At 36.9% G+C, this 288358-nt stretch overlaps 9 protein-coding genes and 1 non-coding gene across 16 annotated transcripts; 6 read left to right on the top strand and 4 right to left on the bottom strand.

Annotated features, from left to right (window-relative positions):
• The first annotated feature begins 32839 nt into the window (after nucleotides 1–32839).
• On the top strand, nucleotides 32840–43804 carry fgfr4 (fibroblast growth factor receptor 4). The gene is made up of 20 exons (XM_059526701.1): nucleotides 32840–33512; nucleotides 34487–34668; nucleotides 36357–36538; nucleotides 36626–36764; nucleotides 36968–37228; nucleotides 37330–37419; nucleotides 37510–37676; nucleotides 37765–37888; nucleotides 38575–38765; nucleotides 38865–39003; nucleotides 39087–39280; nucleotides 39383–39528; nucleotides 39615–39736; nucleotides 39821–39931; nucleotides 40015–40205; nucleotides 40865–40987; nucleotides 41297–41367; nucleotides 41623–41760; nucleotides 41844–41949; nucleotides 42037–43804. The coding sequence occupies exons 2-20, from the start codon at nucleotides 34578–34580 to the stop codon at nucleotides 42211–42213; spliced, it is 2763 nt and encodes a 920-aa protein (XP_059382684.1). The 5' UTR covers nucleotides 32840–33512; nucleotides 34487–34577; the 3' UTR covers nucleotides 42214–43804.
• Nucleotides 43805–66272: 22468 nt separating this feature from the next.
• On the bottom strand, nucleotides 66273–71775 carry znf346 (zinc finger protein 346). The gene is made up of 8 exons (XM_059526700.1): nucleotides 71665–71775; nucleotides 70366–70509; nucleotides 69884–69987; nucleotides 68905–68994; nucleotides 68658–68805; nucleotides 68154–68366; nucleotides 67199–67298; nucleotides 66273–67109 (listed from the first exon to the last, which is right to left on the bottom strand). Exons 2-8 carry the CDS (start codon nucleotides 70484–70486, stop codon nucleotides 66974–66976), a joined length of 912 nt encoding a protein of 303 aa, XP_059382683.1. The 5' UTR covers nucleotides 70487–70509; nucleotides 71665–71775; the 3' UTR covers nucleotides 66273–66973.
• Nucleotides 71345–81982, top strand: uimc1 (ubiquitin interaction motif containing 1). Of its 4 annotated transcripts, none has more exons than XM_059526699.1 (18): nucleotides 71345–71828; nucleotides 72528–72603; nucleotides 72706–72833; nucleotides 73285–73539; nucleotides 74245–74619; nucleotides 75348–75390; nucleotides 76433–76527; nucleotides 76949–77329; nucleotides 77681–77926; nucleotides 79782–79843; nucleotides 80367–80482; nucleotides 80573–80628; nucleotides 80784–80997; nucleotides 81116–81173; nucleotides 81270–81378; nucleotides 81445–81493; nucleotides 81575–81620; nucleotides 81718–81982. In XM_059526699.1, exons 1-18 carry the CDS (start codon nucleotides 71721–71723, stop codon nucleotides 81884–81886), a joined length of 2586 nt encoding a protein of 861 aa, XP_059382682.1. In that variant the 5' UTR covers nucleotides 71345–71720; the 3' UTR covers nucleotides 81887–81982. The 4 variants fall into 4 exon arrangements, with proteins under 4 accessions (XP_059382682.1, XP_059382680.1, XP_059382679.1 ...); XM_059526697.1 differs by having other exon boundaries at nucleotides 74245–74727; XM_059526696.1 differs by having other exon boundaries at nucleotides 74245–74727; nucleotides 75348–75414.
• On the top strand, nucleotides 75680–75809 carry LOC132117595 (small Cajal body-specific RNA 14). Its single transcript, XR_009425786.1, has one exon. It is a non-coding gene; the product is annotated as a small Cajal body-specific RNA 14 (non-coding RNA).
• A 7546-nt stretch (nucleotides 81983–89528) lies between the features above and the next one.
• Nucleotides 89529–104026, top strand: zgc:77151 (uncharacterized protein LOC337153 homolog). Its single transcript, XM_059526695.1, has 10 exons — nucleotides 89529–89684; nucleotides 92535–92795; nucleotides 96253–96427; nucleotides 97070–97300; nucleotides 98672–98787; nucleotides 100049–100196; nucleotides 100442–100494; nucleotides 100624–100721; nucleotides 100823–100973; nucleotides 101388–104026. The coding sequence occupies exons 1-10, from the start codon at nucleotides 89664–89666 to the stop codon at nucleotides 102705–102707; spliced, it is 2574 nt and encodes an 857-aa protein (XP_059382678.1). The 5' UTR covers nucleotides 89529–89663; the 3' UTR covers nucleotides 102708–104026.
• A 10604-nt stretch (nucleotides 104027–114630) lies between these two features.
• On the top strand, nucleotides 114631–192628 carry dbn1 (drebrin 1). 3 transcript variants are annotated; one of them, XM_059526690.1, is made up of 15 exons: nucleotides 114631–114816; nucleotides 169969–170024; nucleotides 171664–171776; nucleotides 172972–173061; nucleotides 177373–177519; nucleotides 178394–178471; nucleotides 179970–180121; nucleotides 180209–180272; nucleotides 180590–180643; nucleotides 180952–181066; nucleotides 182632–182736; nucleotides 185758–185862; nucleotides 187713–188173; nucleotides 188389–188494; nucleotides 190127–192628. In XM_059526690.1, exons 1-15 carry the CDS (start codon nucleotides 114734–114736, stop codon nucleotides 190177–190179), a joined length of 1782 nt encoding a protein of 593 aa, XP_059382673.1. In that variant the 5' UTR covers nucleotides 114631–114733; the 3' UTR covers nucleotides 190180–192628. The 3 variants fall into 3 exon arrangements, with proteins under 3 accessions (XP_059382673.1, XP_059382674.1, XP_059382672.1); XM_059526691.1 differs by having other exon boundaries at nucleotides 114633–114816; nucleotides 172972–173046; nucleotides 180209–180266; XM_059526689.1 differs by having other exon boundaries at nucleotides 114633–114816; nucleotides 172972–173046.
• Nucleotides 192629–192694: 66 nt separating this feature from the next.
• On the bottom strand, nucleotides 192695–210699 carry LOC132117419 (proline-rich protein 7). Of its 2 annotated transcripts, none has more exons than XM_059526692.1 (3): nucleotides 210393–210699; nucleotides 202496–203235; nucleotides 192695–196592 (listed from the first exon to the last, which is right to left on the bottom strand). In XM_059526692.1, the coding sequence occupies exons 2-3, from the start codon at nucleotides 202794–202796 to the stop codon at nucleotides 196156–196158; spliced, it is 738 nt and encodes a 245-aa protein (XP_059382675.1). In that variant the 5' UTR covers nucleotides 202797–203235; nucleotides 210393–210699; the 3' UTR covers nucleotides 192695–196155. The 2 variants fall into 2 exon arrangements, with proteins under 2 accessions (XP_059382675.1, XP_059382676.1); XM_059526693.1 differs by having other exon boundaries at nucleotides 192695–196589.
• Nucleotides 210700–233581: 22882 nt separating this feature from the next.
• Nucleotides 233582–274753, bottom strand: grk6 (G protein-coupled receptor kinase 6). Its single transcript, XM_059526688.1, has 16 exons — nucleotides 274535–274753; nucleotides 265625–265720; nucleotides 251888–252000; nucleotides 243712–243789; nucleotides 242639–242739; nucleotides 242319–242411; nucleotides 241692–241755; nucleotides 240859–240999; nucleotides 240073–240263; nucleotides 239856–239893; nucleotides 238750–238839; nucleotides 238454–238662; nucleotides 237411–237548; nucleotides 236941–237078; nucleotides 235217–235351; nucleotides 233582–234149 (listed from the first exon to the last, which is right to left on the bottom strand). Exons 1-16 carry the CDS (start codon nucleotides 274584–274586, stop codon nucleotides 234099–234101), a joined length of 1728 nt encoding a protein of 575 aa, XP_059382671.1. The 5' UTR covers nucleotides 274587–274753; the 3' UTR covers nucleotides 233582–234098.
• Nucleotides 274754–276160: 1407 nt separating this feature from the next.
• nop16 (NOP16 nucleolar protein homolog (yeast)) lies at nucleotides 276161–278307 on the top strand. The gene is made up of 5 exons (XM_059526687.1): nucleotides 276161–276371; nucleotides 276814–276922; nucleotides 277020–277074; nucleotides 277179–277285; nucleotides 277382–278307. The coding sequence occupies exons 1-5, from the start codon at nucleotides 276265–276267 to the stop codon at nucleotides 277517–277519; spliced, it is 516 nt and encodes a 171-aa protein (XP_059382670.1). The 5' UTR covers nucleotides 276161–276264; the 3' UTR covers nucleotides 277520–278307.
• Nucleotides 278308–279986: 1679 nt separating this feature from the next.
• Nucleotides 279987–284167, bottom strand: arl10 (ADP-ribosylation factor-like 10). The gene is made up of 4 exons (XM_059526686.1): nucleotides 283863–284167; nucleotides 282537–282711; nucleotides 280768–280943; nucleotides 279987–280435 (listed from the first exon to the last, which is right to left on the bottom strand). Exons 1-4 carry the CDS (start codon nucleotides 284145–284147, stop codon nucleotides 280268–280270), a joined length of 804 nt encoding a protein of 267 aa, XP_059382669.1. The 5' UTR covers nucleotides 284148–284167; the 3' UTR covers nucleotides 279987–280267.
• Between the last annotated feature and the right edge of the window lie 4191 nt (nucleotides 284168–288358).

Below are 288358 nucleotides of genomic sequence, written 5' to 3'. Positions count from 1 at the left end.
ACTGAAAAAAGTTAAGAATGAAATGAATCTTTTAGATTATTGACACTACAGTTTTGCCAAGGTGTAGTCATGATTTGCAATCTGGAAGTCAGAACCATCTGCAGATTTTTCAGCCCATTATCTTCTGGGGGATATCCACTATCCTCGGTTGGTGGTCAACTAGTTGATGTAAATGTATGTTTTTAAAAACTTTTGACATTTACTATTGAAATAATTATAGTGATAAAATAAACCCTTTAACCCAGAGTTTTGTAGTAACTCATCAGATAATTTGCTGCCTCTGAAGGCTGTCATTTAGTTTACGATCCCCAGTTTTTCTCTCTATTTATAAAGTCTCTCTATTATACCTACCTCTATCCAGATTTTAAAAGTCACGTAGTTTATTCTAGACAAAACTAGCTTGGACAGTTGGCTACATGCCAGCCATGTTGTAGTTTTGCCAGCCGGCCAGCTGAACCTAGGTGGCGAAGAGGTTCAGGAAGATTGGAAGATTTCCTTCCCCCTTCAACACCAAAGGTAAAGCCAGGGATTTCTTGCAGAGTGTGAGAAAAAGATTAATGTTAAACCAAAGAGCTGAGCAAACACATCTTAAGGTGAAGAAACAGCTTCTGTCTGAGCATTTAAGCAAACATACTGTGTGCTGTCTCATGTGGATCCGACCGTCTGCCATGTCCTCACGGTCACTAGCCCAACTGTCACCTCTCGTTGTAGTGCCCACCGCCAACAACGTGCCCGGGAGCACCAGAGTCGGCGCCGTTTGTTTGGCTCAGGCTAAGAAAGCATTGACAGTTTGTTTTAATTAGTCCCATGCTGGGTCTCCTCACTGGGCTCCGTATGTGAAAGCTGGCCCTCACTCATCACCCTGCCAAACAGGGGTCCAAATCACATGATCTGAGTTCTCTGCACCTGAGGAAGATAAAATAAGCAAATGAACCATGCCTTTTCAGTTCATCTTAATGCCATTAGCGCTTATAAGAAAACATTTTGTAATGTGAATAGATTGTTATGTGCACTTCTCCTAAATTTCACAGGCCACATGTTGTTTGTTATATATAACAATATAACCTTGATATGCGCACACTATGGACTTATTCACATTTGTATCTTGACCTTGGCCCCTGTAATTAATAACTTCCATGACACAGAGATGCAGGTACAAAGCCTTGACCTGACAATAATAACAGGATCTCATGGCTTCTGGCTCCAAATTGCAGGGGTGGGCAATAGCTTTGATATTTGTGGTGATGTTTGAGGATCAAACATCTCTCGTGTACCTCATTCAACAAGCTTATCTAACCTCTTTAAACCAGAGGCTCCTCTCTTATGCTACGATAAACTAGCAGCGCCTTGCTTTAGAGCTCTGTTTGCTTTATGTAACAATTACATTTCCAGATGGAAGTCCAGAATGCACATAACAAAATAAGCAGTGAGGGCTTGCTGAAGTCTAATTTCAGTGTAATATACACTTTATAACATATGTCTCTTAGGTTTTAGAGTACCCTCAGAAATGAAAATATTTACTCAACTTGATGTAGTTCCAAACATGTTGGACTTTTTTTTTTTTTTTGTGAAACACAAAAGGACATGTTTTGAAAAATTATTTTCTCCATACAATGACAGTTTATAGCAACCACTGGCTGTTGATCTCCATAAAGGAATAAAAAAAGGACTGACATGCTAAAGTTCCAAGTCTTCTGATGTCATATGTTCTGAAAAAGCCAGAACATCCTGTATTGTTTATAGTCATACAAATGAAGTCTTTTCTATGCAGAAGTCATGACGTACCCAAATGCATTTTATAATACTACACGGAAGCCATAGAGGGACCCGGAGGCCATTTGAGAATCATTGATAGATGCTAATTGATACACAGTTCAAAGATCTGGCTTGGGTTTTATTAAAACCCTCACAGGCACTAAAGCCCTTATCATATCCTGTCATTTGACCTCCTTTAAATCCAGTTTTATGCACACAACGCAGGCAAGGCAGGGCACTGCGGTTACACCAGAACACACACACCAAAAAAATAAAAAATTAAATCGGGTAAAAGAGGCTTCCTGTCCGGTAATTACACACTGGTCTCGGAGACCACAGTTTGGAAATTCAAGTTTTCCGTCAACTTCCCCAGAACAGACTTTGCAGTTGGGAAAACAGGGAGGTTGACGAGCCCCTCCGCCGTTTCCTGTTCTGGCCTGCCGGGCCAGACGCGTGCGAGTCCTAAGCACATGTCCGGTTTACTGTAACGGCACTCATTAAGACTGGAGGTACGCACAGGAAACAGGACATGGGCCCGTCTCTCAGCATTCTGTTTGTTTAGCTCAATCTGCTGCACCCCAGCCACTCTCAGAGAGAGAGAGAGAGAGAGAGAGAGAGTGAATGTATGTGTGTTGAAGGGAGAGAAAAATGTTTCCTGGTTTTAAGCAAATGCGACTATTACTGAGGTATTAATGCCTGCAGATTGCATGCTTGTTCCTGCCCCCGCATCCGCCCGCACTTCTCCATCCACAGCCGTGAAATTGGGACCATGTGTTCTGTGCACTGCTCCAGTCCGGCAACAAGACACAGGGCTGTTTTTCTTTCTCGTTCCTTCTGCCGGAACTGTGGTCTCGGGAAAAAGTTGCGCTAAACACACACACACATGCCTCGTGCATCCAATACAAAACACACGTTCAGTGTCATTATGTTGTCTGTGGGATCTCAGTGGACGTATTTTCTTGTAATTCATTTCAAGGAGTGCCCTTATTTATGTTGGTGTTATTACGTTAGTTATTATGGAGAACATTCATCATTATCTTACTTCATCCTCCCTAATTGTAAAACTGTGGTTGTATCTTGAACTCCACACTCATGCTAAATATATCAACTGCTTGGAGCGGCTGGAACAACACATGTATCAGTGGATCTGCTATAGTTTGGCGCATAAATACAGATTTTTTGTGATGATATCACATAAGATCTTTCTCAGTCCTGATAGTATCAACTTCAAAGAGGTTTTATGGGACAGTTCATCGAAATTCCGTGTCAGCCATGTTTTTTTATATTAAGAGCTCTCAGCAGGGGTGTGGGTGCATTTTGGGGTGCTCTTGTTGAGCATGCAAGGTTGAAACTTGACCTAAAAAAAGATTAGAACATGCATATCACAGGCTGACATTTCTAAGTTGCTGGTGATATTTCTTTTTTAACCAGCTGTGGACGCATCGGGCCTCGTGCTGAGAGCTCAGATTGATGAGTTAATAATCTGGAATGGGAGTGCCGTTGTATTTGTCCTCTGTCACAGTCTATAGACTTTGATTGTGTTGACTTGTCCTGTCCAGCATTGGTTTTCTTGGGGGAGTGTGGGAAGACCTCGGTTTCCCAGCATGCCAAGCAGTGATGCACACATGGACTCACATACGCTGGATTGATGAGCTTCATAAGAGCACCATCACCCCAACCTCTAACCTCTCTCAGATCACGTTCTCTCTCTCCTTACCTCCATCTTTCTTTCGCTCTCCATATCTTCTTCTGGTTCAGGCATCTTTTCTGTTCCCACCTCAGTTTCCGTTTTGCACATGAACTTTCAACCTTTCTTTAACCCAATGCAGTGATTAAAATAGAAACAGATTTGAGCTGAAATCAGTCTCCTCCCACTACAATAATGCTTGAGGAATGTGCCAGGATTGAGCAGTTAATAAAGTTGTTGCATTTAGCTAAAAGCACCTAGAATCCGCGATAATATTATGTTAATGTTATAGTTAAATGAGACTGATATTTGTTTTATCTATCTATTTTTTATTTATTTATTCTTAAAAAACCTGATTATTCACTGTAAAAAAAAACAATTATAATGTGGTACACTGTTTCATGCATTATAAATTATCAACTAAATAACCTTTTCTGTAACAAATGCAAAATAAAAATCGTGATCATAGCAGTCATTTGTACATAACTGATGACAAAACAACTAAAATATAAAAAAAATGTATGTTTCATACAGACTACTTGAAATCTACTTTTACTGATTTTTACTGTAAATTAAATAGTTGCTCACTTTTGTTTTAAAAAAGATAAGTATATATCAGATCAGGTATAAAGCTCCTTTAGTATAACAAACAAGTTATTTTTATAAATGTAAATGACTGAAGTCTTGAGAACATTAGCTTAAAATGCTCTTAAATTGAAATGATCAGCACAGATGAAGACGGAGACATGCCAGCTTTGATATCTGCAAACAAATGGCCTCTCTGATATGACCCTTTCACTAGATAAGAGCGAGGTCACAGGAGAGCATCTCTTAGGATTCATCAGCCCAGGAGGGAGATAGATAGACAGAATGATAGATGAATGAGAAAGTGAGAGATTGACCGGGCATCCACTCCCTGAAGCCCAGCGGAGATCTGACCCCTCCACCTGGGTAAACATTCAGTCTTGATCAGGGGGCTGAATACTCAGGCTTTAGGGGGGCGAGACAGTGTATTTGGGGGGTCAGTTCTCCACAGGAAGTGCTAGCTATCTGGAGGGTCAAGTTTATTTTTCCTGTTTGGTTGGGTGAGGGTTGATCTGGTTTTAGGAAGGGTGACAGGGGCAAAAGGTTGGTCAAGGGTTGAGAGAGAGGATTGTAATATGCAGACTAGTGAGGACAGGAGATCAGACATTGAAGTGGAACAGCATAGGATCATCTGGTCCGAGTCAGGATGTAGCCAAACAGGAAATACAACAAATGCTTAGTACTTACTGTAACACATGTCTTGGCTCTTCAACTTATCTCTGTGACTGACGTAAAGCTCATCTTCTGCCAGTCTTTACAGGCTGGGAATCATTTCATGTTGAACAATGATGAAAGGAAACCGAGTCTCTCCAGAACCAGATGGTTTTTCGGAAATGTTTATAGTATAATAATTCAATTATCATATAAAAGGTTATGAATTTGTTTTTCTATGACACCTAGATCATGAAAAGACTAGACTAGGTCATTACAAGGTTGTTTTTTGTAACACACTAGAACCATAAACTTTGAGTCAAGTGTCACTGATGAGACCATGGTATATTTTTTGCTTCTGTCTTGCACCTCTTTAACTGTAAATTTTGTTGCTTAAATACTTACTTTGCACTATGGACATCATTAAATGTTTACAACACTTCCCTGACTGCACTAGAGCAATACTACTAAAACAATCAACACATTACCCATAATCCTTGTCTAACAACAGGAAGATCTTTAATGTTGATTGACTAAATTCCTTGGATGATTTACTTAACAACAAAGTGTTTGTCTATAGAAACTTCCAATCAACAACCTTCCACCAGTCAATGGAGTTACTAGCCAGGTTCACGCAGCAGCACACTACATTTGTTAGTCCTGTGTTTGAGTCATCGATATGGTTGCGTTCACACATATTTCGATTGGAAATCATGCCTCAATTAAATTTTTTGTGGCAAATGTTATAAGACTATTACAACATAGTTTTGGACATCGCCATATTTTTTTATAAAAAGTCGCTATGGTTACAGATGATAGTCACAAACAGAACATAGGCTTGATTTCAGTTGCACATATATACAACAGTTTGCAAACATTTCTAACATTCCTAAGCTGCTGCATGAGCTGGACACTTTCAATAATGTCTCAAACTGTACTCAAATTTGCACAGACATCAAAATCTGCATTCAAACACCAGACATCTCAATATCAACATTTCTTGTTCTTCCAGGAGCATTTTATACACTGCAAAAATAATCTTGTTTAGCCTTTTTTTTCTCTTACCCCATTGGCAGACATTGTCGCTTGTTTTAAGCAAAAACTAACAAAGTTTTATTTTTCAGAAAGTAAGTCACATAATATCTTAAGTAATTTTACTTAAGATTTTGACCTGCGTCCTGATTTAAAGGGATAGTTCACCCAAGAATGAAAATGTTATGTTTATTTGCTTACCCCCATTGCATCCAAGATGTAGAAGACTTTGTTTCTTCAGTAGAACACAAACCAAGATTTTTAGCTCAAATCATTGCAGTCTATCAGTCGTATAATGTAAGTGGATGTGAATCACGACTAAAGCATTCACTGAAACAAACAAACAAAGCCTATTTGTTATTTATTTTATTTTATGTTATTTGATAGATAGGTGGCGGTAATGCACTTATAAGTCTGCTATCCGCCATAAAGTAAGAAGAAGAAGCCTCCTCACGCCCTGCTGTTGAGTTCAAAAAGTTCGGACATTGTGTGAATCAGAAGTAAAAAAAACTATATAAATACTGTTCAGTTTCTTGCACAGACCGATTATTTTGTGTCTTAACACGCAGGGTTTAATTTGGTTTAGTTTGTGTTTTTTATTTATTTTTATTATTAAATGTTTTAACCGTGATTCCCATCCACTTACATTATACGACTGATAGACTGCAACGTTTTGAGCAAATAATCTTGGTTTGTGTCCTACTGAAGAAAAAGGGTCAACTACATCTTGGATGCCCTGGGGGTAACCAGATAAATATCAAATTTTCATTTTTGGGTGAACTATCCCTTTAAGGATTTTTAGATATTTATATCAGAAAACAAAACGAAAATACTAAGTTTTTTTTTTTTTGTAGACTTACTATATGTCAGCTATTTGTGTCTAATTTATTTCTCAGATTTTTGAAGAAACATCTGAGAAAGTTTATATTTTATGAGTAGTTCTGCTATTTGTCTATATAACTCCTTCTAGCCACAATCAGTAAACTGAGACATGGGTTTTAGATACAGTTCAGGTCATGGGAACATGAGGCTTTTATCTTCAGGGGTCTGCCTGATTGACCACGGCAAAACCCAGTGAAGGATATAAGGGCTCCTTTTGTAAGACTTGCATTAAACCACACCATCTCCCCAGTGTTGTTTTATACTCCTCGTCTCCTGTTTATCTAACATCCTATCCCACTGCTATGGATAACACTATCCCAAAAGCCTTAATCCGATTCTCCTTTGCCATAGAAATGACATTGGCAGATAAAAACAAAGGCCTATCTCTGCTGGGTACCTTGTAGGGCCAGGTCATAGATAGCTGGTTATAGGACAGTGTGAAGGTTGTCTTCCAGTCCTTGAGATAGTACTTTACGCACTGTAACAGGGCGGTCGTGGTGCACTTTGCATCATCAGCAGGGCTTTGATTGTGTCTTTGTTCGGAAGCGGACCATATCGCAGTTGTGTTTCTAATTAAGCCGCAGAGATGGAGACAGACAGGCTGCCGGTTGCCTCCGACACTCTGGTGTGGCGCTGCTGTAAAAAATGTACTCCCCACACCCCCTTGCCCACGCACAGTCTGTGACCCTAATCTTTCATTCCTGTGCTGGAATTCGGGTTGAGTTCTTGGAGCTGTCAGTATTTGTTAGTTGTCATATTAAATTTTTAATTGTGTGTGTATATTAGGGGTGTAACAGTACGCAAAATCACGGTTCGGTGCGTACCTCGGTTTTAAAGTCACGGTTCGGTTCATTTTCAGTACAGTAAGGGAAAGAAATGCAAACATTAAACTACAGGTTGTTTATTACAATAATTTTTTTTTTAACAATTTGTTTACTTTTTAATAAAATATATATAAAATAAAAAAAGAATAAGAAATAAAATACTGCTGCAAAGTTCTCCACTAAATAAAATACTCTCAGTCTCAAACCAATATCATATATTAAAATATAATGAAAAATAGAAATAAATAACTATGATTACAGTGCAGCATTACCAATCCCAGCTTGTAGGCCTTATCATATTTAAAAAATATATATAACTTTTTCAAAGTGTAAAGTGCAGCATCAACAGTTTCAGTTTTTAGACCTGCTCAGATTTCGTTATTGCGTTGGCCCGATCGGAATTAAGAGCAAAGGTCTGTTTAAATGCCGACGGGAGCTGCGTTTGAATTACAATCGTTTTTTTCCTAGTTGTAGTGATGTTCACACTCAAGTGATGCTTTTTGAAAACCTTATTGCACCTGTCAAACATAGTCTATTTTGCCGTCAATGCTGTTGACGGTGTCCTTTATCAGTAGGCTTTATATTTATGCTCAACATGAAGTATAGATATTGTTGTCGTGAAGACAAGATCCTGGTCTGTCGGCACCTCTGCGGCCTCCCTCTATGTCACCTACAGTAGCAGCGTCAGGCACGATGGTGTGTAAAGACCACTGATCTATAATATAGATCAGTGGTAAAGACACAGAAAACGCGAAGCAGCCGTCACGTAACTGACACGCAGCAGAAACGCCACGCTCACGCCACGCAGCCAGTGTGTCACCGGCCTTAGAATCAGCTGCAGGGTGGGATTTGCGCTGAACGCGGAGACTTCCGCCACTTAATATGTTCTTTTGGAAACACGAAAATGTACCTATGTTCCGCACACAAAATATTGCATTCGGTCATTCAGTACACACGTGCACCGTACCGAAAGCCCTGTACCGAAACGGTTCCGTACGAATACACGTACCGTTACACCCCTAGTGTATATACATCACAGTTGTGACTTATCTGCAAGAATGAGAAGCTTCAAGTAAGATCAGGTAGTCAAAACTGTGATATGATGCTGTTAAGGTGTAATAAAGAACACATAATCTGTAAAATCAAAGTTGTCTGTATTATGCTAATCATCTGACTGTATATACTGTACATATACCAGTCAGAAGTTTACAATTATATTTATTCTAGCACCCACAGACAATTCAGCAAACTTAATTAAAAGTTAAAAAGTCTCCTTTTTCTTATCCTTTCTCTGTATTTCTGCGCTGCTATGTCCTCTCCCCCATTCATGCATCAAAGCCCCCCTTATCTGTCCCCCTGAGGTTCTGCCACAGGGAAGAAGGTGAGTGGACATGTTGCTGCTTATCTTGTTGGGGAGGCCACGGCGATAAGGCTTAGCTCTCCCATTCATCTGGCCAGTTTCATGCTGACCCCGATTCTCCCACTGCTCAGCCTGTGGCACCCATTAAAATGAGAATATAGATTACATCAGTCTTCAAAGTATGTAAGTAGATTTCTCTCTTTGGCACCTAAAGCTAAAACAAAGTTGAGAGTGGCTGACCATAGCTTTCCCTCTTGAAAACTGGTACTTCTGGTACAAAGCAAACAAACAAACAAAAAAAAACATTATTTAATAGTTTTTTTGTATAATGAATTGCTTCCAGCATAACATTTTGCTTTTATTCCCTAATTTTTAAATGCACAAAATATATTTAGTGTAAAATATAATTTCATCTCAATTAATATGAGGTCCTGAAAACTGTTCCTAATAATAAAAACAATGCAAATCCCACAGCATGTCACACTGAAGAATACCAATGACAGCTTCTCATTTTTAATAATTTTGTCTTTGTATGGTTACATATTCATTGCTTTCTTTCTACATTGCAGTACACACTTTTATACATGTCTCATCTTATCTCTGATGATGTAAAATAGGAAACCCCACCAAATGCTAACCGATAATCTATTTCAGTGTTTGCTTCCCATAAGAGAGGTGTCTTTGTCTCATGCACTTTCAAATCTTCTCGACCACTCCTCTGCAGGACTATCTCTGTTGATATAGCTCTGTGAGATCAGGCCTAGCTCTTGGAGCCAAGCCGTCCCACACAGACTCCTATCCACCCCAGCAGCCCTGATAAAATGGCACAACAGAGGGGGGCTGCAAAGCGGCAGGACAGCATTGATAATGCCCGGGGGGAGAGATCACAGGAACACATGCCCCCTTTGATAAAACATGCTGTACTACTGGAGAGCATCACTTACCATGTTCACATATCTTACAGTCCTGGCCGCTGAAAATTACTGGTGATGTGTTGGCTGCAATTATGCTATTCCTATATCCTGCTCAGGAATGTACAGTAGATCTGTGTGTGTATACATATGTCACACTGAAAGTAAGGGGCTTTAAACTTTGCTGAAGCCAATTTCCTATGTAGCTTAGCTTGTAAAACAATTAGATGATGAAATTTATCCACAGAAAAAGGGTTATTATGCTACAGGGAGTACTTATGCTCTTAGAGGCAAATAGATTGTTGTGTATTTTGGAACTAACACACATTGTTTTTTAAAAGAATATCTCGTCTTCTGCATATCAGATGTTTTCTTGACAGTTTGAATAGCCGTGTGATGAAAAACAGTTTTTTTTGTGCCAAAAGTGATGTGATGCAACCTACAAGTGTTTAAGAATTGCGAAAAATCCCAGTTATGTTTTAGGATGAAAATAAAATCTAATTATGTGGCTACATGACACATCTTCAAGTTGTTTTTGTGGGCGAAACCAGATGTGACATCAAATACACTGAGCTACAGATTGTGGTTCACTCAGAGACCGAAATAGCACATTTAGTGTGAATAGAACTGAAAACTGTTAAAGTCCCACCCATGTTTTATAGAGTCGAGAGGGTGCTGTATTTTATTCAAGAGCCAACAATAATAGAACATGAATGTTGTCTTAACATGCTACCAGTCGACTGGTGCTATATTGTAAAAAAAAAATAGCATTTGAGATGTTTTGTTGCACATTTTGGGGGGATTCACCACAGTTAAATAAGGCATTCAGGCTGTGAGTCTCTAAGTCTTCTGGCGGGCCAAGAAAAAATAACTGAAATGTTTGTTGACGCCATTCTTCTACACCAAACCACAAAGTTGGGTCTCTTAGATGGCAGTTTCTATGCTGTACTAGAGCTGCATTCGGGAAATCTGAATATACTCTCAGACCTCTACCATTTTAGTAGTGGGTCTACATTAAATATACCTTTGCCTATGAAAACTGGCACTGAGGTGAGATGGCCTCAGTTAAGCCTTGTATCCAGTCACTCAACTGAAGGAGGGAGAAATGCCTGGTGTGTGTAGATGTGGTATAACCATGGGCATGCCCCTGTTCCTGCCTCGTCCAACCTACCATTCACTCTGAACATAAAGCTCCATCTCGTCATGTGTAATAGCCACAAAACACTTGTTGTGTAGCACCCTCCCTTTTACCGTTCTGCCCACATCACACTCTTTAGTACCAAAAATAGCCATGAAGAGTTTCCTGTGTGTTTAAGAGACTCTTTGAGATTTTGTGGAGGTTTGAGGGCTGTGCAGGAGCTAGCATGAGTTCAGTTTGCATCAAGACAAATAGGCAGAAATATGTCAGAAACTGTCATCATTTACTTTCATGTCTCCTTTCAAACCTGTATAAACTTCAGTCTTTAATGGGAGGGGGACATTTTTTTCAATGTAAGAAAAAATTAATTAGGGTGAATAAATGATGAAAGAAGTTTCATTTTTAAATTTTGCATTAAAGTAGGACCTAAAATGGTAGTTTTTTTGAATTATGAATCAGTGTTTATTTACAGTTTATAAATACCTGAATTAATCAATGTAAAAAAAATACATCAGACTTTCCAATGCCACGTATGAGAGACAGGATAGTTTAAAAAAGAGCTTTTGAATTTATCCACAATTATTGCCATTCACACCAGTCAAAAGGGGAGCATTTACAATATGCAACAGAGCTTTTTTTGTTGAAGGTGAAATAGTGTGCCTATTCAGGATTCAGCCAAGGGAGCATGGAATATTCTGATTTACTGCACCAAATAAATGTCTGAATGCTGTTAAAGTCAGCTTGTGTAGTTTTACATATACAGGTTGTGGAATAATGTCCAACTAATGAATGTTAATGAGTGTTCATGTAGGAGGATGGGGGTTTCCCAAAAGATTTTTACCAAATGAAACTGTGCATATACAGTGTATTCCATATAATTTCCTTTGCTAACACAAGTTCACTCTTGAGGTGAGTTACGAGAGGTGTCAACCCCTGATTGTTTGAAAGAAGTGTTAATGACATTCAGGAAGGTCACAATAATCTGCCAATTCAATTGACTGACTTTCTTTATTGGATCCATCTTTCCTCCATTTTCTTTCTTTAAGATTTTTGTACACAAAGACGTCTTTGAGCCAGGAGGGTTCAGTCTCTACTGCCCCCTAAAACTCAGGGAGAGGGTCAGGAACTATGAGGACATTGTGTAGAAGCTTGGGAGAGTGATCGGACTGAAGTGAGGAGGGAGCTCCGGAGGAGAAAGAGGAAGCCGTCTGAGTGAAATTTACAGTCCTAATAAATCCCCTCTCTTTAGCCTCTAACCCCCATATCTGCCCACCGGCTCCCTAAAAACTTAATCACTCCCTTGTTGCCCAATCCATCGGTAGTCCTCGGTGAGGTCTATGCTCTCCTTGTGTCCCACTGCATGAGGCCAACATCGGCCCTACTGTAAAAGCAAACAGCTTCCTCATTATCACCTGTCTGTGCCGCCACACTTGCCAAGAACTCCGGCCCACCCCTAAGTGATTCAGACAGATGTGGAGACTACCCCATTGGATTTACTTATAGTGATAGTTAAAGGGGTCATATGATGCTTTTTTAAAGATCATTATTTTGTCTATTTGGAGTAACAGAATATTTTGACATGCTTTAATGTTCAAAAAACACATTATTTTTCAAATACTGTACATTATTGCAAGTCCTCTATGCCCTGCCTCTCTTAAACGCATGGTTTCCTACAGAGTCCCTCCTTCCGACAAGCACAATCTGCTCTGATTGGCCAACTGACCCAGTGCATTGTGATTGGCCAAACACTGCAAGCACTCGTTGGAAATGTATCGCCCCTTTCCATAATCACGAGCTTCAACTTTCAAAATAAATGTAAAGACAGTTAATAATGTCCTTAGTTTTACCATCAGTTCAAGCCCGAAAGAGGAACAGAGTGGTGTGACAGACACAGTGATGAAGCTCATATGTGTTTGCAGTAACGTTACACAAACCACTGACGGTTATGACAGCTGACTCCACTGTGTGACCCTGTCTCTCACTCACTCTCTCTCTCTCTCTCTCTCTCTCTCACACACACACACACAACGCGCAAAACTCTGCATTTGAACATTCAATAGCAAATACTTAAACTAATAACAAAACATACATACAGAAGCTGATTCAGAAGTGCCAGATTGTCGTAGCAAAGTCAGAATCACCTCCTCTCCTAGGTTCCCGAAACGGTCGTCCATAAAACGCGTTGCTGTTCTGTTGTAAGTAAATTTAAAGATCTACTTTCGGAAAGCCAAATAATGTACTTTTGCTTTCGCCTAGATACACACAGCATCTCCCTGACATGACTGCTTCAACACTAACAGCGTTTCTGAAACCACGCCCTCTTTCTTTGCATAAACATTTGTGCGGCATTACACAAATATTTCCACATAGTGACGTAGAGATGTGGGGGGAGTGTTTGAATGAGACGTTTTAGGGGGGTGTGGCAGAGTCTCAATTTTGATAAAGAATATCTCTTTGGATTTGCAACTTTACAGATCTTCTTCATGCACCACGAGCTTGTAGCACTCCAAAGAGAAAAGAAAAATCGCATCATGACATCTTTAAGAATTGGTGTGAACCATATGAACACTATGCACAAGTTATGCATCTTTTCTCTTAATGGCATTGCTAAGAGATGGACAAGAACCCTGTTCCATGGGGTGGAAGAGTAAATCTGAGAGCATAAGTTAGGGAGTTTGGCACTGTCTTTATCCTTCTCGAGTTCCGCTTTTTTATCTATGAGCTGTTAAACGGAGAGGGAAGGTTTTCATTAGCGTCTGGCCGGGTTTGGGAGTTCCATTGGGAAGCAATGATGATCCATCCATAGCCTCAATCCTCCCGTCTCCAGGCCAGAGAAAATCAAAACACCGCAAATAACATTTACCACTCATCCTGATTACGGAAATGATTACAGAAATACAAGATGCAATGTGGTTTTTTTCATTAGAAGTTCACTGACATGCCCTGAAAACGTCCTGTGGTCATGAGCGAGTTTATCTGCAGTACTTTCTCAACGTAGAGTAAAAGGTTCACTGAATGATGCACCAAGCTGAGACTGTTTATTATAGTGTCTGTACACAAACAGAAAGACAAGAAAAAACAAAGAGGTTTTTGGGTACGCTGTAGTTAAAAAGCAAAACAAAAGAATGGTCAAACAAAGCCAGCTTACTTTGCAGTTACTGGGAGACACTTAACTGTGTGGAAACTCGGTTGCCAGGACAAAGAAGAAGTGGAACATAAATCACTGTAAGTGTCGCATTCACACTGCATTTCACAGCCATGCAAACTATCGAAGACAAACCACAGCTTATAAAATGCGCCAAAGTTGCATTTAAAGTGCGGTTTAAGGGGTGATTACTTATTCTCGACATCACAATTTCATCTAACATGTACATTTAAAATTCTCTGTGGTATCTGAGGTCTGTAATTGTTTGAAAACAGATCATGGAGAAATTATTCAGTTGCATGCAATTTTGTTCAGAGTACGTCAGTGGCACTCATATTCAGATATCCAACCCAAGAATTTCCCTCGTTTTCCCTTAACAAGGGTCTCAGGGACATTTTACACACAGACTGATGTCGCCTTTAATTAGGTGAAACACGGGGTTCAGAAGTTACTGTTAATACTATCTGCAGTAATATCTCAGAGCCAGGTACTAAAATATAACTAAATATATATGAATACTAAAATAGATATTAGAAACTGTAAAAACTCTTTCTTTCTGTAAAGCTGCTTTGCAATGATTTGTATCGTGAAAAGCGCTATACAAATAAACTTGAATTGAATAGAGCTGCAATTTATTTGTTTCTGTAGACCTAAAGCCAGACCACTTTCAAATCAAGATTATAGCATCAGAATCATCCAAATGAACTGAGCTCTGACTCACATATACGCTGACTCAGTGGAGTCTCAGTTACGCTGTTCTGAACTATTGTAGTGTTCGTTGAAGTATGTAATTCCATGGACACACATACCAGAAGGTTTGATTTGTGCTTGGCTGCACAAATTGTCTGCGGACTTGGCAGTCAGAGGTCCGTAAAGTCCACCGGGTAGGGTTTTCTATTTGTCATTTTAGGTTTGAAAAAGGTTCTCGCAAATAACTAGCATGGTCAACTCAGTTGTTTTTATAATTTTACAGTTTTTACTGGTTCAAGTCTGCATGTTCTCCCCATGCTGCTATGGGTTTCTTCTGTATGTGCTGGTTAACAAAAAATTCAAATACATGCATTCATAGGTGAAATGGCAATACTAAATTACCGTAGGTCATCCGTCCAAGGTGTTTCTCTGCCTTTAGCCTGAGATGCTGTGATGGGCACCAGAATACCGGTGGTCCCTTTACAAGACATGCAGTTTGGATGGTTCTCAGACTTTAGTAGATGTTTAAGTAGCAGCATTTAGTACTGCTATCATCCTTCCTCTTTATCTTTGTTTTCTTAGTTTCTATTCTAGCCAGTTATCTGTGATATAATGAAGGAGATCTGTTTTCCCCCCACATCCTCTCCCCTTCCTCCTCCAGCTGTCTTCATCTGCCAGTTCTGACACATCGACTGCTTATTTGAAATAGATGTCTCCAAGCGCCAAGAGTCTTACCCGCATGCCCCCAGTGCCAAACCAAAGAGAGACTGTCAGCATGTGATGCATATTTGAGAACCAGATGCGAAAGCATGCTTCAAAGCATTTGAAGGACAAACAAGCACTTTTGTGACCTGGGATGAGCAAGGTCAACCGATTTCGTGCTGTGCACAATTTGTTAGCAACTATTGAGGTGTTAGCCATCATCAGTCTCACTATATGGACAGTCATTTGAACAAACCTCATTAAATCAAAGTACTTTGATGCCTGACTCATCCCACACTGGTCGTACTACAAACATAAATGATACCTTACATTATGCTGTGCGCTTGTTGATGACAGGTGTGTAATTGATCAGAAATGTTGAAAAATTCATACTGGCATACATTAGGAGGGACCTGGTATAATACAATTCATACATTTATTGCACAATATGTACAAAATGTAAGTAGTTTGAGAGAATAGGTAAACTGATTCTATCACATCATTCATAGTCCTTCATGGGAAAAAGGCAAGTGCGATTCATTCAGAATTTACCTATGGAGAAAATTTGTGGGGTTTTTACTTCAGAAAACTGTGAGACTGTTGTACTCTATAAATAAAAAGGAGAAATTCAATGAAACCAAGAGTAATTTTTATTCATCCAATGATTGGTTGGTGTTGCTCAACTGAAGAATTCAAGCTGTAAAGTGCCACATGTAGGGTCACCGTCAAACTGTCTCCCTCACAGAACAAAGTAACCACAAGCCCCCAGAGTACGACATCCAGGAAACACAGCGACCTCAAACACACACTGAACACGTCTCTCTCTACATCCCATTCTGAAGTTTTGTTCTCTTGAGGGAAAGATCTTGTTCACTTTTTTAACCTTTCTCTGGCCTGTGGTTCTGTAGCAGTGAAATCGAAATGTATTCCTGAAAATCTTTTTTCTTTCCTGCTTTCCCTTCCCAAATTTTACTGGAAGGAAAAGCAGAGAAATGAAGTGACATTTTACCCTTGGTTAAGTTATGGAACCTGAGCCAGTGGAGGCTATTCAGGGCCGGATCTTAGTGTTTTGTGGGTTTGTGTATATATGTGTGGATAAGGGAGTCAGGATCCTCCTGTAGCCGGTTAATTCCTCCCTTCATTCTCCACACAGATTCCACAAACAGCTGGCACTGCTCTTAAATGTCACCAGCATTTATTGGAGAATGTATCTGCTTATTAGTGTCAAAAGGGAGCGATTCAATGCAGTCTGCTTCACTTCCCTGGACTCGTCGTCTCTCTCCTCCAAGTCTGTTAGACGAGATAAATAAGGGCCCTTTTCGGTTGAGCGGGAAATCATGCCCCAACCACATCATGTAGACTTTTAAAAATTAATTTTGGGGTAAGATGCTCTGTCTGAACTAATGAATGTGTGGAAGCTATGAAAATCATAAAAAAGCAAACATTTAATTGTTCATGCATACAATAATACATTTGAAACTTTATTTAACTTCAGCTGTACTTTATTTTGGATGGTCGCATGTCTCTGTGATACTCTGGTCATTTCATTCAGCGTAATTCTTAAACAAAATATTAAAATAACAATTTATTAAAATATCTCAAGCTGGATGTGTTACATGTCAAATTTAAATTGGGTTATTGGACAAAGAAAAACAGTACCAGTATATTTTTATATATATTACATATACTGTATTTTAATTTTATTTTTTTTAAAAGTGGCACTGCATCTTTTTGATGTGGTTTAGTATCTTGTATTTTAAAACTTATACTGTTTCAATCTCATAAACTGAATGGATGTTTGGGCCACTCTGGCTGGTTCCAGCAAAGCTTTGTATTCAAAAAGCAGCCAATGAGGCTTTGATTATGTCGTCTGCAGTAATACGAGGGTGTTTTTATTACCTTATTTTTTAACAAGATGAATACAAGCGTCAAAAGAATACAAGCGTCAAATATGTGAGGCCTTTGCTCGGCTATCATCTCTGCTAAACACATGCAAAATCAGTTTGATCTCTCTTTCCATTTTCATGTGCAATTAAGTAAATTCCATAAAAAGACAAGAATGGTATGTTTACAATTCTCTCTTTCCCTTTCCGATTTGTTTTCTTAGCTTGCACTAAAATGAGGTTTGCTTTCTGGGAAGAACCTTTTCACACACCTCTAATCCACAGTCTAGTTCCGTTGCGAAATAGCCTGGATACAAAAAAAGCCACAAAAAATGACTCATTGGCTCAGTATGACTACTGGATGACCACTGACTGGCCGTATGTCATGATGATGTTGAAACATCTGTCGTATTCAATACATATTGTGTACGAGCCGTATCAGTCTGCATGTCTTCGTTAGTTAAATGTGTCCGAATTTTGGAATGATTAGTGTTGTCCTAAGCTTTTGACAATTCAAAATCAATAGTTCACTCATTTACTCACATGTTTTAAACCCGTTAGCTGTTTTTTACCCCAATAGAAAACAAAAGTATAAATTGTTACCCAGGTCAAAAAAAGTACATTATATTACTTATAAAGAAAATAACAATCATATAAAATAATAATTATTGAAATTTTTAATTTTTTTTTCAATCCCACCTGAATCATATGGTAACTTTGATGAACAACCCAAAATTCCTCAATTTTGATGTTTAAAAATCTTATGAATCCATTAATCTTCCACACAACTAGTGATACACTAGCATCATTAGCATCAATAATTTTACACACAAACACACACATTGTGTTCTACACAAACAGGAACCAGTTGTGCCTGGAATCTGGATGTTTACTTGTTATATGACAAGCCATTACGAAATAGTTTGTCTTAAAAAAATTCACCTTTGGTTTTGCACAGAAATAAAAGCATATGGGGTTGGAACTACATAATAAACATGTTTTTTTTTGTAATACTTTGGGAAACTGGAGCCAAACCCTAGCTTGGGCAAAATATTCAAGTTCCCAGTCGCTACTTATTGGAACTTCATTTTGAGTCTTTAAGTTGCTTGTGCAACATTAAGATAAGCAGGTAAGCAGTCTAGGTTCTACTTATCAGAGCTCTAGATCAGCCTGTAAATGCTCAACAGTGAGATTAGTCTCTAGGTTCGCCAATTACTTTATCACCGGCCTCTCTAGTTTGTCAGGCAGCACTTAGCATGGGGTCATTTCCTCAAAAGTGGTCGGCGGCATAGCACTGCAGTCGGCTCGTCTGTCCGTCGGCCTCTACGTAATCCCCGGGGGCCACTCTCTGCCTGGACGAACAGCACCAACCCTGGCCTTCATATCCAGACACTCCCTCCGAATACTGGGGTGGAGGGGTCAGTGACAGGAGTCCATTGTAAGGGACCAGCCGGATCCGAAATGTTGGCCTGCGACTGCTGACGTTGCCACAGCCCACGTCTATCTTGTTTTTAGACAGGACTTTCACTGCACTGGTGTTGAGAGAGGGGCCTCAGACAACCGGCGGCTCAACACTGAGTTTGTGGTTTTAAGGGAGTCCAATAAATTTAAGTGGATACTTATGGTGCCTCTGAGTCTATGGAGCAGGGACCGAGAGGTCTAGACCGAAATGTTAATAGATACATGTCTATACAACAGGATGCAGGGAGCATTTTTTGGGTCAGCCAACTACAGACTTACACTGAATTGTAAACAATGTTTGGCTTGATTTTGAAGGTAAGCATAAATAGAGGGCATTGATCTAGAGAAAAATAACTGGTCATATGAGGGGTTCTGCATTGTAAATGTGGAATCTATAACCCTCCAGATTTTTTCAGTCAGTAAGCAATCAGGTTTTATTTAAGGATTGCTGGAGAAATGTTTGGAAGTGATTAAAGACCAGCACCTTGACCTCGTTTACACGCATTGTAAATGTCATGATCCCAACTTAATTTTTTTGTGAACGCTACAAAACAACATTTGTTTTTGTGAGATCTCAGGCTTTGATTTCAAAACAACAACATTTGTTTCTCTAGATCTCAACTTGATTTGTGTGTGTGTGTGTGTGTGTGTGTGTGTGTGATTTCAACATAAAACAGATCTTAAATTAAAAGTTTATTATTCTAAAGGTTATAAAAATTACAAAGTGCAATAAATATACTTCTGGGTCATTGACAAATCTGTTTCTTTTTATTTTGAAATAGCTCTGGAGGTCAGTGATGTGGTCAGTGATGGACCACATTCACACTGGTGTCCAACACCTGCATTGTTTGTGGCTGACCAGAGAAATTGTGAGTGATATATAATTTCTCGCAAGGGCATTAAGTTAACATCACACAAAAACATTGAGATCAAGAAAAAATAATACAGACTCTTTGGGCATTCATATGCGTCACTTGTGAAGGAAACAGTTTGATTTTTTAAATGAATTTTTGGAATGAAACCGATACTGTTTTTGAAGTAAACTGTGCAATTCTGGAATACTGTATCCCCTAATGCAATGTCTCTGATATGACCTTATATTACCTACATGATGAATGAACAGAGAGCGATATCATCCACAATTATTTGATTTGACTGACAAAAGACAATTTTACTTATTTTACTTTACTGTTTCTGTTTAAAATCATTGCATATGACATTCTGTTTTACATACTTTTTAGTAGGCAGTATGAAAGCTTGCATTCTGCATTGAACATTACCATTGTTCTGTGTTATTTATACTTAAGCAACTACCATTACATAAGATATAAGTTCCTCCGTCCCTCTTTGTATGTGTATGTGTGTAAAAGTGTGTAAGGGGGAACAAAAAGCACATTGAGTGTGGAAAGAGTAGAGAAGCAGAATGAAGTGCCGTGCAGGATATACTCCTGCTGGCCACACCGCTGAGAAGGAAACACAGAGAGGAAGTGGGAATTCAATCAGCTGCCTTCAAGGTCCGTTTGAGCTGAAAGAGCCCCCACCTGGCCCTCAATCACTACCGGAGGATTCTGACTTGGATTGGTAATGTTCACTCAGTTTGTCTCTCTCTTTGACTCTCAGGACTGAGCTGAGGTCACATAATTTTGGCTTTAATCTAAAACAACTTGTGCTTTTTTCAGGGATACACCTGGATCAACCTGGCTCCAAACAATATCAAGACACTTTCTGGTTGACAAACATTAGTGGATTATGTCGGTATGAACCTGCTCAAGCTTGAGGTTAACTGCCTTCATACAGCCACTAACAATCACCACTTGATTATAAGCCACTGAAAATTAGATTAGATTAGATCAAAAAAGCTTGTGTAGAATTTGTTTGCATCAACGTTTGAAGTGTGGACAGTTCATGTAAAAATGATTTGACCAGCTTATGTCATTCCAAGTCTTTGTCTGTGGAAGACAAAAGAAGATATATATGAAAAATGTCTGTATTTTGGATGACATCAATTTTCATGGGAAAAAACAAAGTTCAAAATATACTCTTTTGTGTTCCAGCGTTTCAAGTAGGCCTTACAGGTTTGGAACTACTTGAGAGTGAGTAAATAATTTTCATTTTGATTGAAAACCATTCTTTTATGTGTCTAAATCCTCTGTTTTGGGGACCACTATATCCTTGAGGCTTCACAATTTGTTCAAGACTGTTTTGAAAAGTCTAAAAGTCTAAAATCTCAGGGCATTAGAGTAATAATACATCTGTGAGTGTAAAAAGGGAACGATTTAACACTTATTTGATAATTTTACCATTCTGCCATTTCCTTTTCCCAGCCATCTTTTTTGTTTATGTGCTGTCATCACACTAGAGCATTAACACATCATCCAGCCAATGGTTGGGAAGCTGAGATTTGCCATGTTAAACACAGCAGCTGCCATCACTTATAGACTGCACGACCTACGCTTTCCCCAACGGTGTATTTGACCAGGGAAACATGTCGTTCTAGGACCTTCCAAACAAAACGGCCTGAACTTAACAAATTGGGCTGTGGTGCCATTTGAGCATTTGAAGCTATTTCACAGATAATTAATAAACATAATTAGATATAATTAATATAATTAGAGGGTGAACTGAAGGCTTCTCGTGCACTGTACCCCGACTTGCATTTCATAATCTGCGTCACAGTGCATCGCAAACGCCTGGAATCACTTACAGCGGTATGTAAAACAACACGGGAAGGCACACGTGGCGCACGGAAACGATATGGTTTTCTGCTCAGCTGAGATCACAGACCACTACAGTGCAATCAGTCAGGCCATCACAAGCCATAAGTGAGCGGCTAGCTATTTTTAGGCTGGCATGAGGTTTGAAGGCTCGACGGGACGTGAAAAAAGTCAGGATGGTTTCATTTCTACATCTCTGCATCCCATGAGGCATTCCTTGTGAGATTTTCTTAAAGTGATAGATCACACAAAAATAAACATTCGGTCATTGTTTACTCATTTACTCATTTTATTCCAAACCTATTGCTTGTGAAAAAGAAGTGTGCTTAATTTTATTAGATGTGCACTTAATACGGTAGTAGGCTATACAGTATTATTACAATACTGTACCTGTAATAGATCTATCTATCTCTGGAACCCAAGATATTTGACATGAGCAAATTCTGATTTTTTTTTTGGACAGATTATGCTTTTGAGTGATTAGTAGATACACTAAACTGATGCTGTTCATCTCACTCACATAGTTATGATAAATACGATCCGGTGAATTGGCTCACATTTGTCTTCTGCAAAACACACATTTTTCCATAAAGGCCACGGTATTGCCAGGGGGGTCATCCTTTTCAGCATGATGGAGAGGGTCTACATCCGACTGCAAACACCTTTCGGGAGACCCTGGGGTCAGTCCGCAGCTGTGGCCCTGTCAGATCTGTCAGCAACGCATCACATACACTCTCACCTTCTGTCATTCTGGGGCCCAAGCAGTGGGGCTTACAACTGGTTCGTAAAATCCCTGAATAGTGTATAAAAACATATGCTATATTTATGCAAAAAAATTTTAGTAGTCATTCATTTTTTTAACTAGTCTCAGTGAGGAAAAACAAAACATTTTTCATTGTTATTGTGGAATAACTGTGACCACCTTTAAGAAATTTTCAGAAATTAGACAGATTATCTACAAATAATCATATGCCTTATTTCCATCTGGTGTCACTCTCGGGGCCTGCCCCTTTAACCTGTTCTCCATAACGTCCAGATAGACATCAGCTCGGCTCCTAATGAGAAGTTTCATCCTTCCAGCCGCAGGGCACTGATATGTCTCATTAACCATGCTTAGCTTGTGATGGTACACTAAGCTGCTTAGCTGCATATACCTGTAATTTCCTCTCCTCTTGGCTCGGGGGTGTCTCTACGTGCCGTTACCAGAGGGGGCAGGAGACTGGGAGGAGTGACTGAATGGAGCCATATTGTGTGATCTAAGGCAGCCAGGGTAGAGCCATAAACCGGGCGTCAATATAGCCAGCGCCTTATTGTTCAGTTTAAGGCCTGGCGATTACTGAAGCCCGTAAAGTCAGGCGTTTTTCCCCCTCTATCTCAGACCACACAGTGCGATTTGGGCAGATCAGCAAAAGTGCCCTAGCTGTTTCTCATTTCGCTAGCAGGGGAGGAGAAGGAGACTCCGGGGAGGCCCCAATTCATTTAGCCAGGGTAATAAACACTGGCAACTAAAGGCATTAATTGACCGTTTACGTGGATAGGTCGTGAATCATTGTTTTGTTGTTGGAGAACATTAGCACCTTGTTCTGACATTAGGCCGTGTTTTTAATCGACATTCAGCATTTGGCACCTGCGCTTGTTTTTTACTGACCTCATGGCATGTTTAGCTCAATTCAAGTTCATTTTTATAGCACTTTTCACGATGCATATTGTTACAAATTTATATAATTTTCCAAAATAGCAGTCGGGAAATATTATCAGTCAGAGATATGGCAGTATACAGCTATAAGATAATACAATGTGGTTTGTAAACTTTATGTATTCAGCTTTGTATGTCCAAGTCGGATCATGTGTTACATTATCTGGGGAATTGAAAAGATATGGAGCCCATTCATGTATCTATTCATATATATGTTTTATTATATGACACAAAACACACCAGTTAAACTCTTTTACTTACTTTTTGCTAACAAGTGGCTCAATGGTGCTATAGATATTGTTGGGGACATTAAACTCCATCACATGAGAAAACTCATCTGCTCACTATAGTCCACTTTTACAGCCTCATTGTGTTTATTGCGCTTCTGCAAACTATTGTACTTCAAACTGTCAGGCAAAATGACTTTTAAATAAAGAGTGAGGGAGTTGTCAGCAGCTTAATGGTGGTGACACTGAAGTCATGAGACAACTGTGTAGTTTGTTTATAGCTGGCACTTAGCATTTTACTTCTGGCATTTGTAGGCGTCAAAATTCATAAAAGTTGTGTTTGTAAAAATGACATTGATGAATCAAATGTGTAAGAATAATAAACTTCTGTTTGCTGCAGAACTCTGTAATAATATTTAAAAAATTCAGCTTTTTTTTTCCTGAGGCAACCAGGGTGATGCTAATATGTTAGCACTCTATTACGGCCTTGGCTCGAAACCTGACAACCAATAACCTGTTAAAAAGTGATCAATCAATCATCTGAGATCTAAGATTCATCTAAGTGACTTTTTCTTCGAACAATTCACTCCGCAATTCCTCACATTTTATGCAAAGACAGATCTGTTTGCGCAGCTCAAATGTCATCCATGTTTGCTGTTCCCTAAGCAGCTGAATCTATACTGAACACAATGGTGCTGACATCACCAGTGGACCTATGGTCTCTCTCGTTCCTATATCCCAACATCTTTCCCAGGAAATAAAAGAGCACTGGGAGCAAATAGCATGACGATTTAGAGAGGAATTTCTTAGGGTTAAGGTTTATCGAAGAGGGTTTTCAAATGTAATTTCAGTTTGGTAAACTGTAGAACAGGAGCTGCCATTGATGTGAATGCATCTTCTCCAGAAGCCTGTGGTAATTTGCAGGGTGTATTGTGCTGGGATCCTCAGCCCTGGCTTGGAAGAGCTCTCATTAATGCAAGAGGCGCTGTGCTTCCTTTGTTGTGCTAATCAGGCACAGATGTGGACACCCAAAACTGCGGGAAATCTCCAGGGAGAGTGAACCAACAGTCAAGGCCTAACACACATATTGAGAGAGTGTTTATTAGTTTTTCTTGCTTGTTCATACGTGGTAGGTGTATGGTATGTGAAGGATCAAATTTACATTTATACCTTTTTAACACATTAAAAAAAAAAAAAAGCTAACAAATATTATAATATATTATAGCTAATACATTTTTTCTAATAAAAGGATACAATTTTTTAAATAAATCAGTAAAGCACTAAACAAAGCATACCAAGACAGAGGGTAAAATAACATATATATGCTATTAATAAATAATAACCCTAACCACACACACACACACACACACACATAGACATACATATGTGTGTGTGTTAGATTTAATAAAAATGCAAATAAAAATAAACTAACAATAATTATTACCATTAAATTTGATTATTTAAAATAATACTTAATAAAAGTCCTAATTGTAATGATAAGCACAAGCCATTTTCAAAACGTCATTTTTCCGTGCATCTTAAAAGCATTCTAAAGTCTTTTCTGGTGCAGTCAGTCTCACACTGGTGCTGTCGAATGAAACCCTGATGCAGAGCTCCAGGTGGCACCTGGTCCCTCCTGTCTCTGTTTGGAGTGTAGGTCCTTTTGTCTCCCAAACCGTGACTGAAATCTCAAAATCCAAACATACCAAACCCCCCCCAGGAACCAGCGCCCTTTGTCTCAAGAGAATGTGAAGACGGTTTGCCTCTCTCTTCTGGAGATGAGTTCAAGAGCGACACGCCACCGAGCGTTACGGTCATGAGAGCGAGATATGGAATCTTCACAGGGTTTTAACGACTCCTGGTGAAGAGGGTCTTCTTCTTGGCACCCACCCATGGCTTCCTGGGGCCAGGTGTAGATCAGGGGTGGGAGGGCTTTTATAAGCAAGATTATCGTGTTGTTCTGATCCATACATACACACAGCAGGCACATCTGCTGTGGTCAAAACACTGGAGGGCGGCTTATTGAGATAAACTGTTTCAAGTGCTCATAGAACATCAATCATCATAACTATAACATGGTCTCCTAAATACATGGACATTGGTATATAGTAGAAGATATGGACTTCATAAATTTAGTTAACAGCAGACTGTGTAAGTAATTGAAGCATATTAAGTACCATTTTTCTTCTTAAATTAGGATTTTTATCAGACTCTTCAATCTGAACTCTTCAGTTATCTGACAATTTAAAAAAAAATATATATCTTCTTTTGTGTTCCACAGAGGAAAAAAGTCACACAGATTGAGGATGACAAATGATGTACATGATGACAGAATAAAATGAAATAACATTAAATATTTGCATGAAATATTGATTTGAAGTGAATTCAGTTTATTATCTGATAAGAAGGATACATTGGAGTGATATGAGAGATGCTCACACATCCCACAAGAAAACAGAGCTATTTTACACAGTGGCAATTTCATAATTTGCACAAATTATTAAAAATTGTAAACATAGAGATCCACCCCTAAGCCTAACTGGCACTGGGGGTGCAGTTACATACAAATGAACAACCAATTCGCCAAAATGCAGAATAGTTACAAACTGGCATGCGAATTACAAACTTGCATTACAAAACAAAAACGTATTCTTATATCTTATTCTTAGAAAAAACATAGCTTGAAGGTCCATTCCTGAATCTAACCATCAGTGAGGCCTAAGAAAATTATACAAAAACGAATGAATGAGATTGTACTAATACATATAAATTAGACACTAGTTCATCAGAATGTAAAATAGTGACAAATTGCCATAAGAGTGTGATGCATTAACAGCTATACAGCACATTTAGCAACCAGTTTAGTGGTTTTTATACAAAAGTATCTGACCTCAGAATGCTGTTATTGATTAATCAAATTCCAGCTCAACTAAAAAGCATTAAATCTGGGTAAAAAATGCATTCAAGCATGGCAGTCACTACTATGATTCTACTTGGAGTAGTGACATCTTCATTCGAAGGGTAGAACTGAAGAAGTAAAGTCTAATCTCAGCACATCCTATTGTTTACACATGAGCCGCCGTTAAAATAAACTCTTCACTTTATCCCGCAACAATGTGTCAGATCAGAGAAAAGGGAAAAGCTACGAGCTGAGAGGCAGGCTCAGGGCTCCCCTAGAATTCTCAGAAATGACGAGAAGCTCTTAATCAGGCCAAACAATGCCGACTCCGGCTCCTGCTTTCTTCAGCAGCCTGCTCTAATAAACTGCAGAACTTTGAGCCGATCCCCTGGATTACCTCTGAAGATAGGACACAGCAGGAAGCCCTGGAGAAGAACCCTGGATACTCCTTAATTTAAACTAGGGAAGGCGACCCTTTGAACCCCACAAGGCCGGTCCACAAAGAGGGTGTTGGTGGAGCAAACAAAGGATAGTGTGACGTTGTCAAACAGGCTTAATGTCTTCATAAGACACCTTCCTAATGAAAAAAATCTCAGGAATCTGTCTAATCTTCACTAGCTTGCTTGGATTAATTTAAATTGTCAGTTTTAATCTGTCTCGAACTTCAGCGTTCTTTGATTCTAGCTCAAAAAAACATTCAATCACGACTGTTGGACATCTCCAAAGCCTTGGAAGCGGAGGACACTGGGTTTTCAAAAACACGGCAAGCGTGCCTCGCACTGCAGATAGCCCGAAAAAGGGCAGTTTCTCTGCGATCTGGACGATCTGAGAAGATCCTGTTACATATAATTCCAGCTATGTTATTTCTCCTTGCGCATGTCTTGATCCCTTTAGCGCAAGCTTTATGAACATAAACACGGACTTCAGAGTTACTGTCTGGGTGCTCTGTTTCTGTTTTCAGCTGTAATCAATACTCCACCAAATATGGTTTTGTTTCCATGGAGATAACATCTATAGCAATTGGACTTAATCCTCAAAAGAAAGGTCCTCAGATGAAAAGCTTTGTCAGAATGAATCAAAATACACAGGGGACCTCCCGAGTTCATCGCAGCTCGGCCTGTATTTATGGAATGTAATCTCTTGATTCTTTCATATGTGCAAAGTTTATCATAGGGCTATCGTGCTTAGTCACTTGGATGAGTAAATCTGCAGAATAAATTAGACATGCACAAAAACATGTGTGCATATGCACGAGACCCGATATGCAATATGTAAGTACCTGTCATGGCTAAAACAGCATCTGGAGTGAGAGTGTGAATTGCCTCATGAGAAGAGCTGTTACACTTACACAATAGATTGTTGTTTTAATGAGACAATGATGCATTCACCTAATTAACTCTCACAGAATTGGAGTTTTAAATAATGATTAACTAACCTAACGCCTAACTAATGAGAAATGTTGTTGCAACTTTTGCAGATCTATCATAATTCCTAATTAGATATAATTATGCATTTTTTTATTGCATATTAATATAACACTTGTATAATTCCTAAATTGTTATATATCATTTTATATATAAGTGCAATGATGTTATAGGCTACTTTAGAATTAAAAAATATAGGTCAATAGGATATTTGCAAGTGTTGATCTTAAAAAAAGATGTTAAAATCTAAAATAATATCTAAGGCTGAATTTAGCCACAAAAAAGGTCATTGTTCTTCAAACTGATTTATTATTATTTTTTTTATTTTTTTTAAATGCGAAGAAGGATAATTGAAATTTCTAATTACTCCTGGTGACTTGAAACATCTAATACTCCCACGCATCGATTAACACATTTGCTCCCACTTTTAGAAATCATTCACACATTCTATCAGATTCATCAAGAGTGTGGAGTTCAGGGAAGGTTCATCTAGAGTACCCTCATCTTTAATGAAAAAAGAGAAAACCAGAGAAGAAAAAAGAGGAACCAAATGAAAACAGTGGCTGCCGGGATATCCATCTCTGTAAAAACAGCTGGGTGTGTGACCCTCGCAGAATATGTTTTGGCAGCAGAAGTCAACTTGCATTACAAAGTAGACCTCTCTGTCACACCATTGTCTAGCCTGGTTTGGCTAATAATTAACACAAACATGAGACAATAGCCTGGGACTAACAAGTGTTGCAGTTAATGAGCGACCAGCCCCACCTTGCATTCACTTGCTCTGTTACTAGGCTGCTCACTGGCTGCAACCCATGGCTAATTATTCAAAATGCTGTCTCCCCATCACAGTCATCAGCGGGGCTGCTCATTAGTATAGTTATGCAACTATCAATACTTTCAGACTCTTTCAGGCCTCCCAGCTGCCTGAGGCGTAAGGGCCATCCAGTGTATCAGTAATGTAATCAGATAAGAAGGAGGTGGGGAGGAAAAAGAGAATGTTGCTGTTGATTTGTTGCCAACATGCATGATGAGAATGCGGTTCTCAAACAGAGCATTTACTTTAGATTTTGCATTACACTAGAGCAGGGGTCTTTTAATTAATGACCCCACAAATATGGTATTCTTTATGTGTATATATATATATATATATAAAGACGTTAAGATGTCAGCATCAAAAGTAATGTACAAAAGTGATTTTGTGTCCATAGAAAGCACATTAAATGTAAGTAAAATATCTACTTTTAAGGTTTCAAATAAGTTTTTAGAGAATAAAATGTCAAAATTTGGTTGAAATAATGTTACATTGTCATTCAGTGTAACACAATATTTATGCAAAAATTCAAACAACATGCTTATTCTGACATGTACATATTAAAATATCTAAAAGAATAATGGAGCATACTAAATTTTATTGTGTTTTTAATTAGTAAAAAATTCTTACTGACAAATGGGCAAAACCTAGGATAGTGGCAAATGTTAAACATGTAAAAAATGTAAAATTACAACTCATTAGTATTTGGGGTGAAAGTAATTAGTCTTTTAATATGTCATAAATTGATTTTTGTTGTAAATATGCCTGACAAGATTGTTACACTGAATGACATTTTACTGGGTGTCTTCTGTAAATCAGGGGAAAATGTATGATATTTATTTTTTGCTCAGAAAAACAAAAACAAAAAAATTGCAATTAAATAAAACGGAAAACTTTTTGCATTTTTTGGGGGGGGAAACTACAACAGTATTACACTTTTTTTTATGCTTAAACACTTTTTCGTCTTTGACCCATATATATATATATATATATATATATATATATATATATATATATATATATATATATATATATATATATATATATATATATATATATATATATATATAAAGCTAATTATATGTCAAATGATAAATGCATGTTTGTTTTATTCATGTCATTTCTATTTAATTATTTGTTTATAATGTAATTAAATACATATTTTAATTATATATTCATTTTTGATTAGTAATACACATTACTAAGGACTTCGTTTGAAAAGCTTTAAATGCAATTTACTCAATAGTATTTTTTTTTTTTTATCCACAGTTTCCAGATTTTCAAATAGTTGTATCTCAGCTAAATATTGTCCTATCCTGCAAAACCATACACCAAAGTATTTATTCAGCCTTCAGATGATGTATCTGTAATCTGTAGATAAAAAAAAATGACCCTCATGACTCTTTTTGTGGTACTGGGTCACACACACACACACACACACACACACACACACACATATATATATATACTGTTTTGATTTATCTTTAGAATTTTTTTTTTTTTTTTTTTTACTTCTCAAAGCACATGCATTTGAGAAGTATGAGTGGTCTTCTGTAAAAAAAAAAAAGGTTAGAAAAGTCATAAACATGCGTTTTGATCTGTTTTATGATCAATATATTACCGCTCTCTTTTGCTTTCAGGATTGTCACATTAAAGCTTGAACCAAACCGTGAATAGTAAGATTCCAAAATACTTTTTTAAAATTCTGTATATGCTTTAAAAGTGTAATGCCATTCTGAGGTTTTCTGTGACGTTTTGGAACATAATACTGTAATGCTAAGACAGCCGCTTGCACAAACACTCACTTGTAATTGCGTGTGTTGCCCAACACTGGTAACACAAGAGAACTTTAGACCCACCTGAATCACATTAGGCCAAACAACTAGGTAGAATAATGTATAAACATCAACACTGGCTGCAATAACATTCTACAAGCATGCATAGGTCTTTTCATTTGAGGGAAATGGGATGATGTATTTTCAAGCCATGGATTCCTTCCAGTGAAATTATTATGTGAAATTATTAATGGCTGAAGTCATTGGTGTTCATCCCAGCATACTGCCCTCTTGAGCTTGTTACCCATTCCTCAGGACATTCCCTTTTTTTGCAGCTTTCATTATTTATGTTTATTTGTTCATTTGGGCTTTTAATTCTGAAAAAGAAATATGTTGAATCTGCTTTGTGTAGGCATAAGCAGTTGGTTTTTATATTTCTGAGGACTAAACACTAGATATAACTGTGAAATAATTTGTATACCTGATTACTGTGGTCAGCCAAAGCTTTTGGAAGAGAGTTCTTTTGAGGGGACGGTTAGAAGTGGATCTGCAGGGTAACGGAGAAGCTTCAGATAATAGGCTTTAATGGGGCATTCACATTCAGCAGGCTATAACAAAGACCAGGCAGTGGGATTTGGGAGAGGGGCCGATTGTTGCTCCAGTGTGCTTTAATTCCTGCCCTTGGAGACACAATCTGTGGTGTGGACGATGGTGGGGGAAATCTGGCATTGTTCAAGGGAATGTCAGCAGTTTTTATAGGGAGGCCAGAGGATCAGGTTAGAAAAAGTAAGAGATAAACAGACAGAGGGAAAGAGCGGAATGGACAGTGAGATACAGAAGCAATCGAAGAAAAGACAGGAGACCACAAGCTTTTCAATATGCAGAATCTCTCTTATACATCCAAGCTGCAGAAAGGCAGCCAGTCTGCCCAGCGTACAACAGTGCACTTGTACATAAAGAGCTGGAAGGCGATTGAGCAGCACACTTCTTCCTGGCAACAGTGTGTCTGGCACAGTTTCTATACTAAATATATGGGCCATTTAGAATGATTTGTAGAGCATGCTACATATTCTTTCTACTGTTAAAATGTATTGTCTAATATAGCTGGATTTTTGTGTTTTTAGTTTTGAAAATGCTCCTTTGTTTATCATACTTTCACAGAATTTTATAGTTATTTAAGTGATTTTTTTTCATGAGTGATGTGGAGGGTTTGATCAGCATAACACGTTTGAACATCTTTATCAGTTAGACATATGCAGGTGAAATTAATGTGCACTTGATGTGTGTAAAATAAAAGGTGTTAGACTCTGAGAGAGCTTCTCCTCTGGACCAGTGGCGAGGCCAGAAATTTTCAAGTGAGTGGACCTCAGTATATATTATTATGACTTTACTTGAAAATGTGCTGCTGTATCACAGACATACTGGTCATATATTGCTGAAAAGGTCTCAACTAGCATAACTGTTTCAGGACATCAAACAATACCAAATATATGTGAACAGTATAGGCTATACATTTTGGACTGCGTTTTGGTTTGTAGCTTCACCAAACATAGTAGACTGGACAACCCTTGCATTTACCATTTTTCATAGAATAGAAGCACACAACTGGAAGACTGACACTGATCTATGAGGTCTTCCTGGCAGGTCGCAGGGCCACCCTGGCCCTTATGTAGCCTCGAGACTGCTCTGGATTTGACTGCACAGATAGCTGATTAATGAGAGAAACGGTATCATTTTAAACAAAGTGTTTCCCTTAGATCCGTCTCGTTAGCACTTAAAGCCTCACTCTCTCCACCTTGGCTTTTGATCATTATAACACCTGCACAGTCATGGAACCTTGGCCATGGTTCTCTTATAGCTTTCACTTCGACCAGCTTTATAATATGCGCTATAAGCATTTGCGGCTGGAAACAAAAGTGAGTACTCTGTATTATAATAATGTGTTATTTTGTAGAAACGTCTGCTCGGTTAAAAATAAGCTGTCCCTCCTTCTCTAATACAAACGCGCGACATTCTGGCATCATCGACTAATAAATAAATTACGCGCGCATTGTGACGTCACGTCTAAAAAGATTAGCGGGAAAGATAGCAGCCTACAATGATGTAATTAAGGAAAGGTGTCATTTACAGCTGTTGAATACGGAGCTCGAGAACTTTTCAAAGGAATTGCCTAATTAGTTTTTCCTGCTTATTTACAATGCAATAAACCTAGGTGTTATTTAGATTTATTTAGTCAGTCTATTTACTATATAACTAGTGTGGGGTTATTAATTGTTTATTTTTTCACATAGTACTACATGGGCCAGTGTTTTTTTTTTTATCATTTGCATTATTTATATAATATTATATTTTTTGTGTTACTTAAAGTAAAACATGTCTAAGTATATATATAATTATTTATTTAATGTATAAAACTGTTTTACTATCTAATATATAGTTATATATATATAGTATATATAGTAATATATATATATATATATTGCTGGGGTCTGCCTCTGGGGGTTTGTTTTTGTGGGTGGGGGATTTAACACCCCCCTTCCCCCTCTCTCCCTCTGGTTTTAGTCCATTGTTGTGAACCTTCCCCTCAGAGTGCTGTTGTCTCCCACTGCCAGTGAAACTCTTGCTCTGCCCCAGAGTGTAGTGAGTTGCCAGATAGAGACTCTGCGGCTCTTCAGTTTTAAACTCATCTAAACTGTGTGGAGCAAATCATTCTACAGGAACCCAAGCGAGAGAGAGAGACGGAGCTGAACCCCACTCCACTGTCATCACGCGCAAATCACATTATTCATGTGAAAAAGACAGAGGGACGCTACAATATTTTGGATGCTTTACATAACACAATCTAAGGCAGGATTTTATTAATTTATTTTCATTCATTTTACAATTTGAGAAGAAAAGGAAACACGGTCTAAATCCTCCGTGTCGTTCATTTTTCTGTGGATATAGGAGGTTTTTGGACTCGGGAGCGCTCACGAGCACAGCGCGAGACACGGAGAAGCCCATCAAAGGAAAGCAGCACTGGACTTTGAATCTGAAGATTAGTAGTCTTCCCTTGTACTATCAGCCTATTGGTTTTATTTTTGATGGATTTACCAGTGTAACAAAAGTTGCTTATTGGATTTCCAAGGATAAATAACTCTGGAACGGCGAGAAAAAAAGGACACATGAGTGTCTCGAGGGCCACCAAGATCCGAGGGCACTAAGAACTGCTGGTACCTTATCGAACCTATCCGGACGGGGCAAAGTACACACGAAAATAGGTAAATTATTATTTGCGGTAAAACTGGGGTCAGATTGATTGTTAGCTATGAATATTATTTATATTTATTAAATAATCAGTTGCTTAATATACATTAAACATACAAGATACATGTTTCAGGGACTTGCAGTGATCAGATTATAAATTAGTGTTTAGTCTAGAAGTATAAATTACTTCTCATGCGCTTTATTTCTGCGCATTTTATACACCATATAATTTTATTCGTAAAATACAAATTCATATTAATTAATCTAGTTCAAATCTAGTTTCAAATCATAATTATGTAAGCTATATCTTTGTTTCTGTTTGGGTTTAGTTTTTTTGGTTTGTTTATTTATTTATTTTTGCGCTCAGAATGACTTTCATTAGCTATACGAAGTGGTTTCACACTTGTAAATAGATTTATTTAGCTTAACTAAACTCTCACTTCAGTGTGAAATTTTCGTATGTTTTTAGAACACGTGTCTCCTCATACCTGGAGAGCTTGACGTTTGGTCTTATTTATCTCTCATGCTGAGCAAAATAAGTATTTTAGAAACTCGTTTGGAGTAAGTAAATACGTTGTAATGTCTTAATCGTAGGCTACATGAATTGTGGCTAAAATATCTCAAATGTTTAAAGTTCTAAAGTACTTTCAATTAATATCTCTTCTGTATATTTGGACAATTAGCTAGCTGTTGCAATCGTAGATGTTCCGGATCCAATTCACGGCCCATTAAAAGCACGTTGTACAGGTCCCATTCATAAACAACTGTCCTTAACTGCAGCGCATTCGTACCGGAGGGTTATTCATGTCCATGAGGGAAGTAGACAATGTCCAACAATGATGTAGGTGTACAATAGGACATTCATTTTCAAATGTGGTTTGGTGGACAGGGTTGGGATGTGCAATGCATTATGCATTTATGCCATTTTAAAGGTTCATCTTTCACAATAGTATCTGTGAATTGTAAATCAACTCTGCTTTTCTCCCAGGTTTGTGACTACACTGAGGTTGCCAATGCCTGGAGTCAGCATTTGAAGCTGACCAGCTGTCTCCCACACTTACAAACATTACCTCAGCAAGATGTTGAGCATCTTTAAGGTTTTCATTGCCATCTGCTTAACGGAACTGGTGATTTCAAGAAGCATAATATCCGGGGAAGTCCGGGCAAAAGGTATGGAATAAATATGCACTTTTCTATTGAAATTCATAATGCATCTATAATCTGACCCTCTGTAATGAATGGTTGGAATATATGATGAATTATTCAATATATGATAAATTGAGCTGACCTGATCATGAAGAATGTAAATCCAGGGGAAGTTGGAGAGGATGTAATCATTTAAAGAGTAAAACAATCCCAGAATTTCCTTGAGCCATAAAGAGTGCTACCTGATCCCGCCAAAGCCCCGAGGCTCGGAAGTGTAAATCTGTCTGGCCCAGTGCCAGTAACAGGGGATTGTGGGATGCTAGGAGGGGTGGGAAAGACAGGGCTCCTGTTTAATTATACAAACACAGGGATGTCTAGGTTTTGTACCTGTCATGAAAGTATCTGATTATCTCCAAGAGCTATTAAGACTTTCACAGAGTTGGATTCCAGAGGTTTTTTTTTGTGTGATAAAGCCTCATGCATACAAATCAGAGGATTGTTTTAAACCACAGTATTAGCCATAAGATTTATGTGGAATTTTGTGTTGGGCTGTTGATATGCTTAGCCTGAGTGCACCACTCTGAGTTGTAGAGAACGAAGGGAACAGATGTAGACCCTTGTGAAGACTGGGGCAAAGTGTTCGTTAAAAGCATCTTTCTCTGAACACTTGTGAGCTACATACAGAGCAAGGAAGGTGATAAAGGTTGAAAACCCCGTGGAGCAGCCCAACAATGCCCCACTAAGTTCCTGTCAGGAGAAATTAAAGTCCATTGACAACTGTAAGACTTTAATGGGCAGAGCCACCCAGACAAGTGAGAAATGCAGAGCTAAAAGAACAAGAAGAGGCAGAAATGAACTTGTACATATATGAGCATTTCATTGTAATAATATGATTTATCTACAGCTAAGTAATATAATTCCTTGTTTACAATTGAGAAATAACACTGGAGTCATTTGTGGATTCTAGAGGTTATAAAAAACATTTGACTGTGTACAATTTTTTAAAAAGGACCTTTATAAAATGTCAAATATTCCGAAAGGAAAGGTAGTTTTCCAGTAGTTAATTGGCAGTGTACGACACTTTGGGATTGCAAATGACCCACTTATGATTCCATTAAACCTAAAAATGTGTTCTGCACTGGCCTGAAATCTCAAATAATGATATATGTCCCTACAAAATATGTCTTTAAGATGCATATTATTATGTAAAGTTTACCGTTTGAACCATTCAGCTTTATGTTAGTGTGTGCATGTGTTTGTGTGTTTTGTTTAGCTTGTCCTTTATTTTTCTGCTGACCATTCACACCCTCTACAGGGTCAGATACCGGCCAGGCCCTAGTTTTATTCAGTGAAGTTCATTAGTGTATTGGTGGAAGAATGTTATGCTTCAGTGCTGGAGGTGACATTGCTTGGTTAGGGGGGCGTTCGTCACTCAAATGCTCAAAATCACATTCACTTCCGGGCCACAAGGAACACTGCTGTGTAGTCAAAGTTAGGTCATCCTCAGCTGAGAATTGTGTTTCTGTTCTCTCTTTTGTTTGTGGTTTTGTTTGCCTGATTTGCTCCAAAACAGTGGTGATCTCTGTGAGAAAGGCTCTAGTTAGCAATTAGCGAGAAGTTATGTTAATTAGATGTGTTTTTTAAATGTGGTTTATACTACAGACTAATTACAGTCGTAGTTGTTCAAAACCTTCCTTTCTCTGTTCTGCCAGATATCCGAGTTTCTCGACCAATTCTTTTCCCTGGATTTCCTGAGAATGCTTCTGTGTTGGTTGGAGGACATGTGAAGTTGGTGTGTAAACTCCTCCAGCCAGCCTCAACACGTCTCCAGTGGTTCAAGAAGGACAGCAATCGCCTGGGGCCTGATGGATCACCACTTCTTACAGCGATTACGGTGAGAAAGTGATTTAATGATCCTCTATTCTGCATATTTTCTCTCTTCAGGAAAGAGGGAGTAATGTTATATTTGTTTCCCCTGCAGCCTATTCTTGAGAACCTCTCCAAAGTCAACATTCTTCCTTTAGTGAATGTCACCATGGAAGATGCTGGGGAGTATGTATGCAAAGCGGAAAACTCAGTTGGTCAAATTTCACGCTCTGCCTGGGTGGAAGTCTTATCAGGTAAGTCATATCAACATATAACACTCTCATCAACAGGGCAGATCTTCCATCATTCTTTGACAGGTCAGCCAGGTCAGCCATTGGCATTATATTGCCATGAAAACAGGTTTATGAGTATTTAGGAGGACACAACTGACCACTAGAGTTGAAAGGTCAAAGTAAACTTGAGTTTAGTGTGATAATGTTGCTATGTTTTTTCCTAGTTTCTGAGGAGCCAACTGAGGAAACATCAGAGCATCTACTCCTAGAGCTTGGAGATGTACTAAAACTCCGTTGTGATACAAACCGCCCTGGATCTGTCCAGTGGTTCAAGGGTGGTATACGGGTGCAACACAATGCTCGTATCCAGATAAGGGCAGCAGTCATGGAGATTGCTGATGTCACCTTTGAAGATTCAGGAGTGTATGTGTGTATGCTACGTGGCACCAAAGAGGCCTTACGCAACTTCACTATCACAGTGGCTGGTAGGTTATGCTACATGGTGGCATTTAAGGAAATTTGTAGTCAAACAACCCTTCTTTTGAATGCTCATGTAAAAACCTGATCACTTACTTCTTCTTTGCAGATGCCATAGGATCAGGAGATGATGATGAGGACAATGGTCTTGATGATGCTGGTCCTGAGACCGAAAATGACCAGGTCTACATCTCCAGAGGTAAGTGTTGATTGCATGTCCAGTTGCATTCAGTTGCATTTTAGTTTTAGAGTGATAGCTTAAATTGTACCATTGGTTTCTACGTTTTAGCCCCATACTGGACTCACACTCAAAGGATGGAGAAAAAGCTCTATGCAGTCCCAGCTGGAAACACTGTCAAATTTCGCTGCCCTGCCACAGGGAGCCCTCTTCCCACCATTCGCTGGCTAAAGAATGGCAGAGAATTCAGAGGAGAGCACCGGATTGGAGGCATCAAGGTGAGAGATTGTTATTTTTGTTTATTGGAGACTTGGCAATATACTAAGTATCACTTCATGCTCACATGTTACCATTTTGTGTTCATAGCTACGACATCAGCACTGGAGCCTGGTCATGGAAAGTGTGGTTCCCTCAGACCGTGGGAACTACAGTTGTGTGGTGGAGAACAAATATGGGTCCATCGCTCACACCTACCTCTTGGACGTGTTGGGTAAGAGGGCTTCTGCTTGCCTGCTCTAGACAGCCGCCTGGCTCCACGAGGAGCCATCACAGGCCTGCCATGCTTAGCAAATGTCAGAGGCAATAAGCATCAAATCAGTGAGGTTCTGTACCAGTAGCTCAGTGGCGTAACATAGCAAGACAGACCCCAAATCCACATCAGAGAGAGCCACAGGGCACACTGCTACACCACAGGTACCAGGATTCACTCGAGGCTGTACATGTCTATAGAGATATTTAAGATCCTCACTGGAAGAGGGCAGTAAATATCATCACAGCGGGAGAATGTCGGATGGGGCTGGCATCGGTCTGTATGGTACATGCCTGGAAGCGTTGTGGGTTGAAGCGTCCAGACAAATTTTCTACCTGACCGGTGACAGACCTGTTTGTTAAGAGTCCGGCGTGGGGTCAACTGCTGTGTCCTAGCAGACAGGGGGAAAGAACAGGGAATAAAGAGCCCATCGACTTCAAAGCAACCCAGCACATGGGTTTGGCTCTAAAAATCCCTTAATGGAACTAATTAGTGAGCGTTGATCAGCTCACAAGTGCCGCTTGTCTATCGCTGTGCCTTGTCTTTCATCAAATACTCTTGAATGTCAACTTTCATAGGCAACATTATTTTGTTGGATGAACTGTTAATTATCTTAATGGAATTGACCTTCCAATTTCTTCTTTCAGAACGCTCTCCACATAGGCCCATCCTTCAAGCTGGTTTACCCAAAAATATTACAGCTGTAGTGGGTGGAGATGCCCAGTTCCTGTGTAAAGTCTATAGTGATGCCCAGCCTCACATCCAGTGGCTAAAGCACATAGAGATGAATGGCAGCCGTTATGGGCCTGACGGCATTCCTTACGTGAAAATAGTGAAGGTATTAAGCAAGTCATCCATTATACTTTTCTAAAGGTGAAACAGATCTGTGTGGAGCAAACAAGCATTAAAAAGTTAATTTTTTCTTCCAATTTTTCAGACAGGAAGCTTGAACATGTCTGAAGTTGAAGTCTTGTATCTTACCAATATCACAATGGAGGATGCTGGAGAATACACCTGCTTGGCGGGAAACTCTATTGGTTTCTCTCATCAGTCTGCTTGGCTTACAGTCTTATCAGGTAGGTTTTTATAGAAACATTATAGACACAAAAATTGCTTGAGACTTAGAGGTACAAATAATGAAAACTTGTCAATTCCACAGAGGAGGATGTGGCCAAGGAGATGGACCTTATGGAAGCCAAGTACACCGACATCATCATTTATGCCTCTGGTTTCCTGGCTCTGGTAATGGCCATTGTTATAGTGGTCCTCTGCCGTATGCAGGTTCATCCCAGTCGGGAGCCTTTTGATACTCTCCCAGTGCAGAAACTCTCAAAATTTCCTCTACGCAGACAGGTAAGATGACACTTCTGAACAAACCTCATGAAAATTCCCCAAGAACATGGTATTCAAAAGAACATTCTGGATAAATCCTGTATGTTTTGGACCCTATCACAGTATTCATTGGAGTCCAATTCTTCTGGAAAATCAAGTGCGTCATTGATGCGGGTGGCTCGTCTTTCCTCCAGTTGTTCCCCAATGCTGGCTGGAGTTATGGAGTTTGAACTGCCTTATGACCCTGACTGGGAGTTTCCAAGAGAGAAGTGAGCACTACCAGCAACCATAGCTGTAAAATGTTTCCTTTTATATGATGGTAAATTAAAAATTTATTTGAATTCTTTTGTGCCAGTTTGACTTTAGGTAAACCACTTGGAGAGGGCTGCTTTGGTCAAGTGGTGAGAGCTGAGGCTTATAGGATAAACAAAGAGAATCAAGATCAAGTAACAACTGTAGCTGTTAAAATGCTAAAAGGTACGTTTGTGCTTTCAGCCATTGTATTGAAGTGTTGAGCATTTTTGAATTGCAGACTAAGAAAGATGTTTTGGTAATTTTCAGACGATGCAACTGACAAAGACCTGGCAGACCTCATCTCTGAGATGGAGCTAATGAAGGTGATGGACAAGCACAAGAACATCATAAATCTTCTTGGTGTTTGCACACAGGATGGTAAGTTAAACACTGTGGCATCTCATGGTTGCACAAATTCATTTGGCCATTTGACTTTATTTCAATGTATATTTCTGGTTCAGGTCCACTGTATGTTCTGGTTGAATACGCATCTAAGGGTAGCCTACGGGAATATCTCAGAGCACGTCGACCTCCTGGCATGGACTACACCTTTGATGTGACCAAAGTTCCTGAAGAACAGCTCACCTTTAAAGACCTAGTATCCTGTGCTTACCAAGTCGCAAGAGGCATGGAGTACCTGGCCTCCAAAAGAGTAAGTTGCTCACAGGGCTCAATTAGCTTTGTTTTGAAACCAGCCCCCCGACATCTTATCAACACATCCCTTTGTCTGACACGTGATGCCAAGCATTCCTTAGTGGAGTGGCGGTGTGTCGTGTTTACCGCTGTGTCCATCCTGTCTCTGTGGGCTTTGTCCTTTTTAGCACTGCCATAAATCTGTTAGCAAGCAGGCGCTCGGACCCGCCTGTGCACTGGATCGTATTACTAGCTTTTTGTGGCCTGCTAAGAATGCAGTCGTCTGAAACCCCTCCATTAAGGGCCACAAACCAGGGGCCATTTTTGGCCTCTTTTTCAATCCTCAAATACCACTAACTAAAACCAAAATAAACTTAATGACATGCATTTACATCAGAAACCAGATCTGTGTTGTTTTTCTGTGAAGTCCAAGTCTATTTAAAGTTGGGGTTGTTTAAACTTTTGCAAATGTTGCTCGCTATATGTTGATTTAGACAGCATTCCTCATATAGAAAGTAGTTTGTCATTTCTGTTGAGGTTTCATCTGGTTTGCGGGAACAAAACTCTAGCCTCACTGTGAGCATGCTTATCTACTTACCAGAAGCGGAAAAGAGTCGCCAAAACATTGTTTGGGTCTATTCAACTAAATAGAAATCTCTTTTTTTTTTGTCTCAACAGTGTATTCACCGAGATTTAGCGGCAAGGAATGTTCTTGTGACAGAGGACAATGTGATGAAAATCGCAGATTTTGGTTTGGCAAGAGGAGTGCATCAGATTGACTACTACAAAAAAACCACTAATGTAAGTAACAATTCTATTCAAAACCTGTAGCTAGATGTTTTTGGTCTTTTGAAGAAATCCCTTATGTTTCAGGGTTGTATGACCCTGTTTGTGCTCATTTAATGCCTTAATGCTATTAAAGACAGATGTGTAATGTGTCCATGCTGATTGGCAGACAGCTTAATAGAAGATAATTAGGGAAAGGGGGGCGGGGATTAGCGAAGGAGTGGGCAGTCATATTTTTGAGGATCAAAAGGAAGTGGAGTTCTTTGGCTCAGCCTGTGTGGCAGCTAACTGTCCCACTCAAAACCCTGTTGTTTCCAATTTCAGGGACGTCTGCCAGTGAAATGGATGGCACCAGAAGCCTTGTTTGACAGAGTCTACACACACCAGAGCGACGTGTAAGTCTGGCTAATCAGTGCAGCTATGCCAAAGAATCAGCTGAGCAGGGATCCCCCTGGCTGGAATGTCAGTCCGTTCAGATTAACCAGAATGCACCAGTACAGTTTAATCCTGATGATGGATTTTTTTTAATGACAAAAAATATATATACGCCCCGATGAAAAAAAAAATCTAAATAAGAAGATTGAATTAGTGTGGCTCAAGCTGATTACCCTACATGTTGCACTGACATTTTTGGTCTCTTGTTTCCACAGTTGGTCTTTTGGAGTTTTGATGTGGGAGATTTTCACATTGGGAGGATCACCATACCCTGGGATACCAGTAGAGGAGCTTTTTAAGTTGCTGAAGGAAGGTCATCGAATGGACAAACCTTCTAACTGCACCCATGAACTGTAAGCATCAATCTGTTCACTCAAAAACATGTTTAACGTCGGACTTCAAGGTTATGTACTTACATTCAAATTGCTTTTATTAGCTATATGAAGATGAGAGAGTGCTGGCATGCAGTACCGACACAAAGACCAACATTCAAACAGCTTGTAGAAGAGCTTGATAGGGTGCTAGTGTCCATTTCCGATGAGGTAAACACCTGTTTCGGCAATAGTTTGAGTCGTAGAGTGTTGTTTTATGCCCAAACCTCTAAACCATTTGTATTTTTACATTTTCAGTACCTGGACCTGTCCACCCCTTTCGAACAGTATTCCCCATCTTGTGAGGACACCTCCAGCTCTTGCTCTTCAGACAATGATTCAGTGTTTACCCATGATGCTATGTCAACTGACCCATGCCTTATTGGCTACCATGATGTGCGCTCTCGGATGGATCTGAAGACGACAATGCGATAGTCCTTTTTGGGCACAAGCTTATGGACACAAGATCTTGCTTGGAAACACTTGTATGAAAAGCGGTACAAGGATTTTCACCTTTGTTGCTCTGCCTAAGAACATTATAACAATGCTTGGCACTATAAAACTTGGTGATTGGTAATTTTCACAGAGAAACAGGACTGAGTCTGGTCATATGTTTTTTTGTTTAAAGTTGTTATCGAATGGGTGTTGCTGTATGTAGAAAACTACATTGGAGCAGCATACAGGAGCGTTTTTAAACCAGATTTGTTTTGTTTAAAAAAAAAAGAGAACATTTATTTTGATATAAAAAGCAGATAGCATCGATAAATATAAATATCTCTCTATAAAAAATTATTCTACTTTTTTTATTTAAAGAACTGTCTTAATTCTCAGGATCTTGCATGTTAAAAATTGCTGTAGTGGCAGCAAAGTGCCTGATTTTTGATTTCCTGTGAATACCTTAAAATATTTTATGTACATATCATTACAGAAGACAATTACATTTTATAAATTATTTTAAATGATATAAATTGAAGGTGTTACTTTGGTGAAGAAATTATGTAAATCTGTTCTGAAGCTATCCCTGAATGATTCTTCCTTTCATCGACACATCTACAATAGCTATTGTTCGCTGCTCGTACCATTGTACATTGTCAAGGCTAAACCTCTGAGCACTCAACTTCCTGTTGTTCTGTTCATTTCATGCCTCAGCGTTTGGTTTGTCGTGGTCTTCTCCCCAACCATTCATCCCATTCAAACTGAGCAGCATCGCTTCCATTGCCAGTACTGTACAGAAGAAAAAGAACTTGACTGAATGTGAAATGCCTTGATATTGATTGATTTCAATTGGTGAATCCTCCATTGTTTGGCTGTAACGTTTTAACCACCCCAGTTTGTTTTCGGGATCCAGGCATAGGCCTAAGTGGACAATGGTCTCATGCAGCTGTAATATGTGTGACTGCTGGCTAGGGTGATTGGGGGGCTGTCTAAGGCCTGTGTGCAAATGAGAAAGCTCCTTATTATGCTAATGGCTCCAGCTGCCCATCTTTATACTGCACTATCTTTTAATATACAAATGCTAATGCTAGCCTTTCTAAACAAACTCAGCAATGTCCTTTAGGGAATGCAAAGCCTCTTCCCACAAGCTGATAAGAAGCCAATGGCTTTTTTCAAGTTAATTTACCTTGTACTTTGCATTCTTAGCCAGGGACGCTCCTACAGTTCCCTTTAGGCACATTCTGGGACAATTGGTGCACATACTACGAATGAGTAAGCGAGTTGATTTCCCCAATGTGAGCAGAACTGTTCAATTCGATTTATCACTAGAGCTCAATCTTCTTTCAGGCAGCTACAGTGATTTATGACCTCTAAATAAGAAACAAACACAGTCCTTGACGCCTCCAGAATTGTAAGAGCACATTCTTTGTGTATGAAATTATAAACCACATGACATTCCATTTGTGTAGTCCTCATTGTAACAGTCAAACAATGTTATTATAAATTTTCCATCAAGAGAGTTAATTTAGAAATATTTAATTTATTTGTTTATTGTTTGTTTTATATTAAATAAAGTATAATTTAAAAACTGGCCCATATTGGCTGTCTGACTGTGATCAAATTGCAAAAATATGTTTCAGATCAGCAGTTTAACAAGGTAATTATTTGTTCTATGGACATCAGAACACTTTTTTGTGCTATTGTAAACTGTTTGTTTTTGGATCTTCAATCGGGCAGATTGACTTAATGATCACACCTCAGCGTCTCCCTCTAAATGTCTAGACGCTTATCTACTGCATCACTGACTTATCTCTCATGTGTAACAATCCATTAGGAGACAAGCAGGACAACAATCACTATAGTCCAAATGTGTCTCTCTCTCCATGGAGACAATCTCAGCCAGCTGGTCTTGGTTAGATAAGAGTTTGGAGTCCACCATGGAGTGGGTGTCTCTCATCTTTGCATCTTTAGCCAAAGGGCAAAGGCCCAAACCAGCCTACCAAATGCCATGGGCTGCATTAAGCTCTGGCTTCCTGCTTCATTTTTTCATAATACAGGGTGACCAGATGTCCGTGATTTCTGGGGACAATCCCCATATTTGTTGGCTGGAGCTGTGCTTGGAAATGTCCCTGCCAAACTATATCAACATTTTCTTCAATTAAATTTTTTTTATCACTGAATCATATTTGATGTTGAGGTCCAGTTGTCTGAGGGTATCATTTGAATCCATGACCTTAGCACTATGCTACAGTAATATGTGTAATATTTAATATAATATAAATGGTACTGTGAAAAAGAAGTGCACCTAACTGAATTGAAGTTGCACTTGGAGTATACTTTAGATATATAAAAACTGCATTTGAAGATTATATATTACTTAATAAAGACCACTTAAGTGTACCTAGAATACACATTTACACTTTGTAATAAAATGTCACATTAAAAGTTGACCTAGAAATGTATATTTATAATAAATGTTTTAATAATCTTTAAAGAAGTGCACTTCTTTTTATGTTAACATACTAAAGCACAATTACTTGATTAGCTTTAGTGTTGTCATTTGATATTACATTTAAAATATTTTAATACCCTATTGCAATCTTCATGTGTAATTTCAAATACATTTAAAAAAAATGAATAGTTTCAATAGAAATGACATTAAAGTATATTTAGTTTACCATAAATGCTTGTCAGTACATTCGGCTGTATACTTTTAAATGTATTTCAAAGACAATAATAAATCACAAATAAGGAGATCAGTCAAGTCATTATAATTAAATAAAAACTCTACAGAGAAGTTAAGATAGTTGCTTTTAACATACATTTAAACTATAATACATTTTTATTTAATTGTAAATAACAAGCAGTTAAGTATCCAAAACATTAAATTCAGTTGGCACTTAAGTATATTGTTTTAAAGTAAATTATTTCCATAGTAAGTTATGCCAAAGTGTAGTTCTTTTTCACAAGAGATATCAAAGAACTACATGTCTGTACTATCTTAATATGCATTTCTAAATGAAGCATATTCTTTTTGTGCACATGCAGCCCTGAAAAGTACATTATTATGTTACATACAACATGGCACAATTTGTCAATCTTCTTATCAAATTCTCTTGAGGAGTGAAATTGCTAAGGAGCAAAGTAATAACAGAGCAAATACCAATGGAAACATCTTTATGTTCATGTTCTTCGCACAATGTCAATGTCATTTTTATCTGCAGAAACCAGTGTGTTGTATAGTAAGCCCAGCCAGAGTAATTATGTAGCAATTACTTCAAATATTACATCAGCTGTTTGCCTTCCTGTATCCTGTTCCAATTAAGGTCACACACTTACAAAATCTTTCTTTATCTGAACACATTCCTTCACATAGGCCTACTTTGTGAAGAAAAAAACACTAATGAACATTGGACTCATTCTTACAGATTATATTTAATATTGTATATTTTCTCTCAAGGCTCGCCATAGTTGAGTCATGCTAACCGTTCAGCTGTTCATAGTTAATGTTCAACCGCTTATCCTTCAGCCCAGCGCTCCGGACGAAAGCACAATGGCTTATCTGTGTGTGTGAGTGTGTTTTCTCGTTCTCTCTATCTGCTGATCAAGGGAAGTATTTGAACACTTGTCTGTACACAGAGCCTCTGTGGATAATGCCTGGAGTGTGTGAGGCCAGGAAGTGTAAGGGGTAAACATCCCCCAGTAAATGGCGCCATTTTATTTTGGCTCTTACGCTTCCACACAGGTTTGAAATGAACTGTCAGAACCGGCCTGGCAAACATCAGATTTTATGGCGAAGATATATTGCTGTTAGATTATACGGTGGAGTTAAACTTGACGTCAGACTCCTCTAGTTTTCCACGACCTCTTCAGTACACGTTGAATAGGTCCAAATTTATGCAGATTGTCTTGCGCAATTAAATAATCTCTCATGTGGTCTTGCCCTAACTAGTTTGCAAGTAAACATAACTATTAAAGTGCTGTTTTTTTTGTCATGTAATTTCAGCTGAAATGGCTAAAAACCACAAAAGCTGAAATTGCACAAAAGCTAGGTTCCCAGCATGAGTGCAACTGGATGAAAATAGTTTCTTCTATTAAGCTAGCTGTTATTTTATGTGTTTTTGGGAAACAAAAGAAGCATAGAAACTCTTATTATGTTATAGCCAACACAGTCTCATGAGAAAATTTCACTATTTTACTTGATAATTTTGTATGAATTATAAATGAACATTAATGTGATTTGTATGGAAACATGATTTTTAGGGGGAAAAAGTTAGCATGAAGGTCTACCCCTAAATCTAACCATCAGTGGGGTACCATTTGAAAATGTATGGAGGAGGTTGTACAAATTAGCCACAAATTTGCCAAAATGTTAAATTATTAAGAGCTGCCATGAGAGTGTTTTGGCTGAATCACAGCCTTTCATTAAGAAACCTTCTGCATGTCTCTGCATGAAAGCTGTGCATTTAAAATACAAAAAATATTGGTAAATTTATATGATTGAAAAACAATCCTTAAATATATATATATATATATATATATATATATATATATATACACATATATATTAGAGAGCTTTGCACATATGAAAAGGTTAAAGTATCTAAGAATGTCAAAAAAAAAAAGTGACATAAAATCATCCTCCATTAAGGCTCCAGAGAGCTCAAGGGCCAATTGAGGAAATAAGATAAATGTCCCGCAAGCCTTATAGGCTACAGGAGAAGCAGGGCGCCTGCTACACACTGGATCACATATCCTAAAGCTGGACTGTAGGTCATGAACAACTGAAAGCCTTGAAACTAGAGATGCAGAAGGAATCAAGGGGACCAAATCTACAGTCAGTGAAAGAAGAAGAGCACAAGGAGGACAGAAGAAGGGGGAGCGGAGGGAACCACGAAGGAGCGGTGGGCCTCACCACCATCCACAGACCCTCATAACTCCTTCATATTTTTCTGGGGGGTTATTTATTGCTCTGTAATTTTGGAGGTGCTGGGGGAGTGTAATTGATTTGGCTTGGATTTCAAGCATGGGAGGAGTGGGACGGGCCTCTGTAATCGTAATGGGGAATCTGGGCCCCTTCACCGCCTCACTTCCCTTCACAGTCTGCCATAATCTCCAAACCAAGCCACTTTACCAGCATTCCCACAACAAGATGTACGACGGCGCCTTATACACACCAGTCATTTACACCAGCCCAAACTGTGACAAGTTTTTAATGACCTGGAGCGGCACGGCGGAGGGCGACGAGAAAGGGTGGAGGGGTGAATAAATGTTTGTCAGAATCGAATGGCTAAACCAACATGATATGATCTTCCACGCTAACACTTCAGCTAAGGAGCAGCACGCATGCTGGGGACACAGACTGGGATCCAGCCCAAGACTGAGCAAAATGGTAGCTTCCAACCAAGTGGATCAGAGTGTAACAGAACCAGTTTCCAGACACTGAATGTTGAGGCATAACAAACACTTGAGACCAAAATGAAGGAAATGTCTGTGCTTTAATGAAGTGGCAACATGAGATTCTTAACTTGAGAAATATAAAAGTCCTTTTCAGGCACACCAGTCCACTTGGCTATTTTCTTGTCATGCAATTACAGCTCTTAATGAGGAAATACAATTTTCTAAATTTAAAATCTTAATTACTTTTGTAATCTGCTTTCTAACTGGGGCCCCCGGGCCCCTTAAAAATGTCTACAGAATTTTAATTATTAATTATTTCATTCTGCTTTCTAAAGACCAGTGTTTTAATTGTTAATGAAAGCTAAAGGTTTTGTGTTATTGAAATAAAGCTGGAATAAAATAAAATATAAATATCAGCTGAAAAGCTTAAACTGAACAAAAATGAGAAATGTTGCCTTGGCAGTTAACTGAAATAAGATGAAGTATTGAATGACTGAAATAAAACTAAGCTATAACTGAAATAGAAATATATTAAACTATTATATACAAATAATAATAATAAATCAAAAAGGAAAAAACAGCAACATTCAAATTCAAATAAAACAGAATACATTAAGAAATATAAATATATAAAAAAGCTGATCAAAATATGAACAAACCGGGAATCAGTTTATTAAACTGTATATATGTATATGTATATATGTCTTTCTTTCTTTCTTTCTTGTGGAAAAATCTTAAACTGAACTGAAATATATTATCTTTAGGTTTAACCACAGTCATAAATGTTTAAACATGTAAAACAGTGAATGGAAAAAGACACAGTCAGCTTGCTAATATTTTTTTTCTTTTTTTTTTTATCAGGATTTAGCTCAATACAAATAAAAATCTTGTTATACTTTTTAATTATTTTAGATTATATTTTATTATATAAACATTTTGTTTTACAATATCATGTTTTTTATATTTTTATTATACAGTATAAACATACCTTACACAAAATTTTTAATATATATTAATATAGCCTATTTGACATCATATATCAAAAAAGTGTTAAACTCTAGTTTGAGACTGCCCCAAAGACAACAAGAGGCCTTTTTCAGTAAAGCAATCAGCTCATTGTCTCAATGAGTGTTTCCTCTTTATATCTCTGAAATATTCAGAATGATCTAGATGTTCTTCAGCGCACAGAGTGCTTCCAAGGGATCCTTTGCCTACAGATACCAATAAACAGAAGTGTGAAGGCCAAGGCAAATGCCGTGCTGACAGGATATCCCATTTACAGCTGAAAATAAACAAAGAACTTCCTCCACAGACTAATTTAGCAACGTAAATCTGTCTTTTCCTTTAGAGCACATTCCTTTCTTTTCCATTTCAGCTTCGAAAGAAAATTGATCAGATTACAGGGCTTAAAAAGTCATTTACTGCGAAACATTTCTTGCAGTCATTTGGTCTTAAAAATACCCTCTGGTTCTTCAAACCACATTATAGAAGCATCTCCACACTGATGCTATTTTGTGGGCCAGGCTTTGATCCATGGCCATATTTCTGTGTGTATAGGAGCGAGTGCAGGGTAAAGTTGCCTAGGCAGGACTGCAAAGCCACAAACTCTTCCAGATTCCAACGCTCGCCTGTTAACTTGACAGCATTCAATTAGACGCCAAGCTTTCAGACGCAGTGAACAGCCAACAGGACTCCAAGTTTTTGCAAATCTGGATCAGTGACTGTCCATTAAGCGATATGTGTGGATAAGTGTGGAGCGATACGGATGTCGCCACCGCTTCCACAAGCCCTGCACGCTCACAAACATGCTTGTAACCCACCCATCTCAGGTAATTGGTTGTAAGGTATTATCTGCCTAATTATCAAATAAATCCCGCTCTTCCTCTGTGGCGCTGCATTTACTCAAAACAGGAAGGGGGATTAGAGGGGGCGCGCTGCCCTCAGATCCGGAGCCCTGCAACCCGCTGCAGGAAATCTAGTGAGCATTCAGCTTGAACACACACACACACACACACACACACACACACAATGTTATAAAATTGTGCTTAAAAAACAAATTCTTCAAACAAATGAAAAATTCTCACTCAAACTGAATTGTCATACAAAAATGGCAGTTAAGAAGTTTTGTTCCAGATTTTGGACATGCTTTAATCTTAAATTAATGTATATGCATATGTATATGTATATGCATGTGTATATATATATATATATATATATATATATATATATATATATATATTAGGGCTGTCAGTTTAATATGTTGACTTAATTAATTAGTTATGAAAAATTAATGGGATTAAAACTTTAATTAAAATTTCATTTAATTTGAAATTTTAAAATGTTAATTTTGTACAAATGTTTAACTGTTGACAAATATGATGCAGAACAACAACTCCATAAATGCATTTTTGTCCCAAAGTTAAGATATAGGAAAAAATCATGTATGAGTAATTATTTATTTATTTTATTTTATTTTATTTTTACGAGAAGGTTTCTGTTTTGAGAAAAGTGTTTTCTGCTTTTGATTTTGAATCAAGCCAAAATCATCAGGGCTGGATTCAAAATCACAACAGAAATCAAAGAAAAAAAAATGGGATCTGATCTAACTTGCAAGACCTGTATCACTGCATCAGTGAGCTCCTGGACAGTGTGTGGTGCTAATTTCCTTTTTTGTTGATCCAGTACATAATATTCCAGTGTTTCTTGATTGGATTCATGTCTGAAAACATGAGGGTCAGTCAAAGGTATCAACTCCATCGTTCTGGTGTTCTCTGGCAAATGCCAAACGAGCTGCATGCTGCTGGTCTGTGAGCACAGCTCCCTTTTGGAGGCTTGTCTTGCTGTCGGCTTTCCAGTGCACCTGTTCTCATTTACATCTGCACCAAAGCAAGAGAAACAGATTCATAATCACTTATGCTTCCAAACTGATGTTAAACGGAGCATAAGTGATTGTGAATCAGTTTCTTTTGCTTTAGTGCAAATGAAAGTGACAACAGGTGCACTGGAAAGCCGACAGCATTATGCATTATATAAATCCAATGTTGTGCATATCTGCCACATACTGTAGACCTCCTGCAGAACCCTCACAGACCCCCAGAGTTTGAGACACTGGCCTTAGATGGAGAAAGGTGGTTTTAACTTGACACTACATCTCAAACTTTCCCTATTCTTATCCCAGAGTAAAGAGATTTGTCATGAGGTGAGCTGCTCTCTCTGTGCTGAGGGGTCTGCTGAACATCTGTTGGAAATCACACTGGGGCAGCGCCAATGGGAGAAAAAGGGCGAGAGAAGGTGAAAGAGGGCCCTAACTCTTTTTCCTCTCATAGGCATTATCTCATCCCATGAGCACTCCCGCTCCATTCTTTCCTGGCTGGCTCCATGCACAGAAGCATTATGCGCATCTGTCACCCATTAATCGGTAAATTACGGAAGAAGTGAGCGTCAAAAGCCATTAGAAGCAGCCTGTCCCTGGGGCTCTCGGTGCTGTCTCTCTCTTTCCTCGCTTCACCTCTGTTTGTAATTCCTCACAAATAAGAAAACGTAAAAATTACGCTTAATAAAACCAAAACATTTTTCGTCATGTTTTTTTTTTCTTGTAGATTTTCTATGATATACTTTTATAGCCTTCTACTTTTTAAGTCTAAATAACAAGCCTGATCTCACTGCAATTCGTACATATTTAAGAGGTGGCTAATTCGACCTCATTTGTACAAATTCATACGATTTGTGCTAAATCGTACGTGTTTTCCGAGTTGCACAATTCGTATAAATTTGTACGAATGACCTACAGTACACCTAACCCCGCCCCTAAACCTATCCGTCATTGGAGTCTAGACAAATTGTACAAAATCCTACGAATTAGCCACCTCGTAAAATACATATGAACTGGTTGTGAGATAGCATTGAAATAACGGCTGGTGATTGAGATAAATGCTTTATTGAGGTTTTTTGAAATATCTGGTTCGGTCCCATTTGTTCTCTTCCCAGCTACATTTGGGTATGAATACTTCATATAGTTGCCTTTTTACCATTTGTCTTTTTTGTTGTTGTTGTTGATTTGGGACATTTTGTAACATCTTGAGATGTTATGTTGCATTTGTTAATGAAATGGTTCATATTAAAATTAATCAGCACATAAAAATTTCTATAATAAAGGCAAAATTTAAGTTACGCAAACTTGATATTGTTTAAATTTACATTTTTACATTTAGAGGATATTTCAAATAAAATTATAATAATAATAACATATAGCCATAAATCATTATTTCTTAGGTTCTAAAATGTGTTTATTTATTTACGGTCATTTATGAGATTTGTAGAATTCAAAGCAAAATGTAAATGTAAAAATAATATTAAATATTATTTTTTTTATTAAATAAACAAATGATTACTTCCAGGCATCTCACTAATCAATAACAAATAAAATATATGTAACTAATTTTCTGTAAGTATAAAGACATTTTTTGAGTGCCACAAAGTGCTGTGACCAAGTAAACAATCCTCCAAAATATAAGAGGTTCTAAATGGCTTACGTGCCCTTACCACAATATTTCTGTCAGGAATAAATCAATGTTTTGCTCTGTTCTCGGCACTGGCGTTAGGAGTTTGTTTTAATGTTGGCAGTAAAAGTGTTCCTCTTGATTCACTGGTTCACTTGTGCTAAGCTTTTCCCAAGAGTCATAAATTCTCAATAAAGTCTCTCTGTTGTAAAAGCACAATCTCCCATTGGGTTCAGAGTTGTTTTGTACTGTTGTAGGACTTACACTGGCAATGCATTACAAATTAGACAATCAACCACAATACATGTCAAATAAATCTCACATACCAAAGGCATTTAATTAGCAAAAATAAAATTGTCTCATCTGAGACCAAAAACATTTCAGCGTTTTTGAGATGAACAGTCAAAATGCGCCAAGTTCTCAGAGCTAATAATGTAACAGAATTTGGTAATTGGCCTACAAGAAAATCCTTGTTTAAAAATTGCTTTCAAAAGGAAACTGTATTGTGAAATGTTCTGGGAAGAGGACAAGCTCTTATGCATGATTTGTAACTTCAATTAAACAAAAGAGATGCTGATATTTTGCAACACCAAGGGGGCTATGAAAAGCCCTGGCCAAATTCAATGAGAAAACAACATTAAGTGCGTCAAATTTGTTTCGTAGAAAACAAACACAAATATTTAGAATTATGTTTGGATCACTGTTTTTGCTCATATAAGAGATAAAATACACTTAAGGGCAGATTTATGTCATGAACCAAACTTGGTTTGAGCTCTCGCACAGCTGTGCGTCTGAACATTCATTTAGCCTCTCAGAGGAGCACAGCAGTAATAAAGGTCTCAGGGCAAGAGGCCGTGGAGGATTAAATTGTCCTTGCACTCCCATATCACCATAAGACCAGAAGTACTTTGCCCCTTCACTCTCTCAAGTGCTCTGTTGACAGAAAAAACAGTGCAGTGGAATAGAAGCCAGAGGAACTTCAAGATCCAATTGCAGGTCTGCCTCAGTGTTGGTGGGGTCTCCTGGCTTGACAAAGGCCCTCGATTCAGGTAGGGCATAGCGGTAACCTCACGTCACATAACGATGGGGTGGAGGGGAGCCGCAGGGAGGCCAGCAGTGGCTCAAATCGGCCCTTTCACAGCACCCAGGGAACAAAGAAGCACTTATGTAGCCAGCAATGACAGCTGAAAACATCTTTAAGCTTTGAATGTGGCTGTGTGTATGATTGTGTGTAACGGTAGAGAAGCTGACCACTAAAAACAGCTATATGGCAATGCATACAATAAGTACAATTCAAACAAAATGTAAAATCTAAAAAAAAATATATATATATATATATATATATATATATATATATATATAATCAAGCAAGTGATTTTCATAAATTGTTTATTTTTATACATTCTAAAAAATATTATTTATTGCAGTGCTATGTACTAGTCTAGATATGTAGATACCATTTAAAAGAAGATCATTCAAAAATCAGATCATAGATAGATAGATAATCACACTAAACACAAAGACACTACAGAAAATGCTCCATGTCCTGACGCAAGACCACTCACAGAACTAATTCCAAAAAAGCCCACTTGTTGTAAATGTAGGGCTCTGGCCATCTCAATTGAAGAACAGCAGGCCTCCATGCGTGACCATGGCAACAGGCCCAGGTCTCACCCCTCCTCCACCACAGCTGTTGTTTTGAAGGTTTATCTCAGGGCTACAGGTCAAGACTCACAGACCAGGGCTGCAGACTCAATGTGGTCTTTGTGTGTGAATGGACAGTAAGGTGTGCCCTTTAGCTTGGTGGCCCAACAGCAGGGCAAAGGCGCTTCAAGTCGATTCAAACTGAGAGCAAGATAAAAATCAGGGCAAATATTCTACTATTCAAACCAATCGCACAGTGACTTTCCATACCTAAAAAGTGAATTGCACTCCATTCATTTAATGCATGCTTCAATGCAAAGCAATAAGGGATACTATTGCAAAACACATTTATGGATATTTTATTATTATGATTTTAGTTCAAATTTAGTATGTATAAGTGCACTGTAAAAAAATTATTTTTCAAATCTGTAAATAAATCAAAGATTATTAGAGTATGTTATACAAAAAAATATTTGTCTCTTTCTTCAAAATGTCATGTTTATTTCAATGTTACTTGTTGTTTCTTTATAATTAATTGTGAACTTGCAAATTCTGAGTGAAAAGTGTTTCTACATTTTTTTTTTCCAGTTTGTATAATAATAAGTCCTGTACTCATTGTTCACCAAATCACCTTTTTTTATCTATTACCTTAGTTTAAATAATTCTGCTGTGATACAAGATGTGTTCCATGTTATAAATATTACATAGTCACAAATAAAAAACAGCAACAACAATATTAATAATCTTTCTTTCTTTTTCATTCTTTCATTAAAATTTGTATCCATTAATATTTGATATTACACTTTCAAAATATTTAAAAGGTACTAATGTGTACATTAATGACTAAATATAAATGTAAATACACTTAAGTACTAGTATGCATATTTTAGGTACAAATAATGTATGAACCATTTAGGAGATTTAAAAAATTGACCTTTTAGATTTTACCACCCCAGTGACAGTTTTTTTTTTCTGAGAGTATTTACTAGCAATAAGCCTTATGTCATATTATATTATATTGAATAATCTGTATTAATGCATAAAAAATTTAACTTTTGTCAGTATTTTAATGTGATACTCCAGCTCTAGTTCTAAAACTGATAGACACAAACATCAAGTTGAAAGATAAGCTTGTTGCACTTAGTTGGAGGAGACTGTTTTTGACCTTCTCAACTAACAGAGCAAAACCAGAAAGCACAATTCTGAAGGAAATCATTTCTAAAGGACTTTAAGAAACTATAAAGTTCCCAGAAATATCTGGAAATCGCTGAGATCTGTGGTCAGACATATTTACGTAGGTTTTTCACAGAAACCACTTGGCAGTGATTTTGGATTCTCGTCCATTATAAAAACCCAAGATTCCTCTGCTGGTCACTGCTGTTTCCTCGACTATGTTCATTCAGCAAGCTGTGCTCACTCATACTTTCTGACAATTACATATTCCCTGTGCTTTTTTTGCTTTGACCAGTAAAGATTATACAGCAAATCACTTCCTGAGGAAACGTCTCCTTCACTGACAGCACTCCTGGAGGGACATTTTAATGCTAATCTGGCCTTCTTTAATGCTGCAGAATTCATGCGGCCGATGTGGGGAAATGCACCATGAAACTCAATAGCTCCAGGCAGGAAACTGGAGTCCCGAGGAGGAAGAGGCTGAAAGCAAACACGGCATGTTTGCCCTCCTAAAGCTTACACCTTTGGGTCGCTCAACCCGGCTGAGTGGAGCAATATCGTGTTTTTAGAGGGGGTCCCGTCTCTACCCAATTTTACAGCTGGATGGAGAGCTTCAATGGAGTCTCTGATGCCGGGGTTAGACAATGGACTGGTAGTCAAACCGGCACGCCAACTCAGGATTTCCTGGCTTATGGCACAAAGAAAGTGAGCCACCATTGCACAATGAAGAATGAGTCTGAGATCTGAATCAGAGTTCCGAATCATGTCACATCTGTATGTTGGAGTTTACATGTAAAGAAAGTGCTTAACCAACGCTATCTCACGACCAATTCGTACGTATTTTACGAGGTGGCTTATTCGTACGATTTTGTACGACCTCACTCGTACGATTTTATATGATTTGTCTAATCCCCAGTGACGGTTAGGTTTAGGGGCGGGGTTAGGTGTAGGTCATTCGTACAAATTCATACGAATTGTGCAACTCATAAAATACGTACGATTTGGCAACAATTGTATGAATTTGTACGAGTGTGGTCGTACGAATTTGTACGAATAAGCCACCTTGTGAAAAATGTACGAATTGCCGTGAGATCGGGTTGGCTTAACTGGTATTGCAAAGGGTGCTGTTATGAGACAGTTGAGTTTCCAGTTCAAAGGTCAGTGACACATAAGACTGTCCACAATAAAGGAAGACTTTAAAAAAAAAGAACTTCGAGGAGCTTGTGTGCAAGTTAAATGTACACTGTTTTATTCATGTTAGATTCATACGAAAAATGTCATGTGGTTTAACTATCATTAAAAAATGTATTCATTAAAATGAATACATGTGAATGTATAAATCTTCATAGTTATTTTAAATTTAAAAAGGCCATACAGTTTATTATTATTTTGTTTAATAATGACATTTTTGGGAAGTTGCACAACATGACACCTAAATTATCAAGGATGCAAAAATATCATATCCTCTTTATGATATCATATTTTGTCTGCATGTTGATTTTTGAGTAGAAAACTTTTCAAAATTTTTATACACAGTGATGTTGTTTTGTAAATAAATAAATATTACACTTTATTTAATAGTCCACTTCAGACATCCTAAGTAAGTTTGCCACTACATGTCAACTGACTCTCATTAATTTGCAAGTACATTTCAAGTACCTTTAGAGAATTAACAGACTAGTCGGTTAGGGTTATGGTTAGGGTTAGTAAAGTGACGTGACATTCAGCCAAGTATGGTGACCCATACTCAGAATTCGTGCTCTGCATTTAACCCATCCGAAATGCACACACAGAGAGCAGTGAACACACACACACACACTGTGAGCACACACCTGGAGCAGTGGGCAGCCATTTATGCTGCGGCGCCCGTTCGATGTTTCGATGCCTTGCTCAAGGGCACCTAAGTCGTGGTATTGAAGGTGGAGAGAGAACTGTACATGCACTCCCCCCACCCACAATTCCTGCCAGCCCGGGACTCGAACTCACAACCTTTCGATTGGGAGTCCGACTCTCTAACCATTAGGCCACGACTTCCCCCTCAACATGTACTCAACAAGTCAACATGTACTTGCAAAGTTACTGTAGAATGTCTGTTGAGGGACCATAAAAATAAAGCATTAGCAGATATTGACTTGTAGTTTACGTGTGCACAGTTACTTACAGTTGAATGTCTGAAGTGGACTATCAAAATAAAGAACAGTTATTTATTTTGTGTCCCTGTTACAGTGTAATTATACATTTAAGTACTGAGTAATATCAATTAACTACATGTACTCGTGACATCGTGACATTATTTTATGAAAGTAAGGTGCATTCAAATGACTGAATGTGTGAATAGCATTTTGATGTACTTTGGTGTTTTGGTATTTTGGTATTTTGATGTAATAAATAATAAACAGGGCAAAAATTAGCATTAATTCAACTCCTAAAAAGAAACCGAAGCGGAACTGGCCTAGAAAACGTGCTGGCTGTATTCATCTCTTCCGCACTGGACTTGCATGGGGGCTGTAAAACCTTGTTAATGGTCTTTAACTGACGTTGTGCCAGTGTGCCATTCTCCAGGCATCAGGATTTGTGCTTTGGGTGCCTGCTGCCAGGAATTTTCCAGATTAACTCCTGATTTCAAAGAAAGGTCCCCGTGGTCTGCCTTTGTGCAATGCAACTTACGCTTGTATTCATCTGTGTAAGGAACTATTCATCCCTCCATTTTCATTCATTCACTGAATGGGGTCTTATTTAATAGACCCATCCTTCACCTCAGTCTCAATGTACTCATGCAAACAGCGCTTCCTCCTAGATTAGCAAATAATTATGGATCCTTCTGTATTGCCAAAACCCCTGAAGCACAGAAAGAGCACCAAGGTGATTATTTTTAAAATAATTTGCATCTCCAGCTAAGCATGACATCACCAGCATTCTGCAATTTCCTCATCTTTTGTTTGAAAGTCGACCAAATAGTTCACAGAGGGACATTTTAAATCTTAACGGAGATGTATGATGGCAATGCTCTTTCTCACTTTACCGGTCACTCTTCAGCTCCTCTGATCTCCGCAGTAATGGCTGATTGGGCCAATACCTTCATCCTTCCTGCCCCTCCCTCCTTCATCCATTCATCCTGTGCTTCCTACCACCCCTGGGTGAGGACATAAGCCTCTTACAGGCAGGAGAGAGCACTGAAAGGCTGCGGTGGAGGCTGGCTCTGTTTGCCTTGCTCCCGCCGTTTGGGTGGCTAAGCAAACGCCAGTGAGGGTTGCCGAACCGAAGAGGCTCAACGCCTTTAAAAGGGACCCAACAGAGTGACCATTGTGTGTGTAGAACAGGGGAAGTCACTTATTATAAGCAGAAAAGTGAAAGATCCTTCCTCCACAAGTCTGAAGCAAGGCTAAAACCTAAGCCTAAGCTCAGTCTTTTGTTTCACCCCATCCCCCAGAACAAAAGCGCAACTTGAGCGCAACATCCAGATTATAAAGCAACAAGTATATTTTGGCCCTCGAGTTCAAGCTCAGAACATTTCCAAGATTTCAGCCTTTGCGAAAGTTCATTCTATGAAACACTTCAGATAACGTCTTTCTGAATGAGCATTTTGAAGCAGCTGAAATATAGGCTACTAACAGGGATTCTGATTCAAATATATTCACAAACTGTCCGTTCTCCTGGTTGAGATTAATTTCCTCCTTCCTATTTCACAGTATGTGAAAACAACAGTGTGTCAGAATTCATAGAATAAAATTCTTAACACAGCAGGCTTAAAAACCTTGAATGACCTACTACTGCTGAGATTCCAAAGTGCACATATAACGAACACTTTACTCTCCCATGAGGCCACGGGGGCAACTGATTGTGTAAAGTCACATGATGCAAGTAGCACATCCAGATTTCATTCATGCTACACACATTCATATATACATATATGAATATATTTCTTAAACAACCGTGTAGGAAGACATACCCATGTGCATATTCAAGTTTGACAATGTCAAGATTCACTGGGCCCAAATTATGAAATAATGGTTCAGTGAACATGAGGAATGATTTTCACACATGAATTGGTCACCACAGTTTCCTGAACTAAACCCCATTAGAAGTCATTGGGATGTGCAGGAGTCGACTTTACAAAGTGGTTTGACTCTCCCACTGTCAGTACAAGATCTTGGCCAAAAGTTAATGCACTACTTGATCGTGTTATGCAGTGTTAAGGAAGTAAAAGTGGTCCAATGAAATATTAGAGTGTGCAACTTTTTTGGACAGGCAGTGAAAGTCGACTCCAGCACATCCCAAAGACTTTCAATAGGGTTAACTTCGGGACTCTGCGGATGCCAATCTTTCACAGTTTGAGCCTGATCAATCCAGGCATTTTCATCCTGGAATATGGACATGGGTATGTCTTCTGACGTAATTATATTTTATTTTACTGCTTTCACAATATTTGCATCATAACTGTCTATCTTGTGCACTTTACATCCGTAAACAAATGTACATTGACTGGTCGATAAATTTCCTTCTCCACTGTCTGTGATGAATCGATGATCCCTTTTTCTCATGCCATTCACAGTGCCCTTCCAATCCCACTTGAAGTCCACTTTGTAGGGCACTTAACAATCGAAGATTGCAACTGAACAAAAAGTCACTTTATTTAAATTTCATTCAAATGTAAACAACTAGTAATTTTACATTTCTCCATATTTTCTAGTATTTTATAGAAAAGCAGGGTAAAACATAGGCTGTTACACAGGAAGAGGCTTGGAAACACCTTGGCACTTAGTTACGCAGGTAAAGGTCTTTTCTGAACCAAAAAAAAGGGAGCTCATTCTCGCTTGCGCTCCATTTTCCAGCAAAAGGTGCTGAAGCTGGAAAGTCACTTTACTAGTTGTTGTACAAGCATCCACCATGCCAGCTGCCTGAAAGAGAAGCATTGTCCCAGGCCAGTTCTCTCCCGGCCAGCCTGCTTTCATTATCTCACTGTTAAGGCCACAGCCACAGATCTGCTTCACATCGACTGGATCAAAGCACAAGGAACAGGTCCTGCAATGCAATAACGTGCATCTACAGAGGAGCCCTGTTCTGGGAAAGTTCAATAGGTTAGAATATCAGTAAGATTTTCCGGCTGACCGTAACCGCTCACCTGTTGTCTGGTCGAGATGGGATCTTAGAGCAGCTCTCTGTCTCTGCTTCTTCAGACACTTAAACTATCAAAATGGTATCCATCTGTTGGTATGCTGTGGGAAACACCCCCTTTTTGGTATGAAGCTGAATAGTTGTCATGATGAATAGGATCCGAATGAATCAGAGACCCAGAAGAAAAGAATTTGTAACTCAAAATATGTGCTTTTCTAGTGGATGCAATGCAATTTAAGTGACTTTTCAAATGTGTAAAACTGTAATCTTATTTATGCACAATATGCCCCAAAAGCTTTGCTGTGCGGTGCCTATCATGTGACAGGGGTCCTGACAGGTGGCTGTCCTAGCTGCCTGTTCACAGGTTGTAGCACTTACTTCCAGCCTGACTGCTGCAGATTAAGTGTGTCCATCTGTCAGAAGAATTAGGAGTAGTCTGCAGGAATTCTCAGATCACGGAAAGGTTTGGTTTGGTGGGTAAGAGGGGGGCTAGAAGGGAAGGAGGGCCCAGAGGGCAGAGGAAACTTTCATTGGGGTGTAATCTGAACCCCTCAGCCACCTGCACTTGTCTCAGAGGCCAGGAAATGGAGGACATGGGTCTTTCTTTCAGCTCTCATGGTGAAATAATCTTACTTGAGAGTTGCATGCAGACATATACAGCTTCCTTTATGGAACTGATGCCTATAGGAGATCATCTTAGACCCTACAATATTTATTTATGTCTCACTTAAAGTATGTGAGTGTCTTTGCATTATGTGCCTACATTTTAAACCAAGTGGCATATATTTTAAGCCTCAATGATATGAGGATCTTTTTTGTCCTGCCTAATATTTTCATCCACTTTTATAAAAAGCATATTGTTTAATTTCTGAATTACAATTCATGTTGATATTTTTTAGGAGAACAAGGCCAAAAATGCTAGGTTGGGACAACTATCTTTATATCAAATGGAGAAAAAAGGTTCACTTCTTATTAATATTTGAAAAGCCGTGCCCAAAATGCAAATATAGCTAACATGCAAAAACTGACCTTTGTGACTGTGTGCCGAGGTCAATACATCTTATAAAAGAAATCCGGAAATTGTATATTTTTATGACAACTTTGATTAAGTCATGTTTTCATGAAGGATGAATATTTTTAGTCATTAAATTGAAACTTTGAATACACGGTACATTTTTTTAAGTTTGCCACATGCTTGAAACTTGATTTTGGTAATATTTTCTCTTTTCTTTATCATGGACACTATAACATGAAATTGGCCAATAGAAAGAAAACTCAAACTTTTCAAGCAAAACATTTCACAAAAATGTCTTTGTTATGTATTAAGAACCACTAATTTGTCTACAGTTTTTGTCATATTCTGTTTTATTTTATTAATTTATTTTTTGCATTTGCATTTGCAAACGCACGCAGGCTAAAACCTAAAAGTCCCAGCCATCGGGCAAACAAATGTTTGACCCTCTCTTATCACCAGTTCAACATTCTCTCATGTTTGTTGGATTATGTCAAGCAAACATCCGATCTGACATTATGAAACAGCCTTTTTGTAACTGCCCATGAACGTCTGGTGGTGTTAATTCCTGGAAACATGGCTCTAGGGAAATCATGATTTTCTTTCTTTCTTTTTTTTTTTTTTGGATATAATATGTTTGAGCTGAAATAAAACATATATTATGGGCTGTTTGTTTCTGGAGGATAAACACTTGAAAATGATTGCAAAACCTCAGGAGAAAGACTCAACCCTTTCTGTGGCTAAAACTAAGCTTTTGCTCATCCAGGAAGAAAAATGTGAGCCAACAGCTGTGCTTATTTCATTTCTAATGTGTCTCTGAAAGGAGTTCTTATTGAAAAGTAAGGTACATACTTTATTTGTCCATTTTATTTGGCAACAAAATATTATTGTACCAATATTATACATTATTTATTAAAATATTTAATGAGAATTATGGCAAAGTCATAGTCTTGACGAAAAGCATTTTTTAATGCATTTATTAAATGTATTTTTAAAGTAAATGTATTTAATGTATTTTATACATAATAAAAGTATTTATAATGGTTGTATTTACCATTCATTAATTTATGCTATGTAAATAAGTTTTTAAAAACTAAATTACAGTAAGGTGAATTAACATTGAGAAAAAAGCAGTTACAAAAAATTGCTGGACCTGGACATTTTCACTTTTTGTGAGATCCAGCCAACAGCTCACCTCCCATGTGAAAATAAGAGGCCAGCAGCGCATCAAGCAAATTAGCAGTGGCTGCAGAGGGACGCTGAGAACAGTGAGCTCATTTCCATATAGATGTAGCCCATTCCTGCCACCTGTGATTCCCATTTGGTCTGTTCATATACAGGGCTGTTTTGTTCCCTGCCTTACACAGGGTTTGAGGCATTGACCTCCGGATGTCTCCATCCTAGACAATAAGCCCCTGAAACTGTGACAGGAAAAACAGAGAATACAGCCTCCTGCCGCCCACATGCCCCTCCACAACACTTTCTCTCTTCACCATGAGCAAACCCCCAACCCCTAGTTCCTGAATCCTGACTGTCCACACACCCTAACACACATATGCTTTATACCATCCATGAGAGTTAAAACGTTCAAAATAATTATGATTTTCCCTTAATATTAACACAAAGCTATAGAGGCTTGTATGTAATGAATCATGAAGGTATTCTTTATAAAGCAATCTCATAAGCAAGTAAATAAAAAAATCTGTCTTTTACTTATCAACACTATTCAAAACTACAAAAATAAAAGATAAATTAATAAAATAAATAAATAAATAAATCTTGTGGAAGACATTTTTTCAAGACCTGAAAACCCCACAATAAGGACAAATAAAATAAAATCATATAGAGTAGATAAATGTGTAAATACATATTAAAAATATTTCTTTTTTTCTTGTGCACTTTCTGTGCAGATATTAGGTTTCTGACTTGGAAAAACAACAAAAATACATGTTTAAGTAATTATTGTAATTAACTTGCTCAGTTTGATAAAGATAGATTTAAATTACAAATCATATCTTCAAAGGCCTTTTTAAATGGGCTTTTTTTAACGCACTGAGCCAGAAACCGCCACTTCATTAGCACTTACATACACCAAACGTTACAATTTTTACAGGTTTTTACAAAATGGTTGTAACATATATAATTTGCCCTGACTTCTAGAACTAAATATCTAATATCTATTCTAACATAATAACCAGTTTTGAACCAGCGTTCAGATTTCTGTTCTGAAAATGTGTGTAAATCGTGCCTCATTTGCACATTTTAACATTTAAAAAAATGAAATTCAAAACTCTCATCAAAAATCGATGTGCTGTGATTAATCAAGTCTTGCCTTAGGAGAAATTAAAAATAGAAGATAAAATGAATATAAAAAGAAATAGGACAGTTTGCATTAAGTCTATTCCATGCAGGCCACAAACCTCACAAACAGCAAATAAAGGATGACTACACAACCCAAAGAGGGGTTCAGCAAACAGCACTCGGTTCAAACAAGTGTCCATGTGGCCATTCAATACACAAGGGCATGTTTGGAAACGCGAGTGTAAACTTGAATGGGTCTGCCAAAGTCCAGCTCTCATTCATCAAGTTACACTCAACATGACCCAAAGCTCCCTGGGCCTCATTTTGGATGAAATGTGAGGGTCAAACTATGAAACTACAGACTATAACCAGTAAAGTTACAGCACTCTGTGCTACATCCAGCTCGAAACAATCCTCTTTTCACGGCAATGTGTTCCAGGTAATTCTAAACATCTTAGTAGAGGCAAATTTGTAGAGATTAATCTGTCATCCTCAAAAATAACTGCAATTCACATGAGCGCTAAACCCAACATGGTGCTAATATCTCTGCAGTGAATATGCATACAGAAAAGCTTTAAGAGGTTTTTGGGCTCATACAGGGAAGTCTGTGTTTCATGCTGGGTATAGTATGTAGAACTGGGTTGTTTATACACCGTGGCGCCTCACCGGAGGGGTAGTACCCCTCGCTCTCAGTGAATGGAAAGCACCAGATACCTCCCCCTTTGAGTAAATAGATCTTATCAATGAAAATAGTCACCTCTCCTCCCCATTGCCTTTTTATGAATGGAAATACCTGGCAAAAACAAGCCACAATCATTTTTACAGCACACGAGGGATATATATATATATATATATATATATTTTTTTTGGTAGAGTTGATTTATTAACTCTGTTTCAGTAGCAAAAAAAAAACTACAAAAAGGCAAAGGATATTTTATGAAGTTGCTAACAATCCATACTTGATTTACAGATGTTGTATGGTTCTAGCGACACTATGAAACAAAAATTAAATGAATAAAAATGGAATAGATTCGGAGTACTCCACATTAATACAAATGAATATCAGAAAACATTTATCAGAGAAAACAAGAAGATTTTTTTGTCCTTCATTCTCCAAAAACTAGTGATCAAGAAAGGGGCTAGTGTGTAAAGTACGCCATCTAGAGGACAATATATAAATCTATGCATACTTTTTTGGAAGACATCTTGGAAAAACTGTATTTTATATATACACTTCCAGGCCAAAAAAAAAAGAAGAAAAAAAAGTTACAGTCTGGATTTTAATAAGCAAACACTTCAGATTTTAGGATTGAATCATTATTACAGTGATTAGTGTTTCTGACATGTATTGCAAGTCCCATATTTGTCAGCAATTCTTTTAACCCTAATTGACAACATAATAGTTGTTTAAAATTTTTAAAGCTAAACTGTATCATTCAGGGTTAAAATAAATGATTGCCAAACATGCAACATGTCAGAAACATTAATCACTGCAATAATAATCAAATCAGTATTTGCGTATTTATATATAAACTTGGTAGAAAATTTGTTCAAACAAAAAAGTCATTTAGAAGTCATAACTATACACACATTAAACCATTTAAAATGGCTAGAATTCAGTATTCAGCAATTTGACCAATCATATGAGAGTTAATTTATTTACAGAACTCTTAAAGGTACAGTAGCAAAAGAAGAGGTAGTGCAATAAAAATCTTCCAAAAATCTCTAGCAGAAGTTAGCTAACATTTCTTATGGCAGCTTTATTGAAAATGTCAGTAAGTAGATGGAAAATGGTAAACTTATATAAATGTGGACTTTTACATTGAAAAGAAATGTACAATAAGCTGCCCTGCTGAAGTTTTATTTTTTATCATAGATACGGCACAGCCATTTTAACTGAAATATGCTAGGCTTTTGGTGTCAGGCAATTATATATTATGCGAGCAATTTGTGAGAATGCATGTATGTTCATTAAACCAGTCTGAAATACTAAAGTTTTTTTTTTCTCAAAACATTTTACTGGATGAAAAGTAACATACACCTCTTTAGGCTCACACTGTCTGTTGAAAAGAAAATTGACCAATAAAAGCAAAATGACAACAAAAACATATATGCTACTAAGTTTGAAGGCCTTAATCCCGCACATAATTGCGGTTTAGAAGCCTTTAATATTGCAATATTTGTCAATGCAACATTTCAGGCTCCCAAACTAAGCAACACTGTACTTACAGTAGTCCTTTTGCTGACTGCTATTGGGTTTATTGACAGATTTTGATGAATCTGTATCAATTCCCAAACATACATCTTTGATAACGACTTGGGAGAAAAAAAAAAGGAGGACACACAAAGATTAATGGACACACTTCAGTCTTTCACAATGACTTAAAAATTGCCCCCAATAAACAGACTCTTCATTTGTTATCAGGACAGATAACAATTATAGACAGAATCATTTGTTAAGCTTAATTATGATGGTTCGCAAAACTAATTGAACTATTGCTGATTTTACATCTTAGCATTAGCATCAGTCTCTTGCACCAAGAACAATCTGCAATGTGCATTGCAAAAATAAACATTGCAAGCCATACATTACACATATGCTCAACAGTCATCAAACTTGTATTTTCGCTTTATAATTAGAGCGCTTTCACATTAATCCTGAACAGAGGCTTTCAACTCACAAGTACATTTATGACTAATCAGCTTGTAGTACTAGTTTGACTTTGTAAAACAGTTACACCAGAATTTACCGCAAGATTCTATGTCGTGACAATGTCAAGATGAAATCTGCACCTAAATATAAAACTAAATAAATAAATCAACTTCATTATCTGGTGCTAATTTCCTATGATTGGACAGCTTTTAAAATTAGGACAAGTTCAGTTTGAATGTTGGAAGTGAAGCACCAATTTAACTTAAATCTCTATTAAGCATATGAAATTACAGTATACTTCCTACTTAAAGATTTATGTGGAAATGGAAAGGAGCCATGAGAAATGAAAGACAACTAACATCCAGCCTAGAACAAACAGAGTAAATCACTAATAATGGTTTTAAAAAAATCTTTTTTTTTTTTTTTTTTAAATTGACATAGAAAATCAGAAATAAAGCACTCTAAGCTCCCAAAAAAACAAACTTTCCAAATGTCACACACTATCAAATTCAACAGATTTAAACATCACAGTCATTCATTTAACAAAACATGGAGCTTGAGCAGTTTAAAATAATAAGCAACAAGTAAGAGTAAGAATATCAAACATATAGACAAAACATCTCCCGAAACCACCTTCCGAACCTGCATCTGAATTATGGAGATTGTAGAAATTAATTTTCGTAAACCAAATAAACACTTAACATAACACTAATGGAAAAAAAGCAGCAAAGTTCTGCCTCCTTGTCTTCGGTTTTGGAGCGGGGACAAAAAAATTAAAAAGCTGTGGTCGTTTATTGTGGTCCCTCAACTGTGTGTGAGAGCGACAAGAATAGATAGGAAGAGATGTAGTGTGGTGAAAGCTGGCCTTAGGAGATGCACAGTGCAGACACACATTGACCTGTGCCTAAACAGAGGAAGCTTGTCACAAATGAGAAGAGTGCAGCGGAGTCTGACAGCGTCTTCTCACTCATAGCCCAAGTTGAAGCTGTTCCAGTTCACCGCATTCTCTGGTCCTTCCTGATTGGGTGGATACTGGAAAAGGGGCTGGTAGTTCTGAGGGCGGCCGGGAAATGCATTTGGCCCTTTCTTGGGTCTGCCGCTGTCAAATTGGGGAATACATTATTAGTCGACCAATAAGATGGGGAAATCTTTTCGAGAAGGCTGTTTAGAGCAGCATGAGTTACTCACTGGTTCTTGTGTTTGGAACCGCTGATGTGGGCCTGGTACTGCTCCACGGAGTTCAGCTCAATCTTGCACACAGTACATGGGTAGCCCTTCAGTGTGGAGGCTGATAAAAATTGCAACAAAAAAAAGTGACCACAAATCCTCAATTTCAAGGTAAAAAAAAACATAAGTGTATCAACTAGGGCAGTGCTGAAAATACTAATGAAGAGATTTTAACAGAATCAACATTCAAAAGATCCATTTTGTTGTGGTGACTTTTTCTGATGCTGCGCAAGAAGCTTTTGATACTTTTGGTATGAAAAAGTCTCATCTTTCAAATTTTGTACATCATCGCAAAATGTACACAATAAATACAGTTTCAGTACAGTTTCATTTTTTGCGTGAAAGATCAATGTTGCCACTTCAGCTCGATTGGTTTTTGTACATTAATATTTCACAGACACCAGTACATATTGCTTTTTAATTCACTTTATAGCCTACTTGTGATTTATTCACCCAAAATTAACCAAATTCCATGGCATTCTGCATCATTAAGTCCCATATCTATGACTGGATTCTGTGATTCCATCTGCATTGCAGAAATCATAACTGTATGCATAAACACACTGTACTTGAAATATAGCTGCAAATTGCATTTAGATTTTGAACATAATTTGAGGTGCATGTAAACATGGTCAATGATATTCCTCATGCTGTGGCCACTGTAGTTGATTACCATTAATTCATATTAGATTTTTTTTTTTTTTAATAATATACTTGTAAGTTTGCAAATGCAGTTCACAGAATTTTTTAAGTGTGCACTTTTGTTAAAGCATGTCATTGGTTTAACAATTTGTATTTGAATTATATAAATTATTATATAACTACATAAAAGGGTATGTGTTCCTGATGTAATTTCCACTTACAGTCCACATCAAGTTCTACATATGAGATGAGAGACCCCCTTCTATTTTCTGACCTGGTGCAGAGGACGGCCCATAAGTCTCCATCAGCTTCTGTTTAGTCAGGTGTTTTTTATGTTTCTTGCCACTGTAGTGCTGCTGAGCCATGAGGGGATTGTTGAAGGAAGCCTGGCAGATGGAGCAGAAGCGGTTGGGGTCTCCTGCTGGCCCCTGCACACCTTCAGGTAGCCATTCATCCTTCTTCACCTGCACTTTGGGCTGAGGTAATGCTGGAATATGAGCAAAAACACAGCAGATCAGCTTTCCAGTGTGAAACAGAATGGAATGCAAATGCATTATCATCATCATTACCATTTTTATCCTAAGTTTTAGGAAAATGTCTAAACTATTAGGTGTAAAAATCAGAAAATATGATCAATTGCTTTGCATTTGTGGCATACAGTATAACTAGATTTGATTAAAAATGAAACCTAGGAATAATTACTGATTGCAGAACACCTCTCATTCTGACGATTCTAGGATTTTAAGCTCTAAATATCATGATAATCAAGTCTTCTTACCAGGAGTCTGCTGACCAAAGGTCTTCAAGCGAAGGTTCTTGGAGTGAACTTTGCCCTGGTAATGTGACTGTGCCACTACTGGGGAAGAGAATGTCATGTTGCACACAGTGCAGGCTTTGTATTTGTCCCCTTCGCCAACATTAAAGGTCTGCAAAACATAACACTAGCCATTAATGCAGGACACAAACACATCTTTGATCCAATATTCAATAAGTCTCCATCATATCTGGCTTTTTATCGGACTTACATCTCCTGAAGGCTTGAACCGTTTTGCGATGGGCTCCTCATTACCATGAATGCTCATGTACCGGCGTACTTTGCTCTCATGTTTTTTGCTCTACAAGAGACAAAAAACTAACATTAGAAGGTATGACATTTAGTAAAGTGCTTTCGTCATGGAATAACTGTCATGAAACCAAGCTTTATTTACCAATAGTCAGTTATAATGCTGTAAATACATGTAGCATGTTTAATCAATGTTTGGGTAAAAATGGCTTACATTTTGACAGTCTCTAATCAAATAATGGGCAGATGTTAAAAATCATGGGTTATGTAATAAAATGCTGGAACTGGAAGGTCATGTTGAGCAAACTTCATTGTGGGATACAGACTTACTTGATACCCAAAACATCAAATACTGTCCCTTTTCTTACTGCGTAGCCATCTTGGGACATTTTCTAGTATTTATTCTGTCATAAGAGTTAGTTTACTAGAACTGTCATATTGTGAACACAAATTTCTCTCATTTATTGTAACCCAAGTGGCTCGCCTCTGCTATATCCGGTCTCTGATAATACCCAGCCCTTTTCTCTGTTAAATAAGCCATGGTTTTATTTTAGTAAAAGTGTAGTAACTATGTTTTTTGGCACATTGATTACCATTTGTGTAACCATAGTTTTCATACAAATACCATGGTTAAACTATGGTTAGTTTTGCTAAATGATTGTTAATTTGTGGTTACCATGGTTTAACTATTGTAAAACCATGGTTAATTTTCATAAGGGTTGTAGACTGCAGATTTTCTCAACTCAATAGGCAGTCTGGGTATTCAAAGCAAGCATACATTAAAACAAAGCATGCTGCAAATGTGGTAGGAGTAGCATGCCATTCTGAAATACTTGAAATCAGTATCTAATCCCTAGAACCCCGTTTGTACTGTATTGGCTGAGAAACAAAGGAAAAGATGCCATCATTTAAACTTTGTCCAAATGAGTGTGAATTCATACCTGGTAATGTGCAAGTTTCTGGGATTCTGAGATTAAAACAGCACTGCATACTTTACACCGAGAATCAGAGAACAGGTCACTGTGCTCCTTTATCATTCGGTTCACTGAAAGAAAGATCAGCATCAGAAACGGTAACAACAAAGCGGCATTTCATTGTTATATAAAAGATACGCATACAAAACAGCTTTGAGGCAAAATATGCAACGCTCAAATCAAACCTAAAATAGACTTGCTCTGCATTTAGGTGCAAAAAATCAGACTGTGTCTTAAATCGACCTTGGATACGCTGTTCTTCCTAGACACTATAGCAGCAGTCCTAAGAGCACTGAGGAGCTGAGCTCTGCTACCATGCTTTACACTCCCTCACACTCTCAGGCACTGTATATTCTTTAAATAAATGTCATGTTTGGCTTATAAATAATGCATCGATAGTTACACCATTTATTCTGAATGATGAATGATGAATGTTGCCAATCTCTTACCCTCGGCCGCCCCTGAAGGTAAATATGGAAAACCTCCATTCGGCTCTTGCTGCGCCATGATGTTTGCAGGAGGCGGATCGCGCATGCGCAGACGATATATGCGCTGCACAAGTCTCTTCATATATCCGGTAACCCACTTTTATTCTATTTACAAACAAATATTTGAACCATTTATCCACCATGCTTCACAAAATTATTTCTATACACGTCTACGCAACCACTAAGCAATTCAGATGACGTAAGGGTCCGTAAGAGAATCTATACGGGGTAAATATGTGTGTTATTGCTATGCGAGTTGGTTTATTTTTTTGCTAAATGAATCATTACGTTACTTAACGTTACTAACCTGGCAAGTGACGTTGGCATTCTTTTAAATTACGTTTAATCTCCAAACTGCAATTTTACCAGTTTTAAGTGTTATTAATTCGCAAATGAACACTCTTAATTCCTCTTACGATTTGAGAGGAATATGTAATTATTTGTACCTCAAATCTTATATCTTTTTGGCGTGATTAAGAGCAACGTCTGGTTCTGTTGAGTCGAATCTTTCAGTGACTCGGTTCACAAAATCCATTCAAGTATGTGTTCGAATCCGAGCTAACACTCACTGAACAACAATTTTGTTGTCACGTTAAGTGTAAATTCAATTTTAGTTTTGAAATGACTTTTGCTTTTTCTATTTCAAAAATGAATTGTTTTAAGAGCTGGAACACATGCAGTTACAATGAATTTCCTTAATTTATGTGTAAATGCTTATGTTCCTTAATAAAATGTGTGACTAGATGACTTTTAAAATATGTTAATATTACATATGACTTAACACATTTTATATCCATCAAATTTTGTGGAGTTTTAAAACCATATTTTGTTATTAAAAGCCTATATGTTATTGATGCAGTTTAATTTTAATATAATTTATTTTTATGTAGTTAATATCGCATTCTTATTTGGATTAATATCTTGGATTAACGTTGTCTTTGAAACCTAATAAAGGTTGTAATGATGTAAAAAGAATCATTGAATCTCTTTTGAACCAGTTCTTTGAAACAAACGAACGATTCGCGGAAATGACTCGACCTTCCCGTCAAATCAAAAAATAGTCCCCGCTCGCGCGCTGTAGGTTGTGACGTAACGTCTTTCCTTGGCCCTCATGTCACGTGACACGACAACCGCCTGTGAAAATATCTTGGAATCGAAGTCCTTGTTTTTGTAGCCTTTGACCGACCGAGCTAACGTTGTATTATCGAATATGAAAATTGAACGTGTTCAGTAAAAGTTTATGAGCAGTTAGAGTCTCACCGAGTGTGTTTAGAGCTGGACACATAGGTAATTCATGTTGTTGAGGTCGCGCCAAGATGCCCCGCCGGAAGCGCACAACAGATGAAGGCGGAAGAAAAGCGAAAGTCAGCAGAGTGGAGCACAATGAAGAGACCCTGGTGATATCTGACTCTGAAAATGAAGAGGTACTGTGTATACAGTAGACAACCACATACTGTGTGTTTGGCTTCGTTTAAAGGTTTCTGTGTGGTTTAAGAGTTATTTAAATGGGACAGCAACAATGTTTCCTTAATAATTACCATGGTAATAATTGTTTCTAATACATTAAAGTGAGTGAAGTAATAATAAGTGAAGTGACATTCAGCCAAGTATGGTGACCCATACTCGGAATTTGTGCTCTGCGTTTAACCCATCCAAAGTGCACACACACAGAGCAGTGAACACACACACACACTGTGAGCACACCCCCGGAGCAGTGGGCAGCCATTTATGCTGCGGCGCCCGGGGAGCAGTTGGGGGTTCGATGCCTTGCTCAAAGGCACCTAAGTCGTGGTATTGAAGTTGGAGAGAGAACTGTACATGCACTCCCCCCACCCACAATTCCTGCCGGCCCGGGACTCGAACTCACAACCTTTCGATTGGGAGTCCGACTCTCTAACCATTAGGCCACGACTTCCCCATTTCGCTGTTAGTACTAGATATTCAGTATTGGGTATGTTGTGCTAATTTCTGTTCCTGTAACATCACCCCAATGGAACTACAAAAATAAAATTGAAAGATTTTCCAAACATTCCCCTGTCTAACTATGAAAGTTTATGGTAAATTATAATGGTGGATTATGAGGAATGATAAACCAACTTGAAATTTGGCCTTCAAATCTTCAGGAGGAAGACTGCTCAATTAAACGGTCCTCTCGGACAGCCCGGTGGAAACGGAGGAAGAATCAATCTCAGCTACGAGGTACTGTAACTCGGAATTTCACAACAGATCATTAATTTTGCCTGAAAAAATAGGTGTGCATTTGATTCAGACCTGTTTGTGTTGTTCTACTTGCGATTTCAGACATGACAGAAGAAGAAATGCTGGACCTGGCCATGAGACTTAGCGCTGAAGAAGCAAACAGTGCTGCCCAGAAACAACAGCATGAGGACGACGGCGACATACAAAAAGCCATAGCACAAAGTCTTAATGTTGGTGAAAAAATTATTCTCATAAAGGCTGTTATACATTATATACATTATATGACGTTTAAAATTGGAAAAGATTTTAAAACAATAGGCATCGTTCACTTTTGCAATTTGTAACTGGAGAAAACTGAGTGTCATACACTAAATGATTGAGTATCTCACATTACTAGACTTTAAAGTGATTCCGAAAACAAACAAATTCACTTAGAAACGTGTGCCTCGCTGCTGTGAGATGCATAAAAAAAATTCTATCATGAACGGAAAATATCAAACAAGAATTTGTGCCTTTTATATCCTACGTTATTTTTCAGTAAAATCTGTCAACTCCAACTGGCCAGAATCGTCAGACAGGCTCTGACTTTCATTAAGTAGCGTTGACTTTTCTAGACTAAAAATGTTTGACCAGTCAAAGAACGAGATAGTATCAATCAAAAAGCTGCTTGTATTTCTTCAGGAAAGCACTGGAAAAGCATCGGAGGGTCAAGATGAAGCAGCCAGCTCTACAGATCAACCACAGCAGAATGTAACAAATGCGATTTGTTTGAGACGAAAACTGTCATACCCTGGCCGAGATCAGACACACAGTGAGAATGAGAGGGAAACGACTAGTCCACTTCCAGAAATGCCTGATCTGTCACAGGCGACCTCCTCACATCTTTCAACGAGGAGTTCTCCAGCTCTGGTCTACAGTCCTTCTGCTACCACAAAGGTTAGATGTTATTAAACGGCTTCACATATTATTGTAAAATTATTGTCTTCTTCATAACCTTGTAAAACCTATTTCATATGCACACCTCTAAATGATCAACATTGTCAAAACTTTGCTAATCTGTTGTACACAATCTTCAATAGGCCTCCTGTTGTCTGACTGACAGTGTAAACTTAAGGCCCTTTATTATAATTCTAAATCTATCTTAAACTATTCAAATGAAAATATTCAATATGAAACATCAGGCTTTGGATGTATATCTCTCAGTCATCATTGTAATGTATTGCATTCCATGATATGTTTTCCACAACAAAAACTACAGAGCTTTGATCATAAAGTTAATCATTTAAATATCGTCTTACTAAGACAGGATATGGTGATAAAGAGTGACTGGGGAACTGGGGTTTATATGCGTTTTATGTAAGTAGTCTGCCATGTCTCTGAATTATTTTCATTACAAACATTACTGAAAGGTTTTTTTTTTCCTTTTCTGGTATGAGCTCCATTTTCTTATTTTATGATACTATATGAGCTGTGTAAAGTCTGATGTATCAAATATGATAATATGAAAATTAGGATTTTGGTTCAACAACCTCTTCCATTTAAAAAAAAAACAACAACAAAAACAACATTTTGACATGGATATTTTTTGGTCAGGCTTTAATTACAAAAGTATTAACCTTAAAAAGTATTTTGTTTTCCTAGGACAAGACCTCAGATAACCAGACAGTAGTCAGCAACACTCCTGAACTCTTCAGATCTGTCTCAGATTCCCAGTCCCAGACATCCCCTCTCTTCACCAGGCATGGCTGCTTCATTCGTCACCCTGTAGTATGTGTAGAGAAACTGAGTCAGGACCTCATCCCTTCAAGCACAGACTCAAATGTTCACACACAGGACAGCGCTGCTGCCACATCCCCCAAGCAGGAAGATCTGCCCTTTTCCAAATGCCCGGTCTTTACTCAGAAAGACTTCAAACGAAAAATTGATTTGTTAGAGGACAAAGACTGCTGTAAAAATACTAATGCAAGTGAAGACGATACTCAAATATCTGATGAAAATACTCATTTACAAACACAAGTAAGCCAAGGTTTGAGCACAGGTCCAGATACGTGCCTTTCAGCTTCTAAAAGATCAAGCCCCAAATGTGTGCCTAAAAACAGCACTGAAGATGTCACCATAGCAAGTGTAAGTAGGTGATCTTCGAATGAGAGGTTTAAAAATTTGGGGTTTCGTTTCGACAGAAAAAAAAAAGCATCAAGGATCAAAAAGTAAAGACAGTTATAATGTTGCAAAACATTATTATTTAAAATAATAATACTAATATTTTTAACTATCTTGAACATTTATATTAAATAGTAAAAATATTTAAGAATATTACAGTTTTACTGCATTTTTTATCAAATGAGTACAGCCTTGGCGAGCACAAGACTTCCTTTTAAAAGCATTCAAAAAATCTTACGCCTTAACATTTGAATGGTAGTGTGTATTCCTCAGAGAACTGTATTATAAGTCACTTGTATTTGTAGAGGACTAGCTTTACCTTGTTAAGTTTTGGGTTAATCCTTTCTAATGTTCTTTGACTTAAAATTGCATAATCCTGCTACTTGAGACAAAAATCAGCAGAAATAGTATGGTATCTTTAAATGATTGGCATACTATGTTGCTGATTCTGTCACATACTGTGTAGGATGCATAATATGTGAATTGGGTTTGGCCTGTATCTCCAGAGATGAGATTGAGCACCCTTAACTGACATTTTTTACTACTATTTGTTTTCTAACTGTATTGTGTGATCATTTTAACAGAAAACCCCTAATCTAAAGCAAGTGGAGGATCGGACCACTCGGGGTGAGAATGTAAAATCTGACACTGGTATGCCATTTCTTGCACTCATCTTCTCTTTGTGTTTGCACCATTTATTCAAGAGCCGTAGAGCCTAGAAGTAAGAGTTTGTAGTTTTCAAATTATCATCTTTGTCTGATGCCTTCATTTCCAAGTGGTATAAGGATCCACAGGTTCTTTAAGGCCATATATTGTATCAAACTAAATACTTTAGCGTTTAGTAAAGAATCAAGGCAATTTGAGTTTGATTTCTGCAACAGAAAAGCAGTTCTTCAATTCTTGAACAAGTTGGTGTGTGGTTGACCCACTGTTGCTGCAAGACTGAGCAGTGTTTTGCAGTATTTGGGACCACACAGAGTGAGTTTGGTTCCTGCCGACAGGGCCTGTAAAGTTATTGGGTTCTCTGTGCGATGGTTCCATACAAATTTTAGATACATTTTTAGAAAAACAAAGTTTTGTTTAGTAAGGATGCATTAAATTGATTAAAAGTGATGGTAAAAATAGATTAACAATGATTTGTGCTTCAAATAAATGCTGATTCATCAAAAAATCCTACAAGAAATGTTTGAAGTCTAAACGTTCACACCAAGGACGATAACTATAAAGATAACAATAAAGATATAGTTCAAAGAAATGTTCTCAATATTAAAGAACAGCAGAGTCCACACCACAGCTATAACAATAAAGGCACAGAGAAGCCATATCATTGGAATCACTTTCAGAAGGGTTGTTTCCAGCTGATGAACGATACAAACATTGACACCCAATCAGAATCCAACCTGCTATAATGAGCTCGAGAATTTAAAGCGGCAGACGCAGGTGTGCTTAGAATAAACAGACGATATTCACTGGTGTGGAAACTAATGTCCTTTTCTTTTAGTTATCTTTATAGTTACTGTTTTTGGTGTGAACAGGGTTTAAGACTTCTTTCAAAAACAAAACCCACACACAAACTTTTGTACTGGAGTATATAGCGATAGTTATATATGTGATTTTGTGCAGATCGCTTGAATTTGCCCTAATCATTTCATTGTGTTTTCAACTGCAGAAATTGCTCCAAACACTCAGTCTTGGAATGAATTTACTAGTCACATGGTCTTGCATTTAACAGATGAGGATGATGAAGATGATGCCAGTGAAGAGGTAGGTACTGTATGTTTATATTAAAAATAACTGCATGTTTAATGGCTGGTCAGTTGAACAGAAGGGTATAAGACATATATTCAGAATATTTGGTCATATTCCTATTATGAAAGCATGTTATTGCCATAAACAGATTAAGATACTGTTATGGTTTCCAGAACTTCAAATACAACATCTGGCATATGCCCCTATTCAGAATTTTGGGTCAGAGTGACATTCATTCATTCATCTCTCTCTATGTCCAAACAAACCTTTTCTTTTGTGATATTATATACATTTCAAACAGATAGAAAAAGTATGTGCATGTCATAGTTTATTGGAAAGATGCTTATGTGTGTATACAGGAATATTCCAATAGCTATAGAACATGTAAACAGAAAGGTTTAACCAGTTCTTAATTGGGAAATGTTGTCAATTCCAGGTTCTTTCCCCCAGCCCAGTGTTGTGCAAGGAAAAGATTAAGCCAATCAAGACTAAGCTTTCCTCAACACAATCATGCATCTCTCCAGCTACCATCACACTCTATTCTTCTACACAAGACACGCAGATGTCCCGCTCTGTCCTGGAAGAGGACTCGAAAGCATCCAAGGGTGTGAAATTTAAGTCCTCCGACTGTAAATCTCCACATGCTTCAGTGGAAAAAGGAGAATGCATCTCTTACTACTGGGGAGTACCTTTCTGCCCCATGGGGCAAAACCCGGATGAGTACACACGTGTGATCATGTGTCAAATGGAGGTGTACGAGAAGAGCCTGAAGGAGGCCCAGCGAGAGCTGCTGCACAAAGCAGACTGGGGACAGCCAGTGAGTGACATCAGATGCAATCATTCAGTCAAAACATCATTTACAACAGTAGAAGCTCAAACTTACCAGCTTTCCTCATGAAGTTGAATTATGTGACATTTACTATTGTTTTATGGCTGCCAATATCTTTTTAATATAACAATTTAATGTAGAATGGCCAATGATCGATATATATTATTATTGTTATTATTATTAATATATAATATATATATGAGCCAGGTAACACCTATATATATATATATATATATATATATATATATATAAAAATTATATATATATATATATATATATATATATATATATATATATAATATTATTATTTTTATTTTATATATATATATATATATATAGGTGTTACCTGGCTCAGAGAGACCATTTGGTGCAAGGAGATGGAAGCGCCACAGAGCTCCTCAGCTGTCAGAAGATGAGGAGGAGAATGAAGAAGAGGCAGAGAAAGAAAATAACAGAACAGCAGTAGAGGAAGAGAAGGACGAAGCCAAGGAGGAGTCTGTGGCGGGGTCACAGGATGATGCTGAGGGTGGACAGAGTGAAACATACGTAGTCTTGTCATCTCCAGAGACAAAAGATGAGCAAGTGGTTAGTATATTGTTTTTGATATCCAGAGGTGGGTAGTAACGAGTTACATTTACTTCGTTACATTTACTTGAGTAATTTTTTGGGGTAACTAATACTTTTTCGGAGTATATTTAAAGATGGGTACTTTATACTCTTACTTGAGTAAATTTTTGGGGAAAAATCTGTACTTTTACTTCGTTACTGTGAGCGACGCTCTTCTCGTTACTTTATCTTAATGCAATAAATGTTATAAATGCTTCAGTTTATTCCAAACGCGCCGTCTACTTTTCTCTGGGCAATGAGCGATGCCCATTCGCGAATGATTCATTCTTTTGAGTCAATTCTGTTCAAAGGCTTGATCAAACCAATTGGCAAACGAGTGAATTGGTTCATGAATCAGTTTGAATGAGTCGTTCAGTTCCCTGCCGCACGCGCTGAGCGTCTGAAGTGGTTCACTCGGAGTTGTAACGTTTAAGAACAGAAAGAGCGTTGAAAACGTGGCTGGAACTGCACTGAATTGAAATCTGCAAAGGTTATTATTTGCTAGCGATGGAGATCCTTATTAGATGAACACCGCGTGTGCTGTCTACTGTTTAACAGGTAATAACTTGGGCTACATTCGATTACAGTACACGATACCGGTGACATTAGTTTGTTTTACATGTGTGGCTTATAACAGAGGGGAGTCAAGTTGAATGCAGCTTCCAAAACACAAAAAATAGCCGATTAAGATTTTATTAATTTTAATACAATCACACCGGTGCGAGTACGTTCAGCAAGTCATATCATCAGCTGCTAAATTCAGATCTGTGATTGCTTGCTGGCGCTGAGCCAGAGATAGATGTGTTTTTACAGCACTGCGCATTATAACAAATCATACATGATTCTTTTGAGCTTATTAAAGCATTGGCCAATCAGAGGCGTTCCGATGAGTCATCGCTAAAATGCTGGTGCTTCCTTCACTCGCTCACTGACTGAATACCTCTTTCTGGAGAATTCTCTCGTCAGAAACAACAAAGTGCAGATGTGTGTACGAATCTTTAATTAAGATATTGATTTCACAGTGTTAACAGTTTCAGTGATTTTAATGGGAGTTTCTGAGAGTGATTGAAATCTAGACTGTCAGTGAAAATTATCTTTAATAATGTAAATGTTATTGGCTCTCTTTCTGAACAATGAAAGATTAGTAGCAATATTTATATCACATTAACTTTCAATGTTAAATTCACATTTAATATAAAGTCAGTCGTATTAAAAATGTTATGGCATGACACCTATATCTGTTACTTAAGTAAACAGACAGGGTTTTATAATAAATTACATAAATTGGAGTAAAGGCTGATGAAATATATACATTTTTTAAAGATATTTTATGCGTGTTATATGCTGTAACCTCCTTAGAGGGAGGGAATTATTAGGGAAAAAGACACTATAGGGAAAAACAAGGTTTTTATTCACCAATCAATTTTCAAGTTCTAGGCCATTTTGTTTTTTTTATGGAACTTCGTACAAAGATGATTCTCAACTTATTTATGAAAGATATTACAGAACAATTTTATTTTATGATATTCCTTCTGTATGCATTGTATATATACATAGATATCGATATCCTGTTTTTTAATAGAAAGTCATATTCTGTTTTGAATCCCTAAAGTGCTCCTGAGACATTCATTTGAGGAAAGAAGAAAAAAAAAAAAGGAAAAAAGTCCATAGCTGGGTCCCAGGAGGATAGAGGATTTTTGACTTGTGTTTTGGTGTAATACCATCATCAACCACAAGATGACGCGCCATTTATTATATATACTGAAACAAAGACAGAATGTTGTTGAGAATGTTGCTGCACCTGTTACTGATAACTTGTTTGCTTTCTCACCAGGAAAAAACTCCTTTCCTCAGCCGTGAGGAGCCTGTAACTTCCGCTTTAAATAAACCTTTCAGGTAACCTTTTAGGTGTCTCGTTCTCTTGACTCTTAGATGTAGTTACATTAAAAAGAAGAATTATTGTTTTCCACACAAAAAAAAAATACAAATAAAAAACACGATTGAAAATTGCTCTGGTGTGTTTGTATTCCCATCAAAGTAGCTTTTTGCAACTTATGTTACACATTTCATCCACTGAAAGAATTGGGTGACGTGCTCATGTCAGAAACACAGTCAAGCATTAAATTTGTTGCAATCACTGCTCTGTGTGTGTGTGTGTGTGTGTGGGAATAGATATACATGCAATTTTCCAAAGAATCCCGCAAAAAATAGGTTGTAGGTAGGTTTAATAGGTTGTACATTGTGTAATGTTTGAATTATTTTTGAAAATAAAGACAATGGCAGTACATATCATAATGGCAGTAAATATTTCAGCTCATGTTTTCCATACAGTGATGTGGCCAGGGATTTACTTTAGAAAGCAAGGACACATAGCACCACAACAGTATTATAAAGCTGTCCTAACACATCTCGTTGACAGGAAAAGTGCTCCATGGGACACTTCAGATGAAACTCAAATACAATGTTCAGCTGAGCGGGAGGAAGAAGAGGCCCAGAATCACAAGCATTGTGAAGAGGATGAGATAATTTGTCCAGGTATGTGACTCAAGTTTCCAGTCCTTCAAAAGATGATGAAACCTTTTCCACTGGTATGAATTACATTTAGTTTCATGTTCTTCGTCACAGAGACTCAGATGACTCAAAACAGCACACCAGAACTAATGGTGACCAGTCCTGCTCAGGTACAGTAGCACCATATAACTGTTCCAATCCAAATGCAGCCTCCTTAGAGGAACCTCATACGACAGACCATGTAGACTTTCATTTACAACCAGACAGGATCTGAATGAATTTCAATAAGACCTCATCATTTTAAGTGAGCATCCCTCATTCACAGCCCCAGTCTCGTGCTGACAGTGATGTGATGGAGGTAGAGGAGGGAGGAGGTGCTTCTGCTGTAGAGGAGGAGATGATGGAGCAAGAGGCAGCTCCTCTTCACAGTCAGGAGCTGGAATGCCCCTTGTGCTCCAAACTCTTCCCCTTCAACAAGATCGAGATGCATGCGGCTTACTGTGATGGTGAAGCAGACCACCAGGAAGAGCAATCACAAGGTTAGCTCTCTAATAGCACTTCTTTAACTTTTCAGTATGCAGATATTATGATGCCAGCATGGCTGTTAATTGTGGAAGAGGAGAGAAATCTGTGAAGTGAAATATTTTGTCATTGTAGTTGCTGCCCGAAGGAAAAGGACCAAAAGAAATTTTGATGAAACTCAGCAATCTGGCAAGTAGGTACAACAAACATTCAAACACTGAAAGATCATTATACAAAAATAGCAGTGTCATAAAAAAAAAGTGACATTTTAATTGTATTTTCTTTGCAGGTCAACACAGATGGAGAAGTGTTACATGTGTCAGGGATTTTTTACACTCCAGGTGTATCCAGAACATGTCAGTTTGTGTATTGGAAAGAAAGACTCGAGAGCTAATCAGGTAACATCATTTTTAAGTGGTTTTGTATTGTGTTTGTATCAAGCGTCAACATAACTGCTTTTGCAGGAAAACGGCCTGCTTTCTGCTCTGGACCGGACTGAACGGAGACATACTGGTGTGTCCTCTTTCTCTCATTTCTGGCGTTTACAAGTTTGGCAGATGAGGCCTTTTATTACATTCAATTCTTTATTTACAGGCACTGATGAACCTGGGCCATCTGATGTTTCTACAACAAGAAACTGGTACAGTTCCAAAATTGTTTACTAAACATGTTTAATGTGCATATTCCTTCATGTTTATCCAGATCAACAGTAATTAATTACGTATATGTTTCCCCAGTGGCCTTGTCGATCCTGCGGTGGTGGGGACTTCTGAAAGTGGAGACTGCTCAGCGATGACTTCCTGTACCAGTAACGCCTTCACTCCTCGATCAGAGAACACTGACTGCCTTATTGACTCCTCTAAGACCAGCCAAAGACTCTCAAGAAAGAGAAAATTCAAAAAATAGTGTCAACATGCTTTTAGTATCTTTTGTGTCTGTGCTTTTCAGTGCCTCCTCATTTGTATGGCTTTTTATAAAATAAAAAATGCACAATTGTAACTATTTAAGTCTTTGTTTTCTTATATAATTGTATTAAATAATATTGCCACCTAATGAAAAGTCTGATTTGATATTTGTCTTTATATCGCTCATCTGCCGGACCACCCATACATGTAGGTGTGGTCAAATTTACTCTAGCTTGGCCAATTTTAATACAATTTTAATCCGCAATTTAAATTGGGTGAAAACGTTCTCCACTTATATGAACTAGAGGATGACTAGTAATATTTAAACCACATGGAATTAAGTAATTCAATATCAATATGCTGATCTAGTTTGTTTTATTAGCTTAAATTAACTTCAGTAAGTTTTAGGATAATAGATTTGAGTCAGATTTGTATGCAGTAATTTGTGTGGCAATAGCGCCACCTTGGGAAGTTGCATATTGCAGCTCTTCATAATAATTTACAGTAGATAATATTTACTTTATACAAAAGCTGTTAAGATTCTAGAGCTTTTCTGCTCCAGGGGTTGGACGAAGAGAGACCATCCAGTGACCAGCTTTATTATTGATATCAATAATAATATTATCTTTGATCGTAATTTCGTTGCATTTTATAAAAAATTTAATAACTTTTCCATTTTAATATATTTAAAAATGTAATGTATTCCTGCAATGAGTTACATGGTCCTTTAGAAATCATTCTAAGCAGATTTGGTTCTCAAGAAACATTTCCTGTGATTATCAAAGTTGAAGACAGTTGTCTGCTTGATATTTTTGTGGAAACTGTGATAAAGTGTTCAAAAGAACGGCATTTGTTTAATAATTTATTTAAAATATATATATATTTTTTAATAGTTAAAGTTTACTGTTACTATATATATATAGCACACGAAAGTAATATGTATAGTATATGATGTTAAATATATAGCACATGTATATGTCACTCCTTAAAACAGATTACAATAACAAAGATGATGACTGAATTGGTCTGTGTCTTGCTGCTTTGCCCCTGCACATGTGCAAATGTGCTCGAAGAAAAGAAAGAATATGGAGGGAAACACGAGGAATGCATGTCACAGAGAGAGGGGGTGGGGGTGACGCTCTCCGCGGGACAGTTCTCATTCCAACTGCTGTGACCCAGTTATAACGGGATTCATGAGAATGCCCTAAAGTATGGACAAAACATACTTTTTGTGCACCCAATATCTGTAATTGACAAGAGAATGTGGTGGCAAATTTTAAACCATTTAAAGATCCTATTTATTTTATACTTTAAATTGTATTTTTAAATAGCATATTTTAATGATACATTTTATTGTATTATTTTAGTATCACTTTACAATAACACTCAATTTATTAACACTACTTGCTGTATTAGTTATCACAAACTAACAAAGAACATTTGTGTTCTTGAGCATTTATGAACCATTTATTAAGCATTTATTCAGTCGAGGTAAAAAAATGTTTATTGTAAATGTTCATTCATTCAATATTCATTCATAAAACATTAATTTGCATTTAATTTACACTGTTAATCTGTTAAAGGCACACAGTTTTAAAAATCGATTAGTATATGTAAAGCATTTGCCAAGATTAATAAACACTAAAAAATTGTTGTTCATTTTTAGGTTATCATAACAAATGCATTAACCTAAAATTTACAGTAAATAATAACAAATCGACATTTACTGTAAATTCTTACAGTTCCTTTATTTAGTTTTCTCTTTGTAAGGTTTTGTGTTGCTAAAGTATTTAAAAATTTGTTTTTATTTTTTACTTTTTAAAGAAAAGGTGAAATAAACAGAATTAAAGAGCTAGTAAGCATGATTATTAAAATAATCGCTCGTATGATGTTTTCTGGTATTATTGCAAAGCTTTAAAACAAGTTTATAAGATTGGACACTGAAACATGCTAAAATAGTAGCTAAAAGATATGTATGTAAATGATTATGCATGCAGAAATTCTTGGAAATGCTACACCCTATTTTCATCTTAGAAAACACAGAACATGCAACCCAATCTTATGAGACACAAAGGAAAAGGAGTACACAGAAGTGGGGAAACCAAAACTTATTTAAGTTTTGAAAGAGGCCTGCATGTCTTGATTTAATTTTATTGTAATTATAAACCGTAGCTCTTTTTATCACTTGTGTGTAGGTGTTCATTTGTCATCAGGGTAAAGCCATAAGTCACAGCTCTACATTTGTGAATGTGATATTATGAAGCATATTTTATTCTGAAAAATGCTGAGACAAAGGCTTTTTTGTTGTTGAATTTGGAATGGATTTAAGTTTTAGCTTAAAGGATTTCAAATCCAGAGTGAAACAGGTCCAGTTTTTGTTTCATTGACAATTATCGGCCAATAACTCTTCTGGCAGAAACCCAGAAACCCTGTGGCCTACAGCCTCTAGGGCTCCGGCCTCTGACTTGTGGGAACTGATAAAACTAAGGAAGCTCACGAGTTGTCAATGCTGAGCAGAATTTCTTGCAAGACTGCAAACTAAAACATGAAGTGTCATATTTCATATTTCATTGCCAAGAGTGTGCAGAAAGGAAAACTGCTTCAATACGTATGTTGACATTTAAGCTATCTGATTTCAGGATGCCACAAACTTCCTGAGGAGCTTGCTTTTCCACTGAGTCAAGGTCAGTTTTAAAAGAAATTAAAGTAGCTTTAACTCAAAAGTACCATTGCTATGTTGTTTTGTCCAACAGGCATTTCAGCCACTTCCTGTGGAATGTTTCCTCTCTCTGGCACTGCTACGCTTTTGTTTATTTTTGGTATGATATTATTTTCTCAACTTAAATTAGTTTAAATACTTTACCAGCCCACCCAATGCTGTTATATATTGCACTATTAGTGTATGTGTGTCTGTCTGTCTGTCTGTCTATCCATCTATCTATATATCTGTCTATCTATCTATCTATCTATCTATCTATCTATCTATCTATCTATCTATCTGTTTATAAATAGTTTGGAAGTATTTAGATTAGTGCGGTCAAACGATTAATCGCAATTAATCGCATCCAAAATAAAAGTTGTTTTTATTTACATAATATATGTGTGTGTACTGTGTATATTTATTATGTATAAATACACACTCATGCATGTATATATTTTAGAAAAAAATGTTTTATGTCTATATTAAATATATTTATATATAATATAAATTATATAAATATAAATACATGCATGTAATTACATATTATATACAAAATAGTATGTGTGTGTTTACATATACATGATTAATATGCACAGTACACACACATATATTACACAAAAACTTTTATTATAGATGCGATTAATCGCGATTAATCGTTTAACGTGACTAATTTAGATGCATGTTAAATCTTATAAATATAAACATATGTCTTATAATTTATAAGATTTATAGCATGTTATAAATATAATATGTAAGCATGTTATGAAATACAATCCAGCTGTGTGAGACAAATGCCAGAATACAAAAGCAAAATGAAACGTCACTTGAATAAATCTTTGATATTAAGTGGCTGCACAGACAGTGAAGACATTTGTTCAAACAGGCGGTTTCTATCAAAAGTTCCTCTCTCTTCAAGATTTCCAGGTTAATCTGAGGTATAGTCATTTCAAATGTCCATAAGAACCAACAGAGTTCATTTCTGTCTAAGCCTAGAATAGCTTGTGTCTACTGTACTGTGTATCTTGAGGCTTCCAGTAAAGTTTGATGGTTCAGGGATTTTAATATAATAGTACTTGGCTGTAAAACAAAAAAGGAGGCAAATTTCCTGGTTTGGGATCTAAATGACCTGATTCTGTTTTTAGGGGAACATGCCTGAACTGAACCACAATAAATGTGCGTCAGAAAATTTGTATGTATTTATTTCTTTTATTCTTCCATCCTCTACCGATTACCAATTTAATTTGTTTAATTTAAGAGTGCTTTTCTGCATGACCCACTTAATTAGGACCTATGTAAATTTTTATTTTCTTCGAAATATTGTTAAAGTGTGTATCAATGCTTTTCTATTGAATTTTCTATTTCTATTTTTTTTTAATTAGACATTTGTAATGATGAAGCTGCTAATTAGTAAATGTAATTAAATAGCACACTTCAAATTAATATCAAGCACTTTTGTATGTTAGTCCAAATATCAAAATAATTGAAGGCTTACTTTTTTAAAGCACAACGAAAGATTATTAATACATGATGATTTAAAATGTGGGCTACTTTAAAATAAAACTTTGAAAACTTGAAACATTCTTTTTTTTACATCATCAAATTATGAAAGTTTACGTGTAACAAAAACAAAACAAAAAAACATTAAGGAAAGTATACTCTCTTTAAGTGGCCTTGTATTTCATTCATATTATTTCATTTGGAAGTAGGCTACAGTGTATTTGACTACAACCCGAATTCCGGAAAAGTTGGGACGTTTTTTAAATTTTAATAACATGAAAACTAAAGGAATTTCAAATCACATGAGCCAATATTTTATTCACAATAGAACATAGATAACGTAGCAAATGTTTAAACTGAGAAATTTTATACTTTTATCCACTTAATTAGCTCATTTAAAATTTAATGCCTGCTACAGGTCTCAAAAAAGTTGGCACGGGGGCAACAAATGGCTAAAAAAGCAAGCAGTTTTGAAAAGATTCAGCTGGGAGAACATCTAGTGATTAATTAAGTTAATTGATATCAGGTCTGTAACATGATTAGCTATAAAAGCTTTGTCTTAGAGAAGCAGAGTCTCTCAGAAGTAAAGATGGGCAGAGGCTCTCCAATCTGTGAAAGACTACGTAAAACAATTGTGGAAAACTTTAAAAACAATGTTCCTCAACGTCAAATTGCAAAGGCTTTGCAAATCTCATCATCTACAGTGCATAACATCATCAAAAGATTCAGAGAAACTGGAGAAATCTCTGTGCGTAAGGGACAAGGCCTGAGACCTTTATTGGATCCCCGTGGTCTTCGGGCTCTCAGACGACACTGCATCACTCATCGGCATGATTGTGTCAATGACATTACTAAATGGGCCCAGGAATACTTTCAGAAACCACTGTCGGTAAACACAATCCCCCGTGCCATCAGCAGATGCCAACTAAAGCTCTATCATGCAAAAAGGAAGCCATATGTGAACATGGTCCAGAAGCGCCGTCGTGTCCTGGGGGCCAAGGCTCATTTAAAATGGACTATTTCAAAGTGGAATAGTGTTTTATGGTCAGACGAGTCCAAATTTGACATTCTTGTTGGAAATCACGGACGCCGTGTCCTCCGGGCTAAAGAGGAGGGAGACCTTCCAGCATGTTATCAGCGTTCAGTTCAAAAGCCAGCATCTCTGATGGTATGGGGGTGCATAAGTGCATACGGTATGGGCAGCTTGCATGTTTTGGAAGGCTCTGTGAATGCTGAAAGGTATATAAAGGTTTTAGAGCAACATATGCTTCCCTCCAAACAACGTCTATTTCAGGGAAGGCCTTGTTTATTTCAGCAGGACAATGCAAAACCACATACTGCAGCTATAACAACAGCATGGCTTCGTCGTAGAAGAGTCCGGGTGCTAACCTGGCCTGCCTGCAGTCCAGATCTTTCACCTATAGAGAACATTTGGCGCATCATTAAACGAAAAATACGTCAAAGGCGACCACGAACTCTTCAGCAGCTGGAAATCTATATAAGGCAAGAATGGAACCAAATTCCAACAGCAAAACTCCAGCAACTCATAGCCTCAATGCCCAGATGTCTTCAAACTGTTTTGAAAAGAAAAGGAGATGCTACACCATGGTAAACATGCCCCGTCCCAACTATTTTGAGACCTGTAGCAGAAATCAAAATTGAAATGAGCTCATTTTGTGCATAAAATTGTAAACTTTCTCAGTTTAAACATTTGCTATGTTATCTATGTTCTATTGTGAATAAAATATTGGCTCATGTGATTTGAAAGTCTTTTAGTTTTCATTTTTTTAAAATTTAAAAAACGTCCCAACTTTTCCGGAATTCGGGTTGTATATGACTTGTCCATTTGACACGCATGCGTAAATTACCCGTTTCAAATAGCCTAGCCTAAGCAAAAGACGTTATTGATCCATTTACAAATCAATTTTGCTGCAGTATTAAGAGAATTTTGAGCGTCTAAGCACTTCTCGACTGTCATATACGAGAGATAAATCGACTGAGGAGAATGTAGAGTTTAGCACTCACAGAACATGCGCAACAGCTCCCCCTTCAGGTCTTTTAAACGCAGTGTGGGGACGAGTGATCTAGCTTCCGGTTGTTCTTAAAAGGCATTTTAATTTTTTCATATTTATTAAGCAAAGAGATAATTTCATGTCGTTAATGTAGTTTGACCATTAGTGCTGATATGCAGAGGCATATGTGAAACAAGAAACAATGGACCTTGACTGCTGCTTCGTGGCACAATCCATAATTCCTTTTATTATTTATTTATTTATTTATTTATTTAATAAATTATATTTTTATGAAGCATAATTGATTTAAATCTAGTTACCCATTACATCATATTTATTCCACTATTATTATTATTATTAATATTACTGTTGTTATTTTTATTACAGTTTGTGCTTATTCGTATAAAGCTTGTTATGGATAAAATGAAAAATATTATGTTTTTATTATTAATAATGACTGATCATATATAAATAGCAGATGAGTTTTAATTAGTGAATATCCTATGCAATAGTCTTTATTGCATTTTCTATTTTTCTTGTTTTTTTTTTTATTTTTAAGCCCTGCATGGCTCCATATCTCTAGACTGTGGGAAATAATTAAATTCTCAATGGTATTTGCAGTCAATATTGTAAAGATTGTATTTGTTTGTTGCCCTCCCCCTTGAACAATGAAAGCTAGGCTTCCTGCCAGTAATGTTATATTTAATATCAAATTGTTAAATAATATAAACAAGCTTTAAATAAATGACTAATATGATGATATTTTTCCTTGCAACTCTGACAACCACGAATCAACCATGTTTTCATGCAGTTCAGCTTTATGACGTCAGCAAGAGCAGGGGGAAAAATTTAATGTCACAGCCATTGTCTCGTGGAAATGATCACGTGCACACTCCCCCTGCTGGAGAACAAAAAAATATGAATTTCATATTGCTTATTATATAAATATTTTAATATCTATTTTACATTTTAAAACGGGTTCATCTAATTGTTTCAGGAAACGACATGCTGGCCAACAAGACTAGTGTTTACAGTTTGAAAATGCTTATTTACAGATGAAATCTGCAAATATATGACATATCAAACATTATATAGCTGCTATTGTATTATTTAAAATAAATAAATATATAGCACAAAATTATAAATATTACACGTCACACTATTAATGTAAAATCTTTAGGGGTTCACTCTTTGCTTGATACATTCAAAATGTGCAATTTCATTAAAAATCAACACGCATGCTCTGTACTGTGTAGATATAGATTTTGTCTTGAAATGCTGATTTCAAGGCTCCATATTGAAATTGTGTTGTATTTAATGATCGCAGTTCGTCACTGGATTAAATTAAACAGCCAGCATGTTTCCACAAGCAATATTATGTACAGTGCAAAACATATATTAAAGTTCTTTTGGCAAATGGAGTTAAGCCACACCTAGATCCTGCCCTATTTTCACAAAAAAGCACAAGCTTTTCTTCAGCTACATGTATGTGTGTGCCGGTGCTGTTAGTACCCGGCTGTGTAACTTGATAGGGGGCATCGAGAGGGATAAGGGAATGTTGAGTTGCAATGGAGCAGAGTACGATACAGGTAAACTGAATTACAACTTTAAATTGTTACTTTGTTGCAGCTCGAGGCGGTCACCGCGCGAGCTTAAAATTTGCTTCTTTGTTTTTGAAAATTAAAATCGTTGTTTGCTAATCGATGCCCCCTCGACACGTCGTAATATTTGAAGTTCGCTAAAATACCGAATTGATTTCTTCCCAATAAAGCCAACGCAGACTTGAAAATATTGTCTCGTATTTCGACGAGAAACTTTTATTTGTTTTAAAATGTATTTGAAATTTCCTCGACGCAATGTCGGTTTTGTGTAAAAAAAAAAAAAAAAATTGTTATATTAAGAACGCGTGCTTTTGATATTTCGAATTTTTCGTTAATGATTAATTTCTTTGTGTCGTGTTGACTACCTAGATTCTCCCTCTTGCCCCCACCCCCACATTTCACATTTGCCAAACAGATTTTGTTTTATTATCTATTAAAAACAATACGAATCCAGTCCTCGATTTTAAATGGGACGCTGTATTGTTTTTATTCACAATATGTCGACACATTTTTAGATACAGTCTCGCGCATATTAAGCATGAATTTAAAATGACGTGGTAATGAAACTTGTAGGAAGAGGTAAACTTGGTGGAGCTGCTGATTTTCTTTGAGACCAAGAAGTTTTTTCGTCATGATTAAGTTATTTGGTCCTCGTATGAGCCGTGATATTACATTTTAAAATATTGTGTTTAGCCAATATAACGTAATATCGGTTAGTTGTTCCGTTCATTTTAATATTAATATGATATTTGTCGTGTTGGCTAGAAATGCTAGGCTATAGCAGTGCATTTTTGAAATGATATGACACTTTTATGTATTAGGCAGTAGAAAGTTGCTTAAAATATGCTGTTGCACGTATTGAATGAATTCCAATATTATTAAGCCTCACAAAACACCCGGATTGAGGATGTTGTTTATCACTGTTGTTATTTAAATGATTATACATATAAAATATATACATTTTGTATCGTTCACAAGTCTTATATGAGCGTATTGTAATTTGCATACTAATAAATGTAAACGATTTTGGGCACACTAAAAGCTCCAAGGTCATATTGTTTATTATATATTTGCCTTTCTAAATCTTTCTCAAGCACTCCGTGTGTTTAGAATTGGGATGATAAATTCCTTGTGGTGTTTGTCGGAGTACATAAAGTAAAAAGTTGACAGTCACAGACGTGTATTGTGGTTTAACTGTAGACTAGTTCTCCTTTTTTACCAGTAGGCGCTCGACATGTGGACGCCGAATGTTGTGGCTTGTGATTGGTCGGTTTTTCGGTGGATATGTGGGTTACCGGTGGGGGTGGGGCGGGGGTGAGTGACCCATGACTGTGTATTAACGACCTGTGATTGACATATTAAGTTAAAGCACGGAGTATGTCACGTTCAGGCCGCTTATAAGAGACAGTAGCACACTGTAACAATGGAAACATATGATATGCAATGCTGTGCATGTCCAGATCATGTCCCTTTCCAAAATACATACATTACGGATAAATTAAATTGTGCATGTCACATTTTTTATAACCTATTTATTAATAATTTAATATATTAATTTCAAACAAATAACAATGAAAACAAAGATCTTGTATAGATTTAAGTTCTTATAGTGCTGTGTTCGTTATTTGTCATCATACTCTGTTTTTGCAATGGAAAAAGCCTTTGGTGCTTATATAAAAAAAAAATAAAAAAAAAAATAAATTCAAATTTTATAGTTTAAGTTAAAATATAAGTAACTAATTATATTTAATATTATAATTTATAATATATTATCCATACACTGCGCTCACAATATATATATTATCCAATGAATTGAATTTGATACGGATTAGTGAATTCTCATGAGCCTTTGTATTATTTGTAGTTTTAAGTATAATTTACGCATTTATTTTTGAGATATTTAAATGTAATGTAAAAGTTAAAGAATGTCTTTAAACCAAACCACAGTATTATACATTCATGCTTTAAAAAAAAAAAAAAGTAATTTGTATTAACTGAATTATCTATTGTATGTTTAAGATAAATGAATCAGTCTTCATATGCATCTTGAAATATTTAATGTGTTTGTTTGTGTTATTCAGTGCAGCCTTCAGTGAGTTACATTTATTGTCCATTTTAGAAGCAAACCACATTTTGGCACCGTCGTTATAGAATTTTTATGTTTTACTTTCCATAAAAAAAGTCTTTATGCGTTTTTCCTCTGGTATCAGGCAATTCCTAAGTAGATTAATACAATGGAATGTGTTTTCAACCATGGAAACCAACAAAGACCAAGCAGTTCTGAGTAGGTTATGTGAATGATTAGTTCCTGTGTAATTTGCTCCTACTGTATATTATGTTTTGGGAATTTTACCTTTTTTGCCTCAGATTACACTGATAAAAGTCACAGTATTCTTCATACTTCACAGCTGGTTTGAGAAGACTGCAATGCTTACTTCTCAGACCGATAATTTGAATCATGTGAAGGGTGTTTGCATGTGTGTATTTGAGCTTCATAGTTTGTATGCATAAGTTTTTTTTCCAGAGCTCTGACTGTTATGATGTGTTTGTGTAATGACAGCATTAATATTTGCTTAAAATACCTACACAAGATTAAATTCTAAATGTTAACTATATGAATTGATAAGTTGTTGTTGTTTTACCATAGACTGTTTTTAATGCTTGTGAACTTGTGCAACCTATAATTTTTGCGCTCTGACTCATTATTGTTGAAGGTATTCTTATCAAATATGTCATTTTCTCACACAGCTGCAAAAAGCCATATGTGGGTGACTGTATTCTGTTGTTCTCATATGTGTGCAGGTTATTTTCTAATCTATTTGCTCTTGTCTTAAACAGTGGTTAGGTGCTCCCAGCTGCCTTCGAGGGACCTTTGCCTTTTATAAGTCGGTGGGTTGCAAGCAAGCGTCTGGGGGTCCAACGCAGGTTTGGAAGCTTGGGGAGTTCTACTTCATGCGCTGTGGCCCCCAGGATCCAGTGTGTATAGCAGAGGTTACATTGCTGTGGGAAGATCAGACGCAACGGCACCTACTGGCCAGTTCTAGACTTTACTTCTTACCTGAGGACACCCCGAAGGGCAGAGCAGTAGAGCACGGAGAGGTGAGAGATGGGAAAAGTTACATAAATAACGTTTGGCTGAAGGAAAAGAGTGCAAAGATCCATTTAACAGCACTAGATTACTGTATGTTATCATCCTGAATGTAGATATAAAAAAATATATATATATACATATATATATGAAAACCTACTACATGAAACTTTCGGAGTTTCAAAAAATCTCAAAGAACCTACAGTAGCGTTAAAGTTTTAATAATTTTGAATAGAAATATAAATATAAACTTCTTCCTGTGGTGGCAAAGCTGATTATTCGACAGCCCGCTTCAGTCTTCAGTGTCACATGATCCTTAAAAAAAATTCCTTCTAATATGCTGATTTGGTGCTCAAAAAAACTTTTTTTTTTTCTGCTTAATATTTTTGGGAAAAATGTGAGATATGCACACATTACATTGATCAAAAATTGACAATTGACAAAAGATTTGCATTTGAAATGCATTCTGTCATTTTAAACTTTCTGTTCATCAAAGTTTCCTGAAAAAAACTCATGGTTTGTACAAAAATATTAAAGGTGCCATAGAATGCAAAAATCACTTTCATAAGGAATTTGAACACAGTTGTGTGGCCACAGTGTGTGAAAACAATCAGCCTATAATGGTAAAAAATCCACTTACTCATTGTTTTATAATTCCAAAAAAATCATAAACCGTCTCTCCACACGAGCAGTTCCAGACTATGATGACATAGTCAGTGAAAGTCTCGCCCAGTTGTGACGCTCTTTGCCCTATTAGCATATACACAGCCCTGAGTGAGAAGCAGGGGGACAGGGTTTCATATTTTATTGAGGCACCCCTGGGCGCCGCCATTGGCTAGCGGACCCCCACTTGCTGTTAGCATTCCATTGACTCCCATTCATTTTGGCGTCACTTTGACAGTGAATAACTTTACATCTGAGGCGTTTAAAGACTCCCATTTGTCCATTCATTATTTCTAAAGAAACTCGAAAATGTATAAAAGGCCCCATTACCTTGTATATTACGTTGTGGCCCCATAGAAGCAGTTTTTGTAAAAATAGGCTAACGATTGTGTCCTAACCTGCGACTCTCTGTCGCACAGTAGAGAAATTACCTTATGTACAGGAGGAGAAGCTCGCAGACAATCTTTTACTGTCTATGAGGCAATCGGGGGGATGTGGAGGCATAACGTCAAGGCAGAAGCCCATAGAGAGTCCATAAAAGCAACGGTCTGCAAGATTCGGTGGGTGATTCAGATTTCCCTTTACACAGCGATTAGAAGACTTGGTTTCGACAGGTTGCTCACGTGAATTCTACGTCATCAAGCTCAGTTTGAGTCTGCGCAGTACGCTCGACCCCCAGGAAGTGCGTGCTTCTAATTGACTTCACTTGTCTCCGTTGAATCCAATTGGGTGGCTGTGTCCATTTCTTTTACTGTCTATGGTGAGAAGCTGCGGTCCGTCATTACTGTTCTCTTGTAGCTGCTGGAGATACGTCAGCGCCAAAGAGCCATTAAAAAAAGTGTTGTGTGTTGGGATGCACCAATGAACATAGGAGTCTCCATAGACCGCTGAAGACACAATGGTAAAATTTCATTTTTGAAGGAAATGTCACGGGAAAAAAAGGGGGAAAAGAAGTCCTATACATTGTGCTAGCATTTTACAATGGACTGCCTCACAAACGAGGGTCAGTTCAGCGCTGGAGTTATGCAAAGATAGAGGGATCGATACCAACACTTTGTGCTCAAATGTCCAGACTCCAGACACAGTATGCATCACGCATCATATTTTGTTGTCCAAAAGAGATTCTTGGCTCTCTGTAAGGCTAATGTTGCTAAAGCTACCAATGTCAATGCCTGATTTCACTAATGCTGCCTTCACGTGCTACCAAAATGATCGTGAATAGGAATGTGGTAGTTAAAAATTGCCTTTTGAAGCAATGTGTGAGGTCAGTAACACAGTCACCGTAACACCGGTATGCCGCGAGAATGAGCTCTTGAAGCTCCGCACTCTTCTGAGAAAGGGAGAAGGGTTGCCAGGTCGCAACAAAACCCTTCCACGGACATGAATAGCAACCCGCGGCAACAGCGGGAAAACCACAGACTTGGCAACACTGGAAGGGAGGTGAGAGCACCAGCTCATTTTCATTTAAAGGGGACATACACATAAACAGTGGGTTTTGACTCATACCCTAAAACTTTGCAAACACACTCTTGAGAATCATAGAACAATTAAAAATATTGTATCAATGCATTCTATGGCAGCTTTAAGCAGCAAAAACTGTTTTCAACATTGATGTTGTTATAAGAGTTGATATTGTTATAATGGTTATTACAAAAGGTTATTTTCTTGCCAAAAACTACAATAACAGTAAACAACAAAGCTCTTTAAGGAAAAACTTTGGCCTGTAAAAGTTATTTTTGGTATATTAAAATATAAATTTATTAAATTCTAAATAATGCAAAATACATACAGCAATTATTGTATTTATCTGCACTATATTAAAATGTCTTTCTGCATTGCAAATATAATTTTATTTCATATGGTAAAAGCAGCTTTCATGTGGCCAAGCTTTAGGGCCCTATCATACCCTCGGCACAATGCGATGCAAGGCGCATTGCAAGTGTGTTTGCTAGTTTCAGTCCAGCGCCGTTCGCATTTTCCCGTCCAGCGTCACGTCGTTTAATTAGCAAATGCATTCACTCCCATGGGCGTGCTGGTCTAAAAAAGAGGTGTGTTCAGGCGCATTGCTGGCACATTGCTATTTTAAGGAGCTGAAAATAGACTATGTCAATGGTGCAATATTTTTTTGTTATTTAAAGAGTGCGTTGGTAGAAAATGCGCCTCTGGGCGGGTCCACAGTGCGCGTTGAGATTGCTACTCCAATCACAAATAAAGTGAAATCTTGTAAGATGTTGAGGGTGCTTGAATTATTAATGAACATAAACTAGAGCATTTATAGTTTGTTAGGTAATTCAGCTATATATGCTGACCAAAAGTGTCAAGACTTCTTTCAGGTACTTTTATTTGAAAATGAAAGATACTCCTTGCTCATTCTTTTGCTGAATGAAGTAGCCATGCCTGAATTAGAAAGCATTTTGAACAGACAACATATGCTATAAGAACATAAATAAGTAAAGAGATGCTTTTCTCAGTTTCCATCGTAAACAGTTAAATGTGAGAATGTTGCAAAGATAAGCATCTAAATGTCAACCGGCCTTTTACACACACCCCCCCCCCCCCCCCCTTTTTTTTTTTTTTTTTAAAGCAGTTTGGATTGGTTTGTTTTTGCCTGAGGTGATGAGTGTCCTATTGTTAACTAGTATAACATAGGAAAAAGGGAGAGGCTTCTCATTAACTGAAGGTGTTAAAATATTTCAGGCCATTAAGCAAAACCAGGTCCTGCCTGTAAGCTCATTGAATGTATAAAGATGTGTAGTATTGAGTTATTGATGTTTGCTTGGTGTTTATATGCGTTTCTGCATGCAGGATGAAGTCCTCGCTGTATCAAAAAAGATTGTGGTCAGAGTGGAGGATCTGGTGAAGTGGACTTGTCAGGAACCGCCACAGTGGAAGCACAGCAGTCAAAACATTCATGGGTCTCAGAAGTCTGATGGGTCACAAGATGCTAGTTATCCACAGGAAGGAAAGACGAAGAATGAGGGTGAGTAACAGATAAAAAATCCTGAAGTGTGTGTGTCAGTATGAAAGGTGGGGGAGAAACTATTCTAAAATGTATTAATTTTGCTCATGAATATTAATAATGTGGTGTCTTGTAATTTATGTAATTAATATTCAACAGGCATGTGTCTAGCCTTATTTGATAACAGGGAGATAAAACCAGACTTATTTTATTTTAAAATGAGCAACAAAAAAATGAATAAACACGCAAAGTTGCTCTCATCAATTAAAAAATAAATTAATTAATTAAATTAAAATAAACTATATGTCATATAATTAAATAATTAAACTATAGCATCTAGTAACAGGGTTGGCAAAAATACCAAAATATTAGGTAGAAATATATATATATATATATATATATATAATCAAACGTCAGCGCATGATTTAACATTTAAGGTGGTTCAGCTTACATAGAAACATTTTTTTGAGATTGTAGATGATATTGATATCGGCCATATTTTCATAGTATTTCAGTATACAGCAATATAACTATGTAATAAACATTAATTTGCCTTAGAACACGACAGCTGATCTGATGGTGATGGTGCTGATCATTGTTTTAAAGTAAATAAGTTGTTTCTAAATCTGTGGACTGACACTTTTGTTTTGTGTTCTCTTACAGATGAAGTATTACACCAGAAGGTTAAGGTTCTCAGTTACCCCCAGTACTGCCGCTTTCGTTCCCTTCAAAGACGTGTCCCAGATCAGGCTAGCTCCCCTAGTCTTCAGGACCCACACCTGCTGGCTCTGGGGGGGATAAAAGTGGACCTCGACACCACAAGAGTCCTCTACTGCCGGGATACTTTCAACCACCCTACTCTAGAAAGCAATGCCAGCATTCTGACACAGCTTGGTGAGTGCTATAATCTTGATAGATTGTGACCTTAAACTTTGTTGTTACATGGTAGGCTAATGCAGTTGTCAGTACAGGGGTCAAAATTTACGAGTGCTAGTTTGAACGGCTACATGGTACAAGTAAATGTTGATAGAAGACCTTTATGTCGTAATGTCAAAGTTTTGACAAATTGACAAATACTTAGGCTACATGCCATTTATTTGAATTCATTCATATTAATTTTCAACTTAAATTGAGTGTGTTCAATAGTGCATTCGTGTTTTACCTAGTTATTGTCATTGAAAAAAGTGCTTGAGTCATTGTGAAATTTTGCTATTGTGACAACTCCAAAATATTGGGCTCCAAAAATTTGAACTCAACTAAATGCTCAAATGGTTGCTTTATTGGTTGCATTCATTGTACTTTAACAATGTCCACACTAGGGCTGAGTGATTTTTCAGTTTTATATCGATTAATTTGAATTTAATGTTTTTTCATGATACATTTTTTTTAGAAATTGATGAATCGCGATTTCGAATAGAAATATTACTAAACGTTGGAATTAGACACTTTGATAATATTCCAATGATAACCGTAAAGAGAAGAGAACCATCTGACCGCATTTCGGGGCGTGATTGTGACGCGCTCATATCGCTAGGTGCCGTTCACAAAGAATGCACTTTTGTGTTCACAAAGATGCTACGTGGGTAGTGGAATACGAAAAACAGGCAAAGAAGATGGGAGTGGACTTCTTTTAACTTGAGCACTGCGTTTTTGGAATGCTATTTCATGCATGAGACGCTGCAAGAGGTGCGAGTGCAACAGTCATACACGTCCATGTTTACATTGGAAAAAAATCAGTGGAAAAGCAGCGCAAGCTAATAAAAAAAACCTGTATCTACTGCTGTATGTCTAATATTTTATGTTTGCATCATGGTGACAGGCTGAAAGCTGCTGTTTTTACAGAACGTTTATAGTTCATAATAGTCTCCTGATGTTATACCTTCAATCTTTCTGAAGCATTTTCCTCATATTATTTCTTAACATATAATATGTATAAGACAAGTTTGTATGAGATGTAGTTGTAGTTCATGTTTCTTTTCTGTGTGCTTTGTTTAACATTTACATCATGCTGACAACTTCATGTGTGGTGCACTTGGAATAGAATTTTCTTTAACTAGTGGGTTAATAAAGAACAAGTTACTTGAATCATCTTGAAATTACTTTTTCAAGTTGACCAGTTAAAAAATCGAGAATCGGTCATATCGCCCAGCCCTAATCCACACTACATAAAAGAAAATGGGATTTTCACTGTTTGTAAAATGAATTTACAAATGTCATGCAAGTGGAAAGCTGTTGCCCTAAGGATGCTTTACGTTTCTGTCCCAGGATGCTCCTCTCTCAGTCTGAAGGGGCGACCTCGTAAAAGAAAGGGCAGTGGTGGCAAAGGTGCTGATCATCAAAACCATAACCATTTATCGGAGTCATGGATGGAAAGGATGAAGGTATGCTGTGGAATTTAGCAACACAATTTGATCCACAGACATCTATATGGAATACAGTTCTGATGGCTAAACAGGATGTTTTAAGATTTTGAGCAAATGGTAAAGTATACTGTGACGTCACTGTGTGCTTCCTGTTTTGTTTTAACTTTGATGTCTTGACTTCCTTTCACACCATCTTTGTTTTTGTATCTTTACTGTCAATTTATTCAGCCATAATCTCGTTCATGTCCCAGTTTGCTATAAACATAATTTAGTTAAAATGCTTAATTACTAATTATTTGTTATATATTATATTATATTAAAATTCTATTATATGAAAGATTCTGATCTGGTTTAAAAAACATTATTAATCACAAAAATCATTATTACAAAATTTGATTTGAAGCAAAAATAGAAAAAACAAAAGGTACAAGGCTGAGTAGTTCCAATAAGACATCAACATTTATGTAATCAAATTTGTGTTTTGAAATGTATAAATACCAGCATTTACCATTAAAATACCTTTTTTTTCATGCTTTACCTACAATATTCACTATTAACTTATGTAACATTGATTAGCTAGTCAGCCTGCAATCCTTCAAAACAACGCTGATTAGTGGGTATTCTAATTCATTTTAAAAGTTAAAAGTATATACCATAGCTTAACAACTTCAAGTTTATGAAGGGGTCTATCTTGGAAAGATTTATGAATTGTCTATAAAAGTTTTAATTGGGATTTTAACTTAATTTACTGCAATTTTTTGATTGTTTTATATACTACAAACAATTATTTAAATTTTCTGCACAGAATAAGGTAGAAAGTAAACGTTATGGTTTATGTACTTTAATATCTCAATTAGCACTGCATCATTCATAAATATTATTTATTCAGATTAGCTGCAGATTTAGCATGGCACGTCTTTAAACACGAGATCACTTCTCTTTCAGTGCTCTCATTTTCATAAAATAAAATGCTATAGTATTTAACTTTTCCTCTCCATCGGCGAATGCTGATTCTGAAAGAAAAGGCCAATGTCTGTTTGCTTTAGCAACAGACACCACTTTCATGCATCTTATTATCAGATAAACCTTGCACTTTTTTTCAAGGTTGATGTTAATGCTGTGGTAGTTTTAACAGTTTCCTTCATACATTCGGTTCAACAACATTGTTAAAACACATGTATCATTCAATGGAACTGTGTGTATGGTTTAGACACTTATATTTCTGTTTAGCAGTTACTGAAAGAAAGATCTTCTAATGTATTCTAACTGATTCCTGTAGGAGAATGTGATGGGCAGTGTGGAGATGCATTGGGATGGGAACTGGCTCCCACATCCAGAGGAGCAGCTCTTCCTGGATCAGCTGTATTTCTTTATGGAGCGCAGGGGTTCCCCTATAAGCAAAGTTCCTAACCTGGGTTTCAAAAAGAGTATGTATGACTGATGTTATATGTAGAATTTAGCACCAGTCACTTAGTAAAATCACTTCTAGGGCTGCATGATAAATCGCATGCGATATTTAATGCTCATTTTTTCAGTAAAGCCGGTTCTGTAATCAGTGGTAAATCTCCATCACGTGCGCAATTTCACATGGAGCAGCATCCTATTCACTTCTATGTATTTTTTGCTAACTTAACTCAGTAATTTAACCAAGCTGTCTTTCATTTGTCCACAGTTGACCTCTTCCTCATGTATTCAGTTGTAAAAAGGCTGGGGGGCTATGAGAGGGTATGTTTACCATGTTGTTTCATTACTTGGCTCTGCTGAGTAAGCTGTAATCCATCATAAGGGAATGAAAGTGATAGCGGGGATTTCAGTAGTGTAAGTGAGAGTAATTGTCCTCCCCATCACCTGCAGGTGACATCACATCGTTTGTGGAAGACTGTGTACAATGAGTTGGGTGGAAGCCCAGGCAGCACCAGCGCTGCCACCTGCACCAGGAGGCATTATGAAAGGTGAGTGTGAGGCTCTGATTACAGCAACAGTTCTTTCCTGCTGTATCAAAGGGCTTCACTCATCTAACTGATTTCTTATTTTCTCTGTTGTTCAATTCCAGGCTGATGCTCCCTTATGAACTGCATGTAAGTGGAGAAAACACAGAACTTGGCAAGCCTACAGCTACATTTGTCACACCCACTACCATCAAAAAGACTGTGCGGGGCAGAGGGGTGTCAAACAGTCCAAAAAAGAATGCAGTTACCAACGAGGTGAGGATTTTACTTATCTGTAGCACAAGAAAAGAGAAATGCTGATGCTTTTGGTTTGTTGCATGCAAGTACTCTGAATAAAATGGTTAAAAACCATAAAGCCACACAGGAAGAGCATCTTGACTGACATGTGATGTGACGAATCACAGTTTGCTTTGTTCATGTGCTTTTTATCTGATATACGTTTTGTCACACTGCTGTATAAAAAAATCATTTAAATATTTGTGCAGCGAGGTTTGATGTCAGGACTGATAAAAGACTGATAGCTGTGTGTACTTGCTCTCAGATTTTGCGTAATACCAACTTATCATAAAAGATTATACTAGATCAGGAAAGCATTGTCTTTTTTTGTATGTGTGTGTATTATGCGTCAGAAGAATGAAAATTAATTTTCATTTTGTGCTACTTTTTGAGGCCTCATCACCAGATGGGGCTGTTGTTGTACGAAAGAGAGGAAGACCACCTGGAAAACGCAATGCCAAGGTTCTGTCCAAAGGCAGAGTTGGAAGACCGCCCTTGTACCCCAAAACTCCCTTAGAGAACCCAGCAAGACCCCATCAAGAGATTGTCCAGCCACTGACTATTTTTCAAGAACTGAAGCTCACCAACCATCCTCACGGCCAAGGTCTGTCAATTGTATCTTCTACTCCGGTGCCCCACCAACCCGTGCTGGGGCGAGAAGTGAAGATAGAGACTGTAGAACCTCAAGCTCCTTCCTTTCTCTCAGTGCCTTGCAAATTACTGGCAGGTGGTTCCCTAGAAGGATTCAGTCCTATTAAAGGACTGTGTCCTTTGGACCTCTTTCGAGCCCGTCTGGGTCTTAATGGAGCGAGTACTCCTCAAGATTCTTCCACGCCCCACCAGACAATTATAGCGCATCAGCCCAAAGTCAGTATGCCTGAGACTCCTGAGAGTCCCCAACACCAGTGTTCAGGGTGTAGCTCGGATGCCTCATCCCAGAACCGAGGACTTGCCTTGAATAGCGCTCCCCAACCCCCTCTTAGGATCCTCCCGCTGGACATCGGCTGTAGTCTACAGCTGCGTCAACTGATGCGTACCCGTCTGGGCTCGACTCACATGAACACCTTCACCAAACGACTTTCTGAAGTTCTGGCTCAGGATCTCAGCAAGACCTCCCAACCCAATGGAAGTATTCCTCAAGACCAGTCCCTCCCGCTAAACCTGAGCAAGCGAGCCATTACCAAGAGGTCTTCTGGAGACGTGGAGCTCACAGAACTGAGTCGCGATGACCATGTAATAACCAAAAGGCCGAAGATGGAAGCTGAGGATCTTGGAGTATCTCTGAAGTGGAATGGCACGTCCCTTCTGCTGCCTTTGAACCAAGATGAGCCAGCTGATCTTAGCTCTCCCAGCAGGGCAAGAGCTTTAATTCAGGACAAGACCAGTGTGGCTTTGACTCTACCTGAGGCCACATGTTTCACCTTAGTGCCAAAATTAGATGTCCCCCCTGAAAAGCCATCCAGTATTGGTGCTTCCCCGGACAGTCTAGCTTGTATTTATCACCTGAAACAAGGGGAAGACAAGAGTAGCGTATTTGCAGTGACCGTTAAGAAAGAACCAGAGCGTGCAACTCTGGATCCAGATCTAGAACCTCAACCAAACAGTGACCTCTACTCACAGTGTGTACCTACTGATGACGTCAAAGAGTCAGACACCATTTCCTCTCTCAAAGTACTCTCTAGTTCCCTTCTTTCAAAGCCATCAAGCTGTTAGCATGCAGATATGGGAGCATTACAAACGCTTGTCTACTTCATCACTGCTTTCTACTCTGCCTTCCCCATGGACACGTTTGTGTTGTGTATGATCAAAGAGACAGGTCTGCAGATGCATTGCTATCTGCCAAGTACCTGCTTTTAAAACACTACTAAACTTTGAACTGATGCAGGTGGCCATTGTTCTACCAAAGATAAGGTGCCTTGAACTTGATTAGTCTATATTTTAGTACTTTTAAGTTGAAACATATGCTGTAGCTAGCATATGGGAAACATATGGGGCATCGAATGTCCAGCCAATAAAGGACACATGACTCGTGGAGCATTTAATTTCTTTTTTTGAAAAATACAGGTATTTAAGAAAAACAAGGACATGGAATCTGGGTTTGATTACTGTTGGATCCAGATATCAAACACGTATTGTGACATCATTGCAGAAGAATTGGTCAGCTACTGTATTTTCTTTCTTAGACATAAATGCTTTGTTTATAAATGGTAATTTGTTTTTATTTTATGATGAAAGCAGTGTCATTTTGTGGGTGTAGGTCATATTCTTGTATTATTTATCTATTTTACTCCTTTATCTCGGTCTTCACTGTTTTTAGGCTGTGTGATTTTCCTTCTCTTTGTGTGTATTTGTTGAACTTTGCTATTTAAGAAAAGGCCACCGTATGACCTCTCTGCTGGATTTGATCATATTTTCCATAGCTACTCGTTTTAAAACAATGTACTGTATTGTGCAAATAGTATGCATATTGTGGGTCTCAATGCAAATGTCCTTTTTTATGCATTTTAAAAGTGCATTTTCTTAACATGTAGTCATATATTGTAGGTAGTTACTAAATGTGACACCATTTATAGACATCATTAATATGTGTTTACAAAGAAACTGATAAAGAGCCGCCTGTCTGAGAAAATGGATAACTTAATTTGCTTTTCACTCCACCTTTTAGACTGACCTCTCTTAATGCAATGTATTTCACAGGTTTACAGATGACAAATTATATTTTCATAATTTACACTCAGTTTGCTATAATGTACCGTAATTAATTGCTTGTGTAAAACATATGTATGATCATTCTTTATTAATCTGTTGGTCGTATTTTTCTTTCATTTAATTTCTGTACTTGAAAGGCAGCCAATCAGAACGCTAATCCCTATTTAATGTTAATGTATAAACTTGTTATACCACCAGGTTACAAAAAATATTATTTTTCCTTATTTTGCATGCTTATGCTAATGGGACATGGACTCTGTGACAGATCGTCATTGCAGACATGTTTAAACACTGAATATTTATAATAAAAATATATATACTGACGTTGTTATATTTTGCTGAAATAAATGCAAAAATTAAAATACCTGAAATATTCTTAAACTTTAAAGAGATTAGATCATTTATGATTTTATAGGTATAATAGCGGTAACGCTTTAGTTTAGGCACCAGTCCTCACAGTCAACTAGTTGCTTATTAGCATGCATATTATTAGTATATTGATTGTTTATTAGTGCATATAAAGCACATATTCATGCCTTATTCTGCATTTTAGATGCCTTAATCCTACCCCAAATATAAACTTGACAACTAATTTACTTAATATTAATAAGCAGAAAATTAGGAGTTTGAGACAAAAGTTGTAGTTGATAGTGAGAATTGGTCCTCAAACTAAAGTCTGACGACAAAAGCTACTGTAAAGTCATAAATTGTTATCTTTAGTGTTTGAAGCTTTGCCATGTTTTTAATTATTTTTTTGATGACCGTGGGCTCCAATGTCAAATTATAGTAACTAACTGCAGTAACTGTAGCCGCCATGATCATTTTTGTAAGGGGAGGAATCTCTGCTGTGTTGGCTGATACCGTTGCAGCATTATGTGGCCACCAGGGGGCGATATCATCTTATGTTTACAAGGCCATTCAACAACCTCTCACTAACTTCCAAACTGGCTTCAGCATTCTACATTTCTAACCAACCTTTACTACAAAGATGTTAATATTGATTCTTAGTCCAAACTAGTCAAAACTGACTGTCAATCCAAGCAAAGTAGAGAAGATGCGATATTGCTCCACAATCTCTCAATGCTTGAACCGGTTGGGTCAGCAGTTTGCAGTAAATGCTTCAGCCATGACAAAACATTAAACAAAGTCTTTCATGAAAGGATTTTTGTTATATGACTGAATAAATCAGACAGTTCCTCTCCTTTTTTTTTTTTTGACATAACTCTCGGGTCTTTCCGCTGGTCAGATTCTTTGTTTTAACTTAAAAGGCTCTCCATGGGTCTCACTTTCATATGTCTGGTATGTGGATTGTATTTTCACAGAGCTGCTGTGATTCTTTAACCCTTTCGAATCATCTTTCATCTTACTAACTCTCTTCAGATATCTGAAATCTGAACTTAACAGTGAACATTTCACAAAGACTTGAGGCTAGTGTTATAAATTTCCTCTAATACTCATTTGCATTGCATTGGATGTTTGTATTACTAACATTAATTATTTTGATGTTGCATTTTACAATATTCATCATAATTTTCTAGCCATCTGTTTTACCCCTTGTTAAGGAGTGTGTGTGTGTGTGTGTGTGTGCTTGCTTGTGTGGAGCATAAATAAGTAAAGTGTTGTGGTGGTGACTGGAGACCACTGTCAGCATTAATCAGATTTCCTGGAACCATGACCAGGACTGGAGTGGGACTCATTTTCAGGCCTGGAGTTTTATGCCTTAGACCGGCCCACTTGGTTAGTTACATTTTTTTGTACTGGCCTTTTCAGTGCCGCCTTTGCGCTTTCTGTTATAAATCTATTATTTTTTGCTTGAATATCTCCAATGATTTCTTTTTTCTTTTTTGCGAGGTGCCGCTGTCAGGGGAGTCAAAAGATAATTACAGCATCATTGCCAATTACCGTCAGAAATGGAAAATAAGGAACAATTGTGATTCCTTATCATATTCTTTAGGAAAACAGTTTTTATTCTTGTAGAAATTAAGTGTTTATTCTTTCAGAGAATAAGGCACGTTCCAAATATTTGTAGTGTACCATAATGTAGGCCTAAGTCTGCCTGCAGTTAAAAAGTTCTCAGAAATAAAAACAATTGTTTTGCTTAATCTATTTATGTACAATTCAAAAAAATGTTTAATGTGATACAAAAAATGGCATCAGCCTGAGTAAATTGTACCATCATAGAATTGTGACTTCACATGTGTAATCTATGAAGCGCAAGTCAATCAAGCATTTTTTTTAAACCAATGGCACATAAAGTTTTAACCTAAAATATTATTGCAACTATAGCCTCTGAATGAATGAAAATGCATATTTTTCAACTGAAGACAATTTTGGGATTGTGGTCTGCTTCTGGTGCTTGGATTTGTACTTCAACAATGAGGTCCAAGTTTAAGAATAACCTATGCTAGAATTATTATTGGTTTTTTTTTGTAATGCATTTTTCCCCTCTATATTTAACAGCATTAACTAACAATAAAGATGTCTTCCCTCAAGTAGATTAAATGTTTTCCTGCCATGCTGGATATTGGGCTCATGATCAATAAGTTGTTTGCATTCATCCAAACTGATTTTGTAAATTAAAAAAGTAGAGGGTGATTAATAGAGGCTGTTGGGAGTAGTCACAAAAAACAACAACCCTTAGAGGTCAGGGGCATATTGAAATGTGGAACAAGTTCACAAGTCTCTGCAAGGCTGCAGTGGTAGTTCTGAATATCAATACTTAATATTGAAGTAATAAGTTTAGCAATTGTCATTGCACATGTCTTAAAGATAGTACGAAACAAACCTGTTATTAAAATGCACAATACACAGTCTTGTAGACTATAGGGTGAAGTCATAATGTACAGGCATAAGTCCCAAATCATTGTATTTTAGAAAACTTTAATGGCAGACTAACGTTACAGCTGCTGGGTGCCACAAATAGACTTGAGAGTGCATACGGTCATCAGTTATGAATCATAACCCACCAAATGGGGTAGTTATTTGATGTGCGTTACCTTATTTCACTGAAGCTATCATAATCTATCAAATCAACAACGAGCTTAGCTAACGGTACGTATTTAGGAGGAGAGCATGAGAGGAGACTAGGAGAGAATAATTAAGATCACATGTCACTTAGTTTAAGATGTTAAGTTAGTTATCTTACCCAGTAAATGGCCTGTGCTCACCATGAAACAACCTTGCCCAACTCTTATATCAACCTCGCTTATACATTTAAAATGTATAATATATCAACAGAAGTTTGCACAAATGTCCTAAAATGAATATGAAATCCAGTGAGTGTCCAGAAAAAAAAATGCCTAGCTTGGTTTTGGACTTAAAAGGAAAAAAGCTAAAGGTTTGGTCACATTAGCAAAATATCACTATGAATCGATGTATTTTATATATATTTACAGTACAGACCAAAAGTTTGGAAACATTACTATTTTTTATGTTTTTGAAAGAAGTTTCTTCTGCTCATCAAGCCTGCATTTATTTGATCAAAAATACAGAAAAAACTGTAATATTGTGATATATTATTACAATTTAAAATAATTGTTTTTAAATTTATTATACTTTAAATGATCATTTATTTCTGTGATGCAAAGCTGAATTTTTAGGATCATTATCACATGATCCTTTAGAAATTATTCTAATATGATGATTCATTATCAAAGTTGGAAACAGTTCTGCTGCTTAATATTTTTTCAGAACATGTGATACTTTTTTAGGATACTTTTATGAATAAAAAGTAAAAAAAAAAAAAAAAAAAGAAGCTATGTTTTTAAAATACAAATATTTTGTAATAACAATATACACTACTGGTCAGTAATTTGGGGTCAGTAATTTATTTTTTCTTTCTTTTTTTAAATAAAATCAATACTTTTATTCAGCAAGGATGTGTTAAATTGATAAAAAGTGATAGTAAAGAAAATAGATTTTTTTTTATTTTGAATAAATGCAGTTCTTTTTAACCTTTTATTCATCAAATATATTAGACAGCAGAACTGTTTCCAACACTCATAATAAATCAGAATATTAGAATGATTTCTAAATGATCATGTGATAGACTGGATGTTACATGTGGCACTGAAGCTGGAGTAATGATGCAGAAAATTCAGCTTTGCATCATAGGAATAATTTTTTTTTTAAGTATATTCAAATAGAAAGCTATTATTTTAAGTTGTAATAATATTTTACAATATTACAGTTTTTTCTGTATTTTTTATCAAATAAATGCAGGCTTGATGAGCAGAAGAAACTTCTTTCAAAAACATTAAAAATAGTAATGTTTCCAAATTTTGGTCTGTACTGTGTATATATATATATGTATGTATGTATGTATGTTCAGTTGAGTGAATGATTTGTTTATATAATGACTCACTCATAAAGAAAGTCACCTGTTGCCACTTTGTATCACATTGATACTGGTTTATCAATGTAAACTTGCAGTAGTTTGGAACAAAACACTTTTAATAATGCATTATGCCTGTCATTTCACGAATGAAAGACTTGGTAGGTGAACTTATTATTTGTGTTTCTCATTTGGATTTCCTAATTTGAAAATATGATCAAAGATTGTGTATGTGGCAAGGTTGCTATTGAAATATAACATTTAAACTCATTTCAAATGACTGAATGAAGAAACTGAATGAGAGAGGCAGTAAAATGTTTCAAACATCCAATCAGTAAATTAAAGGGATAGTTCACCCCAAAATTTGCTGTTAATTTAACTCAACCTTATGCCACCCAAGATGTAGGTGACTTTTCCCTTCCTTTTTTATTTGAAACCATAGTCCGTAGTGATTCATAAAATTAAAGTCATTGGTTACTTTGAAAGTCAAAAAAGCATATACAGGTAAAACAAAATTAATACCCATGGCTGCTAATGATATATTGAGGTCTTATTTAGTTTTACCTGATTTTAGTAGTATTTCAAATATATATATCAAATCCAATTTGCAGCATTGCTACTTTGCAGAATATTTGGAAATGATAATTAATAGCACGCTGAAGAGAAACGTGTTTGGGTGGAAAATCTGCTGTGGTGCTAAAATCGCTATAGTTGTTAAACCCACTGAAGGGGTTAAATCAGAGTTTTGTATTATGTTCACGAAGTTGTATTGCTGAATGGCAAAGCTCTCCTTACATGCCCCTTTTTGGATGCCTGCCGTGGCTCTGTCGGACAGATGTCTTCCCTAAGAACAATCCTGATCACCACTGAATATAATTGCTACCTTTGTAGGCAGTAGGAGACGCCAAGGACCAGATGAGTGAGAAGAATTAATTAATGGTAACCCATTTAGTGGGCAGCCAAGGGGAGGGGAAGCTCTGGGGCAAACAGAGATCCTGATTGGATGAGACTGCAGAGGAAGGTGAATGTGTGTGCGTGTATTTGTGTGTGTTTGTGGTGGTGGCCGGCATTAATGTGGAGGCTGGGTTGTAAGGAGGGTGAAGGGCTAAGCTCAATAGTTTATTTCTCTCTCTCTGTGTGTGTGTGTACATTTCGCAGCACCCAAAATGTATGTTTGTGGGTCGTGGGATTAGAAATGCTCTCATTGTTTTCAGCCAGAAATAAAGAACCCTACTGGAAGTGTGTGTATCGTAGATGAAATCTGTGCTAGTTGAATACATTACACACTGACCCATGCTGTGATTGGCAGTTCCTGGCCTTGTGCCATGATACGGGATTGGATGGAATCCATGGAGCTCTAGGACACTGCTGTTAAGAGGTTGTTAAGTACAGGATTCTTAGGATAAGGTGTGCATTTGTTTACTATTTAAGGGATGGTGATGTTTCCACCACAGGATATCTTTCACGTTTGACTTTGTCCTACAGCTTATTGTCCAGAAGAACAGGGCAGTGAAAGATGCTGACCTATTGCATCTGACATATCTGAAAATATTTGTGTGGTCCACTTGGTTTAGTTGAACACATTCAGTCAAAACTAACTACTAATGTTTTGAAGCTTGATATTTCTACTATGACACATACATCTGGAACCATTTTGGGATCAAAAGCCTCGCTCACCATGTTTTGAGGAAGTCATATTCTATACATCCCCCATATAGACAACTGGAAAGCTTTTTCTGTGCCAATGGACATCCAGTGTCAAATATGATAAAGGAAATATTAATCACAAAATCTTACAAGAGACTTATCGCAGAGACCTCTGAGATAAGAGGGACAGGACTATGACTTATGGGCTTTGTTGTCACTTTTTGGAAACTAAAATTATTTGGATTAAAGTTAAATATTTTTATATTTATAATATTTTTGATTTAACAGGATATGCATAATGTTCCCCCAGGCCATCAGGTTCCTAAACTCAAACTCAGCCTCTCAACATCTACATGTCAATAATCAGTAAGATATTCACCATTCTCTACCTCATATTGACATATTGACAATGTCACAACCTGTTTGCACATTCGCCTCTTGTACATTCCTGTGTATCTTAATATTTAAGACTACTGTATACTTTCATGTACATTTTATTTTCTATTCTATATTGAAGTCTACAGTATACATTTTATTTCATATTTTATTGTTATATTTTTATTGTTTACTTTTATTTCATTCTTTCATACCTATATTTATGTATATTTTCCTCTGTGTTGTATTGCTTACTAATTGCACTGTCAATTAAAAATCTTGAATCTTGAATATTCATTATTGTTTAAATAGTTACATTTATGTATAACATAATGGTTTCCTATTTTAATGTCATTTCTCCTGTAATGACAAAGCTATCCATTTGTGTTCAGAGTTACATGATCCTTCAGAAATGATTCTAATACTCAAGAAAAAAAAATATATCATGAATTTTAAAAACAGTTGTGCTTATTAACAGTTTTGCTTATTAACATTTGAGGACATTTGATTCACCATTTATTTGAAAAAGAAATTTTTTGTAATATTATATATGCTTTTATAATCACTTATGATCCATTTGTCCTTACTGAATTGAAGTAATAGTTTATCTTAAAAAAAACAATGTTACTGACTCATTTTAAATAATGTATATAAGAACAGTATATTAATTATTATATTTAGAAAATTATATTTTTTAAATCCATTATATCCATTTATTTTGCTAAATTTGACCAAACTGAAGAATTTAAGCAATGGTCTATGTACACGTGCATCAGACAACGTCTTGGTCTTTGCTGGGTCTAGTGACATGAGATGAACTGTTAAACAGTTTTTTATTACACCCATTTGCGCTGCATTGTAGCTGTTTTTAACGTTAGAACGCACGGAACGCTGGGGCCAGTAGCCCCTCAATGCAGAATGCAAGATCCAGGGGACGTGATGGAGTCAATTTAACGCCGTATATATATGCAAAAAATTTACGTTTTGCGAAAGAAAATAAAGTTTGGCAAATGAAAATTTAATTATTGAGGAAAATAAATGTGCTTTTTGCAAACAAAAATTAAGAAAACATTGCAAAACATAATTGAAACAGCGCGAAAGCAATGATTTTGCAATACATATTTTCCATGGTCATATCTATTAATTTATTTGCAACGCTGCTTTTATTTTGCGTGTCAGTCTAGTTTGAGCTTGCCATACCATTTTTCCTTTCCGCTTCACTTTTCTGCCCGTCTCTCTTTGTGGAACGGTTTTGACGTGGGGGTGGAGTCAAGGGAAGGGGGCGTGTACAACATGCCTCCCTGGAAGTGACGTCATCGGCCCGAGACGTAGCTCACTGATCCAGGTCCTGTCATGATGAGCAGAGGCTTGCGAGTGGATCTTTTCTTTTTATTCAATAGCATTAAAACATTCATGTTTTCGTTTCATTTACTTTATTAACAAATGTATATGTGTATTAGCAGCGTTTGCTCAAGTAAAAGAAGTTGTTAACATGAACATCTGCTGTTTATTTCTCTCGATGTGCACACTTTTATAGCATTAAAATGTGTATTGTTTCATTTGGTTAACTGCAAATGTTTGTTTAAAATCTCTTAACTTGTGGGAGGACACCAGCGCACAGAAGCGTTCTTTGCTCACATTAGTTCAGAGTTACTGCTAGTTTTAATGTAAAATAATGCAGTTCACTTCATAAACTATAACTTCATCATTATCACATTATCACACATCATTAAAGAGTTCTACGACTCAAGTTTCATATCGATAGCAAATTCGTTTTTCATTTACATAACTACTGGCATAAATTATGAAAATAAATGATATTCATTGTAAGATATTTTTTTTTTTAACTCGAGTCTTTTTGGTTTAGTTTTGTCATGGCCACGAGATATTAATTCTTGGGAATGTGATAATGTCGTGGCCATGAGTTAAATGAATAAACAAACCAGGGTGACCAGAGCAACCCGAGATTATCAGAGATTGATCAAATATTTTGTATCCATTCCACAGTCCCTTCATCGTGTCTTTTTTATGTAATATATGTTCATATAAGGCTATTATTATTTTTATCATTACCGTATTTTTCGGACTATAAGTCTAAGTCTAAGTATATAAGTATAAGTCGCATCAGTCCAAAAATACGTCATGACGAGGAAAAAAACACAAGTCGCACTGGACTTTAATGCCGCGTTTCCACCGCAGGGACTTTGGCCTGGTACTCGGTGTTTCCACTGCAGGAACGAGGAACTAAATAAAGTTCCGGGTAAAAAAAATGCCCCTCATAAGGTCCCTGCTGGCGAGGTGGTACTTTTTCAAAGTTCTGGAACTTTCGGGAGCGGGTCTTGAACGCTAAACATCCTGATTGGTTGAGTTCACGCAGCATTGTTTGGGTTCAACCACCATTTATTCAGATCATTTTCAAAATATTATTGTTATTGTGTCATGAAATGTAATTTTAAAAGTATTTCAGGCGAGAATGTAGTTGTTTAAAACTCAAATCTGTGGTTTATTTATAAAGACAGAGCCTATTTAAAAATGTGTTTCGCCGATCTCGGAGATGGTGAACTCCACGCGATCAGCGGGAGCTCAGTGCTTATGTATCCGCCGAGAAGCAGCCTCACCTCGGCTAGACCTTCTGATGTGTGCCGCTGGCTTTGATGTCTCTTTAGTGGTTAAACATAAAATATAATTCGTTTTGGGTAAATCTAACAGGTTATCTTTGGTCTGTATTCAGTTTATCTATATTTTAAAATGAAAATAAAAAAGGCAAATTTATATAATATTTCATTTCATTGTAATGGCTGTATATACACATATCCCTGAACTAAGTACATTTCTGCAGCTGTTATTATGTTTAAATGAAAACAAAAGGAGGCAGTCGTATTTGATATCCTATTTCGTTTTATTGTAAATATACAGAGGAAAATTGCAGTAGTCTGAACTACCGAGGATGCACGTCCAAAATCAGCGTACTTTGTATTGAGAAACGCGTGCAGACCTACGTCACCAGACTATTTGCCTAATCTTCCCGGTACTTTACACCGCGGTGGAAACGCAGAAAGCAACAGGTCTGGGGGGAAAAAGTTCCTGGGAAAAAAAGTTCCTGGTACAAATGTTCCGGGTAATTTCGGTGGAAACTCTCGCGGCTGTAGAGGGCAATGTTTTCTCTTGGTTCATGTCAAATTAATTTTGATAAATAAGTCGCACCTGACTATATGTCGCAGGACCAGCCAAACTATGAAAAAAAGTGCGACTTATAGTCCGGAAAATACAGTATATATAATATATCCAAGTGGATGCTGCACACTGCTGGTGGTTGAGGAGAGACCCTTCACATGATTGTACAGCGCTATGGGTGGACAACAATACACAATAAAGCACTATATAAATGCATCATTCATTTATTCATTCATTCATTCATATAGGCTAACTGTATATGATTAATAATAATATTATATTAATTAGGGCTATATTTTTATATTTATTGTTATGCTTATTTTTCCCTTTCAATTCGTGTATTGCTTACCTAATTAACGTTCTGTGATAAATGAGTGTTTTCATTTACAAATGAATTTATAATTCTACTATTTATTATTATAGGGTTAGGATATTCATATAGTTATTGTTAAATTCATTCTCTAAAGTGCACTTCCAGTAAAAATTCCTGTCACTTAGCATAATCAAAGCTTTATTGGCATGTCAGGCTTTTATAGGCTATTATTTACAAAACTCTTCAGGGCTGCGTTTTCCTCTGAACTAATGTAAACAAAGAATGTTTCTGTGCGCTGGCGTCCTCCCACAAGTTAAGAGATTTTAAACAAACTAACTTGCAGTTAACCAAATGAAACAATACACATTTTAATGCTATAAAAATGTGCACATCGAGAGAAATAAACAGCAAATGTTCATGTTAACAACTTCTTTAACTTGAGCAAACACTGCTAATACACATACATTTGTTAATAAAGTAAATTTTATTACTATTTACTATTACTATTTAATAAAAAGAAACAATCCACTCAAACGTCTCTGCTCATCATGACAGGACCTGGATCAGTGAGCTGCGTCTCGGGCCAATGACGTCCCTACCAGGGAGGCATGATGTAGACGCCCCCGTCCCTTGACTCCGCCCCCACGTCAAAACAGTGCCACTAAGAGAGACGTGCAGAAAAGTGAGGAGCAAAAGAAAAATGGTATCGCAAGCTCAAACTAGACTGACACGCAAAATAAAAGCATCGTTGCAAATAAATTAATAGATATGACCATGGAAAATATGTATTGCAAAATCATTGCTTTCGCGCTGTTTCATTTATGTTTTACAATTCTTAATTTTTGTTTGCAAAAAGCAAATTTATTTTCCTCAATACTTTAATTTTCGTTTGCAAAACTTTATTTTCTTTTGTGCAAAACGTAAATTGCGTATATATACGGCGTTAAATTGACTCCATAGTGATCCCCTAAACCTACTAATCTCCACCCGCTAGATGTGGATCCAACCACGCCCCCAGGATCTTGTGTTCTGAAGTGGGGCGCTAGGACCGCGCAGCGCCGCAGAGAAGCAGCAGCGTCTCTTTGTTCGGGGTGCAACATCTCTCTACCTCTTCTCGCCCTCCGCAGTGAATCTCGCGTTCCTCATCATCTCTGCTACACTGGTCTGGATGATTGCAGTGGCAGCAACATGGCTGTGAATCTCAGCAAGAACAGACTGGCCCTCTTAACAGCCTACCAGGACGTTATCAGCGAGACGTCGGCAACCGACTGGTGAGAAAAATAAAACCAGACTTAAACAAACTCCTTTATTTTAGTACGGTGTTACTGTGTTGCATAGAAAATAATTAAACTTGCATTATATCTGTATGCGGATGGATGCAAAGAATGGGATGCATGCGTCTGGGATGAATGCTGAATCTCTTGTTCTACCCATTCCTGTTTTTTTTTTTCCTTTCTTAAAAAAAAAACGATAAATCGATTTATATGCCTTAATTAAATCTCGGATGGTTTGGGGGTAATTGCGTTTTAATAATGTATACTTTGATATTTGATTTTTTTTAACCGTAAAATTACACATTTGTAATTTATTGGCATCTTTCTCTTGCGTATTTGCTTTACTCCTAGCTACAGTAGGTTGCAGTTCACGCTTTGACCTCCAGAGAGTTGTGCAAGGGATTCTGTACTGTTTGCTCAGTTCAAGGGAGTCTACACTCTAACACTTGTGATTTGCCATTTGGAAGACCGTGGCCAGATGATCTTGTCAAACCCAAATATTTGCAGCTTTCCGTATTAAACATCTATTGATTGAAGTATATCAGGGCTCTCAGAGCTCCTTTCCATTTGCATGGCAGGACAGCGATGGGCGAGGCAAGAGCTGTCTATCAATCTGTCATCCTTTTATTATGCACTCTCATCTTTATCTTTTGTACTAGATGGAAATGGTACCTCTGTTATAAGAACTACTGTCTCAAAGTGATTGAGCTCTTTGTAGAGCGTATATGCTTTATGTATAGCCCTCGTGGCTGTGTACTCTGTACAGGATAGTGAGGTATCTGATCCCTTTGTGTTGAAATGAAACTGGATCATTGGTAAAGCATTGTTGATTCAGCCTAGAAGTTTGGTTTGGATTATTTTCCACAAATGTTAGCTTTTTTTTTTCTTTTTTTTACAGATACTTAGTACTATATAAAGTACTTTTATTTCACACAACAATTATAAAAAAATGTATCATATTACATCTTTATTCCAGTATCTTATGTGTTCATTCATACCATTTTGAAAGTTTAATTAATGAAGAAGCAGTCTGTCACAGTTTGAATCAAAATCCAATTTTGATATGATAGCGTATGTATTGCAGCGTGTATAGTATCAGAAGTAATTAGGCTATATTTAACCTATTAAATTGTTTAATTTATAAATGTAAATGTTTATTGATCATCTGCCGCCCTGCTTTCTATATATCAGTCTTAACAAATATCATTGTATTGAATCCATATTGGTTGACCGCTGATGACAAGCATATGATCCAAAAGAATTATCCTCAAATACCAGAAAAAATACCAGATCTGAAGAATATCAACAGTTTTAGCTGAATGTCACTGTGCAAGAAAAAAATAGGTACAATTTCCAGAAAAAATCTGGACATAAAATCAATTCCTTTTGATGAGAAAACAAACAGAGATGTTTGTTTTCTGCATCAACACTGTAATTTGCTTGATTATTGGTTTGAATAAACAGATATCCCTTTATAAATGCTTGACGTGAGGGCAACAAAGACTTTCAGCCTCTGTAAACAGCTGCCTTCCTCTATATTCACCCTTAAACTTAGGTACAAACAATGTTCCTGTTCTACGTGCGTGAAACCACACGACTATACCAGACACAAACACAACTCTCTCCTTTTTCCTGTAAGCAAAACTCATAATAGTCTTTATACCCACATAGTTGACCTTATCACCGAGTGCGGCTGTCCTTGTTTGAGTTAAACCACATTCCTCTTCCTGGTATTCATCCCTGTGGCCTTACAATACAACCAATGCCTCACTGTTGAGCCTCTGTATCTGTAAGGAGTCATATGATGTGATTTAAATTTCTCCTTTCTCTTTGGAGTGTTACAAGCTCTTGGTGCATAAAGAAGATCTGTAAAGTTGCAAAGACTACAGTCTCAAATCCAAAGAAATCCACGCCCTCCTAAAACGGCTCGTTCTAACACACCCTCACATGTCTACATCACGATGTGGGATGATTGGCATAACGCCACTCAAATGTTCACGCAAAGAAAGAAGCCGTAACTTTTGTTCTCGCTGTTGCCACCGCTGCCATGTTGTGGAGAAACTGAGTGTTTCATTGTGAAAGCGAACCTACTTTGTTTGGCCTTCCAGTGGTATTTACAACACTGTTCCAGAACAGTTCAACTCAAATATTCAGATGTGTGCAGCGCATTTTATGAAAGTGAAAGTGACTTGACATTCAGCCAAGTATGGTGACCTATACTCAGAATTTGTGCTCTGCATTTAACCCATCCAAAGTGCACACACACAGCAGTGAACACACACAAACCGTGTGTTGCAGCCATTGGGCAGCAACAATGGGCAGCCATTTATGCTGCGGTGCCCGGGGAGCAGTTGGGGGTTCGATGCCTTGCTCAAGGGCACCCCGAGACTCAAATCCACAACCCTAGGATTAGGAGTCGAACTCTCTAACCACTAGGCCACAACTTCCCAATGACTATTTCCTGAACCAGTCGCCTACAATGCATCTGTGGCACAAAGGCTGTTTTCTATAATGTGGGGCAATTCCAACTTTCCAAGGACAGTCTGGTGCTTCTGACTCACAGCTTGTAAGTACGCTTACATATTTAAAGAATTTGCCACTGATGATTAGAGTAGCGCTTGTTGTTTGTCATTTCTCTGATCACAAATGCAGACATGGTATTATATTTACGCAGTGCGATACCCAATGCAACACTTAAAAAGACTGTATAAGTCAAGTCATTATAATCAGTAATTACGTCCCCGCTGGATAAAACAAATGTCTTGTTTGTAATGGGTTTTATTGGTTTTGTCTCATCGCGCTGGGAGACGGCATCACAGTATGGTAAGGGGCGTAACATTTCCGTCACATCTTTGAGGTATTTGGCCAATAACAACACACTGGATTGCTGGCCAATCAGAGCATACCAAAATAATGTGTTTTTTAATCCTTAAACTGCATAAACACATTGCATTACATTAAATACAAAAAATAATGTTCTTTTTAGCAATGTCATATGAACCCTTTAACACAAGACAAACTCTGTGTTTAAAGGATGAGGTCAAGCCCACAGGGTCATCAACACTTTACTTACCACCATTCAGTGCCAACAGTACCTCAGGGTAGGCTTCAAAGCTGACTAGATAAAGAATCAGACATGGAAATCAAATTTTGTTGAGCGCACGTGTAAGGTTGGAGGATAGGTTCCAGGATGTTCTTTATAGGCTGAGGGCTGTCATCCTTTTTTAAAAGAATTTTGATGTGTGGACTGGAGAGCCGTAGGGTTTCAAAAAGACAGGCTTTTGAAGCTGGGCAAGGAAAGGTGACGCCAAGCCAGTTGGGATAGAGTTGGATATCAGAGCACTCTCAAATATCAAACAAGAATTGCTACAAAGAATGCACAGGCTGCTGATCTGAAGAAAGCATATGGATATGTGATCCTCAGACCTGTTGATAATTATCTTTAAGAATAATTACGTAGAATGTACAAGCTTGTGGAGTATCTTCTGGACATCAGTCACTTTATGTCAGCTATTCAAGTGCTTCTTAGGATTTTGAAAAAAAAAAAAAAAAACGTTTCTCCCAGGGTTTCTTACCTCCTGTTGGGTCATTGCCTTTTTAATATGTCCATGATTCTCAGGATAAAATGTCTTGATTTATTGATTTCGATCTGTAGGTATTATGCAGTATTGCAGCAGTGATGGACCTGCATAAACTGTCTCCTTTAACTTAAGTGCTATTGGAGGTTTGTGGGGAGCCAATTGCACCACAGCGCATCACAGCACAGGATGTCTAGTCCAACACTGCAGTAGCAAAAGGAGTTACTAAATTTAAAAAATGGCAAAGATCCATTATTGCTTTTATAGCAAATTTAAGTAATGGAACTAGAACTCTTATATCAAAAAAGAGATTCCCTCCGGAAATTTAATGCGAGACATTTTATTGGGAAAAAAAAATAATCTCTCTTGTTCCACAGAAGAAAGTAAATTACATGAGGGTGAAGATGATGATGATAGAATTTTTGGGTGAACTATCCCTTCAACATTTGCAAGCATCATCCTCGCTACTTAAGAGCTTGGCTTATTCTCAGAAGAACATTTTATTGCTTGTTCATTTAGCAGGAAACGTAATGTTGGCCTCTGTGATTTGATGGGAACTGACATCTGACTTTTGTTTGCAGACTTTGGTGTCTCAGAAAGCTACAGTTTCTTATATTGAGAGCTCTTCTGAAAACCATAGTTGTTTTCTTGAGTTAAAAGAGATTTATTTTAGCCAAATTCTCATAATGAGAGATTCAAGAGATCTCATCTTTTAGATTTTCTTCCTTTGGTTTGATCTACCAAAAAGACTCCAAAAATATGTTTTTTAGAAGCAACGTCTTCGTGTCACACTGGTGCACTGCTGCTTGTGTCTCTTTCCAAATGCAACAGAAAGCAATATTTGCAATTTTCCAAAATATAGCCACTGCCTCTTCAGCTAGAAGAAATTTGATCTTTCAGCTGAGCTCAAGCCTTTTTGGTTTTTGTTTAGGTCTTCTGAGCACAAAGAAAGCACATGAGAGCACCAGAGACAACTCTTCTGTTTGCATTTGGCTGCCAAGAAATGTCGGGGAAACCACAAAGATGACTGGAAATTTAGAGTTTTACCAGACTCTATAAAATGTAACAATTTCCCTAAAAGTGTGGCGTGAAGTCCAGACTACAGCCTCACCTGGAGGGAGTTTATCTATCTAGAGTCCCAGAGTCTGATGCCTGCATTCCTTCTGCATCAGGTCACTATCTTAATCATCAAGTCATTTATCTTGCCAAATCAGTGCTGGGGGAAGCTACATTACAGCTGTAGCTTGCAAAGATACATGCTACTCAACATTTAAAGTACCATATTTACTGGAAAGCAAGTTGCACACAGAGATGGGTAGATTACTTACAAAAATATAGTGCATTACTGATCCCAAATTACATTACAAAAATTGCAGTTGGTAATGTAATCCATTACATTCCTCATACATCAAAACTCATTGATTTAAATGGGATAATCTTGTACCATATTGATATAAAAATGCAAAAAGTAAGAAAATGTATTCCATTCATTGTTATTAACAAACATGTAGTGCATTAAACATTACATCAAGGTTTCCCAATCTGGGGTTCGTGAAGGAACTGTGGTATGAGTTTAAAGGAAAGCTATTAATTATAGGGCTGCAACTAACGATTATTTTGATAATCGATTAATCTGTTGATTATTTTTACGATTAATCGGTTTATGTACTTATATTTTAGTTTTTTTCATTTTTCCCCCAAAGTAAATTATTAATAAAGGGTCTTTATCCTTCAGCATAGATTTTTAAGAGATTTTAATAATTTTGCATTGTCATATCCTCATCAAAAATATACCTGGAGTTGTTTTATTGTGTTAGTAATCCTTTGTCAAACTCTTCTGCAATCAAAACACTGACCCATACTCTATCAAATTTCACAAGGAGATTTCAAATAATGTTTTCACCATGGCAGTCCTTAGAGCTCCTAAAGTAGTTTAACATCCCGAACGAAGCTTATTAAGAAATCTTTCAGAACATATTTTCACGAAGAATAAGGATAAAACAGAATAAGATTGCAGTGCGTTGTATTTTATTATTTACTGGGAAACAGCTTTATAGCTTATGCTGTGAAATTGTAAACAATCCTTCGAATAAAGTGCCAATGGCATGAAACCTGAATGGAACTCACAATTTAAAGTAAAATCCATCAGAAGGTTGTCCAGAAAAAACGGACACACAAAAAACCTGCTGTGTGAAAAAGAGCAGTGAATACTTAGGAAAAAAAAAGTGCATTTCAAATATCTTTAAACATTTACCTCTCTCATTCAGTCATAATTAGGCTGCACGACTGAATTATGAACTGGTAAACGACAAACTGATCACAGAACATGTTTGTAAAGCTTTAAATGTTAACTGTTAAAAAGCAATGTTATCAGCTTTTACAACTAAACATTTGCAAACAACATTGTACTGGAGAATCTGCACAAATAAAAGTCTTAGGGGCCGTTCACATATCGCGCCTAAAACGCTAGGCGCACCCATAGACTGTGCGCACCGCTTTCTCCTCCTTTCCAAAGCGCTCGGGCAGAAGCGCCCCTGAGGCGCCTGCCTTTGATAAGCAACCATGACGTGCTCTCTCCTTGAAGACGCGGAAATTTCAGCAAAGGATAAATGGATTTGCAGCTCTAAAAATCGCTTGCAGTAGCTCTGCTACTAAATTTATTTCAAAATGGGAATCCATATACAGCTATGATCAGCTGTTTCGTTCATCTTGGCTGAGCTTTTAACGTTGTTACGGGAAAGGATGAAGCTGATTATTTAGTTCTTGTCACATGACCCGCGGTGCGCTTGCTGCATTCTGAAAAGTTGAAATGTTTTTAACTCGATGCGGTGTGCACGCGCCTGGAAAAACGGGTGCGTCGCGACCGCGTCGCTTCCATTATGAGCGCGCATACTGCGCGCCTACATTGGAAATAACGAACATGAGCGCGCAAAAGACGCGATATGTGAACGGTCCCTTAAACAGTTCAGTAGTGCAGAGTTTACAGGTTAATCTTCTTTTTTGAAGGCTCAAAATAAAGTACTCCCACATCCTGCTGAATGCTGCAGAGACGCCGTTCGGGAAGCACGTGACATAAAACGAGGCCAGCTATTGGCTATTCGCTACTTCTCCTGTTGTACTGGCTGAGTAAATCCTCCGGTGGCTCATTACTGCCACACTTTGGTCACCGCAGATCTGAAATATGCACGAAATAAGCCGCTTACGGCAAATAAATTATTTAGCAACGAATCGATGACTAAATTAGTTGACAACTATTTTAATAATCGATTTTAATCGATTAAATCGATTCGTTGTTTCAGCTCTAATTAATTAATTAAATCATGAAAATGTAAAATCAAAATAAACAATTTTAAAGTAACATCAAGCTAAATAAATTACTTACAAAAAATAAATAAACGAAAAGTAGATAACTACACTGAAAATCTAGATATAACTAGAATTCAAGATGAACATTGAAGATGCTATTATTTAATTCCACACTCAGCATTTATCTCACGTTTTGTATAACAATTTGCAAATTAGGCTGACCGCTATAAATGAAATAAATAAATGCAATAAAATTAGAAATACAAAAAAAGTGAAAACAGCAGCATTTACAGTAAGTAACACTTGAGGTCTAGTTGAATATATTTAATGTCTTGCCTTGGTCTTGTGGTATTAAACCTTAATACTCAGAGGGTCAACTACTTTTAAATACCTGTATAATAACCCATATGTGTTATTATTTGGTTAGCTGCTGTGAACTGACTTTAACTTACTCAACCAGATTCTCATTCAAACTATCGCTCCACCATAACAGTAGTTATTTTTTGAAAATGTAAAAGACAAATTTACGCTGATAACCATTACAATGCCCCTTGTGGCAATGTTGCGAATGCTGCACATATTTTTGTGTTGAGCACTGCAGTCTCATTTTGGAATGTAATGTTGCATTTGGAATCTAAAAGTGTAAAATGTTTTTATGTATACGTAGTATGTTTCACACCTAATGCTGTGATGTCACCATCTTTCCAACGACTCATGTTGCTTTAATCGACAAGCCAATGACCATTGGACGGGAAGGATATGTGAGTCACATTTTTAGTGGTTTCCTCTTAAAAAATGATTGATAAGATTGAAAACTGATCTGTAACGTAGCCGTACACTTCTTTAGAGAGGCTAGTAAAAGTAACAATTCGGTTGTGATGCATACTGAAAGAAATGCAGCCTGACTGCAGAGTAATTGAAGAAAATACATGCAGTGTTATCACTTTCCAGACATAGTGGTGTGCTGTGTGGGTAGACGATACTTTGGCTTCTCTCTTGGCTTCTCTGTCTGTGAAAGGCAGCTGATTCAGATCATGGCTGTGTATTTTTCCTTCAGCTCGCCTTGTGAGTGGTATATCTTAATAACAAAGATGGCCCCTTGCCTGGATCTTGACCCTTGACATTCCAAAAGTGCAAACATATCTACATCCCAATTGTGATAAGATCCAGTCCACAAAAGCTGTATGTGTCTCCAAATTTTATGAGCTGGTAAGGATCACTGAACACTCAAATTTTTCTATTTATTTTAGAAAATGCAAATTACTTTGTCAAAAAAAAAAAAAAAAACTATAAATAAATATATAAGAGTCAAAGCTATAACTAGGACTTCAACATCTAATCAATTTAATGAAATTATGACAAATAATGTGATTATCAGTTCAGCTCCTGTATTTTTAATTTAGTTTCTATTTAAAAATTGTTTTATACATATAATATATTAAATGTTTTTTTTTTAACCCAAACTAGTTGCAACTGCAGCTACTATGTACATGCAGCCTGATATTTGGAGAAGATTTTGAGAAGGAATAAGAACTTTTTGTGGAAGTTTGTTTTCAGAACCTCCGCAAATGTGGTTCTATATTTAAACTAATGGAAATGAAACAAGACTGAAAAATTGTTTTGCTCTGGCTGTGTTGGTTGAGGTTTGACTCTATGATTTCAGCTGGTGGCAAACTGTTGATTTACTAGTTTGTAGTGTTGACAAGTCATGTCAAAAGGTGAAGACACAGCATGGAGGTGATAACAATGGCCAAATCTTATGATCGTTTTGGCAAAATGAAAATCATTATTAAAATCTTCTATATTTATGATTGCACACTAGAATGTGGAACTAAAATCATGTCATATGATCATGTGAAACTAGCAGATTGTTTCAGAATCAGAATCAGAATCAGAATGAGCTTTATTGCCAGGTATGTTCACACATACGAGGAATTTTTTTTTCGTGACAGAGCTCCGCAGTGCAACATAACAGCGACAGAACAAAAAACACAATAAGGAATAAAAAATACAAAAAAATACAAATAGGTGGGTAAGGATTGACAATATACAAATTGACAATGTAGACAATGTAGTTTCTCAAGGTTTTTAAGCTTTTATACTGCAGAACATTAATGGCCAAAAAGTCCCATAAAAGGATTTTTCCCTGGATATGACTGCAAAGCAAAAAAGGCCTGAGTTGATGTGAGCGATTCTTCTCAGATGTTTTTCCTTGTGATGCGGCTGAACATCTGGCAGTACCTTCTTTGGAAGTGCTCTTTCGTTGGATTAACTGCATCATTGAGAAACCAGTAAACAGTGATTAGGATGATTATACCGACACAGCACTTTTACATCTGGACAGAATGATAGACAGAACCATGAGATCATATTTTGGATGATAACAACTCCACTAATGTGCTTTAGATGCACCAATAAACTAAATACTTGAAATATATCTACTGGTGATAAATTTGCTACTGAAAACGTTCAACCCGAAATGCTTGCAAGATCCAAGAGACCTTCAGACCAGCAAGTTGATATTAACAAAGGAAGATTTATCTGAAATTTCATTAGGCAAAAAATGAGCTTTCAGAGAGTGAGATCCCACTGGGTTCTGACCTGATGGAACTTCCTATCAGGAAACCCTTCAGCTAAAATAAATTTCCCAGTTTACCCTCTGCTAACAGCTACTGACTTCCCCACATCAAAAAGCTCTTTGTCTTTTGACATTGGTCTGTCCATTTGTTTCAATTTTGTCAGTTGGTCTAATTTTAGACCAATCTGTAGTGGTCACTATTGCTGAATATTTGTGATGGTTCACTTCTCTGTTTAATCATTAACTCTTCAACTAAAGCATTTGACAGAACATTGATCTTGGAAATAAGTAACTAATTGTTCAAACATTTCTTTCAGCCTTGTCAAAACAATATCCCCAAGCAGTTTACTTCTCGTAAGTAGGTATAGTGGATGTACAGATGCAATTTTTTGTATCTTGCATTTTATTACTTGAAATGAGGCCATTCTCTTATTAATCAGTGAAACATGGACAAGTTTAGAGAATTAACTTGCAAGATTATATTCAGGGCAATATAAGTGCTTCATTGGCAACACCACTTAGAAGTAGACTAACAAAATAGCATAAACATCCTCTCTATTCAAATGGTTTTTGGGTCATTTCAGTTTGGTTAACTGAAAAGTTTCTTTTTTGTTGTTGTTGTATTTTTTAGTCTATGGAAAAGTTCTCTCAGTGAGAGCATTGAAAAACACAGCATTTATAGTTTCATGCCTCATATCACTCTGTGCTCACTTTTCACACTTCACAGTAAAATTATTTGAACTTAATTTTTATACATTTATTTCTGTGTTAAGCAAACTTATAGTAAATGAGATAATGTACAGTCTATTTGCAGGGCCATCCTTAGGGGGTGCAGCTTGTCTGGTCGCACCAGGCCCTGTGGCAAAAGTGGGGAATCAACATCCAACTCCCCCATGAACATGATTGCAAAAGGACCAAGGTGGGCCCTGCTCCCTACCCCGCACCAGGCCCTGCGTCAGCTAAAGACAGCCCTGTCTATTTGTCATAATTGCAAAAATAAACCCATAAAGGACCCCCGTTTCGCATGTTTTGCGATAATGACTGGCTGACTGTACATTATCACTTGCTTACTGAATGTCTTGAAGGTGTTAATTAGTGTTTGATCTCTAGAAAATTACACTCTCTGCTCAAATGATAAAAATACATCTTGTGCGTCATTGTTTTTCCATTAAAAAAAGCCAAAAACATTAAAACTAATAACTGTCAAGAAAGCAAGCTACATTACTTATCTGGCTCCCTAGGTTTACTTTTAGCACCTATAAGTGCACATCATTGCATTACTGAGATCTATTTTTAGAGTTGTTCTTCATTCAAAGTCATTCATCTCGCTATAGGCTCTCAATGGGGAGTCTCAATAATCATCTTTCCTCTCTTAGAATGTCAAGGGTCTGTAACATTTCTGGAAATTATCCGATTGAGTAAGAACCTTTGTCGACTGAATGTGAAATATTAAATGCATACTGAGTTCTATAGTACTTTGAAAAGCACAGTGGTCTAATAACACAACGAATGTTCCACAGTGCTCCATGAAGAGCACCACCATGAACTTCTTGCACTTTCAATAGTCGTAAACAGTATTCGATTTGAGTGTTTTTTTATTTTTTCAGGAATTTTTATTTTTGTAAGTTTTCTGCCCTGGATTCTATTTTAGAATATCTCATTTTAAGCAGAGAGCCGATCGGAATGGCAACAGTTGAAATCTGGGCTGAAAAATGTTCTCTAATCCTTTTTGAAAATGTATATTTTTGTCTCTGACAGGGACCAGGCTCATGTTAGTGGATGAGGCTTAGGGATTTATGGGAAATGATTTGCTTAGCGTGGGTGTCAGTTGAAAGCTCAGAACTATCTGAGACTGGGGAGGAGAGGTGGGCTTTGAATCCGAATGACATCATGAGGAGCCTTTTATCTTTGAAGACGGTTCCTACGGCGGAGCCCATTCATAGAGCAAATGAGAGACAAATTTGATAAAAGCCGTACTCGCCCTGTCATTTTAAACATACACTGATATTCTTTTTGAAAAGTATGTTTTTGCCTGTTTAGAGTTGTGGATATGTCTGCAAAACTCTTTAAATGCTAATATTTTAATTTCTAATGCAGGCGGCCATTCTATTATGTCATTATAGTTCATAGTATAGTTTAGAAATTTCACTGGATTTTTATCCACATTGTGTTTAGATTTTTTAGTTTCAGTTTAGTTGTAGTTCTTTTTATTTTGTTCTCTTTGTTTCATTGTGTATCTTTAGAAAATGATGAGTTTTAATGCATTTTTTAAAAGTAATTTTCACCCATTAAAACACAAATTCCACCTTTGACACACAATAACATTTGTCAAAGAAAATATTTTCTAGTCATCTATGTAATAGTTTTGTTAACTATAATAGACTTGAATCAAAATGCCTATATATTCAGTTGGAGAAATTGTTCATTAATAATTGTGTGTAAGTTGCTTGTTTTTGTGTGGTTCTGACATGAAAAGCTACAAACACAATTAATTCTGATGAGATTATTCTAAGCACATGCTTACACTTATAATACACGCCCAAACCATATACAGTAAACCTCATGAATATACACCGTGAAGTAAAACCAATTGCAATAAATAAGACTTATTATAGAGTCACATAGTTTTTCAATTTCTAATAGCAGTCTAAAAATAAATATTTTGGCACACTTTTCACATTTCCAGTGCCACTGGGAGTCAGATTTTTGCCTCAGTGTTTTGTCCTAAATTTAAAAGTGCTAATATATTGGTGAATCATTATTTCACATATGTTTGTTTGATGGAAAACAAAACAGTTTTACAAACAAAAATGCACAAAATATGTACGCGCAGTTAGTGAATGAGACCCATTGTTATTTACACATGCCCAGATTTCTAATTTAAAGTGTCAGATATGTTGATGTAAACAGCTCTGTGCACTGTAAAGTTAGTTTTGTGCAGTTACAAGTGGAGGCTTGTGTCGCAGACTCGCAGTGAGCTCCAAGTGCCCCTGTGAAGTCCATCTGGCTGTGTGCTTAGCCTCGCTCTCATCCACAATGACATTCGTTGTGATTCATTCTGAATCCTGCAACGAGAGGAGTTTGCTTTTCAGTCAGTTGATATAGGGGATGTAAGGAAGGGATCACAAACTCGCATAAACTAGCAGTTGTAGCTGGTTTTACCAAAGAGGCCATTGTTTTTAGATATTTTTTAGCCTATGTTATTTATGTGAAAGTTGTTATAGACAAAACTGCAGGCTTAGCTACAATATCTCAGTAATTGTACTAACTGTAAATTTTATATCATCCATGATGCACCAGAAAAAGAAAAGAAAAAATTCTCAAAAGCCCAAAATAAAACTAAAGTTTCAGTCATTAAATGAATGGAATAATTGAACTCAGTAAGTTCAAGGTGTCGTGTTTAAACCAGGTGATTAAACCAGTCATAGTATAGTTCTTCTGCAACAAGTGTTCTCATATTTCTACTTTAGAATAACTGAAACTGAATTTCTTTCTTCTTTTATTTATTTATTTTTTGACCATTTCGGAAAAATATTTTTGATTTCTGAGCCTGCATTTCGGTGCATCACTAGATATGTGCACTGTAGTCTCACAGCCAAAATGGCTGTATTTGCACATATTTAAACAAAGCGAAAATGAAAGCAATTTTACAATAATTGTTTTAAATAACGATTTTCAGAGCATGCTCTCATCTTCTATTGGTTGGACAAATTGTTTCGTCCTAAATACATGTAGTTACAGTTATAATCAAGAACTTTACATGTTACTTAACACATTAAATAAGTGTACTTAACATGACAAAAGACTGTTAAAATTATTTAAAATATACTTTAAAGTAAAACTTAATTTGACAATTTTACAAAGTGTACTTTTAAAGGTGTTCTTAAGTGTGTCCAAAACAAGTATACTCTTCAAGTATACTTAAGTGGCCTTTTATTTAATTAATACAATCTGCATGTTTTTTTTTTTTTAAACATAATTGTTTAGGATTTGAAGTACACTACAAGTGCATATCCAGTACAGTTATGCTCACATCTTTTTTCATAAGTAGACACAAAAAGCCATTTACAGTATTCAAAGACATATGTCTCCATTCTCTTTCCCTTGGTGATTCAACTCCGTAAATCAAGGTCTTGGACTTGCTCAACATGTTGAGAGGGCACAATTTGTCTAAAGGGCACATTTTGGCAGGCAGGCTGTGTATTCAAAGAAACAGGCGGCCAGACAGGCTCCCAGCCTGGAGGGACAAGATAGCCACCATAACATTGGAATCCATACATGAGTATATTTAGACAAATGGCAGTCATTTGGTCAGTTTTGGACACTACCTGTTGGCTCCAACATGCTCTGTACCTGCCATTGAAAGAAGTCCAAATCCCTGAACACTCTAATCTGTATCAGTCTCAGAGAATTAGGGACACAGATTTACCCAAGTCCCCACATATGCAGGAATGACACAGTTAAAAAAAAAAAAAAAAAAACACGCAAAATGCATATGAGTAATTTTACCATTTAGGTCAGGTTCTTTGGAGCTTCCAGGGGAATTAGCCTAGTCCTTATTAAAACATTAGATGCTAGTGAGAACCCTTTTCATGTCATCTCACCCAAATTATAGTGAAATGGGTTCAGTTCAGGCATTTTATTCTTATTTCTTTTTTAATTCGGGGATCGTTTAACCACATGGCTGTACCTCAAGTGATTTGTACTACTAGTTTTGGTCTTCCTGATGTTATATTTAAGCAGAATAGGAGATATTCTGTGACAGGGGATTAGGGAATTGAGGACAGATTTATTTCCCCACACCCAGTGTGCAGCAGGGCAGATGCATTCAGAACGCCTCAGCTGAAATTATTGATCCAGAAAGCTGCAACCTAATTGAGCCGATCAGAATTTAAATGTCACAAAAACATGAATATGCATAAATGAGTATTAAAATGCTCTTAGTAGTGCTTTAGGCACTTCAGCTGAAATAAAATCATAAATTAATACTGAATTTGGATGTAGGTTATTCCTACTTTTATCACCGACTTCAACCATAATCACTCTGTTGCCCAGTGCTTCATTATGGATAAAGAACCAAAATGGAAATGCAAAGAATTTGAGATCTGGTACAATCATAATGGGAGAAGATTTACTGTTTTTTTTTTTCTTAGTTGCTGTGTAGGGCTGCACAATTAATCGAACCCACAAATACGTAATCGTTTAAAGTCCACTTATGTTATTCTTCATGCTTAAGATGCATTTTTTTCTTTCTACTTGTTGTCTTAAGGGTTTTCCCCATTATTTTTAGTTTTAGTATAACATTATAATAACATTAATATTTGTACTTTTTTATAATTTAATGAAGAAACCAATCCGATGTATTGTTGACATTTGAGGCTCAACATCATAGAAAAGCACTAAAAGTTTTTCAGAGTGTTTTCAGCTTGTATCAAACAACTGTATAAACATCATTAAATATAAATTGTGGTAATTGTAATTAATACTCGCAATTATAATTTCAAGGGGAATAATCAACAATTATGATTTCTGTCATAATCGTGCAGCCCTTTTGCTGTGTTTTTATCATTTATTTATGCCTCCCATGTTTTCCCTCATTTTTCAAATAGATTCTGATTTTCTGATTTCATTGAAAAATAATGTAACTATTTAATGCTGTCAAAATTACATTTTCAGCAATAACTTACAACATTTAGTTTAAATCTATTTTTGCGATACGATATCCATAACAATTCTGGGTAGCACATAGAATATCAATCAAATTCAAATAGTTTATTTGCATAGTAAGTTTGCAGTTGTAAGGAATATGTAGATTGTCGATATAGCACTGAAAATACTTTATAAAATGTTTATTTAGACCAATGATCAGTTTAACAGATCTCTGCTGAATAAAAGTATTAAAGAGATAGTTCACCCAAAAATGAACATTAATCATTAATTATCTAATTACTCACGCTCATGACATTCCAAACCCGTAAGACCTTTGTTCATCTTCGGAACACAAATTAAGATATTTTTGATGAATTCCAAGAGCTCCCTGACACTTCCTTAGAGAATGAGAATACTTTTTGTGTGCAAAGAAACCAAAAATAAAATAAAAAGGTTTAATAATTCGTCTCCTCTGCTTTAATCTATGGCACCATTTTGGAGGGTATCACATACTTAAACAACATATAAAACGTATGTATGCAGATATATTGTTTACATTCAGATCAAAACATAAACAGTGTATCGGCATACGGTGCTGCTGACACAGAACAGCATAGATTATTTATGTATGTGATAAAATGGAGCTATAAGGTGACGCAGAGGACACAAATTGTTTAATAAAGTCTGTCTTCGGTTTTAATTATGGTTGAACCACTGATGTGACATGGATTATTTTAATGATGTCCTTGCTAAGTTTCTTAGCCTTGATCATGTTAGTATTGCATCGCAGATTAGCGTCACGCAAAGGAGAGGGTTGGATAAATGAATCGTTGAGCGAATCGTTTAGGAGTCCTTGAGCAAATAAGGTAAAAATAAATGCATATTATAAGACAATGAAAGTGTTTTTTTGGCCTTGCATGCATGTCAACCTGTTGTTGAGGACTCCCAAAACCAAAATATTAACATTTTATAACCCATAATAGGGACACTTCAACTTAAAAAACTAACCAAAACATTTGAATGACAGTGTAAACCTATAAAAAAAGGACACAAGATGCTGGAAGCTATTATTTTAGTGTCATTATAATAGTACAATGATTCCAAGAGTTTTATTCAGTTATTTACAGCAAAGTGAGACAACAGAGCAGCTGGCTGCATCAATATGCAGTTAACTGAAATAATGTAAACACAATTGATTCTTTAGCAGAGGCAATGGCTTAGAAGCAATAGTGCCTCTGCAGCTGGAGATTGATTGTCTTTGTGTTTCTATTCTTGTAGCTGTTGCTCTTCCTGCTTAATATGGAGACATTTTACAGTTGAGAACTTAAGAAAGAAGTGATAATCCAGGCTTGAAAAAAATGGATGATAGGGAAGTTAAGTTAAGAGATTAGGAAGCTAAAATGAAGATTTACGAGGGGAAAGGGAAACTGAGTGAGTATGATCTGTGGATGTTAGCTCAAACTGAGTTTTGCTGAAGTAAGCACACTGCCTTAAATGGATGAAGCAGAGGGGGCATGGGGGGGGGGGGGGGGGGTATTGGTGTGTACAGGCTTATGCCAGGTCGTAGAGTTACGCTCTGATCCATTCTTTCTGGCCGGATATAAAAACGACAACTGCACCCAGACAGTATATCCAAATCTGCCCTGCCTGATTCATCACTGTTTGTTCGGTCTCTTGTACCGGGTACAACTTAAATCCCAGCAGATAACCCACCCAGTGTCCAATCATGAATGGCTGATTATTTTGCACTGACTTTTGATGGCAGTACTAAAGGGTTTTAGCAGGGAGACAAAACTGCACCAGGCCACGTCATTCCTGGCAAGGGATCTCTTTTTCTGCTCTGGTGGGGGCAAACGGATTGCCGCAGTGCAATCTTAATACCCTGCAGGCATCAATCAGTCGGAATAGATCTTGGTACATTGGTGTTTGCTGTTTCCTGACTCCATTCTTAGTCATGAATTGGTGTTTGGTAAAGAATGCTATTTTATTTTTTATAATTACCAAGAACATATCAGATGCTGACCACAGCCGTAAATATAAACAATGTGATCTTTTTTTCCAAGGTTGCAGCCAAAGTTAAATTATTTGTGGTTGCATATGTCAGAGTTTCACTTTTGCCGACCATTACATTTTGAGTTTCAGAATGTCCTTATGATGCACCATCCTTATTGAAATCAAATGGATTCTCTAAACTGCATGGGGGCACTGACAAATGAAAGTAAAGAAAAGGAAATTTTTTTTCAAAAATGTAGAATGTGCGAAAAATAGTTAAGTTAAAGTTTACTAAGTTAAAAGCAGATTTTCTTTAAGTTTACACTATGAATGCATCATTTCCCCAAAATGTTGTTTATTTAAATAAAAAATAAAAGGCTTTTTTAAATATATAAATACTTTAATTGTTAATTCATAAATATTATTCATATTTGAGGGGAGTTGCACAACATGCCATTTAATAATCTAACCTTTCCTTGTCATAAAGAGGTCAAAGATTTTTTTTTTTATGTTTGTTGCACCACGTCGCATTGTTGATGATATGCCTACAAAAAAAGTAAATAAAAAAAGTGAAAATGTGTAAACTAATTCTTTATATGTATTTGTAATTAAATGAATAACTCTTAAGTTGATCTAATTTGACAGGCATAAACACATATGTAACTACCTCAGTGTGGAATAGTTAATAATATAACGCAATCTTTAAAAATATTTTAGTTTGCAGTAACAGAATTTTTTTTTTAAAGGTCGGTAGGTAGGTCTATATTTTTTTTTCAAGTTTCAATGTAAAAAAAAAAAAGAAAAATTTTGGTTATGATGACTTACGTAGGTATGAATTTAAACAATTTAGCATATTGTGACGTCAATGCAACCTACAAATGAGAGACCGTTTACTTTGCTTTCCGTTTACTTGGCACTAGGGCTGACATTGCGATATTTTATTTTTCTGTGATATATATTGTGATATGAAATCTAATCAAACTTTTTCTTACAAACAAAAATGGGGTGAGCACACTTACATTCTCACTTTAAATGATTTAAACATCGACACCATCGTGTCAATTGATTAATATGCACGAGGGAGAGAGAGCAAGACAGCGCTCATGTTGTTTGAAGATGGTGAGCGTACGGCCGGGGCTCGCTCGCGCTCTCTCTCTCTCCCTCTGTCTCTCTCTCGCTCTCTCACGCTCTCTCTCTCGCACGCGCGCTCTCCCTCTCGCTCTCTCTCTTGCGTGCACTCTCTCTCTAGCGCTCTCTCTCTCTCTCTCTCTCTCTCGCGCTCTGTCTCTCTCTGCCCTGTTAAACTAACAGGACTTAAAAACACATGCAAATGATAAACTTTCACTCGATGATGGTTAAGCTGTGCAATTAATCCGCGAATCAACTAATGCTTTTGCATTAGTTGTTTGAAGAGTAAAGAGGCGGTCCTAAATTGACAGGGTCGGTCGGGTTACGGCAAACAAGAATATTTTTAAGGATGGCCTTATAGTTAATATATTAATAATAATTATAGATTAATAATTAATGAGCAATTTTTTGACGATGGCCCTTTAAATTTATTCCTCTAGCCTGCAGAGCTGTTAACAGGCATGTATGAAACTGAGTCAGTGTAAGATCTGCACAAAATAGATACTAGGTACTTTTTATCTCTTTAATGGGATAACAGAATGAGACAGGTTTTTCTAAAATGAGTGTTTACCTTCTTTTTGGGGACACATTGAGCCAGCATGAGGTTATATAAACCAGGACTTCCTCGTTCCTTTTCATAGGGCTCAATAGATACTTTACTGATTCTTTTGTTCACATTTTTCCATCTCCATGAAAGCCAGCAGTGTTTTTAGGAATTGTTTAAACAAGAAGAGTTTTGCCAATGTTGAAGCCTTTTCTTGTCCAGAAATAAAAACGGCACAGTGGATGTCTCGCCTTCATTCCAAGAGTTAAGATCTGTGATTGATGCAGCTACAGGAGTCTATATAACTGTCCGTGCTAAATTTAGCAGTGAGACGACTGGGACCGTAATTGAAAACGGAAGAGGGATGCTGTCTTTTTTTTTTCTCAATTTGGATTCAATCTCTGGTCACCGTTCTAGTTAAAAGTATACCTAATGATAAAAACAACCAAGGATTGACCTGTACATGCACTGGTTTTCGTCCAGGTTTTATGCTCCTTCTTAAATGTTACAACTTGAAAAGCAAACTCATATTTAATATAACCTTGCTTTTGATGTTGCGTGTTTTTGTTCATGACTTTTCTTCTACTTAAAAGTCAAAATCACACAGCAAACCAACAAAGAACCAAAGCAAATTGCTGTTTGACGTATTCTAACCCATGTGTCCATGTGTGGATCCTTTAACAAATCCCTCTTATGATGGGAAACCTCATGAATAATCCAGTCCTGAAAAGTAAGGATGTTTCATTTAACTCAGCTTTTAGACCCACAGGGCCTGAGATTAGTAGTCAAGTCCATTCAGATCCATTTTCCCTTAGGAACGGTCTGGAAGCTTCTGTGGGTGTTTTGCTGGATAACAGGATTTGCCCCTGATGATGGAGGCAGTTTCACAAGAATGGCATCAGCGCTGGCCTGTGATCACAGCACAGAGTTGGACAGAATGGAGTGTGAATCTCTCCAACTCCTACTGATGGCACTGGTGACATATTTCTGAGATTTCAGTGCCCCAGAAACACATGAACATCATAGTATGGCATGGTTAAAACCAGAATTGAGGTATGTGCTCAGCAGGGGCTTTTATTGGGGTATTTAATAGTGATGCACTAAAATGCAAATTTTCGATTGAGATTGAAACCAAAATGTCTAGACTTAAACAGAAAATATCCTCTTCGCTTCTTTGTAATAACCACCAATTCTATGCTGATAGTGTATTTCAAATGTTATATTTTATATTAGGTGACCTTAACTGCTACTGTAACATTTTAAATTAATCGATTGGTACAATGTGAAGATTTCTTCAAAATAAACAAATCAGCTTGATCTGAAGCTCTGAGGAATTTTGAAATAAATGTTAGGGCAGCACATGTGTAAGGAGAGGGTTTTCCAAAAAGCCCTGATGAACAGTCTTGGTTGGCAGGCATACAGAGAGTTTTCCCACCTGTTTCTCTCTCTCTCTCTCTCTCTCTCTCTCTCTCTCTGTCATTCACCATCTCGGCCCATGTCTCTTTCTGTTTCCATTCACACATATGGCACATTTATTTTCATTTTCACTCTCTTTCTGTGCTTTCCCAGGCTCAGCACTTGCTCACAGTTATGCTGAATTGAAATATACATGTTCCTGTCAGACTGGACAAGAGTAAAGTCCGAAAAAAAATGTCATTCATGCACTAACCCCACTAAGAATCATTTCAAAGGCAGTGTCATAGCTCATTTGAGTTTTATTTGTATCAGGCTGTCTAATATCCTTGCATAATTTAACCTAACATCTCAATGTCGTGTTTGTTTTTCTAGTGGTTCACGGTCAGACAGTTTTCGAAGGGTTATGCAAGCACATGACACAGCAATGCAGCATACCTAGTCAGTGTAGAAGCTATATGTAATGTGAGGTGAATGAAAATTAGGCAGTGAGGGACAAAAGTACAGTTTATTCAAAATAGCATAATGTCTTAAAGGAATAGTTCGACCAAAAATAATTTTCTGTCTTCATTTGCTGTATTAAATGTGCATTTGTTGTTTACTTTAAATCTTACAAGTATACTATAGTTGTAGATAATATAAAATTAATAATATAAAAGACCACTTAATTTACTTTGAAAAGAGAATACTTTGTTTCTTTGAAACACTTACTGTAAGTACACCTTTAAAAAGTGCACTTTGTAATAATATTAAAATTTGTTTGTTTATATTTTATATCATGATGTTTTAATAATCTTTTGTCATGCTTTAAAGGAAACTTTTGATGTGTTGACTAACATACTAAACACATCTGGACTATAATTTTATGGAACGAATGTAACTTCTGAATAATGGAAACATGTTATTCAGAATTACATTTAAAATGAATGTATGTTACATATTAAATTGCAATCGTTACAAATGTGTAATCACAAATATATTTAAATATACTGTATATAAGTTTTAGACCATAAAGTGTATTTTAGTTTTATAAAAATTACATATAAAGTTGTAATACTTGTCGGTAAAAAATAAATAAAGAAATCACTCTCAATTTCAGCTAATTGCATTTATTATAAATGTAACTTTCTTTCTTCTGTGGAACACAAATTTATCAGTGTTTATTGGCTTAATTTACTTTCATTGTGTGGACATTGTCTTTATGTTCCATAGAATAATGAAATAAATACAGATTTGAATTGACGCAATGGTGAGTAAATGATGGCAGAATTGTCATGTTTAGAGTGAGCTCTAAAGAAAAAGAAGAACAAAATCTCAGTGACCAGTGATTTAGCATTTCACTTTTCTTGACTTTATTAGCACACCTTATAATATATACAGTTATCCAGTCTTGGCAAAACACTCCCTTAATCTATTTCAAAGCTCGCAGAATGCGTCCAGAATTAGCGAGAGGTCCTTGGGAAGCACACAGTGGCAATTTTTGGGACAAATTTCCCACTGCTAAACTTATAGTGTGCTGGTGACCAAGAAACAAATCTGTGTCGAGCCCTAGTAGAAGCAGCCTGCTGACTCACATATTAGCATCTTCTCCCTGAGGAAGGACCATCCTCAGCTCTTCACTAAAAGTGATACCTTATATATTTAGAGGAAAGACTGTTTTCACCAATGTAATCCATATGCATTGCATCCTGTTTTTCCTAAAAGCTGGCTAGTACACACGGGCTGCAACCACAAGCCAAGTCATCTGTGGCTTCAACATGTTGTTTTCTCCCTCTGACAGATGGCTTGTCAGTATTCTGTGTGAAATGGTGGTACAAATTGTGTTTGTTTGTCATTTGGACTATGCAGTTTCAGTTGCAGAAGCTGGTGAAGTCCACAGAGGGCCACTAGCACAAGCTCTTGTCAGTGAATAGTACTCAACAACATGGATCTTCCTCCATTTTGGGACTCTACTTTGTTTCTTTTGCTTTCAGACAGTACACACTTTTTAATTTTTTAAGATTTCTTGCACCAAAACAGAATTTGGTTTTAAATTGCCATTTTCTGTTTTGGTACTGTACCTACGACTTCTTGAAGGCAAAGTAGCTATTTTTTGACTGGTTAACCTGAATATTTGAATATTTCAGACTTGTCATTTATCATTCATCACTTGTCATTTAGTGTTCTTAAAAGACTCAGGATTTGTCTTGGCTATTTCCTGTACCAAATTTGTTGTTAGAATGATACCTTGTTCTGTCAAACAATCTTGTTTGTAGTGATGAATCATGTTTTTGGGGATTTTTGTCTGAAGTTTGATCATATTATCATGATCACAAAGGGGTAGAGATGATTCAGTCTCTAATTGTAAGAAATAACAGACCTCCAGCACTCAAAGATGGATGAAAATAGCTGGTACTTCTGGTGCTATTTGTGTTTGTATATAAAGTTGTACAATTTGCTCAATCATTCATTTTGCAGTATGTTTTTACGAGGTCTTAAATGTTTGGGCTTTTCAACACCAAAGCAACACGGCTGTAGTAGCCAGCCAATTTAATAGTTTTATGATGTGTGACTTAATCAAACCTCCTGTGGGTATTGTTCCTTTTTCACTGAGGTTATTGTAAAATGTTAATGTAGTTCGTGGAGCGATGTGCTCTGTGCTGGATTTATGTAGTTTCAGTGGAGCTGGTGGAGGGGTGAGTTGGTTGACTGAAGCATCAGGCTATTTCTGATCATCCTTTGTATGGTAGTTTCTTTTCTCTTACTCACAGCTGCATCTGCCAGTTCCACCTCATTGTTTCCCAGTGACGTTTCTTTTGTGTGTTTCATTGATGAAGTGGAAGTGACCCCTGCTGCTTTTCTTGATCATCCCACTCACTAGTGGACATCTGGGCAGTCACGGCCGCACTGTCCACACAGATGGTCCTTTCAGAGTGTCTATAGAAAAAGATCGCAGGCCAGCGAATGCAATGACATTTGAGAAGCTGATGAGAGCTCAAATCTCGCAATTGATTCTGTAAATACTCTCCAGCAAAGATTTTCAGTGCCAGTAATTTAATCTTATTTTCCAGTTAAACTAATTGAGAATTTTTAAAACAATGTAAGTTTTTTATAAAACTCCACTACAGTTTGTTAGATGTACACTTTGGCGATGGAAAAATAAAATTAATTTAAACCAGGTACCATTGGATTGTTTTATTGATATGAGGCATTTTGTCAGCAGTATAGATGCAGTTGACTGATGATGACTTTCATTTATCATGGAATCTGTCAGAGAAGTCAGTGTTCAGAGAGCATTCCTTTACAAATATGCCTTCAAACAATGCATTCTGAGTGATTCACAAAAATGGACAGTGATGCTGGCTTACGTTTTTTTGTGTCCACAAACTTTCAGAGTAACTATTCAGCATTCAGGCCCCCAAAAGATGGTGGGAATTCGCATCTTTAGGGGGGCCAAAGGGTGGGGCTTATTTTCATGAAATTATGAGTATAGTAGATACAGGTAATTATTTTCATGTTATGGCCAATCAACCTTTAAATGGCTGAAATTAAAATATATATTTATGTATATTTATTATGTTTTGTACAGGTAAATAAAATAATAAAATAAAATCAACCACTAAAAATATTTTTAAATGCTGTACATGAATTTTTGCATCACAATAGTGTTGTCAAAAGACCCGGTACTTCGGTACCAAGTCGGTACTAAAAAAATGAAAATGTCACGGTACCAGGTTTCTTTAAGTACCGGTGGTACCGAGTACCCGGTTCTTGAAGAATACAGCGCTATAATTTCTAGGGCTGCAACTAACGATTATTTTGATAATCGATTAATCTGTCGATTATTTTTACGATTAATCGATTAATCGGTTTATGTACTTATATTTTAGTTTTTCCCATTTTTTTCCCAAGTAAATTATTAATAAATGGTCTTTATCCTTCAGCATAGATTTTTAAGAGATTTTAACCATTTTGCACTGTCATATCCTAATCAAAAATATACCTGGAGTTGTTTTATTGTGTTAGTAATCCTTTGTCGAACTCTTCTGCAATCAGAACACTGACCCACACTCTAGCAAATTTCACAAGATTTCAAATAATGTTTTCACCATGGCAGTCCTTGGAGCTCCTAAAGTAGTTTAACATCCCGAACGAAGCTTATTAAGGAATCTTTCAGAACATATTTTCACGAAGAATAAGGATAAAACAGAATAAAATTGCAGTGCATTGTATTTTATTATTTACTGGGAAACAGCTTTATAGCTTTTGCTGTGAAATTGTAAACAATCCTTCGAATAAAGTGCCAGTGACATGAAACCTGAATGGAACTCACAATTTAAAGTAAAATCCATCAGAAGGTTGTCCAGAAAAAAAAATTGGACAGTCACACACAAAAAACCTGCTGTGTGAAAAAGAGCAGTGAATACTTAGAAAAAAAGTGCATTTCAAATATCTTTAAACATTTACCTCTCTCATTCAGTCATAATTAGGCTGCACGACTGAATTTTGAACTGGTAAACGACAAACTGATCACAGAACATGTTTGTAAAGCTTTAAATGTTAATAGTTAAAAAGCAATGTTATCAGCTTTTACGACTAAACATTTGCAAACAACATTGTACTGGAGAATCTGCACAAATAAAAGTCTTAGGGGCCGTTCACATATCGTGCCTAAAAGCACGTGGCGCTTTCTCCTTCTTTCCAAAGCGCTCGGGCAGAAGCGCCCCTGAGGCGTCTGCCTTTGATAAGCAACCATGACGTGCTCTCTCCTTGAAGACGCGGAAATTTCAGCAAAGGATAAATGGATTTGCAGCTCAAAAAATCACTTGCAGTAGCTCTGCTACTAAATTTATTTCAAAATGGAAATCCATATACAACTATGATCAGCTGTTCCTTTCATCTTGACTGAGCTTTTAACGTTGTTACGGGAAAGGATGAAGCTGATTGGTTAGTTCTTGTCACATGACCCGCGATGCGCTTGCAGCATTCTGAAAAGTTGAGATGTTTTTAACTCGATGCGGTGCGGTGTTGGATATAACGAACTTGAGCGCGCAAAAGACGCGATATGTGAACGTCCCCTTAAACAGTTCAGTAGTGCAGAGTTTACAGGTTACTCTTCTTTTTTGAAGGCTCAAAGTAAAGTACTCCCAGCCTCCCACATCCCGCTAAATGCTGCAGAGACGCTGTTCGGGAAGCACGTGACATAAAACGAGGCCAGCTATTGGCTATTCGCTACTTCTCCGTCTGTACTGGCTGAGTAAAACCTCCGATGGCTCATTACTGCCACACTTTGGTCACCGCAGATTTGAAATATGCACGAAATGAGCCGCTTACGGCAAATAAAAGTTAGCAACGAATCGATGACTAAATTAGTTGACAACTATTTTAATAATCGATTTTTATCGATTAAATCGATTCGTTGTTTCAGCTCTAATAATTTCCGTGAAGCAGAAAACGTGGACAGAATCTCAAAATCCAGTCATGAAAATGAAACTTACATTTTAATATGGACAGACAAGGAATTTGTCAAAGTTAGCATAAATTAATCAAATCAAATCTCCATATGGACCAGTATCTGTAAATGTTAAGCCACAAAAGTTGTTTGAAATATGAATCCTGCATGTTCTGTGCATCTCTGTGTGAATGAATGAATGGCAGAGACGTGCGGGTTTGTTTACTACATAGACTGAAGCGTGTGACGCTTGCAGTGATTTCATCATCTGCCATCTCAATGAGGACATAAATACATAAACAACATCAACAGAACTGTTCTGAGTCACTTCACAAGCATTTTGCCATTTCATTTGAGTAAAACCAGTGTCAATTTAAAGGTATTCACGGCAACCCGTCAAAATAAGTTCATTCTTACATAAAGGCTTTGTGCTAGCCTAGAAATATTACTATTATTTAGTAGAATGTATGTGATACTGCTACTTCTGTTAAAAAAATTAATAAAACTTTATTTTTTAAAGAAATAAGTCACACAATATTTTTTTCCATGTTTTAATTTTAATGGCAAATCCCCTTTATTTTTCAAAAAAAAAAGTGTTTACATTTCATTAATTAAAAGACAAATTAAATTTGGGTGAAACTTGTTTACTGTTTTTCATAATTATATTACTTGTAGAAAAACTTTAAACACATTTGTAAATAAGTATAAAGAATGGCATTCGTTTTATTTTTAGTGATAAAAAGTGTTTTTTTTTTAATTAGCATATTGTTGTGTTTTGCTTTGGAACCGAGAACCGTGGATTTTCACTGGTATCGGTACTGAATACTGGAATTTTGGTACCATGCAACACTACATCACAATATTTTTTGACATTTGAGAAAGATTTATTTAATTATTAGTATTTCTGAATATTCACTTTAGATGCACTTTAGATTATGGCAAATGTAATCTAAATGTAAAATAGGGGAAATAAGCATGCACAATTAAATATCAAATATTGCCCAATATATCTAATTTCCATAATTTTTATTTTCCTAGTAATTTGCGAACGCAATATGAGGAGGGCTGAAGGTTTTTTTTTTTTTTTGACCTTAAATCTTAAACAGCTATGCAAGGGTGTGGATCTCTTTCATGTCGTCTATACACCCACTAAAATTACCAGACCAAACAACACAAAACGATGTTCACTTTATATTAATTAACAGTGTCACAGTTACTGCAAGAATGGCTGTACATGTTTATCATCCAGTGAATTGTTTTGGAAAGCAGCTGAGAATGAGATGACAAATGTCTGTCATGCAGTAGAGTCCTGCAGATGGTGTGGTTTGGAAAAAATTTTTTTCCAAAAAAAATTTCCAAAAAGTGGAACTCAAGCAGCAATAAGCAAACACTGTAATTATTTCTTTGTAAGGGGCAGTGGTTCCGTTTGGCCATTCTGATTAAATAAAAGTGTGCAAAGAGATGAAATGATTAGCACAAAGTAGAGTCTGGTGTGGAGGCAATAATCGTTTACTTTTCTAAATAGTCAAAAGCATGTGCAATAAAACTGTGACTTTATCACTTTTTTCCCTAACCTTTCATGCTTAAATGTCAACCAGCCATTATATAGTATGGCCACAGGTTCCAGTGGCTGTTTGCACTTGATACATTTCAGTTTTCCTCCTTTTGCATCAGCTGAGCGTCTGCACAATAAATGGACACATTGGCATTTGGAATCCAGCATAGAAGTTCAGTGGTCATGCTTTCACATGCACTTCTTGGCTAAATGTCACTCTGCAAGAGCTTGTTTTAGAGTTCTCGCTTCCCATATGGAGTCGAGCTTGTTCTGGAGGCTTTCACGCCTTCTTCCTGTAGCTTTTTACAGTCACCTCCAAGAGGAGAAGAACACAACGTTTCTGTGAGCTGCCACCTCCCTCCTGATGCATTAACTGGCCTGCTAAAGAAGACAACAAGGACAATGACTCCAATTCTTCAGAACCCTCTACTAAAGATATTATAAACATGTTGCTGTTTTGGTTTTCTTTTTTAAAGAGATAGTTCATTCAAAAATTATCATTATGTCATTAATTACTTCACATCTTCATAAACTTTATAATCGAAACTTGTTTCGACAAGGATAATAAAATTGGACACAGAATAGAGCCCTGGGGTACCCCACAAGTTATGAGGACTGAGCTTGATGAAAATTCATAGATTTCCACAGAAAAACTCCTATTTGTGAGATATGATGCAGTATTACAAATGCCAACCTCAATATTTAACCTTTTTAACATGGTCCAGTGATCTACTGTATCAAACGCAGCTCTCAGATCCAATAATAGAATAATAATACTAAAAACACTTAGTTAAAAACTTTAATAAATTATCACTGTTAAATTCATGATTATCCATATTTCATACTGTACATTGTAATTTTGTGAAACCTAAATTCACTGATTTTAATTGTTAGTGTTAGTGTTGTCACGGTACCAAAATTTCAGTATTCGGTACCGATACCAGTGAAAATCCACGGGTCTCGGTACCAATTTCGGTACCAAAGCAAAACACAAAAATATGCTAATTAAAAAAAATAACTTTTTAGCACTAAAAATAAAACCAATGCCATTCTTTATACTTATTTACAATTGTGTTTAAAGTTTTTCTACAAGTTATATAAACAAGTTTCACCCAAATGTAATTTGTCTTTTAATTTATGAAATTTAAACACATTTTATTTTTGGTAAATAAAGGGGATTTGCTATTGTGATTTATTTCTTTAAAAAATAAAGTTTTATAAATTTTTTCAACAGTAGTAGCAGTATCACATACATTTTACTAAATAATAGTAATATTTCTAGCACAATGCCTTTATGTAAAAATTAACTTTTAGGCCTAATGAATGCATATTTGTCATTTTAACTGAACTTAAGACTGGTGGTGATGCTTAAGATATTTTTGGTCATTGAGGGTTTCTGTAAAAAAATAGTAATAGATCATATTAATTATTATTAAGAGATAATACTACTACTAATTCTACTATCATACTAATGTAAATACAATGCACTATGAATTGATGAGCTGCTGGGTTCATGAATATTAATCACGTTGTCTGCATTCGGTCAAACTGATTTGCTGAAACAGGGACGGTACTAGATCAGCGCCAGCCAATGAACAATGAACTTAACATTTACAGATACTGGTCCATATGGAGATTTGATTTGATTCATTTATGCTAACTTTGACAAATTCCATGACTGTCCATATTAAAATGTAAGTTTCATTTTCATGACTGCATTTTTAGATTCCGTCCTCGTTTTCTGCTTCGCAGAAATCATAGCGCTGAACCGGGTTTTAACGGGACCTCGGTACTACCGGTACTTAAAGAAACCTGGTACCGTCACATTTAATTTTTTTTAGTACCGACTTGGTACCGAAGTACCGGGTCTTCTGAGTTGGGTTAGTGTATAGTGTTATATTTTTTATTTAAACAAAATAGTATAACATTTTGCTAACTCTTTACAATGAACTCTCGTATGTTGACATCAGTTAATGCTTTAAATAACGGGAACTAACAATGAACAATATATTTTTTACAAAATGTTATTTTATATAAGCTATTTGCCAATTATCACTCGTGCTTATGTGATTTGATTGTTTTTAATAGATGGCAAGGAACAACAGATACTACATAAAACTCTAAACACTGACAGCTAAACACCAGTCTTGGAACTTTTTGAAACCATTGTGAGGGTGTATTTGTATATAGACAGCTGAGGTTTGTTATCTGCATGACAGTTGGTCTTGGCAACACTGATGCGAGCAGGTTCGCTGCCCTCCTACTGAAGGGTCTAATTGCATGTGGATAAGAGCAGGTGGCACAGTTCTGCACTTCAATAAGGAAAATGTCAGAGTAGCTTGACTTCACCCAGCAAATGACAACATGGACGACAACTGGAACCTGTACCGTGGGTGTAAAGCCTCCGTTGTCCAGGTGCGAAGAATCTGTCATGCATATAATAGTGGCCTCCATCATCTACCACCTCCTTCAAACAGATGTGGAACTATATTTGGCATCCTGCTAGAGTGCTGTTGAATTATACTGCTTTTTTCTGCCGTCAAGCTAAGTGGGCCCTGCTGAGTATGTTTAAGTTATCGGCCCAAAATTAACATCAATATTTAGCTTAGTTACTCTTAAAGGGACAATCCACCCAAAACCGAAAATTATCTCATAATGTACTCACTCTTATGCCATCCCTTATGTATATGACTTGCTTTTTTCTATGGAACACAGAGATTTTTAGAAAAGTAATCCATATAAAGCATGTGGTTAGCTCTCTCAAAGTTGACACTCCAAAACCACACAAAAAAAAACACAATGGTAATCTGATAAATCAATGTCTTGTGCACTGTAATGGGATGCAAAATTGGCAGTTTTCTATGCACATCAATTCTTGTTCGACTTTTACAATGTGTTAACATGTGATGTAAACACCGTAAAAGTCAAATAAAGATTTATAAAGAATTGATTTCACAACATAATTGGCAAGAAGTGATGTTTTATAGTTTAATAATTCAAATATAAATTTTGCTCACATACACCTCTTTGTGTGTTTTTTTTTTAAGTGTCAACTTTGAAGGGCCTTGCATTATATGGACTCACAGAGATGGATTATTTCTTTAAAAATCACTGTCTGTAAAAGGGCACATACATCTTGTATGGCATGAGGTTAAGAACTTAATGAGAAATGTCTCATTTTGGGTGGAGTACCCCTTTAGAAGCTGGACCTTTGTGAACAATCCCTTTAAGCCCACATCACAGCTGTTACAATAATGACAGAAAAGAACCCTTTCCGAAAGATTTTTCTTTTTTATCTGATGAATGATAGCCAATCAGAATCAACTGACTTTAAAAGAGCTTGAACATTTAAAGTGGCAGACACGTAACAGTAGCACATGCTTATAATAAACAGAATGATATGTGCATTGATGTGGATTCTGTCATTATAGTTATCTTTATAGTTCTCATTCTTGCTATGAACTGGCCTTAAATATCTCTTTTAGATATCAATTGTCTATTGAAAGCAACAGCCGAGAGAGACCGGCATACTATTGCCTGAAGGAAAAGCAAATGGTTAACATGACTGGCTTGATTGTTTTGCGCTTGTTGGGTACTGATCTTGCTAGACAGCTCTCGTATTCTTCTGCTTGAGATAAATAACACTCGTATTATTCAGACCAAGCACTTCAGCTCAAGAAGCTAACTGTCTCCCCAAAGACCAGCTGGGCTTCTTAATGGCTGTCTGAAAAGATTCAAGTGTCCTAATCAGAAATAACCATTAGGAAGAATCCTCCTTGTCTCTTGTGACTCAACTGAAAAAAAAGAATACTATCTGCTGTTAGCATTAGTTTTGAAGCACATCATCACCAGGCATAAAATGAGTGATATGGAATGTGACTATGACCTCGACCACAACAAAACCGAACCGCCTGCTTGTACAGTGATATCATGACCACATGGCAGAGACCAGGGCAGCCAAATTGGACCAATTTTGGGATGCAAAATTAAATAAGAGAATTTCACTTGGGAATTATTAAAGTTAACTTTCCAAGGCACTTTCCTGCTTATTAGGGCAAACTAACTGCCCCTTACATACAGTATTAATATTAAATGTGTTTTGCTGTTGGGGATTGGTACAAGAACAATGAACAACTTCCCAGCACTGTACAGTATAAGACTGCAGACTGCATGCTGTTGATTTTTATAAATACGATTTTAAAGAGATGATACATGTTTTTATATTGTGACCTGGTGAAGAGGAAGTGTGCTTAATTGTATTGAATGTGCACTTGTGGTGGACTCATATCTTAAAATTTAAATAAATTAAATAAAACAATTAATACATAGGCCACTTAAGAGTAAAGAGAGTAAATTTTCATGACTACATATTTAAGATAGTTAAGTACAGTTTTAAGAAGTACACTTATGACACTGTCAAATTAAAGATTTTACTTTGTAGTGCATTTAAAATCAAAGTTTTAACAATCTTTTGTTGAGCTTTAAGAAATATACTTTTTTATGTGTTATCTACTACTTAAGCAGATAAAGTACATGTAAAGTAATAAATAGAGTTTGTTAATTGGTGGTCGACCGATACATTGGCCGATATTTGATATTTTTAAAAAATCGGCATCGGCCGATAAGTTTTTCTGCTTTGCCGATGTGTTCTTTTATTTTGACGCCACTGAGAAAATAGAAAATAGAGACATTTTCTGACATATCACCCCGACATTTGTATCTAATTGCAAATAAGTATCAGAAAACATTACATCCATTTTGCATTTAATTATTTTCTTTAAAGTATAATGTTTATGTAATAAGTAAACGTATGCTAAAATGTTCTTCTTTTTCACAAGCCTAAAAATGCAGTTGGGTATGCGCCCTAGATATTAAAACTCGTAAAATAATCAAGCTCTTACATCACTGCAGCAAAGACATAGTGTCACTTCATGTAATGGGATAAAATGGACTATGTGTTCGTGGAAACAGGACATGGCATTTTGCAGCCTTGCGTGAAAGGACCAGTTTCATTGTCTTGAAACCTCATTATCCGAAGGGATATGGATGATAATTTCATGTGAAACCTTGCCCAGCCATTGTAGAGTGAAGCTGGCTTTTTCCAAAGCAAATGAGAGACCTCAGATTAGTTCAATGATGGTCTTCTTGGCAACAGCCTGAAGACAAGCCTGTCAGCTTGGTTTTGTTTGCCGATTCTGTCCCCAAACCTTGTTTACAGCTGACCATCTGTGATTGGTAAAGCTGGGCTATATCCTGCACATTTCAGTAGTCAGAATTAATTCTGACACTGAAAAGGAGCATAATCATGCTGACTCCAGAGCAACTGGAAGCTGAGAGAATAAACACCTAGAAGAGTGCAACACAATAAATGCTTAGAAGGGATGAAGTGAAAATTACTTCCACAATAAACATCAGGTACAACTGAAACAAATAAAAGATAGTGAATAAGGGTCTGAAATTGTACTGTGAGACACCAGATTGTCCTGTTGTGAAATTTAGGATTTTCATGATTTATGAAAAATAGCTGAAACCAAAGAATTTAGAGTCCAGACCTGGTCTAAAAGAGGTTTTAATTTCAAAACCATATTGTTATGTCTTGGTCTTGGACTCGGAAGCATGTAGGCTCAGTCTTTGACTTAGATTCATCCCTTTTCTGCTCTCGGTCTTGGCCTGGACTTGAATGAGCTAGCTGGTCTACTCTGTGGCCATCTTGGCAACATCCCTGTGCAGCTATTTTAATGAATGGTCAGTCTCCCTCTCCTTAAACTGTGTTTGAATGAAAATTAGTGACTAATTTGAAAAGTGCTGGGTTTTATTTATTCTGCAGAGGAAGGTCATGAAAATTGGTTAGAAAATCATTAATCATCTTCTGTACATCCATTTTTGTTAGGTTGATCAAGGTAGGTTTAGGTTTATATAAAGAGAATTGAAAGTCTCCCGAGTTGGTGGCACAGAAGGACTGCAATAGCAATGGTGACTTTGCTCTAGAGATAAGACACCTGAGATTTTAGAGGAAGTTGTGTTTGTGAATTTGATATCCTCTCAGTTTTAACACCTTAATCCCACAGACATTTCACAAGATTAGATTAACCAGTCTGATGCTTTTCACACTCTACACATTGTCTTGCTTTGTGGAATAGATGTGCTCTTTATTGTGCACATACAAAAATATTTAAATACAAGAAATACAAGAATTAACATATCAGAATATTTAAAGGGGTCATATGATGCGATTTTCAAGTTTTCTTTTCCCTTTGGAGTGTTACAAGCTCTTGGTGTATAAAGAAGATCTGTAAAGTTGCAAAGACTGAAGTCTCAAACCAAAAAGAGATATTCTTTATAGAAATTGAGACTCATCCACGCCCTCATAAAACACCTCATTTAAACATGCCCCCACGTCTATGTCACGATGTGGGAAGATTTGCATAACGCTGCCCAAATGTTCACGTAAAGAAAAAAGGCAAAAACTTTGATTCTCGCTGTTGCAAAAATACTTTGTTTAGCCTTCCAAAAGAAGACACAAATAGAAATCTGTGGTTAAAGGTACAATTTGTAAGAAATTTGCAGTAAAATATCCAAAAACCACTAGGCTAGTGTCTCTTTTTTCAACTACTTGTAATTCATGAGAAAATTCCCATTCTAAACAGTGACACGGGGCAGTGCAGTCGCCTGACGATGACATTAGTTACCCTTTGTTACCACCTTTACTGACGTAGAAACCACATGACAACAGTGTCATGGGCAAATGCGGAAGTAGCTTCGCGACAAACTTCAACTAGAAAGAGATGCTGATCTCACTTGTGTTTTATTCTACAGGTGAGTTGTTTTGATTCATATCTTTACAGAAAACGTATGCTATTATAACGATCAACAAGATTAGTATTATGGGGCAACACGCCAAACGCGGGGCATCGCATCTCTAGACCCGCACGAGGGCATGTCTGATCCATAGTCTGATTGTGTCTTTGCATTGGCTTTGTATGTAATCTACTCGCACAAATCATTGAACTCTCGTTAAATCCATGATTTATCTTTCCGTCTGATTGATGGCCGTCAGCGGTTGGGTAGAAGACAACAAATCCCATCATTCCACGCTCCTTCTTAGCGTCATCAAACCACGCGATTGTTATTGTTTTGGTAGTGCGCTCTCTAGTGGCAGGTCCTACAACCTGTACCTTTAAGTTGTATTTACAACACTGTTCCAGAACAGTTCAACCCAAATATTCAGATGTGTGCACTGTGCAGCACATTTTATGGAGGACTGTTTCCAGATCCTGGGAGAGTAGACTACAATGCCGGCTGTTCTGACTCGCAGTCTTTGAGTATGTTTAAATATGTAAAGGGTTTGCCACTGATGATTCAAACGCAAGTTTTGAGCAGTGTAGAGCAGTGGTACTCAATTCCAGTCCTCACCTTCCCGCTCTGCACTTTTTGTATGTTTCTCTTAAGGCTTCAGACGTTTGTTCTATTCGATTGTAAGTGCCCTGCCAAGTGGACATCACAGAATATTTTGCAATGATTCCATGTTCCATTCAAAGTTTATTTACAGAGGTATATGATGTCACAATTGTCCATGTGTGAGGCGTTGCGCAGTGCAAATCCGTGAATTAATGTTCCGAAGTTAGGTAAATGTCAACAGATTTCCCCTGCTCACGGAGTAGCACTGAACACTGTGTAGGGGAACTGTGTCAATGGGAACACAGTTCATGCACGGAGCTCACTTCTAACGAGCTGATTATCTTAATTAGGTGTGTTAACAAAGAGTTACATGCAAAATATGCAGAGCTGGGGGACACGAGGACTGGAATTGCGTTTCAAAAAGCTGGGCATAGAGGAGAAACAATAATGTACAGTATGTGGAAAATATATATATATATATATATATATTTTTATCTTAAACCACATAAACACATTACATTACACCAAATACACAAAATAATGTTCTTTTAAGCAACATATGACCCCTTAAATACCAATGTTCAAGTCTATGTTAAACACGTTGGCTGGCGTACACTTTTAAAAAGTGGAATTTGTAATATTGTCTTATTCATTTGAATCATTTAGTTTCATACAAACATAACACATAATACATGTTTTAATAATCTTTTTAGAAACTTTTTACTCATGCTTTAAAAAAGTACACAATTCATACATTAAGATACATACAGTAATATATTGTAAATACCATGCAATTAAGTGTACAAAAACATTAAATTTGGTTCACATTTAAGTATATTCATTTAAAGTATATCTATTTTACGAGGTTTCCTCAGAGATTTGAAGAAATAATTTTGAAAGAAGAAAAACATTTTTTTTGGGAGGATCTCCTTGGGAATGACATTAACTTTAGCATTTTCAATGGTTACTGCGGGCAAACAAGCAGCTGTACCCACAAGCATGGAATTAACTTGCACTTTAATCACTTTCTTTGTTTCTGTTTTTTTCTTTGATGTGGCAGTAGCACAACTTGTTTAAATGAATAGTGGTGATGCTCTTTTATGCAGAGGAACAGCCTCATTTACATGACAATGTGAGTTTGTCAGCTGTGATTGGATGCAGCAGAAAGTTACGCCTAAATTATCCTGGACTGACAATTAGATTTGGCATTAAGTGATGGAAATCTTTCTCAAATCTGTGCATTTGCTTCTTTAAATCTTTTAAGATTGTGGTAAATCCAGATATATATATATATATATATATATATATATATATATTTTTTTTTTTACTGGACTGATCTACACTGTTCCAAGAATAGATATTTGTCTCTCTCTTTGTTTAACTTCACATAAGGCCTTTGACATTAATGATTTCATGGGCTTATGTCTTTCAATTTCAAATCAATGCAATTTTCCTGCCGGTTCAACATTAATAGGCCCTTTGGAGAGGCATGGGTTCCCTAATTATAGAAACTCTTGTAGAATGAAGTTATTTTAGTTATCACTCATCCCTTAGCTGAATGAAACAGATGTGTGTGTTAAAAAAAAAAAAAAAGCTGTTAAAAGACTAATGTACACTGTTTATGTGTGCACAATGTGTGTAGTATTTCTGAATCTAGAGAGTTTGAGTAAGCAGTAAGTGCTGGTGAGGGTATTTATGGCTTTTAGAGTTTGAGTCAGAGCAGCGTTAATGCTGGATGGGATGTGACCCGATCTCCATGAGGACCCTGTGACCCCTTTTCTGCAGTAATGCATCTCTGTATGCTGTTATATATGTGTGAATGTGTTAGATAGGATGGATATGTTTAATTTGACATTTTTCACATTTAACTTTTTTTATTGTGAGGTATTTCAGGATATTCAGTCAGAACAAAAGTTATTTCAGAAGCAGATTTGTTTTTGTTGAAAGAATGCAGTGAATTATCTATCTATCTATCTATCTATCTATCTATCTATCTATCTATCTATCTATCTATCTATCTATCTATCTATCTATCTATCTATCTATCTATCTATCTATCTGTCTATTTTTTTTATACATTGAGTTGTAATAATCATGTTTCACAACATATGTTTTACTGTATTTTACTCTATCAAATAGCCTTGGTGAGCGTAAGAGACTTCTTTCAAAAACATTTTTTTAAATTCTTAATTATTACAAGCTTTTGACCAGTAGTGGATGTGTTCCAGTGTGCTGAATCATGGGTGTGACAGATCTGCCACTCCACCCATTATTGCTTCACAGTCATTAGAAGCCCCTGGAGTGGCTGAATTGTTTTCATCTATGTTCTGTTGTAGAAAATCTTAATTCCCCCAGCCCATCTGCACATTCTCGGGTGTCCCTGTGTCTCTCTACCTTCTAACCTATCACTCTGAAACTAAAAAATGAAAAACTTTGCGAAACCCATGTAATCACAGCAATTACAAATAATTATTCCTCACTCTTGCACTAAAGTGGTAATGAAAGCAGATAGCTCTGCAGGTGGTTTGTATTTCCTCTGAGGTGGCCTGATTTATTGATACCAATAGCATTTTCTCTAGCAGCACATGGTAATTTCCTGATGGATTCCAGCGCCTTGCTGTATCCATGACTATATAAGGGTATTTTCCCAGCTTCTCGTCCTCCTCCCAATGCTATTACACCGCTACATACTCACAACACATTCCCAGACTGAAGAAATACTTTCGGGTATTCACCATCCCTGCTCAGTCCCTCTCTTCTAGTCTTACAGAGCGATGACTAAATAAGCAGAGGGAATGATATCACCATGTTCTAGCTGCGGGTCAAAGGGCAGCATAACTCCAACACATCCCCCTCTGGCTGTCACAAACAACTTTGTACCAATTACATCCACTGCTTTCTTTTCTGGCCTGGTAGAGCGATTGATCAGCCTCTGGAATAGTTTGGGAATGTACCATCCAAAGTCATGTAGCTCAAATTCCTTCTTCACCGCACTATCGAACAAGCTGCTCCTAATTACAGGCCATAGATTTTCCAGAGATGTGCATATGATTCTTATGCCTCATAGACAGTCTCTTATGCCTCATCACTTCTAGTTTATTTTTTCGGTATGTCCCTGAAACAGGAGCATAACATGTGAGGTATTTTAATCCAGGAAGAGCTCAAGAGTTTTCCCCGTAGATATCAGGATATCCTGAGAAAACTTTGCCTTGGCTGACCACACTGTCTATGGAGGTGAGACTTCGACTGAATTTATTTGAGTTGTCATGATCTCCTTGTCTCAAGGACACCATATGGATAAGTCTTCATTCATTGTTTTTCTGGGAAACGTCATGCATTTCCAGCTTTCTGTTGAGGAGGTTTATTTTTCAGTCAATGATTGCCAGTTGAAAATCTATACAAATATGTAATGATTCACTTGTACACATATGTAATGATTGATGTTAAATGTATATAAATGTATAAACAAATACATTTGGGGGTGGGGTTTATATGAATGTATCTCTGAGGAGATCTTTCATCTTGCATATTAAAGTAGTGTTTATAAGCGCAGCACTGCTTTGTTTACCGCATCAACCAAGGAAATGCTGTAACATTGCTGTTCCATAAGTGCCACCTGCTGTCAGAGAATGAATTTGTGCTTTCATTCAGCCCACTTGCTACTTTTGTTTCATGCAGATGTTTTATGTAGTATAGTTTCACAAAGCTAAGGTCAGACCATTCGGTTTTTGCTTCAAATTTCTAATTTATACAATCTAATTTAAAGAACTGCTCATGCTGCATTTTTGCAGCATCTTTGTTTGCAGTGGTGGCCTCTGATTTTAAATGGTAAGAGCACAGGCAAAGACTGTTTTATATGAAAATATTTAATTTGTATTATTTTTATTAATTTTATTTGGGATTTGTTTTAAAATTATTATAGTTTGACATTTCAATTTCACAAAGATATGTGCAACATTTTGTTTGAGAAATAATAAAAGGGCACCTTTTCATTTCAGTTCAATCTCATTTTGTTAAAAATAATTGTGAGAAAATCATATTGTGAAATCATGAGTTGTGTTAATTGTTACATCTGGATTTTAAACAGTAAGTTGCAGTAATTGTGACGGTATTTTAACTTTTTGAGTCTAGCTCTAAGTAAATGAACCTTACAGTATCTGTTCACATAGTTTCCGTTCATTTTAAGCTAGTCATCAGAAATTACCTTTAAATGCTATTCCACTTTCTTGATGTGCCTGGATAGGAAGAAGTGCTTTAGAAGTGCTTTAGTTTAACTATTTGCCTTATCTGTCAACAACAATTAATATTTTTTTTTTTTTTACATTGGAGTGAAAGCCATTACTGTAAACAGTGCAGAGTAATTACCCAGTGCAGATTTGTTACCTCAGCACATCCTGACCTTGTACAGGCTCATACTGGTAATCGTATGCTTTCTTCACTTACCGGCAATTCACCAGTAATGTTAAGGCAAATTGATGGTGCAGATTTTTCTTTTTATTTTTCTTTTTTTCAAAATACCGGTAAATCAGTCTTTTATTTCACTGGTAATTTTCCAGAAAAGGCTGTATGTGTGAAAAAGGGCCAAGGTATTACATGAAAACATCTTGTAAAAATAATGCTACATTTAATCGTTAAAAAACATGAAGCCTTTGCAGTGGTTTAAAGATTTACTGAGATCTGCGTTTTTTAAATAAAATTTTTAAATGAAATAATATCCTGTTTCATTTGGAAACAGCTTTCATATTGACTGTAATTTTCAAACAAACAAAAACACACACACACACACATTTCACATTTGTAAAGTTTGTCATGGTTTAAGCTGCAGACTAAAGGCCTTCATTAAACACTCTTCACAGAGATGCTGTGTGACTAAGCTCCAGCCCATTACGTCCAAAACCGGGCCAACAAACCTCAGCATATTTTTCCAGTCACTTATTTCCTTTGCAACAAGGATCCTTATGTAATGATGTGCGGAAAATGAACCAGGTTTTATGATCATCTTTCCTGGAGGAGTATTGTCATAGTCAGCATAAAGCTTTTCCACACATGAGGGTTTTTCCAAAATATAGTGTCCATATGTGTGGCAAATATGATCCAGTTGTTAAAACACTTTTACTTGGTTTGTCAGGAAAACACGGTGCATCAAGATCTGGAATGATCATTAGCTTCACAAAATGCTATTGTTATTCCTGCGACTTTCTCTTTTGTCACAGTCATAATTTTTGAGTGTTACACAGCTGCTGGGTATTGCCAGAACATTAGCAGATAAATCTCCAAAATATTTGCAGTCTTTAGAGCAATACCTAGCAGCAAATTATGGCAGTTCAGCCATTTTAGGCGCTGCATAGAAGAACATTATTCCCCTATGCATTTTATGGGAATTTTTGGTTGCCATGACAACAGTGCAATATCCCTGCATATCCTGATATTCTGTGTATGGGTAATGTCACTTCTGTATTTGCACCTAAACTCAGAGGCCTTCTAGAATAAAAAAAGTGATGTTTCATGTAGCAATTTTTTTATATATTTTAAAGTCAAAGATGCATACTGTACACTATCTGAACTGATTTATTTTACTATTGTAAATACAGCCTTTGATTTTGATTGCACTCGACTGAACCTTATTGTGACATGACATCTTAAGACTGCAGCTTGCCCTGAAACTGACAAATAGACATCAACATCCGCATGCATACACACAAATGTTGTGCTCAAATGAAAATGACCTATTTGTTCGGGCCACAAGAACAATGGCTCAATCTGTAGTTTGACCAAATTTTTGGGGACATTCCACTCCGTTCCAAAGCACAAGGTATGTTTTCAAATCACATGCTTTTACGCTGACGCTGTTTTGTCTAATATGGTATCGCTTTATCTCTCTCAAATTCAAATTAGGACATAACGGTGCATATTTAATTTCATCAGCAACTTGATGCCTTCATGACAGAATTTTCATTTTTAGGTGAACTAGCCCTTTAAGTTAATCATATGTGGTGTTGGCACCCCATATAATTGTTACTGTGGTTATTTGTTTATTTTTGGTATCGATTCCTGCTAAAAAAAAGTAATATATTTAAAAATACATTTCTTTCATATTTAAAAATACATTTATTTCATACTAAGTACAGTTCAAATCTATTAAAAGGGGTGCACATAATTTGGTTTGGTCATCACACTGCGTTTTTAAATAAAATAATAAACGAAATAATAATGTGTGATAATACTATTAAAAATGAAAAGGTAGACCTAGTATTAAATGCAAATACAATTATTTTATAGTAAACTTAAAAATAAATTGGTTATATTTACTACTACTGCCTCTTTAAGAAGAATCACTTTATGTATTGCCAAAATGTAAGACGCTTTGGATAAAAGTGTCAAAAAAACATGGAAAACGGCATGGAATAGCCTAGATTTATTCTTTCAGTTTGAATAGAAATCTTATATAGCACAGTTTGTCGATCTAAAATGGTAATTGTGCATTAACAGTTGTCAACCATGTCGGACCTGCGGAGTGTGGACCACTTATGTGAACTCCTGTATGTTAACATATTTACTGACAAAACGCTTGAGACTTGTATACTGATATTAAAATTATAATTATAAAATTATAATTAAACTTTAATTGGAGTACTACTTTTGGACAATTCACATTTCTTAATATTAAGCCTAAAATGTGTTTTAATGTTACTATTAATCAGGATTGTTTGATCTTTGAATAATATCAGTCTTTAAATGCAAGATATTTAAAGTGTGCCTGAAGTATACTTGCAATAGTTTCACTTTAGCACAATCAAATATACTTCATTTTATCTTTAGTTGGACTTCAGCACTGCAATTAAAGTGCACTAAATACAAAATCAGTCGTTCCAATTTAGCAGACTTTAAATATACCAGTTTAGTACACTAAAAGTACAATTGCAGGGTATTTTTATTAAGTACATAGATGTGTAAATGTAGTATACTAAGCATGAAATAAATGTATTTCAAATGCATTTTATTACATTTATTTTCCTCTAGGATAGTTTGGTGTCTAAATGATATTTAAAATGTGTAATTGTTTGAGCTAAATTTACGCATTAAACTAACCATTATTGCCATTTCCCTTTATTTGATATTACAGCCAAACATATTATATAATGTTGTATGTGTTCTAATAATATTTTAATGGCCCTGCATGCAACTCACTAATTTTACCAGTGAAATATAAAAAGTGTGTGTGTGTGCTCTTGTATGTATGTATGTATGTGTGTGTATATGTATATGTATATATGTGTGTGTGTGTGTGTGTGTGTGTGTGTGTGTGTGTGTGTGTGTGTATATATATATACACACACACACACACACATATACATATACACACACATACATACATACATACAAGAGCACACACACACACTTTTTATGTTTCACTGGTAAAATTAGTGAGTTGCATGCAGGGCCATAAAAATATTATTAGATTATATATATATTATTAGAATAAAATATATTATTATAATATATATATATATATATATATATATATATATATATATATATATATATATATATATATATATATATATATATATATATATATATATATATATATATATATATATTTATATATTTGTGTGTGTGTGTATGTATATATTATAGTATTTCAAACAAAAACTAGAGTTTTTTCCCACTAGCCATCACAGTTCTACACACATAATGGGTGTTGAATTGGCTTATGTTATCTGGAAAACACACTGCATACTACAGTGTGTGTGTGTGTGTGTGTGGACTGCTGTGAAACATCTTACTGTTGTCCATACAGACTGGAGCATGAACACACCCCTCTGGGAGTGAGACGCCCGTGGACCAGCATCACCATGGTAACGGCAGGGATGCTGATGACTGTCCTAATGATGCTCTGTTGGGAGTGGAGGAGAGGGCACGCCTTAACTTGTTCTGAAGTAGGGGTAGAGAAAAATGTGTGTGTGTGTGTGCACACAATCAGCTAAAATTACACATGGACCAAGATTATTGCTACTTAAGTATGTATGATTTGTGTTGATTTATCCTAATTTGTCATGAGCTTTGTCAGTGTGCCGTCCCCCTGTGAAAAGCTCTCCCAGCAGGCTGCGGGGCAGTTTGGCTCAGGGTAGCAGATGTCTGGAGTGGTTCACCTCTTTCTCAAATCAAGCTATTGATTTCCTCTTTTTCATTCTCTCATCACCCCTCCCCCATCTGCCCTTCCTCGTCTTTTTCCTTTCTTTGCGGTGAAGGGAGGAGGCTTCCTGTCATGAATAAGTCAGCGGCTTTGCTGTGGAGGTTGAGTTTAAATGATTGATTTTGGGATTTTAAGATAGTCTGAGGAAAACTGTCTGGGAAAATAGAAAGTTACTGTATGAGACTCACTTATCACACTTACAGTAAGTGTTTATTTGGTTATAAGGCAATAGTAAATGCGTACTTGACATAATCCACATAATTTTTTAAGTTAAAATTAATATAAATATGTAAGAGAAAATGTAGGTCCTGTTTTCCTTTAAATCCTTTTGTAATCATTGATATTATCTTTTCATTTTTTATTCAATATGCAATTTAATAGCAATTTTGTACAAAAATAAAAGGGTCTAATTCTCTCTAATTAGTCTCAATAAACTCCTAATTTGCTGCTGATTAATAATTAGTAAGGTAGTTGTTAAGTTTAGCTATTTGGTAGGATTAGAGATGTAGAATATTGTCATGAAGAATATGTGCTTTATAAGTACTAACAAACAGCCAATATGTTAATAATAATAACAGGCATGCTAATACAAGCAGCATTGTTCCCTATACTAAAGTGTTTCCAAATATAGAATTTACATTAAGCAATACACGCTATATGGTACAAATCTATACCATTTATTTATATACAGTATGCATCTAATATCATCTTAATCAGTCCAGGAAAAAAAAAAAGTTTTCTAATCTAAGCTGATATTAATGTAAACTATGCATCCCGATTGAATACTGGTATAAACTGGGGATGTAAAAATAGCATGTGTACCCCATTTACAGTGAAAACAAGCAAATCTGCCAAAAAACATGGGCATGCTCCCAATTGTACTATTGCTCAGCAACAGAATCTCCGTTTTCTTATTTTGAGAAGTGTGAATAACAGGACCCTATGTGTGAGTATATGTGCAATTTTCACACATCATATTGAGACTTGCTGACGGCCTGGTTAAGAATCCCTGTGTCATGCTGTGTCCTGGTGACAGCTGTCAGTGTGGTGGTCACGTGTCGGCCTGACCCCTCTCAACTCATGACCCATCCTCCCCGACTCTTCTCCTCCAGCCCGCAGGCTTATCCTGCCAGATGCTTCCATCTGCTTCTTTCTCTATGCCTTTCTTTCTTTTCCTCATCTGTTTCTCCCCCTCCTTCCAGTCCAAAGACCTTTTTATGAGTGCATGCCATATTTAATTAAAGGGATCGTTTAACGTAATTTTTCACAAATCACAAGTGATTTTTTGGAAGAGCGTTGTATAGGCTTGGCAAGGTAGCATATCATGCTCCGTCAATTCCCTTTCATTTCTTCGTACAAATTTGTACATCATACTAGAATAACTTTTTTTTTATGTTGTCTTTTCATCACATTTTTCAATCACTCTATTTTCTGAGGCTTTACAGATTATTTGTATGAACATCTGGGCAGAGTGTTGGAAAAGAACTCCTATCTGGTGATGAATTATTGCTGGACTATAATCCAGCATCAGCCCTAATCAAGCGTGAACCGAGAATGAGAAGTACTGTTCTATTTCAGGCCATTTCTTTATCTTCAGCCCTTCCTCGCTCTTTGAAATGCATGGCACTTTCCCCTTTAATGAGCCTTTCCTTTTTTCTCTCTCAATTTGTGGTCCAGTTAAAACGTCTGTTCTTCAGTACATCAAACGTAATGCATGTATAAATGCATGTGGCTGATGGAGCTCAGTGTGGCCTATAAATGGACCTGTCAGGTCCCTCAATGTACTGTGAGAATAGGTGATGTAAACTCTCATATTGTTTTTCCAATCATTTGTCTTCACCAATTACACAGGTGAAGGATAATACATATTTATGCATATACCAAGTTTAGGATATTTTTTTAAATTTGAATTTATGTGATGTATGTGATCTATTTTCATGCATAACTGTATCTCACTAAAAAATACCAAACAAACCAACCAAAAAACTTTTACCTAAAATGGCCCGGAGTTTCTGGTGTCTTTAGGATTACTGACATAATGGGTTTAAAAACTGTGGTTTAGAATTGCATCTTTTCTTCATCTGAACTTGCTGTATAAGCCTCTTTTAAATGATGATATTTTTATTTCCTTTGATAATTATATTTAGAAAGAATCTACCGCCCACAGTTGAATTTACTTGCATGAGCTCCTCTGTGGCTGGACATTTTGCTGAGCTTTGTTACTTTGCAGAGAGACAATTGCGTCAAAAGAGAATGGTTAAATGGTGTGTTTGTGTGTGTGTAAGCATGGTTGTGCTTGTGTTTTTTTTTTTTTTTTGTAAGATGACCTGTGCGTTTTATTTAACAGTACATTTTCATGGTAATTATTTGATTTTCATAGCTCTTTTTAGTGCTACTGATGGACAAAAATATGTACATTTCATACATAATGCTGATATATGCAACAACTTTTTTATTTGTATTTCGTTTTCTGAAAGCTGTACTTGAAATTTCTATAAAAATTCAATTTCTCAAAAAAAAAATCTACATTTCTATTTCAATAAAGCATTAAAAAATGAAGCATGGTTTTTACACAAATATTAGGCAGTATTAGCAATTTTAGACAACAGTTTTCAACATTAATAACAATAAGAACTGTATAATGAACAGATAGTTGGCATATTAGAATTCTGAAGGATCATGTGACACTGAAGACTGGAGTGATGGCTGCTGAAAATGTAGCTTTTCCATAACAGAAATAAATTGCATTTTAAAATATAAATTCAAAACATGAATGTTTTCACTGTATTTTGATCAATAATGTATTGGTGAGCATAAGAGACTTCTTTTAAAAACATAAAAAAAAATCTAACCGACACTCCATATGTTTGAACAATAATATAAGCCAGCAATCTATAATATCAAATATAGTTCAACTTATCATTCTTTCACTGGTAGAGAGCTTGCAGGAATGGATCGTGATAGTTAACTAGTTTAACAAGGTTGATTTAATGAGGTGTTTTCAATATTCTCAACAACGTTTTATAGGTATACTAATACTAATATAATACTAATATTGTACGTTTAGGGACAATAAACCATAAGGGCCACTTTTGTATCTTATCCACCCATAAAAAATGCACAATATTAAGGGTTAAGAATTGAGACTTAAAGGTTCCATATTATTACTTCAAGATCAAGCGGCAACCTCACGCTTTTTCTCAGGAAGCCCACACGGAATTGACTTAAACTGTAATTCATCGACTGGCCGCTAGAGGCTGGCTGCAAAAGGGAGTCAATCCTATAGACTCCTCATGTTAAAATGCCCAACTTTACACCAGAAAAAAAAACATGTTTACAGCTTGGTTCAATTTTGCCCTTGACAACTGTGAGGGGGTGAATTTTTTTTTATTACTCATCCGTTTAAATTATATGAAGCCTTAAAGTTCTGCATAATTAAGGGCGCGTCCACTTGAATGACAGGTGGATTGCCGCTGCTGTCACTGCTGTCAAGCTAGGTGGGCGTGTCTTCAGCAGCCAGCTCCCGCCTTTTTAACATTTTGGATTATCCGGGAGTGACGCTTGGTGACGCGCTGTCAAGATGGCGATGGCTGCCTCCGCCCACTTTTGGATTCAAAAACGCTCTTTGGAAACCAATGGGTGACATCACGTCCATGTTTTTATATGTCATGTTTATACTTGTCTTTGCGCTAGATACTAAACTAAAGGAACCATTTTTGTCTGACCTCCATATTTTACATTTGTATACTATATGCTATTCTATACTATATTATTTGTCGGCCACTAATCTACAATTTATATCAGTATAAGGGCTCTTCCCCAGAGCACACCTGATAATATTTAATGAAATCTGTTATCGCTGCCTTTTCTCCCATGTCAACCTATTAATTTCCACATGAAACGCATGAACTACTAAACCTATAACCTTATCTTTTCTATGTCGCAAACAATTCTTTTGCCTTTTTAGCATAACAGGAAAGAAACTTTCAGTACTGCTTTAAGGGACATGTGCACTCACTTTAGAGAAAATTACCTGTGTCTTGTTTCTCATAGAGGCACATGTGGTATCAGTTTGTGAGGCTGTAGGCAACATTTCCGAAATGTTTGATTGCTTTGGCTTCCTGGAAAACAGAGCCCTGTCATGGGTATGGGGCAGATTGGACACGCCGACCCTCTGAGAAACAATCGGATTAGTAGCCACTTCTTAGGCGTGCGGCAGGGTAATTTTAATGACATGGTTGAGAATGAATTCCGAAGCCTTGAATGGAACTGACCAAATTCTGAGCACATTTTTTTCTCTCTTCCTTTGGGATACTTTTTAATTTGTCTGTTTCTGTGTCTGCTATGTAATCAACAATGAGAAAAGTCACTTGTATATACATATGTTTTACTTGAAGCATTCATATCTTATATCTCTATTCATATATTCGGCTTAGAGACATACAAGTGTGTTCAAAATAATGAAAATGTGCCAAGTGTTTGTATTTATCACATGGTTTGAAAGAACTTTTATATACTGAATACCTTTTATATATTTAAAAGATTTCATTTAATGTAAAGAAATATATTTTAGTGTATACATCTTTTCACTATTTTCATTGTTTGAATATATTTTTGGAATGTAAAAAGTAGTTTAAAAATGAATATATGAAGTATATATAAAGTTTTTGGAGAGTTTATTGCACTCCCTGTGACATTTTTAAACCCGAACTAATTTTGCCACGTCTATTATAAGACATTTTGACCTCTATATGATATCATTAATGTTCTGTCATGATATTGCACTGTTTTATGGGTTTTTTCTGCATGTTGTGTGCACCACATTGATTTTAGTGGATGCATCACATGACTTGATTTGATCAACAACATTTTTTCAAATATTAATAAGCATTGAAGCTTGAATTGTTATTTAAAAAATATGAGCATTATGCCAATATAATATATTACAAACTATTTAAATGTTTTTTTTTCAAGAATTTATTAAATAACAATAAAAAATTAATATAAAGTAAAGATTTAAGAAATTATTATTTTTTTTCTCTAATATAATATCAGGATGGTTGGTTTTCTCTGATATTGTTGGCTTTGTTACTAAAATTTATTAAAACAAATATTGTATTCCAGAAATTAAAAGTATGCTCATCACAGAAGAGGTGTATTCAAGTTATTGCATATGGTTTGAATTTTCATTGAAATGTAGTTTTGAATAAATAAATAAATGTGGTCAAAGAAATGAGCATTATGTCACTCTAGCAGGTTATGTGGTGTTGATATGGTGAGAATGCAGCAAGATTTAATTCACATAAAGGGGACCGTTTTAATTAGGGTGGCTACATAGAATTTGTTCGCATGATTCCCACCCTGCGAGACAATAGAGGAGGCCTCCCACTCAGGGGCTTGAGCAAATCGCGCTCAGCTTCACTCTGGGCTCGTTGACACTCTGAGGCGCATTTCTAGGTCATGAGAGTCTGTTATGAATAATAAAACGAGTCTGCTTTAAATGGAATATTTATAGAAGTGAAACGCTGCACCTCCTTCCTGTATTATTTTCTCAGATATAGTTTCTGTGACACTGATATTTGCAGTATTTCTTATTTAGTAATATTTCCCCAATCTTGTATTCTTTACCATGGCTGTGTGTTTTTTTGTTTTGTTTTACCATTATGTTAGTTGGGGGGGATCGTGAAACAGACTGTGAATGATCCAGGGACCTAATGATTCAGGCAGGGGCCCCTGACGGGAACAGTAATATTTGGCAGTGAGGAAATGGTTTGGTGATGAAAGAGGAACTGATGTCGAAGTACAGGGGAATTTTTTTTGTGTAGGCGAGGTTTGAGGATTCTGACCTAGATGTTTAAGTGTGGGACCGTTTAGCCAGAAAATAATAAGAGCGTAGTCAAGTAGGTCTATTTTGGTGCTGTAGGCTATATATTTTCCAAATAACACATGATGTATTTTCAGCTCCTCTATAATCAACATAATAATTGCAGGATCCACGTAATCACATTTGATGGATTTGGATTCTTTCAACTCTTTCTGCACTGGATAGACATAATCTTTGACCTTGCACTGGGGGCCAGTGTTATTCTCCTTTCCACATTATTATGTCTTTTACACTCCTCCATATTCCGGGGCATCCGTGATAAACCACGATCACACACACAGCTAAAATAACAATTAAAGAACCCACATAATGTCCAGTAGAAGTCTCAGCAGAACCATATTCACTCACCCTAAGAGTGAAGGCACAGTCTCAACTCATTAGGACACTTAGTATCAGAGGTGTTTTCTGCTTAGGGTCTCCCCCAAGCAACCCTCCAGCAACACTCTGGTTACCACCTACAGATTTCCTTCAGAATGTGTAAATATGGAGTTTTTCTGGAGAATACTGTCTGATGACAAAAATGTAGTTTCTGCTATAACTTAATTGATATTAACATTACAAATTACATTACAATTACATCGCTTTTCAGACCAATGAGCATTGTAAAAATAGACATGTTTCGTAAGGCGGGACATAGAGGAGAAACAATAATGTACAGTATGTGGACAATAATGTGTTCTTTGAACCTTAAACTGCATAATCACATTTCATTACACCAAATAGAGTTTTTTTTTTTTAGCAGCATCATATTTCCCCTTTAATGATGACACTGAATGAGCTATTTGAGTGAACTATCCCTTTAAGTAAGCTTTAGATGATAACAAAGGCTATCTAAATGTAAAAATAAGGTCAATTAGCTTGCAAATTTAAATATCCACTATCAACCACCAACAGTGAATTTATACAATCTGTAATAGGGCTTGGGCGTCGTGACGTCATTACTTGGCGTGGCCGCCATGTTGATGGCCTCCTTCACTGCTACTCGGACTACTGCGCAGTGTTTAGACGTACTCCCTCTCAGCCGTGTGTCTTAATTTGATTTATTAAAAATCTATTTCAACCATGGTAAACCATTGCTGTATTGTGGGGTGTAATAGCGCAACACATAATCGCCATGAGGAAAATAAAATGAGAATGGATTAACTTTCCACCGTTTTCCTTGTTGGAGGCGCGACCACGGAGACCATAACATCTGAATATTAATTTATATAGCTTAAGTCAACATTGAAAATAAGGGAAATTTCTCGGGGTACTCATCCAAAATACGGGAAATTTCAACATTCATCTTTCTGTTGCTATCCCTCTGCTGACAGCAGAAATCCGTACTACAAAACTGCTGCATTAACTAACGTTAAGCGTTTTGTGAAGCTAGGTCTAACGTGACTTTAGTTACAGATTGGCGTGAAATCGTGCTCTCACAACAACCACGCTATCTTAAAAAGCCCAACATCACGCTAAGGTAGCTTTTAAGTAAGCAAATCTATGCTTTGAAAACATCTGTTTCGCTGGAAGGGCAAGGAGTAGCAACAGGACAACAGCACAGAGACTTGACAGGTCCGATTGAAGGGCTAACCGGATATTTTACAGGAAAATACTAATACGGGAAGACAGCGGGAAAAGAGCTCAAATACGCAACAACCCCGGAAAAAACGGGAGGGTTGACAGGGTGTACTAACTACACTTTTGAAACACATAGTTAAAAGTCCATGTGTGAATGGTTGTTAACACTAACGGTTACTAAACTAGCAGCTAGGTAGAGCGCAGCTTACCGGATTACTGTATACTGCTTGCCGCTGTTCCGGTTCTATGATTTGCAGCTCCTGAACCCATCCATTTGTGAACTGTACATGAGACTCCAATGACTTGTAGCTTCGGAACTATTCTAAAGTGTAGGCACTCACAAAACAAACAGGGTAGCTGAATATATCTGTAAAGCAAAAGTGCAGCAGCAAGTCGTCGTCGGTACTCCACTCTTTGTTGGGAATTTCATATGGATCCAAACCGTTAATAGTGCAGATTTTGTCCACATACTGGTCCCTGGCATCCCTATTTAGCGTATCCCTATAAATCCCACAACCTTTTCGCGATTTTAACATCTTTTTTCTTTCTCCCAACTCTGCTTCTTCTCGTTCAACTTGCTGTATGTTTACATTCGCGAGGCCATCAACATGGCCGCCACATCCCAGAATGCAACGCGGCGCCCAAGCCCTATATGGTACCAATATATCTTGAACCACTACTTTTAGTGCACATTTATTTCGTTAAATACATATTACATTATTTTTTAAAGAACTTAACATAATGTGCATTGGATGCTGATGCTTGATTACAAAAACTAAGGTAATTGTATGCAATTTTAGCACACAGTGCAATGAGGAATAGTTAGACCCCAAATAAAAAGATCTAATTTAATCCAGCTGACCTTCAACCGCACCGTTTCTCTGTTGAGATATTTGTTAGTTTTGTACTAACACTATCAACATGTAACATCATAATTCATATTTCAGATTTGCTGCAGCCACACATTGCATAGCTTTGAGATATCTTTTTCTCTCCCAGTGCTCTAGATCATTTGCATATGATTGTTTGCATTATAATATGTGTCTCTTTGTAAGCCTGTCAGTATAATGTCTGATAAAGGCTGGAGAATAGTGTTGGGTGAGGAAAGTGCTGCATTTTGGATTTGCAGCCCACTCCATTGGCAGAACTTGTCCTTGTGCTTTGGACACAATTTTAGCCTTGTGAATGCTAAACGTTCTACAGTTTTAGCCCAAAATATTATAGAGACTTAATCAGCCACCTAGCAACACTAAGAACACCCTAGTAACCAAAATAGCAATTTGCTAAAAAACACTTTAGTGACCAAATAGCAACACCACACAACGGTGACTTTGATTAAGAAAAAGGATTAATAAAACATGATTAAAGTAAAAGTTTTAATCTTACATTAATACAAAGTGCACTTTTTGAAAGTGTATTAGAAACATAGTATACTCTCTTTAAGTGCACTTAAGATTTAACATACTCTACAAATGCACATTCTGGCATGCAGCTCTTGATGATGCAGTCCGATAGGTCTGACTCAATCTGACCTAATGACATCATCACATGGCACAGTAGGGCTAAATGAATTAATCAAATGCGATTAATTGCGATTGTCATGCTCATTTAGTCAGTTTGCGTATCTTCTCAGTGAACTACGGATCTAATTAGTAAATGCTGCTCCGTCTGGGAGCATGTGAACCTACCACATTTAATAAAATGTTTTACTCCAAACTCACTTCACAATGTCAGTCGAGTGTTTGAAATAAATCCTTCTGTGAGTTGATGTGGCTTCTTAAACTGAATAATAAAGGCACACAATATTCCATTGTATTCTAAGAAGTGATAATGGCTATGTCGATTAGCATTTCATTATATAAATATACTTTATTATGATGAAAATTATAATAAGAAGAACTCACATAAACCATATATTGCCATATTCGTGTCTTTAATTAGTCACGTTGAATCCATGAAAGCAGATAAATCTTCTGTTTATTCAGCTGCAGCAAAGATTTCTTCTTCGGAGCATATTTTGATTTACAACATAAGAGCAGAATGGAATGATGTGAAAGTTTCATATTTCAAGATTTTATTCAGAATACCATATAGATGACATATTAAATGTTTAAACTGAGAGAATGTATCATTTTAAAGGAAAAATAGGTTGATTTTAAATTTCATGTCCCAACTTTGACATGTGTTGATGCCATGTTTACCATGTTTACAATCAAAGACATACCATGTTTACAGTTGTGGCATCCCCTCTTCTTTTTATAACGGTCTGCAAACGTCTGGGGAGACAAGTTACTCAAGTTTAGGAATAGGAATGTTGTCCCATTCTTGTCTAATACAGGCTTCTAGTAACTTCTAGGTCTTCTTTGTCGCATCTTCTTCTTTATGATGTGCCAAATGTTTTCTATGGGTGCAAGATCTGGACTGCAGGCTGGCCATTTCAGTACCCAGATCCTTGTTCTACGCAGCCATGATGTTGTAATTGATGCAGTATGTGGTCTGGCATTGTCATGTTGGAAGACGCAAGTTCTTCCCTGAAAGAGACGACGTCTGGATGGGAGGATATGTTGTTCTAGGATATACCTTGGATATACCTTTCAGCATTGATGATGCCTTTCCAGATGTGTAAGCTTCCCATGCCACACACACTCATGCAACCCCATACCATCAGAGATGCAGGTTTCTGAACTGAGTGCTGATAACAACTTGGGTTGTCCTTGTCCTCTTTAGTCCAGATGACATGGCATCCCAGTTTTTCCAAAAAGAACTTCAAATTTTGATTGGTCTGACCACAGAACAGTTTTCCACTTCGCCACAGTCCATTTTAAATGAGCCTTGGCCAAGAGAAAACGCCTGCGCTTCTGGATCATATTTAGATATGGCTTCTTTTTTGACCTTTAGAGTTTAAGCCGGCTACGGTGAATGGCACGGTGGATTGTGTTCACCAAAAATGTTTTCTGGAAGTATTCCTGAGCCCATGAGCCCATGTGATGCAGTGCCGTCTAAGGGCCCGAAGATCCCGGGCATCCAGTATGGTTTTCCGGCCGTGATCCTTACTCACAGAGATTGTTCCAGATTCTCTGAATCTTTGGATGATATTATGCACTGTAGATGATGATAACTTCAATCTCTTTGCAATTTTTCTCTGAGAAACTCCTTTCTGATATTGCTCCACTATTTTTCGCTGTAGCATTGGGGGAATTAGTGATCCTCTGCCTATCTTGACTTCTGAGAGACACTGCCACTCTAAAAGGCTCTTTTTATACCCAATCATGTTGCCAATTGACCTAATAAGTTATATGACCTTATATGTACATTTACCTTTCCTGGCCTCTTATTGGTACCTGTCCCAACTTTTTTGGAATGTGTAGCTCTCGTGAAATCCAAAATGAGCCAATATTTGGTATGACATTTTAAAATGTGTCTCTTTCAACATTTGATATGTTATCTATATTTTATTGTGAATAAAATATACGTTTATGAGATTTGTAAATTATTCCATTCCTATTTTACTCAAAATTTGTACAGTGTCCCAACTTTTTTTGAATCGGGTTTGTATATTACCATGCCAATCCCTCCAAGAGCTGTCATGAAAGTTAAGGTTACACAGTTTCTATATCATAAAGTTTCTGTTTTAAATAGATTTGGCACAGTATATTCACAACACCTTACATCAGTTCATCTAAACAGTGAGACACTATTTTCATCCATTTCCCATGCTTCTTGCTGTAGCTTACGGCAGTAGAACTTCTGTTCTTTTCTTTGTTGTCCTGACTAGCATAGCACCAAACTCCTACTCATTATTTTGCAGAGATGGGGAATGAGATTAGCTGTGAACTACAATATGTTAATGATTACCTCCATTATTTAAAGAATTAAACATCAAAGCCTTGGCATGTTAGAAATGCTGGGGTGTTCTTTATCTGAGCCTGCACAATTCATTAATATCTCTAGATATCGGTTTAGAATGCACAGTTGTTACCAGAATTATTCTTGCTTTTGCAGGTAAGCGTGATACAGATTGAAAAAGCAGTAGTTTCAGCTGTAGTTTCAGTGCTCCATATTTTATCCTCCTACACAAAGCTCTCAGATGACAGAGGATAATGCCATTTTCTCCTCCGAGCTAACAGCACCCTTGACCCAGAGTGCACCGCTTTGGCCCTCTGGATAGAATGCATTCCAGTCTGTCAGTACTATGGAGATGAGTTTTATAAAGGGTTGTTCATGGGACTGACCTGGAAATAAAAAAACTTTTCATTAATCTGTTTTATTATGTTTTGTGAACTTGCTTTGAACAAACCCCTAACCCTAAGCATTAAACTTGTCCCAAAGCAATTGTGCTACAAACATGAATGATGCCTTAATTCAATTCATGTGCCTATTTGAGAAGAGTATGTGATGTTACTATTTTATATGGCCAGAATTATGATTTTCCTAATGAGAACATTAGGCAGGAACAAATAATTATGGTCACGTTATGGGCAATAACTTATAAAGGGCAATTATTTTGTTTTATCTGATTAAATGTAAAAAAAGAAGAAGAAAAAAAAGAACTTAAATCAGTTATTTTAAATGTGAATTTAGGCATCAAAACTTTATAATTTACATGTAAAATTTATATTTATTTTGAGATTTGCTAAAGATTATATTTATTATAATAAATACAAACTGAAAATGTATATAGTATAAGTATAAGGTATACACATATATAAATATAAAGTGTAAATGATCCATTTTAATACTGACCAGTAAGTAATATAGTATTAATGCATTGGGCATGCTTATAGAATGTCATTAAAGAAAAAACTAATAGTTGAACATATTCATAATTGTTTTTAAGTGCTTTTTTATCTGTGTTTTATTGATTTATTGGTGTTATTGTTGATGTCTTTGATTGAATAGTCTTTACTAAGACGTTTCTTCTTTCTCTGTCCTGCAGGGCCTTATACACATATGAAGATGACAGTAACGATTTGATCCTGTCTGCATCAGGAGGTAGGCTACATCTCAACGTACTTCCTGTCCAAATATAGACGATCTAATAATAACCAACCAAAATGTAGTCATGCACAAGCAATAACGCTGTCGGTTATGACTGATGACATTCATTTGCATTGTTGATGTACCATGATTGTGCTAGTGAATGCAACTGTGCCATTGTATCGTGAGGCCAAACGCAAGTGATATTAACACTCCTAGTATTGTGCACGGACAAACATCTTCATTCAATTGCAGCATATCTACTGTAAATATTAATAAAACTCATGGACAGATCCCAAACACTGGAGGTAACCATCACTGAGCAGTTAGAATCTCAAACTATTATAATGCATCAAGCTGCACAGTCTCTGATTTCCCTCCGAGCTGGAGGAGGGAAACCTGTCATTTCACACTGATGACAATCATTTAGTCTGTGACTGATGGAAGGTTATTATTAAGGGCCGTGTTGATTAGCACAGAGGACACCATTCAGAAGGTGGATTTGTTGTGGAAAGTCTGTTTGCAAGAGATTTGCTGCAAAGTATTTGTGTCCAAAAGCATCACTTTGCTGCCGTTTTCATAAACAATATATTATCTTAGTGATGTTAAAAATGCCAACACAATATGAAAATGATGCCAAGCAGAGCAGGGGCATTCATGCTAAATATCTTGTGAGATATTAAGCAAATGACAACATAAAAATAAAAATAGCCATAATTATCCAATTTATTCAAGTGCAATTTTAGATGATCAATTTTAAATGACCAAGAGTGGAATTTTATTTAGATCAGTTTAGTGTACACAGAGTTCATTTTTTTAGTATGTGGGTAGAAAGTACTGGGCTTATGTGTCTACAGCTTGTGATTTCCTCTTTCCGGAGCAGGAAAGAACTTCCACCAGACTGCGGGTGTGTGTGTGTGTGTGTGTGTGTGTGTGTGTTTATGTCTACCAAACACTCTCCGGAGATCTATTTCTGTCTATTGGCACATTTATACCTCTCATGAGAAGCAGTAACTAACCCATCAGTCATGGTTATAAGCATAATGAGTTGCAAGCACAACATGGTGATTAAATAGGAAGCATTTGCTTTAGAATTGTATTCCAGAATGATCTTGCAATTAATTATTATTATTATTATGAAATATTTATTACATAAATAGTTTTATTATTAAACACAATTACCAGTATTAAGTAGTAAATGGTTGTTTTAAATAGTTTTTGTTTATAATAATGTATATCTAAATGAACTATGTGTTTAGAGAATATATTTTCTTTTTTTTTCAATTAAAAACATTCCTTTTTCTTATTCCAGTGGTATTTTAAAATGCATTTCCTGAAAACAAACTTATAAAATAACTTCTTATCTTATGGATATTTCAGATGTTTAAGGATGTTTTAACTTTGATATGTATTGATTTATTCTGCAGTGAGGACTAACTAAAAACAATTGGGTCTAACTAACAAGGCAGGAAATCATTTTCTGATGGAGCCCACACATAAGCCCCCACAATCCTGAATTAGTAGTTATGAAATGGCTTGATTAGATGTACTATCACTGTGTGGTCGGGCCAAAACGGACAATATTCTGCTTTTTTTGATTAGTACACAAAAACGGACTTTTCTTTCTAAACAGTGTGACTGTTATGTTTCACAGAAGGCGGTCTGGCAGAGATTGCAGTAACCTTCGATAACACCCGGATCATGTACGGTTTCTGCAGCCTGAAGGAGCCCAGCGCTGCCCTGCCTCGCTACATCCTCATCAACTGGGTGAGATGACGCAACAACCTGCGTTCAGTGAATTTTGAAACCCGTCAGCAAGAACACTAGCTCTAGAGGTCAACAAAGACACAGCAGTCAACCTTACCGCAGTCAATCAACATCAGTGCTGCCCTCAAATCAGACATGCATTCTTTTATCGTACAAAATCAGGAAATCATTTTGTAACGGTGGTGGGAGCAAGACCCCACGTCAAGCCCCCACAATCCTGAATTAGTAGTTATAAAATTACAATTTAGCTAAAAATCCGAGCTTAGATTAGAAGACATGTTCTGTTGGCTTGTGGTTAAGCTGATATAGGCCAGTACAACAGTTAGTGGCTTGAAGCCGTTTTGAGTTTTGGATGGCAAAAAGTATGGCTGAATCATTCGATAATATTGCTTAGAATAGATAAAATAAAAGAACAAGCCTCCAGGCATGATTTTAGCTCCATTTAGATCATCCATTTTAAAACCTGGCACCATTTTGAAGTGCATGCAAATGTAAAAAGCGAAGTACCGGCTGTTGCACACAACTCATGAAAGACACTGTTAAATGCTTTCAGTATTTTCTTAGTTCGTTTAATTACAAGCATGTTTTGGACTCTGTATTCTTAGTACTCAACCCTTTATGTCACAGCAATTATTTTAAATTGTGTGAGCTTGATTATTTTCAATGGGTGCTGGTCAGAGAAGTCTGCCTGTTGTTAGTTGAATTATTAAAGTGGCAGTATCTCTTTAAATAAATTGTTGCCTTGGAAACGCACATCATGGTTGCGGTGGAACACAATGTTCACCTCAGTTTTAAGTTTAAGGATGTCAAAGTCAAAGTCACCTTTATTTATATAGCGCTTTAAACAAAATACATTGCGTCAAAGCAACTGAACAACATTCATTAGGAAAACAGTGTCAATAATGCAAAAATGATAGTTAAAGGCAGTTCATCATTGAATTCAGTGATGTCATCTCTGTTCAGTTAAATAGTGTCTGTGCATTTATTTGCAATCAAGTCAACGATATCGCTGTAGATGAAGTGACCCCAACTAAGCAAGCCAGAGGTTATCAGGTTTTTGTTTTCTGAGTGCAGTTGGGGAGCAATCTGAGACAATTATATATTACCAGTATACTCCAAAGTGTGCTAGACTTTTTAATGTATTCTCGACAGTTGTGTTCTTTGAATAAACGCATGTATGACAACGTGTGTTCAGGTTGGTGAAGATGTGCCTGATGCCAGGAAGTGTGCCTGTGCCAGTCATGTAGCCAACATAGCCGAGTTTTTCCAGGTGGGTCTCCCCAAGGTAAAACACGCATCTTTTACTTCTCTTCTAAATTAGGCAATCATCCATTTCAGAAACACATGACTCCACTGTCATCTTCACATCATCTCTGCTCTGAGCATGCAAGAGTTTCCAAATCATTTTTTGTCACTTTTCTTTGAAAACTGAATGAAGAAAAGGACATTTTCATTGTTAGTGTTGGGGTGAATCTCACAAAACCTGATCCAGGGCAGGTTGAGATCACCACCAAAGCAAATCAAAGAAATGAGAGGTTATACTTTGGAGATTGTTCAAAAGATTATATTGTACCACCACTTTTATTAATTCATTTATTGATTTATTTTTATTTGAACTCATTATGACATCATTTTGGTGAGAATTAAGCATGTTTAGCCTTTAACCCTAATAAAATTCTGATTAATTCTCATAGTAATGCACAAAAACAAATTGAGTTCTCATTACTACTATGTAGTGTAAAACAAAATACTTAAAAAAATAAAAAAATAATAAGTTATGAAACATTTGATTTAGGTAAATTTGACATACACTGTCTGTTATCTATGCATAATTTATTAAAATAATTATGTCCAGACAAGATGGTTTTCATTAGTTTGTTATAGAAAAGAGAATCCATTGGGAATTAATTGACATTGAAAATAATGAACATAACACGGAAATGTGGAAAATATAAAAATTTGAAATTAAACTTTTTTTTTTTTTTCATTGAAATGTGACCTTAAAGGCAGGGTAGGTAAAAAAAAAAATGTATAAAAAACTTTTTTTCCAAATTTGTTTAAACTTTATTTATATATCAATACATAATTAAAATGTAAGTACTCTGAAAAAGAAAGTATAAAAATAGAGTGACTGTAGACCTCTCACGACTGTTTTAAAGACAGCTCATTATTTCCATTCACTCCACCCCCTCCCTTCTGGGCTCCTATAGATTATTTATCGTCTCTACTACGGCTCACTAAGTAATGTTATTTAGCTATATTACGCAGCTACATGTGCTAATGACACATGCTTCATGAAAAAAATATGTATGATCAAAATACAAAAAGAAAGATTTACCTGTCCAGCAGAAATAAAGCCATCAAGGAGTCACTTTTCAGCCCCTTGAGTTCCCTCAGTTCTCGCCATCGCTGGAAAGCCACGCCGATATTAACTCGCGTTTTATTTCTTTGTTTATCCAAAGACTTTTTGTTCATTGCCTTTTCTTGTACTGTTACTGTCTTCCTTTTTTTGCCTGGTTTGCCTTCACTAACTGCATAGGCTGGTACTGTGAATTTTGCTTGCCGTTTCTCTGCCATTGTTTTGGTATTCCTAGGATCCGTGCCTGTTGAATTCCTCAAATAAAACGTGATGTCATGTGTGGCAAAAGGGTGGTTGCCATGGTTGCGAGAGAGTGACAGTCGCCTAAGCCAATCCTATGTTTCGTCCCGAAATGGAAATAATGAGCTGTGTTTAATACAGATTAAACGGTCTAGAGTCACTCGATTTTTATACTCTTTTTATCAAGAGTACTTACATTTTAATTATGCATTGATATATATAGAAAGTTTAAACAAATTTGGAAGAAAGTTGTTTATACATGTATTACCTACCCTGCCTTTAAAAAGAAAACAATACAAAATAATTTTGTGTAACGTGTTGATTACACAGTTTTTTTTAACTAAATAAACAAATGTACAATTACATAGAAAATTTTTCCCCATTGTATTTATATTTACAGTATATGCATAAAAATAATGTTTTTTTATTATATCTGTGAAATAACTTAAGAAAAAATCGATACGTTTTCGTTAGATAAATAGATTTTTTTTTTATTATTCATTTTCATTTACAGTGTAAGCATCAAAATTCCATTTTTATTTTATTTTGTTTCTTATCAGTGAAAAAAATGTAATAGCGGACCTGGAACTGTTTTCATGAAATTCACCCATTGAAACATAATTGGTGTTTTTCAGAAGTTGTTTTGAAGTGTACATTTCAAACATTGACTTCTAACACAATGTTTTAGTGCTTTTCAATACCATCATCTCGTCTGTTGTTGTTTCGGCTCGCTGCATGGCTTTGTTAAACAGCATGCCTCTTTAGCTCTGCTGCAATTCAGTCCTGTGCTCCAGCAGATAAGAGGAAATCACAAGTCATGTGGGTGGGCCACAGAGTTTTGGGGGGTTTGCTGCATGTGTGTGTGCTTCTGTGTGTATGTACCTAATAGCAGAAGATGTTTCTAGATGACTAACACAGTCCTCTTCAGGACTATTGTGTTGGAGGTGTCTGTCGGTGTGAGGAATCTGAATGGGGGGCCGCTCGCCTTTTCAAATCTCTCAATCTCTTCACCGTGGGTGCGTGGGCGGGAAAAGGAGAGAGAGAGAGAATAGAGGTATTGAGGTAGAGAAACTCCACGATGAAACCTCAGCGAGACGACCAAGGCCTCCACAGAGATTGTGCTTTTGGGCTGAAAGAGAGACTCTGCTATCAGGAATGAATTGATCTAAAGTGCCAGTCAACTCATCAGCTGCTCTTTTTAAGCTACTGAAAAGACTGATGGCAGCATTCATGTAGCTACACACATGAGCTAGATCTAGCCGGTTGTTTGATGTTCTTACAAGTGCTTAGTTAGAGGTCCAGCTCAGTGTGCTGTGATGCTCACACAAACACTCTTGTGTGCTTACAAGCACAATGAAGACCTGTTATACTGATTGAAAAGCCTAATTGCATTCACTTCTTGTGTTTCTCATCATTATACTGATTCACAGTTATCAATTTGTATATGCATACTGTACTATACAGTTAGTCTGAACTCATTCTTTTATTAATATGATTGAATATTTAATAATATACACTACTGTTCAAAAGTTTGGGGTTAGTAAATTGTTTAAAAAAAATAAAAAAAGAAATTAACACTTTAATTTCGCAAGGGTACATTAAATTGATTAAAAATGGCAGTGAAGTTATTGATAATGTTACAGATTTCTGTTACAAATAAACTTTCTATTGATCAAAGGATCTTGAAATAATATTTATCATGATTTCAGAAAAAAGAAATGTGAAAAATGTTTTTCTTGAGCAGCAAATGATCAGATTAGACTGATTTCTGAAGGATCATGTGAAACTGAAGACTGGATTGATGGCTGCTGAAAATTCAGTTTTGCTATCACAAGCATAAATTGCATTTTAATTTGTAATAGTATTTCACAATATTTCAGTTTTTGCTGTATTTTGGATCAAATAAAGGCAGCCTTGTTGAGACTTCTTTAAAAACATTGCAAATCTTTTAAACTATATTATAATTAATTAATTATCATAATAATTAACATTTTAAAGGGCGTTGTAGCCAGAAAAAATATTGTTATTTAGCCTATTTATACATCTAGATATGTGTGTATTTGCTCTTAAATTACTTTTTAATTTAACCTTTATTTAAGGAGGGTAACCCCTCTGATATTAAAAATCTCTTTCACAAGAATGTCCTGGCCAAAATGGGCAGCAATACAATACGTTTCATCACAGATTTACAAAACAAAAGCAAACTAAAAATACTTAAAACAATTACATCATTGAATCATCTTCCAGTTGCCAAATAACCATTTTAAAATGTTCCAAAGACGGCCTATTTTGTAATTTAAATTTCGATTGAAGAAGATTCCAGTCAGATGGAGCTACATACATAAAAGCCTTTTTTACCCAATATAGTGTAAACGTTTTGAGAAAGAAGGGAATACTTCCTAGCATTTTTCAGTTGAATAAGACAACAGAGAAAAGAAAGCAACACCGTCAGGATGGCTTTGTTAATGATTAAATGGCAGTGCCTTTTTCTTCTAATTGACAAAAAAAAAAAAAAATATATATATATATATATATATATACATATACATACAAATATATTATTTATATTTTGTCAATTAGAAGAAAAATATAAAAAAAAAATTGTTTATTTTTATGCATTAATATTACAATACCAAAGATATACTCTAGACAGAAATATTTACCAGCATTTATATTTTTACTAAAACATTTTAATCAATGGAAAATTCCACAACTGGACAGTTATTACTGTTTTTAACTGGTCCGAAAACCGCAAAATTGTTGCAAATCGCAAGTCATTGGACAAAATGTTTTGGGAAACTTTCTAGCACCACTGATGCCTTTTGGAGTAGCCTGATGCTTTTGTGACTTTCTTCTTTTGTCTGACACTCCTGGGACAATCGGGCTGTATGTCACAGTGACAAAGTGCTCGTCATTTAAATGCGCGCTTGATGCTGGTTGCCAGGTGATGTGAGTGTGTGTGCAGCAGTACTACTGATGCTGTTTTTCTCTCTCCAGGGTGTTGACATCATCGTGAACGCCAGCACCATGGACGACATCGACCCCTCAGCCATCGGACAGAGGCTGACCAATGGGACGGCTCCAGTGGCAAGTCCAGTTCTAAGCCGCCTGCGAATGAGAGACGAGGAGAACGCTGAGCACGTTGTGCGTGATTGGTGACAGAATGGCAACTTAAGGGTTGAGAGAGGGGCCTGTGTGTGTGTGTGTGTGTGTGTGTGTGGGCTTGTTTACGTGCATACAGACGCTACTGGAAAAGGGGTCAAATCAAATTGTCTGTGAATAACTCTCTAATAGTGTGATGTTTGACATAAGGGCACAGCCATGTTGCTGTTTTTAGTGGATCGAGCTCTTAGAGCCGCATTGTTGATGCAGAGGAACTGAAACAATGATTGCGAGTTGATTCATACACTTTTAAAATAACCGAGATCCTTCCGGCTGTTTTGCTCACCCTAAAATGTTGTATTAGTTTATCATAACCCAGCGTTTCAGCCAAACAAATCCAAGCATGTAGTGTAAAGTCTCTAAACCAGATGTTACACCTTTCAGACAGTGGTAACACTTTACAATCAGGTCCCATTATTAGCATTAGCTAACATGAAGTAACAGCATTTAATAATCTTTGTTAATGCTAGTTAATAAAAATACACTTCTTCATTGTTTGTTCATGTTAGTTTACAGTGCATTAACTGATATTAACAGATACAACTTTTGATTAAAGAAATTAATGATTACGCTTTGGAATTAACAATAACTAAGATAAAAATAACAAATGCTGTAGATTACCATTAGATTAAAAAAGGATTAACGCAGTATTGTTCATCTTTGCTAGTTTAGTTAAATTAAAACAATAATGTAAAGTGTTACCTTTGTGTGTGTGTGTGCTTTCTAGCTGATTTTATGTTTGGAGAAGAATCAAACTGTCCCCATAGTGCCTCCCTTATATCAACATCTTTGTCCTTAGTTAGCTATCCAATTAAAATGGCCAGTATTCACACTTCCCCTTTCCTCTTGACCACAGGGCACCACCTACGAGAAAACAAACGCAGAGACTGAGATGAAGAAAATCAATCGAGAGGAGTTCTGGGAACAAGCCAAGGTAGCAATTTGATTGCTTTGGCTTTCTGATTCTCTTTAGGATGGCAGTGTGAACTGCTTGTAAACTTGTTCTAGCACACAATGTGATGGTTTAGATGACTAGTCTCTTGTTTTAACATTATGAGGAAGTGGTTCTGTCAGATTTGTTTGATACCATTTATTTACTAGCAGCTTAAGTAGAATACTTTCTACATTCTCGTAGCTCAATAAAATTGTACTAACTGGGTACTAACTTTCATGCCTCAGGGGTTTTCTTGAGGCGTCTTGGAAACTTTTATTTTTTTTACCATACCTACTACTTCATTCTTTATGTACAGATTTCAGTCCTAATTGGTGAAAATCTGTTATAAAAACATTGCTCTATTTAAAAAAAATCATGATAATCCTAACCATAAAATATAAAAAGGAATGGAAAATATGTGACTCTGGACCACAAAATTAGTCGTAAGTAGTAAAAAATTATGCAAAGAATCATTAGGATATTAAATAAAGATCATATTCCATGAAGATATTTAGAAAATTTCCTTTTTGTTTTGTATTATGCATTGCTAAGAATTTCATTTGGGCAGCTTTAAAGGCGATTTTCTCAGTATTTTGATTTTATGGCACCATCAGATTTCAGATTTTCAAACAGTTGTACCTCAGCCCAATATTTTTCTATCGTAACAAACCATACATCAATGTAAAGCTTTTAATTCAGCTATTTATTCAGCTTTTCAAAAACATTTACCCTTATGACTGGTTTTGTGGTCCAGGGTCACATATCTACTGTATATAGATTTTTACCAAACCTATGGCTGTTATTGTCACCACTAACAACAATAATGTTGCACAATAACGTCTTATAAAAGGTAGATACATTTGAGACGTATATGAAAAAAAATTAGTGCAGACAATTTGTTGTGTAGCATTTTCCATCCATACTGTAATTTTGCGATGTTTATTATCACATATTTGAATATTTACTAATAAACTTTAAATATAACTTATTACAATTATTAATGATTTTAATTATTTTTGTTTTTTATATTTCATTTGCAGCATAAAATTAATTAATTAATTAATTTTACAATCATTTAATTGTATGCATCTAGGATACGTAAAATGCCAGTTGTTAAACTTAGCTGTAAGCAAGCAAGAGAGAGTCTATTATACATAAATGTAAAATGTTATTTTCACAATTTTTTTTTTAACAGTTAAAGGTGTGTTGAAAATGACACATTGATGGTTCATAAAAATCCTATAATTCTTCTATTTGAAGAAACATTCTGCAAATTGCTGTGGAAAAAGGTCAAACTGAGGCTTATATCATTATGAAAATAGAGTATTGCATTCTATAATGTTTAGATCTATTTGTGTCCACTGAAAAGTGGAACCAAATGCATACAATATACCGTATATGAAATTAGGAAAAATTATAAGTATAAATGTTATTGTGATAATCTTATTCTGACTGTGAATTCTTTCAATGATGTTTTACTGACGTTCCTTGTTTAAAGCGGGAGGAGGAGTTGAGAAAGGAGGAAGAGAGAAGGAAGGCTGCAGAGGACCGGCAGCGCTTTGAAGCGGAGAGGATGGAGCTGGAAAAAAAAGAGCAAGAGGAAAGAGAGAAGCGGTACCGTGAGAGGGAGCAGCAGATTGAGGAACAGAGGTAGGAATGGTGCCACAGTGGCCAACACTGATGACCCTCAGCCATTAATGATTATAATGCTATCTGTGTTTATATACATGTTCACAGGAAGAAGATGCAAGAGGAGGAAGAGGCCAAAGAGAGGTCAAGGAATCAACCCTTGATTGTAAGAGTGCGTATGCTTTGCATACAGCAAACCAGGTTTGGTGTTTTAAGAGATGCTTTTATGGTTTGAATCATTTGCAGAATGCTTGATGGTTTATGGGTGTAAACCAGAAGGTAACCAAAAGATGACCTATTACTCATTTGTGTTCAGTAGTATTGTCCAGACTTCAAAAGTATTTATGCAAAATCATATTTATTACTCTAATCAGTTATAAAGTAAATAAGTTACAGATAACTAGTAACCCACATTTAACAGTTATTTTAAAGAAAAAGTTTTTGTTGCCCCCTGCTGGAAATAAATAAGTGCGTTCATCCACTTCACAGACAGAGCCCAGTGGTGAAGACCCTGCCCTGGACAAAAAGGAAACAGAGGTTGAGGTGGGTTGAAACCGAGCTTGTAAGGCCACTCCAGCATCAGCTCATTTTTTCACATAAGTGTTTTTCAAAAGGAGAACAGATTCTGACCCTTACAAACTCAAATGTGGGTCAGCTTTTTGTTATGATGACAGATATTCTGCTGGGGTTTACACGTGGGTCAGTGGGATTCCTCATGCTATTTCAAGACATTGTGTTTCTGTGCATGTGCAGTCAATAGGATCTTCAGTCTGAGAATGGACCGAAAAACTAAATCGATCAATAAATATTATGTTTCACCTTGTTTTTTCCCATGTTAATATGTTTTATAGGAAGCAGCAGCCATCATTGCCCAAAGGCCATGTAACCCACGTGAATTCTTCAAGCAGAGAGAGCGGGCCACAGCCAACAGCGTGGACGTTTCACCAGTCACCACGCACAGGACCGGTAAGATTATAGTAAAAGGGTGAAGAGAAGAGAAGGTGGAGGGCATATATGCTAAATCCTAAGCTTTTGTTTGTCCTGCTTCTTGCTCTTCACATGTCTCTCAATCTGTCCTTTAATGTGAATTAAACAGCTCGGGAGAGACCATCTGTCTCAGAATGTGCTGAAATCTCTGCTCTGAATCATCATGACAGATTTGTTAGGTTCATATACAGTTAAATTATGTAGATAGATGTACCTTTTTATATTTATATAGAGAACAGAGGTTAAAGAGGATTTAAACTTCATATACCACTAACAATTAATGTTATGAAATTATGTATCAAAGTTTATGGATATACAGTATATATAGAGAGAGACAGGTTATTCAAATGTTATAATAAATGTTTATAGTTAATTTGATTAAATAAGATGCCTCATTGTGGCCAGAATCTAAGCCAAACCAGCTAAACAACAGTTTGGCTAGGCTGGGAGACTAGTTAAACCAGCTAAAATCAGCTTAAACCACCTCCGGCTGGACATTTTGATCAAAACAAATAGTACAATCTAATAATAATAATAGTTTAAAAAACCTAACAATTCTGTGTACTAATGTATTATGCTTAATAGAATATTAAGCATAATAGCTTAGCAACATGCTAACAACATGCAAACTCTTGGAATCAGTTTGATAATTGTGCTTCGCCTGAGTCATACAGCTCACTATAACTGATGTTATTTCTTACTGAGGTGACAAGTTGAGAACATGTTTTGTTTCCGCTTATTTTCACATCAGTTTCAGATGTACCTACTAGAACTCGAGTAAATCAATGATTTCAATACTTGCTGAAAAAGGTGACTGGAAAATTCAAACAAGGACTGCTATGACTGAGATAAACCATCTTAAACCAGCAAATCACCCTAGAATAGTTTAAGTAGGGATTGTTTTGTTCAGCAGGGATGCTAGGATTGCTTTATTGTCACAAATGTTATATTGGTGCAATTTTCCAACAGACTGAGCAATATTATAAGTGGATGATTATGCCATGTCATTGTTTATTTAAGATCTTAGACTTTTCAGTGTTGGAGTGAAAGTCAAACTCTTCACCACCGTCTGTTGTCGAAGGGTACAGACACTGAAACAACTGCTGCTTTATTTTAAGAGGGTGTGAGACCATCACACTAACAACTGTTTTCTTACCTCTCTCCTTCTACCTCACTTTTTTCTCTCCATTTCTTGGTAATATATATTTTTTCTTCTGCTCACTCCATTCTTTTGGTGGTTAACACATTTGTTTGATTTCCATTTCGATATTCTGTCCATTCCATCTATCCTTCTGATGATCCTGGATCTTATTTAACCTCTACCCAACTGCTGCACATCCATCACTGCTTCTGTTTTGAGCTCGTGCCTCTCTGTTTCTCTAATTATTTCTCATTTCTACAAATTCTTCCCCTCTTTATCCCTGGATTTCTTTCCTCCTGTCTATCTGGTCTGGTCTTCCTCTGTCACACCTGTGTACGTCGCTCTATGTGTGTGCGTGGGTGTCCGTGTGCCCCGCATGATGGTCCTGTCTCACGTTTACCAGGCCGCTTGGACAGTCCATTCTTGAGGCAGCAGCACAGTCCATCCGATTGCAGCCCGTCCCCTTCTCGCACTCCGCCCTATTCACGGCGGCAGCCAGGTCAACCTGGTAGGTACTGGACAGATCTTGCTAAGGGCTACTGCATCAGCATAGGATCACGAAGTCACCAGCCTAGCCTGTAGCCACCTTTTTATTACAGTTTTTCTTTTGGCTTCCTCAGCAACACTGCTGTTCTGAGAGCATTCACTGTGGCTGCACTGTACAGGATGCACCCTGGTCTTCCAGTGTCAGTATGTGCTAGTATCAAAGGGATAGTTCACCCTGAAATTAGGCATCTGTCCCCATTTACTCAACCTTATGTCGTTCCAAACTCATGTGACTTAGTTTCTTCTGTGGAACTGCCAAGCTGCTCTTTTCTCTAAAATGAAAGTGTGTGTGATGCTCCAAAAAAAGAGAAAAAGACCATTGGGATTATAATAAAATAGTCCATGTGACTATATTAATCAGCTATGTAAGAAGCCATACATCAAAGCGTCAAATAGAATGTGCTATATTAAAAAAGAAATTCTGTACATTATAAATGTAAAATATGCATTAGACCGTTTATCATTATCTTTAATCTCATCATCTTTTGTGAAAAAAAAAACTACGTTTAAATTCAGATTGTCTTTTGTGTGCATGTATACATATATGTATACATGCACACAAAAGACAATCTGAATTTAAATGTAGTTTTTTTTTTTTTACATATTGAATATTGCACAAAAAACTATACTGTATCTCATTGGCTCATATCCTTTTGTGTTCCATGGGAAAAAATTGTCTTCAGGTTCTGAAACAACATGAGAGTGAGTAAATAATGCCTGAATAAAATTTTTCTGTGAATTGATAAATTAGAATTTCAGTATGAACTGAAAATTGTCCCACTCTGGAGCAGGTTTAGGGTGTCCTGATGAAGACAGAACCACCTTGTGACAAAGACATTGTGTCCTCGCTCTTACAGGTTGAACTATATGTCCAATCTCAAGTGACCATCTCCCCTTCTGTATGTCCCATCTCAAATAACCTTCCGTTCTAGCTAACTAGACTACGGCCTTCTCAGTGTCACAATCCATTTCTTTCAGTGATTTGAACCATACTGCCATCTTCACTGGGTCCACAGTGCATATTTGTGTTCTGTACTTGTTGTCCGTTGAATTTGTATTTTGCACAGGAAACATTGCGTGTGTGTTATTTTGAAGCAATGCCGTGGACGTTTGAAGAACTGAGAGAAAGTGATTCTTTTGGTTAGGGAGATCTGGTTGAATCTCACCAATGTTACTCCCCTCATGTCCCACTTCCTCTCCTCCCATGCTCTTTCTGACGGATAACCGGCGGCCCTGCCTACGCTTCCCTCCGTCCTATTGACCTGTGAGTGTATGCCACATTACACCGCATGTGACTGTGGTCTCTGCGTTCCATGGACCTTATGTGTGACTATGGTATCGTTTGTGGAGCTGACCTTGTGATGTTTTTGACTGTAAAATTAAACAGCAACACAAGGACAAATGGCGCCCACAATTATCAGTGTGTGCTATAAGGACTAAACATTGGGTCTGTACTAAGACCCAACATCTAAAGATTATCTAGAGTGATGCAGTGGATTTTACTTTTCAGTAATTTGAATTGTCACTTGGCCTGTACAACTGTTTTCCTGCAGTCAGTTTTTCTGATGGTCATTGTGGTTTCATTAATTGTGTTTATGTCTTGTGAGGTCTTCCTTCATCTGTAGCTGTATTAAAGTGGCTGTCTCCGACATTTGCATCTCAGTTTTTTGTTGCATCACGAGTTGGTGACTTTCAGTGGAAAATTTGGTAGCTCAGAGGTTGCCCTTTCAGATATCAGGAGACATAATTGGGTTTTAAGTATGCTTCATCCATACAGTAGTAACTTGGTCTCAGATGTTTCTCCTGAATTTTATAAAACAGAATTAAATGAGATGATTATTGACATACAATAATAATTAGGTCAGATAATGTAGTTTTGAATTCATTTGATAACTATTCGATTGTAGTCTTCTTAAAGGGGTCATGACATGTATTTTTTTTATCATTATTTCAATATGTTCCTTGAGGGCCTGTGGTTAGAAGATGACTGTTTGTCGATGTTTTATGCAATCAACTGCACCCGGGTGATGTCACCTTGCACCTCGGATACAATACGAGCCATTTACTTTGGGGTTATTAAATAAATGCTTATTTTTAACTTTTTAATTGAAACTTCCAGAGTGTATTGAGCGTACAAAGACCTCTCTGATACAAGACATCAAAAGATCAAGAAAAATGTGTTTTCTCATGTCATGACCCCTTTAATCTCTGCAGATCTGAGCATGATTTGTAATAGTTTACAGTAGATCTTCTGAGAACATTTACAAGATTGTAAACATTTCAGATTTTGTTCTCTGTTAAATATTGCTGTCCAGGAGAAACAATTGAGATATTAAAGAGATCTCAACTGTGGTTGTTCTTCCCAGAGGGCTGGTGTGTCATTATTTAGATATCCTCTAAAATTGTATAAGACTAATAGATTTTAGATCTTGGCTGTATGATTGCATTACATCACGTTTTATATTGACCACATGCCACTTAAAACTTAATTAAATTTTTTATTATTTTTAGCTGGTTTTTAGCTTGTCATGAGATCGAAAGGTCAACCTTTAGTGTTTTTGTATGTATTATTTCATAATGCCATGACACACTGGTGGATGGATACATGTGTAAATGCTGTTTAGCATATGGAATTAGAACTTTGCTGAAATGGCAAGATTTATTAATAAAACATCTTTATTGCACTGACATCTGTAAGAGTGTGTGCATGTTCAGAAACTACACTGCACACTGTGTTGTGTCTTTATGGTCACGTTGGCATGTCTGTGTTTTATTATTATTATCACTGACGAGGGCAATGGGAACGATGCACTTTTTTCAGACAGACAAAACACTGCTTGCTATTGTTTGGCATTGTTAGCAGTCCTTTCAAACTATCTACAAACTTTCTCATCTGTGTTGTGATTGATATTTTGGCTGGTATGAGTTGTTTGAGATTTACTTGAGCCCAGATCAAACGTTTACCTTCTCTTTGATGTCTCAGATGACTCTACTGAAGGAATCCTCGAGCGCAGCATGACCACTGGATGTACTCCCATCCCCAAAATTGCCATTCAGGAGGAGAAAGACTTCATTCGAAAGGAGTTTGGTAAGCCTCAAGAACAACGGAGCTCTTTTGACTATTTTCTTTTTGATATTCATTTAGTGTTTTTTCCTTGATTTAATATTGGGTCAGAGCTGTGGCCTAGAGGTTGGCACATTGTGCTTGTGTGGGTAACATGAGTTTGAATCTTACTCTGTATGTTTCCTGATCTTTATGCCCCTCGTTTATCTTATCATTAACAGTTACCTACCTCTTAATTAAAGCCTCAAAAATAGTAATGAAAAAATTCCAAAGCAATATTAGTAATAAATACTAGCAATTAAGGGGCAAGCGCAACAGAGGCAAAATGGCTGAAAAATCCTAAATACAGTTACTGGTAACATGAATTAATGGTTTATCACTTTTGTCCTATAGGTGGTGCTATGTTCAGTGTGATGTTACAATGACACAAAGTTTGGTGTAAATGAATGAAAGTTTAGATGCAATTTGTCATTATGCCATCAAATTTGTTGATACAAATGAATGAAATGAAAACCATTTTGTTTATTGACACAAAATCCAAAACCTGTGTCAAATTTGGTGAAAATCAGCCCAGTGGTCTAGGAGGAGTTTGAAAAAGTAGGTTTTCAGAGAGAATCAAAATAGTCATTTATGGCATTATTGGTATCAATGTTCTCAGCATGGTCTTAAGAATTTATTAACATCAGTCTCATGACAACAGGCAAAACTTATCAAATGCTATTAGCATTTTTTTTACTTTTCGAGTACCTTCAGGGCATGGTCAGTGGAAAATTGGGTTATCATTCGACTTGGTGTGTTACTCCAAATCTAAAAACACCACCCTTATGCCTTTTTGCCAAAAATAATTTTAAGTCATAGTATTATTATCATTCGTTTGTTTTATCAATGATACATTCTTGCTACCAACTTTTTGCACAAGAACCTGTTTGTTTCAGCTTAGTGCTTTTTGAATAAAAGGAAGAAAACGAAACAAAGGACATACAGTGCATGTATATTGTATCTGAAGCTTATTTTAAATATTAAACAGTTTAGATCCAGAAACAGATTCTTGCACAATGTCTTCAAAAAAAAAGGAGTTCATAAGTTTACAGGGACTTTTTGGGATGTAAATGTTAAATCTCAGCTTAATCATTTACACAGTTGGGAGGCTGTTATTGCTCCCTCAAAATCATCTCTTGCATGCAAACTGGCCCCTGTGGGCCTCGTCTGTTAGTCTAGGTTGTGTTTGCCTTCACATCTGACTGATTTTTTTTCAGCTCATGTGTGTAAACCCTGCACTAAATGTACTTAAGAAAAGCACTTCACTGGGGCTGAATTTACTGCTTATAATCAGAACAGTAAGAAAACATACCCATAAAAGATTTTCACCATGAATAGTTCTTTAAGATGAAAGTACTAAACTGAAGTGTATTTGATATATATATTATATGGTGTTATGAATGCCTTTAAACATTGTCAAAAAAAAAATAAAAAAAGAAAAACATAAAATTGAAATCAAGCAGCCGATTTTACCAGTAAAATGATTTTTGTTAACCCAATATTTTCTGATTATGTCATTTAATCACGTGGAACAATTTATACCCAAATATACTATACAAATATGTTATTTTGTGAAAATTTTAACTTGAACACTAGTAAAATTTAATAAATAGACATACATTGTCACTTCAGTAAAATAAAAAAATATATTATCTGTAAAACAGATTCATATAATTCATTTTATTTTTTAGATGCAACAGTTAATAAAAAAAAAAACCCACCCTTTTGGGCCCTGGGCGTTTTAGTAATGGATTGCACATACAAGTTCCATGTTACAAATTACTCTTGCACAATATAGTTCCGTATTTCTTAAATTTTCTTTTTCTTTCCTCCAGCCTTTGACACTCCAAAGCAAACTCCAGTGCAGGAATCCGGCTTCGTCAAGACCTCTCCAAGTGTTTCCCCCCAGCCCAGTAGCACTGCTCCATTATCCAGCACAGACGACAGCCTGCTAGACTTGTGGGACAGTGGCCCGGCACACGCCACGGCCCCTTCCCAGGCCCCCAGCCACATTATGGACCTGATGGAGGACACCCCGGAGCCTCATCTTGCCAGCTCCTCCCCTGCTCTCCCGCAGCCACTCCTGAGCTTCGATGAGGTGCCTGACACCCCCTACTGCACCGTCACAGAAGACGACCCATCCAGCCTGGTGGATGTGGATGTGGCTGGACCCCTCCAGATGACCCTGAGTTACCAGCAGGCCCTGCAGCATGCTTCTGGCTCTGACAGCCAGGACCTGGATGACGGACAGCTGCTGTTGACCAATGGAGACACGCTGCTTAAAGAAGGGACCCAGGTGAGCAGAACTCACTGTTAAAATGAACAATGCAATGTTGCCTTGCCCCTCATTCTCCAGCATGCTTAATATACTTATGTATGCTTTTTTGCCACTAGATGGCAGCATATGTTCTTGTTTTATGACACTTGACAAAACACTAGCTATATTCAAAATGCTACATTTGCAAGTTTTATACGTTTACATATAGTCATCACATGTTTATGTTTATGCAGGCCAGTGAAGGCTACTTCAGCCAATCACAGGAGGAGGATTTCGCCCAGTCAGATGACTGCACTGCAAAAGTCAACCCAACACCAGTTTTTTATAACAAACCACCAGGTGAGATCACAGCAGATTGAAATACATGAACTGATTTAATGAATGCAATTCTTGATGTACTAAAACAACTAAAAATCAATAAGAACCATTTAGACATAAAAACAATGATATAAATAAAAATGATAAAAAGTTACATAAATTACAAATTTGTATACAAATTTGATTGAAAATAGAAAACATAAAAGAACAAAATCTAGCACTTTTTTCCTGTTTTGATGCACTTCGTTCAAAACCATGAAGTTGGGGTGAGACATAATGAATAACTCTTAGTTTACATTTGCATTCTGTTGATAAATATGTTTATTGATTGAGGTAATTTATAATTTTAGACTGTTTTATTGGATAAATGTTAGTGTTACAGATAATATAGTTTTTATTAATATTTCAAATTAGTTTTTATTTTTTATATTTTCTGTTTTTGTTTTCATTTGAGTAATTTAGTTGGTTTACTTTTTTTTCTTTTGTCTATATAGTTTTTATTCATTTTTATGTTAGTTTTGCCTATTTTAGTACAACAGGTATAACTAAATGAAAATGAAAAGCAGATCAATGCCCTTAAAAAAAAAATCATATTTATTGTATATATTAACTACATTGTATGGGAGTTATTATGCTTATAAACACATCTTCTGTTTTTTTGTTAAATTTATGTGTTGTTAACTCTAGAATGTGTGCAGTGTGAACAGCATCTGAGTTTATAGCTTCAATTTTTGGAGAACAGTACATTAGATATCAGGGATATTATCATAAAGATTTTGCTTACATAAATAAAGCTGAAATAAAATCTAAATCTTACATTTTGCTTCGGCGACTAACTGAAATAAGTTTAAGCACTTAAATTACATAAACTGGAAATACATTAACTAAAAATGAAATAAAATAAAATTAGTGAAAATTAAATAATGAAAAGGAACATTATAAAATTATTATTCAAATTAATATGAAAAAAAAAGAAAATTCATAATAACTCAAAATATTAATAAAATAATAGTATATTAATAATAATAAACTAGCATTGCTATATGACCGGCATAAACGAAAAGCAACAAAAGCTACATTTTCTTCATTCAGTTTGTATATGGCTTTCAATCCTTTGGAAAAAAAAGTTTTATTAATTGAAATAGTTAATTGAAATAATATAGAAAAATTAATGCTTGTTTCCAAGAATAAAAAAACGTGATGTACTAAAGTAAAACTGAAAAAAACAAACAAAAAAAAACTATATAGACATATTAAAAAACATCAACACCAAAAACAACTAATACAAATGACAAAAAAACTTTAACAAATTCAATTGAAAGCAAAAAAACATTATTAAAACCAATTCAAACAATCATTCAGAACAATTATAGTATCTCAGTGATACAAAAATAACACTACCTGACAGCCTCAGAAACAAGTGGTTGAGATATTCACCCATAAAATTCACCAGAAATTAAAAATGACACATGGATGAATAAATAAAAATAAACTGAATCAACTTTCCACTTGAGATTTTCCTTTCTTGCAGATGAATGTCCTCAGGTGTATGAATAAACGAGAAAAACAAGAAAATAATAACTTCTTGTTACATCACTTCATTGCCTCAGGAAAGATCCTAATATAATGTGTTTGTCTTATTGTCTGCCGCAGAAATCGACATAACGTGCTGGGATACAGACCCGGTGATGGAAGATGATGATTAGGCGCGACTGAAGGAAAAAGAGGCGACACCTCTATGAAAACTTATTTTACAACAGTTTCAGAAGTCTTGCATCAAAATGTTTTAGATTAAAAAACAACAATAAAAACAACATTAGCCACAGAAGAAAAGGACTTGGGTTATTGTTAAAGATGCCAGTGGGTATGAGCGCTCTCGGTTCGTGTATGTGTGCATGAGTGTGTTTATTATTTATTTCAATCTTTTTTTTTTTCTATGCAGAGTATAGCACAGTGTGTCTTTAGCGCTCACCTGTGTTGTATCGATCCCTGTGCCTAACAGGTGTGTGTTGTAGCAGATTAGACCGTTCTGTTTTAGTTTCTTTCTTTTAGTTCCTTTATCAACAATGAGCTTAGGTCTGCTCAGTGATTCAGTCAAGTTCCCTAAAGTCTTAGTTGTTTAGTTGAATAACGTGTTTGAGTATTATGCCCACACGGACCTTTGCTTTGATGACCTTTGTCGAAGCAAAGGCATGTCAGAACTCGATTTTAGCTTCAGTAGCTCCAATTGTATTTAGCAAATGGAAAATGGAGGGGGTTTATGTGATTACGAAACAATTTTGTTTTGTGCCAATTATTTTGAGTATGACGTGTCGGTGTAACGGCCTTTTAGGACTTTAGTGCCAGGTGGCATATGTATATTTTGACTACATATGAGACAGTGTGTATAAACAATGGCTGAAACGGACTTTTTTTTTTCTTTTCTTTTTTTTTAAACTGCAATAGAGCTTCGATTTGTTGAGAAAGTTAGGCAATAACAGTCATAGTGGACTCCATTGGGAATTGTTTTAGTTAGATATTCGGTAGTGTGCATGTTTGTATTATTATTGGAAAGGCTCAGGCCTGAAACATACTCTACGTAAGTATGCAAATGCTGACGCGAATACAAGTCTGTAGTCCCGCTATATATATTGGCATGCAACCTTACTTTGGTGTTAAAAGGTCAGTAGTGTAAAATGAAAATTTTGTCATTTTGTTGTGCAGAATAAAGTAAGTCAGACAGTTTTGGAACAACATGAGGGTGAATAAATGACAAGAATTCTTATTTTTGGGTGAACTTAACCTTTAAGAAGCTAAAATATTTACCTTCAAATCACTATTATTCAAATATCTAGCTATAAATGTGCAGCTTACCAGGATTGAAACGGTCACTCCATTATGACAGTAGTCAACATATAATGGTAGTTTCTGTCTTACAAAAGTCAGTTTATGCTAATGCTAGCTATAGCACCCCATGTGGCAGTGCTAAGAATGCTGTGCTTAGCATTCTAAGCGTTCATTGCATCCTTCTAACACATATTAGCAAGATGCGACAAGCAGAATCAAAGTATTTGCATTAATATTCTTGCGTAGAGTATGGGTTCAACCTTTTTTTTTTTGACGTGACTTTGAACCTTTTAAATTAGTTTTATGCTGAAAGGGAAGGAAACTCCTTATAATCTTAGATTTCAAGCCACGTTAACCCATATTATTGAAATATAATATTAATGTGCTTATAAGTTTATTTTTAGGTTGTTGCTAGTTAACCCAGGAATATCTTTTTAGAGTAATGTGACCTTAGCAAGTCCAGCAATTTGTAAAGACATTTTTATGAACCTAAAATGAACCTAAAACAAAATTTGGATTTGCAACTGACTTTTACACATAGACAAATGCAGGGACACGTTGTCTTGCTCAAGGGCAGAACTGAGAGATTATCTCACTTATTCAACAATGACTCAGCCTGTAATCTTTGTTGTATCAGCCCACATCCTTGACTGCTAAGTTATCACCACCACCCACTGCCCCGGCCTTGACTGACCACTGTCTTCCTCATACTCTTAGTCAAGTTGTAAAGCGGCATCATAACATCTTGGTTTAACATCGGATTTTTGGAGTGGAAAAGCAAGCAATATGACTAAACCAATAGTATTGTTCTGTAAATAGCGCTAATTTTGTGCTCATTTAAAATGTACTATAATCACTAACATGTATTGATTCACCACCCATGAAAAACAGGGGATGGCGTACGTTTGGATTGGGTTTCTTATGTTTCTTTGGTGAGAGAGAAAAAGGTCGCTCAGTATGAAACCTAATAGGAAGTACCTGCATCTTTAACAGTAACTTAGCCCCTTTTGATATAACTTCAGTGTATCCCTGTTTACCCTCCTACCTCCTTAGTAGTGATAATTACTCTCTCTCTCCCTCAAACTACTAGGAGACTACTACTACTACCACTACTATTATTACTACTACTGTTCTACTACAGTCATTTCTTCTTTGCCCCTGAAGCAAGGCTTAGCGACTCCTGAAAATTCTTTTTTAATTCTTTTTTTTTCTATCTCTTCCTTTTTCCGTCCGCTTCTCACACGCTGTTTTTGAAACAAGCACAAGATCTTTTGTGACATGCTACGTGCTTATGTATGTTAATAAAAGACTTTGAAATCCTTCAGAAAATGTTGGACTTGTGTACGTTTTTTTTATCTGCAACAAAACAGACACAGAGATGTTGAAACACTGAAATAACTTTAGACTTTGTACCTCAGTTTTATTTATCAGATATCAGGCATTCACTGTGCCTGTTTGTGTATTGTGTATATTTTTAGAAAACAAACAAAAATTACTTATATGAGCATGGAAATCGTGTACATAGCAGCTATGAAATAGTACAGCTCCGACTATAGCGTGGCCGCACACACAAGCACACTTTACATGCTACATGAACATTGCATGAAACACTTTCACAGTTTGCCATTCACAGTTCATGTGACAGAGAAAGAAAGTGTGCTATGGGGAATTTAAAGTGTGAATTTATTGTCAAATGAGGACAAAACTGATTCTAAATTGAGACTCTTTCCAGATCAAAAGAGATTCACACACAAAAATCCTTTTGATTGGTAGATCAGAGCCTCTTTATGATGGCTTTCATTGAAAATGGCACAAACGGGGTACATTTGGTACATAATACGTCTCATATATGCTAATTTGCAAACCACAGTCCACTTATCATAGTGGATGTGAGAAGGCTGTGTACCAGAACAGTGACGGTACTGCTCACTTCATCTATGCAAACAGATTCACACAGCTCTTCTACGGTTGCTTAGCAACACATTGCTAGCAGAGAGAAGACGGTTTACATCTCTGTCTTTAGCTTCTGTTGTGATATAACTGAATATAGAGAGTAAAAGCAGATACAGTCATTTTAAATGGCAATATTCTCCTAAAATAAACATCAAACCTTTCTTTAAGATTAATTGAAGTATTTTGGGGCTGTAGCCATTTCTGAATGCTGTAGTGTAACCTGATCAAATTTAACTGATTGTCTCTGTGCAAAAATATGAATATTTCACCTGAACTTAACTTTTTATTATTATTATTACAGGACATTACAGGGCATTATTTTTATTTCAAGTAGAAATTAAAACATGGTGTACTTTGGCCTTGAAATTGTACTCAAGGTAAACTTTCACTGTCAAATTAATTTTTTTCACTTGTTTAAATTTCCAACATTTAACACGTACACACTATTTCATCATTGAAGGAATGAAATTTGAAAAAGTAATCGATGCGTTCTTAATTTAATTGCATTAATTTAGTGTAATTTAGTCAGGACAGGTTATAAACGCAGCAAAGGAACAATGCCTCGTACACCAAGTCTTTATAGGTTGTGGGATGTATGATTCCTTTATGCTTTTGTTATTTTGGGGGGTCTAATAATGGCTGTGCAATTAAAAACAAACCAAAGACTCATCACTATGATGTTGTAAAAGCATTGTGCTGAATGGGTGCCCACATACGCTGCTAAATGCTTTTTCACATTTCCAAAATTGAGCTTATTTTAATCAAATGTCACTTTAAAACATCCAGCGCATGCATGAAAGCAGAGTTTTGTGCCGGGAAGCTGACAAAGACAGCCATTAGATGGATTGAGGTAGAATCGTTTAAGGACATGGAAACATACAGAAATGATGGAAATAAAAGGAAAAAATTTAATCAAGCATTTTTACAATGTAGCAATCACTACATTGATGACGTAAACAGCCTAGCGAAAGAGATTCAGTTGGTCTAACTCTGAGAAGCACCAGTATATAAATGGAGTTGGCTGAATAAAGGACAGAAATCTCACATGTGGCAGCAACAACAGCAGGGAAAAACGTGGGCAACATGTTGATGCGTGAAAATGTGACAAATTCTATTCGCAGGTCATTACAAACAAGGTCCTATCTACAATCGGACGAGCACTTTTGGATGATAGATTTCATATTTAAAAAATCATCTTCATCAATCATCAATCTTCATACAGAGATTCAGAATCAGTAAAAAAAGAGAATAGTACTATTGACATGAAATAAAAGGCAGTTCCTCAATGTATAATCATGAAATATTGCATTAAAGGGGTCAAGAACCAAAAAAATCTAAATTCCCTTGATCTTTTGACACACAAGAGGTCATTGTACTATATAAACATCCTTTTTAGAACTCAAAACTTTCTCATTACACTAAAAACAGCTTATATTGAAGACAGTCTGCCAAAACAACAGGCTGTGGAATGTACCACTCTGACGTAATAGTGTGGCTAAACACCAACTCCACAGAGGAAGATCAACCCCTGCTTCTACATCGCTGCCTCTTTAGACCCACCCATTGAGTCGTGCATGTATTGTAAATGAGAGCGGAAAATGCAGGTCCACGCAACAATGATGCTCTGAAGAAAACAAGACGCTGTACAGTGCAAAGTTGTGGAAAAACACGGTCTTTGCATCGCCTTGCTTCTGATTCTAACATTAGGAAAGAGTAAATTAAATTTAGTTTAAATGAAGTTCCAGACCACGTCAGCAAGAACTTGGTCCTTTTGTTTACTTAATTTTTCTGTGGATTCTTTTACAAACAAAGCACAATTCTATGCAGGTTTTTCAGAAAGACTGAAATTAAAAGACAATGATGTGCCATCTTTATTGGATTTGACCGTAATGTCGCACCACACAAGTGTGAGTAACTGTTTTCATTACGTGGTCACTATTGCTTTGTCTGAGGTTGTTTGATATCTACAGAGTATTTACGCATTTTTAACCTAAATCACAGCAGCGTTCATCTATGGAGGATGTACTGTCAAACATACACAACTGTTAACAGTGGGCGTTACTTCAGAGTCTACACTCTGCAACGCCTATTCAAATAGGGTGTTCTGATGAGGGGGGGTTAAAAACATGGCAGAAAATAGCCTATTATGTTTTTTGATGTAAAAATCTTGGTAAGGGACCTTAGAGAACAGTGCAAAATAATAAAAAAGGCAGCTAACGACCCCTTTAAGCTGTGAGAGACAACTTTTTTCAATGGACACAACAGAAGTTTCAAAAATCGCTATTCTTCAGCCAACATCCTTTTGAGGATTTGTGATTACTTTGAAGCTTTTCCTTCCACCCCCAAAAATCAGGTTCCTTCTCGAAAAAAAGAATTGGCAGAAAATCCTGAAAGAGATGCCAGGTATTGTTTCCCAGTTTATAAAATATTTTTGTACAGCTGAGCAGTATTGTGTAGCTACAGTACAGACCTACCACTGTCATTTCACCATGTCGCACTTCTGTATTTTACCCCATGTCACAAACACAGGGTTTGAAATGTCATTTGTATTATATCAGTGAGCCGCTGGCTCATCAGATGAGAAAGGAAGAAGAGATGATGTGAGGGGCGAGGTGTTGGTGGGCTGCAGACAGCTCCCGGGAGCCATGGCAACAGCATTCACATAATAGCTGCTGCTCTGCATCAGGTGGAGACGCCACGGAGAGAAAGGAGGACGACGAGAGAGAACAGCGAGTATGATGAATCTGCAAATGAACTCCTGAACAAAGCTGAATCATCCTGAACTAATTCGGCTCCCAAAAGACAGAGATTGAAATGCCTCTGGAAGACTTTTCAGAACACATATGACTCAGCATTGTGACTGTTCATTTCAGAAAGTGGTCCAGAGGTCTATTTTTGTGGCCTCATACCGCTGTGCTTCGACCCAAAAGGGGAAAGGCTGTGGGCAAACCATAGTGTTGATCCAGACCACGGAGTCCCCGCAAGCCCAAGTCTGTGTGAGTCCGGCCCTCACGAGGCATGGTGGCGATGGCAGAGGCCTGAGGCTCAACCGGTAGGTTGTTGTGGTTAAGGTCCATGGTGGACAGGAGGTGCCCCAGTGAGTCCCAGCGTCTGGCCGAAGGTAGGCGTATTAGGGAGGAGTAGCCACGTTCTGGAAACACGGTCACAGGGGCCATCTTGCTGGTCTCAGACTCCTGATGCTCTCTGGAGGACCGGGATGAAGGTTTGGTGTAAGTTCCTCCCCTCGGGTCTGCCAGAACCTCACTGTAAGGGGGTGGTGGGTCTTCCATCAATACAGCCTCTTCGTAGCAGGGAGGTTTTCCAGAGACATCTGTGTCTGCTGAGAAAAACAAAGGGTTCACTAAAGAACAGGAAGTACACTGCAAGCTGCATCAAATGTACAAGGTTTAAGTTGCAAAGTCCCTCACATTTAAGCTTATAAGAACTGTTGCCTTGTGACCCCAAGATATTGCGGCCCTTTCTTTTCCAAGTCAGCCTAGACATCATTAAATATATACAATAACACAACTTATCATATAAAAAAACACACTAAATGAAGTTATCAGAGGACATTAGACAACATAAATGAGGACTCTGTATACTTTATCAAGAGAGGGTAGAAGTACTGAAGCTTTTATCATTTCTTCCAAGGTCACCTCTCACTCCAAGATGAAAGCTAGGATAGATTTTCTCCTGTGGAGGGAAGTGATAAACCAGCATATTGAGGTCAGAGATAAGAATGTGTTTGGCTCTGACTAGGCAGTGTTTTTACCCTCTATCAGCAGTGCTTTTGCCACGAATGGAAGATGAAAGCCAACCAAGAGAAAAAAAAATAATCTTTTGAGTCCAAGAGGCTAGCAGTGCCATGTGGAAGCACTTAGCTTATAGGCTCTTAATTCTTAATTATCATGTGTTCTGATATAGGACTGCAGAAAATGGAGGTAGGTGGTACTTCTTAAACTGCACTGCAAACCCAACTTGTGGAAAAACATATTTGGTAGGGCTGTGAATCTTTGGCAAGGCAGCGATTCGATTCGATTACGATTCATAGGTTTTCGATTCGATTCAAGAGTGATTTTTGCAAATTTAGAACGATTCAATTCGATTCGATTCACAATTAAATTCGATTTGATTCGATTATAACGATTTGATTCTGCATTCTTTAAGTGCATTCACGGGATTATTTAAATGCTTCTACTAAATTCTTTAAATGCTTAGTCAGGGGGCAAATTACAGTAGCATTTATGGTTAGAGAACCATAGGTTAGAAAAAAAAAAAAAACCTTTTGTCCATTGTTAAATGCTAGTTTAATGATGCGACATTGCATACGTAAAAATGTATGTAAGCCAAGTTTTTAAAAAAGAGCTTAAAGAGTATTATGTATAAGCTAACATTTTGTCACACCAGGGGCGTAGCCATAATTTCAGAAGTGACAGAAATGTCAAATACAATCATTTTATGTATGTAGCCTATATAATAATAATAATAATAATTATTATTATTATTATTATTTTTTTTTTTTACAAGGAATAATCTTCTTTTTCAATTACTTTTAATTAGCTGTAATAAATCAAATACACTGCTGGACAATAATCAATCATTTGTCATCGATATTTTTTTCCTAATGGCAATTTTATGATTGTTTTATATACTAGGCTACATTTAATTAGCAATTATTTAAATTTTCTGCACAGAATAAGGTAGAAAATATACTTTATAGTTTCTGTACTGTAATAAATGTCAATTAGCACTGCATCATTCATAAATTGTTTGTGGGTTTTTTTTTAGTTTCATCAGTTCATTCTGCTTTTATTCAGTTTAGCTGCAGATATAGCCTGGCACGTCTATGAGGGCGAGATCGCTTCTCTTTTAGGGTGTACTCACACTAGACAGTTTGAACCGTGCCCGGGTGCGTTTGACCACCAAAGCGCGGTTCGTTTGACTAGTGTGAGTGCTCCGAACCGTGCCCGGGCGCGGCTCGATTAGCCGGCCCTGGCCCACTTGGAAGAGGTGGGCCAGAGCACGGTTCAGTTGGACTCGGGCGCGGTTCGCATGCAGTGTGAGCGCTAACCGTGCTGGAGCACGGAACAGGACGCGTGGCGTCACGGTTTTGCGACGCTCCAAAAGTGCAGCTGCAAAGTCCTTGCTGCACTTCAGCTGGTACCTTGCAAACCTCCTCATACGAGCAGCACGATTACGTGAAAATTTTCGCGCCACTAAGGCGACACATCTGTTTAACAACAGGATGTGAGAGGGCTGTGGACCAAACGACACAAAATTATCCACAAAGAAAACAGAGCGATGGACTCCATTGTGTTCAGAGAGCGCCACTCTTCCTGTTTATCCCCCGAAACCGTCGCACACCATAATGACGTAAGCGTGCTCCGGCACGAATGCTGAAACCCTATGTGAGTGCAGGCCAGAGGGGGAGTGGGGAGGGGGGACAATCGTACTCGGGCCCGGTTCATGGCAACCGTGCCTAGTGTGAGTACACCCTTAGTGTGAAAACGTCTTCATCTCTATTTAACTTTTCCTCTCCATCAGCGAATGATTCTGAGAGAAAAAGTGCCAGATGTCTGTTTGCTAATGAAACAAACGCTACTTTCATGCATCTGATTATCAGATAAATCTCGCGCTCTTATTTTAAGGTCATTGTTAATGCTGTGGTTAATTTTAAAAGTTTCCTTCGTATATTGGGTTCATCCGCATTGTTTAAAAACATTTATCATTCAATGGATCTGTGCGTATGATTTAGACACTTACATTTCTGCTCCGTCCATGCAATAAACACAGCTGTTGACGGCTCCGGTAACTCCGTCGGTAAGATGCAGAGAGCCATTGACAAACTACAGAAAAGTAAAACTACTTCACGTTAGCATTACTGGCCACGAGACCTATAGATCACACGTCAGCTGCGTCAGAGACGAACGGAGCGCGAGCGCAATCCTGTGACAGTCTTAGTCGGTAAACAGTGGAGCGTGTGAAGGACAGATAAAAGGCACGATTCACGAACACTCTTCAAGGTCTCCATTAATTCATGCGTGTAGTAATTTAATGTGTATACATTTTGAAAGCACTGAATCGCTATAGAAATCGCGATTCATTCGGTTATTAGCATTTTGAATCGATTACTGTCCAAGATCGGTGATTCACGATTCAAAAATCATGTTTCAAGATCGATGCATATGAATCGACAGGGTTTGTAATCGATGCATCGAGAAAACGAGTGAATCGTTACACCCCTAATATTTTGACATTTTCTGAGGACAATGCCAATGCAAAACTCTATGTCAAAATGTGCAAAAAGGTTCTGAGTGGTTATTAGCAGGTGCATAAAGCATTTTGGGTGGTTGCAAGAGGGTGTTCTGGATAGGTAGCACATTGCTATGCTGTTAGAAGGGAATTTTAGGTAGTTCCAAGGGTGTTGCTAAAGTTTGCTGGGTTATCAAAAGAGCCTAAAGGGTGGAATACATTTTTGCCAAGATTTTGAGTTTGGATGCATCAATGTTAGCTGGCAAATGTCAAAGTCAATCTGCAGATTTTGGTCAATTTAGTCAAATTTCGAGAGATTTCACCGAAAATTTGATTATGGGCACAGCCTTTTTTAGCTTCAGACCATGACTCCTTGAAGTCAGAGGACATCAAATATGTTTGATATTTTGAGCTGAATTTAGAAAACACATCGTTTTCATTTGTCATGCGCCTCCTAGCAACATTGCACATTTCTACAGTATGTGAGTTTGTTGTGCTCAGCACGACTTGAAAGTATGTGCGATTCTCACTTCTTTAGTGTATGATGCCCAGTTGTTGTTGTTTTAAAATTTTACAAAGTCAGCAAGGGTTTCATACCTAGTGTTTTAGATGATGTTCAGATTTTAAAAGTTGTGTAGTGCATTCTAGCCTTTTTAATTATAATCTGATTCTTAGATATGGCCATCCATATATTCTTTAACCCGTTTGTCCAATGTACGGTCGGGGGTAGATACGGCCAGGCCAGGTGAAAAAAGCGATGTAATTTATAATAACATTCATGTTCAAAGCACAAACAGAGCAGAGTTAGATACAAATGTTTGTCTAGCCAGCACTACTAACTAAACAATAGGTCAGTCCCAGACACTCAATAGTGTACAGACCTGCTTATAATATTAACATAAACTGCATTTAACTTTAATTCCCAAGGACAATGTTACAACAGAGAGGTCCTTTCTATCGACACTCCTGATGGTGATTTGGAATTTATTCATATACAATATTAAATACATTCTTTGGGGAAAATGTATATATCATAGATGGTGGTTTGAAGGTATTATACATAATATTAAAGGGGTCCTATTATGATCTTTTACAAAGTCTTGATTTTGTTTTAGGGGTGTACTAGAACAGGCTCTCATACTAGGTTGTTCGAAAAACACATTATTTTTTCATGTGTAAAATGCGCCTTCTGGAATGAGATGTGCTGTGATTGTTTAGCTGGGCCAGTCTGTGCTGTGATTAGTTACCTGGGCCAGTGTGTGTTGTGACAGACAGCACTCGGCACCTGATCGGGAAATGTCCTACCTCTTACCAAAGCTGCCAGCTGCGAGCTTCAGTTTAAATATTGCAAAATCAAATCAATTTGAGTGCGATTTTAAACCTGGATGATTGTAACCACTCCAAGTTCATCTGTGAACACTAGCGCGTCTCCGACATAGTGATAACACTCATTGTCTTCTCTAGTGCAGCTCAACCAGGTCTCATACCATTGGTCGATCACAAATCTCGGAAAATATGCATTGTCGTCCAAAGTCATTTGTTGTAGTTTTTGAAAAGTGATTTCTGTTAAACAAAATATCTCCTTTTGAATTGGACTTTGAGCATTGTAACTTGATCTTTTTTATGCTCAAACGGCAACATTACAGACTAACTAAAGTTGAAAAGTGAAAAAGGCAAGCATAATAGCACCCCTTTAAAAGAGTATATTAAAAATCACATCAGTTTCTGTAAAACTTTAGATTATATCAAATACAATTTTCTCACATGTTGCCCAAGGCATCACAGGGGACATAATGAGCCTGTTGTTGAAAAGTGATACAAAGTCTCTTTAAAGAGCACAATTCTTTCTGACTCTTACTCTTTTGTGAGCTGACTTATAGCTCAGACCTTGTCTTAATGTGTGGTCATCCATCCTGTGTGTTTGGCACAGGTTTAAAGGGACATTCTTCACCCATGGCCAGGGATCCACCAACACTGGCAGTCTGCCTGTCTGCCAAAGCACATGATTAGCCCGGCTCTAATGCTGTACTCCTCTGCCTACACAACACCCACACAAGACTCACTGTTACCATGTCATACATGAAAGAATGCAGCTCAGTCTGCCATCACTGTGTGAGGTGTTGTGAGTGGTACAGCTCAAGATGGACGATCGTTGTTGCTTGAAACACAACATGCTTAATGTATGTTTAAATAAAAGGTAATAAAGGTGGAGCATCCTGTGTTTGGTTATTGGATTTTGCTGACTGCTACGTAAAAGATAATAATACTAAATTCGATTGGAAAGGTTAAAAAGCTTTTAGGTTTGAAGGTATTATGAAGGCATTATGCACTTTAAATGCTTTAACATCTAGCCTATACAGCATTATTGTTAAAGCCGTCTATAAGAATTTTAATCAAGTTATGTCTGATTATTAAGACACGTGAAGCACTAAAGTTAAAACTGGCTAAGGGACTGTGCCGAGTTTAGTGGATATAGCTTAAAATCTCTAGTAGGTGTAAGACTCAAAAAGGTGTAATGTATAAAAAATAAAATAAAATAAAAAACCTGTGACCTCCAAATCTTTACAAGTCAACATGATTACACTTGTATTCTCACAGCTTTATAACTATGAGACATTACATATTAGAAGAAAAGGATGTAAAAACTAAATGAAAATTAGCCAAGGACACATTACAGTGAAAGAGTATTTGCAATTTACCAGTAACCAGAAACTGGAAAAGGATACATCAAAAAAATTGTCATATCAAAGGTGTAGTCCTGTTTTATTTACCTATGTCCTACTACAGGTTCATTTCATCAACAGACCTAATAATTCACAAACCTCAAATGTTGATTTCATGGAATCTTTAGGGCATGGCTCATTGAAAATGTTCTTCTGAACCAAATCTTCCGAAAATGTGGTTGGACAAAGGTAATTCTTAATTTTAATAGTCCCCATATCTCTGACTGCAGACAAAAATGCATTGTTTAAACTTGTTTAAATATCCTACCTTCAGGGATAGTCCAGTTTGCCTGAGGGAGAGTGTGTGTTACAGGCAGCTGTGAAGATATCATTTGAATGGGTGGGCAGACCTGAGGGGGCTCCCTAGGAGGATATCCCCCTCCAGTGCACTCCAGAGGCTCCATCTCCAGTGCACGCAGGCACTGTTCCCTCAGCCTCTCTTCACGCCGGCGCTTCAGCTTGCGCTGGGCGAAGCTGCAAAAGCAGCAAAGCATGACAATGAGAGCCCAGATCAGCCAGAAGCCGGCAAAGCACGCCAGAAACGTATAGGTGCCCTGTGACATCACCATGATTATCCCCTTGATGAGGTTTGGGCCCTCCAGGATCCAGTGGGAGGATTTAAAGTCTGATTATGATGTGGAGTTCACTCACCAAGACTCATAGCTACCCTATTTCTACAAATGATGTAGTTTAAAACGATTTAGAGTCTATCCAAGTGTTTGCTGAGCTCATTTTCTCAAAGTTAACCAGAGGCTAGTTTGAATTGTGTTTCATGAAAATGCAAGATTTCTGATATAATGCAAAAGGGAAACTGAAGAGGCACTTTCCGATGGTCTGCCAGGGCCTCTTTTACAAGAAGAAATGAATATCTGCAGATGCTCTTTTCCTGACAGCTGGTGCAATGAGGGAATGCTAAAGTCTCACAGTGCCTGGATCTCCTCCTGTGTTGTGATCCACCGCTGAGCAGATCAGGGCTCTTCAGATCTCCAGAGGACATCGGCAGTCACGCTGCTCAACAAAGAGAAAGAACATAGAAGGGGGCAACCATCATAAGTTATAAACTTGTCATATTTTCAAAACACAGACCTTTAATATTTCCCACACTATGACCCATTTCATAATTAACCTCAGCTGTTCAAGCACAACTCACACAATGGCTTTAGGGGGTAAGAAATATCAATTTCGTTCATTGAGAGAGTGGGAGTACACATAGTACACTAGAAATATGGCACATCGTCTTAGAGTTTTTACTTGACTAACTGGGGCCCAGGTCAGGAAGCAGACAGACTAGCCACCTCACACCACAAAAATCAGTTAATTATAAGCACATAGAGACACTTTCACCTAGATATCACAATATAGAGACTGTGTCTGTTCCTCAAACTAGAAAATACAAAAAAACGTCCAAACCAATTTAAGAGTAACAATTTAATTGAGGTTCAACAAATGAAAAACAGATGCAATACGGATAAACAAATGATAAAGCTTGGTTTATTGAATATCAGGTCCCTTTCTACGAAAGCATGTTTTGTAAATGATATGATCACTAATCATAATCTAGATGTGCTCTGTTAGACAGAAACCTGGCTAAAACCTGATGATTACATTATTTTAAATAAGTCTACCCCCCAAGATAACTGTTATAAACATGAGCCACGTCCAAAAGGTAAAGGGGGAGGTGTTGCTTCAATTTATAACAATAACAATGTTTTCAGGATTTCTCAGCGGGCGGGCTTCAAGTATAACTCGTTTGAAGTAATGGTGCTTCATTTAACATTATCCAGAGAAACAAATGTTAATCATAAATCGCCTGTGATGTTTGTACTGGCTACTGTATACAGGCCACCAGGGCACCATACAGACTTTATTAAAGAGTTTGCTGATTTTACATCTGAGGTAGTGCTGGCTGCAGATAAAGTTTTAATTGTTGGTGATTTTAATATCCATGTTGACAGTGTTGGGAAGGTTACTTTGGAAATGTAATAGGTTACAGATTACAAGTTACCCTGTTTAAAATGTAATAGTAGTGTAACTTTTTCAATTACTTTATTAAAGTAATGTAACTAATTACTTTTGAGTACTTTTTGATTACTTTTCTAAATTTGTGAAAATTAAAGAATAATAAATAAAAGCATATACATCAACTTAAATACAGTTATCTAATAAGCATGTGACGTATTCTGTGTAATAAACTCCTAAACATTGGTGTTTTTGCTGTCTCTTTGTATATGATGATAGTTTTCTCAAAATAAGTAAAATGCACATGAAGTGACACAGAGCAGTTCTAGAAATTGTGTTTATGTGCTCGTTTACTCCTATATTGAGGCGGCAGGGGTTGAAAACACTGCGAGCTTCAGTAGGCCTATGTGTAGTAAATGAAACCATGTCTTTGGAAATAAAAACCATGGAAAAAAACCATGGAAAAAAATTCAGACTGGAAAATTCAAACTCATACAAACAAATTCATGGACCAAACTATTTTTTATTTTATCTATTTCTATAATCGTTCATCTAACGATTTTTATCTATTTTAAATCTTTAATTTGGGGACATGCAAAATAATTAAAAGTTCTCTCCTGAACTGCACCTTAACTTCCATTTTTCTCTTCAGTCTCTTTATTTTGCCCTGTTATCCATCTCTCTCATGACTTTAATACTCAAGATTGAACAAAACTATACTTTACAATACAATACTCTACAATACTACAATATCTTTATAGAAAAATCCTAATACTGTACACGAGTCATATTTTTCCCTTACAAAAATTAACCATGATTTTATTAGCCTATATAAAAGTAAAATAACCTTGTTTAATTTTTTTTTTTTTTTTTTTTTGCAAATTGATTTGTATTTATTTTTAAATAAATGCATTTGTAAAATAATTTTAAATTTTTGGTTATCACAGTTAAACAATAGTAACCATTTTCTCTTGATTTATAGATAAACATTAAAATGTTAATTTTCGTAAGGGTTGTTTTGTTGTCTGTCGTAGCTCCCCCTAAACCTATAAAAAAATCTGATTTTTTTTTCCGCTAAATTACTACTGTAACATTACAAAAGATAATAATGATGTCCTTTATATAGTATTTTGAGTGATGACTGATGAGCAACGTGCTGCTGCTTGATTAAATAAATAAAAAAAACAAAGACGAAAAAGCATCTTTACAGATGAAACTGACCTGAAACCCTGAACAGGAGTTCTGCTCAGGAGAGAGAGAGAGTCCTCTCTCTCTCTCTCGCTCTCTCTCTCTCGCATTGATTACTCTGAGTCTGATCCAAACCATTTGGCGGAGGCGCGGAGAGCGCGCGAGTCATGACTAACAATTCATGACTTATTAGAGATTTAATTATCAAATGGCGGATTCGCAAATGATCGCTTTAGAACATTCGGCAGGCAATTATACAATAATGATATTAAATAGTGGGGCAAAATCGGCTGCCAGGCCACCGGGAATTGTCCCGGTTCTCCCGGTGTCCAGTCCGCGCCTGATTTCCACAGACACGCAGAATGTGCAAGTCATATATTGCATTTTTGTGGCTTAATATTCACAGACACTAGTCCATGTCATGTTTTGATTCAAGTGTACTGACCTACTTTTGATTTAGTCATCCAAAATGTGGCATATTCCGTCCGCGTTAGGCATTTCATTTTTATGACTGGATTCTACGAACCAGACTGTATTTCCGCATCCCAGAAATTATTAGGGCGGTATGTCTCAGAATAGTCAGTGCAATTTGGGAAATAAATCAGTTAAATCTGTATGTGGATGCGTGTAAACATTCAAATGTAATCCCCTTTGTAATCGTTAAAAATTTCATAAGTAACTGTAATTTAATTACTCATTTTTTCGTAGTAACTGTAACTAATTACAGTTACAATAATTTTGTAATTAAATTACGTAACGCCGTTACATGTAACTAGTTACTCCCCAACACTGCATGTTGATAATGAAAAAGATGCATTAGGATCAGCGTTTATAGAAATTCTTAACTCTATTGGGGTTAGACAACATGTCTCAGGACCTACTCATCGTCGAAATCATACTCTAGATTTAATACTGTCACATGGAATTGATGTTGATGGTGTTGAAATTATGCAGCCAAGTGATGATATCTCAGATCATTATTTAGTTTTGTGCAAATTTCATATAGCTAAAACTGTAAATTCTACAGTACTTCTTGTATGTACTGTATGGTAGAACCATCACTTCTAGCACAAAAAAACTTCTACCATGCTTTGTAAGTAATCTTCCTGATGTATCCCAATTCCTTAGCATATCCAAAACCTCAGAACAACTTGATGATGTAACAGGAACTATGGACTCTCTCTTTTCTAGCATTTTAAATACAGTTGCTCCTTTACACTTAAGGGAGGTTAAGGAAAACAGTCTGACACCATGGTATAATGAGCACATTCACACCCTAAAGAGAGCAGCCTGGAAAATGGAGCACAGCTGGAGGAAAACAAAACTAGAGGTATTTTGTATTGCTTGGTGACTGAGAAAGTAACCTATCCTACAGAAAAGCATTAAAAACTGATAGATCGGATTACTTTTCATCACTTTTAGAACAAAACAAACATAACCCCAGGTATTTATTCAACACAGTGGCTAAATTAACGAAAAATAAGGTTGAGATTTCCCAACATCACAGTAGTAATGACTTTATGAACTACTTTACTTCTAAGATCGATACTATTAGCGATAAAATTGTAACCATGCAGCTGTCAGCTACAGTATCGCATCAGACAGTGCACTATAGATTCCCTGAGGAACAGTTCCACTCATTTTCTACAATAGGAGAGGAAGAATTGTATAAACATTTTTAAATCATCTAAACCAACAACATGCATGTTAGACCCTATTCCATCCAAGCTCTTAAAAGAGGTGCTTCCAGAAGTCATAGATCCTCTTTTGTCTATTATTAATTCCTTGTTGTCATTGAGATATGTCCCCAAAACCTTCAAATTGGCTGTTATTAAGCCTCTCATCAAAAAAAAAAAACACAACACAACTTGACCCCATAGAACTAGTTAATTATAGACCAATCTCCCTTTTCTTTCCAAGATACTAGAAAAGGTAGTATCCTCACAATTATATTCCTTCTTAGAGAAAAATTTTATCTGTGAGGATTTCCAGTCAGGATTTAGACCGTATCATAGTACTGAGACTGCTCTCCTTAGAGTTACAAATGACCTGCTCTTATCATCTGATTGTGGTTGTATCTCTCTATAAGTGCTATTGGATCTTAGTGCTGCATTCGATACTATTGACCACAACATTCTTTTGCATAGACTAGAAAACTTTCTTGCCATTAATGGAAGTGCATTAGCATGGTTTAAATCGTACTTATATGACCTCCATCAATTCGTAGCAGTGAATGAAGAGGTATCATATCGATCACAAGTGCAGTATGGAGTACCTCAAGGCTTAGTACTAGGGCCGTTACTCTTCAAGCTTTACATGTTACCCTTGGGAGATATCATCAGGAAACACGGTGTTAGCTTTCACTGTTATGCAGATGATACTCAACTCTATACTTCTTCGCGGCCCAGCGAAACATACCAATTTGAAAAACTAACAGAATACATAGTCGATATAAAAAACTGAATGACGAGTAATTTCTTACTGCTAAATTCTGAAAAAAACAAAGGTGTTAAATATAGGACCAAAAAACTCTGCATGTAATAACCTAGAACGCTGTCTAAGACTTGATGGCTGCTCTGTCAATTCTTCGTCATCGGTTTGTAACCTAGGTGTGCTATTTGATAGCAATCTTTCCTTAGAAAGCCACGTTTCTAACATTTGTAAAACTGCATTTTTCCATCTCAGAAATATATCTAAATTACGGCCTATGCTCTTAATGTCAAATGCAGGAATGTTAATCCATGCATTTATGACCTAAAGGTTAGATAATGCTTTATTGGGTGGTTGTTCTGCACACAAAACAAACTCCACCTAGTTCAAAATGCAGCAGCTAGAGTTCTTACTAGAACCAGGAGGTATGGCCATATTAGCCTGGTTCTGTCAACACTGCACTGGCTCCCTGTCAAACATTGTATAGATTTTAAAATCTTGCTTATTACTTATAAAGCTCTGAATGGTTTAGCACCTCAGTATTTGAACGAGCTCTTGTTATATTATAGTCCTCCACATCTTCCAAAGGATTTTTAGGCTGCATTAAATAGGTAAACCGGAACCGGGAACACTTCCCCTAACACCTGATGTACTTGCTTCTCATCGTTAGAAGAATGGTACAGTATCTACACTAATATTATTCTGTTTCTCTCTTATTCCGAGGTTACCGTAGCCACCAGATCCAGTCTGTATCCAGATCAGAGGGTCACTGCAGTCACCCGGATCCAGTACGTATTCAGCCCAGATGGATCAGCACCTAGAAAGGACCTCTACATCCCTGAAAGACAGCGGAGACCAAGACAACTAGAGCCCCAGAGACAGATCCCCTGTAAAGACCTTGTCTCAGACGGCCACCGGGACAAGACCACAGGAAACCGATGATTCTTCTGCACAATCTGACTTTGCTGCAGCCTGGAATTGAACTACTGGTTTCGTCTGGTCAGAGGAGAACTGGCCCCCCAACTGAGCCTGGTTTCTCCCAAGGTTTTTACTCCATTCTGTCACTGATGGAGTTTTGGTTCCTTGCCGCTGTCGCCTCTGGCTTGCTTAGTTCTGGACACTTCATTTACAGCAATATCGTTGACTTGATTGCACAGATACTATTTAAACTGAACTGAGCTGAATGATGACATAACTGAATTTAATGATGAACTGCCTCTAACTGTCATTTTGCATTATTGACACACTGTTTTCCTAATTAATGTTGTTCAGTTGCTTTGACACAATCTTTTTTGTTTAAAGCGCTATATAAATAAAGGTGACTTGACTTGACATAGTTTTCCAGAAAGATTGTGAGGAAACGGTGTTAACAGCATGAATTTTCATTTAATAATGTATTTTGAGACACTTGAAGATTAATGATAGATTTCAACGTGGTACCTCATCTGTTAATGATAGCTCTAGACTGCCCAAAAACACATATGCTATTTTATCAAGAAGATTAAGACAACTTATATAACCAGTTCTGATCTTGTCAAACTATCTATTAAAGCTTTTTCCTCACACACATTTACATCTTTATCCAAATAAGATCTTGGTGACCTTGAGGAAATAGATTAAATATTTTTCCTGCTTCATTGGCATTTTCTTTTTGGTGTTTCTACAACATGTGGTCATCCATTTCTGACTGCATCAACATACTGCCTTAAAATATATTCAGTTATGTCACCTTTGGAGGACATAACCTATAGATTACCTGAAAGAACTACCAGAGCTGCAATACACTGGAGAAAAGTATCAGTTGATAAATAATGGTTGATTCCTAAAATTTTACCTATAGAAGTTATGTTATGTTCAACATAACTAACCTACCTTCATAGACATTCAGTTTAGAGGAATGGTCAGAGAACTCAATGAACAAGCTTTTTTTAAATGAAAGAGGAGGAGGCTGTCATCGCCTCTTACTTATCTGAAGAAGAAATGTGACTTTGCCTAACCTCAATAATGTCCCCCGTTATCACAATAGTATTAATATAAACGAATAATGCATTGTATAATATTGTATGCGTTCAGAATAGGCTAAATAAATAAATACTAGAACCTTCACTATTTGATTAAAATTATTAAATGTTTTATGATATAACCAAATTCATTTCACAAAAGAAGGAGGTGTAAATTTGTGGTGTAAACGTAATTAAATATAGCAACCGCGTATTTAATGTTTGGTAAGCTTATATCTCCAGTCCTTACAATATATGAACAAATCCATAAATGAATAATCCAATGATGCCCGTCGTTTAATATACATGGGTTTAATATACATGGATTGATGTGCAGTCTCCCAGGTGGGTGATATTTGTGGAAAAATGTGCGCAATTGTAAAAGACAGATGAACACTATATTACGAACAGCAGGGGGGGAAATAAAAATAATTCAAGGACATGATAATGTTAACTTATACACGTCTGCATCACCATTGAGCTTTTATTTGGCATACTACATTCGCTTTTTCATAATACCTTTAACCACCAATATATTACATGTTCGTAATTTTAAACAAATTAATATGCCTCTAAGCTCGTACTTACATGATACGGGTCTTCCAGGCACGATGATTTAATTTTCAGACGCGTGACACCGTTTCAATGGACTGGACGTGACTCAATCCAAATAAAGTTGCGGTAGTTTTCAGTGGCACAGAATGTTAACAGCAGACTTGTTCGTAGAGGAGTGTGTTCTTTCCTTTCTCCACTAATGTTTACCTGTATAAACAGAAAGCGTTTCGCGTTCCGCGTCATTCCTCGAGGTCATGATGCGCGCGGTGGTTAATGGACACCTGTATTTGACGCGCGCGCGTCATGAAACACCCACATTGGCACTCCGCTCTGCTGCTGTCACGAGGACTCTGTGTCAAATTGAGAATAACGGTTCTCCAAACAAACTGACATGATCGCTCCTCCTTTTTAACTGTTTGTAGAACAAAGCGATTGAAGTGGCACGATTTTGACTGAACAGGCTTGTTTGCTGTGTCTTTAATGAGTGGTTATTGGTGGTGTGACTATTATGGTGTAGGATACTTCTTTAATTTTCACATGGACTGTTGACCTTAAAAAAATATATATAAATCTATACAAATGCATCCGGACTCCAGACATAGGCCTATGTTTCAGTATCCAAAAACTTTTTGAATATAGAAGATGTGCAAGAAAATTCTGCATAGGAATGACCATGGCCAAGGGCATTCTGTATTGGAAAGAACATTTCCAAAAGCATCCTTCATAAGTCACGTCAAGTCACCTTTATTTATACAGTGCTTTTAACAATACAGATTGTGTCAAAGCACTTTACAGTATTGAATAGTAAAATAGTATGTCAATAATGCAAAATTACAATAGTAAACACTCAATTTTCAGCTAAAGGCAGTTCATCATTGAATTCAGTTATGTTGTCATCCAGCTCAGTTCAGTTTAAATAGTATCTGTGCAATCAAGTCAATGATATCGCTGGATATTAAGTGTCCCCAACTAAGCAAGCCAGAGGTGACAGCGGCAAGGAACCGAAACTCCATCGGTGACAGAATGGAGAAAAAAACCTTGGGAGAAACCAGGCTCAGTTGGGGGGCCAGTTCTCCTCTGACCAGACGAAACCAGCAGTTCAATTCCAGGCTGCAGCAAAGTCAGATTGTGCAGAAGAATCATCTTTTTCCTGTGGTCTTGTCCTGGTGGTCATCTGAGACAAGGTCTTGACTGGAGATCTGTCTCTGATCTAGTTGTCTTGGTCTCCACTGTCTTTTAGGGCTGTAGAGGTCCTTTCTAGGTCCACCATCTGGGCTGGATACGTACTGGATCCAGGTGACTGCAGTGACCCTCAGATCTGGATACAGACTGGATCTGGTAGCTGCGGTGACCTCAGAATAAGAAAGAAACAGACTAATATTAGTGTAGATGTAGCAAGTACATTGTGTGTAATTAGAAGTGTTCCCAGTTCAGGTTGTCCTAATCAATGCAGCCTAAAAATCCTTTAACAGATGTTAATATTAGAAATGTGTTAGTGTGTTATGTAAGCCAGGTTAAAGAGATGTGTCTTTAATATAGATTTAAACTGACAAGAGTGTGTCTGCCACCCGAACAATGTTAGGTAAGCTATTCCAGAGTTTTGGCGCTAAAAAGGATAAGGATCTGCCACCCGCGATTAAATTTGAAATTCTAAGTATTATCAAATTGCCAGAGTTTTGAGAATGCAGCAGACGTGGAGGACTATAATGAATATATTTTTGAGATGGAAAAATGCAGTTTTACAAATGCTAGAAATATGGCTATCAAATAGCACACCTAGGTTTCCAACTAATGACGGAAAATTGACAGAGCAGCCATCGCGTCTTAGTCAGTTTTCTAGGTTATTACATGTGGAGGTTTTAGGTCCAATAATTAACACCTCTGTTTTTTCAGAATTTATCTTATAATTTATATTTGGCAGAACCATCTCTACAGCTCCTCCTTCAACACCTCGGTTCACCTTTTATTTTATTCACCTTTTATTTTATTTTATTTTATTTATCTTATATAGAGCATAAGAGAATATGCTCAAAAACATTTTGCATGGGAGAGTTTGTTCATGATCATTATGCATAGGAAAAAACATGCTCAAGAGTATCCTGCGTAAGAGAGAATATGTTCAAGAACATTTTACCTGCCTGGGAGAGCATGTTTATGTTATTCATGAATGGAGAGAACATTCTTAAGAACATTTTGAAAAGTATAGAACATGCTCAAGAACATTATGCATAGGAAAAATATGCTCTAGAATATTTTGCATAGGAGAGAGCATGTTCAAGAACATTCCGTATCAGAGAGAACATGCCCAAAACATTTAATAGTATAGAACATGCTCAAGAACATTTTGCATAGAAGTCGGCATGCTCAAGAACATTCTGTGTTAGAAAGAACTTGCATAAAAACATTCTTTATAGAAGAGAACATGCTCAAGAACATTTTTCAGAGATGGCAGCTTGCCCAAGAACATTATGTATAGGAGATAATATGCTTAAAATCATTTTGAAAAAGATAGAATCATGTTCATGTTCAATACATTCTGTATAGCAATTTTTCCCAACTCTGTTCCTGGAGGCACCCCGACAGTATACATTTTGGATTTCTCCCTTGCCAGATCAATCTATTTATTAAGTTTATTCAGTTGTGTTTGATTAGAAATAGTTTGGATGTTAGTGATGGGGTGCCTCCATTGGGGTTGGGAAACTGCTATGTAGATTGCAACAGCAGCCTTTGTTCCTTAAATATTTTTCCCATTTGGGATTTTATAAAGTTCAGAGGTGAATCACAACATTCCACAATGTACTGTAAATCACAATCACTAAATTCCTGCTGACAGACAATGGGCACACCATTAGTACCATGCACAAAAATGCTGTTTGATTGGCTGTGTCATTTACCTGAGAGCATTGTCTGTGTTTACTTTTAGATCTAGTCTCTCTACACACACTTCTCATTTCATACTTTAATAATTCTGGCATGCTGTGGACACCTTCAATGCCTGTGTTGATTTTTGAAAATCTTGGGAAAAACCTCCTTGAAGCAGTCTTTGTTTTCATTCTCAACAACAGCCTCTCCCGCTGGCCCTGTGGATGAATAAAAGGCATCAGAGAGTCTGGTTTTAGCTTTTATTTTCAGGCATCACATACACATACATTCTTTGTAATGCAGTTTAGAGACATCAACATTGAGCTACACATAGAGAGCAGAAACATGGAAACATTTTCATACCTAAACAATTACTCCTATACATTTAATCACTTCACCAGCTGTTCTCTGTTCTGTCCTTGGGTGTCTTCCTTGTGTTAAAGATGCAGTATTTTTAAGATTTAGTATTGCACTAGTAGCCAAGTCATGGTGTCAAGTCAGAGGTGTGTTTCATTTAACTGCAAGTGCCCTGCAAACTGAACATCTGAACAGTTTTTTTTCTTTTTCTTTTCATTACATCTTTTAAATTATGATCCATACAATTGTCAATGTTGTAGAATATATAGAATCGATGTTTAGCATAACACTTTATGATTAGCCTGCTAGTTTTTTCTATACCCTAAGCCAGTAGTTTTCAGTCCTGTTCCTCGGGACCCACTGCTCTGCACATTTTTCATGTCTCCCTTATCTGGCACACTCATTTGAGTTCATGGAGCTCTTTCCTAATGAGCTGATGATCCAAATCAGGGGTGTAAATCAGGGAGACATGCAAAATGTGCAGAGCTGTGGGTCCCCAGAGCTCTAGTCCAAGTGTGGTGACACCTCTGGACGAAGGCGTGAGCGGAGGGGACCGCGACTTCGGATTCCATACTGGCAAAAACTGGTGGCTGGTAACCTAAACTACACTCAAACGGAGTAAGGCCCGTAGCAGACACTGGTAACGAGTTATGGGTGTACTCCACCATAGAAAGTTGTTGGCTCCAAGAGGAAGGATTCTTGGAAACCAAACATCGCAATACTCTCTCTAGATCTTGGTTGGCTCTCTCTGATTGACCATTGCTTTGGGGATGAAACCCCGAAGAGAGACTAACCGTTGCCCCCAATAATCTACAAAACTCTTGCCAAAATTTGGACACAAATTGGGGACCCCTGTCGGAGACCACGTCCATCGGGAGGCCATGTAAACGAAAGACGTGATCTATGACAGCAACCGCTGTCTCCTTGGCTGAAGGTAATTTGGGCAAGGCGATAAAATGAGCCGCCTTCGAGAACCGGTCCACGACCGTCAAAACGACAGTCTTGCCCTGGGAGAGCGGTGACAAAATCTAGCGCGATGTGGGACCAGGGTCTCGAAGGGACTGACAGCGGTTGTAGTAACCCATCAGGGGGTCGGTTGGACGTCTTACCAGTGGCACAAACCGAGCAAGCCAAAACAAAACTACGGATATCACGAGCCATTAACGGCCACCAGAATCGTTGCTTAACCAAATACTGGTACGATTAACTCCTGGATGACAAGCTATACTGGAGCAATGGCCCCACTGAATGACTTCAGACCGATACTCCTCAGGCACAAATAACCGGTTCGGTGGGCAATCGGGCGGAGGCGTTACCCCTTCTAAGGCCTTCATGACCCTCAATTCGACCTCCCATCTGAGAGTGGAGACCACTAATGTCTCGGGTAAAATACACTCGGGAGTGGACGGGCATTCGGAATGGTCAAAAATACGAGATAAAGAATCGGGTTTGATGTTTTTGGAACCCGGGCAGTACGAAAGAGAAAAGTCAAAACGATCGAAAAAAGTGCCCACCGAGCCTGTCTAGAGTTGAGTCTTTTAGCAGTTCTAATGTATTCTAGGTTCTTGTGATCGGTCCAAACGATAAAAGGTACCCCTGATCCTTCTAACCAGTGCTTCCATTCCTCCAGTGCTAACTTGACTGCCAACAACTCTCGGTTACCAATGTCATAATTACGTTCGGCAGGTGATAAAGGCTGAGAAAAAAAACGCGCAAGGGTGAACCTTATCGTCTGCGGCAGAACGTTGAGAAAGAACTGCTCCTACCCCCACCTCTGACGCGTCGACCTCCACCACGAACTGCCGTGATGGATCAGGGGCAACGAGGATGGGAGCCAAAAAGAAGCGGCTCTTGAGTTTGGCAAATACAGCTTCCGCTGTATCGGACCACCTGAACGTTGTTCTGGGGGAGGTCAAGGTGGTCAGAGGAGCGACTAGTTGGCTGAAGTTACGAATAAAACGTCGATAAAAATTGGCGAATCCCAGAAACCTCTGTAGGGCCTTACGGGAATCTTGACTTGGCCAATCTATCACAGCCTTAATCTTTTCAGGATCCATACGCACTCCCTCAGACGAGACGATGTACCCTAAAAAGGGGACGGACTGTGCATGAAAAACGCATTTCTCTGCCTTGACAAAAAGCCCATTCTCTAGCAACCTCTGAAGCACTCGTCTGACGTGCTGAACGTGTTCCTGGAGAGAAGAGGAAAAGATCAATATGCCATCCAGGTAAACATATATGAATTGATCAACCATATCTCTCAGCACGTCATTGACGAGTGCTTGGAAGACCGCGGGCGAGTTGGAGAGCCCGAAGGGCATAACCAAGTATTCAAAGTGCCCTCTGGGGGAATTAAATGCGGTCTTCCATTCATCTCCCTTCCTTATGCGAACCAAATGATAAGCTTTACGTAAATCCAATTTTGTGAAGATGGATGCTCCCTGCAATCGTTCGAAAGCTGAAGACATCAACGGCAAAGGATAAGTATTCTTTACCGTGATGTTGTTCAACCCTCGATAATCAATGCACGGTCGCAGAGACCCATCCTTTTTCCCCACAAAAAAGAACCCCGCCCCCGCTGGAGATGAGGAAGGTCTAATGAATTTGGATGCTAGAGAATCAGGAATATACTTCTCCATAGCCTCCCTCTCTGGAACAGAAAGTGAATATAACTTGCCCTTGGGCGGAGACCCACCTGGTACTAAGTCTATGGCACAGTCATAGGGACGATGTGGAGGAAGAGAAGCAGCACGAGACTTACTGAACACTTCTCTCAGGTCCTGGTACTCTTCGAGCACGTTAGATAAATTCACCACCTCCTCCTGGAAAACAGACACAAGTACAGACGAACACGCAGACACCAGACATGACTCATGACACTTATTACTCCACATTGAAATGGTATTGTGCCCCCAATCGACTCTGGGATTGTGTTGTGTGAACCAAGGACGACCAAGTACGATGGGTGCCAGAGGTGAGTTTATGAGGAGGAATGTTATTGTCTCAGTGTGGTTGCCAGACGTGATGAGAGTGATGGGTTCAGTGGCATGTGTAATGTTGGAAAGCTGTTGTCCATTGAGAGCATTGACAGCGATCTTGTACATGAGGGGGGTGGTAGAAATTTGGAGGTGGTGAGCCAGTTCTATATCCATAAAATTACCTTCTGCCCCTGAATCCAATAAAGCCTGGGTGTCGTGAGTGTTGGTTGCCCACCTTAGTCTTACCGGAAGGAGAGTAGATGATGATGGTGAGGATGAGGTCTTCTCGGTGGAGATCCCGCCCGATAGTAGCCTCATAGTTACTACCGGGCTTGGTCTTTTAACGGGCATGAGTGGATGAAGTGGCATGCCCTCCCGCAGTAAAGGCACAGTCCGTGGGATCTCCGCCGTTCCTTCTCCTCCCGGGAAAGCCGAGCTCTACCCACATGCATGGGTTCCGGATCGTAAGTGGGACTGACCGTATCCAGGAATTCTGAGCGTCGGGTCTCCATGCCGCGAACTGGATGATCTTGTTGGAAACGGCCCATTCTGTTCAGCCGAGCATCTACTCGAAGTGCTAATTCGATAAGTCCATTGAGACTAGTGGGAAGGTCCAGCATGTAAATTTCCCTCTGAATACGGTCAGCCAACCCATGCAGGAATCTGTCCCACTGCGACTCCTCGTTCCATCAGCACTCTGCAGCCAGGGTGCGGAACTGGATGGAATATTCCGACACCGAACCGTGACCTTGGCGAAGATCGGCGAGTAGTCTGGCCGCCTCCCTACCCACCACCGCCCGATCGAAAACCCTCCTCATCTCCTCGGAGAGTGCCTGGAACGAGGCGCAGCATGGGTCTTGATTCTCCCACACCGCCGTTCCCCAGAGAGCCACCCGGCCGGAAAGTAGCGTCAGCACAAACGCCACCTTAGATCGCTCTTGGTTGAACGTCTGAGGCTGTAATGCAAAGTGCATAGAACATCGGGTCAGAAAAGCTCTGCAAAACCCTGGTTCACCTGAATAACCTTCGGGTGTCGGTAGTCTCGGTTCGCGCCGCGGCTGCGGCTCTGGAAGAGGGGGTGGAGTCGGCGGTGTGGGTGGCGCAGTGGAGACTCGTAGCTGTTGTATCTGCTGGGTGAGCTCGGACACCTGCGTCACAAGCGCTTGGACCGCCCTCCCTGTGAGTGAGATGTTCTCCTCCAGGGTGTCCATTCTAGCGATACTTCGAGCCGCAAACTTGGCCCACGTGGAAGCGCCTGCTACATCCATAATGGTCAGATCGTTCTGTAACGTATGACAGAGACAGGATGTAAATGCAAGGCGTATTTATTGACAAACAGCACAAGAGTCAGATCAATGAGCAAGATCACAGGAGACACAGGCGGGCGGACACAAGACTGATGGACAGATGACGCAGGGATTTTGGTGGACAACAGGTGGTGGTGCTCGGTCCAGTGATGATCCCTTGAATCCCGGTGAGTGAGTGATCCTCGTGACGATGCTAGGTATATCCAGTGCTGAGTGACGATCCAGGAACGAACGACGAAGACAGGAAGACTAGGCAGGAACTAAGGACACAGGAACAGGCACAGGAGCACACCGGGGAGAAACAACGATCTGATAACATGAAACACAAGTTACTGAACTTATATAGGAACAAACAATTGAAACCAGCTGACACTGCTGATCATCGCTGATCAGTGACCACGCCCACAGACACACACACAACAGCACGCTAGACGAAAGAGAGAGAGTGAATTCATTAACCGTGACACAGGTCTTCAATAAAATCACGTCCCAAACTCAAACTCGCAAATCTGTTAATCGGTGCCTCTATAAAAGACTTGGCTAAAACTATTTTGATTACTTTAACAATGTCTTTATTTAGATTTTAAAGCATGAAAAGCAGGAAAAAAAATTTGAGCAAATATAAAAAAAATATTTTCATTTGTGTTATAAAATTGAATGGAAGTATTATGGATTTGGAATGACATGAGGGTGAGTAAATGAGGGCAGAGAGATGAATATATTAACACATAAAGGACTAATTTGTATATAACATAGTTGTAGAGGTTTCATTTACCAAATACTATTTACTCACCAGGGCTTAAAGTTTGACTCATTTTCCTGTATTATCCCACAGGAGAAAGGCAAAGTCGTTCAATCTGAATGGGGTAAGAGATTTAGAAAAAATGACACCATGATCTCTAAGGAGGCAAAAGTTCACTCTTTCTGATTGGCTGACTTCTTTAAGCCTCGTGTGGTGTGCCCTCAATGACAGGAATTGACCCACAGACGCTCTGTGTGACGGATCCCATGCCAGCAGACTTAGAGTGTGACACAATTCACCCTTCCTCACAATACAGATACAATCAGTGACACATTGACTCATACTTGAGACAACGAGAGTCATTGTCCGGTGATTAATAGCAAAAATGTCATCGTCACAAAGGCCTGCTTGCGTTTTTCTCTCTCTGCTTTGGCAATATTCACAGAAATTTTGAATGAGCGTAGTCTTGAGATCAGTGTGAAAAGTAAGCCTGCCACACATTTTACAGGAGCATGACTTCACACTGATGTAGACAGTGTGGCTTAACCTTGATTCCCTGGGAAACAAATGGTTTCATTCTCTTAGAAAGAAACACATTATTAACTTGTCAAGTAAAACTTGTTAATGATCATTAAGAATTGTAGAGAGATAATCTCCATTAGTAGATTATTTGTTGGTCTATAATTTACAAAGGTGTCAATGTCTGACACAGTTTTCTCTAGTTCTTTATTAATTTGACCTATAATGTAAACTAAGTAACAAAGGATCTTATTTTCCATAGTTTATTAATATGTTTTATCTATACTGTATATACGTGCAGGTACAGTATATATATACTGTGACACTTTTTTCAGGCGTCTTTAACAAACAGAAAGTTCAAAAGGACGTAATTTATTTGAAATATAAGTCTGTTGTAACATTAATGTCTTTAATGTCAATTTTGATATTTAATGCAAATAATACACACCTACACTAAAAAGAAAATCCATAAAACTAGGGTACAAAGTAATGTATACTGTTTATTTATTTATTTTACAGGGGTGTTACTATATTTTGAATGTTTCACTGCATTGCGTGTGTTTCAGAAATATCAGAAATATCTGTATAATAGATAATCTCATGTCAGGAAATTACAAGTACATTTTTAAGTTTACATACTTACACTGGAAATACAAGGATCTTTTTAAAAGAAAACACATTTTATTATTCTGTTTTAGATCACATGTGGTTGTTGGAAAAATATTCCAAAAAGAAAAAAAGAACAAAGACTAAATCATTTGCCTTTGTGTTACAAAACACAGGATTTCTTCTTTTTTAGCCATTCAGTTGCAGACTTGTGTTTAGGGTCTTTGTTGTTCTAGATGACCCACTTTTTTAAGCTTCATTTTACAGATGGATACCCGAATACTCTTCACGTACAATTTACAATTCCCTAGTGACTACAAACTGCCCAGTTTCTGATTAAAGGTGGTGTTTAATTTGTTTTGTCTATTCAAAGTTCACTTATCTACATGTCATGAAGAACATAGTCCAGGATGGCAGAAAGTCTGTTTTTTAAGAGAAAGATCTCACATCTCACAGCTGATTTATTGATTTATTGAATTTCTCTCTTTTATGAAGCTGATTATCATATAAGGTCATATTGTTCTTTGAACAAAGAGTGAACTCTGTATCAACATGCTTAATGAAGCCACAACAAAGTTTCTTGTGCTTTTTGTTTTGTCTGAGAGTCTGAGTGTTTGTCATTTTTATTTGCTTTACAACATTTAAGGACAAACTAATCACAACATCATTCCTGGAAAGGATCTGTTCCTTAAACATCATTATCATATTAAGTGAATATCAATTTATAAACGGTTTGGATTATATGGTAAAGCTGACACAAACAAAATCCCACAAAATCCGCCTCCCCCGCTCTCATGTTTCTCTTCTCCCAGTTTTTGTTGAGCGCAGGGGCGTAGTTTATGGGGGGGATGGGGGGGAGGTAACCCCCCCCAATATTCAAATCCATCAGTTACAACCCCCCCAATATTTCAACATGAAAATCACAGTAGATCAAATGAAAAATATAATATGAAAAAATAGAATTCATTTATTTTGTAAAAATAATTTTGCTCCTAATCAAATATGAGTATGTCATAATCATAGACCAGACAAAAAATACTCCCCCTCCATTGAACCGATTGGTAACGCCCAACCAATGGGTCGCACTTTTACAAAAACAAGCGAGTGGGGTTTGAATGGGAGAGCACGCCAAAAATGAAGAGAAGCGCTGCACAGCGGACTATATTTAACTGCTGGTCAGAGATGCAAAAAAAAAAAAAAGAAAAAAAAAGCATGTACTGAGAATGAGGTATGAGAATATTGTGTAATAGTTAGTTCACATCACATATATTTTAGCCAATCCATTGCAATGTGTTTAGCTATAACTATCAGTATAACAAGTTACCAAAGCAGCTGTCTGTTTTGCGAATATATTTTTCAATAGTGTCTGTAATTATCAACGACAAAAGTATTCACATCGGTGTTTGTTTTCTTACTAAATTAATCTGACTTTTGAACGAATTGGATGAATTAACGATTTAAGTGGCTAACTCATCAAACAGTGAAACACTGCCGCCTACTGGCGGTTTCAATACTTAATTTCTTTCTTTTGATAATCTCTACTATGTTAGAATTTTATGAATGATGATTATACACAAATTTCATAACGTTATGAGGTGTATAATCTCTTAACATGTTTTTATAACAGATTCGAGGTAAATATAGCTGCAGGGTAGAAAAGTCAGCAGAGGGAGAGGAGGAGCAGGTGATCAGGTAAAGAAGATGCCATTCAATCAATAAAATAAAATAGGAAACAGTATAGAAAAACAGCAGCTTTGTAAAGTTAGGCTATACATTAATGCCTTTTATGTTTTAAAGATGTGTTTCCCTTTAAAAAATTTTTTAAATGCATTAAGGTGGAATGTAAAAATCTTAAAATATATGTCTAAATGTTGTCTCTTTCATATTTGTATATGTTGAATTTGTAATCAGTTAAAGCATGTTGCCAGATAGATAGATAGATAGATAGATAGATAGATATATAGATAGATAGATAGATAGGAAGAAATAAATTATCCAATAACAATACACATAAAAATTTTTTTTTGAAAAATAACGGGCAGCATACAACGTTCAACGTCAACCCCCCCAATGTTCAAACCAAATCTACGCCCTTGGTTGAGCGGCTCAATCCTTCAAAGTGGATCGGAACAGAATGTTGTCATCTATGATTTATAATATCACTGGCAGCTTCTATTTGAGTGCGCTGCTTGGGCCACGCCCATGCTATTAGACCTGCTAGTGTGTACACATTAGGATCTTTAGTGCCCCTCTTTTAATGAGTGGTTTGATATTTTTAGGCAAATTTAAAGAAAATGCTGTCAGCTTTTGGGTTGGGCGTCTCTGGGACGTGCCCACAGGGTCTGACTGCTCTAGCTGCAAGAGCATTGAGTCCAGCAAAGCACTACAGCCTCCCTTATGGCTCCAAGCACCCGGCTCAATTTTGGGTGCTGATGGCAGTGTGTTTGTTGTAAATGCGGTTGTGATTTCTGGGCCCGTTCAAATAGTGCCCAAACAACCAGCTGCTGTTATAGTGAGAAAAATAAAGACAAACATTCTCAAATGTCCTGTCACACTTATCACAAGTGTCAGGCCCCCACAAGGCAGCCTACCACGCAAACCAATTCAACCCCTTGTCACACGGGCCGAAGCTTGGAAGGCCATCGCCGGAGTGTCAGATTGGATCTTTGGGGATCATAAAACCAGCCTTCTCAGTTCGCTAGAAACCCCCATGATTCAGCATCGTGGTCCCCACCTTAGTACAGAGCACAGACGGTCACGTCCTGAGCTCTGAGGTGGTGAATTTACTGGCAAAAGGAGCTGTAGAGATGGTTCTGCCAGTTCAGAGTGAGTCAGTCTTCTACAGCCGTTACTTCCTCGTCCCCAAAAAGGATGGTGGCCTCCGGCCCATCCTCGATCTCAGACACCTAAACCATGCCCTCATGAAACGGTCTTTCAGAATGACTACCCTGAAGCAGATCCTCTTGCAAATATGCCCAGGGGACTGGTTCTTTTCTTTTAATCTGACAGATGCTTACTTTCACATCCAGGTAGTCCCCCATGACAGACGATTCCTGAGATTTGCCTTTAAGGGAGTGGCATATCAGTATACTGTCCTGCCCTTCGTACTGTCCCTAGCTCCCCACACTTTTATGAAGTGCATGGACGCGGCCCTCTACCATCTGAGGCAGTTTTTTACCTCAATGACTGGCTCATTTTAGCCCAGTAAGACACCGAGCTAATATCCCACAGGTCCATCCTCCTCAGGTCAATTTTACCTAGAGCTCTCTGTCTCCCAGCCAATGAACTTTGTTCTTGGGAGCAGTTTTCGACTCAGTCCTTATGAAGGCAGTAGTCATGCCAGAATATGCACTGGCCATACAACAGCTCACAGTATCTTTCAAAATAAGACCCTCTCACCCTCTCAAGATGTTTCAAAAGATGCTGGGCCTCATGGCCTCTGCATCACCGGTACTACAGCTGGGCCTGCACCACATGAGACTCCTTCAGTACTGGCTGAAACCTCAAATTCCGCCCCATGTGTAGCATCACGGACATATTCGTGTCAGGGTGAGCCAGGCCTGTGTAACAGCTCTGGCCCCTTGGAAAAAACCCACAGTGGTTCAAACAGGGCGTGACTATGGGCTTGATTCACAGAAAGAAGTTTCCATCCAACACAGGTAGGGGAGCTCTGTGCGAAGGCAGACCGAATACACATCAACTGCCTCAAGATGATGGCAGTATGTCGAGCCCTTCAGACCTTCTTATTAGACCTGAAGGGACACCACGTGCTAATCCGCCCAGACAGCATGACAATGGTGTCCTATATAAATCGCAAGAGCGGGCACACCTCGAAACACCTTTTTGAGATGGTAAAATGCCCTTTGGAGTGGGCACATCTCAACCAGCATTCAGGGCAGCACACGTACCCTGCATTTTTAACCGAGGAGCACACATGCTATCTCGGAGTAAAGTCCCCTCAGAGCAGTGGATGCTCCACCCACAATCGTTTCCGACAATCATCAACATTTCAAATTTCAGGTCAACCTCTTTGCCTCAGAAGACAAATTTCATTGCCCAACTTATTTTTCAAAGAGCGAGGATGTATTGGCCAACGATTGCCCCAACCTCCTCCGGTACGCTTTTGTCCCTGATCATTCTGATCCCTCAGTTAATCAGACAAGTCAGGGAACACAGAAACAGAGACCTTGTGGTGGCCCCTGCTCTGGAGGAACCAGTTTTGGTTTTCAGAGCTGTCTCAGCTGCTGACAGCAGCCTCGTGGCCCATTCCCCTGAGGCAGTACCTTCTCTGTCAAGCGAACAGGATGATTTGGCACCCCCAGCCCGAGCTGTGGGCTCTGCACCTCTGGGGTCTCGATGGGAGTCAGTAGATCTCCCTGAGAGCATCCTGAATACTATCTTAAGGCTAGAGTCCCATCTATGAGACTGTGATATCTGTGATCTTTTCCTACCTACAAGAGCTGTTTGACAAGGGCCACTCCCCTTCCATGCTCAAGGTCTATGTGGCAGCTATAGCAGCTTACCATGCTCCTATAGCCATACAATCTGTGGACCAGAACAACTTAGCTGTCCATTTCCTGAGAGGATCCAGGAGGCTCAATACAGTCCCCCATGGTTCCTCCACAGGCTCCCCCTTGAACCATTACAGTCTGCAGACTTAAAACCCTGTAATTAAAAACTGCTTTGCTACTGGCTTTAGCATCAGTTAAATTAGTAGGTGACTTGCAGGCTGTCTCGGTAAGTCCTGCCTGTCTTGAGTTTGGGCCTAACGACTCCAAAGTCATCCTAAAACCAAGACATAGGTACATTTAGAGCCCAGGTTATTACTCTCTCTGTGCTTCCTCCTTCAGAAGAGGACCAGAAGTTTAACTTTCTCTGCCCAGTTAGGGCACTGAAAATTTACATTGATTGTTTTGCCCCATTCAGGCGGTCGGAGCAACATTTTGTATGTTTTGGTGGCCACACCAAAGGGTCCCCTATCACAAAGCAGAGGTTAGTTGGTTAGTTGACGCTATCGCGCTAGCATACTCCTCCCTTGGTCTTTAGAGCCCATTCCACTTGGGGCGTGGCCTTGTCCTGGGCGAGGTCTAGCGGTGTGTCCATAGCAGATATTTGTGCGGCAGCCAGCTGGGCCTCGCCATCCACTTTCCTCAAGGTTCTATAACTTGGATGTTCCAGCCTTGCAGGCTCGGATTCTATCTGCTTAAATGGGCATGACTAAGGCGGTCTAATAATGCAGTACTTGTTCTCATATCTCGTTCTTTGTCTGGTCTTGTCATTCATGGTGGTTTGGTGTTCTCATTCTGTTTCCTGGTTTGCTCGATATGTTTGTTTTGTTAATAAAACTAACTTCGCACTCGGATTTAGCTCTTTTTTTCACCTGATATTATAGTAGCATGCAGTTATCACCTTAAAATAGTTCACACCAAAAAGTTAATCTACCATCACTTCCATAAGACAATTAGGCCAATGTTTCTCAAATTACAGTATGTGTAACATATCATATTATGTAACAGAAATATGGCCAAATTAATCACTATTTTGTTTTGTTTTTTCACATTTTAAATTCAGCATACAGTGTGAATTAACCTATTACTTATTGGCTAGCATAATGTTAGCCAATCAGCTTGCTAAATTAGCATGTTTGTTCACATAATTAATGTAGCACACACTTTTATCCAAAGCAACTTACAAATGAGGAACACAAGGAATTTGTCCTAAGAAAGCAAATTGGCATGTCAGCTTAGCTACCATTGCTACAAAAACTAACTAGAAATTCTACTATAATTTACTTTTTGAACAGGCATTATAAATAGCTACTTTTTGGAGTCCAAATGGCATAAGATTTCAGGGGAAAATTCCAAGTGGCATTAATTCCTAATGTTATTAGACCCTTAAACATGTAGTTCACAACTCAGATGCTTTTCTAATAGCTGTCCCTCAGTACTTCATGTTCACTAGAACAACCTTGGTTAGGTACAACAGAAATGCTTTTCAAACCTTTCATCATCAACAATCCCCCCTCCCTCCTCATTCTCGCTCAAGGCCCTTGAGCCAGATGCCATGTATACACCTCACAGACGGTGTGTGATGGGCTCAGTTTCACTCTTCTCCAAATGTTAAAAAAATCCAGAAGAGTGTATTTGCAGCATAATTTATTTCTTGTAAATCCCTCTTAAAGATTGTTGCCCAGCAACAGAGAGAAAGACTTGAGAGGAGAGCAAGGTGCAAGGGAACGTGGACGTGCATGGATGATTTGCAGCCATGAGCAGTGTCAACCAAACAGAAGATGGTATAGCAGAAAATGGCACTCACGATTTGAGCTGTGTGTAATGAGGCTGAACTGAGACTAGCGTGATGCATAATAAAAGTGACATTACCTTTCATTAGGATTGGATATCAAGGTATTGAGTGATCAAATGAAGCCCATCTGCTGTTTATCTGCCCATCTGACGTAAAAAAAGAAGGGTATCAAACATTTAGAGACACCATTACTATCAGGCACTCGATTAGTGTGCAGTAGCGGCCCACTAAAGAGTCAGATTTGGTTTTGTCTGTCTATCACTCTAATTTTCTAGGATATTTAGGATAGTTTTCTAAAATGAAAAATCTGTCATCATTTAGTCACCTTCACAGTTCTAAACCTTTATGGGTTTCTTTGTTTTGAGGAACAAAAAAGGAGTTATTTTGAAGAATTTTGGTAAACTATTTTGGTGACCATTGGACTTATGCCCCAAAAAAACCTGTGACATATTATCAATATTCTTTCTTTTATGTTCTACAAAAGTCATATAGGTTTGGAATGACACAAGGGTGAGAATATAACAAAATATGACAAAAGCTTACATCACTAACACTTAAAGATTCAAATTCGGATCAGCTCTTAAAGACAAGCTTTGATGTTGCCTTGACTAAACGTGTAAAATAGTTTTAACATTTTGTTCTTTAAAGGATAAGTATATATCAAAAGTGCTGTTGTTTGTTATTGTGCTATTCCAAAGGAGCTCGGTCTCATGAAAATGCATATAAATAGTACGGCAAATAAAAAAAGAAAATCGTGGCATTGATACACAAAAATTGACTTGCACATGATACATATTTTTGGCGTGCATATAATACACAGGTTTTGTGACATATGATACGCAGTTTGTTGGCATGCACATGATACTCAGTTTTACGAGTACATATGATACACATCTACCCCACAACCCTAATCCTACCCAGTATGTATCATATGCAAGCCAAAGTCAATTTCTGGGTATAAACACTATACCAAATCGAAACATAAAATCGTGCTATTGATACACACTTGCACAAGATCGGGTTGTTCAGACCAACAACACAATTGCGAGGGTCATACTGACTTCATGAAAAAGTAAAAAAAACAAGGATTTAATGTTTAGTAACACACAATATTGCAAGTTATTTTTGTCTGTCTTTGCTTTGCCATAGAAAATAGTTCCAAACAGAATTGTGTAAGAACTGAACAATTAATTGAAATGACTCACTCATCAAGCCCTTCTGGTGTATTGATGTAACCTGAAGAAATTGTCACTGAAAAATACCCAGACTGACAGTCTGTCTCAGACACACAAACACAGGCAGAGCAGTGATATAAAAAGTGAAAATCTCAGTGCTCTTAGAATGCTGTTCAGAACTGGAACTTAAAGGTCAGACCAGAACCTTTTAGATATGAACTTTTGATATGCCAAGACGGTGCAAACATATTACTATCAAAGAGAGAAAGTGTAATGCACAATACAACACAATAAGTTTTGTCTTCTAAATAAAAGATCCACTCATTAAATGGTAAAATCATTGCATCACTGCAGCTGCCACAGAATCTCCGGTTTAGAAAGGAGGTAAGAACTACACATGCATATTGTCTGGCCCAGCCTGAAATATATACTTTTTAACACTATTTGAGCATTAAAATATATTCTGCACAATCTGACTTAGCTGCAGCCTGGAATTGAACTACTGGTTTCGTCTGGTCAGAGGAGAACTGGCCCCCCAACTGAGCCTGGTTTCTCCCAAGCTTTTTTTCTCCATTCTGTCACTGATGGAGTTTCGGTTCCTTGCCGCTGTCGCCTCTGGCTTGCTTAGTTGGGGACACTTCATCTACAGCGATATCGTTGACTTGATTGCAAATAAATGCACAGACACTATTTAACTGAACAGAGATGACATCACTGAATCCAATGATGAACTGCCTTTAATTGTCATTTTGCATTATTGACAAAATGTTTTCCTAATGAATGTTGTTCAGTTGCTTTGACGCAATGTATTTTGTTTAAAGCGCTATATAAATAAAGGTGACTTTGACTTTGATTAAAATACATAATTTAAGGGGCAGTTCATGTGTCATTTTTATAAATTAAATGTATCATTTAAATGTGAGTGTGGCGAGCAGTTTCTGAAATTTCTGGATTTCTCTATTTAAGAAGATAAGAATGAAATAGCTACTCGGAGACATTGCAAATATGGTCGCCAAGTGAACAGACTTTCCATGAAAGGGACTAAGAACAGCTGAAAGTTTAACTCATGCAGCTGACATGTGCAATAAAAGTTTCATGCTTGTCCAATGTCTGCTATTTCTTCTTTTCAGAAGTAAGGATTAATAAACCATCTTTGCATTTGTTCAAAAACAGAGTTGCATATCTCTTAACCCACTTTAAGTTGCGTTCACATTTACCTTTAGTCGGCAAATTGCCACATTCGGAATCCTGTTATTCCAACGGACTTGAGGGCACAGATATTTCATCAGGTTTAATTTGCACATGCATAGCTGCTTGGTTTAAAAGTCACTTCTGTTGTGAGTGGCCCTTCATGAGTTGCTACACTATTGAAAACAGACATGGACATGTTTGTCAGATTAAATTAGCTAATGTCAGACAAATAAGGTGGTGTTATTATTACAGCAACTTGGGCATTGCTATGGTGTTGCAAACTGAAGACAGATAGATTCTGAATGAATTCAAATATGAAGTAAATAGAAGAACTACACAAAAACTGACCAAATAAAAATTTATTGAAGTTGAATACTACTGCAGGAAAAAGGAAAACAAACAAAATTCGGTTTGTTACACAGAAGACCTGCATGAGAGGCCATGCGCAATGTACAGGCTTCACAGGCCAGAGACAGACAGCAGAAACTTAACAGAGGAAATGAGCTTCAGTGCTTTGACAAGAAAAAAAAAAAAGTTTATTCCACAGACTCCTTCACTGTCATCATCATCATCATCAATACAAATTTACACCAAAATCTTTAAGTAACATTCCAAGTGGCATGTCTTTTATGCAACTTTAAAATGGACAAATATAAATCAGAAACTTGACATAACTTTATCAGTAAGGCCGTGTATGAATACTAAGCAAATAAAAACATATATAACGATGGCAGTAACCTGAGTGAGAATTAACTATTGAATTCAGCAAAAAATTAGTATTCAATGTGCAATCCAGAAACCATTTTCTTTCTTTTTTTTTTTGTATCACATACAAATAAGGCTTAAAAAACATGGATAAATCGATACAAGACAAGTTTTCATTGCAAAAAAACACATTCTTCTGGCCTTAAATGAAAGGGCTATGGACTTCTACACATTATGGAAAAGAAAAGAAAAACTGCTGCTTCAAAATAATACAGATATGTTCAAATCTGTTTTGACAAATTTACAATTAAGTCACTATCAGCAAAACAACTCAATAGTAAGTGAAAATAACAATGGCACATTGACAAATTAAAATTAGAGTGGCTAGATCCTCCAGTTATACATCATTCTTTACTCAAATTAGCACATTATACACGGTAAAAAAAAAAAAACATATTTGATTCTATAGCCCTCGGTGGCATGTTGTTTGCTAATGGAACATGATGCTTAAACTGCCACCATACACTTTGAGGCTTCTAAGATGTTTATACAAAAAAATAACAACAGCAGAAGTACTAATATGACAGAGTTCATATCACACGGTCTGTTTTTATTGTTGACAACTGAAATGAATTAATAACACTGACAAATGTGGCTGGAAGTTTGCCATTTTCGTTTTGACACGGATCTCTAAAGCACTGGCATGTCTACGTCTCAGTACAAGTCTTTTGTAAGAAATTGAGTTTAGCTCCACCACTGCCTTGAGGTAAACATGAAATCTATGATATTAAAATAACCGGCAGTAATAATAATAGATAACATTATTATCAATGAGCCTGAAGTTCTCCATCTTTCCTCTTAGAATAGAAACAAACACTGAAAGCTCCCCTAGAACGTAACATTACTCTGATTTAGGGCAAAAATAAAAATGGCAAAAAAAAAAAAAAAAAACATGGGCACATGCAGTGCAGGTAAAAGCACAGATACACTCAGTCATACAGCATTTAGGCACACATACTGTACATACACAGTTATAAACAGAAAAAATCAGTGCATTGCACAAAAGCAACAAAAAATGTGACAGAAATGATCACTTCACAGTGTTAAAAGCCTGGCTCAGGAAAGCATTGAGTCAAACTAAGTTCCGTCTCACTCTAGATTCAAAATGTTATCCTTTTATACACATTTATATAGTAGATATACTTATAAAACCCATTATTGCTAAATAAACAAACAAACCAAAAACTGTACAGTGCGCTAGAATCTGGAATGTATTTGAGTTTGTCCAAGAGAATTAACGTAAACTCCAGATGGATGAGAAATGTGTTGACAGTCAAGGAGCCACCATGTCATTAGCTGATGGTGCTTCCATGGACTTCCTGTTTTACAGACCCTTGAGTTGGCAGGCCACCGATGTTACACAATCAGCTAGGCTTCAATACAAAGTCCGAAAGCTTTTGCAAGTTACAACGATGTCCAACATAAGAATTCACAAGTTTCAAAAAAAAAAAAAAAGAACATCCACAGGGCACAGTAATATTTGAGGTAAGACAACAGCAAAGACAACAGAAAGTGTGTGCACAAAATGCTAAGCTAACTCAAAAATATGACATTTGAATTAAAATCCCTAATGATGAGTACCTTAATACTTAAAAGGCAGCTTCTATGAAGATGGAGGACAAAAATGGAACTGGTTTGGTCTTAAGTGCATCAATCAAGATCAAATTTACAAGTTCCCAAGACATCATGTTTCCAAGCAACTGAAAATGTAAAGAGCTTATTGTGATTGCAGGGGATACATAACAAAACATTTCTTTTTGGCAAATTAATTTTTGTTTGACCTACATATAAAAAAAGCAGCAATTAAATTATACACAGCCCATTAAAATTGCGCATATCTACTCTAAAAACATTAAGTAATATTTCTATAGTCTATTAGCATGTTGAACTGTTAAGCGATGATGATGTGCTGTTTCACACTGGATGCATAAGAAGAGCGATAGCAGTGCGAAAGCTGTGCATATGAAGAGCAGAACATGGCGGAATGACATGAGGGTGAATAATTAATGACAGAATTTTCATTTTCAGTGAACTAAAAGCTTTAGGGTTTCTCAATCGATTTGACACTTTTCTCCAACGCAATGTACTTGTTCTCAAAACAATTAGCACAGCAATCAAAATTATCTTAACCAAAGATTTCAACTTTCCTGCAAAATGAAGCAATGCAATTTTTTTCTAGTAATTCATTTATTAAAAGTAAATATTAACTTTAAATCTATAGGTGTGTTCTATATTGATTATAAAACACATTCAGCTGTAAATGCACAAATATGCTAATGAAAATGCATGTTTATTGAAAAGATTTTTGTTTTATATATATTGTGCAAATCTAAATAATCTAAATATATATATATATATATATATATATATATATATGTTATCCAACACTTGCTGTCATCCACGAGAAAAAAAAACATTTATCCCTTTAAACTTAAAATCTGTTTCTGCCACCATTAGCAGCAAGAACTGCAATCAAACTTTTCTGATAACCATGTTGTGTTTAGACAAATGGTACATAAGTGTTTGTGATTTGTGTAATACTTTTTTTTCAGCTATTTTCAAGTATTGGTTGGTTGTATTAACCATTGTGAAAACATTTAAGAGTTGTGCACATTGTTTAGAGAAAATGATTTGCTTGATTTGATTAGGACATTTATACAGTGTTCAGGTGACTGTGTTAACTGTTTTGAGAACAGTGACCTGAGTTTAGAAAAAGTGCTAAATCGATTGAGAAAAAAAGGGATTTAATTTTTTTTTTTCGCAGTGCTGAAAGACATAGACATAACTTTTATCATTTTATGCTAAATTTGTTAATTTTTCATGTCAAGATGCACATTTTGAAAATACTGTGTGAGCAATGAAGCAAATATTTGTGGCACTGCTGCTTCTGCTCTGCTACGCATTACCGCATCGCCTCAGCATCCAGTGTGAATGTTCAAATCTGTTAACATGAGCGACAAGAAAATATGTGCTGCTTGCACTCTGCTTACGTGTGCAGTGTGAAACAGACCTTAATTAAAGTCTTTCGGTCTTCATAGCTGGAATGACAAATTACTGTCATGTTGTTACCAGTCATGTTGTGAAATATATAGTAAATGGAAAATAATGCCTCATGATTTGACACATTTTGTAACATCTGGGTCACACAGTACTATAATCAGGATGTTTTACCTTACATATTTTCCGGACTATAAGTCGCACTTTTTTTCATAGTTTGGCAGGTCCTGTGACTTAGTCAGGTGCGACTTATTTATCAAAATTAATTTGACATGAACCGAGAGAAATTAACTAAGAGAAATGAACCAAGTGAAAACATTACCGTCTCCAGCCGTGAGAGGGCGCTCTATGCTGCTCAGTGCTCCTGTAGCCTACACTGAAGCATAGACAGTAAAAGAAATGGACACAGCGACCCCATTGGAACTCAGTTGAGACAAGTGAAGCCCATTATTAGTGATTTTTAGCACTTCCGTTTCTGACACGCAGACTCAAACTAAGCTTGATGACGTCAGCAACCTGTCTGACAGATGTAAATCTTCTAGTAGCTGTGCGTGCAAACTACCATCGTTAATCTTCCAGAGACGGCGAGCTCCAGCGGGGAGTTCTTTGGCGTGAGTGAGCAGGAGTAAGTATTCTGATTAATTATTTTGTATAGTATTTTAAAATGTAACGCCAGGGCTTGTATCTATGGGCTTCTCTCTTGACGTCTCCGCGATTGCCTGCGAGCTTCTCCTCCTATCTGTACGGTAATTTCTCTACTGTGCAACAGAGTCGAGTGGTTATGACGCAATTGTTAGCCTATTTTTACAAAAACTGTTTCTACGGGGCCATAATGTAACATAGAAAGTAATGGAGCCCTTTATACATTGTCGTGTATCTTTAGAAATAAATAATGGACAAATGGAGTCTTTAAACGCCTCAGATGTAAAGTTATTAGTTGTCAAAGGGACGCCAAAATGAATGGGAGTCAATGGGATGCTAATGCAAGTGAAGTTCTGCTACAAGATGGCGGCACGCGGCCGACTTCCTTCCCGCCTGCACTGAAGACATAGAGCGCCCTCTGGTGGCTGTAGACTATATGTGACTTATAGTCCAGTGCGACTTATATATGATGTTTTTTCCTCATCATGACGTATTTTGGACTGATGCAACTTATACTCAGGTGCGACTTATAGTCCGAAAAATATGGTAATTATCCAGAGAAGAATTAGCAGGAAGACGGCGCTGAAGACTTTACAGATGAGTGTCGCATATTTACAACATGGTACAACTGTCAGCAGTTGTTATTGTACATATATGCACTTTAGTCATGTCTATTTGGTTTTCTAGGTATCTCTAGCTAAGTAACCTTACATATTTGAGACTTCTGGTAGAGAATTTATGATGTTAAAATTTCCCTCTGTTTTATAGTCACTTCCTGTTTTTGCTTTTTTTTTTATTCTATTAATGCACATTTATCACTGTTTTTATACAAATGGTGTCAATTGATTGTCGAGATTACCATAAGAAAATAAAATTCAAAATATAAATATAAAAATATCTGCTTAAGCAAATTTCCCTTGTCCCCGCATCTAAAACAAAAAATATTCAGAGTGCATACTGTACATGTGTGTGTGAAATTGTACAAGAACTAAAAAAGAAAAAAGCACAAAGAGGCTGCAAGACATACTGAAGAAATGTACAGGATCGGTTGGGTCAACCGGGATTGAGACTTGAGCAGTGTTGAACGATGTGTCCTTTCCATACGTCAAGGACAATAATAATTTTCTGTCCTTTTCATTTCGATGACTTTAAATACGATACACTGCATGGTTATATAGTGAAAATATACATTCCAATGTTTATATAGAGCTATCTTAAAAATACAAATGTGCAAAAACTGTAAACAAATGAGATCCTCAGTGGTGTAGGGGAGGAGCCACAACCAGGCCACGCCTTCACAGCCTTGTGGGCTCCTCCTCACTGTCGCTGCAATTTCCACAGCAGTCCTGTGGGGGCAGCATAGAAACATGTACAGTCAAACACAGACATTTTCACATAGTATTAAAAGAATCAAGAATCAAAGAATGTAGGTTGTCTTAGCTTTGAAGTCATGCTAGTGTGCTAATAAAAGTTGACTCAAACATTAAGCAGATGTAAACCTTTTTTTTTAAAGCACAAAGCCTTCAATGTCCAGCCCAAACTTCCTGTTTCGATAGGAAATATTTCAACACAGGAACAAAATAGCATTCGTCAAACCATTGAATGATGTTTATACCATTTCGACATGCATATGACAGCCATACTTTTTTACTTTTGTGTAATACAAATTTGTGTTTACGTTTACATTTAGATTAAAGAGTGCCTAGAGGTCCAAATAAAATTGAGAAGCGAGATACCCCTTCAAATGAAGATTTTTCGGGACCACAATTCAAAAGAATGGGTATGAGAATGATTTCAGCATAAACCGGCTTCAGCAATAATGCAGCAATTCAGTATTCAAACTATGGTATTAGTAAAAGGTCACTGGGCAGCGTTGACAAGTTTCTTTGCTCCCTAATGTGTGAGCTTTGCAAATTCTGATATGTGTGCATGTGTCAGTAAAAGCAGTGCATTAATATAGAACAGTAATTAAAGGATCTACTGCACACCAGCATAGGTGTGTCTTGTAGAAGCTAGACGACATATGATGACGTGTAACTATATAGTAGTGGTGTCCAATTTCTTAGGGGAATATTCTCACCCCTACCACTTCACACTCTGTTTCAAGGAACAAAGGGAAGGTGTTGTCATAGGGGTAAGGGTAGGGGTATAAAATCGATTTGGGATTGGGCCTAATTATACAGCAAGAAGACAGCGAAGAAAACCTGCACACTGTTATTTTATTTGATTACAAGAATCGCCTGCAAAGCCATATAAGATTTCAGTATCAAACAGGATACAAAAAGGTTCAGATACACTTTGGCTGAGCTGTTCAACCAGATGCTGACAACCTCATTTACTAATGGAACAAACAATAATGCCTTGGAGCAAAAATACTGCATATAAATAATAGAAGGATGTGAGGAAATTTCACCTGCCGGCCGAAGAGTCTTTGCAGTAAGCCCTGTTTGGGTGGGGGTGAGGGTTGACCTCTCCAGTCCAGGTCAGGGGGCACAGTGCCATCCAAATTCAAGATGTTAAGTTCTTTAAAGCACTCCGTCTCTATCATCTGAATGGATCAAAGAATTAACACAATATGAATTAAAGGCAAACTAATATAAGGAGAAATGGGGCTTGTTGTCACAGGGGCAAGTTGTGACCAGGTCCTTGTATAAATTACAAAGTTCCTAGTAACTACTTTGAAAACCCTCTTAAATTAGCTTTTTTATGAATTCTGTTCATTGCTGTGACTAAAAACAAATTTGTTATCAGAAATAAAACTGAAAAGAAGCAGATGAAAAACTAAATTTAAACTTGGATTACTAATTGAAATACAACTAAAACAAAAATGACGACAACCATTTAGATATTTGTAAAAAAAAAAAAAAAATTCAAAGTAGAACACATTTACAAAACTGAAATTAGAATGAAAACCAAAAATATAAACATAAAAGTAAATTCAAAGTAATTAGTAAATACGTAATATACACTTAAATATAAACTATTATTATTTAAATAATAGTAAAATAAATTCTAATTAAAATGAAATTGTCCCTATCACCCTTATTCATATACATTATACATTTACCTCACATTCTAATATCCTGAAACTATGAATGAAATGTCATTGACACAAAATTACTGTTTTATTGTTTCAGTTTTGTCATAATACATCTGATAAAACAGACTTTTCTCTGGTGACGTATGCTGGGCTTTTCTAATTATTTAGTCTAATTAACTTGAAATTCTTACGATTCACTGCAATTTTGCATTCAGATTTACTTTACAATATGGATGAAAAGATCTGCCAATACTTAAATTTATCCATTTTCAAGCAGCTCCACAACAACTATACACATTTAGGGCCAGATTTACTAAACTGGGCAAAGTAGCATTAGAGAGCGCAATTCCATAAAAGTGTAGATGGGAGGGGAAATTTCTGTAGGTGATTTACTAACAATACGCACATTAAAGAACAGATGCACCAGATCATTTCAATAATGACTAGCGCAATCTACCAAGAGCAGCGCAAATTACTGCCTGCTTTAAAGGGTTAGTTCACCCGAGAATGAAAATTAGTGCAAACGTTAGTAAATCACATTGTGTGATTCATTTTAATACTCTCCTACCATAAATTTTGCGTCTGAAAGGGAAACTCCTAGAACTGCATATTCAATAAAGTCAGGCACAAAAATAACTGTCCACGCCTTTTCAGCACTAATTCTTCACTGCACATCTTTAGTAAATCCTGAAAGTACTATTTTAACGCCAAAAGATGATTGGCACTGGCGCAAACTGTTAGTAAATCTGGCCCCTAGACAGCAGTCTTTCAGCCATTGTGTTGTTTCTCATGATGATTTCTAGGTGTTCCTTTTCATTTCATTTAGCAAGAATGCATCTTATGTAAAGGTAAGAAACACATCAGATAAGGGTCGGGTTAACCTAAAACCAGACCAATTATACAAGGCAGTTAACTTCATAATAGCAACGTTGCATGCATGTCAAGAAAAAATATCACATATTTGCATTGACTGAAGTCTGTTTGCAAACATTATCAAAGTCAATGTTAATTTCCATTTTATTGCATGCTGGTCATAAATCGTCAATCAGGGTTCAGAGTGAAATATTTACTGAGGTTATTCTGGGTAGTGATCTGACCTCATTTTGAAAGGGGATGGGAACGCTTCCAGTGGATACTTTGCTGTAGAAGGAGTCGTCTTTGGGCTCCAGCTCCACCCCTTTCACTGTGGAGAACTGTTCGATGTCCAACACATCCTTACAGTAGATGGCCTGAGGCTGAGACAGACATAAAAGCATGTCATGCTAGGCACCTTGTGCGTTCACTGAAATAAGAAGCGGTGTCTGATTCATGAACAAATCATTTGCAAGTCACACCCTTTTGTTATTTTCTTAACACAAATGTGTTTTATCAATAAATGTAAATCCAAGGAAAAGAGCGCCTGGTACATTATTCAAAATTTCTATGTTCCAAGAAAAAAAAAGTTTGAATGGGTTTGGAACAACATGACTTATTATTTTTGGTTGTACAAATGATTTAAACAGTGAACAAGCAATAGTAATAACAACAGTAGTTGTGGTTAGAAGATAGAGTCTCAGAAGATACTTACATCTGGAATAAAGGGTGCTTCGAGCATGCCTGCTGCAAGTCGCTTGAAGTTGATGGAACGAAAAATAGGGTGGCCTTTCACCTCTGTGGCTCCATCCCCCTGACAGCCAAGCCTCTCATTAGGGTCTTTGGCTAGCAGCTAAGGAAAAAAATGCACAATTGCTGAAACAAATCATCTTTAACAGATTTTTGACAGCTGTTAAGATGTTCAAAATGTTTTTATTTATTTGTTTTAATTCCATATTAACATCATAGGCTTTAATACAGAAAAAAATATATATAATTACCGTATTTTCCGGTCTATAAGTCTCACTTTTTTTTTCATAGTTTGGCTGGTCCTGCGACTTATAGTCAGGTGCGACTTATTTATCAAAATTAATTTGACATGAACCAAGAGAAATGAACTAACAGAAAACATTACCGTCTACAGCCGCCAGAGGGCGCTCTATGCTGCTCAGTGCTCCTGTATTCTACACTAAGCAACATAGGGCGCCCTCTCGCGGCTGTAGACGGTAATGTTTTCTCTTGGTTCTTGGGTCTAAATAAATGCGACTTATAGTCCGGTGCGACTTATATATGTTTTTTCCCTCGTCATGACGTATTTTTTGACTGATGCGACTTATACTCAGGTACGACTTATAGTCTGAAAAATACGGTAAGCTTCTTACAACAACAAATAACAAATTTATTAAATCTTTCCTTTCCACACAAAAAAAAATATTAAATTCCATCATCACCCGCATTCGCCATTCCAAACATGTGATAACCTTTTGTTTTGAAGAAAGAATGTAACCAAAAAGTTTCAGTTCCCATTGACTTTAATTGTATGGACAAAAATGATATGTTCACCTGACACTATTAATAATATAATATTAAAAAAAATAAAAAATTTAACATTCCTTATGTTTACATTTAGCATATTTAAAAGATGAACTTGACCGAAAAAAAATGGGATTTTCTCCAAAATAAAGATGTATGTATTTAATTGCTATTAATTATTATGCAGATCAGTAAATTGAATTGAATAATTGTTTGCATACTAACCATTTGACAGAGTGATTTGGCATCCTCTGAGAACTTGCTGGAATATTCTTCCTCCACCTCTTTCACTAGCCGCTCCACTTCTTCACGCTTGATTTTTTTCTTGCGCTGCTGAAAGGGTGATTGGCCCTGGATCATCTCATATAGAAGACAGCCGAGAGCCCACCAGTCTGGACTGAATGTGTAACGCTCATTCTTCACTACCTCTGGGGCTGATGGGGCATAAACATATTCAGGTTACAATGATTGTTCAAGCTGCTGCTAATATTGTTTATATGTTGTGAAAGGCAAATACATACCCATGTACCCTACAGTTCCCACCCGTCCTTTGATTGTCTGACCTTCTGGTACATACACAGCCAGGCCCAGGTCTGATATACGTATATGACCTGAGGTGAAACATCACCGCTTTGTTAAATTCCTTCTTCAGTAACAAGCTTAAATATTGTCTGTAAGTGGTTAGTTTTACTAATAACTTAAGTTAATGTTTAAAAGCAACTTATTTTGGAATTTCACATGCCAAAATCATATATTTGAATGATCTTCTTTTAAAAGATTTCAATTAATGTAGGGGTTCCCACACGTTGATCATTTTCCATGATTTCTTCAGTGGTTTGACAACCTGATAATGATTTATTATTGTAATTCTGCTGAAATCAAACTTACAAAAACTAGATTCATTTATATTACAAATATTAGTAAAATTCCCTATTTCTAGGTTTCCATGAATGTGGGAACCCTGCAGCATGTCCTGTAATTAATTTGATTAAAATGTATTTTGTTTACAGCCTTAGTTCAATAAATTGACACATACAGCTGACTGTATGTTATAAATGTGGATGTTGAATTTTATGGCTCAAAAACAATATTATGTACTCTACCCCCTCTTGTGGCAAACATAAGTGCTAGTTTAGAATGTGACATTCCATGTGACACTGCTTTTCTTTAAAGGGATAGGTCATTCAAAAATGAAAATTAACATTAATTATACACCCTCACATCATTCCAAACCTTAAGATCTTTTTTCATCTTCGGAATGCAAATTTCCCATGAAATCCGAGAGATCTCGGACCCTCCATAGACAGCAACACAACTGAAATGGTTTCCATGCCTAGAAATGTAGCAAGGACATCTGTAAAATTGTCTATGTGACATCATTTCAGTTGTGTTGCTGTCTAAGGAGGATCAGAGAGCTCTCGGATTTCATCAAAAATATCTTAATTTTTGTTCTGAAGATAAACAAAGGTCTTACAGGTTTGGAACGTCATGAGGGTGAGTATATAATAACAGAATTTTTATTTTTGGGTGAATTTTTTTTTTTTTTTTTTTTACCATTTGAATACCAATTACCATTACAGCAACTAGTAAATTTTATAAGCAATCACAAAGATAAGATGCTGCTAACCATGATCGTCCAGTAGTATATTTTCTGGCTTCAAATCCCTGACAGAAGATGAACAAAGAAAGCAGGTCAGTCAACAATCAACAACCAAAACTGCACAAAAAATAACAGCGTTTGAAGTAGAATTTAAATAAAATCAATACTTTTAATTATCGGTATTTTAGTTGCTTTTGTTGCAAACAATCCCTTGTAAACCACAATTTAGTCTAAATCTTTTCACCTGTATACTATCCTCTCACGATGGAGGTCTTCTAACCCACAGCAGATCTCAGCAGCATAAAACACGGCTCTATTCTCGTCAAAACCTGAATCTCCCATGTGGTAGATATGGAACTTCAGGTCCCCTCCATTCATCAGCGTGAGCACCAAACACAGGGCATCTTTCGTCTCGTATGCATATGCGAGACTCACCTCCATGGGAAAAGAGGAAGGTACATTGGTTCATTTACAAAACAGAATTCCCATATTTGATACAGCCTGTGTGGGAAAGTCTAAAAATGGAGGCTAAATTAAGAGAAAATCCAGAGAATAACCGCCAAACAAAACAACTCAAAATAGCGTGCTCGAGGTCAGGCCTTTAGATACACAAACCCCAAATACAAAGTTATTATTGCATCAAAATAGGGGTTACCATCAAATATTAAGGTTTTGAAAGACTGTTGGACATTATCTTTTTAATTTGATATATATATATATAAACTTTTTTCAGTTTTTTTTTTTTAATTTAGGATTCTGAATGTAAACAATAGATAGAGACAACAGTAATACTACAATCTCTCTACATCAGATCTTCAGGTCCAGAATGAGCACTGGAGATGACAGGAAATGACAAAAGCAGGGCCTCTGTGAGCTAATCAGACACAAAAACAGAAGTCAGAACTACAGCGACTTCACTTTTTGTTGTTGTTGTAGAAAACATGTGTGGAAGAGATAGAAAGATACTGTAAGATTACGCTCCTACAAAACACACGCAAGATCGGGTGAAATAAGCACTTCAGACGCTTACAACAAACAGACTGTTGACTTTCTCCAGAATCTGCTTCTCATTCAGTGCCATGGACTCTCCTTTCCTCTTTTTGATGCGTTTCTTCTCCAGCTTTTTGCAGGCATACATCTTTCCTGTGGCCCGCACCTGGCATGCACAGACCTTGGGGGCAAAAATAACAATAAAATAAAAGAATACTTTTTTTTTTTGTAACTTTCGTACATGAAATTCTAACTTATGTAAATTGTCATACAAATGTGGTGAGGCAGTACTAGCCAGTATACAAAGAAATATTCCATGCTTTTTTGGGGATAGAGGGAATTGATTTTAAATCAGTTTGGTAATTGTTTTTTGGTTTGTTGGGATTCATTATCTTGCCTTATAATTTTGCATTTGCATTTTTATTATAATTACACAATTACTTGAAATTGAAATTCTTATTTTCAATGTTAATTTAGGATAAAAAGTACTTTAATTCAATTAATATATATATATATATATGGTCATAAAACTAATGCAAAAAATAACTTGATATGTTCTCTAAAGGGATTCATCTAAAAGGACCTTCTACAGGGCAGTTAAGAGTAATACAAATACTCTCAATGTGATTAGCTATCTGGTAGGGAAATCAAAATTGGAGACGTGCATGCTCTATATCTGCCAACATTGAATGGCAATGTGTATGTTAATCTGAAGGATTTATGTCTGATAGCATAACAAAAATAGGATATTAGCCTTATGAACCCAGGAGTAGACAGATAGCATTTGATTTAGTGGCATTCCAGATAGTAACTAATAACGCCTCAATATGTTTCTGCCATAAACAAAGCGATGCTTAATCATTTCAGACTCACCTCGCCAAAGCCTCCCTTTCCCAAAACCCTATACTGACGGAATGTGTTTTTTGTGACTGGCTGTCTGTCGAGGAAAGGAAGAGAAATTATAAACAAAAGTTATTTAATTATAACATACTTTTACAGTAAAATAACTTCCTGTTGCCTTCACAAGAAGCTTATATCTCAAGAGACACTGAGGCACAATGTTAAAACGCATGGCTTTAATTTAATTAAGACCCTTTTTTTTACGTATTCAGTAGATGGCTAGTGTACGAGGCCTCTTAATGTGTACATGAGAGTGAAAGTATTTGTTCCGGCATATCACATTCTTCTCTGTAAAAGGTCTGGATGGGAATTGTTCAGGCCTGGCTTAGACTTTCTGTCAGAGGACATTTTTATGACTAAAAGTAAATAAATAGCAAGTTCAGAGTTCACATCTGGTTTATATAAGCTTAGCTTCATAAATAAATCATGGCACCCAAAGGAATAATTAGACTCTACTTGGCGGTGAAAAAAACTTATTAGCTACATATAATTTCTGTCATTTAACATGCATATGAGAGTTCAGAACAACAGAGAATCACTGAGCTTGTAAATTAAAAACAAAACCAAAAAGTTCAAAATGCGTTCAGGAGCTGTTTATACCTCTCAAGCCATTTCCACTGTAAGAAGCGACTGTAGTACATACTATCGAGGTAGTCTGCGAAGGGGGCCATGCTCAGGAAGTCATGGATCAATCTACAAGAAAGAAAACATTGAAATAAGGTGTTACTAGATTGCACAGTAAAAAATCTGACTCTCACATCCTGATTTATTTAATTGATTTGCATGAAAATGCTCAATTTCGTTTCACTCAGAAAAATGTTGATCTGATGCCATGTGTTTGTCAGACAGTGGCAGTGTAGGAGTATCTACTAGTGCCATCTAATGGGATAATAAGAGTGTTTCCTGTCTAAAAGACTCACTTGGTGCACTCCATGAAGAGCTCTTTACATGCCTCCTGTTGCAAGCGTTCTGCACACTTAGTCACCATCTCCTCTGTTACCTCAGGGACATAGTCCTCTGACTGCAAATGGAAGAATTAGAACATGAAAATATCCTTTAAAGTAGAACAAATGCTCATGAATTATGCATTGAACAAAGCAAAAAGGAATTAAAAAACAACTACATTTAAATTATATGACACATTACATAGTTATCTTTTAGGGATGCTCATACTGAACGTTTAACCGTTAAAAGTAAGAATTTTAACCGATTTATAGTCCCAGTTAAATGGTTTAAAAAATTTTTTTTTCTACTTTTCATTTGTATGGAATGTGCATTGGTTTTTATGCTAGTGCCATTGTGTTGATTTGCCTATGCTGAAAACAACACTAACAACAACACAGTTCGCAATACAGATGTTGTTTTATGACACGACAACATGTTTCTGTCGCAGATGCGCTGTATTATTATATTTTGTCTTGTGAGGCAGCAGCAGAAATGCAGGAAGCTGGAATGTGCGGCTTTGTCCCGTGCTGCCATCTCCACTACTTTCAAAACTCAAAGAGGTGCATATACTAACAGTATATTGTGTTTTTCAACTTAACTTGCACTTCACACCAACAAGCTTGTTTCTGGCATGTTTTCTGCAAAAAACATCTGATCTCTTTATGTAATATGTGTCGTAAAAATGACAATCTCTGTGAAAATCTCTGAAAGGCTGTATTGCCTTCAAAAAAAACAAAAAACTTTTAAAACTACTTTTTAAAACTACTTTAAACTTTGAACTATTTCAGACCGAAAATCATTAAACTTAAAACTTTTGAAACTTCTTAAACTTTTTCAAACTTTCTGGTCCGGCTTTCTCAAAACCAACTTAAAGTTTGTCTTGAAGAACTTTTTTATCTATTGCTAATTTGACCAGTTAGCGGTTAATGTTTGGTAAACAGCAGAGCTTGTTGGTCAGGAAAATTAACCAAAATGAGCATCCTTATTATCTTTACAACAAACTCTAAAATGACCGGTTGATTTAGCTCTTTCCTGTGCTTCTCAGTACCTTCTGACTGAGGTACTTGTCCAAGAGCTCCTGTCCATAGTCCTTTCTCTTCTCATCTGGCGTAACTTCATACTCCGCCTGAAATGATGGAAAACAATTAGCAATTAAGACAAGACAAAACAAAGCCATAATGCACATTTCACAATCAATCCAAAATCATGACAAAGCTGTATGGATGACTGGATTTCAAACCATTTAGTTGATTTCAACAATTTTAAAACTTCTTAATGTTCTGAAGGATACAATGATCCATCAAAAGCAACAAAATCAAATTAAATCACTAGCAAAACTACACAACAAAACATACAAATATTAAAGGAGGGACCAGATTTTGACTTGGGCCAGTAAGCAACCACTGTAGCAATAACATATCAATGTGCTGGCAACCCACAACACCCTAGAACTGTGGAAGAGGCATGCACCATTCATATTTGCTTCAAAATATGTGTACATTCTGGTTTTACATTCACATTTATTTATAAAACTTAAAAAAGTAGTGGTTCAGTGGTTTCTCAACTGAACATGCAAAATCAAGGTCTTTAAAGGTGGAGCAAACACCAGCAAGTTTTTTCACGTGTTATGTGTAAGGCGATATGCATGTTGCTATGTTTATGTTCTAGCTTGCAGGAACAGAATAAGTGATAGTCTGAATTCCATATCTGAAATGGCATGTCACGTCAAAATATTTACAAATAGAAGATTTGCCTTAAAACGCAGGAGTTTGAAAGGCAGAACTGACCTCAAATTGGCTCAAGATACTTTTTTGTTTGAATGTGATTTTATCACCACAGCCACCATGTCAAGTTTTTAAGTTATGGGTGTGGACAAGAACTTCTGACATTTCTTATAATTAGGACTTGCTAGTGGGAATTCACTTGAGGTGTTGGGTCACCCAACTTCTGAAAAGGGTTAAGGCAGAGAAAAAAAGAGAGGCAGGCAATCATTTTATAAACTGTATAAGAAGCTAAATTAAATGTCAGAGTGACCACTGTCTATATAGGCAGCAGCCTTCTAAGGCAGCAGACTAACAAAAAAGGAAGCTCATGATTTTTGGAACTGAACTATTACAGGGCTCAATAATAATAAAGGGCAGTTTAAGAGTCCTCTTAAAGGGTTAGTTCACCCAAAAATTAAAATTAGGCTGCGTTTTACTCACCCCCGAGGCATCCTGTGTGTATATGGCTTTCTTCTTTCAGACAAATCCATTCAGAGTTATATTAAAATGTCTCTGTCTTTGTCAAGCTGTTTAATGCCACTTAGAGGGTGTTGCATGCATCAGTTCAAAAGAAATGAAATAAAGCGCCCTTCCATAAAAAGCAGTTTCCTTACTTTAGCAAAGGAAAACCAGTCTCCTCTTGGCTTATATTGAACTCATCCGACATTCTTCTTTACAAATTCTTGTTTTGTATTTCTAATTAGTGACTGTTGTTTTGTTTTGATCTCTCCACTGCATTTCCATGTACATCACTTCTGAGCGGCACATGCGCAAAGCTGACCTCATACGTAATTACCCGGGAACTGCTTCCATTTACAGCAGTGAGCGCAAGCTAGTTTCAAGTAATTATTACATTTTGAATATGGTAGTTTTCTCACAAAAACGCATCGATTCACTACAAGAAGCCTTTGTTCACCCCCTGGAGCCGTTTGAGTAGGGCTGGGTACCGAACTTCGAAAAACTTCGATACTATGAGTATCGAAAAATTATTTATCTTTCGGTGCCAAATTTCGGTTCCAAAAGCCAAGCGGCTGTGTCTGTGTGAGCTTGTAGCATACGTTCATGTAAGGACCTAAATTTGCCGTGATTGGCTGTCCACCACCACGTGACGTGACGGGGAGGATTTCTGAAGATACTCGCAGTCATACATCACAAGTGTAGTTGTTTTTTTCTCAAAACGTTTCCGTTTTACAATGCCAAAGAGGTCTAAAGTGTGGCTACACTTTATAAAAGTGGATGCCGAGTCAGCAAAGTGCAACATATGCAATAAGAGTATTGCAACCAAAGCCGGCAATACCACCAATTTAATGAAGCATTTGTTTGGATGAGTGTTTTGCCCTCCCTCCCTGTTTAGTTTGGTCTACTCCATTGCGTATCTTGAAACACGCCCCCTTTCACGTCGTCTAAATAACAGAGAGAGAGAGAGAGAGAGAGAGAGAGACAGACAGATTTATCCGGTACAGTGAATTTTCTCTGAGCAGCAGGCCACTGTATACGTTCACTTAAAACATAACCGACTGCGTTTATGAGAATACTTGCAGAGACAATTATTTTGGGATAATTGTATGTGTATGTGTTCATTCAGAAGTTACGATACGCAAAAGATGAATTCATTCTCTGTACGCGCATTGTCTGAAATGCTGCTCGCAGCGCGTGCTTTCAATGAGTGCACGCAAGCTCCGAACTCACACGAATTGTTTAAAACGCTTGAATCAGCAAGATTTAGAAACAAGTGCAAACTAAGATCCGTTTCACCCCTTCAAGCGAGTGAACAACGCAAATCAAGTTAGGAATTTTACATCACTATTCACGATAGCCCGTCGGACTGGAAAACACAATAGCCCCGGGATGTGGGGCTAACGATTTTGCGAGCCCTGCATATCAGACCTATCCAGTTTGTGAAACACTGATTTCCACACTAGATTCGTTATACAAAATAAATGATTATTTTAAAAGATTGACTCAAAAGAATCATCGGTTCACTAATCGGATCATGAAATTGTATTACCGAGCCAAAGATCTATTATTGACCATCTCGAATGAATAAAGACTTCAAGTTCATCTGTAAAGCACATAAAGCAATCGTTTATAGCAATTGAGTTTATAAACTTCTATTTTATGCATGATTCGTATGGATCTGTTAACTGAATGCAAAGTGAGTTCTAGGAGAATGTTTGTGTCTTGATGAGCATGCATCGCTCACTAGGAGTCGCTAAATGAACAGCTGCTGTTCTTTTTTTTATTTTTTAAACGGAGGATCAGTTGCCCTATTGGTTAAAATCCCCAAACTGTATACTTAAATATTAAATTAATAAATGACATCAAAACAGGGGCGTTTGCGTTATGATGTGGTGGGCTGCTGTGGGCCATAAAGTCCAGGGCCACTTTTTGGTCCTAGTCCGCCCCTGAATTTCACTACTTAAACCGAATGCATCCCCATGACGTTGACTACCACTTTATGTATGTTAGCTTGTGCTGCTAGTCGGTTGCTGTAGCGTTAGCGCTGTTATTTCCCCCTTCACATTAGCCTCTGCACCGGTCCACCCTGATGTTAGGAATAGGAAGAAGGTGCCAATCCTTTCAAACTGGCAGCAAGAGGGAAAATATCCACGCAAAGACGAGATGAGTGCCACAGAGCAGTCACAGGGTTTATTGTTAAAGGTTTGCTACAAATACAGTTTGATTTTGCAATTAAAAATATTTTTTTTACATTCCTTTGCATTTTAGTTGGTTCAATATTAGCCTGTACTCAATGTCATTTGTTTATTTATTTATTTATAATATGTTCATGTTGTGGCAAAAAGGTTTCTCTTTTTTTTGTTAATTTTGGCCAAGTAAGGATTGATACCAATCCTGAGTGTCTGCTGGCGCACCCCTATCCAAAAAGCACAACCAGTTGTATTAATAATGTTATCCTGAGTGTGAAGTGCTACCAGAATTAGTTTTAATTAAGGTGAAAAATAAAAGTTTTGTGTTGATTTTGAAATGGATTTTAAAACATATGGTATCGAAAAAAGTATCGTTAGGAACTGGTATCTAAACTGAGGTATCGAAATTGGCACCGGATCGAAAGACTTTGAACAATACCCAGCCCTACGTTTGAGACACTTTTTTTTTTTTAAATGGAAGAGTGTTTTTATTTCACATCTTTTGGACTGAAGAAATGCAACACCTGTTGACTGCAATGATAGACCTTGAAATATCAAAGAAAATTTTTAATATAACTGACTTTAATATAACTTTAATATAACTTAACGGAAAGTTCACTTTCTTTATTAGGTCAATTCTGGTAGAAATTCTGCATTTTACAGCTTGTTGAAGATGTACATGCATTTTATGCCTTGAAAGCGTTACCATTAGATTTTCTGTGATATTTGAATTTGATTTAAAATTTTATTTAATGGACTGCCGGTTAAGAACCACTGATTAAAGCCCAATTTATACTCCTGTGTCGAACCTACGCCACAGTCTATGCATAGACGCACTCCCTTACGCCGTAGCCTGACGTTCACCTGTCCAAAAATGTGTGTTCATGTGCACTTAAATATATTTTAATGTTACAACTTCTAATATAGAATAAAACAAAGCTAAGAACAAGTGTCTTATCATTTATTATACTACATAGCATTATACATCAGTAGTTGTCCGCGACAAACAATGTTGATCTGCTGTGGTACAAGTCTTTGTGGAGATTGAAAGAATGCCTTCTCCTTTTCCGTTGTTGTCTCCTTTTGTAGTTTTAAATAATGATTTGTTGATTTGATATTTATTTGCCGCCGTCATGGCTATAATGCTTCTCTGACGAGCCGCTTCTTCTTCTGCTTTTGTCATGGTATTGCGGGTTACACTATCATGCCCGTGGACACTGCAGACTAGCGGTTTGCATGTGTACTGTACGTCAACGTGGGCAACGATGTAGAAGTATAAATGAAAACTGATGCAATGCCTACAGTTTAAAGCCTATGGCGTAGGTCCAACGCAGAAGAATAAATCAGCCTTTAGAGTGACATAATGCCGATATACATATAAAATGAAATAGCTTATTTTACACATTATTAAATTATTTGGGTCAGCACTATACCTTAAAATTTTTTCATTTGTATGGATTTTTTTTGTGCCTTACAAACTGAAATGTTTTGTTTTCTTTGATATTTGTTATGAATTCCACTGGTCAACTTTTACATTTTACTAGCTTGGCCCATTCACATCAAGAACAATAAGCATTAGGGGTGTAGCGATACACATATTTGTACTGAATCGGTACAAGGCTTTAGGTTCGGTACGCATTACAAACCAAATTATACGTTGGACTAATCTTACTACATTAATTGTAAAATTACAATTATTTACCCCCGCAATATTACCACATAACTACTGCGCTGTGAGGATAACAAAAGATTAGGCTATTTACTCCTCAATTACCATGTTGTAAAAAAATGGTAATTTAAAACAGGTCTATTATACAATAGGGTTGTGCCGATAGACGATAGTATCGTGTATCGACGATAGTCAGAGATATCGACATAAGCAGATTTCTCTGTCGATAATCAAGACGATATTAGGCTCATTCTCCTATTAATGTATTAAATTATAATGATAATAAATATTGTTTCTTTTTATTAGGTGGCCGATTATAATTCGGCTATCAAACTGCCCAACTATTTAACTTCAGCGCCACATTTCAAACACACACACACACACACACACACACACACACACACAGAGCGCGCGCGCGAGCAAAAGAGTGTTACAGCCTGTCGCTGAAGTTGTAACGCTTTGACTCTGATAACTCGTTAAATCCATGAAATGAAAGAGATAGAAAATGAGGAGTTGGTGTCCCACACATTTAATGGCTGGTACATGGCAACGCGCTCTTCTCTTACAGGAGAGATTAACTCTTTCTTGGCGTTAAAAATAAAGACAAAATAATAAGCAGAGCGAACTTATCATCCATAGTGGTTCTCACGGAGCCCTTCTCTTAAAGACTGATTACTTAACTTATATCGCTCACTTTGTGGTGATGACGCAGAAGGACTACGTGAGAACCACTATGGAATTTTTTTTATTTTTATATATATATATTTTTTAAGAACCACTATGGATGATAAGTTCGCTCTGCCGCCGCCTTATTATTTTCATGCACCGCACTGTAATGTGATGCATGCAAAATACATAGTTTTGGCCGTTACAAAGTCTCCATCCACAAACAGACATACATCATATGCAGATATAAGGTATTTCATTTTTTGTCAGATTTGTCACAGGACGCGCGATATGACAGTTGAGTCCAACTATAAATGAACTAGCTGTTTTAAATGCAGTATTTTTATAGTTAACGTTAGTTTATCAGTATGTTTGAAAGTATATTTTTTTCGATTACTGGTGATTCCATAGGGTCTCTCTGGCGCACCTGCGTGGTTTAAAACACCAAATAGTTATGCTATGACAAGAACAAAGAGTCTCTCTCTCTCTTGCTCCACCCATGCACAATAATATCGTGTATCGCCGATCTCGCAGGCTGACGATATGATGATTTGAAAAATGACAATATCGCCCAACACTATTATACAATAAATTATAGGGCTGTGCGATTAATCGAAATAGTCATAAAATCACAATTTGAGCGTCCGCGATTTCTAAATCACTTTATAGCACGAATTTCCGTGGCCCCAACCTCCCGCAGTATATTATCACAACCGATCAGAATGCAGATCAGAGCAGACCGGGCATAGGCCTACATAACGCCAGGTTCACACACTCCGTCTGTGGTGTTTTTCTGAGCCCATGTTAATGGATCAGAGCGTTCACACTGCACGCGGTAAAAGATGTGAACAGAAAAGGTTAGAAATAAAAAGGAGCAAAAAAAATTATATCTGGCGCATGAGCATAGAGAGATTTGTGAGTGCACGGGACACACTTTGAGAGAGAGGAGAGACACGTTTGAAGTGTGCGCACACTCTCCGGGCGAGAGCAGCATTTGGTTTTATGCAAGAGCAAAGGAAATCCGCATGCGAGCGGAGAGATTTGCACTCGCGCATTATATTAAATGTGCTTTCGCGCTACTAATGCGCTCTGGCTGCTGCTTCTGCCCCGCATAGACATACTGTATATGCACTGCAGACAGAGTACGTGTGAACTTGTCACAACTAATATATTTCAACACCTGAGGCACCGCTACAATGAGCTTTATGACCAATGCATGGCAATATGTCTATATGTCTAGACATTTTGTCACACGTTTACTTGGTGATTAATTTGACTTATGTGTGTTAGAGACATGTTACAACTTTTTGATAAAGCTAATTGATTTTCTTTTGGAAATATGTTTCAAATTCATACTGAAATCGTTTATGACTGTAAAGCATGTCTGTGTGTGTCAAAATCGTGATTAAAATCGAAATCGCAAAACTGATCAAAGAAATCGCGATAGGTTTTTTTTGGCCATATTGCACAGCCCTACCTATAATCAAAATATTATCATTACAGTCATCAATAAAAATCAATGAAATAAAAAGCTTTTTAACTTATTTCAAGAACCGACTTTCAAAAACAACCTGTTTAACATCAAAATATGTTTCTTCTCTTTTTTTTCCACTATGTACGGGCCACAAGAGAAATATTAAGGGACTAAATTAAAACAGTAAGCTATATAACGTTATAAGCATATGTTGAAGTAGATTCATCTCTCATCGTCTCTGAGAGAATATTTGTTCCGATTTTACTGAGATTAAGACGTTTATAGGCATAGCTCCTGCGCAAAATTTTTGCTTATGTGATGCGCATTTGCTCATCTTCATGGTTTAAAACAGAAATATTTCCAACATTGCGAAGTAAGCAATTACCCCCCCGACCCCCCCTCATCAAAAATGTACCGAACCCTGACACAAGTCAGAACCGAACCGTGATATCTGCAACGATATCTTTTTAGCATTCACTTACAAATGATAACGTTATGTTTATTGCAAAAAGCTCGCTTCAGTTATGGCATCTGATGCTTAAAATGAACAAGCTCTTTCATGTCAGGTGGATTTTGAGTGACTTAATGTTTTTATCATTCATCAGCTGAATAAAAAGTGATTCCAACAATGTTGTTCCTCTGTGTTCTTATCATTATATCTGTAGTGTGGACTTCCTTATTCTCATAGAATAAAAAATATTATTAAAAGTTAGTTATCACCCTTGGTGTGAACAGCATTTCAAAGCTACTTCCGAAGCCAGAGCTGTTCCATTCAATTAATAACTTTATAAATCTAAGTTTTAAAGTCATTCATAAGTCTAAATAAGCCCACCTAAACACCACAATGACTTCACAGTATGTTATGGGTAACAAAGTGAAATATTTGTTCTAGAACTAGCCTCAACTTGCTAGTTTCAGTGTATCCAAGGCAGGTTGTTCATAAAGAGAAGAAACAAACATGTTTTGCCTTTAAAGTGAAGAACAATTAGTGGTCTGCTTCTCACCACAGCATCCAAAAATTTGACACAGCGCCTCAACTCTGGCCTGGTGTCGCAGAACTGCCGGAATAGCAAGCGTCCGATTGGCTGCCTCTCGCAAAGGCTGTTGTAGTCTTTCTCTGTGGAAATACAGCAACAAGAAACACAGTGACTAAGGGCTTTGAAAAGGTGGAGTTAAGCATGCACACACACACGCACACACAAATGAGTAAATATCATTTGAGACATTCGATGAATACAATAAAAATCAATAGCACTTTCCTTTCTTTTTTTCGCTTTGGAAAGGAAACTGAAGAGACAAAACCATTAGTTGACCACAACAAAATGGCCAATACCATCGACAACATCCTAAAAATATTAAAGGCACACCCCAGGATTGGTAAAGCTTTTCCTTTTTAGCCAAATGCAAAGAAAATGCACATTATTTACAAACAGATTAGTATACAACTCGAGTTTTACACCAAAACTATTAAGCATAAACTAAGTAAACAAAAATGTCCATAAATATTAAGAACTGAAAAAAAAAAATCTTATTTCATAAAAGTACACAGGCTTGGCAATATGCAGAAATAATTGAGAAGTGAGAGAAAAAAAAAAATTGAGCAGTATGCATTGAGAATATGCTCAGTGTGCCAATGTTTTATTATTTGCATAAATATTTATTTAATTTTAATATATATAAATAAAAAATATTTTACTTTCATTTAATTAGAACCTTTTAATTTACAAAATAAAAATATATATAAAATTTAAATTGACTACCACTTAAGAACTACTGATCTAGTAATGTAAGTTCAGAGTGACTGAGATTTACACAAATTGCTGAAATGAAATATTCATATTTTACATGATCAGTTTGAGTTTTTTTCCCAATTTCTTAAAATCCAAAGTATTCAATAAACAAAACAAAAATTCAGCCAAACAGACACGATTACCAGTGAATAAACTCAAAATGGCAAAATGTTGATGGATTAATTGTCCTGACTCCTGACTGATATAAAGCTCTGTCAATTATAGTATAGCCTAACGTGCAATTAATTCAGCCTAGCAGTAATGTAGCCGGTGAGCCACACACCTGATAGACTAGTTGAAATGAGTGTGATTATTAAAAGAGAATGCATTGAAGTGAACAGAGTGAGAAGGCAGTGGCCAGTGGCTGAGATTTGCATTTGCTCCTCAGGTATATGCAAAGAGACAGTAGGATTTACACAGAGGCAATTGGGAGTGTGTGGACCTGCAGCGATATAGAGGCAGTGTGTAGGAGGCTGGTATTGATAGCAATGCTGCATAAATACGTGGAGAGCTTACAGCTACTTCATAACACTGCTGCTGGCAAAAAGCGCAAAACTGTACTGCAGATAACAATCAGCTTTACTGCTGTTAATATATGGTTGTTTTAACTAGAGAAGATGGGATCTTTTCGGAGAAATATTTGTTCTCAGCATTACTGTTGAAAATGAATACACTGTGTTTTTGATACTGATTCCCATAACAAGATGCTGGCATCTCCGAAAGTCTTATCAAATGCTAGCTTAGAAAATAGATTCTCATTTAATAATTTTCGTGAAGTTCTAAATTAGTTTTTTCAACTTCTCAAACTTCAATCTATAATGCAAAACTTGTAATGCAAGTGAATTGGGGCATTAGCCCCACAAAACAAGTTGTTTGCTATATTAAAAAAATGTATGTGGCCATATTGAACTTAAATTCTAGACATTAATCACTGAAAATATTGCACAGTAGCATAATGTAGCATTACCTGCCATATTTGAATGTAAGCAAATACAAATGTGATTGTAGAGCTACATGAGAGTTTACTGTGTTATAGAACATAGGCTGAATTTTCGGAATGATATCAGGGTGAGTAAATGACAATACTTCGTTTTTTAAATAAATATTTTATTCTTTTTATTTTATTATTATTTTCCATCTATATATATCTATATATATACAGTACAGACCAAAAGTTTGGACACACCTTCTCATTCAAAGAGTTTTCTTTATTTTCATGACTATGAAAATTGTAGAGTCACACTGAAGGCATCAAGGGCTGTTTGACCAAGAAGGAGAGTGATGGGGTGCTGCGCCAGATGACCTAGCCTCCACAGTCACCGGACCTGAACCCAATCGAGATGGTTTAGGGGTGAGCTGGACCGCAGACAGAAGGCAAAAGTGCCAACAAGTGCTAAGCATCTCTCGGGGAACTCCTTCAAGACTGTTGGAAGACCATTTCAGGTGACTACCTCTTGAAGCTCATCAAGAGAATGCCAAGAGTGTGCAAAGCAGTAATCAAAGCAAAAGGTGGCTACTCTGAAAAACCTAGAATATGACATATTTTCAGTTGTTTCACACTTTTTTGTCATGTATATAATTCCACATGTGTTAATTCATAATTTTGATTCCTTCAGTGTGAATCTACAATTTTCATGGTCATGAAAATAAAGAAAACTCTTTGAATGAGAAGGTATATCAATATATAACAATATATATATATTGTATTTTTTTTTCCATTACACTGTTGCATTTTTAATTGTTACTTTACATTTTTAAGTGTCCAATTATTTTTGTGGGGCCGCTGTATTTAATTGTGTCATATAGTTTGAGGTCATAAAAGGGCATTTTATCTCACAATGAACATGTAGTGCATGATTTTGTTCAGGGGTTTATGTCAACGGTTTCCTGATTGAAGCTTTTCTAATGAGTTTCAAACTGCCTCGGTTGTAGCTAGTAAACAGAGTGATTATGGTATCAATAATTGATCATGAAATGAGGCCGCTTTATCTTCCTCTCTTCCCCCCTTCCGGGGTGGTCTTTAACTATACAACACCACTTACAATCCTTAAAAACAAATCAGGTTTGACCCCCATGCACATTTTATGTAAATGATTAAATGAGCAGCAACATGGTTTCATTCATATGGTCACAAGGCTTCCTTTGAGTGTACAAAGTCATCGGAAGAGATGGAGAGATTGGCCTTTGGAAGAGGGTCTCGCCATGTCACACTATTACTTCTCAGAGGGGTCTAGTGACCTGTTATTAAATGGACAAATCAGTTAAGAGAGAAGCTCCTTAAAGTCAACATGGAATCAAAATTTTAATTTAACGTGTTATTACATTAACCATATCATTATTATATATGTATTATTAATTCATCACTGCATGTTATTCAAAAATTGCCAAAATGCTATGCCTAAAATGACTTCTCCAATTCAATAAATTCCAGATTAAATCAAGTGCAACTCTACATTTTTACTCAATGCATGTAAATGTGTCATGGTTGACACATGGTTGCTAAATATGCAGCAGTTGCATACTGCTGTGCTAAATAATATAAACTGAAGACATTTTGTGCATTTCTTTAAAATTACTGGTTTTTAAAAACAGATTAGAGATTAAGTAAATCATGCCAGAATTGTCATTTTTGGGTAAACTATTGATTATTAACATAAACTACATTCACACTTATTCTATATGCAACTTGACAGGGTCATTCACATTTACAAAAGGTTAGCCAATGAAAATAGAGGTCACTTGCAAACAGAATCTTAAAAGTACAATAACAAAAATAGCCTGTTTCATTCTACAAGCCAGAGAGAGAGCAAAAACTTTTATGTAAATGTAGAACAAAATGACATTAAAGGATTAATTCACATCCAGAATAAAAAAAAATCCTGATAATTTTACTCACCCACTTGTCATCCAAGATGTTCATGTCTTTCTTCAGTCGAAAAGAAATTAAGGTTTTTGATGAAAACACTCTGCATTGTGTATTTTTCTTTGGATTTTCTATCATATAGTGAACTTCAATGGGAGCCAATGGGTTGAAGGCCCAAATTGCATTTTCAATGCAGCTTCCAAAGACTCTACACAATCCCAGCCAAAGAATAAGGGCCTTACTTAGGGAAACAATCTGCCATTTAAAAAAAAAAAAAAAACACTAAAAAGAAATAAAGAATATACTTTTCAATCACAAATGGTTGAAACTTGCACTAGCTCGGCCTCACGCATTACATAGTCACGTTGGAAAGGTCCGATATGACGTAGGCGGAAGCACCGACAAAGCGGACATGCAAAGGAAGTTCAATGTCAGATGATTTTAAAGTTGAAGGAGAAAATCAGATGGACTTTTTCACCCTACCCTACTTTTTTGAACTGAAGTACACAGACAGAGAACTAACCACGTGTGACCTTTCCAACATGATTAAATAATGCGTGGAGTTGCACATGCACTTTGCACAGCTAGTGCAAGAGGAGCATTTGTGGTTACAAAGTACATAAATTTGTTTTTCTATTTTTGTAGGAAATGATTGATTGTTTCGCTAGATAAGACCCTTGTTTTTTGGCAAGGTTCATGTAGAGCCCTTTGAAGCTGCATTGAAACTACAATTTGGACCATCAACCCTTTTGGGTCCCATTGAGGTCCACTATATGGAGAAAAATCCTGGAATGTTTTCCTCAAAAACCTTAATATCTTTTGGAATGAAGAAAGACATGAACACCTTGGATGACACTGGGTGAGGAACTTATCAGGAATTTTTTCGCAGAGGTATGTGTAAATGTTTGTCATTTATGTTCACCAAACTTAAAAAAACTAAAACAAAAAACCCTGTTCTACTGTTTTTACTTGTGCTATAGTTTGTAATTGGTTTGTTTGTTCTTTTTGTTTTCTGATTGCTGACTTAACTTTAATAAAGTTTGAATTTTATACTAGATACCTTTTGTAGTTTTTGCTGTGGTATCAAATTTGAAAAGTGAGAAATTATTTTAAATTTTACTGCTATCTATGGCTGTTTCTCAATTCCAAGAACGCAAAGAACAGGCTTGTGTTCTCGTGGAGACCGGTCCAATCTTCCTTGGAAGAACGATCTCGGAAAGGATATGAGAACACAGAACACACCCTTATGAGTATTGAGATGTGCTACGTTCTTGCTTAACTGACCACATAAATCACAGCATAAGCAGCGGCCAATGAACCATAAATATAACATAACAAACAAATGTCATAACCTATTAAAACATTTCAAACTATTATAAATATAGTTACATTACATACAATTGTATATGGTTTTATTTTACAGCGTTATATGTTTAACTATGACTACGTTAACATTAATTTTAATATGACAATAAAAATAGTGTAGACTATCTCTGGGTCTTATAACTTTATTAAAATGAAGTAAAACAAAAAGATAAAGGTTTACTTTCAAGAGCCGTCAAGCATTTGCGAGAGCGAGTTTAAAGCTTACAGGTTTCCGTACACCGGTCACCCGCAGCGTCTTGTAATTTCTAATGGCTGGATTCTGTCAAGTCTGCACTCGATGCATCCTCGAGATCAAGAACTCATCCGGGCACTTCCATGCATATTTTGTACTTGCATTCTTGAGAATTGGAATTGAACTTTGACGGTTAATGATGACGTATAGCGAGAACACAAGGACGGTAAAGAACGCATATTGAGAAACAGCCTATATTTGTTGTTGTCATGATAACCTTATTAGAATACAAGGTTACATAGGTCAAAAATAACAACAATAACTGGAATATATATATATATATATATATATAAAAATATAAATCTATATTAGACATAACTACAACAAGGTCAGCATGCTAAAAACTCCAAAAGTACTGGGGGATATTAGATTTTCATGTGTAATTGTTTAGATAGTGGGAGCAATTCTGTGATAAAGTCAAATATACAGCCAGGGAAATATACAGTCAATGTCATAAACCTGAATTGAAGGCTCATTAACAGTTGCAGTGGTGTCTCACAAAAGCCATACAGACAAAAGCCCACTGGAGCCTGACATGGAAACCATGGGCCTCATAATGACTGTTTGGAATATGTGTCTTGGCATGGGTGCGTGTTAAGCCGGTTTGTTTTTGTCAGAAGTGAAAATCAGTCAGCCTTCCTGACTGTGTGTAGACAAAGTGAAACCTAAGATGTCTGGGTGGATTAGAGTGTGCTTCTGGGCATGTTGTCATTTGCCATGGAGGTTGACTTTTGGTTCCTTGCATTTAAACACAAAAACATTTAAACATAGAGATTCCTGAGGTGCCAACCCTAGTGACTGTGCTTTAAAACAGAGAAAAGGATCTGAAAATCTGCTGTGGTATGGTCTAAAGCACCATGTAGACATCTCTAAGCTTACTGTAGGAATCAATGACAATAAAATAGACACTTTCTCATATAAACAACTGAAACATGACCTTTGACAAAAGTCAATGCAGACATGTTTTCTCAATTTCCTTTGGGTCTGTCGTCACAATTTTACACTCAACTTGGCAAAAAATTCCCAAGGCTTTCCGGAATGACCTTTTTTAAGAGAATACCAATGAATTTTAAGCACAACAATTAGACAAGACTGAACAAGCTTGGAAACACTGTCTTGCATAAACATGAAAAATGATACTCTGTATCCTTGTATCTATCTGCACTGCTCAATCAGGTTTATATTTTGTTGTGATTGTTATTTGAAACAATTCAGAGGATTTCGATAATAAGTCAAACAGTTTTAACTTCCATAGAGATATATCTCCATGTGAAACAGATTAAAAATTGTACTCTGAATCTTTTTATCTCTCTGCTACCAATCACAATTGGCCGATAATCACTTTGGGATGAATGATCGGTGGTCTCTAAAAGGGCTGATCACATAAAACCGATCTCAAGCTGATACCTTCCGTTGAGAGGTTTGGCATGAAATGCAGTGGCACCATCTCAGTCTCTGTCCGGTGCGGGTGAAAGAACAATTCATATTTCTTTATTAAATAATTGATAAAGAAATTTGAATAACAAATGGCTTTAAATCACATCGTGTCTACACTATAAGGGAGCTGGATGCTGCACAGGTGACACAGGAATTGTCACTTGCACTATCGAGGCAGTGTTGCACGACTTGCGTAGTCACTAAAGTTTATAAATTGCATTTTTTCTTTTTAATTCTTGCCAGTGTTTAAACCATTCAACGCTCGCATGCTTTCCTGAAGACCGTGTGCGCTGATGCACACTTACAGCGCACACACGCATAACAATGCCAGGTTCACATTACTCCGTTTGCAGTGCGTATGTGGAGCGCATTGTTTGCTGCAAATATGAACATGCATTGACACAAAAATGTAGTAATTACATCATAAAAGCATATAATTAACGTCTACTGTGTTTCACAGCCAACACAGGCTATGTTTTTTTGTCTAGGTTTAAAGGAAAAGAACACTTTTAGATAAACAAGTCAATCATTTTAAAGTTCTTTATGAACTGCAGGATTGTTAGTAATAAAGATTTAAATGCAAAAGAAAAGGCAGTAGAGCGGACTGTTTCTGTCAATGGTAAGTTTACATTTAGAATGTTTGTGATAACGTAAGAAAATTAGTTTAAATTTTTTGCTTTAGCAACTTAATATATAAATCTAAAAGTAAATGCAAAAGCATTTGATGAAAAGATTGTATTACTGTGCTGTAAAAAAAGAATCACAATGTTGAAAAAGCATTTTGAGTAAAAATGTTTGTATTTAAAATCAAAATAATGGATAAATGTTGTGTTTGTGGTAAACAGCCATGGATCAGGACCTGTGTGAAAGCACAGTCCGTGCTGCTTCAGTACCACACATAGAGTATGTGTGATCCTCACATACAGCTACACGTCATGGGTTAACACATTTACATAATACACGCCTATGCTATATGTTGGCCAGCTGCGAACAACTTGACCCAGCCCATAAACACGTCATTCTACTGACAACTGCTTGTCTAATCTTGGGGAGTTCAATGCGGGATTTACAAAATGCTCGCTGTTGAAAGATGGATCAGTATCCTGTTTATTTGGACCAGCTCCACTGAACTACAACCTGTAAGTATGATAAATAGCAGATGTTTATATTTTCTACAGAGTGTTCAAAATACATAACTATTGAAATAGGCATATTGTTTCCAACACCGCTATACGCCGAAGACAAATCACAACAGACTAGGCCATTTGACCAATCAGAGCAGATCAGGCCCACAGAGAGGAGGGGTTTAGAGAGACTGAATCTTTAAACTGCTTCGAACGAATCGTTTGAGAATCACTGGAAAATGAGGTGATATTAAATGAATCTATTTTGAGAAAACGAAAGCATTTTTTGACCTAGTATGCATATAATCCTATTGTAGTAAACTCCCAAAACAATAATAGGAAACGTAAAAATGGCATAATGGGGCACTTTAAAACATCTCAGAGGATTTCAACAATTAGTCAAAAATTTGAATACCGTAATGATATATTTCCATGTGAAACACGAAAAAGAAGTACAGCAGGACTTGTTTTTATCCTTGAGGACTGGATCATGAAAATAAGCATTGAATAAACCAAGACCTGAATACCAATTTGCAGTTTATTATGGAGAGGTAGAAAAAATTTGTTTCAGGAATTAAGTAACATAGTTAAAATCAAGTTCATTATGACAATAAATATCTTTGAAGTGGTCACATTTAAAACAAGTGATCAAATTACATATTTGTTGTGTTGCATAGATGTTCATTAACTTTGGGGGTGGAGCAATCAAGATCCTTTTGGGTTGTGGAGTGTTTATTTTAGTGATTTCAAATATCAACAGTGTTTCTCAGAAATCACTTACTGCACCTGTAATAGAAAATGTTAATTTCTTTCACTGCTGTGAACTAAGCACCTCACAGAACATGAAGAATGTGAAAATCTTTATGAATCTTCTGACTATTGGGATATGAATGTACAACATGTAGCCTAGTTTGTCGCAATTTACTGTTAGGCATATTATCAAACATAAAAACGGTAAAAAAAAACAGATATTTAGGCACAGACTTGTTCATAAGTAACATTTGATATACTGTAAAACTGTTGACAAAGTGAAGAAAACTTGAACACACTGATCTTTAGCCTGTCTAGAAGCAATGTGGCAAGACATGACGCCTTCACAGTGTAAAATGATGAAGAGAGGTTTTAGTGAATGGGCACATTAAATGGGATGGGAACACCCCAGGCGTGAAAGGTTTAAAATAATCAGGGATGCCTAAAGGGGACCTTTATTTCTTTAGCTCTTTTAAGCATCCTTTTAAGCATTTTGAATGTTTATATTGTTTGGGCCTTCATTTGTGGTTTTGCAATCAAGTTCCTGCTTCAGATGCCTAAGGCGAAGCCAGTGTGATTCTCATAAAACTGAAGAGGCACCACAGTTACATGGGAAATTGGATTATTCACAAAAGTGTAATGGTATTGGTCACAGTAATAATTCTAATAATAAAAAACTTAGCTTGAGACAGTGATTATAACAAAGGAAACAGGAAGTAAGTGAGCACAACACTGAGATGTGCGATGGGCACAGTGCAAACACACACACCAAGTATTTCACTTCCTGCCCAAGTGAAGTTGGTTAATATTCTTAGGACTGTTTCCTTTTGAACCAGTTTCACCAATGAACTCTGGTTAAGTCAGGTATTATGCTTATACAACTTAATAATGGAAAACAGAGGAAGCTTTCTTCAACATCAAGAATCAATGCTTTCCCAGAGTAGACTCCTCGGCGGCTCACAACTGATTCCCATCTAAACCACAACTCAGCTGCAGAATCTGGTGACATTAGGATGAATTAGGCTCCAAATTTAGAGGAAATTATATGATTGAATTTAAACTAATAGGGACTTTTTTTGTACGCCCACTGTACAAAATTCTCACTATTATTGCAGCTTTGCTTACACATGGGCTTAGGGTGTGAACCATTTTCTAACCCTAAATAGTAGTAAATATTAAAGGTATGTGATCTCACACTGTTTGTTGCAACCATGAATAATAATGCAAACTACACACAACGTCCTAGAACCGTCATACAATTTTGCACAACCAAGTAATATTTACATTTTCTAAAGCAAATGTGAACATCTAGTTGCTACATCTATCTACGCATTTGTATTTAGATATGAGAAGTTTTATTTTGAGAATAGAGGGAAATACCACATTTCCCTGGCATTGCACATGCCCAAGATCACACCAGCAATGTTAGGAAGTTAAGAGTGGTTGTGTAACACCTCAAGTTTCTTCCACAACCATTCCAACAACATTTTTTGATCACTGACATTACCACCACAAGCTAAGCTGTCAAAAACAAACCTACCATGACAGGACACCAATATCATGACCCTAACAATCATAGAATGTCACATCTATTTGAATGACAGAGAACTGACAGAGATGGAAGGTGCAGAAGTGCGGAGAGTATGCAGATGCAGATTGCAACAGTACATTTGGTAAGAACATCTATGTGATTTCTAAAGGAAACTGATTCAGCAAAAGTTGATCACAAGGCACACACAGGCCTATTGTAAATAAAAATCTTTAATCTAAACATCTTAATTCACAATGTATCTGCAAAATGTATCTAGTTTTAATTTACCGGTGTGAAATCAAAGACAATAACTTTTAATACAATTCACAGTTTTTTTTCTTGAGAACGGTTAAGTGACTGACATAAAAAAAAATGAGTTAACTTCCTCTTTCTGGCCCAGCCACAGTTTCCTCTCCTCTACAACAGTCGCACATTTTCCCCATGTACTTTGTTGCTGACGAAGGCATGAAACTCTGTGGCCAACCTACATTCTCAACATCTCAGTTTACATTTATTATAACTTCAGAATTATGGGCAATATTGCAAAAGTATGCATAACATTTTCAGTGATTGAAAAACAGCTGGACTAACGTATTACCCTAAGAAGTAGCAAGATACACAAAAGAAGATGTGTGGGAACCATGTGCATGCTATTCTCTGCATGTGTGACAATACTGAATGAAAAAAAAAAAAAACACCCCATCCCAAATATCACAAATATCAAGGTACTTTCAAAAATACATGCACATGAACATTCATTTACACAAGTGAATTATCATTGTAACAATGAAACTACCCTTTGTGGTGCCAAATACTAATAATACTAGATGGTTCACTTGTAATAATGTGAATGGAAGAAATTGCAAAGTGCAATATGGCTAAATAAGGCTAAATAAAAGAGCCAATTGTCAGATGGTAAAGTCTAACCAAAATTTTAGCTTTTCCTTGCCAAAATGTAAGACCTCATCAAATAAAAATGATTAAATTATAACTAGTGTGATGCCAGGCTAATACTATCTGCTTGCTAAGGTGATCACAGTGTTTTTTAACATGCTAAGGTATAGATTTAGTAGTTGCTAAGGAATTCTGGGTGGTTGCCCAAGACAAAGTCGCTTAGGAATGTAGAGAAGCTTGAAGTTTATAGATTTATTTATTTTTGGTCCCTTTATCGTTCTCCAAGAAAAAAATATAATTTTAGGACTGACTTTTCATTTGCATAGTAGCATATTGCTCAGCAATCTAAATTTCAGATAGTTTTATATGACACCATTAAAAGGTGTCTAATAAACTATTGTGGTTTTTTACAGTTTTTAACTTCCTTAAAAGGATACTCCACCCAAAAATGTTTTTTTGTCATTAATCACTTATCCCCATGTCATTCTAAACACATAAAAGCTTGGTTTGTCTCGGAACACAATTTATGATATTTTGGATGAAAACCGGGAGGCTTGTGACTGTCCCATGGACTGCCAAGTAAATTACATTGTCTTAGGTCTAGAAAAATTTGAAATGCATTGTTAGAATAGTTCATCTGTCATCAGTGGTTCAACCGTAACATTATGAAGCAACAAGAATACTTTTTGTACAAGAAAAAATATATAATATAAAATAAGCCTTTAATATAGAGACTATTCTGTGTTCAAGCACAAGCATAAAGCCTTCCCCTAAGCACTGGCAAATGTAATGACTATGAATGCGTAGGGAAATAAATAGCAAGAGTATATTTTAATTATTTATTAATAATGTAGCATTTTCTGAGTTAGTATACAGTATGCTGCAAAGATGAAGCTGATGATGCTGATTTGCCATCTCTACAGTACAGCGGATGTGCCTTTATAGAGAAATGCACCTTTCATATAGATTACATAGAATAGAGAGAGAGCTTTTGTTTTTGATTTAAAGTAGACATTCAAGCGCGCTCTCTCTCTCTCTCTCTCTCTATATATATTTCTCATGTCTGTGAGGCACGTAGCCTATATGCAGAGTAAAATTTTTGTGACGCACTCCAGTCCATCGATACGGAAGTTCTAAGCGGCCATGCATTATAATTTTTTTTCCTTTTTGTTTTCTCATTATAACGACTTATTTTTCTCGTTATCTCGACATAACGAAAGGTGCTCTTACTGTAGCATATATTTCAGCAAATTTTGCTTCGCCTAGGTAATAACGTCTACAATACTGTACATAAATAAAGGCTGATCAATCACTGTTGATTTTTCCAGAGACAGTACACCAAACGTTTTGTTTTTGTATTTAACATGTTTAAATGGCAACACCGCGAACACAGACGGAGTGCCTTCAGAAGGATGCAGAACTATTCTAAGATCTTGAGCTGCTTGGATTAAACTCACTTTTAATTTTCCATTTATTTGAAATAAAATTATATATAATTTGTCATTTTTATTAGTCCTTATATGCTGTGGCAGATATCATGTGTGTTACAAGCTTCTGTTTGAAAAGATCGTTCATGTGCAGTGTATGTGTGTGTGTGCAGAAAAAAAACGATTACAACATTATAGAACAAAACTGAATTAAAACATACTGAGTAATGAGTAAACTGAGTAAAAACATTAAAATAATGTCCTTAGTTTTAAAATCAGTTCAAGTCTTAAAGGGGAACAGAGTCACGTGACACAGTCAAAAGAAAATACTTAAACTATTTAAAAAAACAAACTTGCAGCAGCTGATTCAGAATAAGAGCCAGATTGTTATAGCAAAGTCGGAATTGAAGCATTTATTTTAGAAATAGCCTTTGCAAAGCCAGCCTTGTAGGCTACTCTCCTAGGTACACAAAAATGTCTTCCATAAAATGCGGTGCACAAATTCAAACATCTGGGTTGTGCTGTTCTGTTAACCAACGATTTCTCATTGCATCTACTTTCGGAAGGCAAAATAAAGTGCTTTTGCTTTCGCACAGAAACACACAGGGTCTCCCTAACATGGCTGCATCAACACTACTACGCTTCCTGAAACCACACCTTTCTTCGCATGAACATTTGGGCATTACGCAAATATTTCCACATCGTGACATAGACATGTGGGGGCGTTTTTGAATGAGGCGTTTTAGCCGGTCTAAAAAATAATTATTTTGTGGGAGACTTTGTAACTCTGCAGATCTTATACATGCACAAATAGCTACATGACACACTTAAGAAAAGGAAAAATAGAAATTGCATCATATGACCCCTTTAAGGTTCGAAAATTAAGAAAATTCATAGAAAAGAAGTAAATATTAGCATTTCATTTTAAAGTTTACTGTAAAATAACTGTATTTGTATGTAAAACTCCCTTTTTATTTTTATTTATATCTTGTAAAAATAAGTATATTAGGATCCCATGAAAATGACCAAGAATCTAACAATTAAAGAAATAATAATCTTTTTTTTCTAAATAAATGAACAGTGTTTCTACATTTGCTCATAGGACAATGATATGTTCCTGTGGCTCAGTGGTAGAGCATTTTGTTAGCAGCACAAACAGTCATGGGTTTAATTCTCAGGTAACACACATTTTAGCCTGAATGTACTGTAAGCTGCTTTGGATAAAAGCGTCTGCTAAATGCATAAATGTAAATGAGTGACATTTATCAGCTCATATGACACGTGTGATGTAAGCATAAGATGAGTACCTATAGTCTGACGTAACTCCTCGCACAGGCTTATGTGAGGGAACTGAAGCATCTGTTTCCATTTCTTGCTCTTGCCTTTTCTGTTCCCACCCCCTCCTGCAAAGGAATCGAGCAAAGATCAAATTAGAGGCAGGAACTGCATACAGGCTTTAAAATGCTATTAGATTACTATCTTAACACAGGTGGGCTTTCGAAGACAGAATGGGATATGAATACATTTATATCATCCTATAATGTAAGTAATATACAGGTGATTGTTTAATTAAGGCACTTTTGAAAGCTTGAAAAATAAGACTTCTTTAAACGGTTTCATTAATGTTAAAACATTTATCAGATTTATCAATTGGATTCTGGTATGTGTGATAGTATGGATGTTTGATATTGTGTGATGGTAATGACATCTCTCCCTTTTTCATCTATCTATCTATCTATCTATCTATCTATCTATCTATCTATCTATCTATTCTTCTTTCAAAAAACATACAATGTGTAGATTTGATAACTATAGTATAATGAGGTACAGTGCATTATGTTTTTATATGGTATATATAAAATACATACGGCTCCTCAAAGCACAGTAATGCCATTTGTGATTGTTACTTTTTTATATTACATACTGTATTAAACTTCGCATACCATCATGAGGGCTCTTTAAGAGGCTGATGGAGTAAATAAACCTGATTTTATGCAAAATGTCTATTATATTAAATTGCAGCCATGCAAAGTGTTTGTGTAAATGACAAACTCTGCCAAGAACGCAAGACACATTTGCTAAAGGGCAACAAACACATGGTTATCAGTGATAAAATGCTCAAAATACTTTCAATTTCACATTGACATATTCCAGTCTAACACGAGTTGGCTTAAGATGTGGTCCTTGTTGTTTATCTATGTCCAAGCTGTATCTAATACTTCCCTGGATTGAATTCAGGAAAAGAAACACGCCAATGCCATGAGAATGTCCCACTGGCCCACGCCAGTCCAAGCTAACGTCATCAGGACAGCTCGGGCTCCCTGATTAGAATGACTGGCCCAGGTGCAAGGCCTGATGCGCTTGTCAACAGACTGCACGGGGAAAGGTCAGGAAGCGATGCTGTGCGCGGGACACACTCGCTGGGAATGGAGAGGACTCTTGTGAAAGCTGCAGCCAGGTGTTTGCATTGTTGCTAGGCTATGAGGGGATTTGTGGAACCGATTCAATGCTAATGGGATGGGATGGGAGGGTGGAAGATCCAGTGATTACAAATGTACAGGAGAAGCTTGTGACTGCAATCTGACAAGAGTTTTAAAACACAAAGACTTTCCCAAATTAGAGACACTAGATGAGCCCAGCTGTGAATCCTCATTATCTTACATAATCGAAATGTATTGTGCAAGCCCAGGCATTGTACTAGAGCCCGACCGATATATCGGCCGGCCGATATTATCGGCCGATATAAGCTAATTGCATTTAAATCGGCATCGATGAAACATGAGAAACAGAGTCTCATGCTTCACTCATGTTATGAGTGTTGCATAGTGTGCCCACCAGAGGGAGCTCTGCAGCTCCAGAGTTAACAACAGCGCCAGAAGTCCACTACAGAAGAAAGCGATTAGCCAAGCCACGGAGATGTAACTTACTGTTTTGACGGTGAGTCTGTCGTTCGTCATGTGAAATGATTGTAGATTTAGTTCATACCCTGTATATAAAAACTGTGTGGTAGTTCTAGCTAACGGTCCTATCATTATCACTTCTAAATATTCTGTAACATCACTTACAGCCGCTAATGCATTGCTATATTAGATTAGCCGCAAAGCTAATACCATGTATATCAGTGGAAGAGCGCGAACGTTAATAGGAGGTCAAACTATAACGTTAGCGTTTAACTTATTCTTATTCTATTGCGGTGTGTTTCCCACATAATGACCGCGTAATTGGGCCTTTCACACAGGACGCGGTATGCACGGCGCTTGCCGCTGGGTTCAGCGTTGCCCTTCAGATACAACGCGATTTGCGCTGCGCTATGGCGTAGGCAGAGTTTTAAAAACGTTTAGCGGGAGCTATTTCATAGTCTGTTCCTCCTCCTTTCGGTCAGCAGCCAACATATATCTGTCTCGTTGTAAGAAGCGAGCGATAGCGCTAGTCCTGCTGATGAGAATTAAGAGAAAAGCAAGGAAGAAGAGGCTACCCTCAGGTCCAGAGAACAATTTGGTGAATTCAGGCTGGTTACGTTACTCTAACGCTAATAGCTTCCTTTTTAGCAGGCCCCTTAAATGCTTGCTATTAACTTGTTTGAAGGTGGTTCTTCTCAAAATTGACAGCGGTGTGTTCATGACACTAACGTTAACCATTCAACTTCGAATTGATTTCCGAATCTTCCGGTAATAGTAGGCAAGACGATGTTCTGTGAGAGCAAATATAGTGTAGTTACAGTAACTACAGTAGGTGCGTCAGAAATGATTAAACCAGAGGGGACATGTAAATAAATGTGAGCTGAACAAGCGCTTTTTTTTTTTACATATTGTTTCAAAGCAGCTTTACAGACATAACAGGAAAATGTTGAAATAATATTGTTAAATATAAGTAGGTAATACCTATTACTTGACAAATAAAAAAATATATATATTTCTCATTTTTGCCTATGTAGGAGATCCCAGTTTATTATTATTATAATTCTAATGATGACATGAGTAATGATACATGGTGATATTATTAATACACATGCTTATTCTTTCTCCGTCTCTCTTTCTGCCTACAGATGGCTGAAAAAGGTGAATGCTGTAGCAGCAAAGTGTGGGACTACTTCTGCAAATACTTTAACTTTAGTATTATAATTTATTTACAGTACACACACAGACTGTTAAAACCAGCTTCAACTGGAAGAAAGTAAAAGTGTTAAATGTTTAAAACCAGACTGTTTTTTGATCATTAAAAAATATATACTTTTGATGTGCAATTGTTTAGTCATTGAGACTGTAATCTAAGGCTTTTTTTTTTTTTTTTTAACATAGTCCATTCTGGAAAATGGTTTATACAGCCCACATACATAGAACAGGCAGATATTTTGCTATTGAATGTTGTGTAAGTGCAGTTTATAGGAAATGGGTCTAATATCCAGATTATTTTTAAAATCAAAATATCGGCTTATAAATTGGCTCTTTTCGAGTAAATATCGGCATCGGCCCCCAAAAATCAATATCGGTCGGGCTCTACATTGTACCTCAACTTACCTCAAAGATATTACTCACAAATAATTAAAATGTAAAGTCAGGCAGGAGTGGGAGCTAGCAGGAAGCTAAAACCATGGTGTGCTATTTGCAATTCAAACAAATGCTTTGCAGTTAAGAGATTATGATGGTATGGGTACAGTAGCAAATCCCCAGCATTATCGTTGTGGGAAGTTGCCAAGATGCAAATGGCTTAAGAAATGTATTGTCTATGCAGCATCAGTGCAGAAGTGAAGGGGTTTCATTCACTGTGTGCAAAACTTGCCTCGAGCACAGCAACAAAAAGGCCCCACTTTCATCAAATTATTCACAATATAAATCACCAAGAAAATATAGAACAGATCATATAAAACTGATGGAAAACATTAATCTTCCTTGTTATGCTGGAAGAGCTCTTCTGAGAAGAAAACAAAGAAACAAACACTATAAATCCCTGATAGGATTGTGACATGAAACACTTCAATTGTAAAAAAAAATTTGCATTACCAACTTTAACATAGCAAAATATGTGTGCCTTCATGCAAAAACTCCCAGTCATGCAGATTCCTATTTGAATGAAACGATTTTGTTAATTGTGACTGCACCTTTATGTATTTTAAAGATACATTCCGTATGTTTTGCCTTTTAGTCGCTACCTCTGTTTGAACCCTGCAATTGCAGTTATTTGTGGAATTATCATCTTTACATGGGTTGTGCATCGACACGGCTTCTCAGCTCGGATGAATGTAATGTTTTGAGGAGTAGGCTATATGTGGCTGTCAGTCACCACCCCGGTGTGGATATTTACTGTACTTCGGAATCACAGATTCTATGTCTTGGAAGTAGCCAATAACCTAAATAAGAATTTTGACTGGAAAAGTGTCATCTGAACAAGTAAGTAACATGTCTGCCACTTTTGTTCTGACCAACTGACAAAACAAAAGCATTACAATACATTGCGCTACCAATTGTGATAAATCTAATGATCGCTTTGCTCACATCACATCAAACCATGAAAATTATTATTACTGTTATACTTCGTTCTCAAAATTAAGTTACGTGTATTTAGCATCTATTGGCGTTAGCTGTAGACTACAGGTGAATTTCCAGTCGTCACTGATGATTGTCATATGGAACTTTCTGGATTACAATCCGCAATCAAAATTATAAATTTTATTATTTCAGCTGCTGTAAGAAAAGGCTATGAATGATCCTTCACCTGCATAATCCTTACGTTTGATATAGCCTACTAGCCGGGACTCCTTCTTTAGGTTTACAGACATAACATAATGACACAAAGATGAACAGCGCCATGCTTGTATTTCCTGAAAAAAATCTACCAGTACCACTAAAATTAAAGATAATTATTTCAAGCTTACCATTGTGAATCATGCTAAAGTAGAGCTTTGAACACTGGCTGGTTATGGTGGGGAAAATATTTATGTGATCCCCTGCTGATTTGGTAAATTTGCCCACTTACAAAGAAATGCAGAGTCTGTAGTTTTTATAGTAGGTTTATTTTAATGGATAGAGACAGAATATCAATCCCAAAAAAATCCAGAAATAGCACATTATATAAAGGTTAGAACTGAATTGCATTTCAGTGAGTGAAATAAGTATTTGATCCCCTACCAACCAGCAAGAATTCTGGCTCCCACTATGTGGAACACAGATTAGTCCTGAAGTTACTCCTAATGTCAGCTTGTTAGGTGTATAAAACACCTGTCCACACAATCTGTATCTTCCATTCCAACCGCTCCCACCACCATGGGCAAGAACAAAGAGCGGCCAAAGGATGTCAGAGACAAGATTTTAGATCTGCACAAGGCTGGAATGGGCTACAAGACCATCAGCAAGAAGCTTGGTGAGAAGGAGACAAATGTTGGTGTGATTATTCGGAAATGGAAGAAATACAAACAACCATCAATTGGCCTCGGTCTGGAGCTCTGTGCAAGATCTTGCCTCATGGGGTAAGGATGATCATGAGAAAAGTGAGGGATCAACCCCAAACTACATGGGAGGAGCTTGTTAATGATCTTAAGGCAGTTGGGACCACAGTCACCAAGCAAAATATTGGTAACACACTGCCGCAATGTACTGAAATCCTGCAGCGCCCGGAAGGTCCCCCTGCTAAAGAAGACACATACACAGGCCCATTTAAAGTTTGCCAAAGAACATCTTACTGCTTCAGAATAGGCTTGGGTGGAAAGTGCTGTGGTCAGATGAGACCAAAATTGAGCTCTTTGGCATTAACTCGACTGGCTATGCTTGGAGGGAGAGAAATGCTGACTATGACCCCAAGAACACCATCACTTAAGTCAAGCACGGAGGTGAAAACATTATGATTTGGGGTTGTTTTCCTGCTAAGGGTACAAGATGACTTCACTTCATTGAGTGGCAAATGGATGGAGCCATGTACTGTAAAATCTTGGACGAGAACCTCCTTCCCTCAGCCAGAACACTGGAGATGGGTCATGTACGGGTCTTCCAGCATGACAATGACCCAAAACATACTGCCAAGGCAACAAAGGAGTGGCTCAAGAAGAAGCACATTAAAGTCCCCATGAAATCAAAAATAAAGTTTTTTGGGTGTTAGCATCAATATCTTATTTTTAAGTTTATCTATGGGTGCTTTCATATCTCTAGTTCGGTTCATTTGGTCCGAACCAAGGGCAAACAATTATACATTGTAGCATTTTTCAGCTTTTTGGTTCCTTTTCACACCACACTGATTGCTTTGGTCCGAACGAGTTGAAACGAACCAAAATGCAGTCACATGACAACATCCACATCACTCATTGGCCACAACGTATTTCCTAAACTGCTTTTCAATTGGTCAGAATTTACATGTGGGAATATTCCAACATAAGAGGGAAAGCCAGCAAACAACACGGAGACAACTAGAGCTGAAACAACGAATCGATTTAATCGATTCAAATCGATTATTAAAATAGTTGTCAACTAATTTAGTCATCGATTCGTTGCTAAATAACTTTTATTTGCCGTAAGCGGCTCATTTCGCGCATATTTCAAATCTGCGGTGACCAAAGTGTGGCAGTAATGAGCCACCGGAGGTTTTACTCAGCCAGTACAGCAGGAGAAGTAGCGAATAGCCAATAGCTGGCCTCGTTTTATGTCACGTGCTTCCCGAACAGCGTCTCTGCAGCATTCAGCGTGATGTGGGAGTATTTTACTTTGAGCCTTCAAAAAAGAAGAGTAACCTGTAAACTCTTCACTATTGAACTGTTTAAGGGGACGTTCACATATCGCGTCTTTTGCGCGCTCAAGTTCATTATTTCCAACACCGCACCGCATCGAGTTAAAACATTTCAACTTTTCAGAATGCTGCAAGCGCACCGCGGGTCATGTGACAAGAACTAACCAATCAGCTTCATCCTTTCCCGTAACAACGTTAAAAGCTCAGTCAAGATGAAAGTAACAGCTGATCATAGTTGTATATTGATTTCCATTTTGAAATAAATTTAGTAGCAGAGCTACTGCAAGCGATTTTTTGAGCTGCAAATCCATTTATCCTTTGCTGAAATTTCCGCGTCTTCAAGCAGAGAGCACGTCATGGTTGCTTAGCAAAGGCAGACGCCTCAGGGGCGCTTCTGCCCGAGCGCTTTGGAAAGGAGGAGAAAGCGGTGCGCCTAGCGTTTTCCACGCGTTTTTAGGCGCGATTTGTGAACGGCCCCTAAGACTTTAATTTGTGCAGATTCTCCAGTACAATGTTGTTTGCAAATGTTTAGTCGTAAAAGCTGATAACATTGCTTTTTAACAGTTAACATTTAAAGCTTTACAAACATGTTCTGTGATCAGTTTGTCATTTACCAGTTCAAAATTCAGTGAGATGTACCCCCTCTCTTCCTGTTTCAGTTGAAATTATGTCACCGTATAGAATAACGCAGCTTGTTTCAAGGCACTTCAGGGGACCTCTAAGGGTGTGGAGTGGCCTAGCCAGTCTTCAGACCTCAATCCTATAGAAAATCTGAGGAGGGAGCTGAAACTTCTAGTTGCCAAATGGAAGCCAAGAAACCTTAAGGATTTATAGAGGATCTATAAAGAAGAGTGGATCAAAATCCCTCCTGAGATGTGTGCAAACCCGGTGACCCACTACAAAAACGTCTTACCTCTGTACTTGCCAACAAGGGTTCCTGCACAAGTACTAAGTAATTTTTTGCTTATAATACTTATTTCACTCACTGAAATGCAAATAAAATCTTTATCCTTTATATAATGTGTTTTTTTTCAGTATTTTTGGTTGGTATTCTGCCTCTATATGTTAACATAAACCTACCATTAAAAAAAATTACAGACCTTTAATTTCTTTGTAAATAGGCAAACTTACAAGATCAGCAGGGGACCAAATAAAGATTTTCCCCACTGCATGTACTTGCCCAAAAACTGATTTTGAATCATTTTTAACAAAAAAAAAAAAGTTACTGACTGACTGCAGCTTTAAATGGAAGTCTACTGCGCAAAACTGGAACAAATAAAGTGCATTTCTGTCAATTACTTTGTTTGTTTTTATAGACTACTGTAGATAGAATTCGAAATTACAGCAACATTGCAGTAATCAAACTGCACAAATCAAAATCCTGAGATCCTTCACACCTTAATAAGATGCGGAAATGTTTCCCTATATAAAATAAAAATGTATGAAGTGCAACATGAATATACAACCCTCCCTACTTAGATATGCTGATGTTAAATGTCATCTTAAAACGGGAAGAGACAACATGTTAAGCAATCATACAGTGGTGAATAAACTGAAACTAGCTTTCAAAGTCTTGAGAATTGTGAACAACAGTAATATAAAATGCACTGACTATTACATGTAGTATGCAGTTAACAACTGCTTATTCGATATTTGTAACCAATGTACGCTTACGAAAACATATACACTGTTTGAAGGAGACTGTATAATTTTACTTAACATTAACTATAGCCCCAACGATCTTGTATGGACCTCATGGTAAATTTTCAGTAAGTCTGTATACACTATTTAAACGTCTACTACAACAAGTGTAGCGGTCCAAAGTGTGCCGCCCAAGAACGTTCGAAAATGGACGAAAGAAAATACAGTAGGATTTCCTCATGTTTGAGAAATACACCTGCCGAAAAAAATATGAATTACTAAAACTCCCTACTGGACAGATTCTTTTTTTTTGACAATGGTGTCTCACTAGCTAATGTTAGTAGGTAGTTTACAACAACAACAATAATAAAAATAATAATAAATCACTTTTGAAAAATCATTGGGTGTGTTAATTCAAAAGGTTCGGTTAAATGAGGATCTTATCTCGAACACACAGGCACTAAATGGCTGTTGTCAATATATATATATAACATTAATGACAATGACTATCTCTTCCCCCTTATTTAGAAACTTAGACTGTTCACAAAAACGTTGTAAAATCCAAACAAGGTTTGACAAAAACGGAGATTTTATTTATTTATTTATTTTTTGATTGACAGGTCCATCTTTTATTTATTTTTTTGCTCAAGGTTAGGAACACAACAAACGAGCAACACCTTCATCAACGTGTAATCCTCAGGTTTGATCTAGTGATTCATAGGCATCATAAAGCATGCATTTATTCATTTTTGGCCTAACGTTAACTTCCTTTGGGGGAATCCCCATCTTTTTGAGACAGATAGCACGGCGTTTGTGGATCACAAATGTCAAAAGTGACAATGATCAGACGGGCTGTCATGTCTTACCTTCTCTCGCCTTCAGCAGAACAGTGTTGGCCACGATATTCTCGAGCTCCATGTTTCCTGGGTTGCAGGCAGGCACCGCAGGCCCAACCTCGTCGCCGGGTTGGCAGTTTATGTGTGTGTCTGTCTGTGTGTGTGTCCTCCCCCGCTCCCCCCCACGGCGGAATATTATTAACCCTAAATGACTCTCCGCTCTGCCGTTTCGCTCCTCTGATTCCCCGCCCAGAAGTTTCAGACTTACGTCGATCGCAGAGCCTACTATGGCAAAGACTGAGCTCATGCATATTAATGAGACATGCTGACGTTGCTTGGTAACCAACCTCGAGCGTCCCGCTTGAACGGTCATGTGGCCCAGAGCCGTAGGCTCTTCTGTGGCGCAAGCGTAGCTCATGAATATTTATAAGATTATGCTGACATTAGGTAGTGCTTCTTATTAATATCTCTGTATAATTCTTATCTGATTTGTGCTCTTCTTTTTTTAAGGCTTCACAAATGACCTAGTACTTCAATCTAACGTCTTGTTATAGTAACAGATCAGACAGATAATATGTGGTTTCTTAATTTCACATGGTAAATCATTTTATATCGGGAAAATAATGTTTTATTATGTTTTTGTATGAATGCATTTTTTTTATTATGTTTTATTTATTTTGTTGTTTGTTCTGTATATAAATAGTAATATTTACAGTAACTGTAATAGTCATTATATTTGTCCTAAAAATGCTTGTACATTTGCTTTGTGCTGTAAAAAAAAAAATCAAACAATTTATAAAACCTTCACGCGATCTGTTTAATATTCATAACCAGCAGGTCTTCGCCATAGTAGGTTTCATTGTCGCAATCAAGACTGCTAGTTTAACAAACGGTATGATCTCTCTCTCTCTCTCTCTCTCTCTCTCTCTCTCTCTCTTTTAAAAATGCTTTAATGTTTACGAATCCCGCATAAACTGTTTTTATATGCTCTTTAATTATAACAAGTATTATAACAATATAGGTCACTGTCTATTTATTAATGTCTGTCATGTCTTTTCTTTGATGATAAACAGATGCACATTTTCTTTTCAGACATATGGCGTGCCACAAGCACATACCATGTGCAACTTTGAACTTGTCTTTACATGAACTGCTGATGATCAATCCAATCGAAATAAAACTGCTTAGTTATGAGTTTTGCAATTCTTAGTTTATAACACCATCTAGCGATAACACTGATTATTAAAAGCTAATAATCTAAATATAAATTAACCATCATCATCATCGTCGTCATCATCAACAACAACAACAAAAACATATTTGGTACTTCGTGAAGTATGAAGTGTGTGTTGCAAAACATCTAAATATAATACGTGCTATCACGAAATGCTGCCTCTATAAGTATAACCTAAAGTCTAGCCTGAACAACCTGTTTAATGTTCTTAGCGCTGTTGGCTTGCATTTTCTATTCGCGATTACACCAAATTATTTGACTATCACTATCTGACAAAGCTCTTTTTTTTGTTATGAACAATTACCGCACACTTCTCATTAGGTGGCGGTATGCACCTTTGAAGCTGGTTCACAACCCGCCATTAAATCAAAAGAAGAAGAAGAACTGTGCACTTCTTTCCGGCAGGTGGCGATGTAGAATTATCTCGGATTTGTTTTCTCCTTGGACAGAAAGTCGCTGCTTCCGGGGTCGTCAAACACGCGTGGCAAAGAATCGAGGCGGTTGTTAACTGGTGTGTTATATAATAATGGGTAAAATAAAAAAATCTCGTAATCGTAGTAAGTTTGATTACAATAAAAACAAAAAGAAGCTGAAAAAGAAGATGAGAAGAAAGGACAAACCGCACATAGAATGGTAAGTTCAAGTACATTCTACATGCCAAATAGAAAAGGTCTTCTCGCTATACAAACAACCTATTTTATAAAATTACTCGTTATTTTACTGACTATTCTTGTAAATAATAATAAAAAATTGTTGCGCTTTAATTGTATTGAATGCGTACTTGTGTACTTCATATCTTAAAAGAATATAAAAAAAAATGTTCTTGCTGATAATATAATATTAATGCAACAATACATGGCCATAAACTAGTTTACCATAAACACTTGTATGTACATTTGGCAGTTCAGCGATTATTATATTACAAGATGTAACGAGATATATTTGTATTAGTACAATTAGTACACACACAAAAAAAGTATGCCCAAGTGTACTTATTTAAAATATTTATGTACTCTGTGTCATGTATTATTAAGTTTATCATTAAAATGCGTTGATAAACATGGCTGATTTGAAGTCCTCAGATACGCAAGGCTTGGGATGAACACAAAACAGTAAAGCAAAATCTACAAGACATGGGGCTGTCACTTGGGACAAAGGGTATGCTTCCTATTAAAAACAATAAGGCAAGTACTAAGCTTCAGTCAATATGTTACAATTTATTTTTTACAAATTATGTATAATTTTCTGCTTATAACCTAATGCATTAAACTGATGTTTCAGGAAACGGAAAGCAAACCAGCAGAGACAAATGTATTGAAACCCTACGTCATTGAAGGTATCTATCAAAACTAATGGTTCTCAGCTGGCTTTGACATCTGTTATCAAAATATATAAATGTTTCCATGAGTTGCATAATATGATTTGGTGTCTAAATTGCAGCAATGGAGGAAGAGGCCAGTCTCCATGGTACGGGAAAAACCACATGCTCCACTGACATTATTGAATATGTTCAATACATGGTGAAGGAATACAATGAGGATTATAAGGTAAAAGAAAACCATATACATCAGTGATGCTCCCAGACAGAAAAAAAGACTCCTTTGATGGTCCATGTAACTGATTGTGTTTTATTGGCATTTCAGGCAATGGCAAGGGATGAGAAAAACTACTATCAGGACACACCAAAGCAGATTAAACGGAAAGTGGAATTTTACAAACGGTGTCATCCTAAGAAATATGCTGCGTTCATTGCGTCTCTGCAATCTCAGAAGTCTTCGTGATGTCACAGCGGAGAACTGGTTTCAAACTAATGGTCAAAATCTCACCTTTGTGTCTGTCAAGTGTGTCTTAAGGATGAGTGTATACATAGAGAAAAGATTTTCAACAGTTTGTTTCTACTATGACAACTTTCTTTAAGAATGTTAACTCTTAAATGATGTGTATATGAATCTAGTAAGCAACTTTAATATCTTCAGAAGTATAAATATTAAATTTTGTACATTTTGACTTATTGATGGGTAAGTTTAATGTGTTTTGGCAAAATAAAAATAATACACCGGAGTGAAAACAACTCTCCAATACAATGCAACGAAGACAAAATCTGGGTTCAGTACGAGTTAACAAAGAATTTTGAGTTGTGTTTTTTAAAGAGCATTATTGTGGTTACATTTACATTAAACATGTATTACTTATTTTAATGTTAATTGAAATTACAGATTTTTGCCCACAGTTTCATAGAGCTACAGTAAATTTGACTGCATCTCATTTTTTTTCCCCAAGAAAATAATTGTACCATTAAAAAAATGTTTTAAAAGTATAGCCACAGGATTTTGTAGGGAAAAACCCCCCCAACTAGTCAGATGTTTTCTGCATTCAACGTTATGCCAAACATTTTGATGGATCTGAACCCAGAACATTGATTTAAGACACAATAATTACAGAGATTTGTTCATATTTGCACTGCAGTAGTGCTTCTGTAGACATCGTTGCTTCATCACTGTTTCTCAGCAATGTCACGTGCTACATGTACATGCTTAATAAAATATGCATGACTGGTTGTGAACAAGAAGTCTGAATCTATCAGCAGCTTATACAAGTATTATCAAATTATCAGCCTCACAGTTCCTCCCCAGGATTATCAAATGGGCAAGAGTTCTGATTAATCAGCATTGCAAAACCCTCACTATAAGACTAAAAGCAATGCATTTGAATTCACAGAGGCCTTTCATTTAGTTGGGATTAAGCCACATTTTTAAAGAGACGGAATGTGAGATGGATTACATAGTTTCCCTCAATACCACTAGCTCTTGTTGATCGTAATTCAAACCACTTGCATAAGCAGACCATATTGATTTCGCAGTGAAGAGGCCTTATTTTTGTACAGCTGTGCAAGTTCAAAACAAAATCTCCACTGAAAGCCTAAATCACACTTGTGAAAAGAGAATTATCTGAGGTATCCACTGTCAGAAACGGTCTAGCATGGATACATTTGGTTAATCTCACGTTATGTCCTATTCCACCTCAAAATCCAAAGAGAAGAAAGATTACATTTTTAATAATTAAAAACAAATTTACTTAATACATGCATAATACATATAAACACACACACATAATGTGTGTCTATCTATCTATCTATCTATCTATCTATATATGGGCCATTCTACAGACTGTCCCGAACCCTAATCCCTAAATTTAACTTGAGAAAATATTGAAAAAAGTTTTTTATTTTTTCCCATTGTTGCTTTTAAAAGTATATTTTTGATTCTTTAAAAAGTGAAATTCAAAAAAATATTTATTTTGAAAGTTTCTTTGTAAATGATCAAACTTCATGCAAAAAAAAAAAGTGTCCTGCTTATTTTTATGTCACTATAGTATATATAGAAACTCTATGTTTTAGTCTATTGGCCAAGATAAGGAAATATTCATGTGCCCCCCTCTATAATGGCATGAGTAGGTAGGTTACATAATTTTGAGGTAAATGTGTACAAAAAAATCTGTTCACTACTAAACACCTTTTTTTTTATTTGAGAGTTAATCCATAACATTTAGTTTTTAAATGTATGCCACTGTTCAGAACTGTGCTAGCTAACCATGTGCTGATTAGCATCTTTGAGCTAGGTATCAAAAGTATCAAAAATTTCACTACAAAAACATTTGGTGCTGTTTTGGTAGTGACATCTTTGTTTTTGTTTTTTGGGGTGTTATCCCATATAATTTGATATGTTTTGGTAGTGACAAAAGGGAACACATAATCCTTTTATTTGGGGGAAATAAACAAAATCTTTGTACAGTTATGAATTTTTTGTCAGGTTTTAGTAGTGTTTTTGGGAAAGGACAAATATTCCATATATTGTATTTCTTTAATACAGTATGAAAATAAACTGCACAAGTACTTGAAATGTATACCTTGAATATTATACAATTTGCATACATACAGGATTTTTGGAAATATAGTTTTTTTTCAAGAGGTTTCCAAATTTGACTTTGGACCAATTCTGTAGAATGCTCCGTATATATATATATATATATATATATATATATATATATATATATATATATATATATATATATATATATATATGTGTGTGTGTGTGTGTGTGTGTGTGTGTGTATATATATAGATCAAAGGAAGGATATATGCAGAACATGGACAAGGGCTATTAATTGTCAAGCAAAGTACAATTTCCTGTTTCTTTCTGTGATTCGCCAAGTTGACTCCACATGCAAAGATAAAGCATATGCAATGCATTCTTTGTAATACTGAATTTAATAATCCTATTAATGACAAGTGAGATATTGTACCTTGTAACTAGCACCAATAATGCCCACAGTCCTCATTTAAAAAAAAAAAATGTGTTTGTTCAACTCCTTCAATGTCACAACAGTAGCATTGTTATGACGCAAGTGCTCCTTTCTCCTCGCATGATTCAAGGGTGAAGCCAATACATTGAATTCTCCATCATTACCTAAGATCCCTTTGCCTGTCCTTTCTGGCACAGTAGTGCCAACCTTCAAATGGCAGCCTGGTTTCATACCAATGTCAGAAGCAGGTCTTGGAACTTTTGGAGGCCACAGGTTCTGCTTAATCCGTCAGATCCTGACTGAGCAGTCAGCAGGAAAAGCTTCCTCTGATCAGCCACTGAGCTCAGTGAGAGAGCCTCATTCAGCTCTGGGACGCTAACAGCACCGGGCTTATCCTGGATGAGGGTGTAAAAAGCTTTTAGTCCAGATTTACACTGAAACCTAAAACAAGGGAGCCTGGCACTCAATTAAAGAGATGAATATCATCAGAAAAAAATTAATATCCAAACCTGTATGACTTCCTTCTGGGGAACCCAATATTTTGAAACGTTAATCTGATGTTTGTCTTTACAATTAAAGTCAGCTGTGTCCAGTGTTGTTTTAAACAAGTGACTTTGTATGAGTAAAAACAGTCAAAACACTATAAGGATTTAGGAAATCAATATGAAGCCTTTCTGAAATTATAAACAGGGTTAAAGTTTAAACCAAGAACTGAGCCTTTGGTTACCTGCTTGTTTCCCAAGACCACCACTGGTAGATCAGTGTCTGCTTTAAGTAATCGATGGAGCTCGTCTTTGGCCTGAGGGAGCCGGCCTCTATCAGAGGAGTCCACCACGTACACCAAGATATGTGTTCTCCTTAGGTAATCCACCCAATACATTCGCAAGTCTTCACCACCTCCAACTGATAGGAAAAGATAATCAAAATAGGAGTTAACTGTATGATGTGTTATTACTGCCATAGACACAAACAAACAGGCTTTTCTAAAATAAGAAATCATAAATAAGGCAATAACTGAATATTTATTACTTGTAGAGCAGGAATTAAAGTATCCCACATGAGAAATATGTGGACTTAATTGTATTTAATGTGTACTAGTAGTGTACTTCAAAGTACATTTTAGAAAAACTGCACTGGCAGATAACATAATATTAATTAAATAAAAGGCAACATAAATGTACTAAAGAGAGTACACTTACTTTCAAAAAGTTTATTTTGTAATAATGTCAAAAAGAAAGCTTTGTACTTTAAAGTACATTTGAAATATTTTTTTTTTATAACATTTCACTGGCTTTATAGACGGTTTCATCGGGCGCACGCGCCTGGACCTAAGTTAACTTCCGGTCTGTGTTGTGTATATCGGTCTGGCTGCGGTGCCTTTCAACAAACGCAGTTAAAGTCAAGGTGATGAGTAGACTGAAGTTGGGCTCAGGTGGTTGTGCTGCGGGATGTGTTTCCCATACATTTATTTATTTTTGGAGACTCGCCACAATTTTAAAACTGATCGATTTTTATTCAAAGGCTTCGTTGAATAAACATGAGTAATGTACTGCACGTTTAATAATAATAATTCCTTACATTTATATGTTTAAATATCAAAACAAAGCACAGGTGTTTTTATATCGCTGTATTTCTGAAGGAAGACTTGCATGTTATATGCCTGATAAAGCAGCGTGTGAGCGTACCAGCTCTGCTTTGTTTACAGCTGTTACTGGGGAAACCTCTATTTCTCGCCCTTTATGTCTATGCTTTAAAACATCTCCTGCTGGCAAAGAATGAATTTGCATTTTCATTAAGTCCGCCTGATCCACGCGGCAAACATATTTTGTTTGTTTATCAAAAAATATCTACTCTAGAGGGACTTGGCTGTTGTTATTGAGTTGTTACTATTTGGAAGTCTACCGGAAGTTAAGTTAGGTCCACAAAAGCGCGCATGCAAAGTAACGTTTTTTTATGTTGTTGCCGTTGAAACCGTCTAAGTAGACTTTTTGTGTTGGCTAACATGTTAGAGCACTTTATATTTTATTACATTTAACGTTAATATATTCTAGATGTACTCAATAGCAACTCCATCATTACAAACGTTTAATTACAAATATATTTAAATACAGGATATAAAAGTTTCAAATTATATTAAAGTATAGTGTACCATAAATGATTGTCAGTACATTCAGCATAACACTGTAGCCATATTTCAAGACAAAATTGGTAAGAAAATGACTTATAAAGATATAAAGATGTACATAATCCTACCTGAATGGGTTAAACACACTCTCAAGTTAACAGTCTTAAGTTGCAAATATTATAAATGTAAACTATAATACAGTTTATTTGCATTTAATTGTAAATAACATGCAAATTAAGTGACATTACATTCAGTATACACCTAAGTATATTCTTTCTGCAAAATAAAAATAATTATAAAATTATGCTAAGTTGTACTTCTTCCTCTCAAAGGTAAGCAAGTGAACAGGGTGGTCTGGCACTGATCCATACTTTCCAAGAAGTCCAGCTGGCATGCAGGTGTGTGTAGGCTGATGAAGTTGAAGCCGCGTGTGGGTCGGCAGCCCCTCCTGGAGCCTGCTCCGCTCAGCCCCTGCAGAACGCTGCTCTTACCAGCGCCATCCAACCCAAGAACAAGCACCTGCTTCTCACTGCGCTCCTCCCCCTCCTAAATATATGCATGTACATGGAAGAAAAGGGAGTAAAATGAGCAATAGAACAGAATTGGATTTAAAGTCTGTTAATCCAGAGTCTAGTGCTGGGATTTTAGTACAAGCTGCCGGAATTAATTATGCAACTTCACGTACAAATAGTTAGAGTCTTGCCATCATTAATTAGGGTCTTAGTTATGTAATAACAGACAGATTGACCCGGTTTCTGTTACTTTGGCTACTCAGTTGCACTCTACATCAAATGTTATAATATTTTGTGGCACATACAGTACAAATGTGTCTTTGCTTTATTGCAAATGTATGTTCAAAATGTAGAATCCATATTTTTTTCCCGACTTTTTTGATCAATGAACTTTCATGATCTTTCCCTTAATGAATCGTTCAGAACAGTTCGACTGATTCATTGAAATGAACTGACTCAATAGAACTACATCACTTACAAGCAATCTCTACCAAAATGAATACCTAGCTGCTGACTGAAACATTATAAAGCTGAGCATAACTGAATATTTATATTTACTATAGAAATTTCCATGACTTCAATATATTTATTAATTTCCATGACTGTTCCATGCTTGGAAAATATAACATGATTATATTTTCGAGTATTCAATGACCTTGGGAACTATGTGCTCTTCTAAATATCGTTTTCTTTTTCTTTTTTTATAATAGGCTAAACAATACGTTTGCAACAGTTTTTGGGGGGCTTTCATGCAGATACGCATTGTCCTTTTAGTGAGACATATTAAAAAACATTACAAATAAACAGAAATTAGATAAAGATTCAAAAAACAAGCAGGATTACGTTTTCTTTTTCTTTTTTATAATAAACAATACGTTTGCAACAGTTTTTGGGGGGCTTTCATGCAGATACGTATTGTACTTTTAGTGAGACATATTAAAAAACATTACAAATAAACAGAAATTAGATAAAGATACAATAAAACAAGCAGGATTACTTTTCTCTATGCTACGTTTTCTCAAAAAGTACATTTTAAGCATAATCTGTATGCACATGAGTCACGACAGACATACAGTACGTACAGTTCAATTAACAAGAGTTCCCTCGACAATTGTCTCTACCTATCAGTCACGCGCGACAGGCGGTATCATAAAAGAGAAACTATTTCTTTCGCTTCATACTGACCTCTCGTAACGTGTAGTAGTCGGACTCTGGTGTCCATGCTCGTCTTTTATAAAAGAGATTGAGTGCGATAAATAGCGCGGTCCCGACCGTAGCCATAGCGGCGGTGAACGCCACGGAGATATGACGCAGTACAACCATGAGCGCACCTGAATCCAAATGCCGTGTTCGGTGCGCGAGCTGCCGCTTTTGCTCTCCAGTGCACGTGATCCGCCCTGGCTTGTTTTGAAAAGCACGCGCCCAGTTTCCTTCCAGCGGGTGACAGACAAGGGGCGGAGAAACCGTCATGTCTTGAGATTACAAATGAAGGATGGTAACGTAGTTTCGCATATAGGCCCTAATATAATAATAATAATAAAAATAATTGCAGTTCAACTTAAATTTACTGTCTGTAAATTGTGTTTTACCGTGGCACGTGTATAACACTAAAACTGTGGTGTATATTGAAACATTTTTGCTTTGAAAACGAATTACAAATCTAACAACGAGACAGACAAAAGAAAAAAAAGTTCAAATCGACTAAAAAGTCATCCTCTCCTGCTCGCCGTTGGAGGGCGTTGTTTAGTTGATATTTGGAGGAGGGTTATGGAAGCGTATGGGTAGCAATATTCAATTTGGGATGTAATATGCAAAATGACAATGCAATATGTAAAATGACAATGCATTTCTGTATTTGCATTTACATTTTCCAATACATTTGTGCAACGTTTGGTGCAAAATGAAAATGAAAATTGAATTACATAATTTTCATTTGCCATTTCATACACCAGTTTTAAAATGTAAAATGAAAACTAATTTTAACGCTTTATAAGTTTCAAAATGAAAATGAAAATGTATTACAGAAATGATTAGATATGTATAACATGTTCAAGCAAAAACTGTGGCAAAATTATCATTTAAATGCTATTTTTCTTAAAGGCATTAACACTCACAGTCAAGACACTTACGATTGCATTTTCATTCAATGTCCCGCAATGAATGTAGCAAAATTCAATGTGCACATTGAAAATGCATTCCGAGCCGATCACGAGTCCGCCCCCTCGCGCCATGTCAATCACTGCGTGAACAAGGCGGGGCTTGCAGAAGGTCAGAGACTCAAATCTCAAGAAGAGGATTCAAGTGAGAGAACAGGGACAAGACAGTTGGTCCCTGTACATTTTGATCATTTCGGTTTATGGTTTTAATATTTCATTCGCACTTGTGGGCGGAGCTGAAACGCTGCTTTCATCTGATTGGTCGAATCGCTCCACCTTCAACTCGGTCTTTTCATTCTTTCAGGCAGAATAAGAGTCAGTGCGAGTGAAGCACTTTAATGTCTGAAACCACCGCTCACTGTTCATTAGCATAATATTTGAATCAGATGTAGCTGGGCACATAATTCGTGCTGCTGAGACCTGCAAATTATTTCTAGGTTGTAGTATTGTATGAATATTGTCCCACTGATAAATACAGTGCAAATAGTTCTGTCTCTTTGGATAAAAGTGAAGTGGAAATAAAAATCAATAATAGACTGAAAAGTTCCATGTCTGTAACATTTACCACTCTCATCTTTTAAGTCATAAGGCACTAGGTATGTGTGTGTGACATTAATAAATAATTGTAAAAATTAATATAGTTACATTTCTGAAATAAAAATAGTAAAATTAGCTCTATGCTGCTCAGTGCTCCTGTAGCCTACCCCAGAGCGCCCTCTCGCGGCTGTAGACGGTAATGTTTTCTCTTGGTTCTGAATAAATGCGACTTAATAGTCCAGTGGAACTTATATATGTTTTTTTCCTCGTCATGACGTATTTTTGGACTGATGCAACTTATACCGAAAAATACGGGTAACATTATTATTATTATTTATTATGAGAGTAATTGACACAGACTAGAACTTTAATGTTTCACCAAATTCAGCTCAGATCTTCAGACTCGTCTGACTCGTGTTGCTGTATAACTGGCCAGACTTACCTTCCCAAAAAATCCTATTTAATTTTATTTAATAAATTTAACTATATTTATTTCCACTTCACTGTTATACAAGGAGACAGAACTATTTGCACTGTTTTTATCAGCGGGACAATATTTATACAATACTAGAACCTAGAAATAATTTAACGGGGCCTCTTGCAAGTCGCAGCAGCACAAATTATGTGCCCAGCTACATCTGATTCAAATATTATGCTAATTAACAGTGAGCGGTGGTTTCAGACACTACAGTGCTTCACTTGCACTGACTCTTATTCTGCCTGATAGAATGAAAAGACCGAGCTGAAGGTGGAGCAATTCGACCAATCAGATGAAAGGAGCACTTCAGCGCCGCCCACAAGTGCGAATGAAATATTGAAGCCATAAACCGAAATGATCAAAACGTACATGGACCAACTGTCTTGTCCATGTTCTCTCACTTGAATCCTCTTCTTGAGATTTGAGTCTCTGACCTTCTGCAAGCCCCGCCTTGTTCACGCAGTGATTGACATGGCGCGAGGGGGCGGAGAAGTGATCGGCTCGGAATGCATTTTCAATGTGCACATTGAATTTTGCTACATTCATTGCGGGACACTGAATGAAAATGCAATCGTAAGTGTCTTGACTGTGAGTGTTAATGCATTAAGAAAAATAGCATTTAAATGATAATTTTGCCACAGTTTTTGCTTGAACATGTTATACATATCTAATCATTTCTGTAATACATTTTCATTTTAATTTTGCAACTTATAAAGCGTTAAAATTAGTATTCATTTTACATATTAAAACTGGTGTATGAAATGGCAAATGAAAATTATGTAATTTAATTTTCATTTTCATTTTGCACCAAACGTTGCACAAATGTATTGGAAAATGTAAATGTAAATACAGAAATGCATTGCCATTTTACATATTGCATTTTCATTTTGCATATTACATTCCAAATTGAATATTGCTACCCATATGCTTCCATAGAGGGTGACTTCCCCGTGTTGACCAAATTCCTTTACATGTTCTTTATTCTTGGTAGAGATAGCCATGCACAGTTGACAACTGCAACTGCACACTTTTTGCACACATTTGCCTTTGGTCCTTTGATTTAAAGTGAAAATTAAATTAACGTGCAGCTACAGAAATAGCATGATTATTTTGCATCGTCGTTAGTTAAGGTAACGTTTATGTCTAAAGTATGATTTAAAAATCCTTAAATACACAACCACCCTAGTATCAAAGGATACATTATTACAACGTTTATATGCTGCATGTGTATGCTATTTTGTGATTTTATTTTCTTACGTTTGATTCTCTCTCTCTCTCTCTCTCTCTCTCTCTCTCTCTCTCTCTCTCTCACTCACTCTCTCTCACTTTGCTTGTCTATCTTCCTTTTTCTAATAAATATATAAAACGTTTCAAACTCTTGAGGGGAATGTTATATATTGAGATGAGTCAAAAATAAAGTGAAATAAAAAAATAAATAAGTGAATTTGACAAAAAATCATGTCTTTAAATTGCACTTTGTTATAGCTAATGTTAAAGAAAAAGTTTTACTTTAAAGGAAATTTTTTAATCATTACAATTTAGTAACATGTTCTTGTGCTTTGCGTTGACTAACATAGGCTACTAAAGCAAATGTAAAGTACTTGATATTAAATATGAACTGTAATGTGTTATTTAATATTACATTTAAAGTTAATAAATTAAGTATTTTTTTTATATAATAGGAATTTTACATCATAATTTGTGAACATTGTATTAAATGAATGAGTAATTCATATATATATATATATATATATATATATACAGTACAGACCAAAAGTTTGGAAACATTACTATTTTTAATGTTTTTGAAAGAAGTTTCTTCTGCTCATCAAGCCTGCATTTATTTGATCAAAAATACAGAAAAAAATGTAATATTGTGATATATTATTACAATTTAAAATAATTGTTTTTAAATTTATTATACTTTAAATGATCATTTATTTCTGTGATGCAAAGCTGAATTTTTAGGATCATTATCACATGATCCTTTAGAAATCATTCTAATATGATGATTCATTATCAAAGTTGGAAACAGTTCTGCTGCTTAATATTTTTTCAGAACATGTGATACTTTTTTAGGATACTTTGATGAATAAAAAGTAAAAAAAAAGAAAAAAAGAAGCTATGTTTTTAAAATATAAATATTTTGTAATATTTATAGCAATATAGTAACAATATACACTACTGGTCAGTAATTTGGGGTCAGTAATTGTTTTTTCTTTCTTTTTTTTTAAGAAAATCAATACTTTTATTCAGCAAGGATATGTTAAATTGATAAAAAGTGATAGTAAAGAAAATATATTATTAGAATATATATTATTAGAATTTTTTTTTATTTTGAATAAATGCAATTCTTTTTAACCTTTTATTCATCAAATATATTAGACAGCAGAACTGTTTCCAACACTCATAATAAATCAGAATATTAGAATGATTTCTAAATGATCATGTGATAGACTGCATGTTACATGTGACACTGAAGGCTGGAGTAATGATGCTGAAAATTCAGA

The sequence above is a fragment of the Carassius carassius genome, chromosome 36, assembly GCF_963082965.1.
Source record: "Carassius carassius chromosome 36, fCarCar2.1, whole genome shotgun sequence".
In the NCBI taxonomy this organism is placed as follows: domain Eukaryota; kingdom Metazoa; phylum Chordata; class Actinopteri; order Cypriniformes; family Cyprinidae; genus Carassius; species Carassius carassius.
The sequence above is the reverse complement of the archived record's forward strand: the minus strand, read 5'-3'. Positions and strand labels throughout refer to the sequence as shown.

Bases quoted from the DNA above. Each gene is read 5' to 3' on its own strand.
- fgfr4 (XM_059526701.1), top strand. From the start codon at position 34,578: ATGTTGAGCATCTTTAAGGTTTTCATTGCCATCTGCTTAACGGAACTG. The intron at 38,766-38,864 runs GTATTAAGCAAG...CCAATTTTTCAG, and splicing joins CTTACGTGAAAATAGTGAAG to ACAGGAAGCTTGAACATGTC. The intron at 41,950-42,036 runs GTAAACACCTGT...TTACATTTTCAG, and splicing joins TAGTGTCCATTTCCGATGAG to TACCTGGACCTGTCCACCCC.
- znf346 (XM_059526700.1), bottom strand. From the start codon at position 70,486: ATGAAGAGACTTGTGCAGCGCATATATCGTCTGCGCATGCGCGATCCG. The intron at 68,806-68,904 runs GTAAGTCCGATA...TATGTTTTGCAG, and splicing joins GGTTCAAGCCTTCAGGAGAT to ACCTTTAATGTTGGCGAAGG. The intron at 67,110-67,198 runs GTGAGTAACTCA...CCAATTTGACAG, and splicing joins GGTTCCAAACACAAGAACCA to CGGCAGACCCAAGAAAGGGC.
- uimc1 (XM_059526696.1), top strand. From the start codon at position 71,721: ATGCCCCGCCGGAAGCGCACAACAGATGAAGGCGGAAGAAAAGCGAAA. The intron at 77,927-79,781 runs GTTAGTATATTG...CTTTCTCACCAG, and splicing joins AGACAAAAGATGAGCAAGTG to GAAAAAACTCCTTTCCTCAG. The intron at 81,621-81,717 runs GTACAGTTCCAA...ATGTTTCCCCAG, and splicing joins GTTTCTACAACAAGAAACTG to TGGCCTTGTCGATCCTGCGG.
- zgc:77151 (XM_059526695.1), top strand. From the start codon at position 89,664: ATGGAGCAGAGTACGATACAG. The intron at 89,685-92,534 runs GTAAACTGAATT...TGTCTTAAACAG, and splicing joins TGGAGCAGAGTACGATACAG to TGGTTAGGTGCTCCCAGCTG. The intron at 100,722-100,822 runs GTGAGTGTGAGG...GTTCAATTCCAG, and splicing joins ACCAGGAGGCATTATGAAAG to GCTGATGCTCCCTTATGAAC.
- dbn1 (XM_059526690.1), top strand. From the start codon at position 114,734: ATGGCTGTGAATCTCAGCAAGAACAGACTGGCCCTCTTAACAGCCTAC. The intron at 171,777-172,971 runs GTGAGATGACGC...ACGTGTGTTCAG, and splicing joins GCTACATCCTCATCAACTGG to GTTGGTGAAGATGTGCCTGA. The intron at 188,174-188,388 runs GTGAGCAGAACT...ATGTTTATGCAG, and splicing joins TGCTTAAAGAAGGGACCCAG to GCCAGTGAAGGCTACTTCAG.
- LOC132117419 (XM_059526692.1), bottom strand. From the start codon at position 202,796: ATGGTGATGTCACAGGGCACCTATACGTTTCTGGCGTGCTTTGCCGGC. The intron at 196,593-202,495 runs GTAGGATATTTA...TGTTTTTCTCAG, and splicing joins AAACTGGACTATCCCTGAAG to CAGACACAGATGTCTCTGGA.
- grk6 (XM_059526688.1), bottom strand. From the start codon at position 274,586: ATGGAGCTCGAGAATATCGTGGCCAACACTGTTCTGCTGAAGGCGAGA. The intron at 252,001-265,624 runs GTACTCATCTTA...GTATTTCCACAG, and splicing joins GGAGTTACGTCAGACTATAG to AGAAAGACTACAACAGCCTT. The intron at 237,079-237,410 runs GTAAGTATCTTC...TGTCTGTCTCAG, and splicing joins AAGCACCCTTTATTCCAGAT to CCTCAGGCCATCTACTGTAA.
- nop16 (XM_059526687.1), top strand. From the start codon at position 276,265: ATGGGTAAAATAAAAAAATCTCGTAATCGTAGTAAGTTTGATTACAAT. The intron at 276,372-276,813 runs GTAAGTTCAAGT...GCTGATTTGAAG, and splicing joins GACAAACCGCACATAGAATG to TCCTCAGATACGCAAGGCTT. The intron at 277,075-277,178 runs GTATCTATCAAA...TCTAAATTGCAG, and splicing joins GAAACCCTACGTCATTGAAG to CAATGGAGGAAGAGGCCAGT.
- arl10 (XM_059526686.1), bottom strand. From the start codon at position 284,147: ATGACGGTTTCTCCGCCCCTTGTCTGTCACCCGCTGGAAGGAAACTGG. The intron at 282,712-283,862 runs GTCAGTATGAAG...GCATATATTTAG, and splicing joins ACTACTACACGTTACGAGAG to GAGGGGGAGGAGCGCAGTGA. The intron at 280,944-282,536 runs GTATGGATCAGT...TTTTCCTATCAG, and splicing joins CCAGCTGGACTTCTTGGAAA to TTGGAGGTGGTGAAGACTTG.